The sequence below is a fragment of the Pongo pygmaeus genome, chromosome 5, assembly GCF_028885625.2.
Source record: "Pongo pygmaeus isolate AG05252 chromosome 5, NHGRI_mPonPyg2-v2.0_pri, whole genome shotgun sequence".
NCBI lineage: Eukaryota > Metazoa > Chordata > Mammalia > Primates > Hominidae > Pongo > Pongo pygmaeus.
This window is the reverse complement of record NC_072378.2, coordinates 158,386,554-158,667,388: the sequence shown is the minus strand read 5'-3', so window position 1 is coordinate 158,667,388 and position 280,835 is coordinate 158,386,554. Positions and strand designations below refer to the sequence as shown.

The following is a 280,835-nucleotide window of genomic DNA, read 5'->3' as shown; positions in this document are numbered from 1 at the left end:
CCAGCTAATTTTCGTATTTTTAGTAGACAGGGTTTCACCATGTTGGCCAGGCTGGTCTCAAACACCCGGCCTCAGGTGATCCACCCGCCTTGGCCTCCCAAAATGTTGAGATTACAGGCGTGAGCCACCGTGCCCGGCCTCATTTGTACTCTTATTACCTCATTGAGATAAAAGCAAACAATTTGCCTTGGATGAGAGTGCTTTTTAAACCTATCTCCCCCACTCCCTTGGAAAGGAAGTTTCTGCAACTGGCTGTCAGATTTAGTGAATTCAATATGCCTCCTTACTGGTCAGGAAGGACTAGCCATATTTATTAGAGATTATATTCTTATTCCTGAAAATCATCAGAGAACATTTATGATCTATATTGTATTAATTAGCTTAGAGCAAACCTAGACAGAACTTGAAGAGTGTTTACTTCCGTCTCCTGCTTCTATGCTGTAATGGACTCAAGCTAGCAGTTCAGTTTTTATAAGTTTGCTATAAAATCGTACAGAAAATGAATTCTAGCATCTCTCAAGTCTTGTAGATAAGTAGCATAAAGTTATTATATGTTATGGCAGTATTCCCTGCTAGCAGCATTCAAGTCATAAATTCTTAACCAATGATTACTTTTCTGTTTTTTGAACTTAATTTGATGGTTAAAAAAACGAACTGGTTGGGCGCAGTGGCTCACACCTGTAATCTCAGCACTTTGGGAGGCCTAGGCAGGCGGATCACAAGGTCAGGAGTTTGAGACCAGCCCGGCCAATATGGTGAAACCCCGTCTTTACTAAAAATACAAAAAAATTAGCCAGGCATGGTGGGACATGCCTGTAAGCCCAGCTATTCGGGAGACTGAGGCAGGAGAATTGCTTGAACCCGCGAGGGGGAGGTTGCAGTGAGCAAGATCGCACCACTGCACTCCACCCTGGGCGACAGAGTGAGACTCTGTCTCCAAACAAACAAACAAACAAACAAAAAAACACCAAAACCCAAAACTCAAGAGGAATTGCTAAATAACTAGTAATTGCATTTGATCCAGAACAGAAGGTAGCCAAAGATATTCTAAGGTTCTCTTCATATCTGAAAAGAAATAAACCCAATTTAAAAAAAGACAAAAACATTTAATAGGTATCACATACAACTTCAGTACAAATTTTCACTTCAAAAAATATTACAGGATTTTATTAATCACTAGTCCCCCAGTAATCTTTGCAGCTTTCCTTCCCAATGAAATGACTTCATTATAAAGCAAACGCTTTGATACATTACTTTGTTTATACTTACACACACATCAGGGAGAATTTTATTATGTGCCTTGAACTTCAACAACGTTAAACTGTTACAGGAATTGCTTAAGCTGATGTCCTAATTCAATCATTAACCAAAACATATTTTAAGAGGGCAAGAAGTGTGAGAAGATGGTGATGTAAAAGGGACTAGGCTTGGGGTCAAAGAGACAATGGGGAGTTGTGAAGTGCCTAAACCAGTCTGCGTGAACTGCACCATGTTAGAGAACAGCAGGAACAAATAAGCTACAAGGTCACAATAAGAAGCCCTGGATGGTAGCACCAAAGACGAAACATTTAAAAATCCACAGAATGAAATTCCCAAGATGGCAGCTGCTCATTGTCAAGATTATTTAATCAACTCTGCTGCTGACCTGGGAATCCTACCAACTAGTAAGCATTGATTTTAAAAATAAATAAGGCAATTCCAACTGCCCTTTTTTTTTTTTTAAAAGAGAATTCTGGTATGAGAACCATACCTACTACCAACTCCAAATCCAATCTATGTTGTTCACTAAATTTGACTGCCACGATCAAATAATATTTAACTCTTAAACTCCTTGTAACTTTTTTGTGATTCACCTCCACAAGTCAACACAATTCTGTGTGTTTTTACTTACGGTCAGACTCTGAAGAGCTACTTAGGAGATGAGCACCTATTTTAACAGAAATTTTATTCTCTGTGCTATTTATTTGCTATCTGGAACGAAGAGAAAACCTAAAAATGAGATCTATTTCCAGCACTGCAAGCAACTTTGGAGGAGCTTACTTTTCCCCTGCTTCTTTGACTGGTTGTTACATTTATCTGTTTTCAAATTTACCTCCTTTTTGGTGAGAAAAGAGGTTATAGAGAAAAGAGCATTTGAATGAATTCTTCAATTTCATTTCATTTATGACTCTGCCTGTTAATAGCGATGTGCATCTTGGCAAATCAGCTTCTCCAAGCAACCCATCTTGCTCTCTCCCCCAGACTCTGTTAAGGACCATTCGGTTTATTTCTTGTGTTTGTTATGGAGGTAAACATCATATAAAGCACGTAAATGCCACCAAAGGCATCCTGATCACCTAAACACCGCCTTTTATGACTGGTCAACTATGCATCTTTTCTGTCTAGCTCTGTGGGTCACGGATTCCTTTTTCTTTTATCCTTTTCCAGGTATTAGTTTTCAGATGAAAAGAGATACGTGTTGTAACTTTTGTTTTGATGGCCAGATTTAAGTAATCTGCAATATATCTTGATAGTGACAATGAAAACTAATTATGAAATTCCAGATGTCTAATTGTTAACAAGACAGTGGCATAGCCCAGGCAAGATGATCCTTACTATCCTAGTGGTCAGCGTTTAGGACAGACATCCCCCAGTCATGTAAGGGATGACACTTGATCACTGCTATACGAGCCTCTGTACGAGGCTCCCAGATACAACAGGCGGTGCAATAAGATTTCACTACTGAACTTCTTATTAAATAGCGAAAACATGGTATCTGCTCCAAATGGATTCTAGACCTTGTAACATTACTTTAAAAATGCAAAGCACTATGGTAATGTCTTTTTCAATTATTGAATAGGTGAGAAGTGCTGTTGGAAACGTGGGAAAAATGTATAGGCAAAAAATAAACCTAACAAACCTATAGAGAAGCAAACCCAGAAACACTGGCCTGGTGATTCTTATATGCAGGGATACATAGTACTTTCCATCCCGAAGCTCCAGCCGGACAGATGAGGCTGAAACACTCTCCATATTCTAACAATGAGAATCAATATCATGTGTCAGCACGAGTTTTCACACTGTGTGCTTTTATGTGGTATGCACGGAATATAAGCGGAACAAAGGATCCGTGAGGTTTCATTTAATAAGGACTAGATGGTGGATAAAAATTGGTTTCAGTAGCACACCATGGCTCAGGATTATAGTAATTGATAGGGCATGCAATGTCTAAGACACAACACAGGAGTCTTCAGCTAGTTTAAGCTAAGGTTAAGCTAACGGTATATGCTTTAGAGGCAAAACGGTGTATGCCACTGGCTCCCTTGGGATTCACACATCATCAAGGTTAATGCACATGTACACAGTTAAACACGAAGGCTCACGGGAATGTACAGTCTAGTCATTAGGTTGACCTATTTGGCTGCTTCCAACTTTGATTTTTTGTAACCTTGCTTAAGTGGGCCAGGATAGCTACTAATGGTCACGATGACCTCTTTCTCTAATCCTTACTTTATACATCAACCTTCAGGTGGCTCCCCAAAATGTTATACCGAATCTGTAAAATACAAATAAAACAAAAGACAAATCCCCATCACGTACAACATGAACTGAAAAACCATTTAAAAATTCAATGGGTGAGAACTTCTTGGGCCTCATCGGCTAGATTCCTTTCTTAAAATCCATACACCGAATTGAACAGGAAGGTTCCCATTCCTTGAAGAGGAAACTTCAGATGTACAAGTCTTGAGCCTTGGCTGACTAACCATCTTACTGAATAAAAGACACGATTTTTGTAAACTACACAAGAGTGACAGATGCACAAACGTTTTGGCTAGTGTGCCTTTAAATAGATGTCTCTTCTGGTGGAGCGATGCCTAGAGGGAGGAATGTATGCATTCTATGGGACGGCGGCCTTCAAAGCCGCTCAGTCATGTTTTTGCCAGTGGGTCAAACACCTGCAGTGCTGTCCTCTTGTCTTGGTCACTGATTGTCACCCAGTGACCCAAGGTTTTGTGTTCATGATCTGGTGGCAGCTCCGCCTTGGCAGCTGATGCGCCAGCTGACACTGGGTCTATGGGATCCCTTTTGGGGCTCCTGGTCCCTGAGTCCAAAGGGTCTGAGCTCTTAGAAAGCCAAGCATTATTCAATAGTTTAGGGTGGTGAAGAAGGTTCCAGAAGGGGTCCTGATAATCGCCAAGAAGGGGGGCTGCCTCTGGCTTCATCGCTTTGGTGCCATCGCTGTCGGGGCTTGTAGCAGATGAAGTGCTGAGAAAGACGGTGCCTGCGGCCGGGTGCCCAGAGGGGCTGTCGCTGCTGCTGTAAGTGAGGCCCTGGAGGAGCTGGCTGTTGCTCTGCAGGACCTGCAGGTGCAAGGCTGCGGGGGCTGACTTCTTTCTCCTCGGGGGGACCTTGGGCACAAGAGGCGGCGTCTCCAGAGGTGGTGGCACGGAGGCTGCTGCCCCAGGAGTGGCTTCGTCTGACGCCGGCTTCCTGTGGCTTGGCCTCTCTGCAGCTTTCCCAGGCTGAAATGTTCTTGGTTTGGGAACAGGAGGGGCTCGAGGGGCTGTCGTGAGAGGAGGGGCCTCAACGCTTGTCTCCGGGGGCCCGATTGTAAAATGGACAGTCTGTTGCTCAAACTGTTCTTCTGGTGACAGGGGCTGAGAAAAGGTGGGACAAAGAGTGTAAATAAGAAGGCAATACCTGGGCAGCTGAGGATCAGAGAACAGAGTGGTCAGCAGAGAACAGAGATGAGACCAAGCTGACATTCTAGCAAATTCGAGATTTGAGAATGTGTGGGGTGCCAGAAATGTGACCAGGTAAGAAAAAGAAAAGGCACAGGAGAAACACATTTATCAGGTCACACCAGCAGGTCCAGTGAAAATGAGTGGAAATTTTAAAACCAGGGCCACAGTAAATAATCAGAGACAAACTTTTCTTTGTCCTTTAGGAAATGGGGTGATGCTCTTCCTTTATTGAAAGCAAACCTCTCTGAAAACACTCTTTGAAGTTGCAACCTGGGCTGATTCATGGTCTGTACCATGCTAGGGTGAAGTAACTTGTGTTACAACACTAAGCTAACTGAAGGACTAATGGATATACTTTCTCCTTGAATTTTTTTTTTTTTTTTTTTTTTTTTTTTTTTGAGAAGGAGTCTCGCTCTGTCCCCCAGGCTGGAGTGCAATGGCGCAATCTCAGCTCACTGCAACCTCCGCCTCCCAGGTTCAAGCGATTCTCCTGCCTCAGCCTCCCGAGTAGCTGGGATTACAGGCGCCCGCCACCATGCCTGGCTAATTTTTGTATTTTTTAGTAGAGACGGGGTTTCACCATGTTGGTCAGGCTGGTCTCCAACTCCTGACCTCAGGTGATCCACCCGCCTCGGCCTCCCAAACTGCTGGGATTACAGGCGTGAGCCACTGTGCCCAGCTGCTTGAATCTTTTATACTTAAATATTAGTAAAGAATGGAAACCTTGACACTGCCCTGGTTCTGGTTCAAATCTATCACAAAGAAAACAACTGCACAGGCAAAATGAAGCTTTTGTTCAGAAAAGGTGATCAGCAGACTAGTTAAACATTGGCGTTTCAGTGTTTCTTTGGTTCTTTAGAAAACAAACTAAAAAAAAGAAAGTCTCTTTTCCAACAGCCTTTCACTCTAACTCCTGTGCTGCAGGTTGGGAAAATGAATCTATTTCTGCTCCTGGCTTTTACAAGAAAAGACAAAGCAGGTGGTCCCCGACTTACAATGGTTCCACTGAGGATTTGCCACTTCACCCTAGTGCGCAAGCGCTAATGTTCCGTAGAAAGCATACTTTGAATTTTGAAGTTTGATCTTTTAATTTTATTATTATAAAACAGGCTGTGTTGGATGGGTTGTTTTTTTTGCACAGTTGTAGGCTAATGTCTGTGTTCGGAGCATGTTCAAGGTCAGCGAGCCTGATGTTTGGTAGGTTAGGTGTATGAGATGCAGTTTTGACACGCTATTTTTCAACTTACGATGGGTTTATTGGGACGTAACCCCATTTTAAGTCGAGGAGCATCTGAACAGGGAAAAGGCGGAGGAAAAAGGTCCACTTTGTAAGGAAGCATGGACAAGGGATGGATGGCAATGAGCCAATGTGGGACAGAAGAGCAACCCAGGAAATACAAAGCAAGCGCTGTCCAGAGTGAAGCCGAAGCCCCCCTCACACTCTCTAGGGGGGAAGCAGCATCGTGCTGTGATGACCAGGAAGGGATTACCGAGGGTCCGTTACTAGAACACTGAGATCAAACGGAAGATCCAGATGTGTCTACAGATGCCAGTCTTTGGGCTGCTACTGTCCTTACAAACTCATGTCTTTGAAGCAGTAAGCAAGGCTGAGAAGCTTGAGAGCGAGAGCAAAAAACAATCTGCAAGAAAAGTGGCAAGAAAAGCTGTGGAACCTCTCGTAGACTGAGGCCGCACGAGAGCATGTGAACATGGCGAATCTGGGAATCGGTTACTGTTTTCCTAATGCCTTGAAACCATGTGCACACAACACAGACCACACGCAAATGGGCGGTGCCAGAACACGTGGGGAAAAGCATCCCACTGTGGTTCCCTCTGGGGATTCAAAACACTTAGGAAGCATAATACCTCCAAGCTGTTCTCGTCACACTGACAATCTGCCAGACAGTGGACTCCTCGTTCTTCTCAGCCAGAGCCAAGACACAGTAGGATATGAGGGAGGAAGCAGTTGTCAAATCTTTCCCCAAAGACACACCTGTGTCTGGGACTCATGAACGTGAGGATGTCCATAGGGAACTAGATTTTTATCTGTGAGACGCAAATCTGTTTTTTTTGAGATGGAGTCTCACTCTGTTGCTCAGGCTGGAATGCAGTGGCACGATTTCGGCTCGCTGCAACCTCTGTCTCCTGGGTTCAAGTGATTCTCCTGCCTCAGCCTCCTGAGTAGCTGGGATTACAGGTGTGCGCCACCACACCTGGCTAATTTTTCTTTTTAGTAGAGATGGGGTTTCACACCATGTTGGTCAGGCTGGTCTTGAACTCCTGACCTCGTAATCTGCTCACCTCGGCTTCCCAAAGTGCTGGGATTACAGGCCACAATTTTTATCTATCGAGACATGTGAGCAACTTAGGAGTAAGAGGTTTTATGTTACCAGGCTTTTACCTTTCCTGTCCTTCTCAAGGTTGGCTTCTTGATGGCAGGAACTCTGGGTGGGGGCCGACGGGGCAGAAGCGGGGGCGCCTGTGGGGTCTCTGGTTTGGCTGCCCCCGGTTTGGGCTCTGGTTCAGAGGATGCTTCGAGGTCCCTCGGGGCCATGGCACTTAGGGCTTCTTCGGAGGCGCCTGAAACATAAAACCACATGGCTGAAGTGTAAAGGACAAGGCAATCCACTGCATGATTTCGTCTTCAGACAGTCTACATCCTAAGTGTCATTTACTAATTCAGTGTATTTCAGGAGTAACCAGCTAGGTTCAGCCCCAGCTTTTTTTCTTTTTTCAAGATGGGCTCTCACTCTGTCACCCAGGCTGGAGTGCAGTGGCATGATCACGGCTCACTGCAGTCTCAACCTCCCAGGCTCGAGCAGTTCTCCCATTTCAGCCTCCCGAGTAGCTGGGATTACGGGTGAGCACTGCCACACCCAGCCAATTTTTAAAATTTTTAGTAGAGATGAGGTCTCACTATGTTGCTGGAACTCCTGGGCTCATGCAGTCTTCTTACCTCAGCCTCCCAAGTAGCTGGGACTACCGGTGCAAACCACCATGCCCAGCTAATTTTAAAATTTTTGTAGAGAGAGGGTCTCACTATGTTGCCCAGACTTGTTTCGAATTCCTGGATTCAAGCAGTCCTCCCACCCCAGCCTCTCAAAGTGCTGGGATTATAGGCATGAGCCACCACACCCAGCAGCCCCAGGTTTTCATGCTCACCTTCCTAGCAGGGGTGGTGATCTGGGGTCTGTGGATAGTCTGGATGGGGACCAGTGAGACCCTGAGATCATATGCAAAGTCTCATGTGTACTTACATTTCTCAGGGTAGATGATCCAAACACATCAAAATCTCAATGGGGCCATGACCAAGAAAGTGTTAAGCTGGGACTGTAGGTAGATTTCAAACCTCCACTAACATCTACATCTCTAGAGTTTTTTTTTTTTTTTTTTTTAACAGCTTTATTGTGATATAATTAACATACTGTGAAATTCACCCTTTTTAAGTGTACCATTCATTGGTTCTTAGTATATTCACAAAGTTGTACAACCACCATATGATCTAACTCCAGAACATTTTCATCACACAAAAAAGAAGCCCCACACCCGTCAGCAGCCACTCCCCACCCAGGCCTCCTTCCAGTCCCTGGAAAGCATGAAGAACTTTCCGACCCCATGAATTTGCCTGCTGTGGCCATTTCATGAAAAGGGGATGGTACACTATGTGGCCTTTTCTTTCTTTCTTTCACATAGTATAATCTCTTCAAGGTCCACCCATGGAGTAGTACGTATCAGCACTTCATTCTTTTTTTTTTTTTTGAGACAGAGTCTAGCTCTGTTGCCCAGGCCGGAGTGCTGTGGCGCTATCTCGGCTCCCCAGTTCAAATGATTCTTCTGCCTCAGCCTCCCGAGTAGCTGGGATTAATAGGCACGTGCCACCACACCCGGCTAATTTTTTTGTATTTTTAGTAGAGACGGAGTTTCACCGTGTTAGCCAGGATGGTCTCGATCTCCTAACCTCGTGATCCACCCGCCTCGGCCTCCCAAAGTGCTGGGATTACAGGTGTGAGCCACTGCACCCAGCCCCATTCTTTTTTTTTTTTTTAATGGCTGAACAATATTCCATTGTATGGATGGACCACATTTTGTTTATCCATTTATCAGCTGATGGACACTTGGGTTGTTATATCCATAGTTTTAGTTATTTTTCTTTCTTTTTCTTTTTTTTTGAGACGGAGTCTCGCTCTGTCACCCAGAGTCTCGCTCTGGCGCCATCTCGACTCACTGCAAGCTCCACCTCCCGGGTTCAGCCATTCTCCTGCCTCAGCCTCCCGAGTAGCTGGGACTACAGGCGCCCACCATCACACCTGGCTAATTTTTTGAATTTTTAGTAGAGGCGGGGTTTCACCGTGTTAGCCAGGATGGTCTCGATCTCCTGTCCTCATGATCCACCCGCCTTGGCCTCCCAAAGTGCTGGGATTACAGGCGTGAGCCGCTGCGCCCGGCCTAGTTTTAGTTATTTTTCTAAAATAAAAAAAAAAGAAAGCATTTGTGGCAGTATTATTCTACAACAGTAGTTCTCAACCTTTTAACTCATGCCCTCTTAAATATTATTTGAGAATTCCAAAGAAGTTAAACATGCTGACTAAAAGCAAATTAGGCAATGGTGATTGCGTACACCTTTTCAAAGGGCACACTAGGCCTGGTGCAGTGGCTCACACCTGTAATCCCAGCACTTTGGGAGGCCAAGGTGGGTGAATCACCTGAGGTTGGGAGTTCAAGACCAGCCTAGCCAACATGGTGAAACCATGTTTCTACTGAAAATACAAAAATTAGCTCGGCATGGGGGTGAGCACTTGTAGTCCCAGCTACTCAGGAGGCTGAGGCAGGAGAATTGCTTGAACCTGGGAGGCGGAGGTTGCAGTGACCTGGGATCGAGCCACTGCACTCCAGCTCATGTGACAAAGTGAAACTCAATCTCAAAAAAAAAAAGGGCACACTCTCCTCCTCCAGGAGATTCTGGAACAAAGCCAAGCCCAAAACTAAAAGTGTAAATTACCAGTGATTATGAATGAAGTGGGGGAGAACTCAAGGTGACTAACATGGTTTAAGTAACAGCAACAAAAAAACAGTGTGGTGGGAAAGAGGTCCCTGCCTGACACTAAAAACTTTATTTCCACTTGCCAGTGATTTAAAAGGTAGATTTTGTGCCTGAAATTAGGACAAACACTATAACTGTCTCCGTTTTATAAAGCTGGCAGAATGACTTCATGCCGGCAGCATTCACCTTTTTTAAAAACTCATTTTGGTTTATTTCAGTCTCTCCTTTAGATGCTGCTTAATAGCCCTGGGATGATTTTTATATACACGCTGAATTTTGAAAATACAATTTTAAATGGACAATCAATCTTAGTATAGATTTATATAAAATGTTGCTAAAGGATGCTTTCATTTAATATTGCCTCCAGAAGAATAAAAAGAGTTATTTTCATTTCTAGACCACTTTTAGCGGGGAGATGAAAAGAAAAGGAGAATCGTTTTTTCCCCTGCCCCCAGGAGAGCACCTACCTCCTCTGGCTTCCAGGAGACACCGGATTGCTGCTTCTGCCTCCTGGGCATTGGTGGTTTTGATCTGCTTGACATTATAAGGTTTACTTATTCCAGTCCGAGCCTTGGGCTTGAGAACAGAATGAGGAAGAGCAGAGTATCAGCACAGGCAGGAAGACAGCCTCATGGGGTGCATCTGCTACCTGCGGGTCTGCGCAGGGCTCCACCAGATGATGCTGATCATACAAACTCCAGCCTCCACCACACCCTGCAATACTCTCTTCCCTGGAGCACTCTCTTTCCAAGAGTGCCATACTCCTTAGACCTGATGACCCTGGTCTCCAAAGCCGGGTGGTTACAGATTTTTGTATATGGACAGACCATCTTCTATCTTCATTTCAAAAACCAGGTGAAAGCCAGAAAGCAAAATCAGAGGCCACTCTTTCCATGGTCCCGGTGAGTTGTTAAAATACCTTCTAGATACATATTCCCTTAAAAGTGCTTTTTCTACTTCTTCATCCAGCATGTGGGTTGCCTTTATGACCTATTTTCACTACTGTAAAACACTGGCCTCCAGTCACCCCTCCACCTGCTGGGGCTGCGCAAACACCTGACCATGCCTAGCACCCCAGAGGCATCCCGGTCATAGCAGTTTCCCCCTAGCACCCAGCTTCCCCTCTCTCCCCTCTACTTCCCTGCCTTCACCTGCTCTCTTCCCCAGCAGCTCATGAGACCCTCTGGAACCATGCACCTCCACAATCCTCTATGGCTGTTACTCTTCCTAGTGTGTTCCCCAACTTCATTATTTACGTCTCTTTTTAGCCTCTTCTCTCAACCAACTTGACTCCAGAATGACCATCATTTTCCCAGGATGACGACCTGAATTTCTCCCATTTTCCCTTCTACCAAGCAATACTCTGCCCATACACTAAGGGCAGAGGCAAGAATGGGAAGAGAGAGAAATGGATGAGTCTGGAAACCAGGGATATTTGGGATTTTTCATCAAAAGTGATTTTCTCTAGAACACTCCATACAACCATTTAAAAGCCCTATGGAGAACCTGCAAAGAAGGGTTATGGGGTTTGGAGATGAGATGGTGAGCAGGTAGAGGGTTAAAGACACATAAATCTATATATTCACTGAGAAGAGAGATCCCACACTATCCCGGGGGCAAAACCCTTGGGTCTGAAATGTATGCAGAAGAACTCACAGGTTGCTGAGGTGCTCCTGGTAGAAGTCTTGCCGTCTGCAAAATTGAATACTGCCCATGGGTGCCGGAGGAGATGGATGCATCTGAAGCTGACTTTTTCACCATTAAACCGGCTGTAAAAACCAACGAGGGCAGAGTCTCAATCTCAGTGAAGGCACAACTTCCCAGCCAGCTGCCAGGAGCCCGACTAGACGAGGCGGATGTCCCAGCAGACCACAGACACGGTGAGGTCCGAATACTCACTCGGCACTTAGGGCACCCACAGAGCCAGGCCCTCTTTGACTCTCTATGGAGTTTTTCACTTGATTCTACCAGTGTGTGCCTATTGATGTAGATGATCTGGAGAAGCATTACTAGAATGCAAACTTTAACATCTTGGGGGATTCAGATCTGATATAAAAACCTATTGATTTTGAAATGGTTCCAAACACTATTACTAGGACCAGATTTTTAAAATATTTGTGAGGAAAAAAACATTTCAAGAACCCCAGCCTGGGTAACATGGTGAAACTGTCTCTAAAAAAAAAATAAATAAATGAATAAAAATAGCCAAGCCCGATGGTATGCGCCTATAGTCCTAGCTACCTGGCAGGCTGAGGTAGGAGGATTGCTTGAGCCGGGGAGGTCAAGGCTTCAGTGAGCTGTGAGATTGCGCCACTGCACTCCAGCCCAGGGGACAGAATGAGCCCATCTTAAAAAAAAAAAAAAAAAAAAAATTCCAAATCAGGGGAATAAACTGTTAAAATATACTTGCAGCCATTAACAAATCATGTTTTAGAACATTCAATGACACAGAAAATATAACCCATTAAATAAAAGACAACCGACCAGAGAAAATGGGTATTAATTTTGTTAAAAAAAAAAAAAGAAGTATGTTGCTACAGATACATGTAACTGGAAAAAGAAGTCTTTTTTAACAACTACTACCTGTAGGTCATCGAGTGAATTTTAAAATCTTGTTCTTCTTTGTAGTTATCTCTAAAATTTCCACAATAATACATGACTTATGCATTTTATTTTTAGGTTATTTTTATATCTGGGCTTGTGGCTTGCCATTGGTTACTACCGTAACGTCAGCCACAATGAGCCCAATTCTGAAGTAATGGCTTAGGAAGATCTAAGTGTGATCATCACATTTTTGGGGAGGGAGAAGTAAACAGTGGTGGTAAAATGGAAGCGGATCAAAAGCACATCACAGCTTTGCTTTCAGGTTATCAGGGAGGGCTGGATGGGCAAAGCATTGTTCGAGCAACCAGAAGAAAATGCTCCTAGACCCAGGATAAGGGGGAACTTGTTCTGAGCCCGGGGAACAGGAGGCCTCGGAGCGCAGAGGGGTGACCGGGTCACCTCCAGGCGGGGACCTGGGTTTACCAGATTCCTCATAAGCAGAGGGAGGACTGCGCAGCAGCTGAGGAGAGACTTCTGACTGCGAAGCTCACGTCCCTCCCACGGCTGCGGCCCCCATTCTGCATCCTCTAACGCCGCCGAGGGAGAGCAGCTTGAAGCAATAGCACAGCTCCAGGGTGAACAGCAGCTTTGGAAAGGAGCCGTTTAATTTGCCATGAGAAACACAACCAGCCCTGACGTCAAACATGTCCTGGATTTACAACAAAACGGAGCCCAAGGAGGAGGAAGCCCTGTGGGGACAGGAAGGCCGGGGAGAAGTGGACTCCGAGCCGTGTTTTCAGTAGCAGGGAACGCGCGGTTATTCCCGGCAGGCATCCAGGGAGCTGAAAGCAAGCAGAGTCTTACTTGGAGGGGGGGGTCTCTGCGGGGGGTGAGGTGGCCGAGGCCGGTTGGGGACCGACAGAGACCTGCTCGGAGAACGGTGGCGGAACTCCCCGACGGCTTCCAGCTCCCGCTCGAGCTCCACCAGGTCCGCGTCATCTGGAGGACATGGCGGGGCATGAGTACAATGGTCTGTTCCACACGCGAGCGTGTCAGACACGGATCTGAGCACAGGAGGCCGACTGTGGCAGGGGGACCTGCTGCAGGACAGCTGAAGGCTCTGTCCAGAAACGGGCACCTCTGTCTGCCGGCGAGGGGCGGAAGCGGGGAGGGCACCCAGTGCCTGCTTGGAACATTCAGTGAACCATGGATAATGTGTATTTCTCAGACTTGAGGGACACTGAGCTATTTCAAAGTGTGTTTTCTTGTGCAATAACAAGACTTGCGTAGAGTGGAGGAGACAGTTGCAAACCACAACCCCTGAAGAGTCAACCAACCACAGGAAGATGTTTTCAATTCCTTACTCTAGAACACACCGGCTGAGGAAGCTGAGGGTGTTCTCCTTGCTCTGGCAGCAGAGCAGCCTGGCATGCAGTGGCCAGTGCCTAGGACCAGGCATCCTGCTCACTCATCAAATCCCAAACCCTGTGGGCCCATGGCTGGCCACTCCCAAGGGTCTGCCATCTTGACCTGCCCTGCACGCACCTTCCAAGAGGCTGAGGGGTCTTGAGGAGGCACAGCTCCTGCTTCATTACAGATCAAATCAGCAGCCCTAGGGCTCCCCCAAAGCATGGGCCTCTCCATTTCACTTTGACTCAGACACCCCACGCCTTGTATCCAGCAGCTCCACCCCATGCGTCCTGGAGACTGGAACTGGGGAAAGGCAGGATTTCTCCTACAAATGGGAATGGTTGAACACCCCACAGCATCAAGGGAAGACCCTCTCAATGCCCACCAGGTAGCAGAGCCGCCCACGTGTCCCGTGTTGCTCTATTAGTTTCTTCATGCAAAGGACTATCTGTGCTCACACCTGCACTGGCTCCAGAGGCTGCCTGCATGACGGCCACCCCCGAGAAAAAGGTCCTTCTTATGGGAAGAGCACATCCCTCCAGCCACTTCAACTCCAGGGCAGAAGCCCCTGGCAGGAGCAATGTGCAGAACTACCGCGATGCTCTGGCGAAGGCTGCTGCTTCAGTCTTGGGCAGAAGTCTTGGCTGCGCGTCCAAATCACCTGGAAAGCTTGGTGAAATGCCAGGCTTCCAGGGTCCCACCCCACTCCTACCAAATCCAGATCTCTCTGGTAGGGCTCAAAAATCCATAAGTTTAAAAGCTCCTGATGGTTCGGTATAGGCAAGTTATTGATCAGTGTGGGGACCAGCGTACGGTCAAAAGGGCTGGAGGTCTTTGCACCTCTCCTGGCAAAGTACCCTCCCTGAGAGGTACCTTAATCCACTTTCAGCCCTGTTCTCTGCTCTCAGCCCCAGCTCAATGGGCCCAATGCATGGCTAAGCTCCTGCACCTGCTGGTTAGAGCTGTCCTCCAACTCGGGGCTCAGTGACTGACAGCTAGAGGCATGCCTGGCTATGAATGGAACAGCATCAATGTAGCTGACACTGAAATATGAACTACCCAACCTGCCAGCCATGTAACATCAGTGGGCTTTAAAAGTTACTCAGAACAGTTACTGCCCAGGTGCAGTGGCTCACGCCTGTAATTCCAGTACTTTGGAAGGCCCAGGTAGTAGGGTCACTTGAGCCCAGGAGTGTGAGACCAGCTTGAGCAACACAGTGAGACCCCGTCTCTACAAAAAAATGCAAAACATTATCTGGGCATGGTGGTGCAACCCTGTAGTCCCAGCTACTTGGGAGGCTGAGGTGGGAGGATCGCTTGAGCCTGGGAGGTGGAGGTTGTAGTGAGCTGAGATTGTATCACTGCATTCCAGCCTGGGAGACAGAGTGAGACCCTGTCTCAAAAAAAAAAAAAAAAGTTATATTATTTAATCTAGCGGTGAGTGGTTCAATCAATGTGACCTTTCAGGCCCTCTGAAGTCTAAAATGATACAATGATGTGACCATATAACATGACTGTATAATAATTTGATATTATATGAATGTGACCATACGTCAGCAACTTAGGACATAGATATAGATTATGTCTCTACTGGGATTGAATCAGAAGTTTTTTTGTTGTTGTTGTTTTGAGACAGAGTCTCACTTTGTCACCCAAGCTGGAGTGCAGTGGGGCGATCTCGGCTCATTGCAACCTCTGCCTCCCCAGTTCAAGTGATTCTCCTGCCTCAGCCGCCTGAGTAGCTGGGATTACAGGCATGTGTGCCACCATGCCCTGCTAATTTTTAAAAAATATTTTTAGTAGAGATAGGGTTTCACCATGTTGACCAGGCTGGTCTTGAACTCCTGACCTCAAGCGATCCACCTGTCTTGGCCTCCCAAAGTGCTGGGATTACAGGTGTGAGCCACTGCGCCCGGCCAAATCAGAAGAGTTTTGTTGGGGGCGGGAAATAATCACAAATATAAAACCAGTTCAGAACTGTGGCCATTTGAATATCCAGAGGAAACAAGAATTATATTGAATCTGGTGTGTTATGGGGGTACAAGTTATTGTAAAAAAATAAACTAACTAGAGGAAATCAGGGTGTTGGAGCTGGCTACCTCCACAGGGCTCAGTCCCTATCCCTCGCTTGGCCTGCCTGGTTTAGGTCTCTCCTGGGACCTGCATACTTGATATCACACAGTGCCCAATTGCCAAGAGAAAAAGGAAAGTCTGTCCTGAGCCGACTCTATGGCTGAGGCTCCTGAGACAAGAAGGGTCAGGCTACCTTTGTTCGTTGGATGCTGCTTCTTTTTGGTGAGAGCAGGTGACTTGCTGGGAGGAGCCAGTGCTGTGGGGCCGGGGACATCAGAGAGGTCGTCTCCCCCGAGTTCACTGTCTGAGACCCCAGGCTGACTGAATTCATCCACCAAGTAGTCTTCATCATCTTCAAGAATATCCCCTGGGAGAAGGAAATGAATCACAATTCAGGTGAAAACAATGAAGGGGGAAAGGCTCAGTCTTTCATCAGTGGGACTGGTTCAGCTCCTGTCAGGACACCTGTACCCTGCCCTGCAGCTCAGGGCCCGGGCGCCAGCAGGGACAGTACCCCAGTTCCATTGGTACGCCCACAGCCCTGACATCCTCAAAGCCACTGTTTGTAGCCTAAGTTTAGACGCCTCCTGTCCCAGGTAGCACGGTATGCATCGTCCACACATACCAACATGCTCACCACATGGGACAGACGGCTTGCCCTGCGGGTGTCCTCCGTCACTTCTGCAAGGGAGGCTTTAGAAGGTGTCCTTAAAAGCTCAGGCCTGTTGCTAGAAGAACGGCTTGCCTGTCCCTCCCTGCAGGGTCACTAACCTTCTGACTCATAGTCCAAACTTGTGAAGTCAAAGTTTTCCTCCAGCAAACAGGAGTTGGCAGTGGGAGACACGGGGGCCATGCTGTCTCGTTTCCGAATGATCTCCTCTCGCAAACCTTTCAGCCAGTCCTTCGTCTTCGGTCTAATCTTCACTGCTCTGCCTTTCACCTGGGAGGGCAGAGCGGCCACCCAGGAATAAATAAAAATCATGACCACTCCTGTTGATCACATAATGCTTCTCACCAAAACCCACACACCTGCAATGAGGCCAATCTTCACATTTGGCCATGAAAAACCAAGGGTCCAGACCTCACGCAGGCTCAGCATAGCTCTCATACATCTGGTTGAAAAAAATGTTGAACTGGGCTGGGTGCGGTGGCTCACACCTGTAATCCCAGCACTCTGAGAGGCCGAAGTAGGTAGATCCCTTGAGGTCAGGAGTTCGAGACCAGCCTGGCCAACATAGTGAAACCCTGTCTCTACTAAAAAAAAAACACAAAAATTAGCCGGGGATGGTGATGCGTGCCTGTAGTCCCAGCTACTCGGGAGGCTAAGGCAAGAGAATCACTTGAACCCAGGAGGCGGAGGCTGCGGTGAGCCGAGATTGCACCACTGCACTCTAGCCTGGGTGACAGAGCAAGACTCCATCTCAAAAAAAAGTTGAACTCTCATCTCCAGCTTCCCATTTGGTACAAATTTAAAGCCAAGATACTATAAAAATGGAAACTATCTATGAGCTGCATATTCCAAAATACATACTCTAAAGAGAAAGATTGGAACAGTCTCCCACATGGCAGTGCGAGCATAGACAGATCAAGTAACTCGGCGAGAACTACACTCTAAAATGGCTAAGCTTCTGCAGCTGCTGGTAGAGCTGCCTTCCAACGCGAGACACAGTGACTGACATTCTTCTTCTCCATTCTGTTTGTTTGGTTTTTTGAGACAGGGTCTCGCTCTGTCACCCAGGTTGGAGTGCAGTGGCACGAGCTCGGCTCACTGCAACCTCTGCCTCCCGGGTTCAAGCGATTCTCCTGCCTCAGCCTCCTGAGTAGCTGGGACTAGAGGCATGCGCCACCATGCCTGGCTTTTTTTTTTTTTTTTTGAGACAGAGTCTCACACTGTCGCCTGGGCTGGAGTGCAATGGTGTGATCTCGGCTTACTGCAACCTCCGCCTCCTGGGTTCAAGTGATTCTCCTGCCTCAGCCTCCCGAGTAGCTGGGATTACAGGCACTTGCCACTACGCCCAGCTAATTTTTGTATTTTTAGTAGAGACGGGTTTCACTATGTTGGCCAGGCTGGTCTCGAACTCCTGACCTTGGGTGATCTGCCCACCTTGGCCTCACAAAGTGCTGGGATTACAAGCATAAGCCACTGTGCCCAGCACCTGGCTAATTTTTGTATTTTTACTAGAGACAGGATTTCGCCGTGTTGGCCAGGCTGGTCTTGATCTCCTGACCTTGGGTGATCTACCCACCTCAGCCTCACAAAGTGCTGGGATTACAAGCATAAGCCACTGCGCCCATACTTCCTCCCTATTTTGCAAGTAGCCAGAGCCGGACATGAGACACCTCAGAACCAGAGTGAAGAATCCAAACTCCCTCCCTCATATGGTGTCTATACATAAAGACAGATTGGTGGCCAGGCATGAAAGCTCATGCCTGTAATCTCAACACACTGGGAGGTTGAGGTGGGAGGATGACTGGAGCCCAGGAGGCTGAGGTTACACTGAGCCATGACTGTCCCAGTGCACTCCAGCCAGGGCTGCAGAGTGAGATCCTCTCTCTACAAAATTTTAAAAAATTAGCTGGGTGTGGTGGCACGTGCCTGTGGTCCCAGCTACTTGAGAGGCTGAGATGGGAGGATTGCTTAAGGCTGGCAGCTCAAGGCTGCAGCGGCTGTGATTGCATTACTGTGCTCCAGCCTGAATGACAGAGCAAGACCTTGTCTCAGAAAAAAAAAAAAGGCACAGGTTGGGCACATGTCAGGGCAAGAGGAGGAAGAAGACATACCCATGTAAAAATAGGGATTGATCAGACCCCACTCCACAGTGTGGCCAAGTACAGCGTACCTTCATACCGTCCACATCCAGGACACTGAGAGCCGAGTGACTGTCTGCAAAAGTCACCAGCATCTGCCCTTGGTTGATCCTGGAATAAATGATACTCCAAGTCAATGCCAAGAATGACCTGGCAGCTCTCACGGATCCTCACCGACATCCCCTGGAACCCACATCAGCCAGGGGAGCAGTTACCTGACAAGAACAATTGTCCCATAATTCCCCAAGGTCTGCATGAGCTCAGTACGCAGGTCCTCAGGAAACTCGCTTTTCTCTTCTAAGGTCGGTGACTGAAGGTTTACTACAACAGTGGCATCCAGGGGGCCCTGGAAAGAGGACACTTCCTGGAAAACCCTCTCCCGAGCACCCACATCGACTTCCTGAACTTCCACCTCCACGATCGCCAGCACGGGTCTGCGTCAGACAGGAACAAAAGAGGGATGACGGTTAGCCTGGTACAGATGTCCACACCCCCGGCCTCCAGTCCCCAGTTAGCCTGGGACAGATGTCCACACCCCCGGCCTCCAGTCCCCAGTTAGCCTGGGACAGATGTCCACACCCCTGGCCTCCAGTCCCCAGTTAGCCTGGGACAGATGTCCACACCTCCAGCCTCCAGTCCCCAGCCGCTGTCCCCCAGGGCTCTCTGTAAACAGTCAACACCAACAACCTGCGAATGTGGCCACCAGCAGGTGGATTTGCAGGCTGGCTGCCCTGCCCTGGCGTTTCAGTCTTCATCTTTCCTTAACCTTAGTATCACCTTGGCATTTTTATCTAAAGATGATTTCAGGGGGAAAATAAAGCGTGGCGCCTTAAAGATGTATCCCAGTACTTGGAAAATGACCAGCCATCAGCAAAGATTTTTGACATGGTGATCCTCAGTACCGCCAAGGAGGTGGGGAAGCAGACATCTGCACTCTGCCAGGGGTGCAAGCTTTTCAGAGGGCTACTTGGCACTTTACATAGAGTTCCAAAATTGTTCATTTTTTTTCACCTAGTAATCTCACTTCTCGGACTTCATTCTAAGGAAATGACCAGGGATTCAGACAAAGATTTAATGCATGAGGTTGATCATTTACACCATTGTTAATGGGAGGGGAAAAAAAAAAGGGAAATGCTCGTTTTTTTTTTTTTTTATTTTGAGTCAGAGTCTCCCTCTGTTGTCCAGGCTGGAGTGCAGTGGTGCGATCTCAGCCCACTGCAACCTCCACCTCCCGGGCTCAAGTGATTCTCCTGCCTCAGCCTCTCAAGTAGCTGGGATTACAGGTGCATGCCACCACGCCCAGCTAATTTTTGTATTTTTGGTAGAGATGGGGTTTTGCCGTGTTGGCTAGGCTGGTCTTGAACTCCTGATTTTAGGTGATCCGCCTGCCTCGGCCTCCCAAAGTGCTGGGATAAAGGCGTGAGCCACTGCGCCAGGCCAAAATGCTCTGTTTCTTAATGGGGAAACAGTTATGATACATTCATATAATACCCTATGCAATCATTAGGAATAATGTAAAAATCAATGATGTAAACAGGAAAACAGTCCAGCAGGAAATAATGCAATCCTTATAGTAATTCTGACATAGGGATGGTTATTACTCTATAAATTTTCAGAAAATCCTATATTACGAAAATTACATAGTCTGATTGAAAATAGCTCGACTCTGGCCTGACCCCTGCCACTACTTTTTTTCTTTCATAGCACATGTGTTTGTTTATTGTCTGTTTGTCCTGTCCAGAAAATTCCATGATAACATGGTCTCATGTGTTTTGTTCACTGCTTTTCTCCAGGCCAGGAACAGGGCCTGGCATGTAAGGGCCCTCAAGAAATATTGGTTAAATTAAGGTTTCAAAATACATTGAGCTAGCAAACCTTGATGTCACATATCTGAAGATTCCTCAAGATTCACTTCTAGGTATGTATTTGCAACAACAGGTATCTAAAGAATTTAGAATTATCCAAAGAGTCTGGGCGTGGTGGCTGTAATCCCAGTACTCTGGGAGGCTGAGGTGGGCACATCACTGGAGGCCAGGAGTTGGAGACCAGCCTGGCTAACATGGCAAAACCGTTTCTAATAAAAATACAAAAATCAGCCGGGCATGGTGATGCATGCCTGTAATCCCAGCTACTTGGGAGGCTGAGACATGAAAATCACTTGAACTCTGGGGGCGGAGGTTGCAATGAGCCAAGATTGTGCCACTGCACTCCAGCCTGGAGGACTCTGTCTCAAAAAAAAAAAAAAAAAAGGTTTTTTTGTTTTGGTTGACCAACAGTTCCCACCTTCTTTTTCTTAATTTCTTTCCTTGTAAAAGTTGAAACTGACATGAGAGTTTGGGCAGCAGCCTTGGGAAGATCAAACTCTTCCTTCTTCACACCTTCAAATGCCATCCTCTCCTGTCTTTAAAGACATTCTGCAGGGTGAGTCTTCCTCTGCAGCAATCCCAGGGCACAGGTGCTGGTGCCCACGGTGCTCTCTCTGCTGCCTCCACTCTATCCTCAATGCATGATGCACAGAGCATTTAAAAAGTCCTAGGGCCAGGTGTGGTGGCTCACGCCTGTAATCCCAACGCTTTGAGAGGCCTAGGCGGGTGGATCACCTGAGGTCAGGAGTTCAGGAGCAGCCTGGCCAACATGGTGAAACCCCGTCTCTACTAAAAACACAAAAATTAGCCAGGCATGGTGGTGTGCACCTGTAATCCCAGCTACTTGGGAGGCTGAGGCAGGAGAATTGCTTGAACCTGGGAAGCAGAGGTTGCAGTGAGCTGAGATCACACCACTGTATTCCAGCCTGGGCAGTAGAGCAAGACTCTGTCTCAAAAAAAAAAAAAAAAAAAAAAAAAAAAAAGGTTGTGCACCCCAGATTTAAAAACCCTATGGTGTTTGTAATCATAAAATCCTGGAGAAAATATTCATCAAGAGGTGAATGGGTAAGTTGTAAGTTCCACGGATCTATTTTGTGGGATACTAGACAGCAGTTACAAATGAATGCACCAGATCTATAACATCAACATGACTGTATCTCAAAAATAGTAACAAAAAAGCAAGTTGCACAATGACATCATCTAAGAAAATATAAAAGCCGCAAAATACATAGGTTGCATCTTTGAAATTTTCATCAATGATGTCATTTATGATATGGAGCAATGACAAAATGCTAAGATTAATTAGTTCTTGGTGGTGGGTCCACAGATATTTGGTTCCATCATTCTTTGTTCTTTGGTGTATTGTATGCACACAAAATGCACCCACACGCGCACACACATCCTTATGGGGACAGCATGCATTTCCCTGTGGAGAGGGAGACGCTGCCTTCCCCAGCACAGGAGAAAACGCCATGGAAGTGAGGACCTCACCTGTGATCAGATGCTTGTAGCTCCGCACGACCATAATACTGGAGGGCACCAGGAGACCAGGTGTGTCTGACTTTGGTGTCAACATCTAGATCACTGTCTAGAAGGTTGAGTTCTCCAGCTACTCGCAGGGATTCCATTCGAGAGACCCATATAGAATCGAGTCAATATCCAAGAATGCGATCATGACACTTCCACAATAGAGGTCTGCGCCACAAACCACCCCACGTCCCAGACTCATCCTCCTTACTCCTCGACCTTGAAGCCAGGCTTCGGATGCTTTAGGGCCTTTGGTTAAAAACATTCCTCGCATGTAATTATTCAAAACAGTCATGACCGTGCCTGGAGTCCTCACCAGCATGCCCACTGTAGGCTTGAGACAGTGTTGCTGCCGGGTTTCCAGGACCCAGGAATCCCAGAAGGTTGGCAGCAATTGGTATGGTAAGAGCTACAGGAGCTGAGAACACGTGGACTCATTCTAGGCCCTGCCTCTCACAGCCCTGGGGCCATGCAGGTGTTCACAAACTCATCTAAAGGAAAATTTGTATTTTCTTTTTACAGACGTAATTTCCCAGCTATGCTCTCCCAAAATGTGTAATTAGGTTTTGTTTTGTTTTATGTACCAGTTACAGATATTCTAACTTTAAATAAACTTCACTTCCTAGGTGGGCATCAACAGTTGTTCAAAACATACTTGACAACTAATGATTTTTAAAAACTAACTTATTTTTACTGTGTCTTGCTTGTGTCCAATATGGAATTAGGGCTTTAAGCAGGTAAGAGTGTAGCTGAACAAAATAGGCTAGATAAAGAACACGAGGGGGAGCATGGCGGGCAGGCAGGGAGGCAACCTCATGCTCCCCACTTTCTCCACCCAGAAAAAAGAGGTGGGGGTGTGGGGGGAGCTGTGATGCAGGGGCAGCCAGGAGCAGACCTATTTGCAGGTCACTGTCTCTAGAAAGAGACCAGAAGAGGCCAGGCGCAGTGGCTCATGCCTGTAATCCCAGCACTTTGGGAGGCCGAGGCGGGCAGATCACCTGAGGTTGGGAGTTCGAGACCAGCCTGACCAACATGGAGAAACCCCGTCTCTACTAAAAATATAAAATTAGCTGGGCATGGTGGTACATGCCTGTAATCCCAGCTACTCAGGAGGCTGAGGCAGGAGAATGGCTTGAACCCAGGAAGGTGGAGGTTGTGGTGAGCCAAGATCGCACCACTGCACTCCAGCGTGGGCAACAAGAGTGAAACTCTGTCTCAAAAAAAAAAAAAAAAAAAAAAAAAAAAGCAGAGGACCCCTGAAAGCACAACTTCCAAAGCTTAGGGGTTAAGGTCTGGGATGACTTTTGTGTCATCTGGGGTTATGAAGAAACTGATTTATGTAGCAGCACCTGGGGCTGGGTAAACGTGACTTTGCCTCCGTCATATTTCTTATTCACCCTCTGCCGGCTCTTGAACGGGCACGGCCCCCTCACCTGTTTTATCAAAGGGATGTTTCTTCCTCCACCACAGCACCCTGTCTGTCCAGGCGGGGGTGCGGCATTTGTCGCTTGTATCGTAGGCGGCTGAGCCGACGTCATACTTGTAGGTGGGTCCAAAGTTAATGGCTCCTTCGTGAAAGTCCTTAAAAATCTATTGGGAGAAAAAGAAGTCATCAGGCCACCGTAGTTTTCGATCCTGAATGTTATATACAGAAATGAAAACTGAAAAGGCAAGTCCCTATTCTTAAAAAGTAACAGAAGCTCCATTACATTTGAAAATCTATCTGAAACTGGACATATGTGTGTCTTTTAATTAGCAAAAAAGTGATCCTCAGCTCTTCCCACTGAGGGACACACCACCTTCCTATCTCCCCACCCGCTCCAGTGTCTGATCTATCCACTGTCTGCTTGTTGCCCCCCAGGAGACAGTGCAGGGTCCGAGGCAGGGGTCAGGGGTGCTCATCTTTACACTCCCATGCCTGGTGCCATGTCTGGCCCACAACCCGGAGGCCTTCATCTATGTTTGTTGACTAAATGAGCTAAGCACACAGAAGCACAGAGTGAAAGTCAGCTCTCCTCTCTCTCTCCCTCTCTCTCTCTCTCCCCCCACCTGGGTTTCGCTCTTTTGCTCAGGCTGGAGTACAGTGGTGCAATCACGGCTCCCTACAGCCTCAACCTCTGGGGCTCATGTGATCCTCCTGCCTCAGCCTCCCAAGTAGCTGGGACTACAGGCGCACACCATCATGCCCGGCTAATTTTAGTTTTTGTAGAGACAAGGTCTCCCTATGTTTCCCAGGCTGGTCTCAAACTCCTGGGCTTAGGCAATCCTCCCGCCTCGGCCTCCCAAAGTGCTGGGATTACAGTTGTGAGCCCCCATGCACGTCCTTCTTTTCTTTGTTTAGCTTTGGATTGGCTTTGCTTCCATGGGAAGACCAAGGGACAAACACGCCCTCATTCTCTCGGGCATCACTGAAAGGATGTGAGAATGTTGGTAGTAGGGAGACAGGAAAACCTGCTTTAGGAGGTTGGTATGGTCACTTGTCCATGTGGCAACCCTTTAGCACTCCCCACACTGGAAGGGGCTCAAGTGGGAAGACACAGTAAATCTCGAAGAACGTCCAAATCTTGCTTCAGGAGAGACCTTATCTGCCCTGTCCTCACACTTTTTTTTTTTTTTTTTGAGATGGAGTTTCGCTCGTCACCCAAGCTGGAGTGCAATGGCGCGATCTCGGCTCACTGCAACTTCCACCTCCCAGGTTCAAGCAATTCTCCTGCCTCAGTCTCCTGAGTAGCTGGGATTACAGGCGCCTGCCACCATGCCCAGGTAATTTTTGGATTTTTAGTAGAGATGGGGTTTCACCATGTTGGCCAGGCTGGTCTCGAACTCCTGACCTCAGGTGATCTGCACGCCTCGGCCTCCCAAAGTGTTGGGATTACAGGCATAAGCCACTGCACCTGGCCCTCACACATTTAACCAGCTTCTTTCTCCACAGGTAAATGGAATTTAAATGTACTCCCCTCATCTCAGCTCATCCTGCTAGGAAGCAAACAGGCACTAAAATAACAGTATTAGAAGGAGAAGGTTGGCTGGGCACGGTGGCTCACGCCTGTAATCCCAGCACTTTGGGAGACCGAGGCGCGTGGATCACCTGAGGCCAGGAGTTCGAGACCAGCCTGGCCAACATAGTGAAAACCCGTCTGTACTAAAAATACAAAAATTAGCCAGGTGTGGTGGCGCACACCTGTAATCCCAGCTACTCAGGAGGCTGAGGCACAAGAATCGCTTGAACCTGGGAGGTGGAGGCTGCAGTGAGCCAAGATAGTGCCACTGCACTCCAGCCTGGGTGACTGAACAAGACTCTGCCTCAGGAAAAAAAAAAAAAAAAAGAAGGACAGGAAGTGTGTATGAATAGCCACTCCTGTACTGTAACCTCACAAGCCCACCTGTTTTCTACAATGTCAGAAACAGTGAAATCTGCTCACGGAACTGAATTTGCTGCACCAGCCTCTACATCTCATAGATGTCATTCCATCTTGGAGCAGCTGCTAAAAAATGTTTTTAAAGCACAACTTACTTTTCCACTTGATTTCTGTAGCTGTAGTTGATCAAATTCCAGAAGTTTCTTCCAGTCTTGGCGTTTAACAAAATAGAAGACTTCTTCATAAGTAAGATCAATGCGGTAGTTGAAATCGCCACACCAAAATACATAATCATGAGAAAAAACATTTCTCCCCTAAGTTGAAAAGAAAATCATAATCATTCAGCTCATCTTGCAAGGAAGGTGAGAGAGAGGAGAAAAACAAGCTCACTGGGACAAGCAGGAGTATTTTTCTCAAAATGCTACTTAGAAAAAAGAAAGTTTTCTACTAGAGCATCTTGTTTTTCACTCATCCCATAAAACTATGGAGGAATTTTTTACATGGCTTACTTTTTAATTTTAAATAATAGTGTTTCTGAGTGGTTTGAAGAAAGCTTCTACCCTAAACGGAGGAGAGCAACACAGCCAGCATTTCCTCCACGGATCCCAGTCCTGAAGATCAGATGCACCCTTACTTTGGAGTGTCTACTCCTAGGAAGCAGCACCCAGCATTCAGCGTTAGGAGAATGAGGTTTCAAAAGAGCAGCATAAATGCTCAAGACGTGCACCTTCATGTAACTTTCCGAGCTTTTTCAGGTGACCCTTCTCCATCTCTCTCTCACTCCTCCTTCCCATCCTGCCCAGTCCTAGGAGCCCATGGCCCCAGCTCAGCCCCGGAGAGCTCCTGGGGTCCTTGCCTTCCCTGTCTCTTCCCCAGGAATCACAATGACAGCAGCTGCTGTGGATCAACTGTCCACAAGGGCTGGGCTCTGTTCCAGGTGCAAAAAGCAGATACCACCAGCTCTCTCTTAGATTTAAAAAAGAAAACAAAGTTCAGAAACAAAGGCACTTTCTGAAGGTTACACAGCTAGTGCATGATACAGATGGGATTTCAGCTCCCATCTGCCTAGCTCCAAAATCAGTTTCTCTTCTCCTATAATATGAGGCATTTCCACTCCCCCCATGACAATAATCTGGACAGAAGATTAAACGGGTCCCAACCAAATAGAGTGTCTAGATAACACTGTCAGACAGAACTTTCTGCAGCACCGAAATGTTCTGTGCCGTCTGATGCAGGAGCCACTGGCCACGTGGATACTGATCATTTTCAATGTGGCCAGTGAAAGCAAGGAATTTTAAATGTTATTTAATTTTAATTAATTTGAATTTAAATAGCTACTTATGGCCAGTGACTACGGTATCACACAATACCAGTGTAGAATGTTGGCCAGGCACAGTGGCTCACACCTGTAATCCCAGCACTTTGGGAGGCTGAGGCAGGCGGGTCACTTGATGTCAGGAGTTTGAGACCAGCCTGGCCAACATGGCGAAACCCCATCTCTACTAAAAATACAAAAACTAGTTGGGCCTGGTGGTGCACGCCTGTCATCCCAGTTACTCAGGAGGCTGAGGCAGGAGAATTGCTTGAACCTGGGAGGTGGAGTTTGCAGTGAGCCAAGATCTTGTCACTGCACTCCAGTCTGGGTGACAGAGTGAGACTGTCTCAAAAACAAAAACGAAAAAGAAGTGTAGAATGTTAATAGGTCCCTCGATATTTTTATTGTAGAAAAGAACTACATTATAAATCCTTTAATTACTTATTATGTATCCCAAGTTTACTGTGTCAAAGTAGCACTTTTTTTTTTTAAGATGGAGTCTCGCTCTGTTGCCGAGGCTGGAGTGTAGTGGTGCGAACTCAGCTCACTGCAACCTCTGCCTCCTGGGTTGCAATTCTCCTGTCTCAGCCTCCCGAGTAGCTGGGATTACAGGTGCACGCCACCACGCCTGGCTAATTTCTTTTGTATTTTCAGTAGAGATGGGGTTTCACCACGTTGGCCAGGCTGGTCTCGAACTCCTGACCTCAGGTGATCTGCCCGCCTTGGCCTCCCAAAGTGCTGGGATTACAGGTGTGAGCCACTGTGCCTGGCCCCAAAGTAGCACTTTTTAAGTGATAAGGGTTAGACTTTTTTTTTTTTTTTTTTTTTTGAGACAGAGTCTTGCTCTGTTGCCCAGGCTGGAGTGCAGTGGTGCAATCTCGGCTCACTGCAAGCTCTGCCTCCTGGGTTCACGCCATTCTCCTGCCTCAGCCTCCCGAGTAGCTGGGACTACAGGCGCCCGCCACCACGCCCAGCTAATTTTTTGTATTTTAATTAGAGACAGGGTTTCACCTGTTAGCCAGGATGGTCTCGATCTCCTGACCTCCTGATCCGCCCGCCTCGGCCTCCCAAAGTGCTGGGATTACAGGCGTGAGCCACCGCGCCCGGCCTTTTTTTTTTAAACTGCATTACACACAATTGAAAATTTCCCAACTTGTTTCTTTTTTAGCATAAGAAATAAACAACTCCAACAAGAGTTATGGCACTTCTTAATGAAAACTAAGGAAATTTTGCCTTGAGTGCTCGTGCAGCCCAGTAAAACGGGACATCAGTTTTAAGGATCTGTTCTCACAGGGAAGAGTTCTGTGACCCAACCCGCCACCTCTCAGACAGTGGAAGATTTTGCAGCAAGAACAGCTGAAGTCTATCCTCACTTCGGGGAAGAGGTGGGCTCGTGTGCACCACACGCTGAAGCTGTGCCCGGGTAGCATCTTTGCACAGGAAGGAGAACATTAACATCTAGATTTGAAAAGAAAAGCCTCCAGTTTCAGAACGAAACCCTCCGGACCGCCACAAGAGGGCAGTGTGCGGTTCGCTATTGCAGCTTCGAGGACAGGGAGGATCTGGGCTCCTTGGTCAAGAACTGTGTTCCTGGTCAAAAAGGGTCCATTGGTCAAAAGGGTGTTCTTATCTGAACCACCACACAAAGTACATGTGAAGACTGTGAATCTCAGGAAGGTGGAGTCTTAGGCTGTGTGGATTCAAATGTTCTTCACCACTTGGACAGGACAGACCACGGACATGGTTTTCTTCCCTAAACCATCACTTGAATTAGAAAATCAGAAAATGCACACATACAAATCCAATGGCCATGCAGACACTCAGGAATTGTACAGCAACGGGAAATGCTGCAGAGCTGGCCCCCTCCAGGCACACGGCTAACCCTGCCCCAGGTCAATCATGGAGGGACACAGCCCTCTCCCCCTCCCTCAGCGCTGAGCCCTCCAGGAAGGGGCCCTCCCTGTGGTTGTGTCCCCAATGCCTGGCTCCTATCAACAGTCACGTTTGGGACTGAGCTGAGCAGGGAGGTGCTGGCTGTCCCCACGGCGCCGCTCACCATTGGGAAGCAGAGTTTCTGGGTGATCTCCTTGTAGTCTTCATTCCGCTCCTTCACCTGGGACTGCCCAGCCGTCAGGTGACTACATATGAAGCAGAAGCTGGTGCTGTGGAACTGGAAGCGGATGCCGACGGCGCCCTTGTTCCCCGCCTTGCCCCCCATGCCTGTCTTCACTGTGTCGATGGCCACATCCCTGGAACAGAAGGATACGCGCATGCCGTCGGCTCCTGAAGGAGAAGCACGACCCTGCTTTGACACAGAGAAGGGCCCAGCAGCAGCTCGGGACCTGCTGCGCTAAGCGCTCCAAAATCATCAGCTCAGAGTCTGTCCAATCTCAACACAGTGGCCACTGTGGTCGTCACCGACTCCTGGTCAGGAGGCCACCTCCCTCCTGCTGCCCACCGCTGCCTGGACATCTCCCCCACACCCCAACTGGGAAGTGCTCACTTGAGCACCCCATGAAGCCGAAGACAGGGCAATGCCTGCATCTGCCCAGGTTCTCACTGCCACCAGGAGTGGCACAAACATCACCACCCACCAGCCCACCCCACTCCTGTGCAGCCATCACACCATGCATGGGAGGTGTCATCCGGGCAATCAACACATTTTTAAATTATTATTATTTTGAGACAGAGTCTTGCTCTGTCACCCTGGCTGGAGTGCAGTGGTGTGATCTCGGCTCACTGCAACCGTGGCCTCCCAGGTTCAAGCAATTCTCCCGCCTCAGCCTCCTGAGTAGCTGGGATTACAGGTACCCACCATCACGCCCGGCTAATTTTTGTATTTTTAGTAGAGACAGGGTTTCACCATGTTGGCCAGGCTGGTCTCGAACTCCTGACCTCAAGTGATCTGCCTACCTCGGCCTCCCAAAGTGCTGGGATTACAGGCGTGAGACACCATGCCCAGAAATCAATGCACTTTAAGAGCTAGGAAACTGGCAGCTGTTTATGCTGGGCTGGGTAGGTGGTCTCAAAAGGACTTTTATGCAATGCCAGAGCCTGCTCGCATTAAAATGCCAACTTATAATGCATACAAGTCCATAGAAACATGGGCTGCAAGCACATTTGTTAACATTTCCACAGCCATGCCACAGACTGAGGCCTGCTGGTGCATCTGCTCGCTGGTAGACAAGGTTGTGGAGATGACTGATGGAAGGGGTGCAGGCGGAAGAAGCTCAGGGCTAAAGGCACGTGAAGCTGAGGACACCGAGCCTGGGAAACCTGGCTCTCCTCAGCTCTGAGCCCTTTCTCAAACGCTTTACCTCTCACCCTCACCCTGCCCTTGCCTTTAACCTTTACTAACCTTCACCTGCTAACCTAGGACACTGCCAAGCTGCCAAAATAACACAAGCAGAGGGACAGGGACCTAAACATCTTCTGAAAGTCAGAGAAGAGGATTACAGGCAGCACAGTCTTAGTCTCCAGGTGCTGCAGGGGTGTACCCGTGGTGCTCTTGGCAGGCACAGGCCCTTCCCGGCACCTAGGGGCTCAGTGGGGAGGTCAGTTCAACGCCTGCTGCCAGCTCGCCGAAAGGCTGGTGGAAATTCGAAAGCCATGAGTAGGCTCAGGTGGTAAGATAAGGCCAACCGCAAGCTGGGGAAGAGATGAGTTCCTCCAGCATCCAAACACCCACACCCACAGCCCAAGAGGAATGCAGCCCCTAAGCTCGCCCCCTTTCTGATGCTCACAAAGCATGCACCTTGGAGAAATGACCATGAGGTCACAGTTGTAGAGGCCCACACATTCTACTTAGAATTCTTTTAAAAAGAGACAAAAGAGTTGGCATTTCCCAGTGAGTTACTCAGCTCTTGGTCAGAGGTTTCCTGTCTGTAAGATTCCAACAAGGAACCCTTTTCCTTGCACGGAATTGAGCTTGGGCGATGACAATCATGTAACACTCTTTCTAAGAGTTCAGCTTCCTGAGTTAGACGTTTCCCATGGTGGCTTTTTAATCGCTTGACAATATACTATTCAGCCCAGTTTTTCCTAGGGGGTTTTGCTACATTTATCTAAAATAATGGTAAGTCCCGATTCCTGTTACAGAAGGGGATGGGGGAGGAGGAGGAAGTCAAAGAACAAAACACAAAAGACTAACAACCCCTTGTTCCCCAGATGTGTGTAAACGGAATGTTCTTACCTGATGAACGGGACATGGTATGGACGTACAAAGATATAAAGACAGACGCCCACCAGCTGTGCCGAAGTCAACAGAATGTATCTATGAGAGCGTGAGATGGCTTTCTGAAGCTGTTCACCCCACATCTTCTTGTTGGTAGTACTGGAAGAGAAAAGGAAAGGATGCTGTTTACAGCTGGCTGTAAGTACATCTATCTCCCACCTACCAAATGCTCCAGCCCAAGCCTATTCTGGTTGCAGAACTGATTTCACACTGCCCGCACCCCAATATTAGTGTCATGCTTTCCTTCTTCTAGTGGAGGATCTGGGTGTTTTTGGCTATGTCTCACACATCACAGCAGCCCTTCCTTGACCCCTGAAACCCAACCCAGGACCTTCTCATAGCAGCCCCACAGAGTCAGTCTTATTTATTTGTTCAGAAAGTTCCTTAAAATAAAGTCAGGCCAGTTTAGCAGGGGGTGGGGGGAATGTCCAGTTGACTTCATATCAAATAAAAATCCAGTGGTTTTGATTTTTTCCTTTGCCCTGGCGTGCAGGAGGAAAGTACCTCTTCCCGGCACTCACACTTTCTCACGTCTCCCCAGGAAACATGAGTCAACCACTCTCCCAGTCCCAGCCCTGCCCTTCCCCTGCACCCCAGGTCCACACATGCCAGCTCCCTCTGGCAGCGTAAATTAGCCTCAACAAGTGGCCGAGGCCAGAGCACCACAGAGAAAACACAGCAATCATCAGCCCTTCCTTTTACTTCCTAAGTAGCAGAGAAAGAACAGGGCGGTGCATGTGTGAGCATAGAGAAGGAGCCAGGTGAGAGATCCCCACACAGCCAGGGCTACAGCTTAGCTGGCTCAGAAGCAGGCTGGCTCCCAGAGAGCCTCAGAGGCTCTGCTCCCAGCCAGGCACCTGACTCAGGAAGTCCCTGCCCGGCCCCGCACACCTGGCTCCTTACCTGGCATTGACAATATTCCCTGCGCTCAATTCCACCATCTCTTCAAACCCCACAGCAAATATGTCAGCTGGGCTGCTGTCATCTGGGGAGCAAGGCAAGAGATGACAGAAGTCAGAACCGCCAAGTCCTGCATTACGAGTTCATGGGGCTCCCCAGTCCCCTCTCCCGAGTCATGTTGTCCACTGCCTGAGTCCAGCTCCAGGTGGCCACCATTGCTGCTGGGAACTGCCCCAGTGGAATCTGCTTCAGAAATGCCTGGCTTAAATGTAGCACAGTGAGCCCAGAGGGGCCCTCCGTCCATTCTGTTCCCTTTGCACAGGGGAGGTCAGAGTTTAATATAACCTTGTAGCCATTGACTGAATCTCTCCAGTCACGACCTCTGACACCCAGGCTCCTGAGCCACCAAGCCCAGCCATGGCTCCAGCTGCTGCAGAAAGTGAGAGGCCCACCTCCCCAGGGTCCAGCCAGGAGGATGTGGCCTCTGTCAGCGAGAGGCCAGGCAGGCTGTCCACTTCCTTCTCTGTTGGCCACAATGGGCAACCTGGAACCTCTAGTTTCCCTGACTTAAAGCTTTATTTTTTTTTTAAATAAAACAATCCCCGTCCCTCTGTCTGATCTGCTTGGCAACAGTAACCACAGCACTCCTTTCCTTCTCTGGAACCTGGTGTATCTCTAGTGGGACTGCTGGGGAGCCTGCTAGTGTCTACCCCAAAAAGATCCCCTGCAAAACACCAGCCAGCTTGCTAAAAACATGCCCACTTTCCTGCAGGGAAAAGAAGAGGAGTCACTTCAGTCGGGAGGGGAGGGACGGCTCTTGAGCCATGGCTGTGCTAAGCACTCTCCGCGTTGATGGGCCTGCTCCGGAGGGCATCCTGAATGGCTTCTGGAGGCACCACAAGCAGCAACCCAGGCTACCACCGACAGAGAGCCCCAGTGGCTCTGAATGGTGGACTCTGCCACCTGCCCTCGGAGGCAGAAAGGAGGGCGCAGACGGTGTGTGCACAGGAAGGGATGGGGCTCTGGGCACCACCCAGGCAGCTGTGGGGCACGAATGTACACATGGGCCACTGCCTGTCAGCTAGAACACAGGTCACTTACCAACGGGCAAAAACCTGAACCACTGAACCACAAGTTCCTGAGTCTGAGGAAGCAAAAACAACAACAACAACAACAAAAAAACCCAAGGCCCTGGAGTCAACGCTGACTGGACAAGAATCACTTATTCTTCAGATCCTAAGTTCTGGGGCCATTCAATAGTGTATCTTACAAGATAAAAGGTGAGGTGTCAACATTTGGAATTATTTTATTCCTAAATAGCACATGAATTATTTTGTGACTACTTAAAGCAGATGAATAGAGTTGGTTTGGGGAGAAGCAGGGATGAGCTGTTCTTGGTCAATATCAACACTGAAGGCAGGGCCAGGCGCGGTGGTGCATGCCTGTAATCCCAGCACTTTGGGAGGCTGTGGCAGAGGGATCACCTGAGGTCAGGAGTTCGAGGCTAGCCTGGCCAACATGGCAAAACCCCGTCTCTACTAAAAATACAAAAATTAGCTGGGCATGGTGGCGGGCGCCTGTAATCCCAGCTGCTCAGGAGGCTGAGGCAGGATAATTGCTTGAACCTTGGAGTTGGAGGTTGCAGTGAGCCGAGATTGCGTCACTACACTCTAGCCCAGGTGACAAGAGTGAAACTCATCTCAAAAAAACAAACAACAACAAAACAAAACAAAAAACAAAAACAAAACACTGAAGACAGGCTTGGCTCCCAACCTCACAGTTACATGGCCCTAGAAGCCACACCTTTCGCCTGGTGACAAAAAGATTCTATTGATGAAAGCCTAAGACTTCACCATCACTGTATGCAAAGAGAAAAGAGAGATTCACCATCTGCTAAACTTCTAAACATTTGGGAAAGGAAAAAAGTCAGTTACTTGCAAGGCAGCATTCTTGAGAGTCAGACCACGGTGCTATTTAAACATTGTGAGGAGGGAAAACACCAAAGACGAAATTCCCCAAGACGATGGCCACTAAAGGGTCAAGCGTGACATGTCAGGTTAGGTGCAATTGGATTTTGTCTCCCCTGAAGTCACTGCCCTCACCCTGGGAGTCGGTAGCTCCCGAGAGCTGGGGCGAGTCGAGCAGCCAGTCGGTCAGCTCCGCCGTCCTGAGCAGGTTGCTCCGGAACTGCTTTCCTCCGTTCACGTTCCAGGTCCCCATAGCAATCCGGATCCGCTTGAAATTTGTGAATTCGGACTGACGCTCAGTCATAGCTTTCAGGATCCTGGGAGTCACTGTTAGGAGGCATAAAAAGGCACATTTCTTTGCAGTTCCAAAGCTCAGGCATCCTCCAAAAAGACAGAAGAGGCTGCCTGGCAGAGACAGATGGTTCATGAGCCTCTAGAGATAAACCAGGGTATGCTCCTTAGGAAGACGACAAAAGGCTTAAAACCACGGTCACCATGGTGCTTCCCTTATGGCATTTCTGCAATAAAGGCATGAAAACATAAGACTGGAAACTCACTGTCTATACCCCTGCCCCCAACTGAAGCCAGAAGCCATGGGACATCAGATCATAGGGATCTCAGACACGACGAGGAAAAGCCGTGTCCTCACTGTCCACTCCGTAGAAGAAGAACGCATAGGAATTTAAGCAAGGGCATGCTGTAACTGACCATATTTCATTGTATATGTGCCCATATACACTATAACTTTAAGTGTCTTACCAACCCAGACAGCCACCTTTGCATCCTCTGCCTTCCAGCCTGCATGTCTGATATGTTTTGTTTTGCCCCAGACTTAAGGCTTTAAAAAGTCACTACACAGAACCATCTCCATCCTCTAGATAGCCAAAATATATTCCTATCTTTTAAACTTGTGACATAAACGAAATCTAACTCATGTCTGCCTTGCTATTAAATAAGACTCACTGTACAACATGGAGCTTCATTCACCTTTTACAGAGCTGGCACTGTTTCCAGAGTAGAAACTAAATATCACCGTGCCTATCGGAAGCCAAATAAGAGCTCCCCCAGTGACGGCGAGAGTGGAAAAGGGACATGAACCCATTTTAAGCATAGGCTAGTTCATTTTTCAAAAGCACCTGACATTTCTAAAGTGACACTTGTACATTCTTATAAGGAAAAATGCTGCGTTTCTCCTCCTTTTCCGTGAGACCTAATATGTTTACAGGCTCAGGTAAGAAGATGCCATTAAAATGCTCCCAAAGGAACCTCCTATGTTGATGGAATCACGATGTCTTGCCGCTGAGACCAGAAGGTGCCCTCATCCCCGGGGGGTGACAGCATCCTCCTCCTCTGTTTCTACAGGGTCCTCAGGGGCCAAAACAGAAACTGGAGGCCAACTTCATGGGAAGCTCCCAAAGCCAACATCACCTGCTAACGGCCCAAGAGCCCAGGCAGCTGAGGAAGTTTCTGGAGTGGGTTAGCGTTCAAAGGCACTGATGCGTTTAGGAGAGTGCATGGCCTCTCGCTGAGCCCGCCTGGTGTCTCCCGCTTCTCGGGATGGAAACACAGTCCAAGCCGAGACAGAGGAAGCGCGAGCTCCCAGGCCCAGCTGGAAAGCACAGGCTCCCGGGAGAGGCAGTGACAGCTGCAAGGTGCATGGTCCACCGCTCAGACCCCAGGCACCTCTGCCACCCACTCTCTGGATAGCACAGAGGCGGTGGGAACGTGGGGTCGAGAAGCACCCCGCCTCCCCGCCTCCCCCTGTCCGCGGCGGGCCCTACCCAGGAGCGCCGTGCTGTCCAGCAGCATGCCCCCTTTGTCTGCCACCTCCTCGCCATAGACGTCCCCAACCAGCAGCAGCTTGATGGCCTCCTGCTTCACCCCGTCGAAGAAGTTGGACTGGATGGTTCGAGACATGGACCGGGCTCCATCCTTCAGCTTCCCCACCTGCCGAGAGCCCAGACCGAAGGCCGTGAGGGGGGTCCCTGGGGCCCCCACCCTGCCCCCTCGGCGGGGCCCTACCTTGGCCTTCCCTTCCAGGGCCCTGCTGCCTGTGAACACCTTGCTCAGGCTGTGGCCATTCAGAGACCACATGGCTTTGAAGGACTCCACAAAGCGGTCAACGATGGGTTTTGAACTCAGCCCCAGGGTCTCGAGCTGCAGATGCAGGACCTGGGGAGGAATAAGGGATGGCTGTCACTGGCTTCTCCCACAGAGGCCCTGCAGCCACTGTCCCAGGAGGTTCCTCATTCGGTATCCTGTGGATTACGCTGTGCCCTGGAAGACCCTGTGCCCTCCAGAGGATGAGGAGTTCCTACAGCAGAGAGTGACTTCCCACACCTCACCCCAACTTTATCTATAGGGTCCACCCAAGCCCTCCTCTCACCCCCTGACACCTGACCGCTCCCCCACCCCACCCCGCCCAATGCCAGAGGCTGAAGAGCAAACAGTGGTGGACAGCAGGGGGTGCTGACCCTACCCCTGACCACCCAGCCAGGAGAGGTCAACCAGGCAGCTGGGGCCATGCAGACCCAGGTCTCCCTCCCCGGCTTCAAATCCAGCCTCATCCGGCCAGCCTCACACTGCCTTTGGCCAATGGTGCATCCACGATAATCATTACACACAACTGCTGTTCCCTAGGAGCCTTTGGGCCACCATGTCTGGGATGCATTTCACAAGAGGGTGTGAGAAAGCATGCCTATGACAGAGAAAGCAGCCTCCTGGGGAACCCTTCTCTGGATGTCCCAGTGTTTCCCTGTCCACCTTCCCCATAGTTAGAAAGTTGTCTCGGTGATGCCACCCTCATCTTGCCACTAAAGGTGCTCAGCCCAGCCTGTCCAGCTGAAGTCACAGGACCTGGCACAGATGGCCGAAAAGGCTGTGGCAGGGACACACCTCGAGCGCAATGAAGCTCTGCACAGTGTTGGTTCGGTCCAGGCAGTCGAGACAGTTCATCCGCAAAGTGCCTTTCTGAAAACTTAGGACAAGAAGAAATGTAAATGGTTATATGTTGTGTTCAAAGAAGCAGTGGCCATAGCACAGAGGCCCATGTCTGACTGTCAACTCCCAAGGAAACATGGTTGTTTTTTTTTGAGACAGAGTCTCACTCTGTCACCCAAGCTGGAGTGCAATGGCACGATCTTGGCTCACTGCAACCTCCGTCTCCCGGGTTCAAGCGATTCTCCTGTCTCAGCCTTCCAAGTAGCTGGGACTACAGGTGCGTGCCATCACACCCGGCTAATTTTTGTATTTTTAGTAGAGACGGTGTTCCACCACATTGGCCAGGCTGGTCTCGAACTCCTGACCTCATGATCCGCCCGCCTCAGCCTTCCAAAGTGCTGGGATTACAGGCATGAGGAAACATATTCTAAGAGGGAACCCCTCACCTTCTTACCAATAGCCCCCCAGAAACCCCAGTGTCCATCCCAGTGGATCCCCAGCACTGCTGGAAAGGCAGGCACACCCCAGGACACACACTCAGCAGCCTGCACAGCTGGGTCATTTTAAATTTAGCTGGTCCTTGTTATTTATAGCAGTTATGTTCTATAAAGTTGTAGGAACACTGAATTGGACATGAACACAGAACTATCGCTCCTAGGGGAAATATAGGGTTAGGTTTCTGCAAACCTCTGGTCACGTTTTCATCAACTGATCAATATACAACCTTGTTTTATGTATGTTTCCATATAAAGACACCTTATTGAATATATATATATGCTTAATTAACGCTGAACCATGGCCAACAGCACTGTAGCTCATATAGGGACAAAGCTTATCTTAACGTGCATTTTCTCCATAAGGCACATCACCACCACCTTCTTGTGCTCAGAAGTACTAGACAGCTCTTCAGCACAATGCTTGGGGCCATTCTAAACCATGAGATCCCTGAACAAAGGGGGGCCCCTAACAAAGACCCCACAAATGTGAAAAACATGGTACTAAATCTCAAAAAGGACACTTGTTTACATACAAGGGCTGAAATATGAAGACAGAGTATCACCTTGTTTGATCTCAGCTGGGAGCATGTACATGTGACTCAAATTGTCACTGCTCTGCACACGTCTGTTTTGAGTACTGATTTTGGGGTGACAAATAAGTTTTAAGGAATAGGTAAATAAGCCAATATGGAATCTGCAAATAACGAGGACCCCCTGCACGTGACCTGAGGGAACTGGACTTCGTTTTTCTCCTCTGCTCTGAACAGGGAAGTCCTGGTCTCCTCGAGCAATCTAAGTTTATGCCAGCCATCCCACCGTGACTGTGGCCCTCACTCTCACAGGCCTGCGTCACAGCGTGGAGCTCCATGTTTTAATGCAGTCCCCCTTATTAGTTCATTTCTTTTGCCAGAAAACCATGCCTCAACATCTCCTTGAGAAATTCAAAAGCCTGTCTCCAATCGTGGGAAGGGAGAGGAGAAGCTGGAACCCAAGATTCCTGGCGTCGCCAAGCTTATGACCCAGGAAACCACAAGGGTAACTGAGTGGGGAGGGAAGGAAGCTGCCCCTCATAGGGCGCATGTCCTAGACGGCGTGGCCCCTCTGCCGCCTCACCCAGCAGAAGGCGCGGCGTGCAGCGAGCCTCACCGTGGACTGACGCTTCCCCCCAGCAGAAGACGTGGCACAGCGTGCAGCGAGCCTCACCGTGGACTGACGCGTCCCCCCCAGCAGAAGACGTGGCACAGAGTGCAGCGAGCCTCACCGTGGACTGATGTTCTCCCCCTTTGTGAACACATCGAAGTCTTCCCAGTGCAGCTTTAACTGTGGCCTCAAGAGGGTCTCCAATTTCTCTAGCTTCCCGCCTTTGGCAAACTGATGGAAGTCAAAATTGATCATAGGCGTGTCGCCCGCGTGGCAAGAAGCCCAGAGCAGCTTCTGAAAAGAGGAGGGGAGGGCGGTGAGGGGAGCAGATGGAAGGGAGGACGAGGAGGGCAAGCTCCTTGCATAGCTTGACATGTGCGGCTAACCAAGGTGACTCGCCGCAGGATGTGCTTTAGCTGGAAGCTCACAGTGGACCAGGCAGTTGACCCCGAAAGGGAATCACAGGACAAAGGCCCTGGGGGGACAAAACCCACAAAGAGCATCTTGCCTGCGAAAGGGCAGAAGGTCCCCCTTGGGCAAAAGAAGCCAGAGCAGGTGTGGCTCCCTGGAGAGATCATACTCCTGCAGGGCTCTCCGGAGGTCACAGGTGAGGAAGGACTGCTCTGTTCTTCAGATGGCCCAGGTGCCCCAGGCCCTCGGAGACAGCAGTGCTGCGGCAGGCTGCAGAGCTCATAATCCAGCTCCCCGTTGCCCTGTAACCAGCCGCATCCTGCGGCGCACCAGCCTCTGGTGGCTGTGCTCTGAAGAGACCAAGTCTCCAGCTGAAGTGGCCCAGTTGGGTCCCACATCCTGATGCTACTTCAGGATGGTCAGGGAGCCAGAGTGAAGGTGGGGAGAGATGGGAAGCAGGGCAAGGGACTGCTGATGGCACCAGGATGCCCTTAAGAGCCCTCCCTTCCATATGAGGCTTCTCTGGCCTGGCAGCTCCCTGGCTTTCTCCCCAGAGAGCCCCGTGATGAAGGACAAACTGTCCGCCTACCCAGGCCACCCGGCTTCCAGGCCTCTCACAACCTGCACCCATGCCCTTGCGGCTTCAGGTCAGGCCAGTCCAGCCTCTGCCCAGCCAGAGGTCCTAGTGACTTGGAAGGACTAGAAGGACTTGGGGGTCATCTGATCTGACTCAATGTGACTGCCTGTGATAGGCGTGAGTGTAAATCAATGCAATGCTGCCATCATCAAGCAAGTCTTGCTGTGAGCAAGAAGCTGGAGGAGCCCAACAGTGCCTGGTGGCTCAGTGCCATGCATTCCACAGCCAGTGCTTCATCCAGCAGGACTGATGGCCCCTAGGCCCTGGGCAGGCTGCCAGGCCGCCAACCTTGGTCTGGGCCGAGCTGATGTGGCTGAGGGCCACCCCAGGCAGGGCCATGACCCAGGTCTCCAGCTAGAGTGCCCCTCCCTACCTGGCCAGGAGCCCACCCTTCCCCGCATGAGGTGGCTGCCATCTCCTGCCCTCAGCAGTGCCGGGCACTTCACCCACTGATGGGAGGGGCCACAACTCAAGGCATAGGGGAAAAAGACTTAGGGTTCTTATTATTATTCTTATTTTTTAGCTTTTTTTTTTCCTTCTTCCTTCAAATTAGCAGCCAGCATCACTGCCAAGATGGGTGGGAAGGGAGACACTTCTGGAGCTTGTTGCTAATAGCAACAAACCAAACAGGAAAAGCAGGTCTGGCCAAATAAAACTTGCAACCAGGAAGTGCCTGCTCTGAGCACGAGCATGTGGCGTTTCTAAGCAGAGGGAAAGGCTCAGAGATCGCCCTCACCCCCAGTGAGGCGACTTTGAGCTCTCTCCGTAACGGATATCTTTGAGCTTTAAACAACGAGAGAGTTTTCCTCTATTAGGCAGGGGACATGGAGGCTGGTAAAGGAACCAGGAGCCCCCATGGCTCATTCTGGAACGTCTTGCGCCTGGGGAGCAGGGGGCGGGGGCTGGAGGCCTGGGATCTATGCACAGGGATAGACCCTGCCCAGGATCTCTGTCCAGGATCGCCAGGAAAAGCCCCCAGGGAAGCCTGAAGGAGCCCACAGGAGCCCAGCAGCAGCAGGTCCGGGAGCTGCCATGGGAGCCCGAGGAAGAGGGGGAAATTTGAAGGCCAGCCGGCAAGCAGGGGAAAGCCACCGAAGCTCCTGCTCCTGAGCTCTGAGGCCGGGTGCCCTGTGGGGCTGGGGGAACTCACCCAGGACCAGCCAGGGCAGAAGGGGAGGCCCGCCTGCTCCTGGGCTGGACTGAGAGGGACACCTTGAGAGGTCAGAAGCCCTCGAAGCTCCATGGGGAGGGTAAGGGACACATGGCTGGGGACAGGAGATGCTCTGTTTTGACTTTGAGCAAATTCTCCCAACCATCAGCTCACAGAAATTACACTCACTAGGCCGGGCGTGGTGGCTCACGCCTGTAATCCCAGCACATTGGGAGGCCGAGGCGGGTGGATCAGTTGAGGTCAGGAGTTCTTGACCAGCCTCACCAACATGGCGAAGCCCCGTCTCTACTAAAAATACAAACATGAGCCAGGCATGGTGGTGGGCGCCGGTAATCCCAGCTACTTGGGAGGCTGAGGGAGAAGAATCGCTTGTACCTGGGAGGCAGAGGTTGCAGTGAGCTGAGATTGCACTACTGCACTCCAGCCTGGGCAACAAGAGCCAAACTCTGTCTTAAAAAAAAAAAAAAAAAGAAATTACACTCACTGTATGAGGGCCCGAGTCACCAAGCACTGCCGTGTTCACTGGTCGGAATGCAGGGGAAGCCTCAGGAAACGAAGGAGGGCTGGGCTGTCAGCTTCAGTCCCTGCAGGAGCCACCTCCAGGCTCAAGGCTCCACCATGGCCACCCGCCGCCCAGCCCAGCCGTGGAGAGGGCAGCCTGGCCTTACCTTGAAGGCTCTGTTGAGCACCTCCTCTCCGCCTCTGCTTCCCAGAAGGTTCACGACCACCTGCTGCCCGTACTGCTCCTTCAGAAGCACCATGTGCCTGCAAAGGCAGTGGGGTGGGCGTGATGCTGGGCACAGGCACAGGCGCAGACTCTGCCCTGTTCTGCCCCTCAAGGGAAGACAGGGCAGAAGTAGTCATGCTTTCTTAGTGCCAGAGTCCAGGACCAGCTGTCCCCCATGACCCAAAGCGTGGAAAATGAGCCTGGGTGGAGAGAACCTGTGCCTCCCAGCTGCCATTACTACTAGCTAGCATAGACTTCTACATGAGTTTGGAATCAGACAAAGGATACGCTGCACTTTCTATAAAGCACCTCCCATTAAATCTAGGACCCTAACCTGACCTTTCATCAACAGAATTTTGTGTTTGAGACAGGATCTCAGTCTGTTGTCCAGGCTAGAGTGCAGTGGCACGATCATAGCTCACTGCTGCCTCAAACTCCTGGGCTCAAGCAGTTCTCCCACCTCAGCCTCTCAAGGAGTAGGGACTACAGGTGCATGCCACCACATCTGGTTAATTTTTACTTATTTATTTTTCAGAGAGACAGGGTCTTGCTATGTTGCCCAGGCTGGTCTTGAACTCCTGGCTTCAAGCTATCTTCCCACCTCAGCCTCCCAAAGTGTTGGGATTACAGGCATAAGCCACCGCGCCTGGCCTAGAGTCTTACACATGCAATGTGCACATATGTGAAATGAATCTCTTATTTTGCTTGGTACCCATCCTTCTCAAAACTAGAACAACTGGCAGGAAAGCTCTCAACTCAGCATCCTGTTTTCAATCTAAGTGCTGTATTTCATTATGCTAAACCACAACAAGGAGATACAACAAAACTTGCAGGCTTTGGAAAACACTCCTTATATTGGAAGCTACTTTCTAAATATGTATGTTGAAATATTAGTGAGAGATTCCAATATTTATCCTTGATCACCAGCTTTTTAAAGTAACCTTACATTTCAAATTTAAACATGTTGAAATGTAGTGCCTTAAACAAAACATAGGGAAATGATACAATGCAAAAAGCAGATGTCAAATCATCATTTAATGGTGCAATCTTTATGCCTAAATATAAAAAAACACTGGAAAAAAAAACACATGATGTCAAAAGTGGTAGAATTTTATATGATTTAAGTTCTTTTCTTCTTTAAACATCTTTCTCTTTTCCAAATTTCTGTGATGACACGTTTATGAGCGGAATTTTTTAAAGAGCTAATAATGATCATGAAAAAAATCATTTTTTTTTCTTATGCAATAAGAGAAAACATTCTCTTACTAACTTTAAGGGACAGTAGTAGAAAGAATATGGATTTTGAAGCGGGTAGTTTGAAGTTAGGCTCGCCTGCGGACTCCCTGGCCTAAGTTAAGGGCGAGCACCCTCCGGGGCTCCCATCTCCACGTGCAACTCCAGGCAGCCCTGGGGCGGGCTGTGTGTGGCTCAGCCCTTGTGGGCTTTCTTTTGGGTCGGTCTGCCCAGAGAAGGTGCATCCCAGGCCTGGCTCTGACACGTGCAGGCTCTGCCCCTGGTGAGGGAGCCCACCGTGGCCACACATCCAAGCCACATCCCACAATGTGGCTCATCAGAAACAAGGCCCATTTCTGATCTCTGCCTTTCTCATTCCTGCCCCTTCTTCTCAACTGGTTCCAAAGCCCAGGGCCAGAAGGAAACTGTTATTACTCATTATTACTCACTATTCCTCATCATTACTCTGTGCTGTCCCAACCCCAAACTCCCCTGATCAAATGATTCATCCCCTCTGAGCTGGCTCCTTCATCTATAAAGCAGGGCTACTTCCCCTCCTGCGGAGAATGGCGAGGAGGACTAAGAAGACAAGTGAAAGTGACAAGGACAGTGCTAGGTGTGTGGGAGGTGGTTCCTCTTTCCTTCCCTTTATTGTAAAATGCTCGTTATTGGTGAGCTGAGAGGCCCTGCTGACCCAGGTAAGGGGGCGCTGGCACCCAGGGCGTAAGGGGGCGCTGGCACCAGCAGCAAGGTCGGCGGCGTACAGGCTTCTTCCTTGGTCACCCTGAGCATTGAGGCCTTTTTTTCACTTCCCCTGCCTACGGGTTACTGTCATACGAAGCTTCTTGGAAAACAGGAGTTTTTCAGGACACTGAGGAATCAGATTTCTATTTGGAAGCATCCTTCTCATCTTCAGGGAGGGACCAAGAGTTCGGCACACCCTGATGTGCACAGCAGCCGCCCGCAGAGCGGGGCGGGGAAGGAGAAGGGGTTCACTGTCCTGTGAGGGGAGACTGAGGCACCGCCCCGTGAAAGGTTAGCCCTTCCACTGAGACTCATCACCACACAGAGATGACAAGACCCCGCTCAAGCAGCTGCAGCCAAAGACCTGCTACAAACAGCCCTCCTCAGATATAGAGCACACAGAGCAAAGTGACAAGAGACCGCCTCGGCTAACAGGGGCACCCATGCAGCTCAGGCAAAGGAAAACAAGCATCCTCTGGGGAGAAAAACTATCTGTGTGAAGGTTTTGCAGGGGAAAGAAAGGATTTACTCTCAACCAAATCCATCAGAGAACTGCACGACTCTTGAGAGCACAGTGATGTCCCAGAGAAGAGAACTGGGAAGCACCCAGGACAATGCACATGCCAGTCCAGGGACATCATCGAAGACCTGGGCAGCCTGCTCTCAGGGGGACCCGCACGGTGCCCCACTGAGGCCACTAGGCAGACATGTCACCTTATTTCCAAATGTTATCTCGATTGAGGGGAACATAGTCAGCAATGAACATGAAAGCAGCAGCTCCTGCAAGGGAACGGGAGGGCTCCTGCCTCCAGCCCAGTGTCGTGGGTAAGAAGCATTACAGAGGAGACTTCCTGAATACAGTAGCTGCCTGTAGAAAGACTCACCCTTTCAGCAGCTTGTCCTGTGATTTGCAGAAGAGATCTAAGTGTACCCCTAGATTTAGGAATGCTTTCCAAGGGGCAAGGCAGCTTCTGGGGTGCTTGTGAGAAGAGAGAGGTCTCATTCTCTGTGGTACGTGCATCTCACACACCACGCATTACCAGGATTCTGAAAAATCTGCAGTCTATGCAAACGTGCTTCAACTAGATGTATGTATTTTTTAAGAAAGCTCCTAAACATAGGAGGGTTTTTGAAGCGAACCCAGCATGACCCTTCCCTCTTGTTTTGGGTCAGCTTCGGGTAGAATATTTTTGTTTTTTGTTTGTTTTGTTTTGAGATGGAGTCTCGCTCTGTCACCCAGGCGACCCCCTAAAATCTGAGCCACCGAGCTTAGCCAGGTAGAATTTCATTTTCAGTTTCATGTTCACTATTTCCTAAGACAATTTAGTATAGATGAATGTCAACTGAAAGAACTCCGCATGTAGAATGCTTAGGACATACTAATAACGTTCTGGAAAAGGCAATGGTCTTGTCTACACTTGATTAAATATCTCGTTACAGAAAAAGCCCATTACATGTCATACGCTAATCAGGGGGTCACATCTGGGATCATATGACCAGTGTTATGTTTAACAAGAGTATGAAAGCAAACTTAAAGTCTCAATAAAGCTTCAGGTAGAATGACTCAAACACTTAAAACATTACTTTCGAGAATTTTACTATATTCACTAAGACAATTTTAAAATATTGAGTACTTAGATTAAATAAACAAATCTTTTAAGAAGATATTATTTCAAACACATATTACAGATAGCTCAGCTTTTCTTAAGCAAGCTGCAAAACAGTAAATGTGTTAAGATCCAATTTGTGTATTAAAAAAAAAATATATATATATATTAAAAATGCCAAAATTGTTTTCTAGAGTGACATGTAAAAAACTACTAATAGTAAAATCTCTGAGAGTGGTAACTGGGAGTTAGGGTACTTTTATATTTCACTTTATACTTTTCTATACTTATTTATTCTATATTATTTTAAAACAAAAAACAAACAGCTTCAAATATCCTATAATTTAGATTATCCCTTATTAACCAGGGCATAGAGATGAAGCCTCATTGCAAGAAACTGATAAGATAAAATAATTACAAAGTGCTACCTGAACATTCAATTAATTTCCCTTCAGGAAACCTGAGAACAAGTAAAAATCCCATTTTGTCATCTCCCTTCTTGTATAAAGGACCAAAGGGAAACCAGCTTTAGATTCAGGGTTCAGGGTCCTTCCTTTCCCGTCGCACCCTCTTCCTTGTGTCTGATGGGAGGACGACGTCTAAGGATGACAATGACAGGCTTGGATGGTGTCAGACAATCCCTACCTGTCGAAAGCAGGGGCATTGGCTTCCAGGCCTCTGTGGAGTCTCAGATGATGGGAGCCAACCTAAAGCAAAGAGAAGTAACAATAGTGATTCTTCCTGCTCTGCAAACCAAGGAGGCCGTGGTTTTTCCCATTCTCCTTCTTACTGCCAGCCAGGCTGCATGTGGCACCCACTAGGCCACCTCTGTGGCCTCTTCAGGGCTCAGGAAGGCTGAGCTCTCTGGATTCAGCTAACAGTGCTCCAAACTAAGGTCTAGGTGCCTCGAGTCTGGCTTTGCTGCTGCCCAGTCCTAACTGCAACATGACCGTGTCTGCTGCAATTCTTCCACAGGAAGCAGATCCAGGGTAAGATGATGAGGCAGATGTCAGCTCCTAAGCTCTCTGATAGCACAGAGGTCAGTGAAGCCAACTGTGGAGACAGAACCTGCTTCTCAGCCTCCTTTATGCCTTCAGGGACACCAATTTCCCCCTAAAATCTGAGTCATACTAATGATCAAATTTGCCTTATTATTAATAGAACTATTTATTTAATACTCAACTTAGTTTAAAAAATACATTTAAAATACATATTGTTGCTGGAGACAGCTTAAAGGGGCTTTCACTGGCCAAATCTGGGAAAATTTGAACATCAAACTATATGAGGACAGTAATGGATTTTAACCTGATGAATAAAGTAGAAATTCATGAATCTATACTGATGATAACTAGATGGGTGAATAGATGGATGGATGGATGGATGGATGAATAGCTGGGTGGATGGGTGGGTGGGTGGATGGATGGATGAATGAATAGCTGAGTGGATGGATGGGTGGGTGGATGGATGGATGAATAGCTGAGTGGATGGATGGATGGGTGGGTGGATGAATAGCTGGGTGGGTGGATGGATGAATAGCTGAGTGGATGGATGGATGGATGGATGGACGGACGGATGGATGGATGGGTGGGTGGATGGACGGATGGATGGGTGGGTGGGTGGGTGGGTGGGTGGATGGATGGGTGGGTGGGTGGGTGTGTGGGTGGATGGATGGATGGGTGTGTGGGTGGATGGATGGATGGGTGGGTGGGTGGATGGATGGATGGGTGGGTGGGTGGGTGGATGGATGGATGGGTGGATAGCTGAGTGGATGGATAGATGGGTGGATGGGTAGGTGGGTGGGTGAGTGGATGGATAGATGGATGGATAGATGAATGGGTGAATGAATGGGTGGATGGCTGAATGGATGGATAATGGGTGGATGGATGAATGGGGAGATGGATGGATGGATGGGTGAATAGATGGGTGACTGAATGGATAGATGGATGGGTGAATGGGGATGGGTGGGTGGATGGATGGATGAGTGGATGCATCAGTAGATGGATAGGTGGGTGGATGGATGCACAGGTGAATGTGAGGATGGATGGATGGGTGGGTGAATGGGTAGATGAAAGATGGATGGATAGGTAAGTGGGTGAGTGGGTGGGTGGATGGGTGGGTGCATGGATGGGTGGATGGCTGGGTGGATTGATGGCTGGATCGCTGGATGGCTGGATGGGTGGATGACTGGATGGATGGATGGATGACTGGCTGGATAGAGGGATGGGTGGATGGTGGGTAGACAAGTAGGTAGATAGGTGGATGGGTGGATAGATAGGTGGATGATGAGTGGATAAGTAGATGGATGGGTGGGTGGATGGGTGGATGAATGGATGGGTTAATGGGTGACAGATGGGTGAATCAGTGTGCAGGTGGGTGGGTGTGTAGGTGGGTGAATGGGGAACAAGAGAGGGCTCTATAGTAGAATACCAAGTGATAAATTTGGAGGAAATCATTTAAAAATCATCATTTTACAACTGTCATAGTAAAGAATTGTTCAGCAAAAGTTATCTGTTGATGATAAATCTTAAGGGAAAGTTTAGTAAGAGGCAGGATACCAGCATGGTCTCAAAGTGTCTCCCATAGATTGCTGATTAGTTAAAGGGAAAACATATTAACCGTAAGTGGAGAAACTGAATAGCACCTTGACTGGGTGACCAAAATTAACATCACTAATGAGGGGCAGATGGACACCGTGTGCCTCCAGTTCTGGTACCGTGAGAAGGATACAGCATCATGTAGGTAGCATTCTGGTCAGGGATCCATACACTGAATGTGATTATAATGAAACACTAGGAAACGTAAAGGTAGGGACCCTCAACTTAATGGAAAAGAAGGCTTGCATTCTCCAAAAACATCAATGTTTTGAAAGACGGAAAGCCGAGGAACAGATGCAGATTAAAGACTAGAGACATGACCACAAAATGCAGTATGTGATGCTGGACTCAAGGCGGGAGAAGGTGCTTCAAAGGACATCATTGAGACAAGTGATCAATTTGGAATATTGCCTGCAGATGAGATTGAAGTACTTTGTCAATGTTAAATTTCCCAAATGTGTACCTATACTATGGTGATGTAGGAGAGTATATTTTGCACTTAAGTAAAGAGACACTGACGTGGTTTGGATGTGTGTCCCTTCCAAATCTCACGTTAAAACGTGACCTCCAGTGTTGGAGGTGGGGCCTGGGGGGAGGTGTTTGGATCATATGGGCAGATCCCTCATGAATAGCTTGGTGACAACCCCATGGTAATGAATGAGTTCTTGCTGGTTCACAGGAGAGCTGGTTGTTTAAAGGAACCTGCAACCTCCCTCTCCTTGCTCCCTCCCTCATCATATGACACACTGGCTCCCCTTCCTCTTCCACGATGACTGTAAGCTTCCTGAGGCCCTCCCCAGAAGCAGATGCTGGCACCATGCTTCCTGTATAGCCTGCGGAACCACGAGCCAAATAAACCTCTTTCCTTTATAAATTACCCAGCCTCAGGTACTCCTTTACAGCAAGGCAAATGGACTAACACCGACGTGATATATGCAACCTACTCTCAAACGGTTCAAAAAATAATAACGTGTGTGGCAAAAGGTTAAAATTTAGTGAATCTGGGTGAAGGACATATGGGAATTCCCTCTTGTTCTTAAACTTTTTCTGTAGGTCTGAAATTATTTCAAGAATAAGTTGTTAAAAATGCACTCTTTAGTTTTGCTTCTGTTTGAGTGTTGTAAAAGTAGTGCCATCAGATTTATCTATGTTATGAGATGCAGCTATTATCGTGCTTCATGTATCATTGTATAACTCAACACTACAGGTGATACAACTGCCCCATCTCAGACTCAAGAAAAGCACCCATCTAGAGAACTGGTTTCTCAGCAATAGATTTAGAGATTCCTCGGAGAAGGTTTCCTTTTCTTTTCTTCTTCTTCTCTTTTTTTTTTTTTTTTTTTTTTTTTGAGACAGGGTCTTACTCTGTTGCCCAGGCTGGAATGCAGTGGTGCAATCACGGCTCACTGCAGCCTCAACCTCCCAGGTTCAAATGATCCTCCCACCTCAGCCTCCCAAGTAACTGGGACTACAAGTGCACACCACAACACTTGGCTACTTTTTTTTTTTTTTTTTTTGTAGAGATGGGGTTTCGCCATATTGCCCAGGTTGGTCTTAAACTCCCGGGCTCAAGTGATCCACCCACCTCGGCCTCTCAATGTACTGAGATTACAGGCTTGAGCCATTGTGCCCGGCCAGGTTTTTTTATATAAACAATTCAACAAAGTCCCAAATCCCTTTTGGTCCTAAGACACTTTGGTCACAAGTGAAGTGAGTGCAAAATGAGGCATCTTGGCTGTTGGCTAATGGAGCTCCTAAGAAAGGCTCATCCCAAACCTGTGGGTTTTTTTTTTTTTTTTTTTTTTTGCTGCCTGTGTTGCCTCTGTCCTTTATCCCTATGGCCATCAACACCTGGCTGAGGAAATCTCAGAGAATTTGAAAACTTTCATGGCTGCACTACCGAGAGGCCTGCTCCATCCTGCACCAAGGGAAGTCGGCGATTCGGTGTACCCCTCAGCCATCCTCTGAGAGGTCACCAAGGGCTAAAACCCAAGAGAGGGGCTACCTGCTCTGTGTCGCCTGTCAGTCATCACAAGAAATCTCCCCTGGCTTCAGGGATGAGCGGCAGCTGTTTATAGGATCATTCCCATGGGAGCACAGTAAGAAGAGACTACAAGCTCGGCAGGCCAGGGCTAAGGAGCCTGGCTCTCCGTCGTGACAAGTTCTATTACTGGACATGTCTAACTGTCTCTCCCTGAGTCATAACCCAAAGCCTCTTCTTTTAATTAGGTAAAAACTGTCGCACAGATGACTGGACCTAGCAGGGTCCAATCCCCAGGCTCTATAGCTCCCCTGTCAACATATAAACTGCATTATCAGTCAGTAGTCTGTTCCTCAGTTACTGAGTGCCCTCCGAGTCAACATGCCATTGGGTATCGTGGAAAGGCAGGAAAGGGATGGGAGATGCTGAATCCCCTGCCCTGGGTGATGACACCTAACCAGGACCCCCATGGAAAGACCCAGAAGCACTTCAAAGTTTCTAACAAGTCTGCACAAGTGCAAATTAATTTGACAGAAACTATGCCCTTGAGTCCAGGGAGCAGGCAGCAAAGCAGGGTGAAATGAGGCACCTGCCTTTGATGGGGTCCCCTTAACCACATCAGTGAGGACTCAGGGAATGTGGCAAGCAGATGGCATGCCCTGGAATCAGCTGCCCACAGCAGAAGGCACAGCCTGCACAAAGGCTGCAGCATATCTTTTCTGAGGCCTCAGGCTTGTCTTTCATCCTGGACTTAGACAACCATTCCGTGTGGACAGGGCTGGGCCCAACTGTCACAGGTATGGTCAATATCCCCTGCAGTGGCTAGTCCAATATCACTGCTGACAACAAACCTTTCTACCTCAGAGCACTAAGAAGTCAGGAGCACCACCCCTGGGTGAATGACCAGAGCAGGGAATGGGCAGAAAGGATCTGTAAGTCTAGACCAGTGGTACTCAAAGTGTAGTCGTTGGACCTCCTCTGGGTGCTTGTTAGAAATGCAAAATCCTGGGCCCACTCCAGATCTGCTGAGCCAGACTCTCCAGGGGTGGGACCAGGGATCTGTGTTTTAACAAGCCCTCCAGGAGATTCCTATGCACACATGCTGAAGTTTGAGTGGCTCTGGTTTTGACTTATTTCTGGACTTGTTATGTTCCCTTTCGGCTCAGGTTGCAAATGCCCATGAAGGGGTAGAAGGTACAGCAGAGAAGACAGCTCCAGGGGCCATGTGCACACCTGCAGAGGTGCATCCACACCTGTAGAGCTGCATGCGCAATTGCAGAGCCCTGTCCACACCTGCAGAGCTGTGTCCATACCTGCAGAGCCAGGTGCACACCTGCAGAGCCACGTGCATACTGGCAGAGGCATGTCCCCACCTGCAGAGCTGCATGCATACCTGCAGAGCCGCGTGCACACCTGCAGAGCCATGTCCACACCTGCAGAGCCGTGTTCCCACCTGCAGAGCTGCGTGCATACCAGCAGCGGCATGTCCATACCTGCAGAGCCTCAGGGACACCATGACCAGGCTCAGCTTGCCACAGCTGCTTCCTTGGGCTCAGGGCCTCAGGCTGGGTCCCTCTATCCCTTAAACAAGTTGTATTACTGGACTTGTCTAACTGCTTCTCCCTGAGTCATGACCCTAAGCTGCTTCTTTTAAGCAGGTGGAAAGGCAACACAGTGAGGCCTTGGGCAAAAGTGGAGGGGAGCTTGCTCTTCCTCCATCACCCCATGCATCCCTTTTGTCTGGGTTCCTTGGGCCTCATATCCTTCCTCCCCTCTGTCCTGCTCCAACACTGACCAGCATCCACCTTCTCTGGTGTCACCTAGTCCTGAGGTCACTGAGCTTCAGAAGCCAAAGGCATGAGCTGCAGCTGGGGGCAGGGTCCACCACTGTCACTGCATTTTGTAGCTTCCCTTCTCCTCCACCCCGTGGACGAAGGGCCAGCTACTCTTATCTGGCCCCTAAAGTCATTAGTTCAATCCTATAGACCAGAGACTGAGGTTAGGTACACAGCCATGAGGACAGACAGGGTCTGGAGAACTCCTGGCTGTGGAAGTCACAGCAGAGTCTCGATCAGCACTCAAGAGGCCCAAGGATCGCAGACAGCACCTCCACACCTCTCCCCTGTACCCCACCACTCCTACCAGACTTAAGGCTACCCGAAAATCTCAGCTCAACGGCTTCCCATCTGGTGTCTTTCCCCTCCAAACTAACACTTCCTAGACTTCTGTCTAATTGTGTCTCTACCTCTTGCAGCCCTTTAGCAGTGCCCAGCGTGTGCTGGAGCCAGCTCCTGCAGGCTTGCAAGCCGATGGTGCACCCAGCTGGTCCCAACTCTGAGCTCAGTGATGTGGAGCCGTAGGTTGAAAGTGACCACGATGGGAGAATTTACACCACAGCAATGGACAAATGCTACAAACCAAAGCTCCCTGCACCCAGTCTGACCCCAATAAAACTGGCTTGCCAGCACAGCACCGAGTGGTTCCCATACTTTTCTGCACGCTGGAGTCACCCACGGGTCTTCAAAAAGGACGGCTGCCTGGCTCCCGGCCCCAGATATTGTGACTTAATGTGTATGGTATCAACCTGGGTATCAGGATTATTCAAGCTCCCCAGCACAGTCTTCTGTGCAGCAAGGTTGGGGATTACTGCTTGAGTAGCTGCTGGTATGGGATGCAAACTCCTCAGTGTAGTATCCACAGGCCCTTGACCCAGCCCTGCTCACCTCTCCTATCTGTCCTCCCGTTCCCTTCATGCCCAGGACTTCAAGAAGCTACCCAGTGACACTCCCTGATCACTGTGAACCCAAGGGTTACAACACCTGCACCCATTTTTCCGTCTGCAAGGGCTACCTTCCTTGCCCGAGTGCTTCTTCCTCACCCCTCCCCAGTCTGGACCCTTGGGCAGCCCACCCCACACCCTCAGCCTGGGAGAGCTGCCCCCAGGGCCTCTCCCTTCCTCCAGCACGGCTCTATCCACACAACACTGCCATGTCCTGCCCCCTGCTCCCTGAAGGCAGGGACTGTATCTGATCCCTGGTGCCCCCTACACCTGGCAGATGCTCAGTGAATGTTTGGGATGAATAAATGGCTTCATCTGGGGTTACTGATTTACCATGAGTCTATGAGGGATGAGAGATAAGACTGACCAGGAAGCTGTCTTCGTGTCACTACATCTCACGGTGTCCCTGTCCCCGCGAAGAAGACTGACCAGGAAGCTGTCTTCATGTCACTACATCTCACGGTGTCCCTGTCCCCGTGAAGAAGACTGACCAGGAAGCTGTCTTCATGTCACTACATCTCACGGTGTCCCTGTCCCCGCGAAGAGGACTGACCAGGAAGCTGTCTTCATGTCACTACATCTCACGGTGTCCCTGTCCCCGCGAAGAAGACTGACCAGGAAGCTGTCTTCATGTCACTACATCTCACGGTGTCCCTGTCCCCGTGAAGAAGACTGACCAGGAAGCTGTCTTCATGTCACTACATCTCACGGTGTCCCTGTCCCCGCGAAGAAGACTGACCAGGAAGCTGTCTTCATGTCACTACATCTCACGGTGTCCCTGTCCCCGCGAAGAAGACTGACCAGGAAGCTGTCTTCATGTCACTACATCTCACAGTGTCCCTGTCCCTGCGAAGAAGACTGACCAGGAAGCTGTCTTCATGTCACTACATCTCACAGTGTCCCTGTCCCCGCGAAGACAGGAGGAAACTCTCATTCAGTGCTCAGGACACCAACAGCCACACTTCTCCGGATGCCACTGTTGGTTTTATCTCCTGGGTGTTATCATTTGTTTCTATTAGTATCAATAGCAGCTGTCATTTTGAGTACTTTTTAGGTTCTAGATACTGTGTTAAATTTTTTTTTTTTTTTTTTTTTTTGACAGAGTTGCACTCTGTTGACCAGGCTGGAATGCGGTGGCATGATCTTGGCTCACTGCAAACTCCACCTCCCAGGTTCCAGTGATTCTCCTGCGTCAGCCTCCTGAATAACTGGGATTACAGGAAACTGCCACCACGCCTGGCTAATTTTTGCATTTTTAGTGGGGATGGGATTTCACCATGTTGGCCAGGCTTGTCTTAAACTCCTGACCTCAAGTGATCCGTCCACCTCGGCCTCCCAAATTGCCGGGATACAGGCGTGAGCCCCCACGCCAAGCCAAATTCTTATATTACGCTCTTTAATCCTCTCTAGAACCCTATAAGGTAGATATTGTTAGCCCCATTTTACAGAAAAGTAAACTAAGGCATGGCACGGATAAAAGCCTCTCAAACACACATGGTTACAAAGTGGGGGAGCCAGAGTTTGAATTTGAGCCCAGGTCTGCATAGCTTCAAAGCTCGTGCTCTGAGTCACTGTCATAAACTGGCTGTGACCGTGGTTCTTTCTGCAGTGGCTGCCGGGAAGCTTGGAACAAGCATCAGATTCCTTCCCACGCACACAAGACCCACGGCACGCACCGTGGGCACCAATTTGACTCTTTCCCTTCATCCGGACCTCTTCACTTATTTTTGAAACTGTTATTCTACAAGCCATCTCATGTCCTTTTTCGAAAAAAGAAAGGTACAAACACACAAACATGCCCACCCAGCGCCACGACTCCACGAACTTGGCGAATGATTTCTGGCAGGGAAGAGGCGAAGGCAGGGCAAGAGGGGTCTGCTCTACTCAGCATTCTCCTCCATTTGGTTCAGTTGCAGGAAACTTCAAAAGACAGACTGAACTCACCTTGGCAAGGCACGTGTGTGTACAGGCATATGAGGGGGAGAAAGCTTCTACAATGACCAGGGGAGCAACGTTGTCAACTGCAGACACAGATCATAAATAGATTCTCGAACTAGCTAGACCAGGGAGCAATTCGCTTTAAGGGTAAAATTTCAACGTGGCTATTTATAAATTGCACAACCCATTTACACAGTAAAAATGGAATTTATTAAAGGTATACGGCTGCCAGAAATGGAGTCAGGAAGTACTGAAGGTACCATTCCCGGGAAAACACACACACAAATCTTCATCCATGACCCTCTGCCTACCCAAGCCCCATCCTGCCGGGCTCCTGGGTTTCCAACGGCAGCTGTCAAGAAGGGACAGCACTGCAGCTTAATACGCAAGCTACTCACCCCAAAATCTTTGCACTTTTCATCTAACCTAAGTGAAGAAGGAAGAGAAAAAGTTCAAAGTGGAGAAAAATAACTAGAAGCAGCCTTAGGCTTGATAGTGACAGTTGAAGCCGGTGATGGTAGACCACCACTTCCCGCTGCCCTCCCGGCCCCCTCTGAAGATGACTTCATCTCTCTTTGATGATAAGTGGTGTTTAGAGGCTAAACACAGGTATTAGGCCCAAAGGTTAGCAAATCCTTAATAAGATTAAGGAACACTAAAGCCTTCTGAAGCTTGTTTTGAAGAAACCATGGAGGCTGGGCGTGATGGCTCACGCCTGTAATCCTAGCACTTTGGGAGGCCAAAGCGGGCAGATCACTTGAGGTCAGAAGTTCAAAACCAGCCTGGTCAACGTGATGAAACCCTGTCTGTACTAAAAATACAAAAAAAAAATTAGCCAGTCGTGGTGGTGGGTGCCTGTAACCCCAGCTACTTGTGAGGCTGAGGCAGGAGAATCTCTTGAACCCAGGAAGTGGAGGTTGCAGTGAGCCAAGGTTGTGCCATTGCACTCCAGCCTGGGTGACAGAGCAAGACTTCGTCGCAAAAACAAAACAAAAAGAAGAAGCCATGGAGGCTTTGGTGCAGCACAAGTGTTAAGAATTTAAGAGGGTGAAACAGCTGCCAAAAAGCTGAGACCTCGGGGTCCACTGCTCCTGGCCCCTGACAGACCAAGGCACAGTCATCCCATGGCAGGTCAGGCTACATCTGAGGCAGCACGAAGGTCAAAGTGAGACCAAAACGAAATTCCAGAGGGGAACGACAAAAAGGAGTGTCGTTTTTTAGATGAGGGAGATGAGAACATTGAGAGTCTTAGAAACAGGAGGGAAGGTGGCCAAAGGAGTTGGGAGGCCTTAGAGAAGACAAGAAGAAGAAGAGGGAACCAGAAGACTCCCTCCAAGGGCTGAGGGTGAGTCACACGGAGAAGAATCAGACATACTCCTGCACACCCCAAAACACTCGAGTCAGACAGACGCAGCAGTGCAATACAGGAGGAATTCACCAAGAGTCGGAACCATCCCCAGTTGTGGCCTGGAGGACAGCCCTTTGGAGGTCCTGGAAGAAGGATCCCTGAACTGGCCTGGCCAGGTGCGGTGGCTCACGCCTGTAATCCCAGCACTTTGGGAGGCTGAGGTGGGTGGATCACCTGAGGTCAGGAGTTCGAGACCAGCCTGGCTAACACGGTAAAACTCCATCTCTACTAAAAATACAACAAAATTAGCTGGGTGTGGTAGTGGGCACCTGTAGTCCCAGCTACTCGGGAGGCTGAGGCAGGAGAATGGCTTGAATTCGGGGGGCAGATGTTGCAGTGAGCCAAGATTGCACCACTGCACTCCAGCCTGGGCAACAGAGTGAGACTCTAATCTCAAAAAAAAAAAAAAAAAAAAAAAAAGGAGGACCCCTGAACTGAGAGTCAGAGGGTGGAATGGATGAATTCCAAAGGGTCCTTCCCAAATTCTAAGAATCCATCATGACCATTCCCCTAATTTTTGGATTTCTTACAAACTTTACATGAAACGCAATATGGTCTCCCTGTCTCCTTTTTGTGCCACACTCATTCGATCAATTTTTTCATTCTCCTGAATACAGAGCTCAAGAAGTTTCCAAAGGAAAACTCCATATTTGAAGAAAATCGGGTTTCAAAAACTCTTTTGGAAAGTCTGGAATGGGAAATCTATAAAGACAGTAGATGAACAGTTGAGTTGGCCTGAGGGAGACTTGGAGGGGATGGGAGAGACCACTAACGGGGACAAAGTTTTTTAGCGGTGATCAAAGTGTTCTAAGATTAGATTACAGTGGTGGTTACACAACACCGTAAATGCAGTAAAAGCACCAAGTTGTAGGCTTTAAATGGGTGTGTAAGTTATATTGCAATAAAGCTGTTTTTCCAAAAACCTCCTTTGGGCAGCCCTCCGGAGGAATTTCTGTGTCACAACTGTCCTCAGGAACATTTCTCTGGAGGCCATCAGTTTTCTCGTGCAGTGTGGTGCGCTCTTTCTAGTGGAAAGACTGAATGTTAATCAAGCCTTTTCTCCCTACCAGAGCATGCAGCCTAAATGAGACCTCCATTCATCCATCTCACTGCCCAGGCTGACCCAGTACTTCACCAATGCTGTCACTGCAGCGTGCTGACAGCCATTGGGACAAGTGACTCACCTGCTCCTGGCACAGGGTCAAGTCAAGGACCAGGCTAAGAAGCTGAACCCAAGACTGGGGACCCTGAGTCCAGCATTGTCAAACACCCCCTGGAACCTGGCAGATGGCACTCTGGGCCCCGCTAGCCACTGGCTGGCAACCCAAATGCAGTCACACGAGAGCTGTCGGTAAGAAGAGCCGAGAGGCGACAAAGGCCCTGGCCGAGAGGCTTTCTGAAGGCACCCATGTCCCCTTGGGACAGGGAGGAAGACGGGGGATTAGTGGGGAGGCCCCTCTAGTCCACTCGGCCCATAACCCACCTTGTTAGAGACCCTGGTGAAGGAGGCAGCGTGTCATTCCATTGATGACAAATGTGTTCTTGGAATGTGCCCCCACCCTGTGCTCTTCCCAGGAGAAAGAATGCCAAATCTCTCTGGCACTGACCAGAGCCCTGCTTTGGACGGCAAGGGGTATTTTTAGAAATCACGGGAAAGCTGTGGAAGTCTCACGTGGCCCCACAACAGGCAGCACCGGGTGCCAGACCTACGCAGCCACAGAGCCTTCCTGAAGCCCTCTACGAGAGTCACGGCTCTCAGAAACGTTCTCAGTACACCGAACTCAGGGTCTAACCTCAGGCAGTGCTACCCAAGCTCACTTCGCGGCACCCACTCAGCAGGCACCGCAGCACCGTTCCCGAGTCAGTGGCTTCACACAGCATCCTTGACGACCAGAAACAACAAAGTGGTGTCTGTGTTTTGTACACACACGCACACATGCACACGCACACGCGCGTGCGCACACACACACACACACATACACGTGTGCACACTTTGACAGCTCAGCTCAACACAACAGGGCTGAGGAAAAAGACTGGAAACTATGCCATGAAAGGAATGTGTTAAAAGAAATCTTCTCCAGCTGTTGAAGAGAAGGACAGGGCGGATAACATCACAAGGGGACATTTAAGTTTTTTCGTGACCTACCTGAAGCCCTGGCTGCTCCCAGAACAGTGGAACGGAGCCTCTGATCTGGACAAAAGATGACACTCCATCGTCCATGTAAATCGTCTGCAGCACAACGAAACAGAAAGGGAAAGGTATTCTTCAATGAAACCGAATGTCCTGGGCTGGGTAATGGGATCCGGCCGGCTGTGACCCGACACCGGCAAGAATGAAGGGCGGATGGTGGACTCCGGCGTCCTCTGCTCCCCCATCCGGCGATGCGCCCTGACCTCTGGCCGGGTGCTGGGTGGGCATGCTGGCTGTCGACCAGCCTCTGAGGAGGGGGTCTGTTGGGGGTTGGGGCCTCCCAGGGTCTCCGGCAATTCACACTTCTAGGGCACAACCTTATCACCACCCTGAAAATCCCAGGAACAGCCTTCCGCCACCCCCTGTATGAATAGAAGTCAGTGTGCTCTGGAATGTAACCTTCCTTAGAGCCCTCTATTTTTACCTTGGCAAATAGCTAAGCAGCAGAGAGCTATGAAAAAAGGACTGAATGAAATAAAATGCACCAGTGATAGCCAAAAGACCTCACTGAGTGTGCTAGCCAGTCTTGTACTTGACAATACAAGACTCAACCTGACCTTGTACTTGGTCCTGGCCCTGCCCCACTGTGTTCTTAAACACACCACTCAGTTAACACACACAACACGGTTTCCACAAGCTTCCAGTGTGACAGCACCTGCAGAGAAACAAATGATCCGTACACTTTAAGACATCTATCTCCTCCCCACCCACACGTACAGCTATTTCAGAGTGTGCCTGCAGGCCTCCAATGACGCTGGAGTGCAAGGGAGTTTTAAAAGGACAAGAAGTACGATCCCGAGCGCCAGCAGGGGCAGGCGGCGACACTTATCAGATGCGGGGCCTTTATCTGCGCAACTCTAGCCTGGCCTGGCAGGGTGGCCTGGGCACTGCTGTGATCCTTTCCGTTCCTCACCGGCCTGCTCCCTTACAGGGCAGCTTCCCAGGCAGGCGAGATCACGCTCAGATCACACAGGAATGAGTCATTCTGCAGTGGAGGACCTGAAAATTAGAGCCACTGTTTCCCTGGACCATACGAACTACAGGAGCCTGGTATCTATATTGTCAAACTGGAATTCTATCCTTTAATCTCCAAAGGAAAAAAGCATGTGTTAAGAACATGCTGTCTGTTTCCAGGTATTGAGTGCAAAGCGGTTACACTCCATTCTTCTACTAACAAAACAGAATAAAATAGCAGGTTGCTTGAACGGCTACAGACATAGTTGGCTACCATGAAATTAGGTACACACAATTGACCGGCGTGTGTGCCCTGCATAGGCCCAGGTTCCTGGAAAAGAAACCAATGAGGCCAACATTTGTATATAAAGACAATGTTTAACAATATCCAGGCCGGGCGCGGTGGCTCACGCCTACAGTCCCACCACTTTGGGAGGCCGAGGCGGGAGGCAGGCTTGAGCCCAAAAGTTCGAGACCAGCCTGGGTAATAAAGTGAGACCCCCATCTCTACCAAAACAATTTTTAAAAAGTTAGCCGGGTATGGTGGCATATGCCTGTAGTCCCAGCTACTCGGGAGGCTGAGGCAAGAAGATCACCTGAGCCCAGGAGGACGAGGCTGCAGTGAGCTATGATTGCACCACGACACTCCAGCTGGGGCAACAGAGCGAGATCAAAAAAACACCAAACAACAACAAAAACCAATGCCCACGATCTATTTAGGCTGAGGAACGTCTCCCTTCACTCTGACTGCCATGTGCTAACAACACTGCTTCCAGCATCAGATCAGACTCCTCCCAAGCTGAGACTTGCCCAGAACCAGCTTCTGAAAACACCGAGGGCCGTCAGTGCTCTGTATGCCCCTCCCTGCCCACACTGGAGCAAGAAGAAAGGAGCTCCAAAGTTCTCCACCCCGTCCTCCACAGGGAAGCAGGCGACGTCTGCACCCCGTCCTATCATCAAGACTGTCTTCTTTGTTCCCAAGGTGATGGGTATAACTTGACCGTCAAATGCAAGTGATACGTTTCCATTCTGGGCGAACAACTTTTAACACCAGCGGAAGAAGTGATGTCTCACCTCACAGATGTCATTTTGACAGAGGGCTCTTGGGGTGGGGAGGCAGGACAGAGAGTGGAAGCAGGAGAGAAAGTGGGCTCTGCTATTAGCGCAAGCTGGGTCCCACTGCCACTTTGCAAACCCCCATTTGCCCAGCAGGGTGGCCCTGGGCACATTACTTAGCCAACTTCAGCCTCAGTTTCCCTCTCTCTACATGAAGTTCATGTCACCTTGTGTGCAGAGAAGGGATGAGCTGTGAGGGGTAAATGAGGGGGCATAGTCCCAGCACAGAGTAGCCACTCAAAAAATGAAGCTGTTTTCTCTTCCCCAGAGGCCCTGACGCTATGAGTATGCACAGGGGCACCTGCTGGCGTCGGAGAGAGCTTGGATCCTGGGAAGAAGGAGGGATTCAAGAAGGAACAGACGAGAGGTGGGAGGGAGACCAGGAAGAGCAGTGGGGCCACGGGAGGAAAAGACGGAGGCCTGTGCCAGTGCTGTGATGATGCCAGGCCAGTGCCTAGACCCCAGACTGAGCAGCCAGAGGGTGACCCTGAGTGACACTTCCAGAGCAGTGGGAACAGAAACCTAATGGCCATAAAAAGAGAGGGATGAGGTAGGAAAACTCATAGGGGTGCATATACCTTCTATCTGAAAGGCTTTCTGCTGACCTTCTACTTCCAGATACAGTGTCTGCAAACCGATTATCTCCAAGTCTGCATTCCTGGGAGGACACGCAGTCATCCTAACCTCCCTGAATGAGTCAGTGGCCTTATCCTGAATAGCCAAATATTTATCTTACATCCTTTTTTTTTTTTAATAGACTGAGGGGACTTTTTGGTCTTGTTTTTCTGTGTGGTGAGTCAGCACTGCAGAGCAAGCCCACCAGCTATGACTCAGCAGAGCCAAAAAGACTCAAGGCTTCCTCCCAAGGAGGCTGAGATGCTATCGACACATGCACACAACATCTGTGCGTGCACACACACAACACATGCACAACCCACACACGTGTGTATACAACACATAAATGCACACACTACACACACACACAAAAAACAAACACAAGGCACACGACACCACACACACGTATACACAAATGCACAATGCACATGACACATACACACAACATGTACAACACATAAATGCACATACCACGCACACACTGTACACATATAACCCATGCACACACACACACAGCCTGCCTCGGAGAAAGAAGATTAATTATTCCTCCTAGGAAACATGTTAAACCAAAGCAAAAGCAGAGGGTGCCACAGGGCCCCCCTTTTCTGGCTCCCTGAGAATTAATTCCTAAGAAGCCGATCCGCCTGCCAAGAGTCCCCACCACAAGGAGCCAGTCTGCTCCTGGTCCGGTCCCATCATTTGTTTGCCAGACGATGACCGCACAGCCGCCTGTGCGCACGCTCCACTTCCAAATGGCCAGCAGGCCTGGCTGGTGGATCCTGTTTCCTCTGCAGGGGTCCCAGGCCAGTGTGACCTGCAGGCAGCACCACAAGGGGCTCACCTGCCTCCCCAGCACAGTCCTCCTTCCTACTGGAGGCTCAGCACTAATTTCCTCAAAGTTGCTCCCTACACCCTGGGGCGAGGCCACTGAGATGCAGAGCCTGCCACCTCCTCAGATGTCAGGTGGAGGGGGAGGCCACGCTGTGCTATCAGAATAAGTCTACCCGACTCTGTCTACAGGAGCACGTTAAAGGTCTCCAGAAGCGCCAGACGGTCTGCTCCTGTACCACAAGCAAAGCTTATGGAGGGCTCATGACACTGTCCCAACCCAGGCCCTCAGCTGTGACTTTGCAAACTCAAGGGGGTAGGAAGTGCCAGGCTCCCTTGAGGGACCTCTCCAGAATCCCAGCAGATCACTGGCACCTGAAACAGGTGAATCTCAACAGGGTCCCAGGCAGGTTCCCCTGCAGACCACGCAGCCCGATCCTCATGGGGCTGCTTCCCTGAGCTCAGCAAGGACCCGCAGGCCGAGCCTTGCTCCACTCTCCTGACTCATCCTAGAAGAACCATCCTCAGCAGGTGGCTGCAGAGCCAGAGAGGGCAGCGGGGCTGCCGCTTCGCAGGAGCATACTAACTGTGCATTCCACTTAAAGACGTGTTTTGTGTTTTAAAAATGAACTTAGATCAACCTAAGCATCGGTACTGCTATAAAGTGACATAAACAAAAATATTCAGTGACTCCAGAGACAGAAAGCGAGGGGTTCCCTTGGCATATACAAGTGAGGCAACAGGAGTTTCTTGCTTTTGGGGAACAGTCACTTCCCTGCAGCCATCTCTGCTCCTCCTGCCTCCGTAATGTTTTAGAAAAAGGGCTGTCATACCTGTGTTTTTTGGCTTGGAGGAATGCTGATCCCCCACCAGGCCCGTGCCCTGGTCCCATGTGTACAGGAAGCATGAACCCTCTCTGCTCCTCCAGTTCACCTGTGTTTCTTTCTGCTCCATACCCCTCCTTTCTGGGCTGTGCGCAGCACACGCTTCTCTCTGCCCTGGCTCTGCTGTGCTTCCCCTCGCCCTCCAGGCAGGGGTCACCAGCTGAACACCACCTATCGGAAGTACCACCTGGAAGGGCTGCAGCACCTGCCAGGGCCAGCTTCACCTGCCCCACTCCTGCTGCGCCCCCATCACGCCACCACTGCCCCCCATGCTGACCCGCCCGGGAGCAGAGCCTGGGACCTGGCAGGCTCAGTCACGCTTTGCTGAAGGCCCACGTGGACAGCCCTGGACTCAGCGTTGGGAAGTGACAGCTCCCCTTCCTGGGTAGCCAGGCTGTCCAGGGTCTCCGATGGATGGGCCAGTCCGGGCACCTCCAAGCTCATCAGCACAGCCTGAAACATAGGCACCCAACCAAGAGCTACTGTGGGTGTACGGCCACTTTCCCGGGGCCCCGCTACGCATCTCTTGTTAACGAAGTCACCATGGGTTAAGTTATGCTCTCTAGGTGGGGCGGGGACAACATCTGCAGCTGCTGCATCTGTGGGTGAGCGGCAGGTGGTGGTGCCCAGCTGTCAATCACTGCTGCTCCTGGGAGTAAGGTTGGGTGGGGACTTCATGCAGAGCAGCCCTGTCTAGCCCAGGGCCCAGAGGACGAAAAAGGACAAAACACACACACTAGGAAGCCCACAAAGGCTTATGGGAGCCAAGAAATCCCTCCCCAGCCCTGACAAGGAAGGGAGGTGGAGGCAATGTCAACAGCATCGGGCTGTACCCCAGGAACTGGAAGGGCAGGCTGCTCATATCTCTATGGCCTTGCCAGGCTGCCCGAGGTGGGAGATTCAGGAGATGTGGGGCAAGGTCCCTGCCTCTGAGCTCTAACAAGCAAGCTGGCAACACAGGAGACAAGTGCCAGTCAGCAGGCACGCAACACGAAGTGGCCAGCGCCAAGGCCCAGCCTGGTCTGTGGCAGGGCTTGCTGGTCTGTAAAAGTGAGAAAGCAAAGATTGCAGTGAGAGTTCTCACAGGGCCACAGGTGCTGCCTGTAAAGCAGTCCTCTAACAGGAGCCGGCATCCGCGTCCCAGAGTGAGCTGTGTCCCTTCCAAAAACCATATGGTGAAGTCCCAACTCCCAGTACTTTAGAACTTGTTTGGAAATAGGGTCTTTGCAGAAGTAACGGGTTAAGATGAGGACAACTGGGCCGGGCTCGGTGGCTCACGCCTGTAATCTCAGCACTTTGGGAGGCTGAGGTGGGCAGATCACGAGGTCAGGAAATCGAGACCATCCTGGCTAACACAGTGAAACCCCGTCTCTACTAAAAATACAAAAAATTAGCCAGGCGTGGAGGCGGGCACCTGTAGTCCCAGATACTTGGGAGGCTGAGGCAGGAGAATGGTGTGAACCCGGGAGGCAGAGCTTGCAGTGAGCCAAGATTGTGCCACTGCACTCCAGCCTGGGCGACAGAGCGAGACTCCGTCTCAAAAAAAAAAAAAAAAAAAAAAAAAAAGATGAGGACAACTGGAGTAGGGTGGGGCCCTGATCCAGTATGACTGGAGTCCTGGAGAGACACAGGCAGAGGAGGCCACAAGAAGACGGAGGCAGAGATGGAGAGATGCTTGCCAGGGGCCACCAAGAGCCGGGGCAGTCAGGGGGGCTCAGAAGGGTCTTCCCCGGGGGGACTTCGAAGAAACAGCAGTCCTGCCGACACCTGGATTGCAGACTTCCAGTCTCCAGAACTGGGAGAGAATAAGTGTGTTGTTTTCAGCCACCCAGTTTGGGGTACTTTATTACGGGCAGTCCTAGGAAATGCATGCAGTTTGCTTTCATTTTCTGTGTTAGAATGTCCGGTGTTTTAGGAAGGACAGTGCCACTAAAGGACAGTGGTTCCCAGGGACTTACTCGATGAGATGCAACAGATGAGACCCCAAGTCTTAAAATTCTGATTGAAATCCAAAACCAGTATTTTAAATAAAAGTTCTAAATAAAAGGTAACGAAGTGGGGCAGGGAAGGGACTCTCCCTATGCAGACATCAGCCAGGAAAGAGAAAACCACCTGGCTGGGTCCACAGCTTCTCTCTCTCTCCTCTTTTTAAAATTTTTCAAAATTTAACTTTTATTTTAAGTTCAGGGGTACATGTGCAGGTTTGTTATATAGGTAAATGCATGTCATGTGGGTTTGTTGTACAGGTTATTTTGTCACCCAGGTATTAAGCCTAGTAGCACCCATTAGTTATTTTCCTGATCCTCTCCCTCCTCCTACCCTCCATCCTCACCCTCTGACAGGCCCCAATGTGTGTTGTTCCCCTCTTTGTATCCATGTGTTCTCATCATTTAGCTCCCACTTGTAAGTAAGAACATGCAGTGTTTGGTTTTCTGCTCCTGCCTTAGTCTGCTTAGGGTAACGGCCTCCAGCTGCATCCATGTTGCTGGAAAGGACATGATCTCATTCCTTTTCATGACTGCATAGTATTCCATGCTGTATACAAACCACATTTTCTTTATCCAGTCTACCACTGATGGACATTCAGGTTGATTCCATGTCTTTGCTATTGTGAATAGGTCTCTGAGGAATCACCACATTGTTTTCCACAATGGTGGAACTAATTTACACTCCCACCAACAGTGTATGAGCGTTCCTTTTTCTCTGCAACCTTGCCAGCATCTGTTATTTTTTGACTTTTTAACAATAGCCATTATTGTGTGAGGAGGTATCTAATTTCACACAAGTCAAATAATATTCACGCAAGTCAAATAATAGCCATTTGACTTGTGTGAGGGGGTAGCTCATTGTGGCTTTGATTCTCATTTCTCTAATGATCAGTGATGTTAAGCTTTTTTCCATGATTGCTGGCTGCATGTATGCCTTCTTTTGAAAAGTGTCTGTTTATGTCCTTTGCCCAGTTTTTAATGGTTTTTTTTTCTTGGAAATTTGTTTAAGTTCCTTATAGATGCTGGGTGTTAGACCTTTATCAGATGCATAGTTTGCAAAAATTTTCTCCCATTCTGTAGGTTGTCTGTTCACTCTGTTGATAGTTTCTTCAGCTGTGCAGAAGCTCTTTAGTTTGGTTAGATCCACAATCCTCAAACTAATAAGAGTCATTTATGACAAACCCACAGCCAACATCATACTGAATGGGCAAAAGCTAAAAACCAGCACAGGACAAGGGTGCCCTCTCTCACCACTCCTATTTAACATATTAATAGTATTAGAAGTTTTGACCAGGGCAATCAGGCAAGAGAAAGAAATAAAGGGCATCCCAATAGGAAGAGAGGAATAAAACTATCCCTTTTTGCAGAAAACATGATTCTATATCTAGAAAACACCATAGTCTCAGCCCAAAAGCTCCTTAACCTGATAAACAGCTTCAGCAAAGTCTCAGGATACAAAATCAATACACCAACAACAGTCAAGCAGAGAGCCAAATCAGGAACACAATCCCATTCACAACTGCTGTGAGAAGAATAAAATACCTGACAATACAGTTTATGAGGAGGGTGAAAGATCTCTACAATGAGAATTACAAAACACTGCTCAAAGAAATTGGAGATGACACAAATGGAAGAACATTCCATCCTCATGGATAAGAAGAATCAATATTATTAAAATGGACATAATGCCCAAAGCAATTTATGGATTCAAAGCTATTCCTATTAAACTACCATTGACATTCTTCATAGAACTAGAAAAAACTATTTTAAAATTCATATGGAACCAAAAAAGAGCCCAAATAGCCAAGGCAATCCTAAGCAAAAAGAACAAAGCTGGAGGCATCACACTACCTGACTTCAAACTATACTACAGGGCTATAGTAACCAAAGCAGCATGGCACTGGTACAAAAACAAGATATATAGACCAATGAAACAGAATAGACAACCCAGAAATAAGGCTGTACACCTACAACCATCTGATCTTTGGCCAACCTGACAAAAACAAGCAATGGGAAAAGGATTCCCTATTCAATAAATGGTGCTGGGATAACTGGCTAGCCATATGCAGAAGACTGAAACTGGACCCCTTCCTTATACCATATACAAAAATCAACTCAAGATGGGTTAAAGACTTGAATGTAAAACCCAAAACTATAAAAACCCTGGAAGACAACCTAGGCAATACCATTCTAGACATAGGAACAGTCAAAGACTTCATGACGAAGATGCCAAAAGCAATCCCATTTTTAACCAGATATTTACGTAACAGCCTCGTTGATAGCCACAGTGCAGACATTCTGAGCAGAATTACAGGCAAGTAATTGCAGCTGCTGCCCATCTTAGGGCTCCCTGCTCTGATGTTCCTCTGAGTGGGGACTCCGAGAGGCGCCTCCTCATCTCCGTATCTACCCTCTGAACACTGGAGCAGGCAGAAAGTCCCACACAGTAAAGGCAGGTGCTCAAACCTATGCTGGATTAAAGTGGCCAAAGTCCGCATAAGGCGTTCCTCTCACAGCAGCGGCAGTGAGGAGAGACGCAAAGCCACACCTTCACTCAATAAACACAGGGCACCCAGCTTGCCCTGGCAGGAGTACCATACATGTGCCTTCCGGGGTTTTCCTTTCTTACGGCTTACACCACTGTATTCTACATGGTGGCCTTATCCTACAGATTGCAAGTTAGAGCAAAAATTTAAAAGTTGTAAGACAGCATCTCTGGAAATGAGAACAGAATTTAGAAAAAACTCCAGAAGAAATTAAGCAGATGGCTATATTCTAGCGGAGCGGATGGGAGCGGCTGCTTAACACGCAGATTTCACAACTCTAGGGTGCTAATACTGGCTTCCAGGAGAAGCTTCAGTTGATTTAGAATAAAAAATAATGGTTTCTTCTTTCATCCCCCCATTGTATTGATCTACTTATTTTTGTCTTAAAAGAATTTTCAAACCCTATTGGTTCACCTGTCAGCTGCCCTTGGAGTACTGCCCACCTTTCACGTCCATGGCAAAAATTCCTGATTCCTTTTAGTTAAAAATACCTCGGCTAAGCAGCATTTTCCCTGCATGAGATGCGAATCAGAAAGGATACACCATGCAAACCAGAGGTCACATTTTCATGCGGAGCCCAATTACACGTGCTGTTCTCAACTTATAGGAGCGAGCCTGATCAGAGACCACCGCAACTATGCCAGGGCCTCTTCTGCCCCAAGTGGAAAGCGCGTGTGCAAGAGCTGCAGCCACTCTGAACCATTTGGTGCCACAGATGGGCCTGGGCACTCACCTGCTCTGTCTCCACGAAGTTGGACACATGGCCATCGTCGTTCACACCGCGGGTGTGGAAGCGAGCGCCTGTGCGCTCACAGCTAATGCGAGAGATGAGGCAGGCCTTGGCCTGCTTGTGGGAGGCATACACGGTGCGGATGGTGACCACCCCGCAGATGATCTTCAGCAGCCAGTCACAGCAGCTCACCTGGTGCTGCCTCAAGGGCACGTGCAACAGCTGGTTCCTGCAAAACACAGCCCCACACCAATTCCAGTCACTTGACATCCTCCAGTACATGCTGCCTGGACAGCGAGTGTGGCTGAGGAACTGGGGGGCGCATGGTGCGGCATTTCGGGTCAGCGAATGCATGCTGCTCCCCAGTGGACTCTGCACTTGGGCTGTACAGATCTGGGAAGTTCATGTGCTTCAAAAAGATCCCAAATAGCAGGACCACTGTGTCATGTAGAGGAGGATTGCCAGGGAGTCCTTTCCCAAAGCCACCACCAGGTCGTCACTGCCGCTAGAGAGTGAGCCAGCGTGCTCTTTTCGGGGAATCGCAAAGGGGCCTCTGGTTAGCCCTGTGGGCCCCACAGTTTTCATTGCAGGCCCCATCAGTAAAAAATTAATCATCTTTTATTATTAAATAATCATGATAAATAAGTGATTAAAAATCATATTAAATATGGGAAGTTATTTAAATTATCCACATATACACACACATACACCATGAGATGATTATGACGAGAGCACTACAAAGCATTCCAAAATAAATTTAAAAAAGATCCAAGGAAAATAAAATGTAATGAAAGTTCAAGTATTCCCTCTCCATGCCTAGTGGATTGCTGTAGGCTCTGGAGTCCATGATGATAATGACAGGGTGACAGCCAATATTTATCCTGTGCACTAAGCCCCATTCTAAGTACTTTGGGGTGGATTAACTCATTTCACCCTTGAAGTGACCCTATGTGAAAGGTATCATCAGTGACCCCCTTCTACAGATAAAGCAGCTGAGGCACAGAGAAGTGAAGTGCTTGTCTAAGGCCACAAAGCCAGCCAGTGGTGTCAGGGAGCTTGAAGCCCGTGCTCTTCACCCCGAGCCTTTCTTCATGAGGCCCTACATTTCCATTTGCACTGGCAAACAACCACACAGTTCTCTCATCCCTGAGACTGGCTTGGTCCCCTTGCTTTAGCACCCAGGGGACCTGAGTGGTACCATCCTGAGGGCCCATACTCACTCCCAGGAAGGAGGACCCATCATCAGGAGATGCCCTCTTACAGGGCACTGAGTGAATCTAGATCACAGTGCCCTACTTGTTTAAAAAAGGCAACACAATTCCTGCCCTTGAGCCTTCCTCAAAGACAGCAGCAGCATTTTCTCATTGCTGGAAATCTGTGCTGTGAGCTCTAATGGGTCCCAGGGGGCTTCTCCAAGCTTCCTGCTCTCAGGTCAGCCTCCCCGACTGTGACCAAAGCCACATGCACCCTCACAGGGAGCAGAGCCCGCATGTGACCCTATCTGAGGTCGCACAGCCACAGCGCTTCTCTGCTTGAAAAATGATTATGAAGCATTGCTGTACAAAACCATATGTCCCTCTTCGAAATCACTCTCTTAAATTCAGATGATAAGCCAGCTTCTGAAACACATATATTAAATCTGCATGTGGCATCAAGGCAAAGCCTCCAGAATATTTCAGTCTGAGAGCTACACAGCTATGGTCACTATCACCAGGGCTCAGGAGAAGAAACCTTTTGCCAAGTGGACAACCCTTAAATCAGCCCTGTTTCTAGTGACACTGCCTGGCCCTCTGGCAGGAGGATGACTCATATCCAGGACCCCCAAAGAGTTTCCTCCCAGGACCTGATTGTACTGGGAGGCAATTGTCAGTGTCATCAATTACCAGCCCAGAAAGATGACTTCACCCTGCTGCTCACTCTGCCTTATGTGCCAGCCACGCTCAGCATTGACCCCATTTGACTCCTTTTGTGGGTCTCCAGACCTCAGACGCTGCGCCACAACAGCGGGGGTTTAGGCGATCAAGCCCAGGACCACGCTGCCCGTGGTGACTCAGTTGTGGTCAGTTCTGGAGGCTCCACCCTGAGCCTAAACACCACGCCCTGGCGTGTTACAGCTGAGGAGCCTGGCGACCTCCAGAGTTACTTCCTCCTCTCGCTTCAGAAACGGACACCATGGGGCTCCTCCTTCCCAAGCTCCTCTCAGCCTCCACCTCGTGAATCCCCTTTGCCTCGCTTTGTTAGTACCCCTCACACCTCCAGCCACAGAGCTGGCACAGGGAAGAGAATTTGCAAAGGTGCTGGTGCAATTCAGATACCCCAAGGATCCCCTAGGGGTTCCAAGGACCCTCACTGCCGCTGAAAGCTCTCACCTCTGCTCCCCCGACAGTTCTGGTTTAAAATAGTTTCACGGAGTCCACACAAAGATACCTCATAATACATAGCCCCTGTGTGCCTAAGCTTGGCTGCCTTTAGGGGAACATGTAACAACTCACAGGGCACATGCTGAGCCCTGCACAATGGAACTAGCAATTCACAGAAATGCCATCCCCAGAGGCTGCTACTCAACCTGCGGTCTGCAGACAAGCAGCACTGGCAGCTTATTAGAAATGCAGAATCCTGGGCCCAGCCCAGCCCTGCCATCCCAGAATCTGCATTTTTAACGAGATCAGCAGGAGATTCACGATTTTATTATTTATTTTATTTTATTTTTTTTATTTATTTATTTTGAGATGGAGTCTCACCCTGTAGCCCAGGCTGGAGTGCAATGGCGCGATCTCGGCTCACTGCAATCTCAGCCTCCTGGGTTCAAGAGATTCTCCTGCCTCAGCCTCCCGTGTAGCTGGGATTACAGGTGCGCGCCACCATGCCTGACTAATTTTTTTGTATCTTTAGTAGAGATGGGGTTTCACCATGTTGGCTAGGCTGGTCTTGCTGGTCTTGAACTGCTGACCTCAGGTGATCCACCTGCCTTGGCCTCCCAAAGTGCTGGGAATGCAGGCGTGAGCTACCATGCCCAGCCTTGATTCACGTGCATTTTGAAGTCTGAGCACATTACTGCCCCCAAATATCCACAATACCAGAGAACCAAGAGGATGTGGGGGTGGGAAGCATTGGGATGGACACAGGGATATGGGGAGGGTCCCCTTCTCCCAGCAGAAATCAAGAATTCACTTCTGGGGCATCCAAAGCACCAAGGCCAGATGAAAACCTATGGACACCTCTGGCAAAGGGAGAGAGGCACAAACAGGTCAGAAATAAACCTCAGGAGTGCCGTCTCAGAGCTGGGAAAACTGATATAGCTTCAAAAGGCAGACACTGGATTCTAAAACATTACATTAGATGAGGTTCATTGGAACCACTCCCACGGCAGGACTTTCCTCACTTTTGCTTCTGCCTGGCATCTCTAGGCATCAGTGCGAATCTGATGGAAACAGCATTATGTCCAGAAAGGGCAATAGATAATTTACGTATTTACAGGGTTGTTCACTCTTGTCTCTGTCCTGCTGTAGAGTGAAAAAGCACCAGGAGATCTTAAACATACAGAAATCCAGCCGCCTCTGCCTGGGCTCCGGGACTAGTCTTAGTGCATTGCTACAAGTCCCTTTGGGCAGGGTGACTCAGCTTCCCCATTGATGGGACTGGTTTAGCATTGTGATTACCAGCTTGGGACTTGGAGCCAGAATACCTGGGTTCAAATCCTGGCTCTGCCACTTACTAAGTGTGTGGAGTTTGGCAAAATTCCCTCAACTATTCATGCCTCAGTCTCTCTATCTGTAAAATGGGGTAACAAAGCCTCCGCATAATTATTATAAAGTTTTTTATAATAAGGATGAGTTATTACCAGCAGAGAGATCTTAGCACGGTGACCCGAACACAGTGCTTTATAAACATCAGCGGTAAACAGCTGCACACTGGAGGTAACCACGATTGAGAAGACTGAAAGAGTGAACCCAGGCAGAAGCACTGAGCTCGGCACCTGGGACTGCGGAAGCACTCAGCAGACGTCGGCTCTTTTTTTTTTTACTTATGAAACAGGGTTTCTTTTCTTTCTCTCTTTTTCTTTTTTTTTTTGAGACAGAGTCTTGCTCTGTCGCCCAGGGTGGAGTGTAGTAGCACCATCTTGGCTCACCGCAACCTCTGTTTCCTGGGTTTAAGCGATTCTCCTGCCTCAGCCTCCTGAGTAGCTGGGATTACAGGTACCCGCCAGCACGCCCAGATAATTTTTTTTTTTTTTTTTGTATTTTTAGTAGAGATGGGGTTTCGCCATGTTGGCCAGGCTTGTCTCAAACTCCTCACCTCAAGTGATCCACCTGCCTCAGCCTCCCAAAGTGCTGGGATTACAGGCATGAGCCACCATGCCTGGCCCAGGTTTCTTTTCCAAATCTACACTGAATACATTCCAGGAGCCAGGGGTGGGGGGTGGCGGGGAGTTCAGGGTTAGTTTTCCTCTCATTGTGCTGAGAGCAGGCCTGGGTCCTAACTCTCCAGAGGTGCCCCATAACCCGGGGGTGGTGCAAGTGGAGGTCAAGGCCTCAGGTGCCAACCAGGGCCCACCCTCTGCAGAGGACCCAGGGCCTCACCAGAAGAAGGAGTTCCCCCATTCAGAGCTGTCATCCCCTTGCTTCTGCGTGCGGACAGTCAGGTCAAAGCGAGACCCATCGTTTGGCCATGAGAAATAGAACACCCCCGAGCTGAGGATTTTCTTCAAAGCTATGAGGCGTTCCTCCTCCTTGGTGTCTTCTTGAAGAGGGTAAAAGTCGGTGGCGGTGATTTTGTAGATTTCAGCATCTGGAATTCTGCCCACAGATGTGCAGCCTGTCACCAACACCAGGAAGCTCAGAGACGTGCCACCTGGAAAGGAAATCAGACAGGAGAGCTCAGGGTCGAAGCCGGCCCAGCTGCCTGGAGCTCCAAGGGGACAAACGGAGCCCAGGTTCAACCGCAGCCAGGAAGGCAACGTCTGTGCACCTGCAACTTCCCATGGCATTGCCCAACTCGATGGCTCAAGAACCTGCCCTGTCCCATAAGCCTCAGGCGGGGCTTCTCAAAGTGTGGGACCCTGGCCAGCAAGTCAGCATCCCCTGGGAGCCTGTTAGAAATGCAGATTCCTGCTGCCCAGCTGCCTGAGGCTGGGGGCAAGCTTTGCTTTAACAAGCCCTCCAGTTGATTCTGATGCTCCCAGGAGTCTGAAAATTCTTGGCCCAGAGCCCTTCTGGACCCCCAGGACCTGCCCCCAAAGCCTCTCCAAATCACCTTCCCCAATGCCTCCTCAGCCACTGCCTTGACTCAGGACCCCTGGCCTGGGGTCTGTCTTCCCCCACTCCATCACAGGACTGGCCTTCCCAAAGCCATTGGATCACAGCCGCTCCGCCCTTCCTTCTTGCACAGCTCCCACTCCCTGCAGGACTGTGACAGAAGCTCCCAAATCCCTCCCTGCTGCAGCCCGTCCCTGCCCCACACGTGGGCAGACACCCCGGCCGGCTGCTCTCCTGAGCTGGCTGCCCTCCAGCTGGTCCAATGTGCCATAAGCATGACCTCGCACCCTGGGCTCTTGCCCAAGATGCTCCCCCTGCCTGGGACGTCCCACCACTATCTGCCCAACAAGACCTCCATGACCCCTTCTCCACGCACCTCCCGCCTGTCTCTGCCCTAACAATACTTCGGGCTTCGGGCCCAGCATTCCATCCTCTGGAAGAACACGAGCGTCCCCACACGCTCTGTAGGGACCATACTGCCTCTGCCCTCCCCACTTCACCAGAAGAACTCCTCCTCATCCTTCTGGGCCAACTTGGCAGCAACTCCTCCAGGAAGCCTTCCTTGCTCTCCCAAGACACGGACAGGCACCCCTTGTACATGCCAATAGCATTCCCATCAGCAGTTGTCACACACAGAAAGCTCATGACCTCCTTCCCCACCTGTGCCCCCAGGGGAGGGGCTTCCTTGGGGGCAGGGCCATTTCATCGTCATCTCCCAGCACCACACACCCTCGGTTTGCTGAATGCTTCCTGAATAAATTCCTGCCAAATGCTACCAAGACGACCTCGGAACCTGCAGCCAGGCGAATGAGGCAGCCCTCTCTGGGGCACCACCTCGCCGTCGCTGACGGCTGGTTTCCTGTTCCCTATCCCCCGCTGCTCACAAGGGCACTTCACAACACGCTGCATATCGGGGGTGCCTGGTGGCGCCGTGCCTCACTCTCGGGACGGGGCCCAAGAGATCATCGGGTAGAAAGCGGCCTTTGGGGTCTGGCAGGGCTCTAGTCCCAAGGACACTCTTCTCACCCCGCTGAGTTCTGAAGGATCCGCCCAGCGAGATCTTCTGTGAATGATCAGGGGCTGCTGTCTACAGCCATGGTCTGGAGATGGTTCAGATCTCTCCACACTCCAGGAAGAGACCCCAAAACAACCAATTCCACCACCCTCTCACCCCAATTTCCTCATCACACTTCATAGGGAGAAGAGCGCTGCTTGTGGCAGGGTGGCGTGTGGCTGTCATTAAAGTGCGTTCCTTTAATGAGCGCTCAGGGCTCCCAGAGGCCTGCTGCTATGCCATGGGGTGGGGCTGCCAGCAGGGTGGGGGGACTGATCCCATCACATCTCCCCAGACACATCCTCAGGAAACCACCTCAAAATCACCTAAGAACAAAGGAAGTTATCACACTGGGGACAGGGACAGGGGTCAGAGTTCAGCTTCTCAAGTAGGATAGGTGGGGTTCTGGGCTTGGCAGCCTGTGATCAGGGCCTTGGCCACAGAGCGCTCCCGGCACCCACCTGCCTCTTCCGACACACTCAGCGCAGGGAAAGCACAGTTCAGCAGAAGTGCCCTCGGAGAGGCAAGAGGATGGCCCCTGTGGCTGCAGGAGCTATGGAAAATTCTGCATGACATCACTCCGTGCAAGTCATGAGCTGATTTCTAGCCCCACTTCCTCAACAGCCTACGCGTGGGGGGCCTGAGTGCCTGGCAACAGTCCCAGGTTGCATTTCCTGGGCAGGACCACGGCCTGGGGGAGGCTGGGGAGAGGAGCACTGTAGCAGCCAGGAGAGGCTCTTAACAACAACATTGCCACAGAGCACTGGGACTCCTGGGTCCAGGGAGGAGGGGGTTGGGAGTGGTAGAGGGGAGTGAGGAGAGCCGGTATCTGGTGAGCGCAGTGGAGGCAGGGGAGCTGTACAGGTGCGGACTCCATCCTCCTGCCCACTGCCAGGGGCACCCTTACCAGCCCCATCTCACAGGGAGGGAAACAGAGGCACAGAGAGGTTAAGCAGCCTGCCCAAGGTGACAGAGTGGGGAGCTGGGATCCAAATCCACTTTCTAGCTACCCTGCCTGGGCAAGTTACTCAAGCCAAGTCTGGCCCCAGAGCTGGTGCTCCTAATTATACCTCCTTGCAGATGACATCGCCAGCCTGCTTACCCATGCTGCTGTCTCAGGGCTACCACTGCCATTTCACACACGCATGACTGTCCCCCAGGGAAGCTGAATCACCCGCCCAAGCACACAGCTAGTCTGTGTTGGAGCCAAAACACAAATGTAGGTTTCACTTTAAGCCCATGCTCCGTCTAGCCCCAAAGTCCGGCAGTTTCCAATCAGATTGGTTTGCTGTACCCTTTATGTATGTATGTATGTATGTATGTATGTATGTATGTATTATTTATTTATTTTTTGAAATGGAGTTTTGCTCTTGTTGCCCAAGCTGGAGTGCAATGGTGTGATCTCGGCTCACCGCAACCTCTGCCTCCCAGGTTCTAGTGATTCTCCTGCCTCAGCCTCTGGAGTAGCTGAGATTACAAGCATGCGCCACCACGTCCAGCTAATTTTGTATTTTTAGTAGAGATGGGATTTCTCCATGTAGGTCAGGCTGGTCTCAAACTCCCGACCTCAGGTGATCTACCTGCCTCGGCCTCCCAAAGTGCTGGGATTACGGGCGTGAGCCACCATGCCCAGCTATTTTTTTTTTGAGACGGAGTTTCACGCTTGTTGCCCAGGCTGGAGTGCAGCGGCGCAATCTCAGCTCACTGCTACCTCCGCCTCCTGGGTTCAAGTAATACTCTTGCCTCAGCCTCCCGAGTAGCTGGGATTATACCGGCTAATTTTCTGTATTTTTGGTAGAGATGGGGTTTTACCATGTTGGCTAGGCTGGTCTCGAACTCCTGACCTCAGGCGATTCACCTGCCTCAGCCTCCCAAAGTGCTGGGATTACAGGCGTGAACCACTGCACCTGGCCTGTTGTACCCTTTAAAAGAGTGTGGTCAACCAGTGTACCTGCTATTGACTGAATGTGTGCACCCCCAAGTTAATACGCTGAAGTATGAACACCCAAGGTGATGGTTTGAGGTGGTGGGGGTATTTGAGAGGTGACTGGGTCATGGCAGGAGAGCCCTCATGAATGGGATTTGTGCCCAGAGAGCTCCTGCACCTCTCCCACCACGTCAGATGCAGAGAAAAGGCAGCATCTATGAAGCAAGAAGCAGGTCCTCACAGCCGGCCAATCTGCTGGCTGCTGGTCTCAGACTTCCAGCCTCCAGAACTGCGCGAAATAAATGTCTGTTGCTGATAAGCCACCCTGTCTACTACGGAACTTTGTCACAGCAACACACTGGACTCAGACAGCGTTCCCTGCCCATTTTAAAACTGCCATTGAAGCTTTTCATCGGTAGTTGAAATGGTTGTAAATAATATATTGTGCAGCGTATTCTAAATATTGACATGTAAAACTAAAACTCTGGGAGCCTCCTGTCAGTATCCCATGGAATCTACACAGTAATGTGATACTCATCGCCATCTATTATTTACAGGATTGCAGGAGCACGCTCTTTTTTACTACGTGGAACTTTCACTCATATTTCCAGTCCGCCCTCTTCAGAATTCTATCCTAATGTAGCATATCTGGTGCTTCTATGTCCTGTTCTGATCACCCCATCAGCCCCTGCAGCCATGTGTTCCTCAACTCCAAGTGTTTAAAAAGACAGCCTTCTGGTTTATCATTCCAATGATACCTAACTGGTCAAACAATGTAAACAATACAATGTAAATAAAACACTGCCAAATAATTTTTTTTGGCTGTCCCCTTTAAGAGTGTGGTCAACCAGTGTACCTGCTATTGGCCGAATGTGTGCACCCCCAAATTAATATGCTGAAGTATGAACATCCAAGGTGACGGTTTTAGGAGGTGGGGTCTCTGGGAGGTGACAGTCTTGCTCTGTCGCCCAGGCTAGAGTGCAGTGGCGCAATCTCGGCTCACTGCAACCTCTGCCTCCCGGGTTCAACTTTTGCCTTTCAGGTTCACTGCCTCAGCCTCCTGAGTAGCTGGGATTACAGGCATGAGCCCCCATGCCCAGCTAATTTTTGTATTTTTAGTAGAGATGGGGTTTCACCATGTTGACTGGGCTGGTCTAGAACTCCTGACCTCTAGTGGTCCACACACCTTGGCCTCCGCAAGTGCTGGGATTACAGGCGTGAGCCACCATGCCTGGCCGACAAATAATCATTTGATACAAAAAGTCATAATGTGTTGGAAAGGCATCTCTTAATGAGATGAATAAATATTTATTGAAGGAACGAAAGTAGTTTCTGCACCAATTCTAATTCTAGTTTTCATTTTTGTAGATGCAAACACTAAAAAATCCTGTTCACATTAATAAATAGACGGGAATGGAAAGGGCTTCATTGTAGAAATGTCACTCGATTCTTCAAAGTCCTTCTAAGTTAGCGCTAAGAAATGACAATAATCTGCTGATAAAATGCTTGCTAATGCGTCAGCTGATACCCCAATTAAATTCTCCTTCCATTACAGGGGAAGCAAACAACTGGACATCACCTGACTTGCAAACAGATTGCTACCTAGTCCTGACCTTATTTCAATGCTGTTGACAAGCTTTTGAACTGTCCCTTTGTCTGGAATCCTAGGGGGAGTTACTTCCTGGAGCACGGCACACGGTGAGCTTCCAGAAGAGAGAAGGGCCTGCCCCCTACCCTAACATGGAAGCAGGGCGACCTCAGAGGGGAATAAGAACCCTGTCCTCCATCACAGGTGCTCGATGATAGAAAAAAAGCCAAGGACCTGGACACTTTTCCTTAGAACTGCCCCTGCCTGTGTGTCCCAGACAGTTGGTGGGACGGGTGTAACCACGGAGGCGTCTGTGGAAGAGCCTTACCCAAACCTCAGGACCGCTGTGTGGAGCGCCACCTCTCTGGGAAGGCCCGCCCTGCCTACCTGACCCAGCACTGATGGCTTCCTCCTCCTTCAATCCCAGCCTCACTGTGTCCTGCCCAATCTCATTGACAGCCTGACTCCCCGACTGCGTTCTCTCCCCGACCATGGGTTTTTTGTTTGTTTGCTTTTTTTTTTTTAGAGATGGGGTCTTGCACTGTCACCCAGGCTGGAGTGCAGTGACTTGATCTCAGTACACTGCAACTTCCCCTTTCTGGGTTCCGGCGATCCTCCCACCTCAGCCTCCCAAGTAGCTGGGACTACAGGTGTACACCACTGCTCCTGGCATGGTGCTGCAGATACCACTGCTATGTAGAGACATGGTCTTGCTACATAGAACAGGCTGGTCTTGAACTTCTAGGCTCAAGTGATCCTCCTGCCTTGGCCCCCTAAGGCTAGGATTACAGGTATGAGCCACCATGCCCAGCCTGTACTATGGGTTTTAAGGAAAGTGTCTTGGTTTGAGCCTAGCACCAGGCTGTGGGGGGTCGCTGACTCCCGGGCCACCTGTCAGTGTGGTACAGGCCACTGGTCCCCACCTACCCCTGGTGTGTGAGGCCCCTCCCGATGCTCATCTAGAGCACAGGATTTGCTTTTGTGAGGCAGGATCAATTCTCTGACAGCCAAGAAGCTGACTAGGCTTGCGGGGTTCTTGGCAGTCCTCAGCTGAGGGAGAGACAAGGGCCCTGAAACCATCAAGGATCTCATAGCAAGGGGAAAAACAAAACTCAGAAGACTGGGGCTCCAGGCTCTGCACACCTCCAGTGGCCTGTGTGGCCTCAGGCAAGGCTCTTACCCTTTCTGGGCCTCCCAGGAGGATGCGCTGGTAGTCTCGATGTCCCCTCCAGGTGAAAGGCTTTGGTTCCAGGGCTCTGGCCAAAGCAAAGCCATGCATGGGTCAGAGAGAGCTGCGAGAGTGAGGTCGAGGGAGGCGGGGACCAGTGGCAGGTCCTAGGTCATTCGTTATCAGGCCGGGAAAGCTGGCTGTTGGGGTCATGATACGTGGCTCGCAGACACAAGGCCCCGTTTACCGGGACCACCCCAGGCCTCCCACTAGGCTCTGGGCTGGCACTTCCTTGTGTTGTCTCAGCTCTGAGTTCACCTTCCCAGCCTGGTCTGTGCCAATCCCAGCCCTGGGGTCCCTCCAGCCATCCTATCTGTCCCTCTGCTCACACAGACACCCTCAGACTTAAAGCTCCAAACAAAGGACTTAAGACGTCTAGGCTTTCCCACCTGTGAAGGGGGAAGCTTCAGCCAGATGACCCTTGAGCCTCCCCCGCCACCCACAGGTTCAGAACCCTAAGCGCTGTGTGCCCACGCGGCGTGGTCTCAGGGCCTTCTCCCGCCCACCCTCTGCAGAACATGAGGGAGGCGTAGGCAGAGGCGGCGGCAGCAGTGAGCACCCGCAGTGAGCACCCTTGGTGCGGATCCTTCCTCAGCTCCACGCTGGGAACCTGAAATCAGCCCTGGCCTGTGAATTTACACCTTGGAAACTGGCAAATGCTGCATCATCCCAGAGCTTCCCCCTCAGGGAGCTGGGTGTCAACTATCTTGGCAATATCCCACCACTGGGCACAAGAATTAAATTAATCTAAGACTGACAAAGGCCAGTTTGCTTCAAGACTTGCTAGAGAACACTGCATCCCAAAAGACTAAGGGTTCAAACTCCCCTCCAGAGAATTCTCCTTCTGAAGTGACTGCCCATGAAACCAGCCCTCTGCTAGCCTGTGCAGAGGAGCCACCCACCAGGAGTCCACACCCCGAGGCCACACAGCCTGGCCCTCCAGCTCACACCTCGTCCTCAGCCCTCTGCAGGCCAGGTCCCTCTCACTCAGTACCCTCCTCCCTCCAGCCCTCCCAGGGACAGAGGAGAGACAGCAGAGCTTCTCAGTGGTGGCTGTGTCCCCAGGCCACCCTCTAAGAAACTGCCTGTGGCCAGCCTGCCTGGTGTTGGAGGAGCACTCCACACTCTTCAAGGCTACCATGTGCATGGCCCAAGTGGACCTCCTAAGAACTAGGCAACATAGAGATGAGGCAGTTTTCCCAGGTTTACAGACGGGAAAACAGTCCTAGAGAGATTAAATGCAGTTCAGCTGTGAAGTGGGAACTAGAATCTAGGAGGGCTGTCTGCTAGAGAATTTATAGGGCTGTTGTGTACAGCTTCACAGGTTGTGCACTGCACAACTCCAGGAGACACCATTCATTATAGTCTGGAATAGGAATAGAGTCCCTTGAGGCTATAAAACAGGGAGGCCTTGAGAGCTTGGGTTCAAGAGAATTTAAATTGCTATAATCATTGGGATAAGTTCTTTTTTCTGCTACATTCTCACTTTCTGCGCTTTGTATTGTGTAAACTTCAGGAAGGCTGACTCCCTGGCTAATCACGGGAGCTCCAACCCCTTCCTGCTGGCATTTCAGGAAGGAAGGGGGGACTTTGGGCTTTCCACAAAAACCTTGGAACCTGGAAAAAAGCTTTTATGAATTTTTGTGCATGTTTCTCAATTTCTAATGTAAAAGGCTAATTTAGGTAGATTGAAATTTGTCCCAAACTAAGGGAAAACTTGTCCCAAATTAAGAGCCTGTGGGGAAGCCTCTTTCTTTGTACAGAGATCCTTAGCTAAAAACATTGAAAGGGAGGCCCACTCCTGACTCAGCTGGTTGTCTTCGTGGCAACTGAAAGTTGGAGTCATACAGCTGGGGTCACATACGTGGAGTCACATAGCTGGGCAGTTGGAGTCAGTCAACAGCAGAGTTAGCCACGCAGTTGAAATCAGTCACACAACTGGAGTCACGTAGGTGGAGTCACACAGTTGAAGTCAGTCACACAGGTGGAGTCACACAGAGTCAGTCACACAATTGGAGTCACACAGGTGGAGTCACACAGGTGGAGTCACACAATTGGAGTCACACAGGTGGAGTCACACAGGTGGGGTCACACAGGTGGGGGTCACACAGTTGAGGTGAGTCATACAGATGGAGTCACAGTTGGAGTCACACAGTTAGAGTCACACAGGTGGAGTTAGTCACACGGCTGGAGTCAGTTACACAGTTGTAGTTGGTCACACAACTGGAGTCACACAGGTGGAGTCACACGGTTGTAGCTACACTCCGTGCTGCCCAACATGCTCAACAGCTGAAAACACAAAAGGAAACAGATCACAGTTCTGGGTCAGGGACTTACAGGGGAAAAAGAAAATCAAGTTAAAGTCAAACGCCCCATAAGGTAACCAATGGGGACTGAAAAAACTCGATTTAAAGCCCAGTCCTTCCATCCTTCAGATGCTTAGGGTACTTTCCAGAATGTGTTGAAAACAGACCAAATTATCCTGACATCGCCAAAGTCAAACTCATACACACCACACTCAGAGAAACTCCAACCCACCCCGGAGGGTGACTCTCACAGGTGGGCAGGGGTTGGGGGCACCCAAAGCCTCGGAGCGGGGCTGGTCTCGCATGGCCCACAAGAAGCCTCATTCCCTTCTGTGGGGTGTGGGGTGGCCGGGACTGGCTGAAGGCAGGGAGGAGGCCTCCCCTAGGGCAGCCCTGGGAGGTGGTCTCCTCTCTGTGCACTCCCTGCCCCAGAAGACCCTGCTGACCCCTGCAGATACCCTGGCTCGCTCTAATAAGACATCTTTGGGGCTGCCACCCTTCTTGGTTAGGACCAATTTCCCACAGCTGATCTTAGATGACAGCCCTGGGAAAAACCACTTTTCCCCTGGGATGGGGGAAGGTACTGCACTTCCTGTCCCCCTTGTCAGCCCAGCCACCTGTCCCTTTCAGAAAGGAGAACAGCCTGGTGGTTGAAGGCAGTCCTTGGTGCCGCAAGGCATGAGTTTAAAACCCAGGGCACCACTTGAGAATGGCGTGACCTTGAGCCGGTTACTGTAATTCGTTGAATCCCAGTCCCTGTCGGATGCGAAATGAGTCATTCATGTATGGACCAAAAGCAGCTGCCAACTATAACTGAAGGATGCCAAGACTGTGAGGCATCCTGGGGGCCCAGATGCCACTATGCGGAAAAAAGGGCATCAGCATGGATGGAACGTGGCATCCCTGCCACACCTGCAAGGCAGGGTGACGACAGCACAGGTGGCCACGGGAGCCGCGTTAGCAAGTTCCTAAGTGAGCGCCATGCAGGTGCAGACCACCATCCTCACAGTCATCACTATGGAAGGCAAGGGCCACAGGGGATTTTCTGCAACTTCAGGAAGATCGCCGCAGAGCAGAAAGTCCTGCAGAAAACCCCCAGCAGCCCGCACATTTTCACAGAAAAAGCAAGCGTTTGGAGGCACTTCGAACCTCAGCTAAGCTTCTGACCTAAGGCAAGTTACTTGAAGCTTCTGAGCCTGTTCCCTTTACTGTAAACAGGGACAAAGATGCATTATCACAGTAGCCTATTTTTAGGATTAAATAAGTGAATGTATGTCTAGCTCTTGGCACGAAACAGACATTTCATAAATGCACTTTGTCATGTGGGTACCGTGTATTTTTCCTAAATGCTATTTGGAAATGATCACTGCAATCATCACAGTTCAGGGAAAAACATTCCATGACAGAAAACACCCAGAAAAGGAATGGTCAACGTAACCGTGCTTTTCTGGCAGCTTTAAAAATCCTCAGTCTCTGAAAACAGCTGCTGTGAGCAGGAAGGGAGGTGTGCGCTTGGCTCAGGGAACGCCCGAATTCAGACAACCCATACAGCCATTCCCATCTCAGCCAGGTGGGACCGAAAATCAGGAATGCGACTGGGCTCTTGTCTGGGCCCCAGAAGTCACAGGAGATGTCCACAGCCAGGTCACAGATGGCGAGGGGGCCCTGAGACAGGAGGAAGGAAACGGGTGGTAGAACCGAGGGTCCCAGGACTCCCGAGCTCCAGGAACAGCTGAGGTTGGCTGTGACCACCCACGACAGCTGGCCACCGCCGGCTCACCCTTGAGTCTCTCAGAGTGAGCAGAGATGCCCATGTCTTCCTGGAAGTTCTCTCCCTTCGCAAGTCAGATCACACTGTCCCTTCCACCCCACACTGACTGACAGTCACACGTCGGTGGCTTTTCTCTCCTGCTGACAACTCCCAGCCCACCCCTGTGCCTCCCGGCATCTGCCCTGGTCCCTGTCCTCACCCACCCGCCTTGGCACACCTTCTAGAGTACTACAGACAATGCCCTGGGCAGAAGCCCCAGACCAGACTTTCAAAACACTTAGGCCCTCGCCGGCAAGCAATGAAGACGAGCTTCCCTGGCACAGGGTGGGGGTGCCGGGAGCCCCACCCTGCTCCCCAGCACAGGCAGGTGACAACCAGGCAACACTCACCTTGACCTCCCCACCTGCAGGTTCCTGCAGGAGGAGCAGGTTCCGAGGCATAAAGAAACATCTTAAAAGAGAAGAGAGGTCGGCCAGGCACGGCGGCTCATGGCTGTAATCCCAGCACTTTGGGAGGCTGAGGCAGGTGGACCACCTGAGGTCGGAGTTCCAGACCAGCCTGACCAACATGGAAAAACCCCATCTCTACTAAAAATACAAAAAATTAGTTGGGCGTGGTGGCGCATGCCTGTAGTCTCAGCTATTCAGGAGGCTGAGGCAGGAGAATTGCTTGAACCCAGGAGGCAGAGGTTGTGGTGAGCCAAGATCGCACCATTGCACTCCAGCCTGGGCAACAAGAGCAAAACTCCATCTCGGGGGGGGAAAAAAAAAAAAAAAAAAAGAAGAGAGAGAGAAGAGCGGTCAAACAGAATGACTGCACTGAGGTGAGGCCCCTTCCGACACAGAGGCTCCCTTCCACCGGGGAGCCTGGCGCCTGCTCCTCCAGCGAGCGGCTACTCACCAGATTTCAGCCTGAGCTCCCCCAGGCAGCCGTATGCGTCCGTGAGCTTGCCATACTGTCCTTTAATGACTTCCTTTTCTTCTGGAGCTGGGGGAGAAACACATCACAGAAGGCATCAGCGAGCGTCTCCTGCTCATTCCTGTTCATTCACACCCAGCTTGCCAAGCTGGCTTCCCACCCACTCCAAAAAGAAAACACAAAGACAATAGCTCGGCCCACAAACACCAAGTGTGGAGGTTTTATGATTCGCGAATCACAGAGCTGCAAGGATTCAGACCTTCCCACCAACAGCTTGCTGCCTGGAAGCACTGACAGCTTCCTGGGGGCTGGAGGAGCTGGGGTCCTGGGGTTCTGGTGTCTAGCTGGGGGCAGGCACCTGGGGCCTGGCCCTATTACTCTCCCTCGCTGTCCCTGTCCACGGGTATCATCCACTAGAGGCTACATCCTGGAGATACCTACTCACCCCAAGGCACCTGTGGAGGTGGTAACTTGGGGAGACTGGGCAGAGGTGCCTGAGTACCTCTGAGTGCCCAGGGCCTGGGTCCAACCCATCCCAAGGAAAGCTGCATGCCTTGCCTGCCGGGTCTTTGGCAGTGATTGTCCACGCCCAAGCCAAGGCATGGACTAGTTTTAAAGCAAGACTGACAGAGGGAAGAACCATTAGGCGCAGGGAGCCCTAACCTCGCCAATGATGCCACAGGCCCTTCTGGCCATTACGGGGCAGGCCTTTAGACCCCTTCTCAGAATAATGTTTTAAGTGCACAGAACAAAATACAAACACAGATGAACCTTGAAAACATTACGCTACATGAAAAAAGCCAGTCACAAAAGACCTCAGAAAGATTCCATTTTGGCCGGGCACAGTGGCTCACTTTGTAACCTGTAACTCCAGCACTTTTGGAGGTGAAGGCGGGCGGATCACCTGAGGTCAGAAGTTCGAGACCAGCCTGGGCAACATGGTAAAACCCTGTCTCTACTAAAAATACAAAAATTAGCTGGGCATGGTGGCACACGCCTGTAATTCCAGCTACTTGGGAGGCTGAGGCAGGGGAATGGCTTGAACCCAGGAGGTGGAGGTTGCAGTGAGCCGAGATTACACCACTGCACTCCAGCCTGGGTGACAGAGTGAGACTCTGTCTCAAAAACAAGATTCCATTTCTATGAAATGTCCAGAACAGGCACATTTCTAGAGACAGAAAGTAGATGTTGTGGTTGCCAGGGGCTGAAAGTGGGGAAAGGGGGAATGTGGATAATTGCTAATGAGTACGAGGCCTCTTTTAAGGGGGACAAAAATATTCTAAAATTAGATTATGGTGATGGTGATGGTTGTACAATCCTGAAAATCTATTTTAAAAACATGGAGTTGTATACTTTAATGAGCAAGTTGTATGGTACAGAAATTATACCTCAATAAAGCTGTTATAAAAATCAAGAAAATAAATACGATCACAAATACCAATCTTATTGAAATCTAGTTATCAAAAATTTTTTTAAATGTTATAGTATAGCAATATATGTGCCTTATCAGCATATTAAATCGCAAAATCCAGTGGGGTCTATTAACCACCTTAATTTAAAACTAGTAATGAGAACAAATGCTATTTCAAGATATCTGAAACAACACTAATGTGATGTGGAGACACCTGTAATTGCAATTGGTGACAGGGTCAGAGATACGGCTAACCCACATTGGTGACAGAGTCACAGGCATAGCTAACATACTGGTTTTGTTGCCTGCCTTCCTAATTAGAGGAAATGCTCCATTTCAGGTAGGATTTATAAAAATAAAGATGGACTTTTCTCCCCATCCAAGAAAACCAATCCTCAAATCCTATGCACAGAGCCCCTGAGGAGCTTTGGGCCCCAGAAGAACCCTTGGGCTGGATGGAACCATTTCTACATCATCATGGAGGTAAGAAAAGGGGCAGCTGGTTCCCTCTCTACCTCGTTGTCTTAAGCAGCCGAAAAGGATTCTTAGACTGCCTCGACTCCCACAGTTAAGGAATTTCAACCAGGAACTAAGATCCCAAAGTGAAATGTTAGAAAGGAGAAAATGACAGAAAACATCAGCCCCTCATACCAAGCCCTCAGAGCAGATGGACTGTGAACTGAATTTCATCACTTCCTGCTGTCTCTAAAGATGTTGACTCAGACAGGCAAGTGTAGAAAGCTTGGATGAACATTTGAAGCAGGTGAACCTTGTTTTAGCTGACACACATCCCAACACCCCAACTCAAAAGATCCACCATGCCACATTTTCCAGGACAGACTCGATTTCCTGGTTCCTCTCAACCATTGCCATCCCCCTCAAAGGCACTTGTCCTCATCAGACCACAAGTCCCAACTGGGATTGGAAATACAGTCAGACAGTCCCATCCTCCCCTGTGAAGCTCTTCTCACCCTCAGCCCCCCAGGAGTAGGTGCTGGCAGCCCTACAGCTGCCTTGCTCAGGAACCAGCATGGACTGGCTGCTCCTGCCTCATGCTCCTCTAGCGAGCACAGGAGGACAGAAGGCAGGCACCAGAGCCTCACAACACGACCTGCTACCACCCACCAAACAGATGGCTCTGTCCAGGCTGGTGCTCGGGACATAGCTGGTGCGGCAGAGAGTCGGGACAGACTGTAAGACCAGAGACCTCCCTTCCTCCATTTCTCTAGGCAGGACTGATGGTAAGACGTGATTTAAAGAGCAGGACTGATTACCAGCGTAGCTGGAGAGGCCAGCAACTTGAAAATACACCCAATTCCCATTATTCACAGTAGCTATGTTCCATAGAATTACCAGCAGATACTGAAGAAAGCAGCACTCCTAAAGGAAATGCAGAGTTAGGTTCCTGAAAGCCTCGGGTTGCAACATTTTTGTCAAACAATCAATACTAAACTTGTTTTATGTGTTTTTCTATTTAAAAGACACCTTACTGAATAAACAGATGGCCCTCAACTTACAATGGGGTCAGGTCCTGATAAACCCAAGGTAGGTTGAAAATATCCTAAGTTGACAATGCATTCCATACACCTACCCTACCAAACACCATAGAGGTATGTCTCAGCTTGCCTTCCACCTATCCAGAACACTTACATTAGCCTACAGCTGGGTGAAATCATGAAATACAAAGCCTACTTTCTGATAGAGTGTTGAATATCTTATGAAATGTACAGACTATTGAACAGAAAGTGAAAAACAGAATGGTCCCACGGGTACCTGAAGGATGGTTTCTACTGAATGCATATCACTTTCACACCGTTGTAAAGTTGAAAAATCATACTGGAATGAACGATTGTAAGTCAGGAATCATCTGTACAGTGTTGATTCGTTAACACTGAACCAGTGGCACTAGAACACAAACCTGAATACAATTTATCAAACACACATATTTTCCTCATAAGGCACATCACTGCCTTCTTGCACTTGGAAACACTAGACAGCACTTTCAAACAGTGAAACCACGAAGAAAAAGCACAAAACATGAAAAACATGGCACTAAACAAATCATGAAAACCACACTCGTTTACACCAAGAGGCTGAAACAAGATGGCAGAGCATCCTTTTCAGCTGGGAACAGGCTCATCGGGTAACACGTTTTTGCCACTCTGCTGGTGTCTGTGAGTTCTGATCTTGGGGTGACAAACAAATTTTAGAGAGCAGGTGAATTTAAAAATATGGAATCCACAAATAATGAGGATCCACTGAACATGGTTTAAGGACCTGGCAAAGACCAAGGAGACTTACTAGGAAAAGTCATTCATCAGCCTTAATGTGAATTAATCTGTACAAGAGCTCTTCACCTGGGGTGACAGAGGAAGCCCCTGGCAGCCATTGGAGCTTCAAGGGGTAGCTCCTGGGGGAATCTGTATACAAAATTGTTCTCAAAATTGTATGCAATTTTTTTTTTTGACAGTCTCGCTGTGTTGCCCGGGCTGGAGTACAATGGCGCAATCTCAGCTCACTGTAACCTCCACGTCCTGGGTTCAAGCAATTCTTCCACCTCAGCCACCCAAGCAGCTGGGATTACAGGCGTGCACCACCATACCCAGCTATTTTTTGTAGTTTTGGTAGGGACAGCATTTCGCTATGTTGCCAGGTTGGTCTTGAACTCCTGACCTCAAGTGATCTGTCCACCTTGGCCTTCCAAAGTGCAGAGATTACAGGCATGAGCCACTGTGCCTGGCCAAAATTGTATGCAAATTTTTGATATGTATTTTTATGGGGGCTAAAATCCCATTTTCAAGAGAATCTCAAGAGGTCAGTGCCCCCAAAAAGGTTAAGAACCAGTTTAATGAACGAATATTTTCCCCAATGCTCACTTGAATTTGATTGGGTTTTCTCTGGGGAAGGGAGAGTGCAGAGTAACTTAAAGATAATAAATGAAATCATCAACCTCTGTGAGCAGCAGAAGCCCCTCATCTTGAGGACTAAGCAGACTGCTGGCAGCGGGGTGGAGAGTTACAGAAAATGAAGTGCCTGGGATATTAGGTTCTCAGGACCACTTAGAAAAGTACTGGGAAGCCACTGTCCCACCTTTTCCATCAGCCTGCCTCAAAAGCTCAGAATGGTGGCAGAATAGCATATTAGTCTCCTTTACTACTGCAACAAATGACTACAAACACAGTGGCTTAAGCAGCACAGACTCATGACCTTACAGCTCTGCACTCAAAATTTTGAAATGGGTTTCACTGGGCTGAAAGGAAGGTGTCGGCAGGTCTGCATCTGCTCTGAAGGCTGCAGGAGAGAACCCATTTCCTTGTCTCTTGCAGCTCCCAGAGGCTGCCTGGGTTCCTTGGCTCTCGGCTCCTTCCTTCCTCTTCAAATTCAGCAATCGCGGCAATCGGATCCCTGCTTCCATCCTCACATTTCCTTCCCTCTCCCTGCCCGGCCTCCCTCTTCCAGCTTTTAAGGACCCTGTGAGTGTGATGGATTCATCCAGATCATCCAGGATAATGTCTCCTCTCAAGGTCCTGATCACATCTGCAAAGTCCTCCTACCATGTAAGTGCCACATTCACAGCCTGGGAAGGAGGACATGGGGCCTTCCAGCCCACAGGTCTCCTGCCTCTGCTCACACACTGATGAAGGGTGAGGAGGAGAAGGAAGAGGCATCCTCTTCCCCAGCATCTGCTTGGGTGCAGTGACAAACCCACTGGTGAGGCACTCGGACTCTGTCATGCACCTACAGGACCCTCCTGGGAGGCGGCCTATGAAACCCCAACTTCACAGGCAGAAGCAAAGGCTGTGTGCATTGCCAAATGTCTTCCCCCAGCCTTCAGGTACTGCAGACAGGGCTGGAGAGAGGTAAATCAGCAGTTCTCAGTGCCCCATCTCAGTAGACAAGCTGATAAATGCCACAAAATTATTCTGACACCAAAAATACCTATTTCAACCCTAGCAGCTTTATAAAGCCTTGAAACAGAACCCGTATGCCCTGGTATGATCCAGTTCTGACTTTGTGAACCACGAAACAAGGAGGCCTTTGTGCATTCATTCAACTATGCAAATAAGCCTGACCAAATAAAACAAAATGACAGGAAATTGCTAAACAAAGTGTTGTGGCCAAATCCACACTTGAGGGGTGGGAAGATGACCCTGGGGAAGCTATGCAAACAAAACTGACCCCTTGCCCTGGTGCATTACACATGACAGGCGTGGACTTCACATCCCTGCCACTGGGAAAATTAAGCACAAGTAAGAACACATATTTTAAAAACAAACAAATAAAACCCAACAGGACCACCTTGTCCCATTCCAATACTGTCGATTATTGACTCCTTGAGAAAAACAACTTTACCTCTGACTTATACAATTCAGGAGCTCAAAACAGGCCTTGACCATGGAGGACAGGAACATCACGAGAAGATGTTTCTCCACCATGAACAGACTCACTGTAAACAAACTGGGAGGCCCCAGGCAGCAGAACCTCATTCTCTTCCGGGTCCAGAGGCCAGAGAGCTGAAATCCAGGCATCAGCAGGGCTCCTCTGATACCTGGAGCCAGGGCCCTCCTTACCTGGCCCTGCGTCTTGTGCTTGCTGCTTGTCTTGTCCTTGGCGTTCCTTGGCTTATGACTTCCTCACTCCAGGCCCTTCCTCGGTCGTCACGTGGCAGTTCTCTCCCCATATGTCCCCTCATTGTTATGTGGCCATCCTCTCCCTGCGTGGTATCCCCCAATTGTCACATGGCCATCCTCTGGTGTCCCCCTGCCATTATGTAGCCATTCTCTCCCCATCTGTCCCCCCACCATTATGTGGCCATTCTCTCCCCACATGTCCCCCCATCATCACGTGGCAATCCCTTCCCCACATGTCATTTCGTCCCAAGGCCATCCTCTCCCCACGTGTCCCCTGTCATCACGAGGCCATCCTCTCCCCACATGTCCCCTGTCATCACGAGGCCATCCTCTCTCGGAGTCCCCGTTGTCACGTGGCCATCCTCTCCCAACATGTCCCTCCATTGTCACGTGGTCATCTTCTTAGAACAGCAGTCACACTGGATTAAGGGCCCACCCTACTCCAGTATAACCTCATCTCAACGTGACAACTGCAATGACCCTATCTCCAAATAAGATCCCCTTCTGAGGTCCCGGGGGTTAGACTTCAACATATCCTTTTGGAGGACACAATTCAGCCCAAACACTTGGTCATCTTTTCACTTGGTGGGCCCGTCCTTTTAAAGCCTGACTGCCCCATCGACCGTCTCTCCAGAAAGCTTCCTCTCTTCCTGCAGTGCTTTCACCTCCAAGTCCTCCCCTGACCCTTCTGATGTATCAGGAGCATGTACCCCACCCCAGGAGGCAGGGGCCTGGCAGCCTCACTGCCCATCTCCAGCACTCCCAGAGGCCTGGCTTCCCAGGAGGCTGGTTCCAGAGTCACCCCACACCCTACTTGCCCCCAAACAACTGTATTTTCTCAATTAGGTTTGAAGGAAGAAGAAATCCTTTTTGCTCTCCAAAATGGAGGTGACAACACAGATGTCTACACACACCAGGAAGGTAACAAATGAAGCTGGCCAGGCATGGTGGCTCGCACCTGTAATCCTAGCACTTTGGGAAGCCAGGGCAGGAGGATTGCTTCAGCCCAGGAGTTCAAGACCAGCCTGGGCAACACAGTGAGACTCCATCCCTACAAAAATTCTTTTAAAAAGTAACCAAGCATGGTGGTGGGAACCTGTGGTCCCAGTTACTTGGGAGGCTGACATAGCAGGATTGCTTGAGCCCAGGAGGTCAAGACTGCAGTGAGCTGTGATTGTACCACTTCCCTGTCTCAAAAACAAATAAACAACAACAAAATGAAGCTGCTGGAAGGGCTTTGGGTGAGCAGAGAACACACACCTGCCATTAGTTGGTGGGCAGCTGCTGCAGGTGCCAGTCATGCTCACCAGCCCAGTGCTGCCAGGCTGCAGCATTTCCAGGAGACAGGGCACTCCAGACCTTCCAGTGCTGGCAACCATCCCCATTTATTTTAAGCACTGCGTGGGCTGGAAACACACCTCTGCAGACTGGATTTGGCCTGCCCATTTGCAACTTCCATCCCCCCTTTCTTGATAATCTCAGAAATAGACAGACTCTTCCTGTCTCCCACACTTTTAGTTGCATTTCCTGTAAGTTTTCCTACATGAGAATGTCTTTGCTTCCCCTCTGGCTGGCCACAAATTTCTGGCCTTTTGAGGAAAGCCCTCCCTTCTACCTCCTCAGCCCCCTTCCTCGACTCCTCTTGCCAGATTTTTAGCTGCCAGCTCCGTAGACACATCTTCATGTCTTCTGTGGCTGGCACCCTTCCAGGCACAGAGACACTGCAGTGAACCAAACAGATGGAAACCATCCAGCATTTGGCAGTGGCCAAGAGGAACAGGAGGAATGAATGGATCAGTGATGGCAGCGGGTGCAGACCGAGGTGGGGTGGGAGGCTGGGGTGGGAGCACTGCCGAGGCACAGCCAGGAAGGGGCGGGCACTGCTCAAGCTTCCTGCCAGGGCGGACAGATAAGATCAATAAGTGCAATATAGACAGCGACAGGAGTGGAGCAGAAAAAGAGAGTAGCGAGTAGGGTATGAATAGTGGGGAAGGGGAAGTGACATTTTAGATGATGTCATCTGAGAAGGCCTCATTGCAAGGGTGACATCTGAATGCGGACCTGAAGGAAGCCAGAGAGATAGCCGCATGGAGAGTGGAGGAGCACTGTAGGCCCAGAAGGGCACGTGCAAAGGTCCTGTGGCAGAAGCACTCCTGACCTGTGCAAGCCCCAGCGAGGCAGGCAGTGTGACTGAAGGTTCATGGAGGAAGTGGAGTGGGGAACACACTGCACAGAAGTTTGAGGTCACAAAAAGGTTTTGGGTGTCACTCTGAGTGCCACTGCAGGGGTCTGGGGATCATCCTGGCTGCTCTGTTGAGAACTGACTCTAGAGGAACAAGGAGAGAAGGAAGGAGACCAGTTAGGAGGTGCTAGCGCCACCTGGGAAAGAAAGGACTCTCGCCTGAGCCAGGGCGCAGCAATGGAAGAGCTGAAGAGCAGTCCAATTCGGGAGGGAGGGAGACAGACAGACACACACACACACAGACACACAGACACACCCACCCACACACACACACGTGCTTTTTAGTTGCGGAACTTTCCAAAGAAAAGTAGGGTGACATAATAAACCCTTGTACCTTCATTACCACGTACCCACCAGCTCCACCTTCTCCCAACCCACGCCCAGGCTACTCACTGTCCTACACCTTAGATCAGCTCAACTCAAAATGGGCTCCTCAGACCAGCAGCACCAAGCATTAGAAATACAAGTTACGGGGCCCACCCCAGGCCTTGTGAATCAGAAGCTCTGGGCTCAAGACCTAGAAAGCTGTTTTAATGAGCCCTCCACGGGACTTGAATGCATGCCAAAGCTTGAGAAGCACTGCCCTAGGTTATTTTGAGTAAATTCCAGGCATCATATTATTTCATCTATAAATATTTCAGTAAGACTCTGGAAAAGATAAGAGCTCCTTTAAAAAACACAACCATGGCCAGACGTGGTGGCTCTTGCCTGTAATCCCAGCACTTTGGGAGGCCAGGGGGAATGGATCACCTGAGGTCAGGAGTTCAAGACCAGCCTGGCCAACATGGTGAAACCCCATGTTGCTCTCCACAATGGAGGTGACAAAGCAGATGTCTATACATACCGGGCAGATAACAAATGAAACTTAGCTAGGCATTACATCTCCCGCCCTGTAATCCCAGCACTTTAGGAGGCCAGGGCAGGAGGACTGGTTGAGCCCAGGAGTTCAAGACAAGACTGGGCAACACAGTGAGACTCCATCCCTATAAATTTTTTTTTTAAAATTAGCCAGCCGTGGTGGTGGGAGCCTGTGGTCCCAGCTACTTGGGAGGCTGAGACAGGAGGATTGCTTGAGCCCAAGAGGTCAAGACTACAGTGAGCTGTGATCACACCACTACCCTGTTTTTAGTCTCTACTAAAAATACAAAAATTAGCCAGGTGGGGTGGTGCATGCCTGTAATTCCAGCTACTCAGGAGGCTGAGGCAGGAAAATTGCTTAAACCTGGGAGGCGGAGGTTGCAGGGAGCCAAGATCACGCCACTGCACTCCAGCCTGGGTGACAAGAGCGAAACTCTGTCTAAAAAAAAAAACAAAAACAAAACACAACCGCAATACCATTATCACATCCAAAAAAGTTACCAGCAATTCCTCAACATCATCACATATCTGGGTATATTTTGAAGGTGGAACCATGGACAGATTGGCTATGGGATACGAGAGAAAGACAGGGTTCAAGGATGATGCCACGTTCATTGCCTGAACAATGGAAGGCATGGAGTGGCCCTGGCGTGACAGCAAAGAGTGAGAGGACAGGTCTGGGCAGAGCATCCATCGGCTGGGACCAGACATGCCGTGGCTCTGTTGCAGCCCCGCATGGAGGCTGACGACAGAGCTCTGCAAGTCTGGAGTCCAGCAGAGAAATCTGGTTGGAAAGATCCCCCAGGCGTCCCAGCAGACAGAGTTATTTACAATCATGGGGCTGGGTGTGGTGGCTCCCACCTCTAATCCCAGCACTTTGGGAGGCTGAGATGGGAGGATCACTTGAGCTCAGGAGTTCGAGAACAACCTGGGCAACATAAGGAGACTCCATCTATAAAAATATAATAAAAAATATTAGTCGGGCAAGGTGTGCACACCTGTGGTCTCAGCTTCTTGGGAGGCTGAGGTGAGAGGATCATCTTAACCTGGGAGGTGGAGGCTGCAGTGAGCCATGATTGCACCACTGCAATTCAGCCTGGTTGACAGAGTGAGACACTGTCTCAAAAATAAACAGATCGGTGCCATGGCTCATGCCTGTAATCCCAGCACTTTGTGAGGCTGAGGTGAGTGGATCACCTGAGGTTAGGAGTTCAAGACCAGCCTTGGCCAGCATGGTGAAACCCCACCTCCACTAAAAATACAAAATTTAGCTGGGTGTGGTGGCATGCACCTGTAATCACAGCTACTTGGGAGGCTGAGGCAGGAGAATCACTTGAACCCAGGAGGCGAAGGTTGCAGTGAGCCAAGATTGCACCGCTGCACTCCAGCCAGGGTGACAGAGTGAGACTCCATCTCAAACAACAATAACAAAAATTAGCTGGGAGTGTGGCGTGCACCTGTAATTCCAGCAATAAAATAAAATGAAATAAAATAAATAAAATAAAATAAATCATGAGGTTGGAGGGGATCCCCTAGGGAGTGAGTGGAAGGCACCGACTTCTGGGTGCAGCATGTTTGAAGGTCAGGGTGGACTGAGAAGTGACCAAGAAGATACAAGAAAACCCAGCAGTGCGTGGCATCCTGGTGGCCAGGAGAAGAAAGCGTTTCAAGGAAGCAAGAGCGGTCAGCAGGTCAGAGGCTGCTTCTGCATCTATAATTTGAGGACTGAGAATTGGTCACTTTAGTTAGACGTTGGCAGCTCAGAGAGGAACAGTTTCAGTAAAGACGAGGGGCAAAAACCTGAATGGGGAGGGAGAGAGAAAATGGAGACAGTGGCGACAGATGATTCTCTGAGGAATTTCCTGTGTGTGCATGCATCGTGTGCATGGATCGTGCGTGTGTGCATACGTGTGTGTGCGTGTGTGTGCATGTATGTGTGTGCGTGTGCATATGTGCACGTGTGTGTGTGGAGAGCAGAGAAATGGAGAGGCTGCTGGAGAGGGAAGTGGGTCAAAAGATTTCTCTAGGCCAGGGGCATTTATACCAAGCTTTTGTGCTGGCAGAAATGAGCCAGGAGAGAGGCGAGGACTGATGCAGCCAAGAGAGAGGTCAGGACGGATGTGGCAGGAGCAGGGAGCTCCGAAAGCCATGCCCTGGAGCAGGCCACGGACATCTGCGCACAGGTAGTGCTGGCCTGAAACGCAGACAGTGCACTGCGGGGAGCAGGTGGGAAGGGGGACAGACATGGTGGGTGGGTAGTGGTGGTGCAGGCAGCCAGTGGGAATTCTCTTCCAGTGACTTCAAATTTTGGGGTGGAATGAGAGAGGACGAGGCCGTTAGGTGAGTGAGGATGGGGAGGAGGCACAGCAGAGCTGAGGAAAGGGGAGGGTGGAGTTGCCATCCGGGAGGGTGGGGGAGTGGACAGAGCACAGCAAGTGAAAGGCCCACCTTGGCTCGGGGGTTGTGACCTGATGGTAAGCTCTGCCCGTATGGTAGTGGGGCATCTCCAGAAACTTCTACTGCACAGGGGCTGGTGCAGGCGTGGAGCGCAGGATGTAACCAGGGCTGCGGTTTCACCAGGTGGGGAGGACCCAGCAAGAGAAGGGCGGGTGGGGAGGGTGAGTGCAAGGCAGGGCTGGTCACTGACATGACAAAGAGGGAAGGTGTGAGACAGGCGAGGGGCTATAAGAAGGCCATGGGTTCTAAGGGTCACCATCCCAGTGGGGTCAAAGATCACTGGGGGCCGGGCATGGTGGCTCACGCCTCTAATCCCAGCACTTTGGAAGGCCAAGGAGGGTGGATCATGAGGTCAGGAGATCAAGACCATCCTGGCTAACACGGTGAAACCCCGTCTCTACTAAAAATACAAAAAATTAGCCGGGCGTGGTGGCGGGCGCCTGTAGTCCCAGCTACTAGGGAGGCTGAGGCAGGAGAATGGTGTGAACCTGGGAGGCAGAGCTTGCAGTGAGCCAAGATCGCACCACTGCACTCCAGCCTGGGCGACAGAGCCAGACTGTCTCAAAAAAAAAAAAAGTCACTGGGACTGGGAATTGCAGGATGAGTGACAAGGTAAAAGTGGAAAATGAAGAGTGGGATGTTTGAGACAGATGCTGGAAGGGTCAGGGGCGTGGCGTGGGAGCAAGTAGCTGCAGGGGTGGGGTCACTCACTGGAGGAGAGGGGGCCAAGGTCCTCTGAAGGATCAACGACGTGGCCACTGAAGACACCAAGAACAAGCGCCGGACTCATAGTGAGAAATGACAGCGAGAAAGAGGGAAAACTCACCAAGGAACCAGGCAACTGCCGAAATGAGGGGCAGTGAGGGACTCAGTCTCGTGGTGTTACTGGAAAGAGGTCCCGATCCAGACCCCGAGAGAGTTCTTAGATCTCACGCAAGAGAATTCAGGGCGAGTCCATAAAGTGAAAGCAAGTTTATTAGGAAAGTAAAGGAATAAAAGAATGGCTACTCTATAGGCAGAGCAGCAGCATGAGCTGCTGGTTGACCATTTTTAGGATTATTTCTGGATTATATGCTAAATAAGGGGTGGGTTATTCATTTCTGGGAAAGGGGTAGGCAATTCCCAGGAACTGAGGGTTCTTCCCCTTTTTAGAGGACATAGGGTAACTTCCTGATTTTGCCATGGCTTTTGTAAACTGTCATGGTGCTGGTGCGAGTGTCTCTTAGCATGCTAATACATTCTAATTAGCGTATAATGAGCAGTGAGTATGGCCAGACATCACTTTCATTGCCATCTTGGTTTTGGTGGGTTTTGGCCGGCTTCTTTACCACAACCTGTTTTAGCAGTAAGGCCTTTATGACCTGTATCTTGTGCTGACGTCTTATCTCATCCTGTGGCTAAGAATGCCTAACCTCCTGGGAATGCAGCCCAGCAGGTCTCAGACCCATTTTACCCAGCCCCTATTCAAGATGGAGTCACTCTGGTTCATATGCCTCTGATAATGGTGTGTGGGGTCAAGGGTTAACTGAGCTGGTTCCCTTTCGGCAAGAGAATTTGATCGTGGGTTGACTTTCTAGTCCTGTTTCCCTGGTAACCTGAGAAAGTTGTCTATGCTACTCGAACAACATGGCTTATGATAAAAATAAATAATGATGGGGCTTGTGGAGGCTTAAGGAATAGGCTTATCCTTGGAGGAGGCTGGGCAACTCCCCGTCTCTAGCCCCAGTGGTCCCAGGGTGTGGAAGAGAAACAGCCACTGCTTGAGAGGCTCCCAAGGAAACCGTGGTTTGTCCCACAGCACAGCAAATGTGGCTCGTGGATTCTGGGTCCCAAAACAGAGCTCCGTGGGTCAGACCATCCCGAGGCAGAGGCTGGTCTCAGTGGGAGCAGCCGTGCACGGCTCTGCGTGAGAGCTCTGGTCACCCAGAGCCAGTCCAGCTCAGTAACCAAGCAAACCACATGCTCTTCTTTCTTGAATAATATTTTCCGCAATAACACGCCTTAAGGAAATGCCAACAAAGCCCGGCCCACAGGTCAGGAAAATAAGGAGGTCATTTAACAATGCAGACAGCCCGAGACTGAGGTAACACTTGTGGCCGCATTCTTGGACATGACATGAAACCATCTTCTTGCATTTCAGGGTCTCAAGAGGCCAAAGTCTCCTTCATGTGTTAATTTGGAGCTCAGTTCTGACTGGCTGGTGGCTGCTCCTTCCATAGTGATCAGTTTTGGAGCCGAAGCAGCTCTTCAGAAAGACGATGGTTTTCCCAAGACACAGCAAGGCTGCAGCTGGTTGCTAAGCAAAGGGGGATCAAAATATCTGTCTGAAACAGAAGCTGCGAGCCAAGACAAAGCCAACTAGCAGACACACATCAGCCTGCTAAAGGACTCTCCTATCCTCCCACTGCTGCTCCCTCACCAAAAAGTCCAGGCCACATGAAAGAGCCACCGAGTGAGGGGACACTCAGAACACATCGCCCTCAGCAAATGCACTACCTCCCACCAACGCCATGCCCACATCACAACCCAGCCAGAGAAAATACAAGAAAGTTTGGTTTCCTGCAGCCAGAGCCAGAAACCCATCTGTGGGGAGGGTGGGTCCTCCCCTCCCCTCCCCTCCCCTCCCCTCCCCCAGCACTTTCCGCACCCCTCCCTGCACTGAGCCATGGCCAAAGAGGGAGGCCAGCTCCCCTAACAAGAGGGCTTGAGCACAGGACTGGCCACTGAGCCTTTGTAGTTGAGTTTTTTTCCTTAAAAATAAGAAATCCAGGAAAACAGTTTGCACCTTAAAAAGCCAGGCCCAGTGCCAGACATGCCTCGGGCAGAGCCAGTAACAGGGCCCAGCACAATGGGCAGTTCCTTACACTTCAGGATGAGGCAGAACAGGCAGGGCTGGGCTGTGTTTTCACTGGGCCTGGTAGCCCCTGACCCTCCTACCCAACAGGGAACGAGAAAGAAGCACAAAAACACCCATTTCTCTCCAAGTGTGTGCACCTTCTCTTTTGACAAGAGGGAGGGGTGGAGCAATGTTTCCTAGCCACCAGGGAAGTCCTGGAGTGGGGCTTCCATGCTGCACTGCCTTGTACAATCACCCCTAATTAGGTCCTAACAAATTAGGTCCTGTGGCTGCAGGTTCTGATCCTGGCTACTTTTCCAGTTTCTTCACTCACTTCTTCCTGAACCTGCCAAACCAGTTCCTCGGTTCCTCCCCAGCTCTTCTTCCTCTCTCAGGTGATTCCTCTTGGGAAGGCTCCTCCCACCTAGGGCCGCCTCCCTATTTCCACATGAGCCTGAACACACTCACACATACTCCTCTAGAAGCCATGTGGTACGACCCACGGATGCCTCCTTTTGCTACATGAGATCCAGGAAGGAGCACAGCTTTGGGAACTGAGGGAGCCGGAGCAGGGAAGCCACACACCCTGTCACACTTCAATTTCACCACTCAACAAAGGGTCTAGATGCCCACTGTGTGCCAGGCATGGTTCTACGCTTTGGAGAAAAACAGGCAGTGAGGAAGGAATGTGATGAGAACACAGCGTAAGAAAAGCCAAGTGGAGAAAATGCTGGGGGATGCTGTCGGATGGAAGACTGAGCAGCCAGAAGTTCCTGGAGGCCTTGAGGAAAGGTTTCAGAAGAGTGGGAGGACAGAGCCTGGCTGGAGCCACTTCAAGGGAGACTGGGAAGAGGGAAGGTGTGTAGACAACCTTGTCACATGGGAAAACCAAGAGATGAGGTGGGGGCCAGGGTCAAGAGAGGGTTTCTTAATGTGAGCTATGACAGCCTGGTGGTATAATGGTGCAAATGACAGAGTTAGGAAGGAAAGGGGGAAACTGCAGGATCGAGGTCTTAAAAGATGAGAAGGGTCAGGGTCAGTGGGCGGGGGGAAGAGCCTGGGAGGCTGTCCACTGTACCAGAGCCAGGGAGTAGGTGCGGGGGCTGTTGAAAGTTCTTAGCTACCTTTGGCTGGGCACGGTGGCTCACGCCTGTAATCCCAGCACTTTGGGAGGCTAAGGCAGGTGGATCACGAGGTCAGAAGCTCAAGACCAGCCTGGCCAACATGATGAAAACCCGTCTCTACTAAAAATACAAAAAAATTAGCCAGGCGTGGTGGCGGGCGCCTGTAGTCCCAGCTACTTGGGAGGCTGAGGCAGGAGAATCGCTTGAACCCGGGAGGTGGAGGTTGCAGTGAGCCGAGATCGCGCCACTGCACTCCAGCCTGGGGGACAAGAGCCAGACTCCGTCTCAAAAAAAAAAAAAAAAAAAAAAAAGAAAGTTCTTAGTTACCTTCACTTTCCCAGTGAAATAGGAAGCAAAAGCATCAAGTGTGAGGGGGATGAGATGTCAAAGGCTTGAGGAGATGTGAAATAGTCATCCTGGAGGCCAGATGGCTGGGGAAATGCAGGAAGATTTTTTGATTCCACACAGCCCTGGAAATCCTTTATGAAGTCTCACAGAACAGTCAAGATTGCTGTTTTTCTCCGGCCACATTCAGCAACACAAGTGCATGCAGGGTGCAGAGGAGGGCGGGAGAGGGCTAGAGTCACTAAGAGCTGGGGATACCGTGGACAGGTGTGCAGGAGAGGGAACAGGCAGAGAAGAGGGTGAGTGAGAGGCCAACACAGCAGGCAGGTGAGGCTCCCCGTGACCTCATCCAGACAGGGACAGACGAGGGGTAGAGAGACCCAGTGAGCAGGGAACTCAGCTCCTTAATGAATGGAGACGTGTGGCCAAGGAGGAAGATGGATTCCAGACGGTCCCTCTTAGGGAGAGAAGAGGAGCTGTGGCCCAAAGGAGCACTGCGGGACAGGGACAAGGACAGGGTGCCTACCCTGCCTCCACCACCACTCCCAAGGACAGCAGAGTGGTCTCAAGAGAAGGCCCAGCTTGTAGGGAGGGCGTGCTGTAAGGGAAGCGTTCAAAGAAGAGGTCCACCACGGTGCGGGTAGGTGAGGGGTGGCAGGGGTTGTGTTTATTGAAGACACAGTTCCAGAAGGCTAGGGGATGGGGGAAAGAGTTGATCAACTTACTAAAAGTCAGCTCCTACTCCATATTTCAATCCAGAATCCAGAAAACAGGCCAGAATTCATTTTTCAGGACTCTGTTGTTGTTTGGCGAGAAAATGAGCATGGGTTAGGGACCCACTGGGACCCGTTTGCTCACCTGGGTTAGAGGGGCTACGAGACGGCCTGCTGAGCCCCAGGCTCTCAGGAGCCTCTGAACACCAGGACACATGGTCCAAGAAAGATGAAGGAACAAACAGCCAAATCTAGCTCTGAGTAAACACATTGATTCTGCTTCCTTATTCACAGCCCCACACGTGGCGCATCTCAGGCACATATGGTGACTCTCTGGCCTTCTCCGTACATACCTGCTCTTACATACAGAGGCCCTGTCTATCACCAGGAGAAAACATCATGCTATTTTTTACAAAAGGGCAGAAGAAACCTTCTCAAGTGACGCTAGTTACCGTCATTCCGTGGATTTGGAAACAGCTTCCTCCACTTTACCAATGGCTTTCTGTACCGAGAATTAGCTCCTGCCTCAAAAAAAAAAAAAAAAAAAAAAAGCCTTTTAGCTTGGTGAGAACCTGGCCCCAGAATCTTAATCACGTCATTGCCAGGATTCCCAAACTGCATGCCGAGGTGCACTCCTGGACCATAAGCTGTTGTGCTGTATGCTGTGAACCAAAGGTCAAACGTGTGTGAAAAACACTGGCCTGAGCAGGGCTTGAAATCTGTCATCCACTAACAGGAGCTGCACGGCTCCAAAGAGAACAGGTCTCCCAGTCACCTGCACATGACAGCTTTCTGCTCTAGGGCCCCTCCTTGGGGAAGCCCGCTTCACACAACAAACACTGCCTGCCCGGGATGCCTGCCCTGACTCCTGCCAGGGGGCTTCCTTGCCCTCCCAAACCCCGGCCTTTAGAGGCAGGATGCCCTACCCACCACCTGCCCCAATTTCTGAACACCATGGACCCCTTACTGCCTCTTGCCACTCCGGGTCCTGCACCAGGCTGTTGTCCACCTCTAGCACCTGAGCCCCACCTGGATGTTCCCAGCTCTGAGCTTGGCTCCCTGGGCCTGTGTCTCAAGGTCTCAGCTGGAAGCTACACAGGGGTGCTTCCTAGAGGGCAGGCTCAATCTGGGCTTGTCTGGAAGCCCATAGGGCTGGCTCAGAGCCTGTACAGAGACAACAAAACATCCCATGGGAAAAAGGTCAGCAGGCTAAAGGGAGGGAGACAGGTGCCAGGGCATGGCCGTGAAGCCAGGAGCTGGGGTAACTGAGCAGAGTGCGCTGCCTGCCACCTGGGGCCTGAGCTCCATGCCTGAATCACAGGGGGAGATGGCAGGAGAGTGGGGCTGGAGACGGGGTAAGCAGCCCTCACCCACCCAACAGTGACCATGTGCAAATGGCCGTGCTGGGCAGAGCCGGCCACACTGGCTCCATTGTTTTGGCCATTTGTATTTTTCCTTTGGAGAATTGCTCATTATATCCTTTGCCAATTTCTCTGTTGAACTATTTGTCCTTCTTCTTCATGATCTATAGGAGTTCTTTTATACGCTATGATCATCCATCTTTGGCCTTTTTCTATGTTACAAAAGGCTGCACAAACTTTCCTTTTGGGCTGTTGCTTGTCTTTTCACTACGTTTATGGTGTCTTTTGATATACTGGAGTTTTCCATTTTTATGTAGTCAAATCTATCATTCGGACACAGGGGGAATGGGAGGCAGGGGTCCTGGGATGCAAACGCTCTCTCTCCAGATCTGTGCGCTGGCTATGCGGGTGTGTTCACTGGGTGAAGATGCATGGAGCTCAACGCTTCGAATGTTCATTTTTCTCTATGTATGTTTGGCCATTTTCTTACATCTGTCACGTTTATTTCCTTTATGACTTCTGAGTTTGATGCTTTCCTTAGAACATCTTTCCATACCGTAACACTGTGAAAGCATCTCCTATATTTTCTAATACTTTGAAAGCTGTTTTTTTACACTTAACTCAAATACCTCTGCATTTATTTTAATGTATGATAAAACATAGGACTCTCACTTAGTGTCCATATGGATAGTTTTGGTCACAGGCTTAGCAAATCTTTCTTCCCTTCTGTATGAGAATTTGATGTTTAATTATCTAGCTCTGGTTCCCTGGGAACCCCAATCAAGGTGGAACGTCAACTCTGTTACTAGACAATATTGCTCATGGTAAAAATGATCTTGATTGGCAAATTGCCTCTGGACAGGGAAGACCCATAAGTGAATTATAACCACTCGGTGAAGATGCCAGGCATGGGGCTTCCTTAGGTGTGGTAACTCCTGTAACAGGGAATGTCCCTTGTGTGAACCCAGGGCTCTGTAAGGCTGGTAATTTTATAAGGGATTCTGGCTCCTTGGGGACCCAGGGCTTTCAGCTGGGGGAGGAGCTAGTGACCAGAAGGACACCTGTGTGTGCGGCCACCACAGGCAGACACACGCAGAGAGGAGAATGTCATGTGAAGGCATACAAAAACTGCCAGGAAGACCCCTCACTCCTCTGGAAGCGGAGCAGCAGGCAGCATCCTGCTGGCCAGCCAAGGTTTCCAGCCTATTCCTCTCTGAGCAGACCGGCCAAGAATGCCTGAGTGAATATCCAGCTGAATAGAGCAGGGGCCTCTTAGGCACTGATCAACCACACCAACAGCAGGTGCTGAGTATCCACCCTTACCTTTCTCTGACCGACTGAAGTCATCACCTTTATAAGAAACAAAGAAACACTGCTCACACAAGTCTGTTCTGAGCCTTCCACTCTACTGTGTTGATTTGTGCTGACAGCCTCCACGATGGTTAGGGCTTTATAATATGTTTTGCTACCTGGTGAATCAGTCTGTCTTTGTGGATCTTTTTCAAAATCTTGGCTATTTTTTTTGCCAATCCTTCATCATTCAACAGTGTTTGCTAAGCCTCATTCCCACACGAGGCAGTGTTAAGGTAAGGTACTGAATGAGATACACAATGCCCCTGTATTAGTTGCCTGAGTTGCTGTAACAAAGAACCACAGACCGGGGGGCTTGAAACAACAGCAAATTTATTGTCTTACAGTTCTGGAGGCCAGAAATCCAAGATCAAGGCGTGGATAGGACCATCTTCCCTTGCTTTTCCCAGCTTCGGGTAGCCCAGGCATTCCTTGTCTTGCGGCAGTGTCACTCCCATCTCTGCCTCCATTGTCACATGGCTGTCTTCCCTGTATGCCTTCACATGACATTCTCCTCTCTGCGTGTGTCTGCCTGTGTCCCTTTTCTTCTTATAAGCACACCAGTCACATTGGATTAAAGGCCCACCCTACACCAGTACGGCCCCATCTTAACTTACATCTTCATTGCATCTGCAAAGACCCTATTTCCAAATAAGATTGCAAGGTATCCCGGGTTAGGACAGCAATATATTTTTCTGGGGCACACAATTCAACCCACAATGCATTTTTGCAGTGGACAACAGAAGACACCCACGTAAGCACACACATAAGGTAATTTCAGTGATAAGCGCTAAGAAGAAAGGAAACCAGGCATGGGGCAGAGACAGTTGGTGTGTGGGGGCTGCAGGGTATTCCAGCCACAGCTGGGAGGAGGAGGGGGACGGGGGGAGGGGGCGGGGTAGGTGGGGAGACGGAGGCAGCAGGAGCCAGGTCATCCCTTGGTATATTAGTCTGTTCTCGCACTGCTATAAAGAAATGCCTGAGACTGGGTAGTTTATAAAGAAAAGAGATTTAATTGGCTCATGGATCTGTAGGCTATATGGGAAGCATGGCAGCATCTGCTTCTTGGGAGGCCTCAGGGAGCTTTTACTCATGGCGGAAGGCAAAGTGGGAACAGGCAACTTACATGGCAGGAGCAGGACCAAGAGGGTGGGGTGGGTGCCACTCACTTTTAAACAATCAGATGTTGTGGCAACTCACTGTTGCAACGACAACCCCAAGGGAGATGGTGCTGACCCTTCATGAGAAACCACTCCCATGGCCCAATCACCTGCCACCAGGCCCCATCTCTAGCACTGGGGATCACATTTCAACATGACTTTGGGTGGGGACATAGATCCAAACCATATCACCTGGGGGAGGGAGTGCAGGCAGGTGGGTGGTGGGTGTGAAGATTCTGAGCAGGAACAAGTCAGGCTGCTGAATGCAGTGAGCCCACGAAATGGTGGGAGATGAGGGTGAAGAAAGAGGCAGGGGCAGAGGATCAGGGCTGTGTGAGCCTCAAGCAGGTCACTATGTGGGGAGCAGGGGAAGAGCCAGGAGACTAGTTAAAAGGCTGCCAAGCAGACCAGGAAAGCACATGGGGCAGTGGCTGCACTCTCGACGTAGCAGCGATAACAGGGGACTCGGTGGGATTCACCATCTGTTTTGGGGTGGGATTCACTACTGGCTGGTAGGTTGGATGAGGTTGAGGAAGGAAGGGGCGTCAGAATGACTCACAGGATTTTATTACCAGCAGTTGCCTGGATGGTGCTGCCATTAACCAAAATGGGAGAATGAAGGTAAGAATAAGTTTGGATGTGGGGGGAGTCCAGCAATACTGTAAAATCAGCCTGTTAACATTTTAGACAAGGCTCTTGTTGGAATTTAATTGGATTTACTCATTGATACTTGCACTTCTAGATTAACTGGAGAGGAACTGCCATCTCCATAGTGTTGATGTTCCCATTCCAACAACATAGTGTGCCTTTCCACAGATGCCGGCTTCAGTCAAGTTCTATAGCTTTCTTCTTTAGGCCGTACACACTTTGTTTATTCCCAGAAACTGTGGGGGAGTGGCATCTGCTTTTCCCATTACAGACTCTAGTTGATTAATGATGGCATTACGGGAAGGCTATTGATTTTTATCTGTCGATGTTGAAAAGCGGCCAATTTATAACTCCCTGTCTAGTGAACCACCAAGCAGCTTGTCACCTGGCTCCCGGAGGTGTCAACATTTTCCCACTCTTATTTCACCTACTCCCTGTCCCCGCTGTGTGTGTGTGCATGCACGTGTCCGTCTGTCTGTCTCCTGGCGCACGCCAAACGGATCCCAGACATGAGATCACTTCACTCACAGATGCTCATTTCAGGCACAGATGGGCATTTCCCGCACAGATGCTTCAGGATCTAGCTCTCGGCTTTCCTGAGTGTATGATCCTATCCTCCGCACTCAAAATACCTTAGGAGTGTTCAGGAGAACAGAAGACAGGCACAAGACAGAGAGCTCCCCCAGGAGGGCCCAGGATAGTGGATGTGATGGAACTGGAGTCTCAAGGTGCACCTTTGAAGCTCACACACTTTTTTTTTTTTTTTAACAGGCGCACCCCTCAAGTCTTTGTTCCAGGTGTATTTTCTCTTTTAAGCCAAAATTCTGAGAAGCTCTCAGCAACTTAATTTTCCTGACAGTAAACTGAGCCTAAAACCTAAAAGGAGAAGATGCTGCCCAAGACAGACACACTCAAAGGCCCTAGAAGTCTGGGGCTATTCATATGCAGTCACATTTCATCATATTTTCTCATTGCCTGTATATAGTCTGAACATAACTTGCTTTATGTTTTAAGGGTGAGCTCCAAATACCACTTCTGCAGTTGGCTGAATCACTACCGCTCAGGCTGGGAAAAGGCCTTTGCCAGTTTTAGCAGGATGGGCAGCCTGGGGCCCATACAGCGCCTTCTGCAAATTAGAAGGAAGTGCCCCCACGCCATAGATTCAGACACACAGAGCCGCAGCCTGGAAAGCAAGGTGGTGCAGGGCAATGGAGGGGCGCTCCTGGCCAGGAACCCCCTGGGACTCCCTGCGGTCTTCAGAATTGCTAATATTTTCAACATCGTCATGGAAATCATCTCTCATCTATCTTCCCCTGTCAATAAGAGCCCAAATCTATTGCTTCTGGTTAAAATCAGTGTATACCACCAGACAGAATCCCTCAGGCCTCACTCAAAAATGCCATTTATGTGGTCTGCCTGGAGGGTGTGGCAGATGCCCTTTGAAATGAAAACACAAGCTTCTGTCTGTCCGCTCTGGAGACATGAGATTTCATCATGGAATTCCATTCCTGCAGCTTGCTGCTGGCCCTCCCGTTTCCCACCCAGCTGTGGTTCTGAGCTCGCCACCCGCCACCAGGGGGTCCAGATGAAAAGAGAGGTAGATCCCCCACCCAGAAAGGCCTTGTTACAAGGGCCTGGCTTAGGCCTGGGCAGCTCCAGTCTTAGTTTTCCAAGATTCCTTTCTTTATTCACATCATTTAAATAAAAACAAACAACCTCCATTGTTGGAACAGACTGTGACAGCCAGTGTCACTGTTCTGCCCCGGAGCACGTGGACTGTCACTGCCAATGACAGCCTTCTAATCACTCATCTCTGCCTGGCCAGTTCCACCTGACCTCAGCTTTGCTGAATCAGCAGGAGCTGCAGAGAATGGTCTCCTCCTCTTAAAGAGAATGTTTCCAATAGACAATATTTATCAGTCATTGATAAGATTCATGGTAAAGCGGGGTTCATGCAACATATAAAACAGACAGTTTAAACCGACAGATAAAAAAGACCACACATTGGCCAGGTATGGTGGCTCACGCCTGTAATCCCAGCACTTTGGGAGGCCGAGGCGGGTGGCTCAAGAGGTCAGGAGATGGAGACCATCATGGCTAACATGGTGAAACCCTGTCTCTACTAAAAAATACAAAAAATTAGTTGGGCGTGGTGGTGGGTGCCTGTAGTCCCAGCTACTAGGGAGGCTGAGGCAGGAGAATGGTGTGAACCCGGGAGGCAGAGCTTGCAGTGAACCGAGATAGCTCCACTGCCCTCCAGCCTGGGTGACAGAGCAAGACTCCGTCTCAAACAAACGAACAAACAAAAAAAGACCAAAAAAACCACACATTTCCAGACACACAAACTCCCGCCTCCCTAGCCAAATGACAGTCCAGGTTACTTAAAATAAAAAAAAAAAAGCTATGCAAGAATGAAAGTTATGTTTTTAAGAATGCCATGGCCCTCAGACTATGAAGCTACTACAATAAAACATTGGGAAAGACCTCCAGGACATTGATCTGGGCAAAAATGTATTGAGCAATACCCCACAAGCACAGGCAACCAACGCAAAAATGAACAAGACAGATCATATTAAGTTAAAAAGCTTCTGCACAGCAAAGGAAACAATCAACAAAGTGAAGAGACAGCCCACAGAATGGGAGGAAATATTTGCAAACTACTTATCTGACAAGGGACTAATAACCAGAATATATAAGGAGCTCAAACAATTCTACAGGAAAAAAAATCTAATAATCCGATCCAAAAAATGAGCAAAAGATTTGAATGCACATTTCTCAAAAGAAGAAATACAAATGGTAAACAGGCATATGAAAAGGTGCTCAACATCACTGATCATCAGAAAAAGGCAAATCAAAACTACACTGAGAGACCATCTTACCCCAGTTAGAATGGCTTACATCCAAAAGTCAGGCAATAACAAATGCTGGCCACGATGTGGAGAAAAGGAAACCCTTGTACACAGTTGGTGGGAATGTAAATTAGTACAACCACTATATATGTTATATACTATATATATATGTTATGTAGTATACATATGTTATATATGTTATGTACTATATGCGTACAACCACTATGGAGAACAGTTTGGAGGTTCCTCAAAAAACTAAAAGTAGAGCTATCATATGATCCAGCAATCCCACTGCTGGGTATCTACCCAAAAGAAAGGGAATCAGTATATCAAAGAGATATCTGCACTCCCATGTTAGTTGCAGCACTGTTCACAATAGCCAAGATTTGGAAGCAACTTCAGTGTCCACCAACAGATGAGTGGATAAAGAAAATGTGGTACACATACACAGTGGAGTACTATTTATCCATAAAAAAGAATGAGATCCTGTTATCTGCAACAACATGGATGGAACTGGAGGTCATTATGTTAAGTGTAAAAGCCAGCCAGCCGGGCACAGTTGCTCACACCTGTAATCCCAGCACTTTGGGAGGCCGAGGCAGGTGGATCACCTGAGGTCAGGAGTTCGAGACCAGCCTGGACAACATGGTGAAACTCTGTCTCTACTAAAAATACAAAAGTTAGCTGGGTGTGGTGGTGGGTGCCTGTAATCCCAGCTACTCAGGAGGTTGAACCTAGAAGGCGGAGGTTGCAGTGAGCCGAGATCGCACCACTGCACTACAGTCTGTGTGACAGGGCAAGACTCTGTCTCAAAAAAAGAAAAAAAGAAACAAGCCAGGCACAGAAAGACAAACATTGCATATTCTCACTTATCTGTGGGATCTAAAAATCAAAATTTGAATTCATGGACATAGAGAATAGAAGGATGGTTACTAGAGGCTAGGAAGGGTAGCAGGGGGCTAGGGAGGAGGTGGGGATGGTTAATGAGTAAAAAAAAATAATAAAAGGAATGAATAAGAACTGGTATTTGATAGCACAACATGGTGACTATACAATTTAACTGTACATTTTAAAATAACTAAAAGAGTAAAATTGGTTTGTAACACAAAAGGTAAATGTGTGAGGGGATGGATGCCCCATTTTCCATGATGTGGTTATTACCTATTACATGCCTGTATCAAAATATCTCATGTATCCCATAAATATATATACCTACTACGTACCCACAAAAAAATAAAAATTTTAAAAAGTCATGGCTTTTAACAAGAATCTGCTAAACCAGCCATGGAATCAGCACAGTCCATGATACTTTAATCAATACCTTGGCATTCTCAAAGTAAGCTTCAATTGCTTTTTATAAGTTTTTGCTGGTTGTAGGAAAGGGTAGACTCAAGGAGAGATAATCTCATGTATTTTCATTAATTCATAAGCATCCCATAAAAAATGCAGAGCATCAGATTTCTAGGTTTAGCTGAGACCTCAAAGCCATCTTCGATTTTGCCTTGCCAGATCACATCTCCTAAGATTTGCATTTCTGAGTGGTTTATAACTTTAGGTGTGTGAAGTAGCGATGGTGAGGGTGACATGTTTAGTTTTAAAACTTTTCTTTTAAGACGCATGGAATCTCAGAGTAGGAAAGGCAACTAGGTTGCCATTCATTTGTTTTCAGATTAAGATACTGGGGCCCGGAGGGATTAACTAAACTCCCCCACTGGAAAGAAGAGCCTAAGGAGCCAGGGCTAGGATTCAGGTCTCCTCCCTCCCAAGCTGGTGCGAGATCCTGGTACTCAAAGCTGGTTGTGGACCAGCATCACCTGGGAGCTTGTTAGAACGGCAGGCTCTCAAGGCCCACCCCCGAGCCAACGAGGCAGAACCCGATTTGCCACAAGAATCTCCAGGGGAGGTGAACAAGTAAGGTTTTGGAAGCACTGCTGTCCCGGGCTTGTTGACTTAGGGTGAGGAGGGGAGGTGTTCTCAGCCAATCTCCTTAAGGTTCGTCCCTCACCTGGTCACAACGCACTCACCACTTTCTCCGGCAGATGTGTGTGCCAGGCTCCAGAGGCATTCTCTCTCTCCCCCTCCTTAGAATCATTCAGACTGCGCAGTTAAGCTAGGCAGTCTCCATCTGTGATAGACCCAAAGCCTCTCCTGGCGTGGCACGTGCTCCCTCTCTGAAAGCAAAGGTATTGACTTTGCAGCTGAAAAAGAGACTGGGGCTTGGGATGGGAGAGGCAGGTGCTCAGGGCTGGGGTCTGGCTGTCCCATTGCCCAAGGCTGTCTTGCAAGCCTCAGCTTTACCCACCGTGAGCAGCCACTTAGTTCCCTGTCCTCAGGGCAGAGAGGTGGGAAAGGACACAGGTGAAGAGTTTGCAGGTGGTGTCACTGGAACAGTCTAGGTTCAGAGCTGAGGAAAGGGAAGGAAGTCGTTTGCCTCTTCCGGGTTACTCCCACCAGTCAGTAAGAAGTCAATGCAGGACCACCCCTTGCCTTAGCATTCACAGACAGGCAGCCAGCAGCAGGGGTGAGAAACTGCACGGGAGCCCGTGCTCACCTTAAATTTGGCCATTTTGCTACATCTTGCCAGGAGCCTGGAGCGGCCCGGTCCTCCGCTGGGTCTGAGCAGCAGCCGCCAGCAACCTGCCCCTCCTGCAAACCAAGTCCCACACCAACGCCAGAGCCAGGAGAGCACTTAGAGCCAGAATTCTGTTCAGGGACACCACATCCTACTTCGAAGGACCCTTCATTTCCTAGCAGCTGTGATGAAGGAGCAGGCGTGTGGGGGTGAGGCCCTGTCCTCAGGGGGTGCGTGGGCTCACTAGAAACATACAACTCCATCTGAGATGGAAGGCTGGCTTGGGGCACGCTGGATGCAGGCTCCACCAGCCCCCAGCCTTGGGGAGGAGGTGGCATGAGAGAGTAGGCAGAGATGCAGGAATACAACCAGGTGCCCGAGAGCCCCATGTCCTCAAAAACCTGCCTTAGAATGAAGCTCAGACCTTCGCACTGGAGCCGTGGAACTTGATCCCACCTCCTGCGGCCTGGGCCTGGGGCACAAGCACAAGCTGCCCGTCTGGCTCTGTGGCTGACAGGCTCCCAGTGAATCCGCTGCTCCAAGTCACCTTTTCAACCAGGAGGCTTTACAAGCAGTGGCAGCCCGCCAGCCTCGCGGGCCAAGGGCACAGACGGCGCAGCCCACAGGACCTGGCCAGGGCATCTAGCCTCCTGGCGCAGCACCAGACTCACACTCCCAGGCCGGCTCCTGCCCAGTGCCCCCCAGGGCAAGAAACAGTTCCATCCACCAACTTGGCAGAGCCCCCCACCTCCCCCAGAAAAGTCCACAGGGTCAGGAAGCCACGCTCTGCAGGAGCCCCAGCACCCTCCCGCAGACATTTCTCCAGCTCAAACCCAGGGGCATCTTGGAGCCGACCCAGTCCAACGTTCTGGGTTTGCCAGGCCTCATGTTCCTTGAGAAGCCTGGGGCCTTGTAGCATCCTTTGCACTGGGGGGTGCTTTCCTCAGCACCTTGGGGCCGCATCAGCCTCTGCTCCCAGTGCTGGGGACATCCTCGTGGAGGCTCAGCTCTGCCCCCCAGGAGCGTGGGCTTCAAGCACGTTTCTCCCAGAGATAAAGTTTCACCTTTGTAGTGCCACACCCTCTGCTCAGAAAGGGGCTGGCTGTTTCCCCAAGTGGGAACCTCCTCGATCAAGTGTATGTCAGACGAAAACCAAGATAAGCCAGAGACAACAGTACAAAGGGAGTCTTTTTCCATATATATATATATTTTTTTTTTTTCCTAAGAATGAGATTTTACTGAACATATTGTTCTCTGGAGCCTTCCACTGGAGGTGGAACCTCAGGCAAGTTCTTAAGCCTCTTGTGCCTCAGTTTCCCCAAGCGTAAAATGGAGATTACTAGTACTTGCCTTGACATAAGGATGAAGTAAGTTAATAAATGTAAGCCACTTGGATCAGCACCTGGTAGGTGGTAAACACTCCATAAATGTCAGCTATTATGATCAAGTTCAACCAAAGTTTATTTAACCAGTGAAAACCTCAAAACAGTTTGCAATAAACATCCTTGAAGCAAAATGGGCTAGTGATCTGGAACTATTTCCTGAGATAAACTTCTGCATGTAGAATAGCGGATTAAGCCCTTGCATACTGTTAAAGGTTTTCATTCACGTGTCTAAATTTTCCTCCAGAAAGAAAGAACGACTTACATTTACATGAACAGTGCCTGAAGCCTCCTGCCCGTGAGATCTCGAAAAGAAGCAGTGCCCTGAACTGGGCTGTTTCGTATGGACCTTGAAGGTGGACCCAGCCTGCCCACTGACAGCCTCTCGTCCACAGTGTGTGGTTGATGGCACCGCAGCTCTGGGGGCTTTAAGTGTCATGTGCACCCTCCCAGCCCAATTTGGTTTTCACCTCGAGGAGAGCTAGCCACGACACCAACAAGCCCTGCCCAGAAATGCTAAAGGGACTCCGATCAAATTCCCAAGTCTGAGCCTGAACCAGTTTACTCACGGCTTTAAGGACAATTCAAGTGGAAAGAAAACAGAATATATTCCCCATCCTCAGTGGGAAGGCCAAAGGAGCCCAGCAACAGAAACCGAGCAGCCAAAAAGCACAAAGGGGACCCTGAGCACCCCAGGAATGCTCCAGAAGAGAGACACGGCAGAGAGACACGGGCTGGGACACGTGCCCAGGGCAGGTCTGCCTGAATATCTGCAGGGTCTGGGGCCAGAGTACTCATGAGTGCTGCATCCTGTATGCCCAGCTGTTAAGTTTTAAATCAAGCTAACAAAGTAAAACAGTTAAATAAAATAGGTTCTATCCTCCTACCTCTAAAAGTACGCCGCCATGACTACCCGGAAGGCCAGGTTCATTACGTGGCCATTGGGGAGGGAGGCCCCAGCCTGGCCACCTTCTCTTCCCCCACTTCCCCAAACCTGGGCTTCATGCCCCCCTGCAGAGAGCCTCGTGCATACACACACAGAGTCCCAGCTAGTGTGTGTCCCGTTCTACCTGTAACACGCCCTTGCCACCCCAACGCCCGGGCCTGGGGGGGGACACATGGCTGCACAGTCTGCCTGAGGACCTGGGAGGGGGCTGCGCATGCTGCACTATGTGCTTAGCACACTCCAGGGCCTTGAGCAGCAGGAATGTCATCCAGAAAGGGGAGCGTAAAGGCCACTGGACACGGCCCTCGCCCCTCTCTTGCCCGGGGCTAGAGGCAGTGCCATCAAAGGGCCCAGACCTTGTCCTCCCGAGCTCACCAGCAGAGCGCTCCCTGTTCTTCCAGGCTGTGGTCAACCCTTCCCAAGTGGTCACTTTGCTTTTAAAAATGTGTCTTGGCCAATGTCTCAGAATCAGTTCATGCCACCATTTCTGCTGTTGGCCACACTGAAATCTGCCAAGTAAATTTTGAACTTGCATAGCATGGTAACTACAGTTAATAATAATGTATATTTTGAAACCGTTAGGAGAGTAAATTTCAAATGTTCTCACTACAAAAAATAAGTGGTCAGGTGCAGTGGCTCATGTCTGTAATCCCAGAACTTTGGGAGGCCGAGGTGGGCGGATCACTTGAAGTCGGGAGTTCGAGACCAGCTTGGCCAACACGGCGAAACCCCGTCTCTACTAAAAATACAAAGATCAGCCGGACGTGGTGGCACGCGTCTGTAGTCCCAGCTACCCAGGAGGCTGAGGCAGGAGAATCACTTGAACCTGGGAGGCGGAGGTTACAGTGAGCCGAGATCGGTGCCACTGCACTCCAGCCCGGGTGAGAGAGCAAGACTCCATCTCAAAAAAGATATATAAATAAACAAAGAAGTATTTGAGGTGATGACTACGTTAATTATCTTGATTTAATCAATCCACATTGTACATATATGATCACTTTGTACCCCATAATATATAATAATTCTAATTTGTTGGCCCAGCACAGTGGCTCACGCCTGTAATCCCAGCACTTTGGGAGGCCGAAGTGGGTGGATCACTTGAGGTCAGGAGTTCGATACCAGCCTGGCCAACATGGTGAAACGCCATCTCTACTAAAAATACAAAAATTAGCCGGGCATGGTGGCACACGCCTATAGTCCCAGCTACTCAGGAGGCTAAGGCCAGAGAATCACTTGAACCTGGGAGGAAGAGGTTGCAGTGAGCCAAGATTGTGCCATAGCACTCCCACCTGGGCGACAGAGCAAGACTCCATCTCAAAAAACAATAATAATTTGTCAATTTACAATAAAATAAAAAAATTGAACTTCCATATCTAAATTCAAATAAGGAAAAAAAAGAGTCAACCCAACAAATTAGAATCTTGCCTGGCTTTAAACAAACTAAATTTTAGGAGATTCATGTTTTCATAAAAAATACAGGGACAAGTGAAATAAAAGTGGCAATATATTGATAACTATCAATGCCAAACGACAGGTAGACAGGATTCATTTTTCTCTCTACTTTTGTGTTTGAACATTTTCACAATTAAAGGCTAAAAGCCAAGTTTTTGAGCCACACAGCCAAAACAAGAGCCTGGTAAGATTTGAAATCACGATCTTACAGGTGAGCTACAAAAACCACGGGGAAGGCCGGGCGCAGTGGCTCATGCCTGTAATCCCAGAACTTTGAGAGGCTGAGGTGGGCGGATCATTTGGGGCCAAGAGTTTGAGACCAGCCTGGCCAACATGGTGAAACCCTTTCTCTACTAAAAATACAAATATTAGCCGGACGTGGTGGCGCATGCCTGTAGTCCCAGCTACTCAGGAGGCTGAGGTGGGAGAATCGCTTGAACCTGGGAGGTGGGGGTTGCAGTGAGCTGAGATTGCGCCATTGTACTCCAGCCTGGGCAAAGAGACTCCGTCTCAAACAAACAAACAAACAAACAAAACCCACGGGAGAAGCACACACCATCCCAGTTTGCATTTTGTAAACACTATGCTGAGACAGCCTCCGGCTAAGAGAGGAGGCGAACCAGTCCTGGAGGCAGACAGACCACCGTGGCCCCGGGTCGCTGCTCTAGTTTCCCACGTCAGGGGCCCCGGAACCCTTGCCTGGTCCTACCTGTGGTTTCAACTTTGTCCAGGAGCATTTATAAAATGGTGACTTATTTGATTCTCTGTGGTCCTCTCTAACAGATCAAAATTCCAGTCCGTGACCAAATACATCTGGCCATAAAGCCTGAGAAAGTGATTTAGGCAACAGTTCAGACTGAGTCCTGCTCCGCCCTGGGGCCATCTCACCAATTCAAACAAAGCTAAACTCGAGATGTGGCCTCTGCACAAACAGCAGCTGGGAGAACCTGGGGGCCTGGTGTTTACACAGAACCTTTCCCCCCAGAAGCTCAAAGTAATTTAGGGACACCCATTAATTAACTGAATTAATTCTCTCAAGTCTCCTGCCCCATCCCTCCCTCCCTGCTGCCTGTTCGCAGCAAAGCCAGGCTGGGCAGCAGGAGGCAGGACTTCACTCACACACAGCCCGGACTGTAAACACAGGGACACCCTCAGGCCACCGTTCCTGGGGGCTGTTGGAGAACCTTGAACTTTGGAACACTGTCGCTTACTCTGAAAATAGACAAAATCCACTAACAATAAGCACTTTCCCTAAGTTTACAAGAGACAGACAGGAGTAGGTTTTTGTCCCATGTGCAAATAAGGGAACATCTGTTTGCTAATTGTGGACTGTTGGCCAGGGAAGCTGGTACCGGCTACGGGGCTTCCCACCTGTGCTGAGAAGGCCAACTACCCTCCAGTCAGGTTCCTGAGACTTCATAAAAGCCTTTTAAATCAGTGCCAATACATTTGGCTTTTCTGCCTCTGGAATTTCTGCTCCCACTGATCTACATAAAAGACAGATTCACAACCTAATTCTTTTAGAAGCAGGAATTTGGAATAATTCCTTCAACAATCCTGCTAGCAGGCCAGATGGCCCTAGTGTGAAGAGTTCACTTTAGAACAGGACAGGTGAAGACAGGCTCAGATGAGAGGAGTCCAGCAATCAACCAATCATGGACCATTAGTTTTTCCTAAAAATCACAGCCCAGTTCAAGCCCCTGTCTCCAGGCCTTGCCTGAAAATGACAAGGAACCACCCAGCCCCTTCGGCGAGAGGTACTTTTCCAGTTAGGATCCTTCGGGAATAAAATGTGCTATGAAGGGGCAGTGCCTGTGGTCATCAGGCCCAATCCCCTCATCTCCTCTCACCCCTAGGAAAGCAGCTTGTGCATCCGCAGCGGAGCAGGATGGAAGCTAGAATGACTCAGGGGCTGGGAAAGACCACTACCCACGAAGCAGTTAGCACAACTTCAGTCTCTCAGCCTCTCATTACTAACTGGGAGGGACACATCACAGGAAAATCACAGCCGAAGAGAAAAGGAAGCTAACCCAGACCCGGAACTTCAAGGAAAGAGTGAAAGGTCTAGATTAGACCACCAGCTACGCCAGCTGCCACAAGTGTCCTGTCCCATGCAAAAGTGGAGATTGCAGCCTTCTTGTAAAAATTCACCTTCTCGGGTCAGGCATGGTGGCTCACGCCTGTAATCCTAGCACTTTGGGAGGCCAAAGCAGGTGGATCACCTAAGGTCAGGAGTTAGAAACCAGCCTGGCCAACATGGCAAAACCCCGTCTCTACTAAAAATACAAAAATTAGCCAGGCATGGTGGCGTGTGCCTGTAATCCTAGCTACTGGGGAGGCTGAGGCAGGAGAATCGCTTGAACCCAGGCGGGGGTGGGGGTGTTGCAGTGAGCCGAGATCGCACCACTTCACTCAGCCTGGGCAACAAGAGTGAAGCTCCATCTCAAAAAAAAGAAAAAAAAAATCACTTTCTCCAAGAAAGGAAAGTAAAACAGCTAGCTAGCCCTTTGGAACACAGATGGGAATTTCAAGTTCAGAGCCATTTTATCCAATAGTGATGCATTTAGGATATGTTGAAAGTTTGAAACAACTTTCTAGTAACATAAGGCTCTCTCCTACAAACATTCTCTGGACCAGCAAAGCCACCAAATGCTACAGCTGCTTTTTAAAAATAGTTTCATTTCACTTAAACAAAACAGACTTTAAAAAATTAAGTTTTCAGGCCAGACACAGTAAGTAGTTCATGCCTGTAATCACAACACTTCGGGAGACCAAGGCGGGAAGATCACCTGAATCCAGGAGTTCGAGACCAGCATGGGCAACATAGTAAGACCTCATTTAAAGAAAAGAAAGAAAGAGAGAGAAAAAATTAGCCAGGCATGGTGGCACGTGCCTGTAGTCCCAGCTACTCAGGAGGCTGAGGCAGGAGGATCGCTTGAGCCTGGGAAGTTGAGGCTGCAGTGGGCTGTAACTGTGCCACTGCATGCCAGCCTAGGCAACAGAAGAAGCCTCTGTTTCAAAAAATTTTTTTTAAGTTTTCTATTGAAAAATGAATGCTAGGTTAAATGACAAATGTGGACTGCACATGAGTTGAAGACGAGCCAATTTCTTTCTTACATTCTCTGTTCTAAAATCTGGTATACGGTAATCACCACTGTGATGTAAATCTCAGCCCAAACTTCAGCTCCTAATGGAAAATATGCACTACATTACTGTCATTAATCATTTTTAAATCTTCACTTTAGAAAAAATAAAATCTCTTTTTTCTAAGCTGCTTCAAAGAATTCTTGGATGTGTACGAACTTGGCTTAATGTTGCCGTAATCCAACTGAAGGACATTTTAACCTATTTGATGAAACAGTAGTTTTGTACCATGAAATTACTCTTTTGCTTCCGATAAATGTGGTATGAAGCAGACATCTAAAATGGAATGGAAATTTCTGTGGTTTTCTTTCAAGGCCATACCAAATAACCAAACTTAGACTCTTCAGGACAGCACAAATTGGAATAATCTGAAAATAACTTAATCTACAATTCACTGCCCACTTTTGATGCTGAGACTACTGGAGACTTTGTTTCAGTAATCAAGTGACTGAGAACAAGCTGGATAAATGCATGTTAATGAAATGATTAGGGAATCAGAAATAGTAGAGATAGTCCTTCCAAGACATACATCCGAACGGGAGTTGTTGCATACAAATGTGAAAACAAGGCTAGAGGCATCTACAAAGCAGCCTGCTGCATTTGCCGACCACCTCAAGTACGAGTGACCCCGGGCTGCACCTTGTTTAGCTACGAATACCGGGAAGCTGTTACAGCTGGACGCCTAGTGGTGGGAGCCTACTCTCCGGTGTTAGATTTTTACAAGTCTAACAATCAGACCTGGTTTCACATGCTTTGGTTTTCCTACCCAGGTTTTCCTTATAATGGTTAGCACAAAACAAGGGACCCAGGTTAGCGATACCAGGAAGCCACGCATTGAATGACATTACAGAAACAGCCACATAAAAGTCAGGTGGATGGTGTCACCTTGGCAAGCAACTTAGCCTCTTTAGGCCTCAGTTTGCTCATCTGCAAAATGGGAATAATAATAGCTGTTTAGTAGAATTGTGAGAATTAAGTGAGATAATGTCCTAAAGCCCATAGCACAATGCCAGTTTCAAGGCTTCCGAAGTCCATAGGTGAAATTCGCTGGTTTGGCAGGATCTAAGACAGCATAAAGGTCATAGGATATTTGTTTACAAGTTCTATAAATTGCAGCACCGATGCTTCTCGACCAAGTATTTACGTGGGACAAAGGTGCCATCAGCGGTTTCTCCAGAGCCTATGTTTTGGGGCTTTTGTCCCCATCCCCTCCAGGAGAGGAGCCACCAACACAAACCAAAGGGCAATCACTGGTTTCATCAACAGGTGCAAAAGAAAAGGCGCCAGGCACAGGGTCAGGCCGGCTCCTAAGTCAACACCCCGGGATCCTCATGAATACGCAAAGCGCCCCAGCCGGCTATCCAGCAACCATATCCTCTGGCCGCGCGGGCCGGAGATCCCCGTGGAGGGGCGGCCGGCCTCCGTGCACCACCGGCCCAGCCAGAGTGCTCTCTCGAGTTCCCAGCCCCACTTCATTCAAAAAGCCGCCCCTCTGCGCGCGACCCCACGCCCCGGCAGTCCCAGCGCCGCCCGATCCCCTCGGGAATGGGGGTACCCGTCTTCCCAAGGCTGGGCGAAGGCGGGCGCCCTCTCCTCCGGGCGTCGCTGCCCCCGGCCCGGACTCACCCAGCGTGGCCACCGTGCCGGCCTCGAACAGCAGGCAGTCGCCGCGGCCGCGCGCCTCCAGCAGCACACTACAGTCCCCCTCGGCCCCCAGGCGCCCCAGCAGCCGCAGCCCTTTACTCAGGGCCATGAGGGTCGGGCCCACTGCGGGCGGGGGCCGGGGCCACGTCCCCCCGAGGGCGCGCTGCCAGCGACAGCTCCCCGCGCGCCCGCAACTTCTCAGAGTTTCACTTTGCGCCGCCGCTCCCGCCGCGCCAGGCTCCTCCCCGGCCTCCTCCCCGGCCTCCTCCCCTTCCTCCTCCTCCCCCCCACACGCGCCTCCCCAGCCTGGAGCAGGTGAGGGCGCGCCGCCGCCTCCCGCCCGGCCCCGCGCTCCCCCCAGCGGCCAGGCAGCTGCGCGAGGCCGCGCCCCGGGGCTGAGGCTCCTCGCGGGCGGGCGTGGAGCGGAAGAGCCTCCCAGATGCCACGCATTCCTCGCTGCGGAGGAGGATACCCCGCGCGGGGCGCCCCCGGGAGCCTGGCCGCGATGCCGGCCGCCCGCAGCCTTATATGGGCAGTCCGGCCCGGGAGCCCGCCAGGCTGGACCCGCGGACTGCTCCCGCCGGGGGCGCTGCGCCTCCCTGTGTGGTCGGCTCCTGCGACCCTGGACGAGTCCTTTCGACCCTGCGTGCCTCTGTCTCCCTGCGGGGAAGCGGGGTCATAACTGCGCATACTTCGGCGCGGAGGACTGAGTTAATTCGCGGAGGCGCTTAGCGGGTGCGGAGCGCGTGGAGCGGGCTGGAGAAAGGTTACCTTTCACTAGCGTTCTATCCCGGAGGCTGTTGCGGTCACCGACCCCGCCAGGGAGAGGTGTTGGGGGTCAACGGTGCGTTGTCGCGAAGAGACCTGGAGCCGTGATCCCCAGACCACGACCCCCACTTACCACGTGACCCTGACTTCTCTGCGCGCCACCTTCCTCTCCTGTCAGATGGTGACAGCGCCTCTCCCACCGGCCCTGGACACCGGCACGTGTCCGCGCGTGTACGCTGGAGTGTGTGGCCTGGCAGCCCAGTCACCTGTGGCCCGGCCTTCTGGCGCGGGGTTCTAGCGCCGAGGCTTGGCCTGTCAGAGCTGCAGGGGAGGTGGGGTGGGGATGGGTGTTTAGGGCTGAGTTGGAATCACTCTTTGGGGTGGTTCAGCGGCTTAATTCCCTTCTCTTGTGATGGGTAGGTGGGGATGGCCCGAGAAGCCTCCATCAGCTGTTTCCATCCTGCCTGCAAACAAACTCAGTTCCTCTCTCACCCCATTCTGCTGCACTGGGCCAAGCTGTTTGTCTCTGGGACTTGTCCTAGAAAGGGCAGAGCCCCCAGAGCCAAGCAGAACACTGCCATGCCCCTGCAGACATTCAGTAATGACCAGACAAGCCATCCTCAGGGGACAACCTCTCAGGTGATGATTGGGTAATGAATTTGAACAACCCCAGCAGAGATCATCTTGACCCTCAGCCCCTTTCCTTGCCCACAAACTCTGCCCAGGTCAAGCATGATGTGCTCAATATCCCGGGCATGATGCTCATCAGCTCTCCGAGCAGCTTCTTTCCGTGTAAATGGAAATATTACTACTTCATGAAAACAGTGTGCCCATTCAGTGAGGCAGATCAGCCTTTGGCCCACTTTTTGACCCAAAACTCACTTCTTCCAGGAAGCTTTCCTGGAATGCTGAGGTCTCAGATAATAGTGCTTATATAACACCCAGATTTACAGACTTCAGTTCTCACCTACTCATATGTTGCTTGAGAAGTGTTTTTGTATGTTTTCTCTTAGCCCGGTTTTGCAAATTGAGTGGTAAGGCCCTAGGGAGGGACCCAGTCTTCCATTTATTTCTCTCTCCTCTTTCCTAACTACCATCATATAGTCTGAAGTCCTGCACAGTGGCATGCCATACCTGTTTTAGAAATTTTCCTGCAACAGGACCAGCACTTGGGCTTCACAGCTTATAGAATCCAAGTCACCATCAACTGTATAATGAACCACTATTTTATGTACCACTGAGAAAAAAAAACAACTTCCAATTAAACTAGAACATGCCACTGATAGTCATCTCTGCCCTGATTTAGACAATGTTAAAATGCACGTCTCAGAATCAAGGAACCAGTGGCTGTTCCTCCGTCTCTGAGAAATGGCTGGGTGAGCCAAGAGCCTGCTGGGTTTTGGGGCCTCTGCTGTCTGGTTTAAGGTGGGACAGCCCACCTGGGCGGCAGAGGGAGCAGCTTCCTCACATGCGCACTGGCTTGATAGACCAAGGGTACCCAGGCACAGGCACCTTTCGCAGATGGAGCAACTGACCTTGAGGCCTTCAAGGAAAAGGTCGGCTCAGACACCTAAACCCCCAGCGGAGTTTAGGCAAAGGAGTGGGTCCATCTGCGGCAGGAGAGTTGGGCGCTTCCACTTTCTGAGATGTGGAATGCCTAGAGGGTAGGGAATTGGGAAGGGGAGGAGATGGGGAAGGAAGCAAAAGCCAACTCCACCTGCCCCAGAGTAAGCCACAGCAGGAAATGTAGCGCAGCATGGTGTGGGTGAGGGAGCCAGGGACCCCGACAGGTTATCAGAGGAAACAAAGAGGGGAAAGTAGGGGAGACATGCACTGAACATTTGAGCCACCCTACCCCCACCCCCTGCTGCCCTACCAAATCCATATGTTGAAGCCCTGACCCCCAATGGAATGGTATTTAGAGATGGGACCTTTAGGAGCTCATTAGGGTCAGATGACGTCATGCCAGTGGGGCCCTCACAATAAGAATGATAGGATTAGTGTCCCTAGAAGAAGAGACAAGCCAGGCGCAGTGGCTCATGCCTGTAATCCCAGCACTTTGGGAAGCCAAGGTGGGTGAATCACTTGAGATCAGGAGTTTGAGACCACCCTGGCCAACATGGCAAAACCCCATCTCTACTAAAAATACAAAAAAATTCACTGGATGTGGTGGTGTGTGCCTGTAATCCCAGCTACTCGGGAGACTGAGGCAGGAGAATCACTTGAACCCGGGAGGCAGAGGTTGCAGTGAGCAGAGATGGAGCCGCTGTACTCCAGCCTGGGCGATAGAGCACGACTCTGTCTCAAAGAAAAACAAAAACAAGAGACACAGAGGGAAGGGCCTGAGCATCTGCCGGCCAGGAAGAGGGCCCTCACCAAGAGCCACATCAGCTGGCACCTTGATCTCGGACTTTCTAGCTTCCAGAACTGAGAAATAAATTTCTATTGTTTAAGCCACTGGCCTGTGGTATTTTATTGTGGAAGCCTGTATTATTAGTCTATTTGTGTTACTATAAAGGAATACCCGAGACTGGGTAATTTATAAAGAAAATAGATGTCATTGGCTCACGGTTCCGCAGGCTGTACAGGAAGCACGGTGCTGGCATCTGCTTCTGGGGAGGCCTCAGGAAGCTTACAGTCATGGTGGAAGGCAACCAGGAACCAGCATGTCACGTGGTGAGATTGGCGCAGGAGAGCTGGGGGGAGGTGCCGCACTCTTTCAAACACTCAGATCTCCCGTCAACTAACTGGGCAAGAACTCACTTATCATCAAGAGGACGGTACTAAACCATTCATGAGAGGTCCACCCTCATGATGCAATCCTCCCACCAGGCCCCACCTCCAGCACTGGGGATTACATTTCAACAGGAGATTTGGAGTGGACAGACATCTAACCCCTATCAGAGCCCGAGCCGAGTAAGACAGGTTTAAAAGAAACACAAGTCTGTATTTGGTGCCTGATTGTATAATACGAGCCGCACAAAGGACAGTGGGAAGTCAGACAGGACCCTGGCATTTTGAGAACGGGACAGCAGCGATACCATCCCAGAGCGAGGAGGAGGAGAGTTTAATTGGAGACAGAGACTGGGTGGGCAGGTCGTCCAGTGGGAAATGGCTACAGATGAGGGGCCAGAAATGAGTATGGCAGCGATCAAACGGGAGTGGAGACAGACAGGGGTAGAAGGCAGGGGCAGGAGGAACAGACGATCAAGAAGTACCCCGAGAAAGCAGAGGGGCCAAGGGCATGACCCAGAGAGCTCTGGATCTCACATGAACTGAGTGAAAACTCATCATCTAGAGGATGGCGCTAAACCATTCCTGAGGGCTCCTCCCTCTTAAAAAAGGAGGCATTTTTAACAGACCGGAAGGAGGTAAGAGAAACAGCCATCAGGCTTCTGGGGCTACAGCCTCCTACATGCAAAAGCCCTGAGAGGTGATTGGTTTAAAAACTCAGGAAGGTCTCCAAGAATCAGGAATCAGAAAAGAAACTTGGTTTGGTGAGAAGGTAATGGGGACCTTTGAGGGGGCAGCTTCACTAGAGGGTTGGGCAAAAAAGCCAGCTTGCAAAGAAATAAGAAAGAAATGGCACCGTGAGTGTAGTCCGCTGGCTCTGGAAGCCAGGCTGGGAGAAACACAAGATGAACAGAATGGGGGGCAGACAGGACAGCAGAGACCCTTGAGGACCAGCCAGACCTGCACATGGTGGAAGGCAAACAGCAGAGAGCAGAGCAGGAGAGCTCAGTCCCCAGCACGGAGAGGCGCCTGTCTCTAGAGGGGAGAAAGGAAGGCCCCTGAAAGAGAGGTGGCAGGATCTTCAGAGGGAGGGAGAGGAGGTTGGGAGGACAGGTATGGAGGCAGAAGGGAGCAGGCAGTGGGACAGGGCTGTGGGCAAGCTGGAGGAGGAGGCGCCATCCTCCCGAGAACTGGCCCTTGGTGAGCTCCCCATGAACACACGAGGGTGGGAATGGGAGTTAGCGAAAGTGGGAAAGGCCCAGGACGCTGGCCACGGTGCGTGCAATCTAGAAATCATAGTCAAGATCCTCTGGGCCTAAACCCAGGGTGGACTGAAGAACTGGAGGTAGCCTTGGCTGACCGGCTCTCTGGTTCCTCTGCAAAACGAGGAGAAAGCCTCAAGCCTGCCAGTTCTAACTGAAAATCATATCCAGGCTCTGAGCACGGTTCACTGGCTCACTGTTTCAGGTTTGGTTCCCTGTGGCAGGGACTCCGAGCAGGGGATGTGCCTGCGGGGACTCCGAGCAGGGGATGTGCCTGCGGGGTCTCCGAGCAGGGGATGTGCCTGCGGGGTCTGTGCTGGGGAGAAAGATGGACGGGGAGTGGGAGGATGAGGAGTCGAGATGCCTGAGTGCATCCAGCGGTCCTGGCTTCTGAGGAGGGGTGACCTGGGCAGGGCACCCCAGCCAGGAGCAGCACTCGCAGCACTGGGGGAATAGATGCTGCCTCCAGGACCTACAGTTTGAGGTCGTGGCCGACACCCACTGTCCCCACCTGGTCTGGCATCTTTAGCTTGGATCTAGTCACCCTCCTCTTCCCCGACCTCGCTGGCAGCCAGAGTGGCCCTGCTGACACCGTCAGTCCGCACAGCTCACTCTGTGGAGGCTGAAGTCCAGGCGCTCTGTGGTCTGGCCGGTCTCCCGTCCCATATGTGGCTGCTCTCTGCCTTGTCCAGCCAGGCTTGCCGCGGTCCTCATGCTGGTGCACCAGGTGAGCCCCCACGCAGGGCTTCTGCATGTAGGAGGCAGCTGCCCCAGAGGCCCGACGCTGCTTCTCTTACCTCCTTCACAACCATCAAAAAATAGCTTCTTAGTGAGGCCTTCCTGTGCCTCTCTATCTAAACTTCCTCCCCCCATCCACTCCGTTATGGGATGAATTTTGCCCCCCAAATCCATGTGTTGAACTCCTAACCCCCAGTACCTCAGAATAGGACTGCACTTAGAGGTGGGATCTTTAAATAGATGGTTAAGTCAAAAGGAGGTCTTTGGGACAGGCCCTAATCTATCAGGACTGGAAATTTTGGCAGGTGCGGTGGTTCACGCCTGTAATCCAGCACTTTGAAAGGCCAAGGCAGGAGGATCACTTGAGGCCAGGAGTTTGATACCAGCTTGGACAACATAATGAGGCTCCGTCTCTACAAAAAATTAAAAGAAAAATAGGCAGGCATGGTGGCATGCATCTGCAGCCCCAGCTACTCAGAAGGCTGAGGTAGGAGGATCATGTGAGCACAAGAGTTTGACATTACAGTGAGCTATGGTCACACCACTGGACTCCAGCCTGGGTGACAGAGCGAGACCCTGTCTCTTAAAACAAAAAACAAAGGCCGGGCGCAGTGGTTCACGCCTGTAATCCTAGCACTTTGGGAGGCCGAGGAGGGTGGATCTCTTGAGCCTGGGAGCTCAAGACTAACCTGGGCAACATAGTGAAACCCCATCTCTACACAAAATACAGAAAAAGTAGCTGGGGCAGTGGTGCACACCTGTAGTCCCAGCTACTTGGGAGGCTGAGGTAGGAGGACAACTTGAGCCCAGTAGTATGAGGTTGCTGTGAACTGAGATCATGCCACTGCACTCCGGCCTGGCTGACAGAGCAAGACCCTGTCTCAAAACAAAACAAAACAAACAAGCAGAAAAAACTAAAAATAAAACATAAAAAGAAGATGAAACTTGGACCCAGACATGTGCCCACAGAGGGAAGCCCAAGTGAGGACAGAGGGAGAAGAAAGCCATATTGCACAAGCCAAGGAGACAGGCCTCAGAATAAAGCAACCCTGCCAGCACCTTGATCTTGGACTTCCAGCTTCCAGAACTGAGAAAATAAATGTCTGCTCTTTCAGCCACCCAGTTATTGGTACTTTGTTCTTGCAGCCTGAGCAGACAAATTCACCCCCAACTTTTCATGTCTTTCCCTGTTTGATTTCTCTCCTTAGTGCTTATTAGTCTCTATTATAATAAATATTTGACTGGTTTACCCTGTTGTCATCCGGGTCTCCCACTGTCATGTAAGCTCCTGTGCAGGGTTTCTTCTGTTTTGCTTTGTTTAGTCCTATTTGTTCGTGGTGTATCCCTGGTGCCTAGAACAGTGCCTGGCACCTGCTAGGCAGCCAGGGGTCCTTGTGCAATGAGTAAGTGGATCTCCTTCCTACCATCTGATCTCTGTGGGAGTGAGGATTCACAACCTTCTGGGGCTGTCCATTGCAGAGACTCTTATACTGCTTGCTGGACTGATTGAATAAATATTTACCAGGCACCTACTATATGGCAAGCATTGTTCCAGGTGCTGGGGATACAGCAACAGAGAAAACAGACAAAAATCCCTGCCACGGAGAAGAAATCAAACAAAGTACATCATGTGCTCATGGCAGTAGTGCCATGGAAGACAAATGAGTGGGGAAAAGAGGGTGCAGAACTCTAAATGGGGGACAGCTGAGGCCTTGCAGGGAAGTGGCATTTGAGTGAAAAATGAAACAAGTGAGGGGCGAGCCGCGTGGGCATCTGAGGGCAGGGCATGTCAGGGAAAACTGGGAGGAGGGAGAGGAACCCTCGGGAGCAGGGGGAGGTGGTTGAAGAGGAGGCCAGAGGAGGAAGGGGGCCCGGGCTGTTGGCCACTATAATAACTTGCGCCTTTATACTGAGTGACAGGGCAGAGGAAGAGGCGTGCTCAGGTTTATGTTTTCACCAAGCATTCTAGCTGCTGAGTTGAAACTTGAGCGCAACGGTGGAGGCACGGAGACCAGGTGAGACCCGGAAGGAGGCCGCTGCCATTTCCGGGGGGTGGCAGGACAAGGCTGATGGCGGTGGGGTGGTGAGAAACAGTCGGATTCTGGCTAGGTTTTTGAAGGGTGAGTCAGCAGGAGTTGCTTTTACAGCAGATGCGGGATGTAGGGAAAGACAGGGGTTTGGAAGACGGAGATTTTGGTCACGGCAACTGGAAGGATGGCGTTGCATCAACAGAGAGTTTGCACGGGGAGGAGCAGGTGGCTGGGGGTGGGGCGGGCAATTTGGGGCAGGCTGGTTTTGAGATGCAGATTACACATTCAGTCACAGGTGTTGAGTGGACAGTAGAGTATGCAAGCCTGAGGTCCAATGGCGAGATCTGGACAGAGATGAAAATATGGAGGTCATCAGTGTCAAAAATAAAATCAGATAAAATATTACAATTTTAGAAGTGTATTGTGCATACAAAACAATAATTTGCAAACTGGGTTGCAAATTGTTTGCAAACCAAACATGGTAGGAAGCCCCATTCACAACAGTTCATTGAATCATGCTGACAAGGTTGTAAAGCTTATGTTTTGTGTTTCTATGGTTAGAGTTAGCATTTGGGGAAATCGGGATGACTTCAGTTTTAGTTATACGGTTATGGGTGATTGGCCTTGGGGGTCCATCTGGACCATAGCCCCCATTTCTCTTCAACATCAGCACACAGACAGTATTTAAAGCCTTGAGCCTGAGTGAGTTTACCAAGGGCCAAGTGCTGATCAGAAAGGGAAGAGGCCCGGGCCTGTGCCCTGGCACGCTCTGACAAGTGGGAGAGGAAGAGGAACCGGCACCGGCCACTGAGGAGGAGACCGGTGAAGGAGGACGATGATCAGCAGGATCCCAGTGTCCTGGATCCAATGGCAGGAAGCATTTCAGGGAGCAGCCAGTGGTCAGTGATGGCCAAGGCTGTAAGGGGTCCAGGAGGATGAGGTCTGGGAATTGTACTTGGGATTTGGCAACATGGAGGTCGTTGCTGACCCTACAAGAGCAGTCTCAAAGGAAGGCTGGGGGGCACCAGTGCTTTTTCACCATTTCTTCCTGCTTGACCCTCTGTATATGTGAGGATCTAGTTATCAACTTGAGATCGTGAAAAGTATGCAGCCTGCCTGTGCACAGTGGCTCACACCTGTAATCCCAGCGCTTTGGGAGGCCGAGGCAGGGCAGATCGCCTGAGGGCAGAAGTTCAAGGCCAGCCTGGCCAACATGGTGAAACACCATCTCTACTAAAAATACAAAAATTAGCTGGGCATGGTGGTGGGCGCCTGTAATCCCAGCTACTTGGGAGGCTGAGGCAGGAGAATTGCTTGAACCCAGGAGGCAGAGGTTGTGGTGATCCAAGATTGTGCCACTGCACTCCAGCCTGGGCGACAGAGTGAGACTCTATCTCAAAATAAAAATAAAAAGAAAAAAAAAAAAAAAAGAAAAAAGAAGAAAAGCACGCAGCCAACTTGGAGACAGTGATTCTGACTGGCTCCTCCGTGGCTTCTCCCAGTGACCCCTGTAAAGGCCCGTCAGACTCCTAGCATCCACTGCTCTCATTACACTTGCTCTTCTTGGACTATCCTGAGTTCCCCCACTTCTGAAATGTGAAGTCACCAAACAGTTCCCTGAGGTCTGACTCATGCAGAACATAATGAAGGCGATAATTCATGTGATGTTCTGGGTTGATTTCAATTTTATGTAACTTTGCACTTTCCTTAAAGCAGATTCATTAAATGTACAACTAATTATGATTAAATTTTTATACCTTAATAAGAGTTTTCATCTAAATACATTCATAAACTAGAAAATATCCTTTTGTGAGACCACATGTTCCTTTTGGAGGTTCAGAAAAGTACGATCTCTGGCTGGGAGCGGTGGCTTACGCCTGTAATCCCAGCACTTTGGGATGCCAAGGGGGGTAGATCACCTGAGGTCAGGAGTTCAAGACCAGCCTGGCCAACATGGTGAAACCTCGTTTCTACTAAAAATACAAAAATTAGCCAGGCCTGGTGGCGCACACCTGTAATCCCAGCTACTCAAGACGCTGAGGCATGAGAATCACTGGAACCCAGGAGGCAGAGGTTGCAGTGAGCCGAGATCCTGCCACTGTACTTCAGCTTGGGCAACAGAGTGAAACTCTGTCTCAAAAAAAAAAAAAAAAAAACCCAGAAAAATATGATCTCCATAATTATGCCAGCAAAGTAAATTGACACATCAGCAAATAACATATTGATTCAGTCTCTCTGTCTTTCTGGCACGCCAAGATATTAGCCCTAATTTTTTAATAAAACTTTGCAGTTTTTCAAAGTACTTTTTAATATAAACATTACATTAGATATTAACAACACGTGAATATTTAAGGCAAAACATCCCAATATTCTTAACTTATTAATTCATTTATTCAACCAAACTTCAACCTCCAGTGAATTTCTTTAGTAGCCTCCTTTAACTCTGAATCCTTAAAGTTACTGGAGAAATTGCATAGCTTTGCAGGCTGGTAGTCATTTTTTAAAGCAGTAATTATTTAATATTATCAGTTACAGTTCATGTTTCTAATTGTTTCATAAATGTCATAAATTTATGTGAATCAGAACTGAAATAATGTTTACACAAAATAGCTGATGTGTCCTTTTCAATATATAGGTTCCCCTCTGTTTCTTTTCTTTAATCTCCTTGCAATTTATTTGTTGAAAAAAATGAAGCTGTGTGTCCAGCCATCCTCCCCAGCCTGGATTTTGCTGAGCGTGTCGCTGTGATGTTGTTTAGCAAGTTCCTTTGCCCTGTGTTTCATCTGTAGCTCGGCGGCTGGATCTAGAAGCTTGATTAGATTGTTTCATGGGTGGTGGTGTGTTCCTCCACCAGGAAGCCTGTGTCTGATTTTCTCTTTGTGATATAGCAGCCATTAATCATCAATGCCTTAATCCTTGTGAAATGGTTATGTTCGAATTCTGTCATTCCTTCTTCATTCAGTAGCTAAAATTCTTCTATAAATGGAAAATTCTCTTCTGCTACTAGTTTACCCAATGGTGGCACAAGCAAAAATAAACAAAGCAGGTAGAATTGGACTCTTTTCCTCTGTTTCTTGGTGTTCAGAATAGTGAGTTGTTTTCCTGTCTTTCTGAACTCAGAGTTTAAACATATTTGATGTATTTCAGTCCATCGCCATTACTATTCTGACTGATGCTCAAATGTTCCCTCTTTGGCCAGTGGGAGCCTCTTTGAGGTGGCTCCTGAGTCCTTCTGACATGACCCAATGGCCTTTGATGGTTTCCTTGCCTTCTGGTATAGCAGTATCAACCTCATCTTGTGCATTTTTTTCTCTAGACCTGAAATCAACCATTTTTACAAGAAGCCTTGATTCTTTTTGGTGGAAAAAGGAATTTCAAGACTACAGTTGGTGTTATGACGTCTACTCATTTTACCCCCATGATCTCAAAATGTAACTGCCTTTTAATCTCAGAACAGTTTTACAGTTAAGCTGGTTTCCTCTAGGATGATGATGTGAACCTCTTCCTCTTTCCTCACATTTCCTATTTCCCTCGACCTCCTTCATCTCAGCAATCTGTCTTGCCTCATACTTTCCTGAGAAATAGAGTCAACCGAAAAGAACTGCCTCACGATATTTTCCAGGGTGCCAACATTTTCCCATCATCTTCTTCCAAAGTCCCTGCTTCCTTCACCCCAGCCATTTGCTCTCTCTCCCTCCCTGAGGATTGTGTCCCTTCCTTCATCCCAGTGCCCACAGCACTCATCTCTCCCTCTCTCCTGGGTGGCTTATTCCCAGAAGGGTACAAATGCGCTCTAGTGGCTCCTACCAAAAAAGGAAGCCCTCCCCTCACCCCACAGCCCCCTACACTCTTCCCACTATACCTTTCTCATCGACCATGCAGTGCTTTGGCTGTGTGAAGTGGCTCATGTCTGTAATTTCAGCATTTTGGGAGGCCAAGGCAGGAGGATCACTTGAGGCGAGGAGTTCGAGACCAACCTGGGTAACATGGCAAGACCCCATATCTACAAAAAATTTAAAAATTAGCCAGGTGTGGTGGTGTGTGCCTGTAGTCCTGGCTCCTCAGGAGGCTGAGACAGGAGGGGATTGCTTGAGCCCAGGAGTTTGAGGCTGCAGTGAGCTAAAATCGTGCTATTGCAGTCCAGCTTGGGTGACAGAGTGAAACTCGATCTCTAAAAATAAATAAATAATAATCAAACACAATAATAAAACAAGGATTGTTTTGTCAATTTCAAATGAAGCCAATCTGCAGGACTGTGGAATTTTCTTCCAACACTGTGTAGGGGTGTTGGAATTGTTAAAAAAAATTATGGGAGACATTGTTTTAAACTGAGCTCTGGCACTAGGTCCCAACAAACCAGACAAAACCAAAATGAAGTCACTAATGCTAAATGCCACAAAGTCAAATGAAGCTTTAAGGAGGCAGACAGATCCCAAACCAGACCAGTTTTTCCTGAAAACAGGAGATTCCAGTCTGTCTGAGTCCACCTAACAAGGAGCTGCTCTCTGCTTTAACCCTTACAAAAAAAAGTAACGAAAAAAGTTAACCAGTTTTTTTCCTATTCTGTTTCCTTGTTGCCATTTTATAAAACCCAGTTTTCTGCTATTGCCCAGTGAAAGCTTTTATTTTATTTTATTTTTTGAGACAGAGTTTCACTCTTGTTGCCCAGGCTGGAGTGCAGTGGTGCCATCTCGGCTCACTGCAATCTCCACCTCCTGGGTTCAAGTGATTCTCCTGCCTCAGCCTCCCGAGTAGCTGGGATTACAGGCACCCACCGCCACGTCCAGCTAATTTTTGTATTTTTAGTAAAGACGGGGTTTCACCATGTTGGCCAGGCTGGTCTCACACTCCTGACCTCAGGTGATCTGCCAGCCCCAGCCTCCCAAAATGCTGGCATTACAGGCGTGAGCCACCGCGCCCGGCCTTGTTTTATTTTGTATAAGGGAGGTTTCCCTGATTCACGAATCCTGAATAAGAGCCAGTTAGATCTACATCTAAATTGGTTGTTATTTTGTCTTTTGACAGTTCTGGCGACTGCAAAGGGACCCAAAAGAGACTACTGACAACTCCCAAGATCCCTTAAGAAACACAGAAGAGGCCCTGCTGGCCCTGTTTGAGGTCTCCTGTCCTTATGCAATCCAGAGGGATGTCAGTTCTTCTCAAATTAGACTGCTCTTTTTGCATTGAGGTCCCCAAGCTTTTTGGGTTTTGAATTAAGGATTAGTTTGTGACCTTGGAAAGGATCCCAAGGGTAGTTTGCACTGTGAGAGGGCACTTGTCCTCTGGGTTGCTGTGGCTGATGACTCACTGGCAAGAGCTGCAGTCCTAAAGGCAACTAGTAGTGTTTGCAGTAAGTGGTTATTCCTACAGGGGCCAAGAAGTCTGACTTTCAGAATCTACAGGTATTTGTGTTTCTATCCTCTTCGTTTCTTTTTCTTGCATGCTTAGGTTGGGGGAAATCACTGGCTAAATTGATCAAGGGTATCTCAGAGCCAAAGCCATAATTTGATTGGTGGGCATGGTTCAGGCATTTAACCACTATTGGAGCACTTACCAACAATACTTCTGTCAGGCGCAGTGGCTCATGCCTGTAATCCCAGCACTTTGGGAGGCTGAGGCGGGCGGATCACCTGAGGTCAGGAGTTCGAAATCAGCCCGGCCAACATAGCGAAACCCCATCTCTACTAAACATACAAAAATAAGCTGGTGTGGTGGCACACGTCTGTAATCCCAGCTACTCAGGAGGCTGAGGCAGGAGAATAGCTTGAACCTGGGAGGTGGAGGTTACAGTGAGCTGAGATGGTGCCACTGCACTCCAGCCTGGGAGACACAGCGAGACTCTGTCTCGGAAAAAAAAAAAAAAAGAATAAGACTCCTGTGAAAGGCTAAGCTGGTCATGGAATGGGCTAGTTGATGTTAGGTCACCCACCAGCTGCAAGAAAACGTTCATGCAATGAAGTACACTGTGGAAGGATTGTATGAGCCAGAAATGGGATCCTTAATTTCTGGCCATGCCTGCCTTTCCATGTATAAGAATATGGCCCCAAATACCTAATGTAGATGACAGGTTGATGGGTGCAGGAAACCACCATGGCAGGTGTATACCTATGTAACAAACCCGCACATTCTGCACGTGTACCCCAGAACTTAAAGTATAATAATTGAAAAAAAAAAAGGCTTTAAGAGAGTGCATTCACTCTCTTTTGCCCTTCTGCCATGTCAGGAAGTAGCGTTCCTCGCCCCCACCCACCCCCAAAAAAGAAAAAAAAAAGAACATTGGCCCCAGAAGCTGCAAATATTTACAAAATGGCAAAAGATATTTTAGAGTCACAGTGTAATCACATTTTAGAATTACAGTGTATTTTAGAATTACAGTATAAAAGATCTTACTAAAAATATTTTAGAATTACAGTGGCCAGGGAGGGAAAGCTTCAGCATAAATAGCTAGTGCACGCCGGGCTTAAAACCTAGATGACGGGTTGATAGGTGCAGCAAACCACCATGGCACACATAGACTTATGTAACAAACCTGCACATTCTGCACATGTATCCCGGAACTTGAAGTAAAATAAAATACAATTAAAAAAAAATTGCAGTGGCCATCTGCGGAATGTTCTAGATGAACAAGACCATTTATCTAAGAAGTGCACTTGAAGCCCAAGCCTCCCAAATTATGCAAAGAGAATGGGATTTTTCTTTTAATTGGCATTTAGAAGCCTCAAAGAGACAACAGGACTCGTGAGCTTAGGCAGCCTAAGGCCAGGAAAAACAGGGGCTGCCCATCAGAGCGCGCTGACAGCCAGCAGTCAGGAGGAAAGCAAGTCCATCCCTTTTGAGTTCCCTGGTGTCAGTCATCAGTGAAACAGCTGGGGTGCTTTGCCAACATCACCCCCCCACACTCCCCGCCCCACACACCCCTGGAGGTGTTAGGAAGACCCGTGTGGCACAGGTGAGGACTGAGCTCACTCTGCTCAGCTCCCTGGAAAACCCAGTCTGGGCGCTGCTGCGTGGGACAGGTGCTGGACAGCTGTGAATAGGAAGGGTAGGTTTGGAAGTTCATTATAAGTTATTAGTTTTTGTAATTTAAAAAAAAGGCATATGAGGCACTATCTGTCCATATCTACACACACGCAAGACTTGACTTACAGCCTTACGACTGGATATAGAGACTGATCTCTCAGAGGATTGTACCCGAGTCAGCCCAGGGACAGGGGCTTTCCAGACACAAATTATCTTCTCTGTCCCTGCTCAGGGTGTGCCTGGCAGCCACAGGCTACCATTCATGCAGTGCCACACTCTGCAAACTCTAGGCCCCGGGGTTGGAGAGTGTGGGGCCTCCCTCTGTCCAGGTCCCTGGGTTCCTGCACGTTCCTTCCTCCTGGTCTGTTGCTGAAAGTCAACAAGCCTGTTGATTGGGTTGCCATAGAGACTGCAGGTGCCCGTGGGCTCTGGGGACCAGGGGAGCTTTGTTCACTTCCGTGGCCAAGACCAAGCTCCCCACACAGGTGTGCCAGGCCCCAGGCCCCAACCCAGCATCACAGCTGGAAAAACAACCCGAAGCACACCTGTCCCAGGTATATGGGAAAGAAGGGGGCTTTCATATGCCAAGAACGGCAAGGTCTGCTTGTCCTTAATAGAGACATTGTTCAAATCAATTCCACATCGGAGGGGAACCTACTAGGGACAGGATGAGTTTTCAGGCTGGGGTCTGGCTGTTCCATCGTTGTCAGCTGAGGAAGCTCACCAGGACCTCTGACAATGCAGGTCTGTCCCTGAACCCCCAGGCTTAGCATGGGAGCTGGGCCAACAGACGAGCAGGGAGGAAGGGAGGGCACCGCTGCCGAGCGCCTCCTCCCCAGCGTTCCATCGCAGAAGGAGGAACAGAACTCCCAACGTGCCCTCGCTTCGGGGGCTGGCAGGCCTCTTTCCTGTCTGTCCTTAACCTTCTCCAGAAATACCCCTTTCTGACTGGCCTGCAAGATCCACAAGGGGAGAAAATGCCATGACTATTTTATAAAAAGGCCTGCGCATTGTCACTCCAGAGACCGGAGTAAAAAGTTACAGGGCGGAAAGGTTTCATGGAACATCCAGAAGACCTTTCTGGCAATTCTAGGTGTGCCATTGAGAAAGGGAGTGCCTTGGGTGGGAGCAAGCTCGCCTGCCCTGGAGGGAGGAGACAGGCTGAGCGGTGACTGCGGCTGGAGTGGCTGAGAAAGGAGTCCTTTTACGATGTTTATGTATGTTTAAAAATGTTCAAAATAGAAATTAAAAAAAATTATTCCTACATTTTGCTTCATCATATAGTTTTGAAAAGTAAAGCAAAATTGCAAATTACTATATGGTAATTTCCTTTTAAGAAAAATCAATTTAGTTAAGTCTAAATATATAGCCTATAACATATTATAGTGCTTCATACTATCAGGAACAAACTGTACTTTGGAATTACGTGTACTTTAGAATGCTTTGGCTGGAAGTAACAGAAAACTCAACTATTAAAGTCTTAAATAGGCGGGTGTGGTAGCTCACGCCTGTAATCCCAGCACTTTGGGAGGCCGAGGTGGGCGGATCACCTGATATCAGGAGCTCGAGACCAGCCTGGCCAACACAGTGAAACCCCATCTCTACTAAAAATACAAAAGTTAGCTGGGTGTGGTGGCAGGCACCTGTAATCCCAGCTACTCAGGAGCCTGAGGCAGGAGAATCGCTTGAACCCTGGAAGGCGGAGGTTGCAGTGAGCCAAGATCCCGCCACTGTACTCTAGCCTGGGCAACAGAATGAGACTCTGTCTCAAAAAAAAGAAACAAACAAAAAACAAACAAAAAAAAACCCACCTGCCCCAGCTCACCAAAAAAGTCTTAAATAAACAACAAGTCTCAAGGTAGGCCACCCAGAGCTGGGGTAGCACCTCCTCAATGTCATCAAAGACCCAAGCAAGCTGGTACTTTCTCTTCATGATACCTAGCGTGTTGGCTTGTTGCCTCATGATCACAAAATAGTTGCTCCAGCTCCAGACATTACAGCAATATTCAAGGTAGAAAGAAGAGAGGAATTCACACCAACTGTATCTGTATCAAGTCCACAACAAATTTCTACTTAAGATTCTTCAGCCAGAACGGTGTCATGTGGCCTCCATTAGACACAATGGAAACTTTTACAGCCTTTTCATTTGAGATGGACAAGAGAGAAAGGGGTTAGGAATGAATGAGTTTGGGTCAGGTGACCAACAATGTCCTCCATGTCTAGTGCAGCCAATATCTGATAATCAGTCTTGTTCTTTTAGCATAAGGCTTAGCACTGCCTTAGAAACTTCGTTATAAATTCTTTCTCCAAATTTATGATAATACTATGATTCCTATTAAAATGTATTCCTATGAAAATATACCTCCTATTTTCATTTTTTCCATCTATTTTTCTCTCCAGGGCAATCATGGTGAAGTAAATAGGACAGGAGTTATTTCTGATTTGTGCAGAGTGCTGAAGTCCTGATAGGATTGCTGTGAGGCACTGAGTCTCCAAACTGCTCACCTAGTGGATTGTTGTTGTTGTTTTTTTTCATTTTATTTTATTTATTATTTTTATTTTTTATTTTTTGAGATGGAGTCTTGCTCTGTCACCCAGGCTGGAGTGCAATGGCACAATCTCGGCTCACTGCAACCTCTGCCTTCTGGGTTCAAGCCATTTTCCTGCCTCAGCCTCCCAAGTAGTTGAGACTACAGGTGTGTGCCACCACACCCAGCTAATTTTTGTATTCTTAGTAGAGATGGGATTTCGCCATGTTGGCCAGGCTGGTCTTGAACTTCTGACCTCAAGTGATCCTCCTGCCTTGGCCTCCCAAAGTACTGGGATTACAGGCATGAGCCACTGCGCCCGGCCTCATTTTATTTTTGAGACAGGGTCTCGTTCTGTCACCCAGGCTGGAGCACGGTGGTGTGAACACGGCTCACCACAGCCTCAACCTCCTGTTCTCAAACAATCCTCCCACCTCAGCCTCCCAGGTAGCTGGGACCACAGGTGCCTAACTTTTTATCTTTTGTAGAGATGAGGTCTCACTTTTTTGCCCAGGCTGGTCTCCAACTCCTGGACTCAAGTGATCCTCCTACCTCAGCCTCTGAAAGTGCTGGGATTACAGGTGTGAGCCACCGCACCCAGCCTCACCCATTGTTTTTTCTGTTGGCCACACTGCCTCTCTGGTTTCATATTTTATCTCTTTGAGATAACTTGTTTGTCTACTGCATTGCTGTCTAATTCAGCAGAGTTAAGAGGGTGTCCTCATTTGCTGACTAATGCACAGATCGCTGTTTCTTTCACCATAGCTCTAGAAACAGCAACTTAACCACTGTACCCGTGGATAGATTTCTACAGCAAATGTGGAAAAAAAAGGGAGAGTGAAATAAAAAGCCAATAGCAATGAAAAAATATTACAGCACTTTTGCAGATCAAGCTATGTGACTATTTTAACCACAAAACCGAACACGAATCCTTGTAAGACATAATAAAAATGAGGGCAAAAAAAGGATCTGCCATAGTTTTGTGTGCACGATAAAGAGGAAAATGGAGCTCTGTCTGAGGTCAGCCGCCTCCCTTCCGTCTTTGGAGTCCTCACTTCTGTAGCACCTTAAAAAGGTATTCTGCTCAATCTTCAACCAGAGCATGGCTTTTGTCCTATAAAAGTGCCCCCACGCTGTGTGTTTTTAAGTAAATTGATATATTCGGACTCAGTGGGCCGAGCGCGATGGCTCACGCCTGTAATCTCAGCACTTTGGGAGGCTGAGGTGAGTGGATCATTTGAGGTCAGGAGTTCAAGACCCAGCCTGGCCAGCATGATGAAACCCCACCTCTATTAAAAATACAAAAATTAGCCAGGCGTGGTGGCAGTTGCCTATAGTCCCAGCTACTCGGGAGGCTGAGGCAGGAGAATGGCTTGAGCCTGGGAGGCGGAGGTTGCAGCGAGCCGAGATGGCGCCACTGCACTCCAGCCTGGGCTACAGAGTGAGACTCTGTCTCAAAATAAAATAAAATAAAATAAAATAAAGACTAGGTGGCATGTGAGCAGGAAGACTCCAGGCCTGGCCCCATTTCAGGAGCTGCAGCTGTTTTTAACGCCAACTTGCTTCCTGCCTGAGCGATGCCCAGTGGCCCACTGCTGGCCTGCGCGGATTTATTTAGACAGCAACATTGACCAGACAGCCAGACTTTTCCCACTCTCTTTACTTCCAGAAGGGTTCGCTCATAATTAGTTAAATCGGCTTTCTCTGCCTCTCAGTGCCAAGATGTTTATAGAAATTTCACTACTTCTGCTGTTGGCTATACTTTTCATTCTCTCTGCCACCACAACTTTCCCCATTGTTTCTAAAACCCTTCATCCAAAAACCTAAAGCTCCTCACTGAGCCAAACAGGGCAATTGGCTTTGAAAGGGAACACACCTGTTCAGCACAAAGACTTTCTCTCCTTTCTCCTCGAGGCTCAGCTACTTGCCATCTCTCCCCTTCTTAAGCACCAGAGGGTGAGCAAAGATCTTGGATTGGCTGTCACTTGCCGGAGCTGTTCTGTGCCAGAAAGATCCTCCGGGCGCCCTTCACAGTGGTGGCTTGGGTTCAATACTGTCTTGCTCAGACAGCTGACCTGCTAATCAGCCCGCACCTTTGAGGACTAACGGGAAACTGACCTCCCCTGACCTGTGAAATTATCTATCCCTGCTTCTCCATGACACACTCCTTCAGTGTGTGTGTTGTCAGAAAAAGGAGAGGAGGAGAAGCAGTTCCAAGAAAAATAACAGGATGTGGTTGATGAAATATGAAATGAAAGTCTGGTATGGTATGGAAACTGACTTTGTCTTTTTTTTTTAGACAGAGTCTCACTCTGTCACCCTGGCTGGAGTGCAGTGATGCAATCTCAGCACACTCCAACCTCCGCCTCCCAGGTTCAAGTGATTCTCCTGCCTCAGCCTTCCGTGTAGCTGGGATTACAGGCACACACCACCATGCCCGTTTTTTTTATTTTTATTTTTTTTATTTTTAATAGAGATGGGGTTTCACCATGTTGGCCAGGCTGGTCTCAAACTCCTGGCCTCAAGTGATCCACCCACCTTGGCATCTCAGAGTGCTGGGATTACAGGCATGAGCCACCGCACCGGGCCTGACTTTGTCTTTAAGGCAGTGGCTCCTAACCTTTATTGAATCACCCAGATCTTTAAGAATCTGATGACAGGTACAAATCCTTTCCCCAGAAAAAAATGTAAAATATGCACTTGAACAATTTGCCTAAAGTCTCACATGGTTCATTGGTATCCCTTCCCCCAACCCCCCAGAATTATCTGGATCACAGGTGACAAATTCCTATTTTAAGGCCAGGTGTGATGGATCACACCTGCAATCCCAGCACTTTGGGAGGCTGAGGTGGGTGGATTGCTTAAGCCCAGGAATTCGAGACCCGCCTGGGTAACATGGTGAAACCCTGTCTACAAAAAATACAAACATTAACTGGGCGTGGTGCGGTGCGCCTGTAATCCCAGCTACTCAGGGTCTGAGGTGGGAGGGTCCTTGAGCCTGGGAGGTCAAGGCTTCAATGAGCCAAGATTACATCACTGCACTCCAGACTGGGTGACAAAGTGAGACCCCATCTAAAAAAAAAAAAGAAAAAAGAAAAGAAAGAAAAAAAAGATTCCTATTTTAGAAGCTATTACAAGTACCCCTTAAAGGTGGCTGGAATATAAATCTTAACTACAAAGAAATTCCCAATGACATTAGGAAATGCAGAGTTAACGTCATGCAAAAGAAGAGGACTAGGAGCTAGGAGCGCCTCAAAGAAAAATGTTAATTCACCAGCGGTCAATTCTTCTCCTGTTGCGGCTAGATACCTCCCATTTATGCTGATGAGTTTGCTCCCCTCTGTGTAGATGTGTGGCAAGGGAAGAATAATCTCTTCTCAGTTGCAACCAATTGATCCATCTGGAAGTGATTTAAACATCAACAAAATAATTCAATCTCACAAAAATCATTTGTTTTGTTTGCATTTGCAAATTCATGTTTTGCTTTGCTTCCTCTTCCTCTGCATTTTCGAGTGGATGGATAGTTTTCTATATGGCACATTTTCAAACACTCCTGCTTCATTACACCAATACATTTTTAGACATGTGTTTAGAGGCAGAGTGAGCACACACTCTGGCTCAAAAAAGAAAGAGAGACAAGACCAGTCAGGACAGGCAGGAATAGTTCCTGCTGCAAATCCAAGTCTCAATGGCCCAACATAGTAGGAGTTGATTTCTTGCTTGAGCACATTCTGCTACAGGTCTGAGCGGCAATCCAGGCCGTCTCTCCTCTGTGTGCTGGCTTTGCCTTCTAAGCTGCTGCAACTCTTCAGCCCCTTTATGCCAACGCTTAGTCCCATCATCACCATGGGAAGTGGGAGGACAGCTAGAGGGATGAGCGTCGCAATGACAGGCTTCCACCTGGAACCGTACACATCTCCCCAGCTATGTTTCTTTGGCCAAAGTGAATGACATAGTGACGTCTAGTTTTAGAGACACAGGAAAGCATGAGCCATGGAAGCGGTTCAGAAAAGCTGACAACCAAAGGATAGAAAAGCTGTAAGATCTACTACAGAGACTGCTGACACATGCTTGGGAATTAGAACAAATTTTGAGAAATGTCTGTTAAGATGTTCTCTGTGAATGGGAAAACTACCCTTGCCCTAGATTTTAAAAATAAATCAGGCTGGGCGCTGGCTCACGCCTGTAATCCCAGCACTTTAGGAGGCTGAGGCAGGCAGATCACTGGAGGTCAGGAGTTTGAGACCAGCCTGGCCAACATGGTGAAACCTCGTCTCTACTAAAAATACAAAAATTAGCTGAGCATGGTGATGCACTCTTATAATACCAGCTACTTGGGCGGCTGAGGTAGAAGAATCGTTTAAACTTGGAAGGCGGAGTTTGCAGTGAGCCAAGATCACACCACTGTACTCCAACCCGGGCGACAGAGCAAGACTCTGTCTCAAAAACAAAATAAATAAAATAAAAATAAATCATGAGTTTTCTACTTCCAGCCATGATGGCATAACAGATGGCAGTTTACACCTTCACTCATCCTTAGATAAAGAGAAAGCCAGACCCAATATATAAAAAATATATTCAGACACTAGATGTCAGGCAGTGCAAGACTTTGATCACTGGAGAAAAGAAGCAAACAAGATGAGACCCATGAGGGCTCCGCATTACTGTCTGAGGCTGTTCCTAAGCCCAGGAAAGAGAGGGGAAACCAAAGAGATCTCAGTGGTCTCACTGAATGCAGGAGACTGATCAGAGTTTGGGGAGGCCAAGGTGGCTAAAGTTTGAAGGGCAAAGTGTGGGAGTGAAGGGAGCTACAGAGAGAAAGAGAGAGAGGGAGACAGAGACTGAGACAGTCCATTCAGACTATTATAACAAAAATACCATAAACTATGTAGCTTATAAACAATAAACATTTATTTCTCACAGTTCTAGAGGATGGGAAGTCCAAGATCAAGGTAGCAGCAGATTCAGTGTCTAGGGAGGTTCCATTCCTTATAGATGGCAACTGTGTGCTGCATCCTCACATGGAGGAAGGAGCAGACAAGCTCCCTTGGGCCTCTTTCATAAGGGCACTAATCCCATTCATGACCTAATCACCTCCCAAAGGCCCCACCTCTTAATACTATCACCTTAGGAATTAAGATTTCAACGTATGAATTTGGGTAGGACATGGACATTCAGACCATAGCAGAGGGTGTGTGTGTGTGTGTGTGTGTGTGTGTGTGTTTGTGTATCTGTGTCTGTGTCTGGTGTGTGTGTCTATGTTTCAGAGAGAGAGAGAGAAATTGCTTGTTTTGGAGGTCTGCTGAAGAGTCCCCTAGAGAGACTTTGCTGAACATTGTATGCATTCATGTGAGAAAACTACGTGAGGAAGTGATCATAACCACCAAAACTCCACAGGCAGGCCAAACAATTCCTGGGACCCACGGGGCTGGGGGGGCGGACATAGATCATATAATCACCAGCCAGAGTGTGAAGATATCTTAATACAGGGCATCTGTCAGGATCCACTTGGTAGGAAGACAAAATTAGTTCTACCCAAAGAGACTGCTCTGATCCCACTCTATAAAATTTAAAAGCAAACCTTGAAAGGATCAAATTGATTTCAAATTACTGAACTACATGCCAGAAAAAAAGCTGAACACTATTTAAAAGAATACAACAAAATCCAGCACCCAACAATGTAAAATTCGACAATGTCAACATCTAACCAAAAACTACCAGGCATGCAAAGAAACAGAAAAATATGAACATCACCAAGAGAAATATCAATCAACAGAAAAGATCCAGAAATAAGATACATGATGGTATTAACAGATAAAGACTTTAAAACAACTATTACAAATATATTCCATATATTCATGAAGGTAGGGAAAAATAGAAACATAAATGAGGGGAGAAATTAATAATATAAGAAAGATCCAAATGGAATTTACTAGAGATAAAAATATAATATCTGGAATAAAAAATACATGACATGGGATTAACAGCAGAGAGATGCTGCAGAAGAAAACATCAGTGAGCTTGAAGACATAGCAATAGCAACTGTCCAAAAACGAAGCCCATTGAGAAAACAAATTAACAGAGAATCCAGTGATCTGTGGACAAGATCAAGTGGTTTAACATGTATATCTCTGCAGTTTCAGAAATAAAGGAGGGAGACAGAAAGAATATTTGAAGAAACAGGGCCAACATTTTTTCACATTTAATGAAAACTTTATAGCCATAGATCCAAGAACCTTAACCAAACCAAAGCAGAAGGTGCATGGAGAAAACTATATTAAGGCACATCATAACCAAATTGCCGGAAACTAGTGACAAAGAGAAAATCTTTAAAGCAGGTAAGGGAAGGCTGGGCACAGTGGCTCACACCTGTAATCCCAGCACTTTGGGAGGCCAAAGTGGGCGGATCACGAGGTCTGGAGATTGGGACCATCCTGGCTAACATGGTGAAACCCTGTCTCTACTAAAAATACAAAAAATTAGTTGGGTGTGGTGGCGGGCGCCTGTAATCCCAGCTACTTGGGAGGCTGAAGCAGGAGAATGGCGTGAACCCAGGAGGTGGAGCTTGCAGTGAGTGGAGATCGCACTGCTGCACTCCAGCCTGGGTGACAGAGCAAGACTTTGTCTCAAAAAAAAAAAAGGAGGTCAGGGAAAAAAACCCATTGTGTACAAAAGAGCAAGGTAAGAGTGATGGCAGATTTGTCATCAGAAACTATGCATGCCAGGAGACAATAGAGTGACATCCTTGAAGTACTGAAAGGAGGCCAGGTGTGGAGGCGTATGCCTGTAATCCCAGCAATTTGGGAAGCCGAGGCGGGAGGATCAGGAGTTTGAGACCAGCCTGGGCAACATAGCAAGACCTCTTGTCTGCTAAAAATAATTTAAAAAAAAAATTAGCCAGGTGTGGTGGCATGGGCCTGTGGTCCTAGCTACTTGGGAGGCTGAGGTGAGAGAATTACTTGTGCCCAGGAGCTCGAGGCTGCAGTGAGCCATGATCACACCACTGCACTGCAGCCTGGGTGCCAGAGCCAGACCCTGTCTCAAAAAAAGTACTGAAAAAAAAAAGAAAGCAATCAATCCAGAATTCTATCCCGCATAAAATTTCTTTCAAAATCAGCTTTTCAGACAAACAGAAACTGAGAGAATTAATTAACTAGGGAACCTACATTCCAAGAAATGTCACAGGACACTCCTCAGGTAGAAGGAAAATGGCACTAGAGGGAAATTTGGATGTACACAAGGATTCGAAATGATAAACACATCAGTAAATGTAAAAGACTTTTTTATAATTGAAAATACTCTTTAACAGATAATTAACTGTGGCCAGGTGCAGTGGCTCACACCTGTAATCCCAGCACTTTGGGAGGCCGAGGCGGGCGGATCACAAGGTCAGGAGATTGAGACCATCCTGGCTAACACAGTGAAACCCCGTCTCCACTAAAAAATACAAAAAATTAGCCAGGTGTGGTGGCGGGCACCTGTAGTCCCAGCTACTCAGGAGGCTGAGGCAGGAGAATGGTGTGAACCCGGGAGGCGGAGCTTGCAGTGAGCCAAGATCGTGCCACTGCACTCCAGCCTGGGCAACAAAGCGAGACTCCGTCTCAAAAAAAAAAAAAAAAAAAAGATAATTAACTGTTTAAAGCAAAAATATTAACAGTGTATTTTTGAGTTTACCATATATGTAGAATAAAATATATGACAACAATAAGGTACAAGAGGGGAAAATGGAAGTAACATATTGTAAGGTTCATATGCTGTGTATGAGGTGGGACGATATTATTTAAAAATAGACTATGATAAGTTAAATACATATAGCAAAGAGGGAAAAGGGAGGTCTTATTGGAGGTAAAATAAAATCATAAAAAGTACTCAATTCAAAAGAGGGAAAAAAAGGAATGAAGAACAGATTAAACAAATAGGAGACCAATGGCAAGATAATGGATTTAAACCCAGCCATGTTGATAATCACATTAAATATAAACCGTCTAACAATAATTGGGTGCTTTATGACTCCAGTTCAGGAACAAACAAATATAAATAAATTGTATGTAGGAAGGAAACAGTGAAGACTTTACCCTCTATAATGGAAATGACTATAACAGTGAAATGCTTCCACCCAGAAGCACAAGAGCCCCTCAAAGCTCTAAGCCATGGCTGCTGCTTGGTCTCTTCAGCTCTTTTTTATTAATTTTTTTTTATTTTTTAGAGACAGGGTCTCACTCTGCTACCCAGCCTGGAGTGCAGTGGTGTAATCATAGCTCACTGCAGCCTTGAACCCCTAAGCTTGAGCCATTCCCCCTGACTCAGGTAGCTGGGACTACAGGCGTGCGCCACCATGCCTGGTGAAGTTTTAAATGTTTTTGTAGAGTCAGAATCTTGCTATGTTGCCCAGGCTGGTCTCAAGCTCCTGGCCTCAAGTGATCCTCCTGCTTCAGCTTCCCAAAGCACTGGGATTACAGGCATCAGCCACCTTGCTTGGCCTCTTCAGGCCCCTTGATTCAAGAAAGCAGAAGGCAAGGAGAGGAGTCACCATCCTGTTGGAAAACTGACCAATTGTCAGGAGGCTGTCATTCGTAGGGGCTGCTTTTCCAAGACAGGGGCAGGGAAGAATACGCTTGGCACCAGGTAATCTATGGAGGGTCTCTGGGTGCTCACATACTCCATTTGGATGGCACATAGATAAGTGCACGCATGCTTCAGAAGGGGCACGAGGAGGCACCCATGTCAGGAAGTTCAGTTGAATCACTAAATTAGAGTGGTACAGGCCGGGTGTGGTGGCTCATGCCTGTAGTCTTAGCACTTTGGGAGGCCAAGGCGAGCAGATCACCTGAGGTCAGAAGTTTGAGACCAGCCTGGCCAACATGATGACACCCTGTCTCTACTAAAAACACAAAAATTAGCCAGGCATAGTGGCGGGCCCCTGTAATCTCAGCTGCTTGGGAGGCTGAGGCAGGAGAATTGCTTGAACCCGGGAGGTGGAGGTTGCAGTGAGTCAAGATCACACCATTATGTTCCAGCCTGGATGACTGAGGGAGACTTGGCCTCAGAAAAAAAAAAAAAAAAAAAAAAAAATTAGAGCAGTACAAAGGCACTGTTGTACAACTGCACTACTATCCTCCACATGTATGTGTGGCAGGGCAGGAACTCTGCAATGTAAAAGCACATTTTTTCCCTTTGTAATTCACAAGTATCTGTGGGCTCATACGATGGCACCCTGAAATGATGAACCTTTTGCCTAATTGTTTAAGCATCAATTAATGACTCCTGCAGAAATAATGATTCCACTGGTGGTTGTAAATGGTCTTTTAAAAATTCTTTTTCGTTTTCGAGACAGAGTCTTGCTCTGTTCCCCAGACTGGAGTGCAGTGGCGCAATCTTGGTTCACCTCAACCTCCGCCTCCTGGGTTCAACCAATTCCCCCTGCCTCAGCCTCCCAAGTAGCTGGGATTGCAGGTGCCCGCCACCACATCTGGCTAATTTTTGTATTTTTAGTAGAGATGGGGTTTTGCCATGTTGGCCAGGCTGGTCTTGAACTCCTGATCTCAGGTGATCTGCCCGCTTTGGCCTCCCAGAGTGCTGGGAATACAGGTGTGAGCCACCACGCCTGGTTGTCTTTAAAAAATTCTATCATTTCTATACATCTATGAGCAGAAAATTGGTAGATGAGGAACTTTCCTTCTTTGACCAAGATAAATTGATGGTCCTCCTAAAAAGGGAGAGAAATGCTTAGTTCTTTTCCTTTACTTACTGTATCTAGATATCTACTCTTCTTCAGAGTGCAGGGGCGAGAACAGCTGTGCCAGAAAGCCCCTCCCGGCGGTGGGGCCCTCTCTGCATCACTTAGAGAATGGCAGGAGCTTGGGCCCAGGCAGGGACTCCCAGCTTCTGCTGGGGGCAGCACCTCTCTAGTACAGCCTCCCTGAGACTGCCTCCCACGTGTCCCCCTAGGTGGCTCGGACAGTCACAGTTAAGGGCAGCACAGAGTGTGTCCTCAGACTTCCCGCGTTCATCCCTTTCTCAATCCTGAAGTTTGAAAGTGGGAACCAGGCGTTGCCACCAGGTGTGTTCCCTCGGCTGCTCCAGGAACTTCTTGTCTACCAGGAAAGAAAGGAGGGCTTCCGAGTGGAGGTGGCCCAGGTGAGTTTCTACAGAGCCCTCCTTATCTCAGAGGCAGCAGGAAGTGCTCACTGATGCCCGCAGCAGGTGACAAGCGCGTGAGGGTGCCAGCTCCCCTATCATCATCATTGTCACTGCTTCCACAAACGGGGAGGTTAAAGTCCAGGAGCCGCCGGTCCCCTGCTCCGAGCCTCCCGAGCATCTGATCAATTCCAAGCCTGAGTAAAAAGTTTTGATTCTCTTTGCCTTGACAAACTCTGATCCTTCACACAATGATAAGCCTCTGGATAGTGAGGGAGTTCTGAAAGCTTCCTACTTCCCTCAAGGAGGTATTTGTTAGGCTGCAGAAAAGGAAACTGGTTCTTTCCAGGTTTTTAAAACATTCTTCCCAGTTCTTTGGCATGTGAGCTCCTGTGACCGCCCCAGCTACGTGCTCGGCAGTGCAATCTCAGAGAAGTCCAAACTGCCAGAGACTCTGCGCTTATTGCTTGGACAGTAAAGCCAGTATCATGTGATATACTTTGCCTGGAAAATTACCGTGAGGCACGTGGCAGACCCAAAGAATGAGGACCGCACCTTCTTAGCAATAAAATCAGGTCCTGGCGCTGGAGGCTGAGCCTTCTGAGGGCTTGCAGCTGGGCGCCCGCTCGCTCCACTTCCTTTTCTGGAGGGAGCTGCGTGATCATTGGCTTCTCACGCTCTGTTTGCCTAATTTAGATTATTTTTAAAATTAATTCTGTCCTCTGAGCAGCTACCAGTGTATTTTGGGGGGTCAAAATGAGTAGTGGTTTTCTGTTTTGTTTTTTAGCCATCAGATAGAAATAATGACTGAGCGCAGCGGTAAAGGGAGGGTAGTCGTAGAAGGTAGTGGCAGAATCATATGCAGGAAATGAGCTCTGCTGACGTGATCCCACTCACCAGACCCTTCCTTAGACAGAGAGGGAAGCAACGTCAGGTTAAATTCAACCCACTGCATCTAATAAGGGCTAGTGATGACTGCATTGATTGGTCTGGGCCTCAAGGAGATGCCACGTCTTAGCCTGAGAAGGACCACAGTTAGCTGAATGGACAGAAAGCAGACAGACCACCAGGTGGGACACAGCAGGCTGGGTTCAGAGAACGGAGGGAGCCCAGGGTGTCGGGAGAGATGACACCTGCCGGTGCTCCATGCTAATCCTGGCTTTGGGCTGGGCATGGTGGCTCATACCTGTAATCCTAGCACTTTGGGAGGTTGAGGCAGGAGGACTACTTGAGGCCAGGAGTTCAAGACCAGCCTGGCCAACATGGTGAGACCCCATGTCTACAAAAAAATTGGAAAAATTAGCCAGGCATGGTGGTGGGTGCCTGTAGCCCCACCTACTTGGGGAGGCTGAGGTGGGACAATCAGTTGAGGGAGGTCAGGGCTGCAGTGAGCTGTGACTGCCACTGCACTGCAGCCTGGGTGACAGAGCAAAACCCTTTCTCTAAAAAAACACCAAAACAAACAAACAAATAAAACGCTCCCCATCCCCACCAAAAGAAACCAAACCAGCTTTGCTCCTGAGAGTCACCAGAGTGACACTTGGTTTGCATTGGTTGCAGCTCCTCTGGATGGCTAGAGAGGCAGGAATAGGTTATTTATAGAGGACTAGTTTGGATGCAGAGATAATTAAAGAGGTATCACAATGATTCAGGCCAGAGATGACAGTGGTGTGAACTAGCAAGGAGGGGCAGAGATGGAGCAAAATGGGTGAATTACAGAAATGTTTCCAGGGCAGACCCACTGGCTTGGAGATAGACGGGAAGCAGGGCACGGGAGGATGCCTGGGTTCCTGGCTGCTGACTGGAGGGTGATGCCTCTCCCTGGACTCCAGAACAGGAAGGGAATGACTCGGAGAGTGAGCACACACAGGACAGTTGGTTTCAGGGCGGCCATGGGACCTCCAGGTGGGGACGGTGAGTGGACAAGGACATGCGTGATGTGCAGCTACCAAGAAAGGCTGCTATAGAGACCCACATTTAAGAGTCAAGAAGGCTGGGTGCGGTGGCTCATGCCTGTAATCTCGGCATTTTGGGAGGTCGAAGCGGGCGGATCACCTGAGGTCAGGAGTTCAAAACGAGCCTGACCAACATGGTAGGACCCCGTATCTACTAAAAATACAAAAATTAGCAGGGCATGATGGCGGATGCCTGTAATCCCAGCTACTCGGGAGGCTGAGGCAGGAGACTCCCTTGAACCCGAGAGGCAGAGGTTGCTGTGAGCCGAGATCGCGCCACTGCACTCCAGCTTGGGTGACAGAGCGAGACTCCATCTCAAAAAAAAAAAAAAAAAAAGTCAAGGAAAGGGTGTTCTGAAATCAGGGCTGTCACTGTAATTACCTAAGAGAGAAAGCGAGTACAGAGGAAGGAGAGAATCGAGCCAAGGACAGAAGGAGGTATATAAGCAGATAATGTAATATTTTCAAAGTAGTTTCTTTCCATCTTTTTCTTTACATGCATTGTTTTTACATAGCAGGAACCTTACTGGCTGTACAAAAATACAAACTGGACCTGCAGTTGTGTTTCTGCTCTTGGCATTAGCTTTCCCTTGCTGCTTTAGAACTACTTTTATAAACATAATTTTTAATGAATGCATAATTACACCATTTACTTTTTACATTTAAGAAGCCACATTTGAAGTTAGCTTGATAAAGTCATAAGCAAGCAATGGTGAGAAATGGAATAAGGGCAGGTGTGTGCAAAGGTCAGGGAACATTGTCGGAGCTGCTCAATGCTGTGGGGGTGGGGTCAGGTAAGCTTGATGTCGCAGTTGGTCACAGCTGCTGTAACAAAATACCATTGACTGGATAGCAGCTCACCATGCTACTGCAGTGGAGGCTGGGATGTGCAAAATCAAGGTGCCTGCAGATGCAGCATCTGGCCAGACCTCTCTGCTTCCAAATGGTGCCTTGTTGCCATGTCCTTCACGGCAGAAGGGGTGGAAAGGACTAGGACACTCCCTCCAACCTCCAAAAGGCTCCACTTCTTAATACCATCACATTGGGTATTAGGTCCCAACATGTAAATTTTGTGGGGACACCCACATTCACACCATAACTTGGGAAGGCAAGTGGCATTTGAGCAGGACCCTGGAACACAGGTGGCCTTCTCAGGGTTCAGTCAATGCCCACTGAAACTAGCTCAGTGCTCAGATTCCCCTCCAACCTAGTTGTCTCTATTTTTTCTAACTTTTGTGGGTACATAGTAGGTGTATATATTTGTGGGGTACATGAGATGTTTTGATGCAGGCATGCAATGTGAAATAATCACCTCATGGAGAATGGGGTAGCCATCCCCTCCAGCATTTATCCTATGTGTTACAAACAATCCCGTTACACTTCTACTTGTTTTAAAATGTACAATTATTATTGACGATAGTCACGCTGTTGTGTGATCAAATAGTATGTCTTATTCATTCTATTTTTTTTTGTACCCATTAACCATCCCCACCTCCCCACCTTCAGCACCCCCAACTACCCTTCCCAGACTCTGGTAACTATACTTCAAGTCTCTATGTCCATGAGTTTGTTTTAACTTTTAGTTCCCACAAATGAGTGAGAACATGAGATGTTTGTCTTTCTGTGCCTGACTTATTTCACTTAACATAATAATCTCCAGTTCCATCCATGTTGTTGCAAATGACAGGATCTCATTCTTTTTATGGCTGAATAGTACTCCATTGTGTATATGTACCACATTTTCTTTATCCATTCATCTGTTGATGGACACTTGGGTTGCTTCCAAATCTTGGCTATTGTGAACAGTGCTGCAACTAACATGGGAGTGCAGATATCTCTTTGATATACTGATTTCCTTTCTTTTGGGTAGATACCCAGCAGTGGGATTGCTGGATCATATGGTAGCTTTACTTTTAGTTTTTTGAGGAACCTCCAAACTATTGTCCATAGTGGGTGCACTAATTTACATTCCCATCAACAGTGTATGAGGGTTCCTTTTTCTCAAAATCCTCACCAGCATTTGTTACTGCCTTTTAGATAAAGGCCATTTTAACTGGGGTGAGATGACATCTCATTGTAGTTTTGATTTGGATTTCTCTGATGATCAGTGATGTTGAGCACCTTTTCATATGCCTGTTTGCCATTTGTATGTGTTCTTTTGAGAAATGTCTATTAAAATATTTTGCTCATTTTTTGATCAGATTATAAGATTTTTTCCCATAGAGTTGTTTGAGATCCTTATATATTCTGGTTATCAATCCCTTGTCAGATGGGTAGTTTGCAAATATTTTCTTCCATTCTGTGGGTTGTCTCTTCACTTGGTTGATTGTGAAGCTTTTTAACTTGATTTGATCCCATCTTTCCATGTTTGCTTGGGTTACCTGTGCTTTCGGTGTACTGCTCAAGAAATTTTTGCCCAGACCAATGTCCTGGAGACTTTCCTCAATGTTTTCTTGTAGTAGTTTCATAGTTTGAGGTCTTAGATTTAAGTCTTAAATCCATTTTGAATTTTGTGTATGGCAAGAGACAGGGGTCTAGTTTCATTCTTCTGCATATTGATATCTAGTTTTTCCAGCACCATTTATTAAAGATACTCTCTTCCCCAGCATATGTTCTCAGCACCTTTTTTGAAAATGAATTCGCAAGTGTGTGGATTTATTTCTGGGTTTTCTATTCTGTTCCATTGGTTTATGTATCTGTTTCTATGCCAGTGCCATGCTGTTTTGGTTACTATAGCTTTGTAGTATAATTTGAAGTCAGGTAATGTGATTGCTCCAGTCTTGTTCTTTTTGTTGAGGATAGCTTCAGCTATTCTGGGTCTTTTGTCATTCCATATAAATTTTAGGATTTTTTTTTTTAAAGAATGTTGTTGGAGGCCGGGTGCAGTGGCTCATGCCTGTAATCCCAGCACTTTGGGAGGCCAAGACGGGTGGATCATGAGGTCAGGAGTTCGAGACCAGCCTGGCCAACATAGTGAAACCCTGTCTCTACTAAAAAAAAAAATACAAAAATTAGCCGGGGATGATGATGCGTGCCTGTAGTCCCAGCTACTTGGGAGGCTGAGGCAGGAGAATCACCTGAACCCAGGAGGTGGAGGTTGTGGTGAGCCAAGATCACGCCACTGCACTCCAGACTGGGCAACAGAACAAGAATCCATCTAAAAAAAAAAAAAAATGTTAGTATTTGGATACAGATTGCATTGACTTTGTAGATTGTTTTGGGTAGTATGGACATTTTAACAGTATTTTTTCTTCTAATCCATGAACGTGGAATATTTTTCCATTTTTGGTGTCCTTTTCAATTTCTTTCATCAGTGTTTTACAGTTTTCTTTATAGAGATCTTATACTTCTTTGGTTAATTCCTAGGTATTTAATTTTATGTATGGCTATTGTAAATGAGATCACTTTTTAAGTTTCTTTTTCAGATTGCTCACTGTTGGCATATAGAACGACTACTGATTTTTGTATGTTGATTTTGTATACTGTAACTTTGCTGAATTTATCAGTTCTATAAGTGTTTTTTTTGTGTGTGTGGACTCTTCAGGTTTTTTTCAAGTATAAGATCATATCATCCGCAAACAAGGATAATTTGACTTTTTCCATTCCAATTGGGATGCTTTTTCTTTCTCTCGTCTTATTATTATAGCTAGGACTTCCAGTACTGTGTTAAGTGGTGAAAGTGAGCTTCCTTGTTATGTTCCAGATCTTAGGGGAAAGGCTTTCAAGTTTTTCCCATTTAGTAATGATACTATCTGGGGGTGTGTTGCATATGGCTTTTATTATGCTGAGATATGTTCCTTCTATCCCTTTTTTCAGGGGTTTCATCATGAAGGGATGTTGAATTTTGTCAAATGCCTTTTCAGCATCAATTGAAATGATATGATTTTTATCCTTCATTCTGTTTCTATAATGTATCACATTGATTTATTGTGATACATTACAAATGTTGAACCATCCTTGCACCCCGGAGATAAATCTCATTTGGTCATGATGAATGATCTTTTTAATGTATTGTTGAATTCGGTTTGCTAGTATTTTGTTCAGGATTTTTGCATCAACATTCATCAGAGATATCGGCTTGTGGTTTTCTTTTTTTGATGTGTCTTTGTCTGGTTTTGGTATCAGGGTAATACTGGCCTAGTAGAATGAATTTGGAAGTATTCCCTCCTCTATTTTTTGGAGTAGTTTGAGTAGGTCTCCCTATGTTTTACAACTATACTTTAAAAATACTTTGTCTTTTCAGAATCAAACCTATAAAAATTCTTATGAGAAAACACATGGAGAAATCTTTATGATAGACCTTGTAGACATCATGCTAAGTGAACTAGGTCAGTCATAGAGAATATATATCAACTAATTCCACCTATGAGGTCCCTAGAGGAGTCAGAGTCATAGAGACAGAGAGTAGAAGGGTGGGTGCCAGGGTGGAAGAGAAGTGGGGAATTACTGTTTAACGGGTATAGGGTTTCAATTTGGGAAGATGAAAAAGGTCTGGAGATGGATGATGGTGATGGTTACACAACAATGTAAAAGTACTTAATGCCACATAACCGGGCACTTAAAAGTGGCTAAAATGGTAAATTTCATGCTATATATATTTTACAATAAAATAAAAAAAACTTTGTCTTAATTACCCCATGATGATGGTGCATTAGTGCTCACTGATGTAGTTAGAAATAAAAGCTAAAGAAAAATTTTACATCTGAATGTCCAACTCTTGGAAACTGGTATATAGACTTATGTGTAGGGTCATTATGAAGACTGCCATAGCATGAAAAAACACAAAGAAAGCACAGATAAAGGATACAAAATTACATGAGACCACAATAATCAATCAATTTACATAAGAGAGATTCCCAACGACCAAATTTGGAACAAATGAGGATCTAAAAATTATGTCTGTAAATAATTGTAATACATGGAATAATAGAAATCCATGCCTCCATAAGATACTGAAACAAGGGAAAAAGAGCATCTGCCACCTTTGTAGGTGACTCTTACTGTCAGGGTCACCTAGGGGGACACTTGGGAGGCAGGCCTTGGGAGTCTGTTTCAGAGGTGCTGCCCCTGGCCTGGAACCATGTCCCTGCTCTTCTCTAAGTGATGCAGGGAGGGTCCTGCAGGTGGGAAGTGCTTTTGGGTGCATCTGTTTTCATCCCTGCACTCTGGAGATGAGTAGACAAGAGCTCACTGACTCGTTCAACTGACAGGTATTGGCATCAGAGTTAGGACTCTTGGTTCCTGACAATTCAAATATCTTTACATTACCAAGTGTTTCTTCACTGGAAGGAAAGTCTCCAACCTTCTGACGATTCCCACATCCCATAGTCAGTATAAGCATGAAATGAGATTTGTATGTGGAAAGGCAAATCAGTGCCTGGTTCGTAGCTGGTACTAATGAACGTTTAGTTAACATGTGACTTGGGAAATCAAATCTAACAGCTTAAATATTTTTGGATTATAATACAATCTCATTGTAAAAAAAATTCAGAAAAACATGATTTTCTAATGGAGATCACTCCTAATTACACCCCCAAAGAACAAATGGAGAAGCTGAATCCTTAACAGCCCATGGCCTACCTCCTAGCCCTACTTCTGCATTTTTAGTTTTAGAGATTTTCCCGTCACTCTATTTCTGCACTACCCTGGCCTCTTAGATTTTATTGATAATGGCTTTTTATCCTTATCCACAGGCATTTATTGAGCTCCTTCTGAATGTACCTGAAAATACCTATTGACCACAAGGCAAATAGTAGTTGTCTGCTTTAAAGCAGGGCTTCCCAACCTTGACATTACTGACGTTTTGGGCAGATAGTTCTTTATCACGGAGGCTGTGCTATGCACTGTAGGATCCACTAGATGACAGTAACACCCCTCAGTAACTGTCTCCAGAAACAGCCAAGTGAGTCCTGGAGAGCACAAGTACTTCCGGTGGAGAACTACTGTTTTAAGGACATCTGATGGAGCTACCTGTTCCCTGCAGCCTTGGACATTTAGTGGTGGCAGCCATCTACGCCCATGCTCACCACCACCTCGTACCCAGCGGAGCAGTCCTTTCCAGCTTGCTGGCAAGCTAGCATGTTTTCAGTACAGTCAGTGGCTTCTCTCCAGAATTAATGACTTCCCCTAAGCCCACCTCTTGGCCTCCCTCACCCAGCACTAGGTACCTCCTCCTCTCAGAGTCGAGCCAGGTGGGAAGTTCCCCAACCGTTGAAGAATAGTGCTTCAAAAGAGTGGTTCTTTCAAAGCTCACATGGTTCCTGGAGTCAAGCTCACATGACCTCACTCTCATTCTCTGTCTTCAGAGTTCTACAAATCCTACAGAATGATTCACTGGACTTGGCAATTTTTTCTAAGATATGGATCCCACCCAAAGACCTCTGAGCTTATTGTCAAGTCAGAAACGAAGCCATCCTCTCCCCATGGGGCTTCATGGTCTTCGGACAACCTTGCTTTTTGTCCTTTGAATTGCCAATGGCATTCAAAACATTCTTTCTGCTTTGATGAAATCTCAACCTGTTGGTTCTTTTCTATTGTATGCTGATGGGGTGTGAAAGACCATTCCTCTTGGTGCAAGAAATGCAAAAATCTCAAATTAAAAAAAGCGTTTTTATGAGTTTAAAAAAAAAAAAAAAAGAAAGACCATTCCTCATCTTCCAACAGTCTAGGCTAGTGTATGTCTTTTTGGTGGCCTTATTCATTTATTCTGTCATTTAAAAAATGTTTTCTTACAAAAGTACCTGCTGGGTCAGGCATTTGATGTTGCCCTACTTACAAGCAAATAAGTCTGTTACTGCTCCATGGATACTGGCAGGGGACATGAGACAGTCTCCTGGGTCAGGGGCAAAGGACTTGATGAGCCATGGCACAGCAAGCAACACGAACTCCAGTTCTCCTTGCCCTGCCAGTCCCTTGGTGGAACCTCGAGTGGCCAGAGGGTGCCTGCTCAAACAGTGGGTTGTTAGAGGAGGACCTGGAGCTGGAAAACCCACTATTTTATAGCAAGCAGCAGGCAAGCCCATACTCCTTCCAAGACATGACCTTGTCCCTCAAGTAGCTTGCTACAGATGCAGTGTGGAGGGGCGGCCTGGGTGAAGAGCAGTCAGGGCTCTGTGTGCTTGACACAGCTGGCAAAAAAGCCCGGTGGAGCGCGAGAGACCCACGGAAAATATTCTCCCAAAAGGGGAGCTCATTCTTCCTACTCGCTTGCGGAAAGGGATTTAAAATCGAACAGGTTGGGAAAATTGAGTTACACACAGAGGAAAAACAGGGCCATTCTCACCCATCACTGTTCAGTTCCGCTCAGCCGTCACGCCTTTTTTACTCTGACTACTTTATAGACTGTGAGGTTGGGTGCAGTGGCTCATGCCTGTAATCCCAGCACTTTCGGAAGCTGAGGTGGGCGGATCACCTGAGGTCAGGAGTTCGAGACCACCCTGGCCAACACGGTGAAACCCCGTCTCGACTAAAGATACAAAAAAAATTAGCCACGCATGGTGGTGTGCGCCAAGGGAGGCTGAGGCAGGAGAATCGCTTAAACCAGGAGGCGGAGGTTGCAGTGAGCTGACATCACGACACTGCACTCCAGCCTGGGCCACAGAGTGAGATTGTCTCATAAATAAATCAACAAACAGACTGTGAGATTCTGGATTCCCAGTTGTTAGGCAGGGATCTATAGATTTAGCGAAGATGTAGACCAGTGGTGCCGGGAGAGGCTGCCATGCACAGCCTGTCAACACTGCCCACTGGGGGCGGGGGGGGGGGTGCCCACAGACCATCTCCCTGGGACTGAAGCCCATGACAGAAGTAGGTCATGCTATCTCTTCTCTATGTGAGTAGACCCAGGAGTCTCATGTCCCCTGCCAGTATCCATGGAACAGCAACAGACTAACTTACTTGCTTGTAAGTAGGGCAACTTCAAACCCCAGACCCAGCAGGTACTTTTGTAAGAAAACATTTTTAAAATGACAGAATAAGAAAATGAATAAAGCTACCACAAAAGAAAGAAGAAAGTGAATAAAGTCACCAATAAGAAAACGAATAAAGTTACGTTGTTCCACCCAGTGCCTCTGTGAGTCATCTTTCTTGGTGACCCCAACACCTACAAACCATGCAGTGGGTTGACATCTCGGGACTGCTGCTCCTGGTGGGAGACAACTGATGTCACTTGCTTGACAACGAGACTGACCTTTTCTTCCACCCGCCTTCATCTCTCCTCTCCAAATACTGACTTTTTTTCCACTGTATTTGTAAAAGTTATGTGATTGTATGACTATAGCTCTTCTGTGGTATCTACAGGTTGATACAAATCATTAAAAATCAAAACATCAACGTATCTAAGAACCAAATGGTGCAGGTGACTCCCTGGAAAAGGACATATATGCCACATTGCCACTTGAAGGAGAATCTTCCAGGTATCAAATCCCGTGGATTCTCTTATTTTCTTTCACATTCCCTCTGCTTTTCCTCATAGTCGGCTACCACGCTCTGAGGAGCCCGTGCCATCTCCATTTCCCCCATCCCTTTTTCACTTTCCTGGCCCCTGCCTCACACCAGCCAAATCCAAATATCCGGGAGTCAGACACAGGGCGAGTGTCTGCTTCTTGCAACTCCCAGGTGGTTATGATATGCTTCCCGGACTGCAACACTGACCTACGGAACTGAAATGATGAATTCATGTCAGAAGAAATAGGATTTGGGGAAGAATTCATTGCCTGGACCATTTTTAGCAGCTGGAATAAAAAGTGCTTAACAACAACAACAAAAATCACAAAGGCCAAAAAGTGTTTTGAAAAAGTGCTTTGAGAATTTACTGTACAGTTTTTTTAAACAATTTATTTATATGTTGGCTTCTACATGCTCTTACATTCGTGTAAAACATTTATACATATTCTTTACAATTTGTACATATATTAAATGGCTATAGCATAAACATTGTTCTATGGGATTTTATAGAAGAAAAATCAAGTGGGGAAAATTATTTATGAAACATTAACAAAAACCCGTGATATTGAAGAACAAGATGTTCTCATATTCATTTGATTTCCTCATCTACTTATTTTTGGTGTCATTTTATTGATGCTGGCCCACTTTCCATTTCCCGTAATTATTAGGTCAGAAAAATGAAAGCAGCAGGAGGGAACGCGGTAAGGCACCTGTGGGAGACGGGAGCGCTCCTCCGCAGGGGTGAGACGGTGGCTGCCAGTGTTGAGTTCGAGCTGACGGTGTGCCAAGGTCCTGTTTTGCTTTATGCCGTTAACTGAAGCGCTGGAAGTGCTGGTGCTCAGAAACATCCTGTGTGAAGTTTCGGATGTAGTCAGGAAGGGCACTGGTCTGTTCTTTCTCTCCAACCTCAGAGCCCCAGGGATTCTGTACGCTGTTCAGGCTGCAGCCCTTCTCAGTCCCTACACTCTTCCATCTAATGGGGAGCTAAACTGTGATTTTTCTCTTTGCTGATTACACCAACTGGCCATGAACCCGCCACCCAAGCCAAGCAGTGTGCCATGCCCGCAGCAGCGCTTCTCATCACGGTGGATGAGCAGCCAAAGAACACGAAAGGGCCAGAGGCTCCGGGGTGCAGGGTGCCCTCCTTCCCCCAGGCCCTCCTGAGCACAGGCCTCCGCACAGCCACTCACCCGTCGGACCAAAGCCACAAAATTCTCTAAAAAGTCCCTCAAATTCTTCTAATGTATTCTTTATGGCATAAAACATGCCTTAACCAAGATTAGGAAGGAAGAGTGCAAAGAGAGAAAGCACTGGTCCTCACATAAGAGCAGCACATCAGAAATGACGCTGAGGACACGGGTGGCCAGAGGTATCTGCTCATCTGCCAGGCTGTGGGGTCCCCCTGGAGGGACATGGGATGGCCCACCTGCCACACACCATGATGGCACTAGCAGCCCCAGGGGCCCCCGGCATCCTCCCTCCTGAAGTGTAAGAACTTGAGCTGTAACTGTGGCAGTGAAAGGCGTAACGACTTCCCTCAATGACAGGAGCCCCAGAGGACTGAAAAGAGTTATAAAAATATACAAACATAGATATTTTTTATTCTGGCATAGTTCATATTTTTAAGAAAGTAATTAGTAATTAATTATCTGACACTGGGTAAGAACTGGAAGATTGTGGGAGACTTATAAATTATATAAGACATATAATTTATAAGATATAAATTATGACTCTATGTAAAATATCAGTGGGGAGAAACCCGTCATTTTCCATTGAAAATTCTGGTAACTTTTAAGTACTTTCCAAAAATAGAGAGAATTTCCACTGGTTTAAATAATGGATGCGGAAATGAACAAAAAACCATCCCTAAATAACTGATGCATTTAGGGCGGCTAATAAAATAAATGCAGTTTTTTGCAACTCTGTTTCTTTTTGGTTTTGTTTCCTTTTTTTCTGAATAATAGGGGAAAAAAAAGTTTTGAATTGCATTGCCCCAAGTTAGGAGAAAGCGCGTGGCGTTCTCTGCAAGGCCCGTTCTGTCCTACATCACCGGAAAGCGGCTGAGGGCCTGCCTCAGCTTTTCTGCAATCTGACAAGAAAGCAAAACAAAACAACGTTGAGATATCACTCCCATTACAACCTCACAGTATTCTTTATTCACAACTCCAACAAGTTAAATATGACACAAATTCCAATTCTTTAACTGGTCTTTTTGGCACCAGCCCTGCCCTGCGTTGCTGCTGGAGAGACCTTAACCCCGAATGGCACTGGCAGCGCTGGGGCCCAAGCTGGCCCTGGTGGTCCCTTCCCACCGGGAGGCGTCTACACATGCTCCCCACCTCTGCCCTAGCGGCGCTTCCAGACCACCTGCTTTTCCTCAGATGAGCTGGGGGCTCAGGCCTTCACGCTTGCCTAGAGCCCCCTCTTTCCTGGAGGAGTATGAGCTTCCAGAATCCCCTGAAGGTTGTGTCGCCCTGGCCAGACCCTGCTGTCACTGCTGAGTGTGCAGACAGCACGAGCCTGCCTGTGAAGCTAACGAGGCGCTGCAGTGGTCTCTGCGCCAGGGCCTCCTGCTCCTTGAAGGCACAGCTGTCTTATCCATCCCTGGATGCTAAACATCCAGAGTGAGGGCTTGGTATACAAGAAACACTCAATATATGTCTGCTCCATGAACACATATGCAAATTTTAGTAACTTAAGGGTTACTTTGCCATAAAACTTAGATCTAAAACCTGACAATGTTCTATCAGCTATTTAGGTTTATGCAAAGACAGTGATGAAATACATGGTTTTCTATTCTGAATTACAATGTCACTATACCATACCTGGACTTGAAAATCAATAAATCAACACTATCAAAATTCTGAGAGTTGCCCTTGCATTATTTTCTCACACAGACAAATGTAATCTGTTATATTCTAATATACAATGAAAGGCAAATCCACAATGGCACCAACTGATGGGAAAAGTGTGCATTTAAAGAGCACAGGGCCCATGTCCTGTAAGGGAGGACAGGGCTTAGGTGAGTTCCTCCCATAAGTTAGTCTCCCAAACCAACTGTCCAAGACACAATTCACAAATATGCATTAGGTACATCAAGTACAGTTCTCCTTTAAGAACTGGCTGCCAGAGACAGGCGTTTTCAGCAGTGTCCAGCTCGCAGATGCCACCAGTATGGCTGAGCAGAGGGCTTGCTCACCACTCCTCACGAACATGGCTTAGATCCCATGGCCAGAGGGGAGCTGGGTAGGCAGCAAGGCCGCCAGCGGAGGCTGGATTCTACATTACAGACCTTACCTGCAGGTGCCTGAGATGGACATGCTACTAGATTTTTGTTTTCTATAGACTCTGGTAAACAACAAAATTACTAAGCAGAGGTAAGAAAAATTTAAGTTTTCATTATTTTTTTGTGAATAGAATCATTCCAGGTCTTGCTTTTTTGGTTTTCTCTCTGCGATTTCCATGGCGCACTGTGAAAACCTCATTCACAAAAAGCAAAGGCTGCCTTTGGTTTCCTGTGTGGTGCCAGGCTCCTGTTCCAGCTGCCAACGGAGCCCCAGGGACGGCTGGGTGACCTCATCTCATTCAGCACCGTTCCTGGTGCACAGAGGCACAGAGAGGCTGTGACAGTGGGGAAGGAGCTGCACAATAAGGAACTTCTTGGGGCCTTGCAACTAGCATCCAAGACCCCTGCTTCAGAAGAAAACCTTTTTTTAACCCAGTGTTATCCAAAAAGCAAAGGGCAGATGGAATTAGATTAAAAAAATCCTGTCCAAAATTTAGTTTCCTTTGGTTTATTACTTAGGATTAAAGAATACAAACAGATTAACTTTACATGGTCAAAGTGGTTTACCAGGAACCCTCTCCTCAAGCACATGCAAAAGGCACGTGGACGCCCACTCACCGTTTCGTAAAACTGCACTTGCTGCTCCAGGTACAGGCGGATGACACTGTTGTAATCATAGATCCGGTTACTGTGAAAGTGATTCATCTCAGCTACAACCAAAACCAAAACATCAATCAGTTTTCCAAGTTTTCAAACGACAACACCTGGTTTCTCTGCTCAGTTACAATGAATCATCAACCTGACCTAATCTGGTTGGCTGTTGTTGTCAGTTCTTGGAAAATCACTTTACTAAGAGGTTAGAAAAACAAGTTGAGCTGGGCGCAGTGGCTCACACCTGTAATCCCAGCACTTTGGGAGGTGAGATGGGTGGATCACCTGAGGTCAGGATTTCAAGACCAGCCTGGCCAGCATGGCAAAACCCCATCTCTACTAAGAATACAAAAATTAGCCAGGCATGGCGACAGGTGCCTGTAATCCCAGCTACTCGGGAGGCCAAGGCAGGAGAACTGCTTGAACTCAGGAGATGGAGGTTGCAGTGAGCCGAGACTGCACTACTGTACTCCAGCCTAGGTGACACAGCGAGACTGTCTCAAACAAAACAAAACAAAAAACAAGTTAATGACAAACATTACTTTCCAGTAAATGAATGACTTTCACTGACTTGCATATTCAAAACTATAAAATCCAATACAGATAAATCACCCAAATGTGGACTATTACTCTAACAGAATTGATCGAATAGAAAACACTTGGTCATATTTGCTACAGATGACTGCAGTTCAAAGCCTCCGGTGTGTCTGCATTGGACCTAGCAGGCACCTGGGGTCCCTGCCCCGCTCCCTCCTGCACAGCAATTGTTTCAGCAGGTTTCTGGTGAAAGGCTGGGCAGCGTGTGGGACAGCGGGAGACCCTTCTTCAGTACGGGAAGCTTTTCTGCCCCTGAGCACCAGCAACGCTGTCAGAACTCAACCTCTCACAGGGCAGGAGGACTGGATGCTGAGGGACAACTTTCTTCATCTTTGCTGAATACATGGATTCCTTATTTCTCTGTCCCCCTCTGCCCCTGCCCCCAACTCTAGAGGAGTCTTCGTCATCACAGGGCCTCATTGCCTCCCTCGGATGCCTCCTACGCTGCCTTCTCCCAAACCCTCCAGGCTGAGAAAGCCAGCGGCTGCAGATTTCCATGACATGCAAACTGTTGTACATTTTACATTCAGTTATTTGAAGTTGTACAAAGCTTTGTATTTATCAATTTGGATAACCTCAAACACAAGTTCAAAACCAAATTCCCCATTTCAAACCCTTCAAAACCCAAAACTTCAATCAGGTTTCCTCGTTTTTGCCGTAGTGGCCTTGGCTCTGGACACTCCCTCGTCCTTCTCTTTCTCCATGAAGCCCCAGTCTTGAAAGCTGTTCCTCGGAAAACCCTGCAAATGCGCTTCATTCTCTTCTCCCCAGTGCCACATCTTCCGGCCCTCAAAGCTCAGACTACAACAGTGAGATGGTCTTCTGGCTGGGCTCTTGGACAGTGTCTGCATCTTCCAATCTCCCCTCCATAACTAGCAAATCCTTCTCCCTTGAGGATTGATTTGCTTCCTTTTAATGGCTTCTTAATGCCCGCATCAAGTCTAGAGCTTTCAAGTTCTTTCACAATCAAAATTTATTTCCCAATCACCTCTAAGTATGTTTTGCTCTTTCACACCCATGACACAATCTAGCACAATTTTGTGGCTTTTGTTCCTAACAGAACACGCTCTCCATTCTCTGCCCATGCGAGTGCCATCCACCCATCCGCCAACAGGAAAAATCCACTTGCTGCCCTCATCTGCTCAAGAACGCTCAAACTATACAAATTCATGTCTTTTCTTTTTAGAACACAAAAAAAATGTGCCTAAAATGACACACCCAAACCCCTTCACATTCCATGATCCCAAGGCACACAGGTTACAGACTGCTAAAAGGTGGGCTCTGGCATTTAATAGAGCATTATGATACCACAGATTACAAAGGGAATCTTCAATGTCTCTCAGAAATAATAAAATGTGCAGTTTTAATCAAGCTGTCATCCATAGCCAGATAAGGTGGACAGGTGAAAAATTAAATAAATATTACAGATTTTCATCAGCACCAGGATCCTGCAAACGAGGGGCTTACGAGGTCTCACTTACTTAACTGCTGCTCACATCTGGATTTCTCTCTAGCAAGGGAACTTTGCTGGGGGAAAAAAACCTCCACCAGCACCTCATAAGGACCCTTTCATCTTACCTTGCAACGCGTAAGACATGATGCTGACTCTCTTCACCATGTTCTGTTTGTCTTGTAGGGTGATCTTACTTGTTGCAACTAGTTTGTCACTTTCTTTCACTTTTTCTATTGCTCCCTGTGAAATATAAAATGCAACAGTATGAATAAAGCTGAAATGATTAGTCATTAGTTTAAAATATAACAATGCTAATATATTCTATAACGGATTTGCTACTGAACAGGAAATACCTCCACAAAATAAGAAGAGAGGAAAGCATCTAAATTTAACTTCCTTCAAGTCCCTTGGAAGCAAAAAGGCTGCTATTCTTGACAAATGTCACTAAGCTAAAATGAACAGTTTTATGCTAAAACAAAAGAGAAAAGCAAACAGCATACCATCTCTGTAATATTCAGAAGCCGCTGCCATTTGAGGAGTAGCACATAATGGAAATCAGGCATTAGCAGGTTTTGGAAGTCATGTGGCTAGGTACAGGGCAGCATGTGCACACATGCATTCTCTCTCTCTTTTTTTATACAACAAAATATTTTATAAGCTAGTGCCTAAGTGTGCTGATTGTAAGTCCTGGGCTCTCCTTTGATTTTTTAAGAGGCGCCGAATCCATTTAAAGACTCAGATGGAAGTGGCTGGAAAAGCTGCCAAGCATTTCCCACTCCAGTGTCGTCATGCTGCTCGTTATTTAGGGCTGTCTGGAAGGAACAACTCTATACTCATGCATTAATTAGGCTCCAGGCCTACAACTCTGATGCTGCTGGCATACATTTTGACAACAAGCTAATTGTTCTGAGTTTTATATTAAGTTATCTGAAGTTGTACAAAACTAATTTACCTATGGTACGCCTTCATGATATTTAACTTATAAAGCAGAATGCTAAAATGGCCACATGCCAGGACTGTTAAGATCACAGACCAGCCCTTTGCAGAGATTTTCCTAACAAATCCAAGTACATCACAATATACTATAGACTACTATGGTTGACATAAAATATAAAATACTCACAACTCATGCCTGAGGAGATGTACAGATTTTTAAAAAGGTAGAGAAAACCAGAATTCATATGTGAGGACACCCCAAACCAATTTTAAAATTCAGTTACAAAACCTTTCTAATGGGAATTATAGGTTGTTTCTTTTTTACTAATAAACATATAAAACCAATACTGACTACTGCGCATGTCTGCCTCCTTCACCTGCTGTTGTCTTCTATAAATATCTACGATCAGGTTACCTTGTGAGTGCCAATGATGTCAGGGAAGCAGCCAAGAAAACCTTTATACTCGTGATTACATTCCATCAGGAAATGGAGATCTTTCTTTGGCTATAACAAGATACAAGCTGATTGTTACTGGCAGAGAAATTCAGAAAATCAAGGAAAAGATAACTATTATATCCAAAGACTATAAATCCTGCATGTGCTACACTAAATTATTGAGTGTTAAGCATTCAGATCACTTTTTCTAAAACAAAATAACTCCCAAGACTGCCATCCTTTGAATCATATGTTGTAAAGAAAATGACAAAACACCATGTGATTTTTAAATTGGTTGGTAAAATTAGTTATTTTGACGTGGCCCAAAATAATACCACCACGAAGGAAGAAGGTTCAGCTAATGCTGTATGTTTACAAACGAATGAGTTGCTGTAGTTTAACTTCTAAATATGAGCAGAGAATATAAAAATATTAAAACATCTAATCATTTTAAGTGGTAATTTTAAATTTTTCCATTTGTTCTGAATTATAACTTTAATAGCTATGTTACTAAAATGAATGCTTTTTTAGAAGTATCAGCAAAGTAGCCCATAACCACATTAGTGGGTGTACACATGTGCATCCATAAACATAGTTTTAAGTCATCTGAAAAAAATTTTTTTTAATTAAGGAATTAGAAAATAACTTAAGATTCTTCTTAAGGGAACTTATTATCTGTTATCTAAAAAGCCCCTGAAACTGGGGTACTAAAGACTCCAATAAATGCTATGTAGCTATGACAAAGACGTGCCCTGTCCTGGGGACTGTAGCAGGTGCTTTTTATTTATGAGCTATTAAATCTTAAGAACCATACAGGGTAGGCACTACCACTGCAGATCAACAGATGAGGAAACCACAGCTCAGAGAGGCTAAGCAATTGTCCATACAGATCTGAGCCAGCATTCTTTCCTGTTCTTTAGAATCCCCTGATGGCTAAGAAGAGATCAGAGGCATCAGTACTGGAGTGCATTCATTTAGAGGTCTTTTTTTCTTTTGAGACAGGGTCTTGCTCTGTCACCCAGGCTGGAGTGCAGTGGTACAATCATGGCTCACTGCAGCCTTGACTTCCCGGGCTTAAGCAATCTTCCTACCTCAGCCTCCCGAGTAGCTGGGACTACAGGCGTACACCACTACACCCGGGTAATTTTGGGGGAGTCTCGAACTCCTGGACTCAAGAGATTCACCCGCCTTGGCTTCCCAAAGTGCCAGATTACAGGTGTGAGCCACTGTGCCTGGCCTATTTAGATTTCTTGATGACAAATGTATTCATCCACTTTGTCTTAACCTAAGAAACCATGATTAAATACAATTAACAAAGATACACAGAAACAGAAAAGAAGAGGGTACTTATTTGGGACGTCTGTCTTAAGACAGGTTTTAAATTAAATATGTGGACTAGATAGCAACAAATCTTAATTGGAATTGTGTGATCATGTTAGCACCTGTTCCGCCACGAGACTGGCAATTTCTTCATAAGTCTTTCCTGCTTCTGTTATTGCATCATTGAGATCTGTTTCACCTGAAAATGATCAATTTTATCAGTGGTTATAAGTTATACATATTTTCTTTTCACTTGTTAAAAATTTTATTATTGATTTTATTGGTACATTTTATTATAGAAACTTTCAAACATTTTCAAAACTATTGGGAATAGAATGAATGCCCATCACCCACCGTCTGCCTTCCCTACTGGCAGCTCTCACCAGCCTGTGTTCATCTACACCCCGACCTGCTTTCACTGGACATCAGCATCTCATCCATAAAGCTTGCCTAATAGATGAGGACTCTAAAACATGAGGCAGTACCATTATGACATCTAAGACGAGACTGTCACTCGGCTATAATGAGGCCTCTCAGGGTGAGCTGGCTGCTTGAATCGGGATGTAAAGGTCCACACGGCACAGAACTGATGCGTTTCTTAACTCTGGATTCTTCTCTCTCGGCCCCTTTTCCCCCTGCACGTTTCTTTTCGTGGGGTGTTGAACTCGTCGTGTACCTTGGTGCCTGCATTCTGGATGCTGCTGGCTGTATCTCTGGTGATACTTTACACACTCTGTCTCTGTGTTCTCTTTACACTGGCTATTAGACCTAGAGGCCTGATCAGAGTCACACACCACCAGTTCCAGTTATTTCTACTCTTAGAATGTTAGAAAATGATCGTTATCTAGAATGACCATTGTCTGGATCTTTTATTTTAGTGTGAGTCTGCAAAATGGTGCTATTCTATTTCTACCATTCCTTTATTAGCTGAAATACTTCCATAAGGATCAACTTTCCTTTATCAATATTCCAGTTACCCAGAAGTAGAGTTTGAACAGGAAAAGCAGGTTAAGTGCTTAATTCTTTCTCTTTATAGTTTTCAAAATAACGAGTTAATCCATCACCATTCTCCAAAAGTAACTGAGATTAATTTCTTAAAAAGCATCTTTATAATTCCGGATTTAAAAATATTTGATATGCTTCATTCCACATTAATTATTATTTTCACTAAAGCTCACATTTTCTTTTCTTTGGCCGGTGGCAGGCTCTTCCAATTGGTATCTAAGTCTTTTGATAGGAACCCTGGTTCACTGTGGTGGGATGTGGACCTTACGAGTGGTGCCAGGGAATGCTTCCTGCTACTGGATTGGGTAACTGTTTCTAGGGCTTTAACAGAAAGGCAAACGGTATTTTTTTTTAAGAGGGAAATCACGTAATGAGCTCACATTGATGTTTCCAAAGCAAATTTATGACTTTAGGGGTTTTCTTCATTTATTTTAAAACTTTTTATTTTAAAAATCTTAATTGCTAACAACAGTAACATAATTACATATTTGCTTTATCCTACAATATGTAAATAGTTTGAGAAGTTTTAGAATAACAATACCAACATGATATTAACTACATGTTTAGTGAAAACAACTAACATTCTTATAGTCTTTCTGACCTTGAGGCACCCGCTCCTGGGGGCATATAAAATGCCATTTTAAGGTGCTTTGAAACAATTCCTCTGTGTGCTATGCCTTCATCTTGATGTATCAGGTCATTTGTATTATTTTGCTTTTGATTAGAAATTTTTTTCCATTTTGATTTAAATTTGTTTTCTAATAATTACGTAAAGCATTCACATTATTCCAAAGTCAACTCTACAAAACAAGATATAATCAGAAGTTTACCTTCCATATCTCTCTCCTCCCCTATAATCATTTAAGAATTTTTATTGCTTATATTTCCATATACTTATCCATAAGAATATGCAATGTTCCATGGTTTTGTGCAGGCGCCATGCTAACAGTCTGTATTATTTCAAGTTAGTACATGAACTCGTAAAGGAGCATTGGAAGTTATTTTTCTGCAATAAGAATATTTCTAGGAATCAAACTCATTTACATTATTGCAAGATCGCATAGTATAGCACTGCTCTAAGACGCCAACACATCCGAGCAAGTGGATGTGACGAGACAGTCCTCCACACTGCTGACCTGCACTGTCCTTTGCAATGGGAGCAAAGCCAGTCAACAGGAACTTGAATGCTTCCTTAAAATACTATCTTAAGTAGAATTATATTCAACATAAAACACACATTGAGTATTTTTAATACTTGAAAAAGTGCTATTTGCAATATGAATATTTAATAATGTATTGATAATTACAGTCCAGAAAATGTTAAAGAATCACGAAGCAGCTCCCAGTGGGGAACCCATGGATGAACCTGTGGAGCCGGGCCATCATGATGGCCAAAATTCCAGCATCTCTAGGACAAATCTTCTCACCCTGTTGAGACATCACAGAGTCACCATGCTAAAAGGGCTCCAAGACCTCTGCCTCCTCCCTAAGCAATGGGCGTGGCTCGCTCTCAGCTCTTCCATCACCCACTTGTTACCTGGGCCAAGATGCTTCTCTGTTCTGGCCTTGAGTTCCTAGTCTAGACCTCAAAGCCCGCTTCTGGTCTAAAAGTGTCAACTGTAAGACATGGTAAGGCCAGGGCAATGAGAACTATTGCCGTGTGGGAGCCCTAAATCTTACATTTTGGTGAGAAACTAATTTCTTATTAGTTTTTTATTAAAATATTCAGAAACTGACATCCAAAGCACTGTCTGCCCTGAGTATCAGGATCAACACCTGTACCAATTCTACTGTTCCTGTAAGTGACAGGAGATAACAGATTTAATAGGTGCCACCTAGTTGACAAATGCTTTTTCTTTTTTTTTCTTGAGATGGGGTCTCACTCTGTTGCCCATATTGGAGTGCAGTGGTGTGATCATGGCACACTATAGCCTCGACCTCCTGGGCTCAAGTGATCCTCCTGCTTCAGCCTCCAGAACAGCTGAGACTACAGGTGTGTGACACCATGCCTGGCTAATTTTTATTTTATTATTTTTTTGTAGAGATGGGGTCTCCTTATGCTGCCTGGGTTCCTTTCCCTTTTAATAAAGAAAAAGAGCTAACTTGTTCTCGTAAGTGCTGCCAATGTAAATCATGAAGGGATTCATGGGTAAGATACACATTTATAGGATAAGCTGAAACAGTTATGAGTTAAGGAGAAAACAGGCAACACACACTTGTTACTTGGTCAAACATTTTTCCTTGAAATGGCCTTGATGAAATCTGGCTTTTTTTTTTTTTTTTTTTTGAGACAGGGTCTTGCTCTGTCACCCAGGCTGGAGTGCACTGGTAAGACCATGGCTCAGTGCAACCTCTGCCTCCTGGGCTTCAGTGATCCTCCCACCTCAGCCTCCCAAATAGCTGCGACTACCTGTATGCACCACCACACCCGGCTAATTTTTTATTTTTTGTAGAGATGGAGTTCTCACCATGTTGCCCAGGCTGGTCTCAAACTCCTGGACTCAAGTGATTTGCCCACCTCAGCCTCCCAAAGTGTTGGAATTATAGGTGTGAGCCACTGTGCCCAGCCAAATCTGGCCTCTGTCACAGGAAGACTTGGCAGAGAAATGAAACTGATGGCATTGAAACAAAAGTGCTATACCTGAGAGCAAAAAAAGGCAAACGAGCCAACAAGAAAATACAAATTATAACAACCTTTGGCTTTTCTCAAAAGTCCTAGGATGAGGGTGCAAAAGTCCTTAGTGTGGCAGCCTAGCCAATTTACACACCCACAACCAGGGTGCTTCACTGAGGAGGGAGTTAGCGTCTGCAGGATCCTAGGCAGGTGACAGGTCCAGATAAGGCTCTAAAGGACCACTGGATGAATGAAGAAAGACGCACCTTGATAGCCGCTGGAACTGAACACTGTGGCCAAACTCTGCAAGGCCTTTCCTATCTTCTGATATTCCTTGGGTAATGCTGAAAGACAAAAAGGAATAAATGATTAGTCTTCTGAGCAAACTGAAATGGGACTAAACTATTTCCTAAAAGTGATTATAGTAACGTTTGAAGTGATTCAAAATAGTTTATATATTCCTTCACAAAATACTGTTGCAAAAGTGATTGTTTTTACAATTGATTTCTTTCGATTATTTTTTAATTGACTGTTCAACTAATGGTGGATGCTATTATTATTGACAATCACTCCTACATTCTCATTCACCAAATGAGACGTAAGTGAAATAGAAGCTCCTTTAGATGATTTCTAGCTTACAAAGTACTTCTAGCGACACCGTACTTGATCATCATGATAGCCCCTCTACCAGATGCAGAGACACCATCCTCATGCTGAGGATTAGGAAAATAAGGCTCAGATAACTGACTTGCCCAAGGTCACATGGCTAATAAATGCTGGACATGGACTTGTGATTCCAAATACGTAGGCTTTCCCACTCTGTTATGGGTGCATAAATGACCATTTGCAAACCGTAACTACCAAAGACTGAAAGCAACAAGGTATGGAGAAAAATACAACAGTCAGACTTCGCACGCCCCGGGAAGAGGGGTCTGAGTTTTCTCATCTGTATGAAGAGATGATTTCAATAAATGACCCCTAAGGTTTCTTTTTAAGGTGCTAAGATTCTGGGATCACTTTGGAGAACTTCCCAAGAGTCTCTGCACCTTAAGCTACTTTCTTTGCATCTGTATGGAGTCCCCTTAAATGGAGCATCTGTTTGCCTTTCAAAAGAAACCATTAATTGCATTTAAAGACTCACTGCAGTGTTAAAGGAGAAAAAGAAAACTTTTAACGTTTCTTTAAAAAATATTTAGGCCAGAGACATTTGAGGTAAGGTCTATAAGCTGCAGTTATCAAGAAACATGAATCCAAATTACATGAGCTCAGTTAATTTTAATGAATTGTCCCCCTGGGGTACCTCAGTTTTGCCTCCCTACCTAAAGGCGCCTGGCATGTGGTTCACCATGCAGAGTGTGTGCTAGAGTTTTCATTCTACACATTAGGAATTTTAAAGAACTATTTTGAGAAAAAGGAGGAGATACGCCTGAGTCAATCTCTTTCCCCACCCCACAAAAGAGCGGCCTGAGGCCAGTATTCCCTACTTTCTACATTTAGCCTTGTGGATTACACAGGACATGGAGTTGATCAGACATTAGACATAAGGGATTTAATTTTTAAAAAGACACCATAATCCCAAATTTTTATGATACCCTTAAAAAATGCAATTGTAAAATTTACACTCAAGAAAAATGGCTTTCAAAGAACATACAGATTTAAATGATTTGTTATGATGGTCTTGCAAGAGTTTACAGTCAAAATTAATTCATTGCCTTTAAAACTGAATTCTTTCATTTATACTTTAGAGCAGTGGTCCCCAACCTTTCTGGCACCAGGGACTGGTTTCATGGAAGACAATTTTTCCATGGATAGACAGTGGGTCAGGGGGATGGTTTGGGGATGAAACTGTTCCACCTCAGATCATCAGGCATTAGATTCTCATAAGGGCTCACAAGCTTGTATGTGTGGCTCATAATAGGGTGCGAATTTCTATGAGAATCTAATGCCACTGCTGATCTGACAGGAGGTGGAGCTCAGGCAGTAATGCGAGTGATGGGGAGCGCCTGTAGATAGAGGTGAAGCTTCACTTGCTGTGCGGTAATGGTCCATGGCCTGGGGATTGGGGACCTCTGCTTTAGAGAACAATGTCAACTTTGCTTTTTGTTCATGAGTCATCCTCTATGACCAAAGTCTTGACACAGGTTTTGTTTTCTAGATGCTGCATTTGTATACATTATTTTCTCAGGGCTAATTCTATATATTTAGGATACAGCATCATATTTCTTTGCTATGGGAAAGAAACGACTGTTATTCCTGATGTCTGCCCCTCAAGCACGAACAGCTGGTATGTTACAAGTTGTTTTGTTGGTATAAGATACTATGTGGATGGTAAAGCACCACTGGTACTGGTATTACTGCTAGCAGAGGAAGAGGTAGAGGTAGTATTGGCCAATGGCTGGGGGCCTGGCAAACTTCCTCTGCAAAGTGCCAGATAGTAAATGTTTTAGGCTTTATGGAGCTACAAGTTTCTGTTGAAACTACTCAACTCTACCATTATGACACAAATGTAGCCAAAGACAATACACAAATAAATGGGCATGGGTGTGTTCCAATAAAACTTTATTTACAAAATAAGTGGCAAGCCAAATTTGGTGCTCAGACCATGGTTTACTGACTCCTGATGTAAGGCTTTGGATTTTCAGATCTGGATTGAATAGTAATACTGGTATTGTCTTTGCTGTGCTATCTTATTAATTCATCTACGAGTCACTCAATATTTAGTTTCCTGCTCTTTAAAATTATTATTGGATTTCAAATTCTGATTGTTTTCCTTTTTTAGTGTAAAAATATCACCTTAAAAAAAATCATTACAAGAACAGATCCCTTTCCTATGCTGAGCATCAAAGGCTGATATAAAAGTAGGTATATGTTACTCATAATTCAAAATAGAAAACATTTTTTTTAACTGAATACAACCAATATTCCTGTATGGTGTTATGAGGTGAAGGCCAGGAAATTCTTAGTGATAGATTAGAAGGCCCTTTTCTCTAGAGGTTAAGACACAGCAATAAGGGCAGACCAGATATAAAGGAGAGAAGTCCTAGGACTCTAAGGGAGGTAAAGACATCTGTGCATTGGACAGCAGTGCAATCCCAGCATTTCTGGGCCTGACAAGTCATTCTGCAACCTCTGAGCCTGTGGGTGTAACAGGGCAGCAGCCCGTGGCATTAGCCCCACAGCTGGATACGGGACTGTTTTTCTATCCTGGGCCACATGTGTGGTGACAGAGCTGCACAGTTCTGGGGAATACAGGAAAAACCTTCAGCAGAATGAAAACCTACAAACAAAGGAGGAGGGAGGCAGGAAGTTCTTCGGGACACGGCAGAGTGGTCAGAAAGCCGTGACTGACAGTGACACTCTCCCCTCGGCAGTGCTTCTGCTGTGACATATTTTCTACTACTAACTATATTGGTTTTTCTAAACACTATGGCTGTAGTCAAATATACAACATCTTACCAAATGGATGAAGATTAAAAAATAAAATCATGAGACTAAGAATAACTACAAGCACTCTCAAAACATGCAAAAATGATTAATTTTCCAAAGATTATAAAGCCCAAAATTACTGGAACTAATTAAGTGAACATGGTGCTCCTTGAGATTTCTTAACCTGGCTTTGCTGGTCAATTTTCTGTGGTTTAACTCGGGTGAAGTGAGATTAAGCAGAATCACAGGAGGGACATTACTGCCGTCCACCAAATACACTTCTGTTCGAGGCAGCAGGTTCCCCTCTATGATAAGGGACATAAAACTGAGCCTGCATCACCCCCTACAAGCCCAGTGCGCTGTGAGGAGTGGACTTACGGCCCGTGCAGCGCTTCCAGTGCTCTTGCCCCACCGTCAGCAGCTCCTTCACGCCGTCATCCATGGCCTTGGTGAACTTCCCCACAGCCTCGCACTTCTGCTCTCTGTGGGTGAAGGCGGCCGTCAGTGACATAAGCAGGAGAAACAGCACTGCCGTGGGGATACTCGGGCCAAATATAACCACAGACACTTGTTTTCTTGCATGGTAACAACTCCCCTTTCACTAAGTTAGCCTTAAATACAGGCTTGATGCAGACATTTGAAGAACTACTTAAAAAGCGCTGATTTATATTTTATTTTAACTTTGCTTCCTTTCTGCCTCTACAATTCTTTGTGAATTTTAAAATTATTCTAAAGTAAATAAAATAATAATTTCTTGAATATCTTATTTAGGAAAATTCCAATGACTGGGGGGACCATCAAATCTATAAAAGAATAGCAGGGGTTGCTAATGCTAGCTGACCATTCATTCCAAGTACTCCATGAAACAGAGGCAATAACCTGGATACACAATTACCTAAGTGATCCTAAAGATACCAGCTCTTTCTAAGGATGTCAAAAGTGTATTTACCAACCTGAAAAGATCACAATATACTGTTAGATGAAAAAAGCAGATTATAAAACAAAATGTCTAGTGTGAGGTCATTTTTGTTTAAACAATCTTTCCTATAATTACGTATGTACAGAGGAGGATTTGGGAGACTAAACACTAACATATTAACACTGATTTTCTCTCTGGGTGGTTGAAGGGTTATGTGTACGTGTGTGTGTGTGTTTCTTGTCTATACTTTTGGTAACACATACGCAATAATTTTATGATAACAAAGCTTAAAATTATGTAGTCCCAGCTACTCGGGAGGCTGAGGCAGGAGAATGGCGTGAACCTGGGAGGCGGAGCTTGCAGTGAGCCGAGGTTGTGCCACTGCACTCCAGCCTGGGTGACAGAGCGAGACTCCGTCTCAAAAAAAAAAAAAAAAAAAAAAAGCTTAAAATTAAAAACCACGCAAATTTCTTTTAAGTCCGTAAGAGAAAAGGAACTACTCCAAAGTTTCAACTGACCCTGTATTTAAAAAACTACATGATTAAAATCAACAGATTAAAAAAGCACACAGAAAAAGCAGGTTAGAGACTGCTTCCTCAAGGCAATGTTCAAAGAGATTCGCTGTCTGAATATTGCGTGGGTTTTAGGTGGCTCCGTGCTGCTTGGTTTCATCACTATTGGAAACAGCTACTCAGCACTGTGTCAACTATGAAATCACTGGCTTCAAGGTGAAAGAAAGATTTTAATTTGATGTTGCGGTTAGAAAGACAGTACTTTTATGTACAAATGATGTTTCCCTTGTCATTGGACTACAAATCCCACTCATTTCATAAAAGTCTAGTCTGATTTGAGTTTCGGCTGCGGCTACACTAGCTGAGGCCTGATGGCCAAAGGAGGAGGGTGCGGATTGAGAAGAAAGAAAACCTGGCAGCGTCTCTCACATTTCTACTAAGTCCAAGTCAGGTGCCTCTGGTTCCATGGTGGAAAATATCATGACTCCCGCCAGCTCATCTCTCTCGGCCTTCCTCTTTCCAGTTTTCCACTCCTGTAAATGAGAATGTTGTAAGGTTCAAGTGGAGAGCACAGTCAAACTGGTCTTCAAAATTCCCAAACAGGACAAGCTCATTGATCACCTTTATCTTTCTAATTTTCAGAAAGCAGCTCCCACTCTATCTCCCTCTGCACCATGGACCAAATACCTTTATACTCTGAATGTAATCTCAGGGCATGAACAGTGTCATTCCACAGAATGGTCCTAATGGGACCAAATCTTTTGAGAATGAACCAATTCAGCCATGTTCCCTTTCCAATGGCTACCCATATAAAAACAGCAAACAGAAACACCCCATACATTTTTTTTCTTTTTTTTTTTTTTTTTGAGACAGAGGCTCACTTTGCCTTCTAGGCTGGAGTACAGTGGCGTGATCTCAGTTCACTATATCCTTGAGCTTCCAGGTTCAAGCGATCCTCCCACCTCAGCCCCCAAGTAGCTGGGACTTCAGGCGCATGCCACCATGCCTGGCTAATTTTTGTATTTTTTGCAGAGATGGGGTTTCACTATGTTAGCCAGGCTGGTCTCGAACTCCTGTGCTCAAGCAATCTGCCCACCTCGGACTCCCAAAGTTCTGGGATTCCAGGCATAAGCCACTGTGCTCGGCCCACCCTATGCATTCTGACCTAGTGCCTCAAATGTTTAGGTTATCTGTTTTCTAAAAAGGTAAATGCTTTTCTAAAATATAAGACAGAAACCAGTATTATGAGCTATTTTTTATTTTAAAAACGTATTAAGATATACACACACAGAGTACGCAAATCAAAAATATCCAGTGCAATGCATTGTCACAAAGTGAATACTTGCCTAACGACCAACCAGGCCAGGAAGGGGCAAAGAGCTCCCATTCCAAAAGCCCCCGCATTGTCCTTTCCCCAAGCACTGCTACCTCTTCCCTCCCCCACAAAGGTAACCAGTTATCTCTCTCTTATGGTTTTCATTTCTTTGCTTTTCTGCTATGGTTTGAATGTGTTCCCTCCAAAATTCATGTTTGGAAACTTAATAGCCAATGTGATAATATTAAGAGGTGGGGCCTTTAAGAAGTGATTAGGTCATGAGGGCTTCTCCCTTTGTGAATGAGATTAGCGTCCTGATAAAAGGGCTTGATGGAGGGAGTTTGTCCCTTTTTGCTCTTCCACCTTTCACCATGTGGGGACTCAGCATTTCTCCCCTTTGGAGGATGCAGCTCTCACCAGACACCAAATGCTGGTGCCTTGATCTTTGACTTCCAGCCTCCATAACTGTGAGAAATAAATTTCTGTTGTATGTAAATTATCCAGTCTCAGGTATTTTGTTACAGCAGCACAAATGGACTAAGACTTTGTTTAGAGTTTTACCACCTAAGCATGCATCCTACCCTGTCCTGCTAGTTTCTCAAGCTAGCAAAGAGCCCTATAAATGCGTTCTTTGGTGCCTGGCTTCTTTTGCTCAGTCTTGCTTAGGAACTACAGTCAAAATCTTGTGTAGAACTACAGTTCATTCATTTCACTGCTGTATAATATTCTACTGTATGAGTAATCCCCAATTTATTTATCTATTCTACTACTGGTAGCCACCTTTATCGAGTTATGAATGAAGCTGTTACGTAGATGTCTCCTGGTGTCTGTGTGCCTGCATTTCTATTCAGTACATACCCAGGAGTGGAAATGCCAGGTCATATGAGAGGGTTCAACTTGAGTAAATGCCAAACTTTTCCAAATTGGTCTTACCAATTTTCCCCCAACAGGTTATGAATCCCAGCAGCATCTCACCTCACCAAGATGACACTTGGTATGGTCAGTTTTAGCCATTCTGGCACATGTGTAGTGGTGTCTTGTTGTGGTTTTAATTTGTGTTTATTGATTGCTAATGAGATGAGGTACTTTCCTATACATCTGTTGTTGATTCAGATACCTTATTTTATGAAGTACGTGACCACATCTCCTATTTTTCCACTGGGCTTGTTGATGTTTCCCTATATTCTAAAATCTAGTCCTTCATTGCTTATATATGTTGCAAGTATCTTCTACTCAGTAGCTTGTTTTTCTCTTGTAACGGCTGAAAAAAGTTCTAATGTAGTCTAATTTATCCACATCTTCCTGCATAGTCTTTTTCATGTCATATTTCAGAAATTCTTCCCTGCTCTCTAGGATACGAGGATGTCCCATATTATCTTCTGTAAGCATTACTATGTTGTTTTTCATATTTAAATCTGCGAGCCACATAGAATTCATTTTCAAGAAGACCATATACAATGAAAACTTTCAAACATATACAAAAGAAGGAAAGTATAATAAACCCCCACAGGTTCAGCTTCAATAATTACCAACACTTTGCCAATCTTTTTAAAAATATCATTAGTTCAGTAAAAGAGACACGGAAGTCATTTACATGATGAAGGCTTTCGGAACTGTGGTGGCATGGGCAGCTTCATGTGATGCCATTTCAGTAGGGATTTACTTCGGCTTACACACTTTCCAAGAATGGCACCACCCCTAAATGAGAAATGACCTTTGTCTAGATCTACTTTGCTGCCTCCATATTCTGGGAAAACTTTAACTTTCACTGAGCTAACTGGTTAAATCTTTCCACCCCCACCTTTAAGGTCTGATCCAATAGCTACTACTGTTGCTTGCAATACTTTTGAGATTTTTCTGGAAGTAAATGACTCCTTTGACTATAGTTTTGGGTGCTTTCCTTTCAACCAAAATTCAAAGAGTGAAAGAAACTTTCCAAGTGCCTGTCTGCTGTGACTCCACAGGAGACCCACAGCTCCACCTTCAGCACATGTGGCCAAGGGAAAAGCCGCTCAGGCACCACTGCTCCCCGGGAGGTGCCAATCTTGTTTCATAGGTATTCTCCTCCATTTTACCTCTGGGATTTTTTTTTCTTACTTTAAAGCTAATTTGAAATATAATATACATATATATATTTATATATATTTGAGACAGAGTTTTGCTCTGTTGCCCAGGCTGGAGTGCAGTGGCATGATCTTGGCTCACTGCAACCTTCACCCCCGGGTTCCAACGATTCTCCTGCTCCAGCCTCCCAAGTAGCTGGGATTACAGGTGTGTGCCACCACACCTGGCGAATTTTTGTATTTTTAGTAGAGACAGGGTTTCGCCATATTCGCCAGGCTGGTCTTGAACTCCTGACCTCAAGAGATCCACTACACCCAGCCTGGGACATGTTTTAAAAACATAACAATATCAATAACAACCCTAATAAAATCAATTGCAGATTATAGTGAGGTAGCGAGCACATTTCATTTCCTTGCATTGTGCCATCCAACTGACCCAGCACCAATTACTGAAAAGACTATTCTTTACCTACTATGCTCAGTGCCATCTTTGTCATAGATCAAGTGTCTACTCTATTCTGCTCTACTGGTTGGTTTGTCTAGCCTTATGCCAATGCCATGCTTTTAAACTTTTTTAGCTTCACAATGAGTTCTGATACGCAATAAAGTCCTCCTCATATTTCATTCTTTTCCAAGAGCATCCTGGCTATGCTTGGCATTTTGATTTTCTACATACGACATCTTTATTGTTTCCAGTCCATGAGATGCAGTATTCGAAAATTTATTTAGGTCTTCTATTATTTTTCTCAATAATGTTTCATAGTTTTCTATGTAGATCTTTTGTACATTTTCTTGTATTTATTCCTGGATATTTGATACTTTTGATGTTACTGTAAATGACAGGTTTTTTTTTTTTAGATTTTCAATTTCTGTTTTTGCTGATAAATATGCAATGTCTTGTATCCAGCTACCTTACTAACCACTTATTCCTAATAATGTCTCTGTAGATTCTTTGGGGGTTTCTGTGTCTACCATTTATTTACATGAGCTGCTACTTACCACAGAATCATAGTTTCTATGTAGTTCTACACTGTCATTTAGCAAGTGAGGAAATTCTGGCCCAAAGGGATTAAATACCTTCACTAAGATCACAGAGGCAGCACTAAGACCAGAACTCAAGGGCCCTGACTCCAAGTTCTTTCTTTTTTCTGTGACTCCACTTTTATGACACGTTGATCCCTCTTTGCAGGTGGCATTTAAAAAAACCAACACAACTGATGTCTAGGATTTATTAAGCTCCACCACGCAGAAAACATGACCTTCAGAAATGCTTTCTAAATCAAATCCTTGAAAAATCTATCGAATAAGCTCTTGTTAAAGTCTTGTGGGAACCAGGAAGGCAACAAACTTGGAGGTGGTTCCCGTAGTTTCTATAACTACAAAGTAACCACAATATTTACTGAATTCAAAGAACTTAGTTTCACTACTATATAGCTACATGACACACACACTGTGACTGAGTATCCTGTCTCACCATAAATATATACAAATTCGTAAGACATGGTGAGGAGACCTGTGATACACACAAATTCACAAAGACATGGTGAAGCATCTCCACGTTGTCTAAGTCCCAATCTGGTGACATATAACATATCACATGAGCTGGTCAATTCTAGAAACAGTGAATAACTGAAAATAAAGCCCAAATAGGTATGTTAAGTGTATGCATACACCTATAAACATACACCAATAGAGCCCTAATATTTAAGACTTACTATGTGTTCACTTCAACAAGTGAAAATTACTACAAAGAAGTTTAGCAAGTAAACCTCTTGAAGTTCCAAGAGGGTATATGATATTCTATTATTTCATTAAAGACAAAAATAGCTTCATAATTATTTCCCAGGCTGATAACGTATTTAGCATCTGCTGTGGCTTCTGGGCCAACTCCTGCTTTTATTCTTTAGGGCGCTAAGAGATGCAGTATTTGTTGAGAGAAACTGTGGAGGAAACATCTTTAGAGAATAAAATGATACAATAAGGAGTACAGTAAATGCTTACTGAGAGAGAAAACTATTTCCAAAGCAGACAATTTTGAGATGTCAGGCAGCCAACGTTTCCCTGATTTTAATGAAGAACAGATGACCACTGGCAGACTAACTGGCCACAGGGGCAGGCAGAGAGAGAGGCCAGCATTGACTCTGGACTCACCATTACAGTGATGAAAATGGCCTGGCTCTGAGAAGAGCAGCTCATGTCTGCCTCTCCCTTTCCTGCCATCATGCTATTACATCGTAAGGGCAACGTGATCAGGAAAATCGGTCACTCCACTCCCCTCACTTCATGCTGATAATACCTTCAGAGTTTGGGGCCTATCCTCCTATTTTTAAAAACATCTAGGGAAAAACTGCTGACCCTATTACATCCCTCACCCTGACCCTGCCCATCCTGAGCCAACCCACTCCCAGTGTAGGGGGAAGCCCTTCTGGCAGGCAGCTCTTCACACATCATGACAAATTTCCTATGGTGGGGATTTAGGTTTCTGTCCCCTCACTGTCACTGGAGGAAGTGAGAAATAACTAACCAACATAATTTTAACTCCTTTCGGAAATGTTTGGTGTGAATGAGACTACTCTCAATATTCTCTGATGCCATATTAATACAATGTCCTACCTTCTCATCTCGGAAATTTAGGAACTGCTGGAAAACTTCACTTTCTGAGATTACTGGATGGCGACACATCCTGGTCATCCAGGCCTGAAGTCTCTCCATGCGCATTTTGATAAATTCCTCTTCAAAGCGGCCTGCAAGCAACACACCAAGAATGACATACAACTTTGTCTAAAATGAATGACTGTTACCATACTGTAACTGAAAAATCATTTCTATGGCTACTGGCTACTGGGTAGAAAGCTACTTAGCAAAAGGTAAACCATGGTGATTTTTCACTAATCTAAAAAACAAGCAACACAATGAATGCTCAAAGGCCCACAGGTAAGATGCAACAGACTTCAGTTTTTAAGAATATAATTCCAATTTAACATATTCACATATTGTGACAAGAATAATGACAACCTGAAAGTGCTATTTTCTTCAAGTATCCTTAAAGTACTAAAAAAAAAAAAAAATTAAATCTTATCTCAACATGAAAACCTGTCTCTTTCCTATAAGCTAACAAGCCAGTTTCTGTGTGGCCACATGAAGTCCTACAGGCAAGAAAGGAGTGATAAATGGAATTTAATGTCATTCTTACAAATGACATGACATTTCCATATTATAAAAATGTGTTCAAATGCAATATAAATTACATATACACAAGTTTAAATTTAGCATTATGAAGAGTAACCCAAGGCTATAGCTTTTTTCCTCCATGTATTTTAAATTACTTAAACTGAAATACCAAAGGAATTTTTCCACTAATGCAATAATGGAAGTTGCTATTCTGGAACTTGTGACTATACTATACAGTTTAATGAGTGGTCCTTTCTGTTTTAAAAGTAGAAAGTCAGCTTGACAAGGATAGCATAACAAACATCAAGTGAACACTAAGAATGTTTATAAACCTACAAACAAAAATTACTATTAGTTGAAAGGCTTCTAGTGGTAGAAGTTCCAGCTACGGCCTGGAGAGATCAGCTAACCCTACCCCTCAAAAGCAACTATAAAGCTAGACAACATTAACAAAAACAACCAAATGAGTGCTCTAGAAATCAACAAAAAGCGAATGGCCACCTGAGAAGTGTTTATGCTTGAAGAACTGACTTCAGGTGACAACAGTGGAAATCTGTGGTGTTGGGAGGCTGCTCCTGTCTCCCCTGCACCTGCTGCCTGTGTGCCACTCACTCCACATGTGTTTGACATGGCGGTACCACTAGGGTGGACAGGCTGTGAAGATGGGCAGCTGTAGCTTCTCCATCAGGGTGGGAGGCTCACTTGGAGTGATGGGAGATGCCCATGTTCAATGGTGGTGTCAGTGGCAGTGACAATCTCAGAGACAGATGAACAGGAAGGGACAACAGCCCTGATAGCCAAGGTCGAACCATGCATATTCCAGGCTGAGGCTGTATGCATACACAGTGGAGACCAGAGAGGGTCCAAGCCAGGCACACAATCCTGGTCAACTCTGAGGCTGTACACAGAAGTAAAGGAGACACAAAAGGGTCTGGTAGAAAGTAAAAGCCAGGGCAACTTAAAAATGACCTGAGCTTTGAATGAGTTACATCGAGTTACAGTTACGTCGACAGAAGACAGAAGCCCCAACTTATTGGCCTGAGGTGGTTGGGTACAACCTCTGTCAATCAATCATACGCTTACTACCAATCCACACAGACATAGGAGCAAACTCTAGGAAGGCAAATGTAAAATAAACAAACAAACAAACACAGCAATAACTGAACTTCCAGGGAGACAGACTTCAGAGATTTAATCTTAGGCAAGTTACTTAACAAATAAAAAGCAGAAACAACAACCTTCAGGGAGGTAAACTCAGAATCTAGAGTTGCTAAAATATATTCTCAAAAATGTCCAGTTTTCAACAAAAAATTAAGAGAGATGCAAAGAAATAGCAAGATATGACCCATACTGAGAAAAAAACAAGCAGTCAATAGACACTATCGCTGAGTGTCCTCAGATGTTGAATTTGGCAGAAAAAAACAATGTGGCAGATAAAGCAGATTCTATAAGGATTTTCAAAGAACTAAAGGAAGCCTAAAAAATTAAAGAAAAATATGACAGAGAATCAACACACAGAGTTTCAAAAAGGAGAGAGAAGTTACCAAAAAAGAATCACATGGAAATTCTGGACTTGAAAGTATAGTAATTGAAATTAAAAATTCACTGCAGATGAGGCTCAACAGAAGATTTAAGGTAGCCAAAAGAAAAAAAACACCCAGTGAATCTGAAGATAGATCAACAGAAGTTAACTAACATGAAGAACACAGAGAAAAAAAACGAAACGTAAAATGAACACACCTTAGAATACATCAAGCACACCAAACACTTATAATGAGAATCCCAGAGGAAGAAGAGAGAGCAAGACAAAAAATATTCGAATGACTGATCATGCATAATAGAGTGGGCACGTGAGATAAACAGCATTAACAGCTGACTTGCTGTCTGACACAATGGAGCCAGATCAGTACAACTACCCTCTAAAAATAAAGACATACCCAGATAAATAATGAGATAATTCACTGATAACAGACCTGCATTATAAGAAGTATTAAAGGAAGTCCTTCAGGCTAAAAAGAAATTACTAAAGATGGTGACTTGAATCTGCAGAGAGAAATAAGCAGCACCGAAAATATAAGGATTAATGTAAAAGACTCTATATTTTTTTCTAATTTGTTTCCTTAGTGTCTTTAAAAGACAAAAGACTGTAGAAAGCAGTAATTACCACACTGTATTGTTGGATTCATAACATACAGATGTAATATATATAAAAATAATGGCATCAATGAGGGAAGGGAATAAAGCTATATAGGAGAAAAATTTCCATATTTTACTGGAATTAATATTAATCTAAAGTGCACTGTGATGTTAAAAAAGATGCATATTATATCCCTTAGGGCAACCACTATGAAAATAACTTAAAAAATTTAGTTTAAACAATGAGAGGAATTAAAACAATACACCGTAAAATATTTAACACAAAGAAAAGGCAGTAAAGGAGGAAAAAGAAGCAAACACAGAAAACAACAAAATGGCAAATGTGAATCTAACCATGTCAATAATTATATTCAACACAAATGGCCTAAAAACCCCAATCAAAAGCAGAGATTGTCAGACTTGATAAAAAAGTAAGATCCAATTATCTTGCCTATAAGGGAAACAGCTTGATTTCAAAGGCACACATATACTGAAAGTAAACGGGTGGGAAAAGATATACCATACAAACAGTAACCATAACAGAAATGGAATGTATTAATGGAGAGTATTAATATTAGACAAGTACGCTTTAACACAGGAAATCTTACTAGAGACAATGGAGGACACCTCATGATATAAGAGTCACTACATCAGGAAGATGTTAAAATTACAAACTGTAAGTCAACCTAACAAGAGAGACTCAAAATACACAAAACAAAAAGTGACAGAATTAAAAGGATAGTCCACCAATCATAATGTTAAATGTCAATACCCAATACTCAATAATTGATAGAACTAGAAAGAAAATTGGCAAGGATATAGAAATCTGATAGAAATCTATCAACCCAGCCTAACTGACATGAATGAAATGCTCCACCCAGTTGCTACAGACACATATTCTTTTGAAGCACACATGGAATATTCTCTATGACAGACCATATGCTAGGCCATAAAGTAAGTCTCAATAAATGTAAAAGGACTAAAAATCATGCAAAGTATGTTCTCCGAACATAATAAAACTGGAGGTCAAAATAAAAAAATTCAGGAAATGGCCAAATAGTTGGAAATTAAACATAGAGTTGGTTCTCTGCATCCACGGGCTCTGCATCCATGGATTCAACCAACCTCAGACTGCAAATATTTGAGGGAAAAAAATTTTTTCTGTAATGAATATGTATGGACTTTTTTCCTCGTTATTATTCTCAAAACAATACAGTATAACAATGATTTACATAGTATTTACATTGTATTAGGTATTATAATTAATCTAGAGATGATTTAAAATATACAGGAGAATGTGCATAGGTTATATGCAAATACTATACCATTTTATATCAGGGACTTGAGCATCCATTGATTTTGGTATCTGTGGGAGGTTCTGGAACCAATTCCCATGGATACTGAGATATAGGTATATTTCTAAATAACCCATGGATCAAATAAGAACTTATGAGAAAAATTAGAAAATGTTTTGACCTGAATGAACATGAAAACTCAATAAGGTAGACTTTATAGAATGCAGCAAAAGCAATGCTTAGAGGAAAGTTTTTAGCATTTAATGCCTGTGATAGCAGAAATATCTCAAAACAATAATCTAAGCTTCTATGTTTAAGAAACTAGAAAAAGAATAAATGAAACTCAAACCAAGCAGATGGAGAGAAATGATGAAAGAGCAGAAACAATACAACAGAAAAGAGAAAAATAAAAATCATTAAAACCAAAGAAAAAAAGAGGTGACAATGATCAAAATCAGAAATGAAGGAGTAGACCTAACATCTTTAAAGGTACAAAGAAATACCATGAGCAACTCTAAAACTATACCTAACAACTTATATGAAATAAGTCAATTCCCTTAAAGACCCAAGCTACCAAAGTTCAGCCTGAATAGTCCTATAGCTATGAAGGAATTAAATTCATAGTTAAAGCCTCCCCAACAAAGAACACTCCAGGTCCAGATGATTTCAGTGGCGAGTTCTATCAAACATTTATAGAACAGTATCAATTCTATATAATCTCTTCCAGAATATAAAAAAGGAGGGAATAGTTCCAAACTCATCCTATGAGACTAGCATTGCCCTGATACTAAAACCAAAGAAATTACAAGAAAACTATAGACCGATAACCATCGTGAACCAAATCCTCAACCAGATATTATTAGCAAATTTAATCCAGCAATATATAAGAATAATCTATCACCATCGAGTGAGATTTATTCCAGGCATGTAAGGCTGGTTCAGCAGTGGAAAGCTGATCAATGTGATTTACTGTATTAATAGTAGAAGAAAAGCCATACAATCACTCGATGGGTACACAAAATATATGAGACAAAATTCAGCATCTATTCAGCAACAAAAACTTTCAGCAACCTAGAAATAGAAGAGAAATTCCTTAACTTGATAAAAGCACATCTAACAAAAAACCTACAGCTAACATCATACTTAACAGTGAAAGACTGAATGCTTTGTCCCTAAGATCAGGAATAAGCCAAAGATGATTGCTCTCACTATTTCTACTCAACAGCATATAGAAGTCCTAGCAAGTGCAATAAGGCAGAAACAGAAGTAGAAGGCCCATGAATTGGAAAAGATGAAATAAAACTCTCTATTCCAAGCTGACATGATTGTCTACATTAAAAAAGAAAAGAGGGCTGGGCACAGTGGCTCACGCCTGTAATCCCAACACTTTGGGAGGCCAAGGCGGGTGAATCATGAGGTCAGGAGATCGAGACCATCCTGGCTAACACGGTGAAACCCCGTCTCTCCTAAAAATATAAAAAATTAGCTGGGCATGGTGGCGGGCACCTGTAGTACCAGCTACTCGGGAGGCTGAGGCAGGAGAATGGCGTGAACCCAGGAGGCAGAGCTTGCAGTGAGCCAAGATAGCGCCACTGCACTCCAGCCTGGGCGACAGAGCAAGACTCCGTCTCAAACAAAAAAAAAAAAAAAAAAAGAAAAGAAAAGAGAAAAAACCAAAGAATCCATACCCTCAGAAAAGCTCCTGGAACCACTGAGTGAGTTTAGCAAGGCCATAGATAAAAGGTGGATACACAAAAATCAATCGTATCTCTATATGCAATACATAACTAGAAACCGGAAATTTAAAAAACAAATAGTACCATTTACAATACAACTCTCCAATGAAATTCTTACATATAAATCTTTTTTTTTTTTTTTGGACAGAGTCTAACTCTGTCGCCCAGGCTGGAGTGCAGTGGTGCAATCTTGGCTCACGGCAACCTCTGCCTCCAGGATTCAAGTGACTCTCCTGCCTCAGCCTCCTGAGTAGCTGGGACTACAGGTGTGTGCCACCACGCCTGGCTAATTTTTTTTTTTTTTAAGTAGAGATGGGGTTTTTGCCATGTTGGCCAGGTTGGTTTCAAACTCCTGACCTCAGGTGATCCACCCACCTCGGCCTCCCAAAGTGCTGAGATTACAGGCATGAGCCACCGCGCCTGGCCTGAAATTCTTACATATAAATCGAACAAAATATATGCAGAATCTGTATGTTGAAGACTACAAAACCCTAATGAAAATCGAATATATATTTATATATGGATTAGAAGATGAGATATCAAGATGTGAAAACTGATCTATAGAATCAAAGCGGTTCCAATACAAATTCCAGCATGATTATAAATATCTACAAACTGACATTTAAATTTACAAGGAAAGGCAAAAGAAAAAGAATAGCCAAAACAATCTTGTAAAGGAACCAAGTTGGAGGATTCACGCTACCTGATTTAAAGACTTACCATAAAGCTACACAAGTCAAGACAGTGTAGGACTGGTGAAAAGGATGGACACATAAATCAATGGAACAGAATAGAGTCCAGAAATAAACCAACAAATACAATCAACTGATTTTTTTTCCCTTACAAACATCTTTCTAATAAATGGAAAACAGATCTGTCTTCCAAAAGATGGTGTGAGACCCACTGGATATCCTGATGTGAAAAAAAATGCACTACTTCTACCACACTGCACACCTTATACAAAAATAACCTCAAAATGCATTAAAGACCTTAATGAAAAGCCTAAAACCTTTAGAAGAAAATGTTGTGAATTGCTCTTAGCCATGACACCTCAAGCACAGTCCATGAAAGAAAAAACTGATATAGTGAACTTCATTAAAATTAAAAGCCTCTGTTATGCAAAAGACACTGTTAAGAAAATAACAAGGCTAGTGTGGTAGCTCATCCCTCTAATCCCAACATTTTAGGAGGCCGAAGCAGGCGGACCGCTTGAGCTCAGGACTTCGAGACCAGCCTAGGCAACAGGGTGAAACCCTGTCTCTACCAAAAATACAAAAAATTAACAAGAAGTGTTGATGAGAGCCTGTAGTCCCAGCTACTCAGGAGGCTGAGGCTGGAAGACTGCTCGAGCCCGGGAGGTCACGGTTGTAGTGAGCTGAGATGGTGCCACTGCACTCCAGCCTGGGCGACGACAGTGAGACCCTGTCTCCAAAAAAAAGAAAAAGAAAAAGAAAATGACAAGCCAAGCCACAGCTGCAAGGTTATTTGCAAATCACTTATCTAACAAATAACTTGTTTCTAGAATATATATATATATATATATATATATATATATTTTAAAAATCTCAGGATTCAACAATAAGAAAACGGACCGATGAAAAATGAGCACAAGATCTGAACAGACGCTTCAGCACCGAAGATCTACAGATGGGAAATAAGCACATGAAGAGATGCTCAACCCCACTCACCATCAGGAAATGCAAATCAAAACCATGCTGAGATACCACTGCATACCTATCGGACTGGTTAAAATGAGGAAAAACTGACACTATCAAGTGCAGGTAGGGATATGGAACTACTACTGATACTCTCATATATTGCTGGTAAGGATTCCAAAATGGTATAGCTTCTTTGAAAAACAGTTGGGCAATTTCTTAAACATTAAATATATACTCGCCAAATGACCCAGTCATTTTACTCTTATTTACCCAAGAGGAATGAAAACTTACATTCACACAAAAACCTGTATGCAAATGTTTAAGGCAGCTTTATTCATAACTGCCAAAAGCTGGAAACCCAAATGTCCTTCAATGAGTGAATGGATAAACAAGCTATGGTATATCTAAACACTGGAATACTATTGGCCACGAAAAGAACAAACTACTGACACAACAAAATGAATGAATTGCAAATGTGTTATGCTAAATGAAAGCAGTCAGACTTGAAAGACTATACACTGCATGCTTCCATTTATAATGACATTCTAGAAAACGCAGAATTATGAACACAAAGAACACATCAGCTGTTGCCATGGTTAGGACTAGGGGGATGGGCAGCACAAGGGAACCTGGGGAGGTGATGGAGCTGTTCTGTATCACGAAATGTAGTGGTGGTTGCAAGACTGCAGTGGTAGCTGTCAAAACTCAGAACTGTATACCAAAAAGAGTGAATTTACTGTACCTAAGTTTAAAAATAAAATTTAAAAAATGAAACCTTAACTTTCCTTTAGAAATTATGAGTATAAGCCAGGCAATGGTTGCGTGCACCTATAATCCCAGCTACTTGGGAGGCTGAGGTGGGAGGATCACTTGAGTCCAGGAGGTCAAGGCTGCAGTGAGCTATGATTGTGCCATTGCACTCCAGGCTGGGTGACAGAGCAAGACCATCTCCAAAAATAAATAAATAAATAAATAAATAAATAAAATATAGATAGAATTATGCACCTACATATCAAAAACTTTTATTACCTAAAAAGTGGACTTAACAACGAGTGTAGACACCATCAGTGTAGTAAAGCATTGCAAACTTTGCATTTACTAGCAGTAGATTAAGCAGAAACAAAGCCTTGTGCCTTGGAAAAAAGACAATTCACCTCCTGGCCGGAAAGCCAGTCTGGACCTGGGATACGACGAACTCCCCATTATGGCCAGGTGAGCTGTACCCAGAGTTCATTATCCTATCACTGGTTGAAATTTAGTGATCCTTATTTTATTCAAAAATTATTCTTGTGAAAATTTTTCTGACATAGCTCGTTTATCTCTAAGCTTATGACTTCAGATGTTATTTTATGCTTGGTAGAATTTTCAGACCAAGTTGCAAATAATTAGAAAAAAAGAGGAACTTTTATTTCCCTGTTTTCCATGAACCTTACTAAGGTTTTCACTAAGTATATGAATATATCAGTTTGGTACCAGGAATAAAACTATATTCATTCAATATTATTTCCATAAAAACCAAAAATCTCTAAACAAATAAAGAAATGTTAACTGTACATTTTTTCATGGATTAATTATCTAGTCCACAGGAATGTCATAGCATCACCTACTCAGCATTCCTTTTTCTTTTCTCCCATAGTCAAGTAAGAGGGGAATTCTTATATAATAATGATCTGTGGGCATCCCAGGCAGGAGGCAAACAAGTGAGAGGGGGAAATAGAGCCCTTCTGTGCTGTTCGGCTTCCTTGGCTCATATCCCAGTTAGTGGATCAAAGCTCAACTTTCTTCACACCGAGGGGCTGCTGCTTTCTTGCTTTTCTATGACATTCCTCTCCCTGGCCGCATGCCTGAACTTATTTTTTTTAAACAAATCTTAGTATGGAAGGAGAACCGTGACTCTCTGAAGCTTTAAAAGAGCACTGAATTATCCGATTCAGAATAAACAATGTATTAAAATCTAAAAGATATGAGAATTTCTTACAAGCCTGAAATAGGCCATTAACCCATGTATTTAAACACTGCGGAGCACACACTGTGCTAACCAAGTTGATAAAGGAGAGTACAAAATTCAAGGAAATAGACTACAATTTTAAATGGCAGAACTGAAGTTTTCATGGAAAGAAATCTGTATTTTTAAAGAGAAAACTGTGATTGAAAGCAATAAGGATGACAAAAAGGAGGTACAGGGAGTGTCTGAACTGGGTTAGAAGTAGGGGTTCGGTCAGCGCCTCTGGGCAGAAGGCAACAGCAGCCCACGGCTGTCTGGCTGTCACTCCACCGCCCCAGCACCATGAGGGACCACTCAAGTGTCACCCAGGGGACTGGGAGGATGTGTTTATCTACCCAGTAGTGTAGCCCCATTTTCAATTTTGCTATGACAATTTGAAATTTTTGAAATGTGTTTCAAAAAAATCAAAATCAAAACTTCTTTTAAAACAAGTTTCCATCTCCACAAAACACTTCAGGGAAAAATAAACATAAAACAAAGTAAAATATAAAGTAATGTTTTAAGGAGAATAATTTACTCATTGTATGAATACTAATTCTAGCGAAAGATTAGTCAGTCCACATCTTAACAGAAACAGAGTAAGCTGTGGGATCAGATTCAAATTCCTTTTTCAGCAATAGAGAGGGGAACCTGTTTAATGTCTGTGGATTTCCGTTTCCTCATCTATAAAGTGAAGATGAAAATGACTATCTGTGAGGACAGAAGAGAGGCACTCGGGAAGTGTCCAGGAACACGTGGGACAAACTCCACGGCAGTGCTGACATGTTTCCATCTGGCACTGCCACCTGGCTGTGAAGAGTCGCAGGCCCTCCCTGAACTGTTTATCTCGACTCTTGCGAGTGCAGTGAGAATTCCACCGCCTCTGGTCTTCCCTGACCTTTGGGGAAAGAACCCTTCCTTCAGCCCTCCATGTTTCTTCTCCCTAGGTTCAGGTGAGCATCTCAGTGTCTCTTTCACATCTCTTACAGGCCTCTCTGGCTCTGACCTTTGAAGACCTCCTCTCACAATCCACTCCTATTTTCGCTAGTTCATGTATGTGAACATTTTCTAGCAATATACTAAAACTCTGTCTAACCTTTAAGTCTGTTTCTTCACGACATTTATTTATTTATTTATTTGAGACAAGAGTCTCGCTCTGTTGCCTGGGCTGGAGTGTGGTGGTGCAATCTCGGCTCACTGCAACCTCTGCCTCCCGGGTTCATGCCATTCTCCTGCCTCAGCCTCCCTAGGAGCTGGGACTACAGGTGCACACCACCACGCCCGGCTAATTTTTTAATAGAGACAGGGTTTCACCGTGTTAGCCAGGATGGTCTCGATTTCCTGACCTCGTGATCCGCCTGCCTTGGCCTCCCAAAGCGCTGGGATGCCACCGCACCTGGCACACAACCTTTATTTTAACAAACACAAGCTGAGTCCCTCAGTGCCTACACAGAGTAGCAGAGTCTACCCTAGGCTGGAGATTAAAAACAAACACAATTCCCTGACACAAAAACAAACCCTTTCTACCTGCATACTTACAAGGTGCTCTAGTAACACCATGGGTTACTTACCAAAATATTCTTGAGGGCGGGGGAGGGGAGGAAATGTGGCACTTAAAAAACAAGAGAAGGGAGAGGGTAATAATCAAAATAAATAGAAAATGGCACTTTTAAAAAACAAGAAAAGGGAAAGGGTAATAATCAAAATAAGCAGAAAACCCGGCAGCTTCTTCCTTCATTAACACTTAGCAGTTCTGTGGCTTCTCTGTCCAGTGCTCACTGATCTAATGAAATAATGCAGCTCATCTGCATAACCTGTTTGCATCATGTGGGTCATACGTTTTTATTTCCATTTTAGGCTATTTGAATTATTTCTATTTTTTCAGGTGTCATTTTTCACATATTTTAAATGTACACATTTCTTTCATAGAAAGGGTACAGCAATGAAGACAATGACTGTTGGAATTCAAGACACATACCAAGACCTGTGATTTGCACATTAAACGTTCTTGTTAGATGTTTAGGCAACTTCCAGATAGATGTACAACATGTAATGGTTCTCTCTTCATAGCTGTATTTAATTACTGTTTCCAACTCCTGCACCCTGCTGCTCTACAGGATGGAAAATGCCATCACTGACTTACAGGAGGATCATCTGACTGGAGTCTTTCTATTTGTCATCCTGGGTTTAGCATTACACACACTCACCTGTGACTTGTTTGTCTGGAAGAGAAGGGATTGGAATGGCTGACCCAAACTTAACCAGGAGACGCTCATATAACCAGTCAAAGTGCTTATACCTGTGGTTTACAGATCGATTAGTGTTCTACAAAATAAGGGAAAGAGAAAAGGTTACCAATGCCAACTCTAGAAAATGAAGAAAAAAGCAAGCTGCAATCAGTGATCCAAACATGATTCTGCTTTTGATAACGTGGATACTTACAGTAGGTGTTAGCTGATATTCGATGTAGCTCTTCAGACCATACATTTTGGAGCCTTTCCTGGGATCTGCTACCACACAGTCAAATGTAGAGGTAGGATAAACCCACATTGGGCCATAATCTCCAACCTATGCCAATGTTCCAGAAAGAAGTAATTTTGTTACATGGAAAAATAATAAATACAATTGATGTGAATCAGCAAGTAATTCTTTTCAGAATGAGAAGTCCTTTGGAGGGTCATTCTTGTTCCTCTTTGAAAGGTACATAAATGGTTCAATGGTTTCTGTTCCTGTTAGATATTATGTTTAAAGAACACACCTGTGGGAAACCCTTCTGCTCCCATGTGGGTAGCTCAGCCCATGGAGAGGAGACACCAGCTTCCCTCTCCCAAGGACAGTGCTGGTTACAAGACAATGTTTCATTCTAGTCTAGCTGTCTCAAGCTACACGTGATGAAGGACTAGTTTTTAAAAATTTCGAATCTATCACAGACTAATAGTTTGGTGAAATATAACATTACACATTTTGATTTTTCAACAATACCAAATTGTCCTCAAGTTTTCCAAATATTCTCATGTTCTGTACCTATCTCATGGTGGATCAGGAACAAGCAGTTTTCAGATGGGCAACTGGTATGTGGACCATACTTTGAGTAGCACTGTTCTGGCTCATAGAAGCGATTAATCAGATTGGCCAGAGCCTGATAGCCATTGTTTTACTACTAGTGGCAGGGTAGCGGGAGGGGGAGGTACTACGTCTTAAAAGCAAGAACCAGGCTAGCTGTTTTCTTCCGTGGACTGCTATGTGCCTAAGCACAGTGGGCTGGCTCACTTCCAACCCCCAGGTATCATGTCTACCTGGGCAAGGCTTGCCTGAAGAGGGTAGGCCTCCATTCCTTTCCCACTGGCCTTCTCTTCTATCTGTGACAAGGGCAAAAGTTCACAAATTCAGGCGAGGCTTACACTAGCTCACTGGGGTTTTAGTTGTGGTGGGAGGTGAGGAAGGGAAACCAGCTAAATTCTATGTGGGGGTGTAGAGACCTTGTGTGTAAGTTTTGAGCCTGAGGATCACTTCTGCTAGGCACTGCTAGGTGACAATAGGTCTGCTGTCCCAAACCTGGTTTTTTCATCTTATTTAAAACAGCATCCAAGGCCATGGGGGCAGCTGCAGAGGAACCTGGATGCTGGAGCTCATGTACAGGCTCCTGGAATCACTTCCTGAGTCACCAATAGTCTCAAGTTGGTTCTGCCTCATTCATTTCATAAACTTTGATCATAATGACAGATTCTAGAGATTCAGACTGCAGGACAGTAGCTCTTATCAAAACACATTTCAGAGCAATAGAAGTCCTTATTATACTGAGAATGTTATCTATCTTCTTGGCTTGAAAATGAAAAATAATTGAGTTATAATCCAAGAAGAGAATGAAAAAACAAACACATGGACTGTAAAAGGACCACTGCTCAGGAAGCAGATTCACTCAGAGATTCATTCAGAGATTCAAGGAGAATGAAATAATTTATGGAACAGGTTTTATTCTTGCAGACTTGAAAAAGTACAGTAAGAAAGTAAAAAGAAAATGAGAAAAATCACACAGATTGCGCTGAAGGAAGAGAGATTTGTTAAGGCTGAGACCTCAGAGAGGCAAGGCCAGACAGACATAAAAAAGAAAAAAAGGTATACCCAGTCCTAATTTTTTTTTTTAAGTGGAAGATGGGAAAAACGGATTGGGATATAAAAGTTCAGAGGCTGTTAGGTCAGGAAGGTGACCTACTCCAAGGATAAGAGTAGTTTAAAAAGAGACTAAAATCTCTGAGAACAAATTACTATAACGCCCTCAGAGAGAGCCCAGATCCAAGAAACTAGCTGAAAGCTGCAGAGGAGATGACTTTTGGGAGCTCCCTCAGTGAGTGGGCAGGGAGCGGCAACTGTCCTTGGCTAGGGCCCAATTTCATGGGGCTCTGTTTCATGAGTGGGCCAGGTTACTGCACTTGTAGAGCAAAGAGTTAGTCTCTGCTTTCTCTGGGCCTCCTGAAGACGCGGTGGCTTTCCTCAGCTTCTTCCATGTATAGAGATCCACACAGGCAGACCTGCCTACTGGGTGCATGGGTCCAGTTCTACCGGAGACTTGCCAGGCAATGAAAGGCTGGAACCCTTAGCTCTATACCACCACTGCACGCCTGGGACAAAGTCCCCTTTAAGAATCTGAGGCAGGCTGGGCACGGTGGCTTATACCTGTAATCCCAGCACTTTGGGAGGCCAATGCGGGCGGATCACAAGGTCAGGAGTTCAAGACCAGCCTGGCCAATATGGGGAAACCCCGTCTCTATTAAAAAATATAAAAAAAATTAGCTGGGCATGGTGGTGCATGCCTGTAATCCCAGCTAATAGGGAGGCTAAGGCAGGAGAATTGCTTGAACCGGGAGGCGGAGGTTGCAGTGAGCCAAGATTGCGCCACTGCACTCTAGCCTGGGTGACACAGTGAGACTCTGTCTTAAAAACAAACAAACAAAAAAACAAAACTGAGACAGAGCTGTGCGCTCTTGATTTTGAGGAGTTTTAAATGTCATGAAAAGAATAATGGTACATGTTCACTTTTTTAAGTCCAGAGAAAACAGGAAAAAAAAAATCTTTAATGTAACTACTCGGAAGTTAATTATCCCAAATTTGCTTTGAGGCAAAAAGCATAAAAAGGGCTCTTGGTTACAGCTCTTCAGCCTGGAGGCTTCCAGGATTTGGAGTTTTTCAAACATGCAGGCACAAGTAATTAGAGAATCTAATACTATTCCTGCAATTTTATCAAGTCTCCAAAGATTACAGAATAAGACCAAATGTTTCCTCATCCTTGATTGAGTCCAGGGTATGAGAACACTCAAGGCTTCAGGTTCCCAATCTAATTGTTACAGGGTTAAGTCAATAGGATCAGAAGATAGCTACAGTTCTCTTTTCCAGAATTTCATTGGGGAATCTACAACTAAATATCACCTAGACAGAAAATCTACCACCAATCAAAATGTGGAATGAAACCAAAGGGCTTGTGTCACCTTATGCAATAACCAAGTAATTCTAAGACAGATATTCTCAATGATGTCCTTAACTTCCAGCTTCTATTTGGTAGCTCCTTATCTCGATTTGACAGCTGGTTTACTGGAAAAAACACTATTACCAAAAACACTATTACCCATATATCTGAAAGGACACCTTATTCTGATAACATACATGTACTCTACGAGGGAAGAAACATAAATATTTGAATTGAGTTCATCAGTTAAACATACAGGGCTGGCAGAAAAAGAGTATGTAAAATACACTTCAAGACACTTTAGAAAAAAATGATCAAAATAGTATGAGTGTTTGTTCAATACTAAAAGTCTGAAAGATAAAGAATAAACAATATAATGACCAGCATTAATTTGTGTTAATTATCTTCAGTACTCCCACAACACTAACATACATTATCAGTTATTTGGGGCATTAAATATATTTAAAAATACTTTCCAAAAGATGAATAACTCACTTAGCTTTAAGGTACGGTATTAAGAAAGAGCTTAATCAGAAAGAAAGCAAACAAAAATAAACAAACTTACAATGATGGGAATTTTCTCTTTGGGTTTTGCTAGTTGTTTGGCCAACAAATACTGTTCCGTGCCAGGTTTTGCAAATCCAGGAAATCTAATCATGAATATAAATGTTCGTCAGTTTTAAGTCTTTCCTTGTAAGAATTTTACAACTCTCATCTACATTTACTTAATTTACCAGTTTTAACCTTGTCCTGTCTTTCGGGTGCACTAGAACTAGGAAACTGTGGTAAATGAAACCTAATGTAATCAGATTGTTCAATGGCCAATTAGGCATTTAATCAAGCTTGATCTGGTAAACAGAACAGTTTGACTCCAGAAGGTGTGATGTTTATGGGCACTCTATTTGCTTGGCTGCGTCTGAAACATTCTGTCACCCCAGAGTGAAGGGCAGACCTGAAAAAACGCCCCCCTAGTTCCCTGGGGCAGTGAGTAGTGAGCACGCCAATCTGAGTTGGCCACAGGGGGCAGTAGCCACATGCTGGCATTTCCACACCCAAATTAAAGTTGCCTTTCAACAAGCTCACTCCAGAGGCCACAACTGTCCCAAAGAGGCTGTCTGCTCATCAGCATATGTGCTTGTTTCTTTTGGAATTGCCTTCAGAAGCAGTTCACGACAGCGGAAAACAAGTCTCCTTAGTAGAGACCCAAAGTGTAATCAATAAATTTGGCTATGGGGAGGGGGTGAGGTCACTTAAGACCCAAAAACTTAAATAAACTTAACTACTTCCAGAAATCACATCTATATCCAAAGGACATTTCTGAAACTGGAGGACAGCTAGAACATAGCCATCCAAAGGGCTACTGAAAAAGACAAGATTAATTTGGGTTTTAGAATTTTTCTTTTAGTAAACAGAAGAAAAGGAAGTAAAATATCTACAATGGGAAAAGGAATCTTAGTTCTACGAAGTTCCAGTCGCATTGCTTCTACTTTCATTCATGTGCCAAGCCAAAGGCCAGTGTGATGCTCTCAGGGGCCCGTGTCTTCTTTTCCTGCATTCTCAACTGACTTCCCTTGAGTCTCCTTTCTCTAGACATTTCTTTAAAACACAGCTTATACAAGAGACCAGATGTGTCCTGCAGCTGGATGGCGTGGGGTTTGAATTCTGACTCCAACACTTAGGTAGCCTTAGGGGCTGAAATCTCCTTGTGGAAGAATGAGACCAGAATGACCTACCTTCTAAGGTGATAAGGGAATTAAAGATTTATGTAAAGAGCCTAGTATGTACTCAGTACATTTCAGTCATTGGCGACTAAGTCATCCTCTCTTTGGAAGTACTCCCTGCAGCCTCAGGTAGAGTCTTCCTAGGCATTTTGAGCATATTTTGTGATTCTATTCATTACACCTGACTGCCGCTATCCATTTACCTATTACAGCAGCCAGAGTGACTCAGAGGAAGCATTTGTGTTTTCAGGACCTGGAGGAGTTTTGGGAGTATAATGAATGCTTAATGAATTAGGCTAACCTGCAACATTTTTATTTATTAATTACTTTATTTTATTTCTTTATTTTTTTGAGATAGAGTCTCACTCTGTCGCCAGGCTGGAGTATAGTGGCGTGATCTCGGCTCACTGTAACCTCCACCTCCTGGTTCAAGCGGTTCTCCTGCCTCAGTCTCCCAAGTAGCTGGGATTATAGGCACGCTTCTGTGGGGATTATATATCATGACAACTCCTTGACCAGCTTGTAAGCATTTCACTTTTTGGGCACTGTTATGGACCACAGAAAAATTTGAGGACAGCAATGTATTAATTATTTCAGCATCACCAAGATGTCTTTTTTTTTTTTTTTTTTTTGTTTGAGACAGAGTCTCTCTGTGTCACCTGGGCTGGAGTGCAGTGGTGCCATCTCAGCCCACTGCAACCTCCGCCTCCCGGGTTCAAGCGATTCTCCTGCCTCAGCCTTCCAAGTAGCTAGGATTACAGGCACGCCACCACGCCCAGCTAATTTTTTATATTTTTGGTACAGATTGAGGTTTCACCATGTTGGCCAGGCTGGTCTCGAATTCCTGACCTCGTGATCTGCCTGCCTCGGCCTCCCAAAGTGCTAGGATTACAGACATGAGCCACTGCACCCGGCCCAAGGTGAATTCTTATAGTGCTCAAGTATATTTAATTTCAGATCTCTTTTTCTAGTATAAGATTTATGTTCCATGACTAGAATACAGCTGTCATATAAAATGGATTACTTGCTGAAAAAGTGTTAATACTTAAAAATATTTTTTATAATTGTTTTAAGTTTAAGTGACTCATTTATACAGTTTAGTTAAATACAAATACACAGGGTTTTAAATTGTTCACAGCACTACAGAGAGACAGAGATGCCTCAGAGGCACAGGTTGAAGTTAGGACTGCTTTAATGTGGTTTCAAGCCTGGAATGATATTTTAGAGCAGAAAGAATTCTTAAAGCCAACCTCCTTGCTTTCGAGATGAAGAAACTGAGGTTCCAACAGGTCATGAAACTTGCCTAAGGTTATAAGCAAATCAGAGAGCAAGTGTGGAGCAGAGGAGAGCACCAAAAACCAGAGTCAGAGACCCCCAGGCATGAGCTGGAACCTCACTCATCAGCCATGAAAACGTGGCCACTCATTTTTCTCAGTCTCTGCTTCCTTTGTTTTCAAAATGGGGCTAATTTATATGAATTTTCAATACACCTTATATTCACATTTAAAGAACAGCTGACAATGATGCACATCACTACTGACCATGACTGAAAACTTCAAATTTGACTCTGAAACAAGACACAGTTGACTAACAAGACAGAGAATTATTCATTTTATTATGCATGCAATTGAGCAGGAAAATATATAATGGAAGAAACTGGGTAAAAGGCAGCAAAAGCGTGCAGTCAAAAGAGAACTCATTTAATCGCTGAAGCTATTTAAATATACTTTGGAGAACTTGTAGGCCTTATTAAACTAGATCTAGACCTAGATCTTGATGTCTAAATATATGTCAAATGTTATGTTTTTAATTTTTCCAGACACAGATTAACATTCTTTGATATCTGCTTTGAATCATGGAATTGGAATACTGGGGAAAAGTATTAGTAATTTCAAAAAATAAATTAAACATAACTGCTGGAAGAAGAGTACTTGAAAATTCTGATGGAAGTCATAAATTATTAATATATCTCCTTCAAGCTACACTGGCATAAACTACAGCCTTATTTAGGTCTCTAAAGAATCCTACAGTGCTATGTCCACGGTCACTGGTGCCCACATGCTTTCCTGTTAAGTAGGGTATCTACAACTACTGTTAAAAACTTTTTTTTTGTCTAGGTGTGGTGGCTCAAGCCTGTAATCCCAGCACTTTGGGAGGTAGAGGCGGGCGGATCACTTGAGACCAGGAGCTTGAGACCAGCCTGGACAATGTGGTAAAACCTCATCTCTACTAAAAATACAAAAATTAGTTGGGCGCAGCGGTACACGTTTGTAATCCCAGCTATTCAGGTGGCTGAGGCACGAGAATCGCTTGAACCCGGGAGGTGGGGGTTGCAGTGAGCCAAGATCGCACCACTGCACTTCAGCCTGGGTGACAGAGCGAGACGCCTGTCTCAAAACAAAAAAATAAAACACAACACTTTTTTTTTTGTTTTAAATCTAAGAGAAACCTAAGCTAAAACAAAGCTCTAGACCATGTTTTTAGGCGCAGGAGCTGAAACATGTGCTTTGGCGCCTGAGGGCCTGGCTTCCTGACTGGAACACTCGGATGCGTCTCTCTGGGCAGCAGTTTGCCTGCAGTAAAACAGGGGTTTTATGTACCACAAAGGGATATGAGGGCTACATGCGAATGATACAAACCACTCTGCACAATGCGTGGCACGTGGCAAGTGATTAACAAAGTAGTAAAACATTTAAAACAGAGTTGTTATTATTATTCTTTTTAGCTTTCCTGTGACATTAGCAATGAAACCTTAATATGTCATAAATTGATAAAGGTAGAAGTAATGAAAACAATTTGGGAAATCATTAAATAAAATAAATATTTCACTTATTAACCTTGTAAATCAAAAATCCTTTTTTTAAGTAAGCTTCTCAGTTAAGATCCAAATAAAAATAACTGAATCATATCCAAAACTTAGGAGATCATTGGAAAGGGAAAAGGCCAGCTGCCTCTTGGTAGGGTTTATACTTTGTATTAATGTGTACTTCTACCACGGCCCTGATTCCCCAGCTCCCCTTTAAACTTACTTGTTAAGGGGAATTTTCATGGATGAGGAACTAGCACGACTGTTTCCTCGCTGAGCACCGCCTGCATCAGCTGACTCTGAATCCTTAAAGTAGGAAGAGGATTTGGGCCCATCCCAGTCTTCATCCCAGTCATCATCATCACCAGTTGCTAGAGGTGAAAATGGAAGATCATCAGTTAAAAAAAAAAAAAAGACCAAAATAAAAATGAAATTACTTAATTTTCTGACAGTAACTACCTACTGGGCAAATCAATTTTTTTTTTGATGGAGAAAAGGGTACAGTATAGGAGTATAATATGGATGTTAAGAGTAAAGGCTGTGTAGTCAATTTTAAGGCTTGAATTAGATTCTTTTAGTGTAAAAGACAAATCAGAAGCAACTTAAAGAGGGCTGTCAGATTAATTTTTAATTTTTGACACAGGCACCGAGATGACACAATGGAGAAAGGGCAGTGTCTTTAATAAGTCGTGCTGGGAAAACCAGGTATCTACATGCAAAAGAATAAAACTGGACCTTGTCTTACACCACACACACAAAATCAACTTAAAATAGATTACAGACCTAAATGGAAGACCTGAAAACCACACAACTCCTACAAGGAAACTCCTTGGCGCTGGCCTTGGCAACTGTTTTTTTTGAGTATTACACCAAAAGCACAGGCAACAAAGTCAAAAATAACAGGCGGGACTACATGGAACTAAAAAGCTCCTGAACAGCAAAGGAAACAATCGAAATGAAAAGGTAGCCTATGGGCTGGTGTAGGGAGACCCCCTGAAACTATTGCTACGGAATAAAAGATGAAATACTCCTGATTATTGTAAATACAAAATTGCATGCAGGATTGTGTAAAGACAATGCCAGGTTGCACTGCCAGAATGAGCCAACAGCGCGTGATGTGCTTCCCTCTGCAGAGAGCCTATGAATGGACGTGCAGTCAGAGAGGTTTCCCATCACCAAGATTCCTATCCCAGAAAGGCAGATGTTCATAGCTCTGGGAATGGAAAGTGACCCTTGTGGAGAGCCTATAAACGGACACATGGGGGGGCGCCGTCCATATGGATAAGATCAGGCTATAAACGCCCTCATCTTGCCAGGGCTCTTCTAGGCCTCCTCAGGGTTAAGGCATACTCCCTACTGAGAATTTCTGGTCTAACAGGTTGTCTAGCTTCACGCCCTATTTCTATGGATTGTTTGTAACCAGCTTTTGCTGCAACTGTTACTGCTGATTACTATCTTGCTAATCATAGGTTATGGAAAGACTGTGTTTCTGTTTTAAGGCTCTGTTAGAAATTACTGAGGCACACAGTATATTGTAAATTCTTATCTCTGTTTACTGTACTTCTGCATACAGATGTTATGTTAAAGAATTACGTCATCCCCATGTGACCATCTCACCTCATAATCAAATGACCCTAAATCCCTCACTAACCTACCCCTGCCCTCACTAAACTTAATAATAAATGCTGGTATATCCAGTGCATTGCTGGCACTGTGGGACCAGAAGGCGGTGACCCCCCGGACCCAGCTTTTGCTATCTTGTGTGTGTCTATTATTTCTCAACCTGCCGATCCACCTGGGAACAAAAAGAGAACCCCGTTGCATTGCGGGCTGCTGGCCAGATCCCGCAATAGGCTGGGAGAAAATATTTGCGAGCCATGTATCTGATAACCTGTTAATATTCAAAACATGTAAGGAACCTGCACAATTCAATAGCAAAAAAAAAAAAAAAAAAAGCTCAATTAAAAAATGGACAAAGGACCCAAATTGACATTTTTCCAAAAAAGACCAAAAAATGGCCAAGAGGTATATGAAAACGCACTCAACATCACACACAAAGAAAAATACCACGTGACCTTATTTACATGTGGAACTTTTAACAGGTCTTTAAAAAAATCTAAAAAACTTACAGAAGCAGAGAGTAGAAAGGTGGTTACCAAGGGCAGGGAGAGGGGGAACTAGGGAGACGTAGGTCAAAGGTACAAAGTTGCAGTCATGTAGGATAGGTCTAGAGATCTCATGTACAGCATGAGGACTACAGTTAATGATATTGCATTATATATGGGAAACTTGCTGAGGGAGATTTCAGGTGCTCTTACCACACACACATCCACATGCACGTGCACATACACACACGCACTTAGGTAACCATGTGAGGTGAGGGATATGTTAAGTGCTTGGCTGTAGTAATGATTTCAGTATATACGTGTATATTACAACATCACTCTGTATACCTCAAATATAGATAATTTTTTTTTTTGAGATGGAGTCTCACTTTGTCACCCGGGCTAGAGTGCAGTGGTGCGATCTTGGCTCCCTGCAAGCTCTGCCTCTCGGGTTCATGCCATTCTCCTGCCTCAGCTTCCTGAGTAGCTGGGACTACAGGCGCCCGCCACCACACCCGGCTAATTTTTTTTCTATTTTTAGTAGAGATGGGGTTTCACCATGTTAGCCAGGATGGCCTCGATCTCCTGACCTCGTGATCCGCCTGCCTCAGCCTCCCAAAGTGCTGGGATTACAGGCGTGAAAATATAGATAATTTTTTTAAAGGGCTGTGAGTCCACATCACTTCAGATAAATGCAGACTGTAAGAATGTTAAGTGGTACACAGTAGAAAAGACTTCTAGAGGCCTAGCCACTGATAAATCTAGTCTTATACATTTACAAATAAGCAGAATACCCTTTAATTCTAGAGGCTTGGGGAGGACGAAAGGGATGACAGATCTTTGAAAAGCAGCTGTTTAACACTAACAATAAAGGGGAGAGAAGGGCAATGAAGGGCACATTAAAAAGACCGGGTTGGGGTGTGGGAGAAAAAGGGAAAGAGAAAAAGATGAAAGTGAAGAAGTAATTAAGCAGCATCAGTAGCTACTATTCTGACAATAATCCCCGTGTCAGATAAGGTGCTGTGGGCCCACCTCCTTCTCCTTCCTCCCCCACTCTAATGGCCTGAGTGTCTTTAGTGTCAGGCCCTAAGAGTGCCATTATGGAGAAGCCGAGAGACAAATGCCAAATGGGAGAAGAACAAATTATGAGAAGGATGTGGGCCAAGTGACCAGAGAGCCAGACACCAGGAGTCTCCCAATGCTTCTACCCAGCCCACACCCCTGGTCCTGCTGACAGGCAGCTGCTGTCTACGACTGCCAGCCTTCAGCCAGGACCTGCAACCCTTCTTTGGGCTTACGAGTGAGGTCCTTGCTGTTAAGAACAGACATTCAATTCTTGGCCCAATGTGCTTACAGAGGAGACAGGGTTCAGGGATTGTTAAAAAATAATGGGAGACTATCTTTTTATTTAATTTCAGATCAGACATAAATACCCTTAATTCCCAAATTATTTCCCATTCCATACATTTCTCTTCTGCCTCAGTATTTCTATTCATAGCCTAGTCAAACAGGAAGTTAAAACAGTGAATGCAGAGGTCTTAAACCAGCAGGATGAGCCACATCCCATCCACATACACGTTTATGGCTCAAGATTTTAAAACAAACATGTTAGCTGCTGAGATGTTAAAATGAGAAGGTGACAAATAACCAAGACTTCTCATCTCTCTGAAGATGTGGAGATCAGAACGTGGGCTCAGCTTCCCTGCAGATGCAGTGATCCATGGGCGACAGCAGGGGCCCTCAGCCTTCTGCAGCCTCCACCGCCCATTCTGCTTTTACTTTACCAACCCAGCGTTTGAAACTGTGACTTTACACAGATAAGTAAGACTGAACTAAAGTTAGAGTTAATGACCATCTACATTTGGATCCAGGTTTGCTACTAGTGAATAAGGGCAACTGCGAGCAGTTCTTTTGAATAAAATCTATTTTCAACTCAATGACCCAGAGTGGTACTGTGAGGTAAGAAAGAGCTATCTGGTCTGTGTCCCCAGTTCCCGGCACAGAGCTCCTAAAACTCTTGTAACTTCCTGAATGTTAGGTGTGCAAGGTGCATCTTTTGTTCTGATATTTGGTCTCTGACCCTGGCTCCTGACACAGATCTCCTAACCCTTGGAATTTCCCGGGTGGTAGGAGCATCTTTTGTTCGAATGAGGTGACTCCTGGTGGGATGGGAGCTGGTCAACAGAAGGACCAAGCCAGGATTAGAAGCTTGGAACTTCCAGCTCCACCTCCCATTCTCTGGGAAGAAAAGTGGGGCCAGAGGTGGAGTTAATAATCAATCATGCCGGCCAGGCATGGTGGCTCACGCCTGTAATCCCAGCACTTTGGGAGGCTGAGGCAGGTGGATCACCTGAGGTCAGGAGTTTGAGACCAGCCTGGCCAACATGGTGAAACCTTGCCTCTACTAAAAATACAAAAAATCAGCCGGGTGTGGTGGTGGGCGGTGGGCGCCTGTAATCCCAGCTACTCAGGAGACTGAGGCGAGAGAATCACTTGAACCTGGGAGGCGGAGGCTGCAGTGAGCCGAGATTGCGCCACTGCACTCCAGCCTGGGCAACGAGAGCAAAACTCTGTCTCAAAGAATAATAATAACAATAATCGATCATGCCTATGTGATGAAACCGCCGTAAAAATCCTTGAGCTACAGGAAAAGAGATTCTGGGGTGCTGAACATGTAGGGGCACCTGGGGCAGGGGGGCATGGAAGCTCCGTGTCCCTTCCCCATGCCTTGCCCTTCATCTCTTCATCTCTTCATCTGGCTCTTTATTTGCATCCTGTAAATTGCGCTTTGTAATAAACTGACAGTAGTGAGTAAAGTGTTTCCCTGAGTTCTGTGAGCCGCTCCAGCAGATTAATTGAACCCAAGGTGGGGGTGGTGGGAACCCCCTTGATCTGACTCCAGGTAGACAGTGTCATGACTGTAGGACACTCAGTTGGTGTCTGCTGCACAGCTGCTTGGTGGGTGGGGCAATCCTCCCTTCCCATGCTGTGGTCACAAAACTGTTCTGTGTTGTGCTGAGTGTGGGAACAGCAAAAACAGTTCGGTCTTCCCTGTCTCTCCCACTCAGCCATGGGCGGGCAGGGTGGGACCTCGCACCCCTCTCCTCACCTGGTCCTTGGTAGGCCTGGGGGTGGCCGAAGGCAGTGTCCCAGTTGTTGGGAGTGTTTGTGTTTCTCTGGGCTCCAGCCCCCTCTGGCTGGGCCCCCCAGCCTTCTGAGCTTTCCCAGTTCCCAGATTTGGAGGCACTCCAGGCTGACCAGGGGTCATTGCCACTGCCAACCTATTGAGAGGGGTAAAAAGAAGGAGAATTTTTGTGACTTTTGGAAACCATGACTCAATTCAATAATGAACTGACACAATTGAATACAACAGGAGTGCTAAATAAATTTAATAGAAATGTATTCAAAACAATTTTACATACATAATATTTTAATTTCCAAACACGTAGGAAAGCACAAAAGGTAGCATCAATCTAATTTTACTGACGTGAACACATTTTACCGTATTTGCTTAGGAACTAGGAACTTTGAAAACAGCAAGAAAGAAACTATCAGACGCAGCTACAGCCCTCTCTTTCTTTCTCTCCAGAAGTAATCACTACTTTTCTGAACCTGTATCCATTCCTATGTGTGTTTTCATACTTCAGCTGCACATGTACATTCACAAACTGCTTTATATTTTTAAAACTGACCTAAAGGATGTCATACTGTATGTATCTCTTTGCAAGTTTTCTTTTTCCCACTCAACATTATGTTTTTGAGATTATACATGCTGATAATGAGGACCTATTTCTAACTGCTTTATAGCAATCTGTTGTATTTTTAAGTAGGTTTTTTAATTTGAAAAAGAATACATGTATAATAAAAAAATTCAAACAATAAAAGTATATGCAATTTGAGAAATATGCCTAACATCTTGAGATGCTAGTCATTCTAAGGAACTACTCTACTACTGTCAAAAGACACAAAATTACAACAAATTCAGTTACAGATCGACTTGGCTTTTACTTGAGATTCATGAATCTGGGCAGCCTCCTTCCCACAATCTAGAACGAGCACTCCCACTGGGCATTAACAGAACACTCAGTTTTTAAAGATGGCTTAATAAGGAAAGAGAACAACAGAAAAAAAGTTGATGGTTAACATCAGTTTACTTCAGGTTACTTTTTCGTAAGGGTTAAAGCAGAGGGGACTCCTTATTATGCTAACTCAGGTAGACTGGGATCTCCTGTTCTCGAGAAAAAAATCAGTTTGTTTTGGGACCTATCTGCTTCCTTCAAGTTTCAGTTTGACTATGGAGCATCTAGCACAAGGGACTCCATTCTGGTTTGGCCTGGTCTGCTGGGGCCTAGTGCAGGAACTCTGAAACAACGGCGTACTATAATTTTTGCTTCATGCTACTAACAAATTCCTTGTATATACTTACTCAAACATCCCATGGACAGAGATAGATCCTTTTTGTTTTTAAACACTAAGTTGGCCTAAATTATATTATTTTTGCTCGGTATTTTTTTTTTTTTCTCTTAACAGCATAAAACATTCTGCAAGGTACATCAGCACATATGGACACAATATTCTTTCACATTGTCTCCATAAAATTCCATTGTATATATTTCCTACAACTTGACCAGTATATGCTGATGTTCATTTATCTTGTTTTCAGTCTTTGGGTACTATAAATAATACCGTGTGATCAGACAGACCAAAACAGACACCGCTTTATCAACTAAGATGGATCCTAAGGTTAAGGGAATAGAGCAACTTTCTAAATTACTAGGGCTCTAAACTCACTAAGAACAGGAGCTATCAGACCCCTCCTAACTCTGATTTACAACCCAGACCAAGACAACTCTGACTGGGCAGAGGACTGGCCTTAGAAACATTTTCTTCTGACAAGCAACTGCAGGCCTTAAAGCCAGTTTCAGCAGCTCGCGGAGGCTGTGCACAAACTGTGTCCCACAGTTCACCTTTTCACATAAAGAGCCCAATTCCACCTCATTTTAATGCTAAAATCTCACCTCAAAGTGAACAAGGATGTATGTTACATATGTTTACCCACTGCACATGCTCTTGACTCCTCTCATACATATGTATCGCTTTGCCCCCAAACTCCTAAATATATGTGACTCTAGTGTGATATAGGCTCTGCGAGGCATAAAACCCAATGTGTCCCTTCATCTTCAGCACACACCAGAAAAGGTCTCTTCCCAGTCTGTAAACTGTTACTGCCTATAAACCTCTCCTTTCTATTAATCAGCCATTCTGGTGATCCTTTAGATGAAAACTGCAATCCAAAAGGTCTCTGAAATTTCCAGAAGAAAAAATGCTAGGCTTAAGGAGACTGTGTATTTAGAACCGATGGATTTTGTCAAATTGCTTTTCAAAGAGAATGCAATAACATTCCCACAGTCTGACAACTGTCATGCTGAGGGGTTTTGTCTTACATAGAAAGGGACTTTCATACTTCTTTTTAAAAAGTATTTCTCTCCCATAATTCCTTTGAGTAATTTAATAGTTTAATTATTAATCTTACAAACAAAATTTTGGAATGGGAAATAGATGGCACCCAATCTCAAAAAATATTCCAGTAGAGAGTACACTTAGCACCTCTTAGCCCTGCCCCCACCATCCCACCCTTGAGGCAAATACAGTTTTTTGTTAGCTTGATTTTTTTTTTTTTTTAACATTTAAATCTTGTATCTGTCTGGAACTGAGTTAAGTAAAACAAATAATATAGGGGCCGGGCACAGTGGCTCATGCCTATAATCCTAGCACTTTCGGAGGCCGAGGCGGGAGGATCACCTGAGGTCAGGAGTTTGAGATCAGCCTGGCCAACATGGTGAAACCCCATCTCTAATAAAAATACAAAAATTAGTCAGGTGTAGTGGTGGGCGCCTGTAATCCCAGCTACTTGGGAGGCTGAGGCAGGAGAATCGCTTGAATCCAGGAGGCGGAGATTGCAATGAGCTGAGATCAAGCCACTGCACTCCAGACTGGGCGACAGAGAGAGACTCTGTCTCAAAAAAATAAAGAAATAAAAAAAAAGAAAGAAAATAAAAGAAAAGAAAAGTGAAAAGAAAAGAAAAAGAAATAATACAGGGATCCAGCTGAACATCTTTGTCCTCAGTCGGTCACCCTAATACCACTTCATGAACAATCCATCTTTCCCCCATGATTTGAAATGCCACCTTCATCACATATCAGATTTGGGTCTATAGGTGGACTCTCTTGTTTCTTAGTGATCTATTTGTACTAGTACCACACTTCCATAGAAAAACCATCAATACTTTAGCATAACATCTCTTAGCCGTTTATTTTTATGTATAAACTTTAACATCAGCTTAATATTTAAGCTAAAACAATCTGAACTTTCACATTAGAATGTTGAGTTAAAATACTGATTTTCATTTGAATCAGTTTACTGAATTCATAGAAAATTGATTAAAATTATTCACTTTTACTCCACAATTTCAGTACCGAATCTATTTCATAACATGAAATAGCAAGTCTTCCCCTTTGAGTCTTATACACACACACAAATGGTGCTAGTTAAAAAAAGAAAAAAATATATTTGCAAGAAAATTACCCACCCTGTCTAATATAGCCCCTAATGTTGTAGGACACCCTAGTGGCTCTTCACCAACTGACACATGGAGCAGACAACTGGCTGTCACGTGCCAGGTGCATCAAAAACAGACGACATGCTTTTCATGTGCAAGTATGATGTCATTCTACTGCCCTATATACCTCTAAGGAAAAAACTGAAGTTATTTGTTATTTTGCTCTATGTCAAATACTAACAGGAGAAAGATGTGTCATCCACAAGACTGTGACTTCTCAAACACACAGCTTACAAGGTGACATTCGGCTTCGGGATGGACTCTCAGATGACCCCAGTGGACACTGGAAATGAAGGCGATCATGCTGAGGGCCTGGCAGTCACACTTCAGCTAAGAAAAACCCTTCCTTCTACAGTTTTCTTTAAGGAAATGTAGTTTTATTCTATTTAGCAATACATTCTGTGTCCTCCAAACTCTAAGTTACAAGGTTTTGTTTTTCAAATAAGAAGATGAAAAAGTACCAAAGTTTGGGACACTAGGGACAGACTATCATTGGTACAGCAGCCTCAGCCTGGTTTCCATCAAGGACCAGCTGTGAAATGGAGGGGCTCAGAGGGCCACAGTCAGAAGCCTAGTGAGTTGGAATTCCATTAACAGCTCTACCTCTCTCCCGCTGTGTAACCTCGGGCTAGAGTTCAGAAGTGAGCGGTCTGGATTCAGAAGACTGTCAGAAGCTAAGTGAGGTACACCACAAAGGAACACAGGACTGTGAGCTAGAACAGAAGAGTGAATGTTCGCTGGGGCCTTCCAGAAGACAGTACAGTCTTAGCAAACTGGCCAGGAAGGATTTTCATCAAGATGGAGGAAAAACCTGGAGGTGAACTATTCATAGCAACTGTCCTCAAAAAATTAAAATCCATTTAATTAGGACAGAAACAAATAATTGTTCTTTGAAAATCACTGGGTTAATAATTTACAGGTGTGTAATAACTGTCATACTGGTTGGTTATGTATGTGATCTTAGCTCTCCACCTAGGTTATGAAATCTTTGTGGGTATGTTTGTTTCTATCTCTTTGGTTTTTTTTTTTCCTGTAACATTCTCTTTATCTTGTTTCAACCCAACTCCTGCTGACAACACATTTCTCCAAACCCTACCAACTGGAGATCTTTCCTGCAGCTTCCGTCACGGCCCTCAGACTCAGTTCCTCAGCAGATGGCCTTTTACTGCCCTGGCAGGTCCCTTCCCCTCTTAACTGTAACCAGTCACCGGCTTTCCCTCTGAACCCATCCTTCCGATACGTCGGTCTCAACCCCCAAATCCCCTTGGTAGTTCCCTAACTACAGACACCTCGTCATGGTAAAACCTATTCTGCTCCTGGGCTGAGGCTTCCATCCTGCGGCGCCTCTCTGTCCTTTCCTTCCACCTTTCCCTCCGCTTCTTCTCCACTGAGCAGCATCTTCATCCTCTTTCTCTTCCCACCCCTTATTTTGCGAAGCTCTTCTTGACTTAACTGTCCATCATGGGTAATTAAAATCCCTTCATTAGCACTCAGTGCCCCTGGAGTCAGCTCCAAGCTTCCTGTGGCTCAATCAGGAGTTTCTTCAGCGCAGGTCCCAACTTTGCCTGGTGCTGCATTCCCCATTCTCCCTACCTGCCACTAACCTTCACTCTGAAGCTTCAAACTTCACACATTTCCCCAAACTTTTCTACATCTCTGCTGTTCCTCACACTATACTGTACTCTTATCTGCACACCTCATCTTCCTCAATTTAACAAAGTCCTACCCCATCAAAAGGGCTCTGGCCTTACCACAGCCTGCTGGCTGACATCCAGTCACCTCCTTTCACTTTCTTCATTATTTGCAAATCAGATGGTCAGTCCCACCAGTCAATCAGGGGGACAGCTCTGTCTTACCTGGAGAATGTTTCCCCCAAAAGATTCTCCAAATGCCTTGCATAAAGTGGCAAGGACTCAAATATTTTAAATGTGATGTTCTCAGTCATTTGTATGAAATACATCTTACTCTTTGTCAGACCTCTAGGCTTCATGACATGATCACCAAAAGGAGGGAATCAGATTTGCCTTATATATACTAACTTGAGTCTGTTCGAAAAAATTAACTTGTTGTGGTCGATCACAGAATAAGTGATTTTCAGCATGTGACTACAGAAAAAATGATTTTTGGCTGGGCACGGCGGCTCACATCTGTAATCCCAACATTTTGGGAGGCTGAGGCAGGAGGATCACTTGAGGTCAGGAGTTCGAGACCAGCCTAGCCAACATGGTGAAACCCCATCTCTATTAAAAATACACAAATTAGCCGGGTGTGGTGGCAGGAGCCTATAATCCCAGCTACTTGGGAGGCTGAAGCAGGAGAATGGCTTGAACCTGGAAGGCGGAGGTTGCAGTGAGCCGAGATCATACCACCGTACTCCAGCCTGGGCGACAGAGTGAGACTGTCTCAAAAAAAAAAAAAAAAAAAAAGAGAGAAAGAAAAAAATAATTTTTAGTATGTGACACTATAAGTACTCTTAAAATAACACTGTCTGAGTTCTGAAAGTGGAATCAGCTCACCATAGAAAAGCTGGACGATACAGACAGGCACAGGAGATGGAGGGATGGGCAAATATGAGAGAAAGCAAGAGCAGTAAAATGGGAATGGTAAAATCTAGAAGGTGGGTATATGATTATTCACTATGAAATTCATTTAACTTTTCTATGCTTGAAATTTTAACAAACATTGGAAAATGCAACAAACAAAATCGACATACACAATCACTCTCGTCTGAGCTCCATTAGAAGGACACAGAGAAGGGCTGTGTCCATCAGGGTAACCTGCCATTTCCTGCTGGGGTAAACGCTTTGTAAATTAAGTATCGGTTGAATGAATACACTCCTAAAGCATGTCTGCTTTGGTCTCTGGGACACATTTAAATCTATGTAATCACCACAGGTAGATGACTATGTCCAACTCTCTTCCTAACTCCCACCCCAACTAAATCAAATGCTCCTTTAGGGCCAGGAGCAATATACTAACAAATTCACTGGTTTAACGTTCTAAATTTAAAAGCTATCCTCTCCTCATAATGCAAATAGAGAAATACATTTATGCAGGCTTGACATTGGGAGACTTATTTAAACACATTCACTCAAAGGATTTACAGCACTAGCTAAATTTCTTCAGGAAGTGACCACTGGACCACAGAACAGACTGAGAATGGCCACGAGGGGTGGGGGAGATGGACACACACACCTGTGGTGCTGCTGTGTGGTGAGTGTAGGAAAGCTACACATGATACAAATATATGAGATAAAAATGGGCAAGACGAATCCTGGTACACTAGGTGGAGTTTAACTCCCTTTAGGAAGCTATTGGAATTGACTCAAGTAATCATTATACCACATGGGTATAGTGGTTAAGAACTTAGGCTCAAAGCCTGCTATCTGGGTTTGAATCCCAGCTTTATCACTTACCACTAGCTGTGTGGCCTTGGGCAATTTACTTAGCTCTCTTAGCCCCCACACTTATACAATGGGTATAATATTATCCTCCTGTAAGGATTAAATGACATAATGCATACAAAGCATCTAGCCCACAGTATGCATTCAGTAGAGGTTATCTTAATATGTGAGGGCTCATCTAAAATATAAAGAAAAGAATAAAGACTAGCATTTCTTTGAGTAAATCCCAATCTAAGTAACATACCTATTAGTTTATGCTATGCAGGAAAAGATCAGACAGTTAGATTTACAAATAGCTGCACAGCTGGGTCATATTAAGAGAGACTTTTAATTGAAGAGATAACAGGCTTAAGATATTTTCTACTCTAGCCAATGTTCTGTTCCCTTCAGATACATAAAAGAGGAAGAAGACAGAAATATTTTTACTGTAAAGGTCAACAGCAACTCCTAATTCTTGGGACTTTCGGCACAAATATTTTCTGTTGCTAAATGCTGAGATCTTGACTTTTCAAAACCTAAGTTTTACTGTAACAAACCAGACTACAATGATCTGGCTGAAGGATCCTTTGGTGTCTGACTTTTTTTTTTTTTTGAGACAGGGTCTTGCTCTGTCACCCAGGCTGGAGTGCAGTGGTGCGATCTCGGCTCACTGCCAACCTCTGCCTCCCAGGTTCAAGCAATTCTCCTGCCTCAGCCTCCCAAGTAGCTGGGATTACAGGGGTGCATCACCACACCCAGCTAATTTTTGTATTTTTAGTAGAGATGGGGTTTCACCATGTTGGCCAGGCTGGTCTCGAACTCCTGACCTCAGGTAATCCGCCTGCCTCTGCCTCCCAAAGTGCTGGGATTACAGGTGTGAGCCACTGCGCCTGATGTCTCTGACATTTTTGTTCTCCATCCCCACAACCCCTTTGGTCTCTCAACTGCAGACATTTGGTCATGCAATAATCCCCTCGGCTCCTTCACTCAGGTTTCCAATGCTGAGATGCCTCTTCGTTTCTTTCCTTACACCTTCCCTTCCTCTCGAATTTTTACAGGACAATGTCTTCATTCTCCTCTTCTTTTCCCTCTCTCCGTGGTACCACACTCCTCCTCACAGTCAACCAGAGTTAAAGACCTTTCATTAGATCTCACTGCCCATGGGATAAATTCAGTAATCAAGCCTCCTCTAAGAGGCCTCCACGGTGTAAATCCTCATGATCTTCCCACTTCCTACATATTCCACATCCCACATCACCATGCCCCAAGAAGAGTTCCTGTAAGATACTTTACCTGACATAATCACTTCACCTGGGGAAAAAAGATGACTTTTAGGGTTCATTAAATGTTTATTTCCTCTTGTGTTCAAGTTTGAAATTTACCTTATATATGGAAGAAGGAGAAGGAGAAGGAGAAGAAGGTGGTGACTGGCTGAGACTTTCGACACAACCAATCTGAGCCAAAATATCCACCTTAAAATAAAAAAGGTGCCCAGTGAACAAGAGTGAAAGAACAGGTCAAAGTTTTTAACCAAAACCAGCACATTCATGGCAGGACCAAATTCTCCAGAAAACTCTAGCATGCCACTCACTCACAAACATTACATGCAAAAAGCCCCAACTGTGTAGCAATGGGTTATCTTCAATGCATTATATTTTCTAAAGTCTGTTGTTTGGTATCATGATACAGTATTAATGAAACCCTAAAAATAACTATAAGCAGCACAGAAAGAATGGAACAAGTATCATGCAAGTCATACAGCCAGAGAAACAAAACTCCAGAGGAAAAAACAGAAATAGCCAAGTTTAAAAAAATGTTAATATTCTGAACCTTTTGCTTTCAGAGGCATTAGGCATGTATGTGAGAGAGTCCAGACAAAATAAGCAAAGCCACCTGGTCAACTTGAAGCTAACCACAGAGCCACAGTGAATCCTACCAATCGCAGCTGTGAATGACACAACAGCCCAGCTGGTCTGTGAACACAGGAGCAAAGGCCAATGTCTCCCGGTGTGTGCTCTTAGGGTCTAACTGGCCTACAATACAGCATCTTGTGAGAAGATGTAACTGACTGATGCCCTTCCATGAAGCCAATTGATGGGTAAACTGCAGCAGATGTGTTAAGAGGACCACTCTGGAGCCCAGCTTCCAGGCTTCAAATCCCGGTTCCACAACTGTCCTGTAGGGAAGTCAGTACTACAAACATTTATATAGTGGACGACAGCGTCCTTTTCAGGGGCAACTCTCTTGTGAAATAAGCGGTGGTATTATTCTTACCTAAGAGATGAAAATAAACTTGGAGTTGAAAATCAGTTAATATGCAAAGCAGACAACAAAGATGGAGTAACAGCGACCCAGTTTATGCTCCCATTGAAAACTAAAAACATGATGAAATACAGGAAACCGTGTTCAAATCACTGGACACCAGACAGTGAAGAAGTGATCCTGAGATACGGGAGACAGACAGAGTGAGCCCACAAGTGCCCGTTCACTGCGTGGAGAGACTCTCCAGGCCATGGAGCAGGCATGGAAAACCCACACAAAGCTCGGCGGTCTCTGTGGTGGGAGGAGACAGAGTCTGGGGAAGACAGAGACGCACAGAGAGAGCTCTGGAGACTGCAGAGGACACTGCAGATCTGCACTGATCAGCCCATCACGTGAGGGGTCTACCACGGTCAGGGAAAGACACACACGAAAGAATCAAGAGTGCAACCCCTCACACAGGGCTATTCCCACCAGCCCAGATGGAAAACTTCATGATTCACGGGGCATTGGGTACAATACTACAAAGGATTTGTTTCAGGAAAGGGGCAAAAATATCCCTAAGCTAAATGTTGCTCTGGGCTTAAAAATAAAACCTGAAATAGACTATTTCAAAGTAACTTAGGTGCATCCCAGAACAAGGCTCAAAAATGTTTATGGGAATGCAAAAATATCCAGCATATAGCAAGGTGAAAATCGCAATGTCTGGCATCCAATCATAATTTACCAGGCATGAAAAGCAGCAAGGAAAATGTGACCCATAATGAAGAGAAAAATTAAGCTGATGCAGTACTGACATAGATGAAAGACTTAGCACTATTTAAGAGCAAGAGAGGTTTCAAATATTAATGAGGTAGAAGACTCAGCTTGACTGGGCTTCCAAAAGGTGATAACTTTAAGCGCAAAGAAAAAAAACAACACACATTATTAAATCAATGTAAATCCATGCATTCATGCTACTGTCAGAAAAAAGACAGGAATGCTTTCGTCATTGGTCACTATTTGTAGTAGCTATACAATAACTTCTTACTTTGAAACCTGGCAATTAAGGAGAGGTGGAATTAGCCATCTATCCTGAATTCCAAATTGGAATTCGACATAATTAACCAGCTCCAGCTGATACAGGAAAGTGCTACTTTCTAGATGAAACCAGCTAAGTGTGGAAGGAATAACATTTCTGATTCTGGCAAGGATTACACCAACTGGTGGTAAACCATTACCATTTATATACAATTTATATCTGTATGTTTGTGTGTATACCCATGTTCACACAGAGAAAATAAGACAGATACCTAGAGTAAAGAGTAGTGATTGTGGAAATGGGATACTTTTCTTTTTGCTAGTCTGAATTTTCTACAATGCATATGTACTGCTTCTGTAACAATAAAATAAAAGGTTACTTTACCAATTGTTTTTAAAGACAGTAAGAATGCTAATTAGCAACTGCTAACCACAAAAATGGTAGTTTCTGGTTTTGTTATTTTTTTATGTTGTTGTATTCTGCTCCTCATATGACATCCTTGGGGAACTGGGACCAGTAAGAAACAAACCCCTGCCTCTGACAACAAAAAAATGCAGTAAGCAGGGCAAGCGCTTGTTTGGATGACATGGTTAGACCTGACTCAGTTCACTGGTTTCCTAGTAAGCGGCTAAGACAAGGCCTAAGAAGAAGAGCTCTCACTGCACAGACCATGAGAACAGCAACTGTGGCACGGCAGAGATGGGCAATGGCACCTTGACGTCTGTCTGTCTCCACCGTAACTACATCAGGCCTCGCAGGAGGGCTAGGTTTAAGAATTAATGAAAATGGTAACATATTTAATTAAAGTTGCTTTCTGTTTGGCTTTCTACCAAACGTGTATAAAGGGTATAAGAAAGCTCAAAACATACTGTGAGTGGCCGCAGCTCTTATGGCCCACCTAATTCCTTCCAGCAGACACCAAATGTCCACTACAGGTCAATACAAATCATCCCATCTGGTAAGTCCACCAGTTAAGAGGGGTTCCCAATCACAGGCTAACTATTTTCTATGTTATTATCTTGGGATGGGGCCCTGTAGGCATTCAGGGGTCCGCCTATCGCCACATAAGGAACTCCTCACTGTGCCTGTCACATCCTTCCACACCACCTGTGATGGTGTCACCTGGCCTATCATGCTGCGGCCCATCTTAACGACTATACCACGTGCAACTGTGTTAGGAAGTAGGAACAGAAAGCAAATAATATCTGATTCTTAAACCGGAGAACATCTCAACCAGAATTTCTGACAAAAATTTAACTCTTTTCCTCAAAAGGGACTGAAGAGGTTATAACATTCTCTTATATAAAAAAATCTAACCACTTTAGCTCAAAATACGGAAGAATTTGACAAGCTTCCTGTTTTGTTCTTTATAGATCTTTGGCTCAAAGGACATGATCTAATTCTACAGATGAATCTGTACTGACGTTAGAAAACCTCTGATGGAACATAAAACTTGTACATTCTTTTAAAAATGAAGGTAGATCACAACAGACTCAATCTATTTATAGCCAGTCATATCAATATTACTGATTGGGAATTACCAAAAGAGGTGAAATTATTTAACAGATCCTTTGTTAAGTCACATTCTGAACCTACAGATGTCAATTTCAGGTGTTTATTTTTTAAATAAAGATAATTAAAACAATAAAAGTTTACCTAAAGTAAATGGATAATATTTGTATTAGCTTAGAGAGTCTACTTATTCAGATAGCTCAAAGTCCTAAAATAGGTAGCTTTGAGTACAGAATAGGATGGTGCTACAATTAGCAAATAATTTGCTTCCAGACAGATCTAAGGGAAGTCCATGTGAAATAAGCTTTTACACTGTTCTGATGACAGGATGTATGTATAACAATGCTGGCTGGTCCTTCATCACTGCAGTTTTAAGATTAAAAGAAAAAAAAAAGACTTTGCTTTAATAGCTTTTTCCAGTTAGACAAAACAAAAACCTCCCTACATAATAAACTTCACCAGCATGTATTTTTGAAAGGTTCCTGAGATGAACAAACCTGTTTCATAGATGTCAGGGATCTGTGATAAAGCACACAAGGTTAGTATTGGCAGCCTCATGCAGTTCTGAAGGCAAACGTCCATAAATCCTCTAACACTGGTATACGATCTTCCTTAAAAAGCCCTATCACCAACTAAAAAGAATTCATACAGGGGGTGGGAGTGAGAGTGAAGAGATGGAGAGAAACTTTCAATAAAGTTCTGTGAAGAGAAAGTCTCGATAAGCAATTATGAGATGTCTAAGGCATTATAAGACTTATGTGAGTTAATGAAAGTATAAGCACATCTAATACTGAACCTTTGTGAAGGTTTCTTTTATCAATTTATTTTTAAATGGACTACCAAAAAAGGCCTAAAATGGCCTAAAAATAGACTTTTGAGAACTAAGAAAGCAAAATGTAATTCCAACATAAAATTGCCATTGCCTTCCTCATCCTATAACCAATAAAAATTCCTTTGTAACAAATATAATTACATGGAAAATCTCTGAATAGAAAAATGTTATATCCTTAAATACCACTTAACTTCAAGCATTTGTTTAATATACAAACTGTTTTTAAAAAATAACAATGCCAGAGAATTTTCTATAAGAGAACCTTCCTGTTTTTGATTGGGTAGCCCATCAGATGGAGAATAACAAGCCAGTGATGGACAGCTCCTAGGCCTGTGGTTGGTGTTAAGAACACAAACTTCTCCAAGGCAGGGATTCAGGAAATCTGTAAGTCTCTTAATAGCTTACATTGTAAAGTACCTTTTGATGTATTTATAACTGAAAAAAAATTATTCAAACAAGAACAGAGTATTATGGCACAAAGTCTCTTATAGGTCACTGGGAATAGAAAAAAAGACATATTCTTTGCTTATTAAGCTTAACAATTTACAAATAAGCAACATAGTTTGTATAAGAGTCACAAATTGTGCTAAGGGAATCCAGAGAAGTAAAACAGAAAACAAAAGGTTTTATAGAAGACATGGTATTTGAGCCGAGCCCGAAGAGATGGGCTTCTGAAAGACGGAAGGAGTCACTCTATTATTCTTAGATGAGCAAGCCAAAGGTACAAAGAAAAGGTGAGACAACGTGGGTCATATTTGGAGAATCAGTTTGCCTAGAGACAAATAAATAACTTAAAGATAAGGCGATGATGGGTAGCCACACTGAGGCATCACAGAAATATAACTGAGCTTGGAAAAGTATTTCAACCTCAAATTCAGATGAATTTCTTCTACAATTTCCCTACCATGAACTGTTCAGCGTCTGCTTGCATAACTCTGATACATAAAGACCTTCTCCTGGGATAGCCCTGCTGACATGTAGAAAATGATTATTCCAGAAAGCAACAGAGGAGCCTCTGAAGTTTCTTAAACAAGGAGATGACATAAAAGCATACGTCGGCAATGCTGAGGGTTTGGTTCCAGTCCATCACGTTAAAGTGAGTCATGTGGATTTTTTTGGTTCCCCAGTGTACATAACAGTTATGTTTACATGATACTGTATAAGTGTGCAAAAGCATTATGTGTAAAAAATATACATATCTTAATTAAAAATACTTTATTGCTAAAAATCGCTAACGATCATCTGAGCTTTCCACTAGTCAAGCTGCACCCTTTTTGCTGGGGTTGGGGGGGGGTCTTGTTTTGATGTTCAAGATTGCTGACTGATCAGGGTGGTGGTTGCTGAAGGTTGGGGTGGCTGTGGCAACTGCTTAAAACAAGACAATGAAGTCTGCCACGTCAACTGACTCTTCCTTTCATGAAATATTTCTCTGTAGCACGTGATGCTGTTTGATAGCATTTTGCCCACAGTAGAACTTCTTTCAAAACTGGAATCAATTCTCTCAAATCCTGCTGCTATTTTATCTAAGGTCATGGAATATTCTAAATCATTTGTTGTCATTTCAACAATGTTCATAGCATCCTCATCATGAATAGATTCCATCTCAAGAAACCACTTTATTTGCTCATCCATAAGAAGTAACTCCTCATCTGTTCAAGTTTTATCATGAGGTTGAAGAAATTCAGTCACATCTTCGGGCTCCACTTCTAATTCTAGTTCTCTTACTATTTCTACCACATCTGCAGTTACTTCCTTCATCAACATCTTCTATGAGGGTTGGAATCTACTTCTTCCAAACTCCTGTTAATGTTGACATTTTGACCTTCTTCCATGAATCATGAATGTTCTTCATGGCATCCAGAACGATGAATCCTTTTCAGAAGGTTTTCAATGTACTTTGCCCAGATCCATCAGAGGAATCACTATGGCAGCCATAGCCTTGCAAAATGTATTTCTTATAGGACTTAGAAGTCAAAATTACTCCTCAATCCATGGGCTGTAGAATAAATGCTGTGTTAGCAGGCATGAAAACATCAATCTTCATGTACATCTCCATCAGCATTCTTAGGTGACCAGGGGCATTGTCAATGAGCAGTAATATTTTGAAAGAAATCTTTTTTTCTCAACAGTTTGTCTCAACAGTGGGCTTGAAATATTCAGTAAATCATATTGCAAACAGATGTGCTGTCATCCAGGCTTGGCTATTCAATTTACAGAACACAGGCAGATTTCGCATAATTCTAAGGACGCTTAGGATTTTCAGAATGGTAAATGAGCACCAGTTTCAACATAAAGTTATCAGCCACATTAGCCCCTTATAAGAGAGTCAGTCTGTTCTTTGAAACTTTGAAGCAGGCACTGGCTTCCCCTCTCCAGCTGTGCATGTCCTAGATGGCATCTTCTTCCAATAATAGAAGGCTGTTTCATCTGCTCTGAAAATCTGTTTAGTGCAGCACCATCATCAATAATCTTTGCTAGATCTTCTGGATAATGTATTGCAGCTTCCACAGCAGCACCTGCTGCTTCACTGTGCACTTTTGTATTATGAAGACAGCTTCTTTCCTTAAGCCTCATGAACCAACCTCTGCTAGCTTCAAATTTTTCTTCTGCAGCTTCCTCACCTCTCTCAGCCTTCACAGAATTAAAGATAGTTAAGACCTTGCTCTGCATTAGGCTTTGGCTTAAGGGAATGTTGTGGCTGGTTTGATCTTCTACTCAGACCACTCAAACCTTCTCATCAGCAATAAGCCTATTTCATTTTCTTACCATTCTTCACTGGACTACTACTTTTAATCTCCTTCAAAAACTTTTCCTTTGCATTCACAACTTGGCTAAGTGTTTGGCTCAAGAGGACCTGGCTTTTGGCCTACTTTAGCTTTTGACAAGCATTCCTCACTAAGCTTAATAATTTGTAGCTCTTGATTTAAAGTGAGAGAAATGTGACTCTTCCTTTCACTGAAACACTTAGAGGCCACTGCAGGGTTAATAATTGGTTCACTGAAATACTGTTGTGTCTCAGAGAATAGGGAGGTCCAAGGAGAGGGAGAAAGATGAGGGAATGGCTGGTGGGTGGAACAGTCGGAACACATAAAACATGTCAATTAAGCTCGCCGTTGTGGTGCCTCAAAACAATTACAATAGTAACATCAAAGATCACTCATCATGAATCATCAAAACATAATAATAATGAAAAAGTATGCAATATTGCAAGAATTAACAAAACGTGAAACAGAGACACCAAGTGAGTACATGCTGTTGACAAAATGGCGCCCATAGACTTGCTCAACAGAGGGGGTGCCCAAAACTTTCAATCTGTAAATAACGCATTATCTGTCAAGTGCAATAAAGCAAAGGGCAATAAATGAAGTGTGCCTGTCCTTAATGTCTTGTTTTAGAAGCAGTGGTATATGAGATAACTATAATTAACAATTATTAAACCACTACTAAGTAACATGTATTCTTCTAAATACTTTAGAACTCTTTTTTCATTTACTTTTTCCAACAATCCCATGAGGTTTTACAGATAAGGCACAGAGATGCTAAGCAGCTTACCCTGATTCACACAGGACGTGTGAGATCTGGGATTAAAACCTAGACAGTCTGGCTCCTAAGCTCACTGCCTTGATACCAAGCTAGGTTGCCTCTTAAGGAGGAGAGAAAAGACAGGAAATCTGTTAGAACAATGGATCTCAATCAGTTCCCTCTCTTTCCACATCTCAAGGATGCAGAGCACGCCTCTCAATAACTGTGGCTCACGATGGCACTCGGTTAGGGTTTTAAAGCAGAATAAAAAGAGGGTACAGAAAGAAGTAACATTTCAGAGAAACAGAAACAGGAAAGTCAGGAAGAGAAACTAGTTTTGTGGGGAAATAAGTGATTCAGTTGAAGATGAATTTCAGATACAGAGGAGACATGCTGATAGAACTGTTCAACGAACAGCGAGAAATCGGGCAAATCAAAGAGAAAATTCAAGATTAGAGAGACACTTTAGAAAGAGACAATTCAAGATTAGAGAGACACTTTAGAAAGAGACAATTCAAGATTAGAGAGACACTTTAGAAAGAGACAATTCAAGATTAGAGAGACACTTTAGAAAGAGACAATTCAAGATTAGAGAGACACTTTAGAAAGAGACAATTCAAGATTAGAGAGACACTTTAGAAAGAGACAATTCAAGATTAGAGAGACACTTTAGAAAGAGACAATTCAAGATTAGAGAGACACTTTAGAAAGAGACAATTCAAGATTAGAGAGACACTTTAGAAAGAGACAATTCAAGATTAGAGAGACACTTTAGAAAGAGACAATTCAAGATTAGAGAGACACTTTAGAAGGGAATCTACACCATTAGAGAAGGTAGAATAGTGAGAGAGGCTGGAACACAAAAGGGTAAGTGGATTGAAGACACCCTTTTAAAGGAGGGAAGAAGTGGGAAAAGAAGGAAAATATTTATGAAATGTCTTCCACATGTCCGGCACTACTTTATATTGGTGGCCTAATCCTCCGACAATTCAGGAGGCAGGTCTTATGCCAAAGCCACAATTCTTACACAGTGGAGCCGACTGGCAAGCCTGGATCTAACAGCAAAGCTTACATGCTTCCCACCACACCACTCACCTGGGGACTGGCGGGGTGTGAAACAGAAAAACAGAGAGACGCCAGGGACAGCATATGACAGAGGCCAGAAGGGCTCTCACCAAAAGAAAAGCAGCTTTATTCCAAGTATACACATCTTTCTAGTGTTTGAAGGAAACAGAAAACAAACCTCTCAAGTAGAAAACCTTCAGATAAGACATCTAGGTTTACAGAACTTTTAAGTAACATTTAAACCTCATTGTTCTCATTCTTTAGAAAGGTACAAACAAAAACTTTCTATTAATTTCTCAAAAGTAAGTACTCTAAAGAAGCAGTAATCTGAGAGTTTAAGATCTATACTGAAACCTTTTCAGAATCACAGCAGTGATGTAATCTAAACAACAATAAGTGGATGAAAAACAAGACTAGCACACACAGGAGTAGAGATTTTTAACAACTGACATTCATTCCCATCAGCTGGTCCATTCATTCCAGTGGTTCAGCCACTAACGTGAAATACTCTTGAAACTGTGACATAACCGATAAGTAACTAATAATGAAACTAATATTAACCACTAAAAACTATGCTTTCTTTTCAAAGGTAATAAAATGGTTGTCCTCATCTGGGTAATATAAAATCTGTATTTGAATAAGAAAATGAAGAGAGTTTGATTCAGTTCCTGGGTATCCTTCGATAAATTTTCTACACACTTTGCATCTATGGTGTGTGTGTATGTGTGTGCATTTAAACGCAAGAAAGATAACATTACCCATACTGAGGTGCCTTTTAAAAAAATCATACCTCTATCTGTACATCTAAATCTACCCTCACTCTCCCTAAGGGAAGCTCAGCTTTCCACTGCGTGGCTGCCTATAGTTCATCCAATCAGTCCCCTGCTGACAGACATTTACATTCCGGTTTTCTGCTGTTACAAACAATGCCGTAGGAACCGCTCTTGCCCAGAAACCTGTGTTCTGCGAGCAGATCTGCAGGAGGAACTCAGAACCGCTGGGCCTTAGAGATATGCATTGTAAATACTCATGTACATTACCGAACCAGCCCTGAAAAGCTTCATCACGTTACCTTTTCTCTTGCTTTGTACGACATTGCCTATCTCACCACACCTTTATGACACTAGCTTTTAAACTGTTTTCATTCTCTGCTAGTTTGATAGAAGAATCTCAAAATGAGCATTTTCCCAAGTATATTAACTATTAGTATCTTTTTCCCCCAAAGAACAGCCTGTTTATACACTTTACCTATTTCTTCTGAATTCTTCATCTTTTTCCTACAGGTTAGCAAGAGTGTATGTATATGAATGGAATTAGCCTGTATCCGTCATAGGTCAGTAGTATTTTTCCTAATTTAATATTACTTGTTTACCTAAATGTGTCAATTATCTCCTTAATGGCCAGTAGACTTTGTGCTGTCAGCCTCAGAAAGGGCTTCCATAGGCCGGATGCAATTGGGAGGCTGAAGTGGGCGGATCACAAGGTCAGGAGTTTGAGACCAGCCTGGCCAATATGGTGAAACCCCGTCTCCACCAAAAATACAAAAATTACCTGGGCGTGGTGGCGGGCACCTGTAGTCCCAGTTACTCAGGAGATTGACGCAGGAGAATCATTTGAACCCAGGAGGAGGCAGAGGTTGCAGTGAGCTGAGATCACGCCACTGCACTCCAGCCTGAGTGACTGAGCGAGACTCCGTCTCAAAAAAAAAAGGGGGGGGCCTTCCATATTCCAAGGTCATAAAAAAAAATGCTATTATTTTCTCCAAGTACTTTAATAAACAGCTTTATAATTTTCCAAATCAAACTGTTTCAGTCCATTTAAAGAACAACTCATCATATTCCTTTCACACTGACAATTCTAGTGTAAACTCCAGCCAAGCTCGACTGCGTTTTAGCTGATAAAGCGTTTTCTCACCACCAAAAGAGGAAAGCAATCACAGTGGGCCAGGGTCCTGGATGCAGCAACACTGCCTTGACACCAGCAACTCTGCTTACCTGAGACTACTCAGTAAGAATCTAGAACCAAAGGGTCCCCCCAAGCAACCTGAAATTAGGAGTTTAAAGAAAAACCAAAAGAAAGTGCTATCTTACATAGTAGGTTATACATTTATGAACTAGTTACTCTGAAATGCAGCACAGATTAAGAATACAAAGTCAAGGAAAGAGTAGCAGGCTTGAAGTAAGTTATTCAAAGAGATCTTTAAAAAGATATACTTAAAGAAAAATACGACACTCAGGAAATTGGATAACCAACTGAATATGGGGCTTCAACTTGCTTGTGTGGGAGGAGAGTCAAATTTAAACTTACTGATGCTAAGATGAGTAAAGAGACACTGGCTCAGAAGTTGGCAGAGTATGCCAAGCTGAAGAGATGCATGCCTGAGAGGGGATGTGCCCGTGGGCCTGATGGGCAGGAGAGAAGCCCAGCTTCTCTGAGGTCCCCGCTCTCAAAACAAAACCGACCCTGGGAGAGAGCACGTGCCGGAACAGGCAATCAGAGCCTCCCAAGCAGCTCACCTCAGAGCACGCATCTTCCTACCCGCATTCAGAAAATGAAAGCAATGGGCAAACCTGATAGGAAAATGTTTAAAAAGCTACCAATTAATAATGGTCATCTGGTTTCCTACTCGTGACATCTTTCATGGTATTTACAAAATGTACCCAAATTTTGGCCTACTTAAATTGTTCTCATATCCCAGATAACAGAGGGCAGAGATAGCAGTTAAAATATTTTTACTTGATTTACATTAAATTCAAATGCTCAAATTAATGATGGCTATGCTTTCTGCATTTTTGTTAATTCTAGTTTCAGTTCATTTTCTTTGCTTTCAAAGGATCTGATTAGATTCAATGTTAGACTAGATTCCCTCCCCACCTGCTTTTTTTTTTGGTTTTATTACCTTCTAAATAACCTAGATGAAACAAATTTTAGACTTATACCAGTTTATATTAAACTACAAGTAAATACCAAGGAATATATTTCCTAACAGAACATGACTTAAATCTGAGTTTTAAATTCTTTTCATTAGCTAAACCGCTTCCACCTATCTTGAGATAATAGCTGGTCAGTCCCTAGAATTAAAATAAGATAAATATTTCTATTTTTTGTTTGCCTCACTTATTCTATGATCAGCTCATTACAATTCTTTTATTAAAATCTTGTCCTTTATTAATGCAAACCCATTTCATGGGTGCTTCTGTATAACTCAGTGAATCTCAACCAGCTTGGCTTTGCTCCCTAGGCAACACTTGGCTATATCTGGAGACATTTTTGGTTGTCACAACTGAGGTGGCGTGCATGTGACTGGCACCTGGTAGGTAGAAGCTAGGAAGGCTGCTCAACATCCTGCAGTGCCCAGGATGGGCCCCACTAGGAAAGGGTGCGGGGCCTCAAACGGCAATGAGGCTCAGGTTGAGAACCCCTGGGAAAACTTCCAGTGAGGTATAACTACTATTCATGTTTCACAGTGAGTAACCCTTACCTGGCCAATGTTCTCAAGTAGTATAGAGTAATAAAATATAGAAAAGTGTTCTTCAATTACAGTGATCAATCACCTTGCCTGCAAATTTTAAATATCTGAGTCTAATTTGTAATTCAGAATGTCTACAAAAAGCTGTTTTGAAACGTATAAAACCTGCAGTTAGTATATTGTGATAAACTTAGATAAACTCACTTGGAAGGTCAATTGACAGATATTCTTTTTCTTTTGAGACAGAGTTTCACTTGCCCAGGCTGGAGTACAGTGGCATGATCTCGGCTTACTGCAGTGGCCGCCTCCCGGGTTCAAGTGATTCTCCTGCTTTAGCCCCCCCGAGCAGCTTGGATTACAGGTGCCTGCCACCACGCCTAGCTAATTTTTGTATTTTTAGTAGAGATGGAGTTTCACCATGTTGGCCAGGATGGTCTCAAACTCCTGAACTCAGGTAATCCGCCCGCCTCGGCCTCCCAAAGTGCTGGTGGGATTATAGGTGTGAGCCACTGTGCCTGGCTAATAAACAGATATTCTATAAGCAAATACTTGTAAGTGATATGATTATTAGGCCTGACAGAATTTAAAACCTTTTATGTAGTTAAAAAAATATCAAGAAATAACATCTCCTAAAGCCCATTCATTTCTAAAGATGTAAGCAGTTAACAATATTTTAATTCTTTTTTTTTAACTTTTTTTTTTTAACGTGTGGAGATGGGGTTTCACCGTGTTGCCCAGGCTTGTCTCGAACTCCAGCACTCAAGCAATCCACCTGCCTTGGCCTCCCAAAGTGCTGGGATTACAGGCGTGAGCTACCGTGCCCAGCAGCAACAATATTTTGATATCTATCTTCCTAATTTTCTTCTTGTCACTTACTCTGTGTCATCATTTGGCAATAAACGAACTAGACAAATTCACCTAAACTAGTCAAATTTTAATTAAAATTAATATAAAATTTCCTTGTATTCTTCTCAAGTTATCCCACAATTCTAAGTTTTCTGGAAGCAACACAATAAGAGTACCAAGTGCTGAGTGCCTGGATCTGGTAGACTTTCACAGGCACTGCTTCTACTTGCAGGATGAGGGCCTCTAGCTCTGAGAGTGTAAGCAACATGCCAGGGCCAGGGAATCCATTTCCTGATCCAGGCTGAGGCTCTGACACTGACCTCCTCAACAACAAGAGCCTCCTCTTCTTCCTCCTTTCCATGCCTTTATCTAAGAGGATATTTGCAGTTTCTGGGGTCTGTGTTCATATCATGACAGACTTCTAAAAGCAACCCTCAATTAACACCATGCCTTTTCTCTTATAATAAATTTTGCAAACAGTCATTATCAGGCTTAACAGGTGAGTTCTTTGTTAGTACCCAACAGAAATGCCACAGAACAACCTAAAAGCGACTTTGTTTATGCTTTTGGGGAATGGCAATAGCTATAATGCATCACAAGCTTTCACAAATATGCTCTGTTTTCAGTAAAGCTAGCCACATCCAGAAGAAGAAGAAAGTGAGACGTACCTGGTGATTGTTGCTGGCAGCCGACGAACTGGCCTGAGCTGTGCTGGCTGAGAGAGAATCAAGGAAGGCTTGGTCAGCCACTGAATTTCCACAAGAAAATCGATCTTTTCCATCATTGGGTAAAATCTGAATAGGAGAAAGAGCCACAATTATTTTCATGGATTACGGTCACTTCAGGGAGCCTTTGAGGGCAAACAAGAATTGTCAAAAAGGGTTTATATTCTTCAATGCTACAAATTTCTCTGTAAGCACTGCTTTTGCTGCATACTCTATTTTGATGGGTTGTATTTTCATTTTTATCTAATTCAAACTATTTTTTAATTTCTTGAGATTTCTTCTTTGATCCATGCATTATTTAGAAGTGGGTTGTTCAATCTCTAAGTATTTACAGATTTTCCATCTATCTTTCTGCTTTGATTTCTAGTGTGATTCCATTGTGGTCTCAGGGCAGACATTATATGATTTCTTTCAAACATGTTGAGGTATGTTTTATGGCTCAGAATATGTGGTCTGTCTTGGAGAATGTTCCACGTAAGCTTGAAAAGAATGTGTATGCTGCTGTGGTTTGATGAAGCAGTCTATAGACATCCCTAAGTGGACATCAATTTATCGATGGTGCTGAGTTCAACCACGTCCTTACTGATTTTCTGCCTGCAGGATCTATTTCTAATAGAGGGGGTTTTATATTCTTAAGAGGTAAGCAAACCCAAGAATATCTGTAATCACTATTCCTTTCTATAAGCAGAATCCTAGAAAATCCAATTACTGCCAATATCAACTTAAATTCTCAGATTTTTCTCAATCTTTTCAATTTGTGGGCTGCTGGATGCAAAGTGCATGCAAGTAAAACAAGACTTCAACATAAGACCTACGGAGTGAGGCCAGGGGCCTGTGAATAGGGGGCTGCAGTAATATGGAAAAGGCTGTGGTGTGTGCATGGGCACACGTTTCTGAGGGAAAGCCTAGAGATTGCATCGGATTCTCTGAGGGGTCATGACTCCCCACCCTCACTGTCTATCAACAACAGAAGGACGGCCTGAGACCTCACTCTGCAGACAGGTCCCCGGTAAACATCCTCTAGGGGGAACTCTTTTCTCCTGGAGGCGAACCAAAGGTATCTTTATTCTTGATCTAGCTCCAGTTGTACTCACAGGGCATCAGGAAACCTTCGCTTCTTTCTGTCACCGAACATGAAAGACAAGCTTACCAAGAACCTGCACATGCTCGGTTTGGAGGGACCGAAAGACAACCAGCAGGGGGCGCCAGGCGGTTGGCTCAGCTTGGGGGTGTCCCAGGCAGGGCCAGCCCAGGCTGCTGTGTTGCTCTCCTGGGTATCCATCCTAACAGATCCCCACAGCAGCTCCACCAAGACACCCCTCTGTCTATGGGAATGGGAGAAGGAACTGAGATATGCACTTAAAAAAATCTATTTAAACTGTGAGTCAATTGTACAATAAACAATATTATAGATGGCAGCAATATCAGCAAAGGAAAAATACGTTATATGTATCATATTATAAATATATATCTATATTTATAATTTATATAATTTATATTTTATAAAATTTATATATTTTGCTTATAAAAATATATATTAAATATATATTTAAAATTTATATGTTAACAAATATATTGATATATAATTTCATATCTTATTGAATTTATAATATATATTTATATATTTATAATATAGACAATATTAGCAAAGGAAAAATACTTCAGACTAATTAAAAGTTGCTATCCCTGAAAGAAACTTAACCTAAATATTTGTAGTCATTCTTTGGAGCTTGGGTCTACAGGTAATATTTTTCTTAGTTCTATTTCAATGTACTTTCCATATTTTATATAGTTAACATTTATTATATTTACCATGGAAATTTTATTTTACAAAAAGTTGCTGACTTCCTGTAAGTTGATAATTCATAAACAGATGCCTGACAAAGATGAGCTCTAATGAATGAATGACAGGAAGCTCTTACTTCAACGTAGTCTGTGGGAACCAGCCCTCGTTCTCCTTTGATGTTTCTTCCTTCCAGCCATCCTCCACCTACATCCTAATAAGTCACCAACAAAAAAAAAAAAAAAAAAAAAAAAAGAAAAAGGTTACAGTTGAGATTTCCTGGAGAAATTTTATGTGGAGGAATTGTTATACATAAAAAAAGCAATTAACATTAAGCTTTTTACTCCTAGAGAACACTGTTCAAAATCTTAAATTCTTAAGCCTTCTCTTTACTTCAGAAAATGATAACCTAAAATGTAAAACAATAAAAATCAAACTTCAATAATAAGTGATCAAAGATTGAAAACAGCTGATGATTAGATGACCTTCGTCTTGTCTGTGTACTGGTCTGTGGCAGATGATAAAAGCGGCTCGCAGCTCTGAATGTGAAGCAGTGGGATGCGCATCCCAGGCCTGGAATCTGCCCTCTGCTACCTCGCTGGTCAACAGAATCAGGTGGAAATCCTCCAGGGAATCCAGAACCTTGCCTCAAGGGCTTCTGCACACTTCAGCCAACTCTTCTGGCACCCAAGCTGCTATATGAATGAATGTGGGTTGCTAGATGATGACAGAGACCCAGTCTCCCTGTTGCCCCATCCAAAGCCAGCCAACCCAGAGAATTGGCAGACTCATGAGTGAGGCTAGCTTAGACCAGTCAGTCCCCAGCAGGGTCCAGTGACTGCAGACACACGCAGTGCAGCTCAGGAGAACTATCCAGCTGACTTGTAGATTCCTAAGCAGTGACAAATGGTTACTGGGTTAAACTACTAAATTTTAGGATTGTTATGAAGAAAAAGTGAACTGATCCATGTTTCCTTAGTTCTTCTGGATAAACAATATTAATAAACTAAGTAATAAAGTAGAACTCCATATACCAGGATTGCCATTTCAATCTATGATCAAAGGAAAAATTGCATCTTTTATTCAGAATAAAAGTTGCTATCCTTGGAAGAAACTTTATCTAAATATTAAGCTATTAATGTTAATATTAATATTATTAATTATTAACAATGTTAAGTGGTAAGTCCCACTTTCTCATCTTAACATAGTAAGAGTTTTTACAGTTTTAAAATAATGCCCTAATTAGTTAATAATCTGAATCTGAATAATCACATTCTCTTAAAAAATCACTGTAAGCCACAACTTTGTCACTTTCTGACCATAATAGCAACTTGAGGACAAGTTGCTATTTTACCAAGAAAAATTAAATACTTCAATAAAGAAATTAGATGAGGCTGGGTACAGCGGCTCACACCTGTAATCCCAGCTACTGGGGAGGTTGGGGCATGAGAATTGCTTAAACCCAGAAGGCAGAGGTTACAGTGAGCCAAGATCACACCACCTCACTCCAGCCTGGGTGACAGAGTGAAACCCTGTCTGCAAAGAAGAAAAAAAAAAAAGGTAAGACTGAATAATCTTTAATCTCTGCTATGATTAAAAATGAATCTAACTTATACACATCTAGCATTTTTTTAAATTTTTAAAAATTATTATACTTTAAGTTCTAGGATACATGTACACAACGTGCAGGTGTGTTACATATGTATACATGTGCCATGTTGGTGTGCTGCACCCATTAACTCATCATTTACATTAGGTATTTCTCCTAATGCTATCCCACCCCCCTCCTCCCACCCGACGACAGGCCCTGGTGTGCAATGTTCCCCGCCCTGTGTCCAAGTGTTCTCACTGTTCAATTCCCACCTATGAATGAGAACATGCACACCTAGCATATAATACAAAATTACTACATCATTTTTTTCTACCCAGTGATTTTTTTTTTTTTTTTTTGAGACACTATCTCATTTTGTCTCCCAAGCTGACATGCAGTGGCGCAATCTTGGCTCACTGCAGCCTCGAACTCCTGGGCTCAAGTGACCCTCCCACCTCAGTCTCCCAAGTAGCTGGGATTACAGGCACGCACTGCCACACCCGGCTAAATTTTTCTATTTTTTGTAGAGATGAGGTTTTGCCATGTTACTAAGGCTGGTCTTGAACTGCTGAGCTCAAAGTGACCCACTCCAAAAGTGCTGGGATTACAAGCGTGAGCCACTGCACCTGGCCGATTCTTTTTTTAATCCAAGACATACAAAGTACGTTTTCTAAATATGCTCACTATTCAAAAACTGCTATCACTTCTGCCGTTCCTCATTCTCCCTCCTCGATCTTTGCACTGCCACAGTTCTCACTCTCTCCTTCCACAGGAGCTCTGTGCGCGCATGCGAGTGTGCGTGTGCATGAGAGCAGGTGAGTGTGTCTGAGGGGCGTGTGCATGCTTGCACGGGTGAGTGCTGCATCTGTGTGAGAGCAAGAGAGTGTGGGTATGTGTGAGAGCAGGTGAGAGTGTCTGACGGGTGTGCGTGCTTGCACGGGTGAGTGCATGTATGTGTGAGAGCAGGTGAGAGTGTCTGAGGGGTGTGCGTTGGGTGAGTGCTGCATCTGTGTGAGAGCAGGAGAGTGTAGGTATGTGTGAGAGCAAGTGAGAGTGTCTGAGGGGTGTGTGTGCTTGCACAGGAGAGTGCATGTATGTGTGAGAGCAGGTGAGAGTGAGGGGTGTGTGTGCTTGCACAGGAGAGTGCATGTATGTGTGAGAGCAGGTGAGAGTGAGGGGTGTGTGTGCTTGCACAGGAGAGTGCATGTATGTGTGAGAGCAGGTGAGTGTCTGCGGGGTGTGTGTGCTTGCACAGGAGAGTGCATGTATGTGTGAGAGCAGGTGAGACTATCTGCAGGGTGTATGTGCTTGCATGGGTGAGTGCTGCATCTGTGTGAGAGCAGGTGAGACTACCTGCAGGGTGTATGTGCTTGCATGGGTGAGTGCTGCATCTGTGTGAGAGCAGGTGAGACTATCTGCAGGGTGTATGTGCTTGCACGGGTGAGTGCTGCATCTGTGTGAGAGCAGGAGAGTGTGGGCATGTGTGAGAGCAGGTGAGAGTGTCTGAGGGGTGAGTGCACTCACACAGGTGAGAGAGTAGGTGTGTGTGCGTGCTCACACGTGTGAGTGCATATGTGAGAGCATGAGCATGGGGATGTGAGAGAGCTGGTGAGAGTGTCTGAGGGGGTGTGTGTGCTTACATGTGTGAGTGCATGTATATGTGTGAGAGCATGAGTGTGGGTGTGCATGAGAGCAGGTGAGTGAGAGGGATGCATGTGCTTGCACGTGTGAGTGCATGTATGTGTGAGAGCATGAGTGTGGGTGTGCATGAGAGGTGAGTGAGGGGTGTGTGTGCTCACATGTGTGAGTGCATGTGTATGTGTGACAGCATGAGTGTGGGTGTGTGAGGGCAAGTGAGAGTGAAGAGGGTGTGTGCATGCTCACACGTGTGAGTGCTGCCTATGTGTGTGAGCATGCGAGTGTGGGTGTGCATGAGAGGTGAGAGTAAGAAGGTGTGTGTGTGTAAAAGTGCACATGTGAAAGAGTATGTAAAGTGTATGAGAGCATGAGAGGTGTATGAGGGTGCGAGGGTGTGTGTGCATGTGTGTGTGTGCACGCATAAGAGTGTGTGCAAGTGTGTGTGGGGGTATGCATAATGTGAGAGAGTGCACGTGTGTGTGCCTGTGCATGTGCACAGGGAAAGGCTGGCGAGGTCTGATGGGGCCCATGGTGGGGTATCTCACAGACCTACAGCTGACAGAAAATGCTGCCAGAGAGGAGTGACCTGGCCACACTGGCCGTTTAGACAGACCCTGGGCTTGAGGGAGAGGCCAGTGAGGAAGGTGCACGGTCCAGGCAAGAGGATGAGAGCTTAGCTCAGGGCACTGGCAGGAAGCGCAGGGTGGAGAGAAGAGGCCGGACGGAGTAAAACTTTAGGGAGAGAAACCAATGGCTTTAAGTGACTTAGCCTTGGGGGCCTTGGTTCACTGAATGGAAAGGCGCCGCAACAGAAATACAGAGAAATACAGAGAAGTAGGAGTAGGCTGAGCATCGCATGGGTGATGAGCTGAGTCTGGACGTGGTCAGTGTGAAGTGCGTGTGAAAAAACTAGGTGAAGGTGTCTGGGCGCCTCTGAGGTTGCAGCCACAGGAGGAAGCTGCAGACACAGGTTTAAAGTCATCACCAGAGATGGCAATACAAAAATCTGAGACCACACAGTGTAAGGAAATGGGCTGAAGATGGAATGACGTGGGAACCCCAACACTCGTGAGGCAGAGAGGGGAGGGACACAAGAGGACAGCCAGCGAGGCCGGGGAGAGGCGTGTGGGATCCAACGTGTTCTACAGCACAGACACAACGAGTTCCCTTCTGGAAACATTCAGTAAGAAACACTGGCATGCAGACCTCTCTGGAAAACAAGGAGCACAGGGCAAGGGCCGGGTTTCCTATCTTTGTATCTCCAGGGTACCTCTCCCAAGACTGCACACACATTAAGTATGTGAGTGATAGTCACGAGGAAGAGGACACAGAAGAGACACGTTGCAATGTGGGGCCCAGAGGCGGAGGCGTGGACCAAGGACAGGGATGCACAGGGCAGTGTCACGAAATCAGCCAGGTGAAGAAAGCGGATAACGATGGGTGCAAGTTTTACTCAGTTTACAAAGACAAATTCTCCCTATCTGCTTTTGTTCCTTCTCCATCTATATGAGCCTGCAATGAAATACTATTAATTGATACAATTTTTGTTACATTATTTCAAATGATGTTCATCTCATAATTTTGCTACATATTTTAAGAACAGTTACAATAAAGTTACATGTAAAAAGAACAATTAAATGTAATGAGACAAGTATCACACAGAAATAATGGAAAAAACTGTAACAGAATCTTGGGCAAAGAAGATTGGACACAAATGAATATTATGTTTGCCTCTAAGCTTCCTGACAACACAGACCATAACAGAAATCCAACAGTCTATAAAGATTTGACTTCATGAAACAAAATGTACCCAATTTCCAGGAGAAAGAACCTGAGATAAGAGATCACATAGATGTTTATCTGGGAGGGCATAATAAACCCAGTTATATAAGCAGAGACACACATCTGAAGATGAGTGTATGTATGTGTACATATGTATACATATGAGTGTACCTGAAGATGCATGTGTGTATGTATATGTACACAAGTTCAAACAGGGTTTGGTAAAGATGCAGAAATGCTTTTTATACATAGAGTTGTTTCTTGTTTGAATAAAAGCTGAGGCAATAACTTGTAATTCAGCAAAGAGAACTCCACTGGGAGCTGAGCTAACTCCACTGGAGCTGGTCTAAGTATATTGCTTTCTGGCAACCTAATCTGACTTAGGAAAAGAGCTTAGAAAAATGATGATAGGATCAATCAGTTAAGACATTTAGGAAAATCACCATCATCTTTTACTTATTCTAGAGATACAGTATTATCGTGCTAGGGGTAAACACACTGAACCATGTCCAGGACAACTATGGGGTACCTAAAAGGTTGTAAGTAATTTAAAAAATTGTAAGATAAACATATCGAAGAAGACACAAAATAAGCAGACATAATAAACTCAATTACATACATAGCTGTCTTTAGGGAACTTTTTTCCTGTATTTATATAATAGCTTCTTACTTCACCATCAATATTTCATAAGCAACAGGAAAAAAATCATGTGGGTTTGAATGATTAACTTACAAAAAAAAAAATCTTAAAAATAAGTCCACATGGGACAATCAGATTCGAATGTACAGTTCTCTTACCGGATTTGTGATTGTGATGATTTCTCCTTCATTAACCGTCAGTTCATTATTTCCAGGTTCAGCAGCAAAATCATACATAACCCGAGCCTATCAGGAGTGGAGAGGAAAAGAGGATGTTACAAACATAAACAGAGTAGTAAAAACACAAAAGGTGTACAGTTCACTTTCTAAGCATGCTGGTACAAACATGATAGTGGCTGTGGCTGTTTTGGAAGAAAGGAAGACATTACCAAAATGACTCATCTGCTCTACTCTGAGGAAGAATAACACCAACAGTGATAGCCCTGTTCTGTTCCGGAGGCAGGGAAGGTTTCTGGCAGCTGCCCACATTGCATTTAGAGATCAGCCCTAAAAAAGTTACTCAAAATACACCTATTTTGGTTGAGTGCAGCAGCTCACACCTGCAATCCCAGCTACTTGGGAGACTAAATAGCAGGAGGATTGCTTAAGGCCAGGGGTTCGGGATCAGCCTGGGCAACAAAGCGAGATTCCATCTCTACCAAAAAATTAAAGAAAAATTAGCTGGGCATTGTAGCCAGCACCTGTAGTACCAGCTACTGAAAAGACAGAGGCGGGAGGATTGCAAAGTTACAGTAAGCCAGGATCATGCCACTGCACTCCAGCCTGCGCGAGAGTGAGACCCTGCTGTCTCTAAAAACAAACAAACAAACAAACAAACACCTATTTCATTAACAACAACAACAACAGACTATGTTCTTTCTCTTAGGAGGTAAGAAGTGGAAATACACAAACTGTTCACTCTGGGAACACTGACTCTCAGAAACTGAAGACAGAGACATACACACACGCACACACATCTAAGATTCACAGATCTTTAGAAGAATCCCTTGCTATTAAAATGTTCACTGCTCCTTATCTAATAAGAATGATAATGCAGCATCTTTAGCCACATTAACTCAGAAATTTAAGATTTGGGTACTCTTCCACCATACCAAGACTTACATAGGGCAGTGTGTGCTGGTCGAGTTACCTAAACAGCCATGATTTTAAAACGTTTCCTTAAAATAAAAGCTTTTATTTATTTATTTTTCCAGACAGAGTTTCACTCTGTCACCCAGGCTGGAGTGCAGTGGTGCCATCATGGCTCACTGCAGCCTCGACCTACCAGGCTCAAGCAATCCTCCCACCTCAGCCTCCCCAGTAGCTGGGACTACAGGCACATGCCACCCTGCCCAGCTAACTTTTGTATTTTTTGTACAGATAAGGTTTCACCATGTTGCCTAGGCTGGTCTCGAACTCCTGGGCTCAAGAGATCTTCCTCTCAAAGTATTGGGGTTACAGGCTGAGGCACTATGACCAGCCCTAAACGAAATTTTAATTTCACATAAGGCAGACTAGGACAAAGCTATTCTGGCTGGAGTGAGGAGGGACTGCTCTTGCAGGCTATTCCTCAAGAGGATCCTTGAGACAGGGTCCAGAAACACTGATTCCTTGGAACACTGCTGTGCATGTATCCCAAGAGAGAATCACCGTGGTAAAAACAAAGTATGTGTTTAAAATGTTTTATATATACCTTTATAATATATAATACATATTTTTAAATCCCTTTCAAATTCTAAGTGATTGTCTTTCACAGACTATCTTCCTCAAGTTCATCCTATAAACTGGGGATCACATGTGCCTAGGAAACATACGGTTTAAAAGTAATTGTTTGTCCTAAAAGGCAAATTCAAGTTTAGCGACAGGGCTAGTCTAACAGGGCTAATGCAAGTGCACTAATTTAACAATATTTGCTGAACACCCACCATATGGCAAGAACTTGAAAGGCCCTTTTGTTGGCCATTGCCCTTTCTATGTATTTGCTTAATGATGCCTGAAATTATTTTAATGAGAATAAAGATTCATATTTAGTGATAACAGACTAAGAAAAAAAGCCAAAATGCTATCCTGAAATACATAAAAAATAGTAAGATGGACTGATGGATGAGTATGTGACAAAGCAGATACTGAATCCAGATGGTGGGTCTATGGTGTTCAAGTCCAACCTTTCTCCATGTCTGAAATTTTTCCTAGTAAACTGTTGGGAGGAAACAAACGGTGGGAAAGCCTGTGAGTCAAGACAACCCAGCAGCTCCCCACCTCCATCCCTGGAGGCTGGGACCTGAGTGGAGAGCATGGCAGGGCGCCCAGGCCAGCAGGGCGGCTCCCTCAGGGCGTCATGAAGAACAAAGCAGCCGTGCTGAGGTGTTTTCCTGACACGGCTGCAAAAGTGGACAGAATCCTGCTTGTCATGTTACGTGGTGTTTGTTTTTGTTTTTGTTTTCTGAGACTGGGTTTCGCTCTTGTTGCCCAGGCTGGAGTGCAGTGATGCCATTTGGGCTCACTGCAACCTCCGCCTCCTGGGTTCAAGTGATTCTCCTGCCTCAGCCTCCCAAGTAGCTGGGACTACAGGCGCCACCACCACACTCAGCTAATTTTTGTATTTTAGTAGAGACGGGGTCTCACCATGTTGGTCAGGCTGGTCTCAAACTCCTGACCTCAGGTGATCCACCCGCCTTGGCCTCCCAAAGTGTGGGATTACAGGTGTAAGCCACCATGCCTGGCCAGGGTAGTTTTCGTTTTTGTTTTGTTTGAGCCAGTCTCTCTCTGTCGCCAGGCTAAAGTGCAGTGGCAAGTCTCGGCTCGCTGCGACCTCCGCCTCCTGGATTCAAGCAATTCTCCTGCCTCAGCCTCCCGAGTAGCTGGGATTACAGGCACACACCACCACACCCAGCTAATTTTTGTATTTTTGGTGGAGACGAGGTTTCACCACGTTGGCCAGGATGGTCTCGATCTCTTGACCTCATGATCTAACCGCCTCGGCCTCCCAAAATACTGGGATTACAGGTGTGAGCCACCGTGCCCGGCTGGTGTTTTTAAAAAACACGTTGCACCAACCTGGATCCTTCCTGCCATGAGGACAGACAGGACAGAAATGCAGGCAGGGGACGGGCTGGAAGGAAGCTAGCCCTCAGAGGGAGCCCGGGAGCAACAAAGCCACACTTGCGGGCACGAGGAACCTGCTGTTGTGTTATCAGTCCTCAAGAATCCTGCTGAAATTTTTAAAAATCCAGCTGAATCCAATTAGTTTCTAAATATAGAATACCTAAGCCTCTTGTTTACTAAACTTAAGAATGTAGTGAAGCAGAATGTGAAACAAGTGAGAAAGAAAGAAATGGAAACAGCCTCACACACTTAAACATTACTAAGCACTTACTCACTGCTAAGGTTAGAGGGTTTGGACCCTCCAAAACTCATGTTGAAACTGAACCCCCAAGGCAGTGGTATTGGGAGGTGCGGCAAATGGGGGGTGTTTAGGTCACGGAGGCTTTGTCCTCATGAGAGGATCAATACTGCTACAAAAAGGGCTCGTGGGAGTGGGTTTACTCTCGCCCACCCTTCTGCTGTGTCAGGACACAACACCCTTTCCCCTGGAGGAGGGAGCACTCAAGGCACCATCTTGGAAGCAGCGCCGGGCCCTACCCTGCCAGCACCCAGATCTTGAACTGCCTGCCTCCATAGTTATGAGGAATAAATTCTGTTCTTTATAAGTTACCCAGTCCTAGATCTCCTGTTGTAATAAGCACAAAACAGACAAGGACACTCACAGAAAAATGTTTATAAACCTTGTAAGTTTATCTAAAACACTGAATTAAGACTTAAACAGATGCTTCTTAGAAATCTGAACTGAGAATACTTTTGGAGGACAAAAGGATTTAATAACCATATCTCCAAATGAGTATAACATGTCAATAAAAAAACATATTGACCATTCAGCCTAGAGATGCTAAAGCTTCAATGAAACTGAAAGCCTTTGGGCGTCATCTCCCAGCACCCCCCTTTGCTCTTTCCTATCCTTGCATTTTGCCTCCACCTGTTTTCTCACTTTCCCCTTCTCACCCCTCTTGTCTACCACTAACAGTATCCAAACAGATAGAGGTGCTGGCCTCAACCCCCAACTGCCATCTATTTTCCATGTGGCCTTTGAAAGAAATGGTCCATTTTCCTATATTGCATTTTCCACTGTTAGCTATACTTCAAGAACTCATTCTTCAACTATTTCTAAGAGCTAAATTTCCACCTAGTCCTGGTCAGTGGATAACTCCAAACTATATAGTCAATATATATTGTCGACCACAATTAATCTCTTCCTTTCAAAAAGTATTACAGATGACATGAATGGCTACTAGACATCAATCTCATGTATCTGTTCCATTAACTACTAATCTACTTATCAGCAAAATAAACATTAGTGGATTCAAAGCTCTCCATTCAATGCTCTAGACGCTACAATACCAAGTGTGCAAGCACACATCTGCCCACAATGTGCATAATCCATTCTTAACACAAACTTCCTTTTCTGAGAAAAGAGAGGAGTGTGACAATACGCATTCTATCTGACCTATGTTGTACATATCTGTTATTCTGTCTGCCCCACATCCCTTCCTTTTGGAAACTGGATAGTCAGAATTCTTTCTCACGGCTCTTTGGTATGGGAGTTGGGGACGGTGCTCCTCCTCTCTGGTATTGCTGTCAATGGCTAACTGGCTGAGGTGTGGAGAAAGTCTGTCTGAAAAACGAAGTCAGTGTAGCGCAGAATGACAAAGAGAAACAGTCCTGTTCGAAGGGCAAACTTGACATTCTCCCCACGGAAGACTTCTCTGTTACTGGAGCCAATGTATCTTCTTATGAGCTTATTAAACTAATGTGAGTCCACATCTTGTCACTTGCAACCTAGAGAGTCCAAGTTAATACAAACCAATAACCCCAAACCAAAGAATTTATTAAGGAAACATTCTAATTAAAAAAAAAACTGGCCATAAGAACTAAGAACTACCTGTATTTATTAAGCAAAAATGAAAACAAAAAAACTAGATCCTAAAATGCACAACAATAGAGAATAAAACAGTTCAAAATAGGAAGGGGAAAAAATCCACAAAACCCTGGCAATAAAAAAAGTTCATATGGCAGTTAGAATGCAAAAGCTAAGGCCCCATTCTTAATTATCTACCTCTCTGATTGCATATAAATCACAATTACATCTTAGGGAAAAAAGCAGTAAATCTTCAACAGTGTTGCTCCCCATCTTTAAAACAGAAAAGTACAATTAAAAAATGAAATATGTAAATCTTCAGAAATTCCAGGGAAAGAATGATTTGACACCCCTGAGAAGTGAAGTTTTGCATAGAGTAGGTAATATTTCTATATATAACTAGTTTACCTCTTTAAATGGCAAGCTTGTTTAACTTAAGCACATTCATGACTTATAAAATTGTATAATATTTAATGCCTTCCTCAATCTTATCTTGACTTATTAAGATCATCAGAAGAAACAGAACTTACTTTCACAGACCCTGAGCATTATTATGCTATTAACATATGTTGATGTATTTGTCCTTAATCTAAATGGTGAAGGCATAAATGCTTTTCAATATAAGTAGTCCCTCCTCCTCCACAGTTTTACGTTCCTCGGTTTCAGTGAACTGCTATCAAATGCAGTTGGAAAATATTAAATAGAAAATTCCAGAAATAAACAATTTAACAGTTTTAGAGTCCATGCCATTCTGAGTAGCATGATGCAATCTCACACTATCCTACTCGGGACGTGAATCATCCCTTTGTCCAGCATCTCTACACCATAGACACTGCCCACCTGACAGTCATGTAGCAGCCGTCCCAATTAGCAGACTGACTATCAGGTATGGCAGTGCTCATCTTCAGGTCATCCTTATTTTACTTAATAATGACCCTGATGCACAAGAGTGGTGTTGCTGGCATAGTATAATAACTGTTCTATTTTATTATTAGTTATTCTTGTTCATCTCTTACTGTATCTAATTTATAAATTAACTTTGTCATAGGCATATATAGAAAAAACATAGTACACACATAAGGTTTGGTATTATCCTTGGTTGCAGGCATCCCTGGAGGTCTCGGAACATATCCCCCATCACTAAAGGGGGACTACTGCATATCAGTGATTTCCACAGCTTCTGTTCAACCTTGTGCTTACTCCATTGTTATTTGAACCAAATAAAGAATATTATAGTTATCGCTATGAAATTTCAAGCTATTAGATTCAACCCATTGCTCCAACCTATTAAGAGCTTTCTGAATTCTGAAGCCATCATCCAATTCTTCCTTATCTTTTCCTGCTGGGAGTCATCGGAAAGCCTGATGAGCACGCTTTCTACAGTTTCACCAGTGTCATTATTCAAACTGTTAAACTATGGCAGGGCCAAGTCAGCTGCACCAGATAAGAAGCTCCAAGGGGATGTGGGTCAATTAATTATCATGTTCTCAGAATGTTGCTCTTCAAATTTCCAAAGAAGGAAATGAAGTTTCCTTAAATGTTGAGAAGCAATTTCTTTAATAATCCATTCAAAAGTATAGTCAAGATGATAGAACGTTTTAACAGTTGTTCTAGTAAAAGATCTTTTCCAAACAGAAGAAATTTCTAAAAAGAATTGGTAGCAGCAATTGAGAATGAATAAAAATTTTTAAATATTTTGTATGTAAAATTTTCAAGAATAAACTACTGGTGAATTGATATGTTCTTTAAAAATGCTTTTTCCTAAAATAGGTTTATATCTGTTATTCTGAAATAAATGCACTTAGAGGAATTTTTTAAACTGACGGTCAATTAGACCATTTGGGAAACGGTTTGGGAAAGCAGTTTGGGAAACTTCCAAGTCAAACAGAAATGTAAATAGAAATTCCCTGAGTAGAATTATAAATTCCAAAGAAATACTTAGCGTAAACTCAAATCTGAGTGTAACAAAAGGCAACTGTACAATTCAAGGGGAGCAGAGTTCTGAATACTTAAAATACATAAATCAAATTGTACCATTCTCTTCCAAACTACTCTCCCTCTCTCTAGTTCACTCATGCAGAACAGCTCTGGAAAGTACTTAAGACCACAGGAAATACAAACTGAGGCTACACTGTAACCAAACTTCTAGAGATTGGGATAATTTTAAGAGTCATTCTACCCACACTCACCCAGATCAAAGCTTCTATATGCGGTGTACACAAGAACAATTAGACAAAGATATCTTAACAGTGATTTGATGTGGTGGCATCAACTGGCCATATCACATGTACCATCACCATTACCAAGTAATGTCTCAAAACAGATACTTCTGAAACCCACGTGTGACTGCCTGTTCTGTGCCTTACTTCATAATTAAACACACAAAACTTGAATTTAATTGGATATTTTATTGTATTTGAGAGACCGCATCTCGCTCTGTCACCCAAGCTGGAGGGCAGTGGTGCAATCATGGCTCACTGCAGCCTTGAACTCTGGGCTCAAGCAATCCTCCTGCCTCAGCCTCCTGATAGACAGGACCATAGGCACATGCCACCACTCCTGGCTAATATTTTATTTTTGAATATTTTAAAGAGATGAGAGCTCACTATGTTGCCTAGGCTATTTTTTTCAGGCCATGTCAAAATGGCTACATCACACAAAACACTTTGATTTTATTGCTTTAAATGAGGGGTTACTTTTCCTTTTTCTGTACAGGACCAGAGAGTAAATATTTTAGAGTTTGCAGCCATTCAGTCTGTCTCTGCTGCCGCAGTGCAAAAGCCACCACAGACAATACATAAACAAATGGATACGGCCATGTTCCAGTGGAACTTTATTTACAAACTGCACATGACAAGCTAGATTTTGTTCATGGGCCAAAATTTGCTGACCCCTATAACATGACCCGGAACAAAATTATTATGTAAAAATCACTAGTCTTAACATAAAGCAGAAGTCATAAAGGAAAGAGTATTTTCAATTCATATCACAAAGTGTTAATCTTCTAATACATAAAGAGTTTCTGGAACTCAAGAAAAAGACCAGCAACCTAATAGAAAAATGGGCAGAGGAACAAACAGTTCATTAAAGAATACAATGGCCCTTAAATGCATGACAAAACGCTCAATCTCACACGCTAAGAGAGACAAATTAATCTGGCAGACATTGCCAGATCCCCACGGCCTCAATTTGGGGTTGTACTATTTAAACTTCTACCAGTATTATATACAAAAGTAACATTTTTCTACAACTTCACAAACAGAATACATCACTCCACTTTTGGATTTCTGCAAATCTGATGCTAAGGAATGCTACCCCAATATAGCTTCTACTAACAGGCAACTGATTAAATAAACCAGGCTATGCCGTCAAAATGGAATATTATATAGCAACAAGAGAATGAGAACAATCTATATACTCAGACATGGAATGGATACATGGTCAAAAAAGGTAAATTATGGAACAGGGCATATAGCATGCTACCTTTTTCATGAGCAGAATATTTATATTTGCCAGTATTTCCATAAAGAAACATTAAATAAAACAAGAAATTAATTTTAAATTGGTCACCTAGAAACATGGGAGAAGAAACTTAGTGATAACACAAGTGGAAGTGACATTTCTCATTATATTTCTTTTCATATCATTTAATTTTAACTGTGTGTGTGTATCACCTGTCCAAGAATTCTAAATTAAAATGAGAGGAAAAAGACATCATGTACAGTAATGGTGAAAGATGAAATATTTAGGAATAAACTTAAGAAATGTGTAAAATCTATCTGGAAAAAAACTTTAGAATTTCTTAAATAACACAGAAAATTGGAAAAAATGGAGAGTATGTGATATGGTTTGGCTGTGTCCCCACCCAAATCTCACCCTGAATTGTAATAATCTGCAAGTGTCAAGGGCAGGGCCAGGTGGAGATAACTGAATCATGGGGGTGGTATCCCCCATACTGTTCTCGTGGTAGTGAATAAGTCTCATGAGATCTGATGGTTTTATAAAGGGGAGTTCCCCTGCACAAGCTCTCTTGCCTGCCGCCAGGAAAGACATCCCTTTGCTTCTCCTTTGCCTTCCACCATGATTGTGAGGCCTCCCCAGCCATGTGGAATTGTGAGTCCATTAAATCTCTTTTCTTTATAAATTACCCAGTCTCAGGTATGTCTTTACTAGTAGTGTGAGAACAGACTAATACATCAAGGTAGATTGTAACAATGGCCACAGTAAATCCCCCCCCCCGTATTAATACCAATTTGCAATATGACTTTGTCACTCCTCCCATTAAGACTCTGGACAATGGCCGGGCATGGTGACTCACACCTGTAATCCCAGCACTTCGGGAAGTCGAAACAGGCGGATCACCTGAGTACAGGAGTTTGAGACCAGCCTGACCAACATGGACAGACCCCGTCTCTACTAAACATACATCCCTGTAATCCCAGCTACTCGCGAGGCTGCGGCAGGAGAATCACTTGAACCCGGGAGGTGGAGGTTGCGGTGAGCCGAGATTGCGCCATTGCACTCCAGCCTGGGCAACAAGAGCAAAACTCCGTCTCAAAAAAAAAAAGGAAAAAGAAAAAAGACTCTGGACGAGTTCATGTGCTTACTCTGGCCAACAGAACGATAGCATATGTGATACTAACATAGGCATGAAAAGCACTTATACGTGGGGTGGGGGCTGCCCTCTCTTGCTGCCAGGATCACCTGTGCTACCACTGAACCTGGCTGGGTAAGTAACTCTGCAGATCCAAGACCACATGGAAAGAGGCCCGCATCATCCTAGCTGTGTAAGGCGAGACCCCAACACGAAGGAAAGGCCACCTAAGACTATCCAGCCTCAGATGGGCTCTCCAGACCACAAGAACCACGCGTTGTCAGTCCACAGAACTGTAAGAAATACGAAGTATTTGTTGTTTTATGTCATTAAGTTTTGGAGTAGTTTGTTATACAATAAAAATGGATTCAAAGGGTCTCCCCATATTTTTAGATGAGAAGCCCCAATATCATCAATAGCACCTCTCCCCTCTCCTTCAATAATTCTAATAAAAATACAAATAGGATTTTTTTTTTCTGAAACAGGACAAACTAATCCTAAAATTCATTTGGACATATAAACAAACAAGAATGGCCCCCTATCTTTTTCATGAAAAAAAAAAAAAAGGAAAAACTAGAAAAGTACGAAGTCCACAACAAGTCCCAAAGACATATAGAAACATAGGTAACATGACAAAGACGGCATTTTATTGTTTTAGAACAAATGAGTAACTATCTGAAGGAAAAAAATGAATTCCTACCTCACTTCTCCCAACAAAATAAATCATATGATGGGTCAAAGATTAATTTTTTTAAAAAAAGGTAATCACATATCTAGTGCCCAGATTGGGAATTCCGAGCAGCATTTTTCATTAAAAGGAACCAGATTTACTTAGAGAAATAGTTGACTCCAGGTTTCAGGGGGAAAAAACAAGAACCCCATATAAAACATACAAGATGGGCCTGGAACATCTTTTCCTATCAGATTATCAAAGACACTACTAGCAAAGCCTACTGGTTGTGTCAAAAAGACACAGGCACCAACCTGAAGATGAGCTTGCTGTCCAAATGTGGAAGAATACAAGCATGAATAGGGATGATGACCGCAATGGACTGAAACATTAAATGTGCTTAAACTCATGAGTTCATAATGATAAAACTAATTGGTCATCCTTATAGAATGGTGGGAAATGAATTCATTTTGACAACTGGTAAATAAAGGCAAAAAAATCAACCATTTATCCTTTAAAAACTGTACTATTAAGTAACCAAGTAGTAGATAAAAGTTTCTCTTTATACAAGCATTTCAGCTGATAAAAGAAGGAATAATAGAATGAGATCATTTTTTTCAATCCCCAAAGATTTAATTCATCTAAGCATACTGCATCACAAAGACAACCAGACATTACTTGCCTTCTGATGGAATACAATCCTGCTTATGAAATGTACTTGGAAAAAAAAAAAGAATGTGAATCTTATTCACCCTCTAAATCCTAGTAACAAGAAAAACAAAAGAATATATTAAACTATGTAATGAGGGTAAGGTAAGAAATCAAGGTAATACAGAAATCCATCCCAACAAATACGTCCCAAAGACAAAAACAAGTAGGAGATAGGGGTTGGGGGTGAGGTAAGGGAACCTATAAATGAAGAGAAGATTGATCATGATAGTAATATGTGGACTTTATTAGTATTCTGAGTCCAACTGCAGAAATGATAATGAAATTTGAATTCTTAAAGGACTGTGATATTTAAAAGTATTCATTTTTTAGGGATCAAAGTAGCATTGTGATTATTTTTTAAAAGACTTTCCTCTTTCCTCCCCATCTTTAGAGGTATACACGAAAATACTTATAGATGAAGTGTTAAAATACCTGCCATTTCTTCAAAAATAATGCAGGAGCAAGAGACACTGATGGGGTCTTGATGAAGTAAGAAGGCTATGAGCTGGTTAGTTGCCAAAGGCGGATAATGGTTACAAACAGCTTTATTATACTCTTCTACTTTTGAATGTGTTTAGCATGCTCCACAATAAAATGTCTTTTTAAAAAACCATAAAAAACACCAAAGAAAATCTTCGGAGAATTTCTAAAAATACTCTTGCAGTAGAGGAGACTTTATGAAATAAAATCGACAAGTCTTTTACAGGGAGAATGGGAGAAATGTCTCTTCACCCAAAATAAAACATACCTGCCTGGCAACAGCCAACATAAGCAAGATAAAAATCAAGGACAGGCCGGGCGTGGTGACTCACACCTGTAATCCCAGCAATCTGGGAGGCCGAGGCAGGTGGATCATCTGAGGTCAGGAGTTCAAGAGCAGCCTGGCCAACATGGTGAAACACTGTCTCTACTAAAAATACAAAAAACCAAAAAAATATTAGCTTGGCATGGTGGTGGCTGCCTGTAATCACAGCCACTTGGGAGGCTGAGGCAGGAGAATCACTTGAACCCAGGAGATGGAGGTTGCAGTGAGCCGAGACTGTGCCACTGCACTCCAGCCTGGGCAACAAGAGTGAAACTCCATCTCAAAACAACGACGACAACAAAAATCAATGACAATCTGGGGAAAATGCTGCAATTCATAACACAGACTAAAGATTGCTTCTGCTACTCTATATAAAGAGTACGAATCAGTAAGAAAAAAATGGCTTTTAAAATGTAAAACCGTACTCAGAAAAGAATATAAAATGAAACAGTTTATTTTTCACCTATCAGTCTGGCAAAAAATGAAAGCAAAACTCTGCTAACACCATGCCGGTAAGGGCATAAGGTTTAGGGAAACAGGTAACCTTACATCGCGCTAACAGGAGAGGCAATCTGGTAATGCCTATCAGGATTACAAACACACATGTATCTTAATGAGAAAGTCTAGGAAGTTATCCTCTAGAAATAGACTTTTGCAAACTGACATACATACATGGTTATTCACTGCAATGCCACCCAGAATGGCAAAAGACAAAACACAACCTAAAAGGCGGGACTAGTTCATCAAGTATGGGATCTCTACGAAATGGAGTACTACGCCGCAGCCAAAAGAACAAGATTTGCTTACTTTTCTGGTGTGGAATGATCTCTAATATATATGTATTAAGTGAGAAAACAAAGCAGGCACACCATTTGTGTAAGAAAGAGGGCCCAGCGATGCAGTACATGGATTTGCTGTGTATGCACAGGAAATCTCGGTAACAATGTAAAAGAAATTGGTAACACTGACCCTGCGGAGAGAAGATGGCTAAAGGAGAGGAGAGGTAGGAGAGGAATTTTCAGTGGGTTTTTTTTTTTGCACTTTTTTAGTGTTGTGGGCTTTTGTTTTTGGTTTTTTTTTTTTTTTTTAACATGAACCTATTATCTAGTCAAAAAAATAAAAAATTTAAAGCACTGTCTTGGATTGCCTCTACCTAGGATGCTCAGAGTCATGTTGCAAACATCAAAATTTATGAAAGAATGCTTCCCTGATTATAACAAAGCACAAAATACTCCAAAGTGTAACTAAAAAGCAGATTAGATGGCAAACAGAATCTGCATTAAAGGCCACATAAAAGGGGGTAAACCATATTCCTAGACTTCTCATTCTGAGAACCAATAATTTCAGTGTATATAAATACATACCTACACTTTTATTAATACAACAACAAAAGCAACACAATGAAGTTAAAAAGGAAAAGTTTCTAAAAGTGCCAAAGGGCATTAGTGCTCGTTTTTTAAATATCCCTCAAAATGTTATACATTTGCCATACGTGTTTGCATGTACACAACTAGTCAAAGCACACACATGCACAGAAGCAATTAGAATCACAGTATATGCTTACATACTCTTAACATTTCTTATGTGCTCTTCTACATTTCATTTATTTAGGACTTTTATTTATTCATATTTTCTCTTAGGACTCTTCACATCAGCATAGCTACTTTGTTCTTTATCACAGCTGCAAGGTTACTAACCCACTATTTAACGCCTAGGGCAAGGCACATTAAAACTTACTTTGCTGTGGCTAAGAAAATAACCTCACCACCAGCCCCAAATTAAAATAGCTTTATTGCTTTTCCCAATTGTAAAACTACATGCTCATTGGGGGTGGGGAGACAGGAATACAAATACAGTAAAGTTTAAAATCAAACAGTAGCAAATACCAAACCCCAGAGACAACTGGCAGAAACTTACTTCCAGTTGAGAGTACCTATCTCCCACACCCTCACCAGTGTGTGTATTTACAAGGTCTCACTTCTTCCCCAAAGGGGGAGGAAATGGAATTACTGGCAACACACCAATGATAAGCTGGCTTTGAAGCCAGGCACATAGGTTCAAATCCCCACGCCACTGTTTCACCAGTGTTGAAAACTTGGACCAATTCCTTAAAGTCTCGGTCTCAAACTGCCTGTGCCTCGTGACACAAAGGAGAAATGAAGTAATAAAAATAAAGCCCACAGAATAGGGACCGGCACATAGGGCCCAGTAAATGCAGGCTATCACAACCTTTTTTTTTTTTTTTTTTTAAACATTACATGTACATTTGCATGTACTAAAAATTGTGGCATAACTATTTCCTCTTTCCAGTCCACCAAAGGTTCTGGAACTAGCCTAGAGTTCAAGGGAAAGTAAAGGGCCTGATAACTGATTCCTACAAAGGTGGTTCTGCTACTTCACCAGACAGTAAGGGAACCAGACATTCCCCTACCCACTTAGTCACCTGTGAAACAACAACAGTTACTGTATACATGTAATTCAAATCCCAGAATGATGGAGGGGAAGACAGAAAAAGTGTCTGAAGAAGTAATGTCAAAAATTTCCAATCTGTGAAAACTATAACCCACAGATCCCAGAAGCTGAATAAATTCCACAGAAAAAATACCACAAAGAAAACCACACAAAGACACATCACAGTCAAGTTTCAGAATATCAGCAACAAAGAGAAAAACCTGAAAATCAGAGAAAGGAGAAAAACATATATTATTACATACAGTGGAACAAAGAATAACTGCAGAATTCTCAAGAACAACATGATACAAGCCAAACGCCACCTTAAAAATGCTGAAAAATAACAAAAACTACCAACCTAGAATTCTATACCCAGCAAAAACATCCTTCAAAAATGATGGTGAAATAAAGGCATTTCAGACAAAAGCTGAGGAAGAATGTCTCACCAGCAAAGCAATACTACAGGAAAAGTCAAACATGCTTTTACCAGAATGAAAATGATACTAGATGGAAAACTGAATCCACACAAAAGAAGGAAGAGCACCAGGAATGGTAAATACATGGGCCATGCAAAAAAAATAAAATCTCACCTTTTAATTTTTCTGAAAGAAAACTAAGAAGATAACTGACTTTTAAAACAAGAATAACAACAACATATTCTGGAGTCTATAATACTGGGAAATAAAATGTATGACAAAAATACAAAGGCCAGGCACAGTGGCTCATGCCTGTAACCCCAGCATTTTGGAGGCCAAGGTGGGCAGATCGCACAAACTCAGGAATTCAAGACCAGCCAGGGCACCGTGGAGAGACCCTGTCTCTACAAATACAAAAATTAGCCGGGCATGGTGGTCTGTACCTGTAGTCCTAGCTACTTGGGAGGTAGAGGTGGGAGGATCACTTGAGCAGGAGGTTGAGGCTGCAGTGAGCTGTGATTACGCCACTGCACTCCTGCCTGGGCAACAAAGCAAGACCCTATCTCAAAAAAAACAAACAAAAAAGTAGCACATAGGACAGGAAAGGGAAATAGAAGTCTACTGTTATAGAGTTCTTACGTGTGAGGTGCTGTAGTATTTGAAGTTGAAATGCCCTAAGATACATATGCTTACTGTGAACCTGAGAGCGATGATGGAAGCGAGAGGAGGGAGGGAGGGAGGGAGGAAAAAATGGAAAGAAGGATTGTGAATTCTGAGAACCATGGCCTAATGCAAAGCAGCTTTTGATGTCCAGTAATCAGACATTTCATTATTTCAAATTAATTTCTACTCCAATTAATTCAAATAATTATAGTTTTGGAGTATGTGCAAAATTCAGATATACTTCTTTAAACAACAGAAGTCAAACTAAATCAATAGTTGGTGGGAATATAAAATGGTACAGCCACGGTAGAAAACAGTTTGGCAGTTCCTCCAAAAGTTAAACACGGAATTACCATATGATCCAGCAAATTCCACTCAAAAGAACTGAAAGCAGGGACTCGGATACTTGTACGCCAAAGTTCACAGCAACACCATTCACAATAGCCAAAAGGTGGCAGCAACCCAAATGTCCATCAACAGATGAATAAACAAAATACAAAGGAATATTATTCAGCCATGAAAAGAAATGAAATTCAGATACACGCCACATTACAGACGAACCTTGAAAACATCATGCTAATTGAAATAAGCCAGAAACAAAAGGACAAATAGGCTGGCACGGTGGCTCACGCCTGTAATCCCAGCACTTTGGGAGGCAGAGGCGGGTGAATCATTTGAGGTCAGAAGTTCGAGACCAGCTTGGCCAACATGGTGAAACTCCGTCTCTACTAAAAATAAAAAAATTAGCTTGGCATGGTAGCGAACGCCTGTAATCCCAGCTACCTGGGAGGCTGAGGCAGGAAAATCCCTTGAACCCAGGAGGTGGAGGGTGCAGTGAGCCAAGATGGCACCACTGCACTCCAGCCTGGGTGACAGAGCGAGGCTCTGTCTCAAAAAGAAAAAAACAACAAATATATGATTCCACTATGTGAGATACCTAGAATAGCCAAACGAAGCCAGAAAGTAGAATGGGGGTTACCAGGGGCTACAGGGAGGGGAAAATGGGGAGTTATTGTTTAATGCAATACAGAGTTTCTATTTGGGATGGTGAGAAAGTTCTAGAAATAGCAGCAATGGTTACACATCATTGTGAATGTATCTAATGTCACTGAATCATATACCTAAAATGGTAAATTTTATGTTATGTATTTTTACCATTATTTTTATTCTTTTTAATTAAGATTTTGTATACTTTGTAGAGGTTTATTTATATTTTTTATTTTATGGTTTTTTTTTTTTTTTTTTTTTTTTTGAGACAGTCTTGCTCTGTCACCCAGGCTGGAGTGCAAAGGCGCCATCTCGGCTCACTGTAGCCTCCACCTCTCACGTTCACGCAATTCTCCTGCCTCAGCCTCCTGAGTAGCTGGGATTACAGGCATGTGCCACCATGCCCGGCTAATTTTTTTCGTATTTTTAGTAGAAACAGGGTTTCACCATGTTGGCCAGGTTGCTCTTGAACTCCTGGCCTCAAGTGATCCACTCGCCTCAGCCTCCCGAAGTGCTGGGATTACAGGCATGAGCCACCGTGCCCAGCCTTACCACTATTTTCAAAAGACCAAATAAATAAAAATGTACGATTGTGGAATAAACCAGAATGGTACCCTAACTGCATGCTCCTTCCTTCTATGGAGTTAGCCTTATTCAGCTGACAGCTGGTGCACCCAAGCACAGGCCCAGCCCCTGGCAGCCAGCAGTGCCATGTGCCGAAAAGTCAAAGAAATGAAAATATGCTCTTCAAAGTGACCTGCCAGGAGACTTCAGGAAAAATAAAATACTTTAAATACAGTCACCAAGCATTATCAGATGTACTGAGCTTGACAATGAAAACCCACTATCAAACTTTTGCTTAAGGGAGCTCTTTGGGGTTACATGTAGGCCCATGACCTTTACCCCAACTTCAGAGAGTAGAAAAAAAAGAGACGCCAAGAGAAGAGACTCCCCGAGCAAACTCAAAAGATAACGTGCATGTGAGCCCACCCATTTGCACTGGGACTGTTGGTTACTCCTCCCATCCACGCACTGATTACAACTTCGCCACGCTCTCATTCCCATTCGTGTTTAACCTACCTGTCTGTCACATCCTTAAAAAGGAAAAAGAAACCATCCCTCAACCCCACATAGTCCTTTGACTAATACCTTCTCTTAACATCAAGAAATTCAACTTTCAGAGAAGTTTTCCACATGCCCCGTGTGTACTTCATCTGCTACTCACTCTTCATCCCTGCACTAGTCAAGCCTTGCCCACGCTGACACCACTGAAATGGCTCTGGCCAAGGACCGGCAGCCTTCTTACCGCTAAATCCAATCACCATGCTAGGCCCTCATGCCACCTGACTGCTTGGCTGCATTTGACACTGCTGTCCACTCTTCCTTCTTGAAACACTCTCCTCCCCTCACCCCTCCACACCTGCCCTCCTCTGGTTTTCTTCCTTCCTTTCCACCTTCTCTCCTTGCCCAGGCGTTAGCCAGGCCACACTGTAAATGTCTGTGTTTCCCAGGGTCCTACACTCTTCTTACTCCAGACATTCTCCCTAGGTAACATCCACTCTGACAACGTCACCTGCCATCTTTATACTGATGAATCCCAAGTCCATTTCTTAGATCTTTCCTCCTGAGGTTCAGACTTGAAAATCTGTCACCTATCGGATTCCTGCACACAGTTCCAAGGGTACACACAACACACCAAGCAAGGCCTCATCAGCATTCCAGCACAGAACCTGCCTTCTCTCCAGCATTCCCCAGCCTTCTAGATGGAACCTCTCCTATCCACTCGCCCAAAAAGGAACTGAAAGGTACTCCTGACTCCTCCTCTCATTCCTTTCCACCTCTAAGAAACGCCTGGCAAATCTACTTTCTAAATACTGCTACAATATGCTCACTTCTCTCCATCCCATGTGTGAGTTCCATAGTCCAAGTCATCTTTAATTACTTTCATTCACTTCAAAAGCCTCCTCCAGCCTCCCCACACCTGCTGAGCCTTGCTCCAATTTATCTTCCGCCTGCAGCGGCAAGGATCTTTTGAACATGCACACTAAGCATTGCCGCTCTTGACTCAAACCTTCCAGTGCTTCCCACAGCTCTTACAAGAAAGCCCAAGCAAGATGCCTGGAACACAGTAGGTGCTCAACATCTATCTGTTCACTAAATAAATCCCAATGTTAATAAACATGGCTTATAAAGAGGCTGACCATGTATCCTCATCTATCCAGGCCAGCCCCAGTTTATGCCTGTTATCTCAGTGTAATTAACGGTACCCTCTTTTTTCTTGAAAGCATTCCAGTTTGGACTAAAAAAAAAATTATATGATCACCTGACCCTGAACACCTCTGTGGCCTTATCACTTACAATTCTTACCTTCAATTATAAATTCCAGACTTACTGAACTATTTTCTTTTCTTGAGACAAGGTCTCACTGTCACCCAGGCTGGAGTGCAATGGTGCATCACAGCTTACTGCAGCTTCAAACTTCTGGGCTCAAGTGATCCTACTGCTTCAGTCTCTCAAAGTACTAGGATTACAGGCATGAGCTACCACACCTGGCCTGAACTATTTTCAATTCCATAAACATGTCACAACCTTCCCTCTTTCTTCACCTGACCAAATCCTACTCACCTTTCAGGTCTCAGCTTAGAGGTCACCAGTGGGAAGCATTTTATGACGTGCAAAATCGGTTACGTATCTATCCCTCCTGTGGACGGCCTTATAACACTACCCTTCCCCTATCACTTTACGGCTGCTGTACTATTGTTGCTTGTGGACATGTCTGCATTCTCTAAACTGTAAGCTCCCTGTCAGTCCTGCTCAGCACAGTACCTGACACAGCCATTTACCAGGTAGCACGGCATCTGCCACCTAAGAGGTGCTTACAGAGTTCAAGTTTCACTGCCATTTCCAAATAAATTCAATCTTACTAGTTCAGTTTTCAAAGTACAGAAAGTACAGTTTTTTTAAATAAAAAACTTCACTTCATCTAGGTTTACTGCCCCAGCTAAAAGAACCAAAAGCCAATACTTTAACAGGCAATCATTAAACTTTTAAATTTATAAATTAAACTTTATTTTGCAAAATGCCAACGCTTATCCCCTTCATGTCTTAATTACACTTTTTTCTAAATCTCTACCATGGTTTGGGGGAAGAATTTTCCCCCAGTAGCCTACCCAGTTTTTTCTGCTTAAAGCCATCAGAGCCAATTCTAAAATTCTGCATTTTCTGGGTGGGTAAAGCCAATGACTAGCTACCAGATTGAAGCTAGGTAGCCAGTATGTTTATATTTTATCAACACATATTGAATAGGCAGTTATTACCATGCATGCTGTTCTAGGTGGACATAGTGGTGAAAAGCCAGGAACAAGATGTCCTTCTCTCAGAAGCATTGTTTTAGGAGGAGACACAGCCATCAACACGCAAAGCAATTCCAGGTGGCGGTGAGTGCAATTACAGAAGTTAATCAGGTGATGCGACAAGAGTAAGGGCTTTAAAGCAGGCGGCTGAGGAGGGGTCTTGCCAGTGAGGAACAGGGGCTAGGGAGGATGTGGGGTATGGGGGTGGCAGGAGGCCCAGATAAAGGGCTGTGTAAAGCCAGGTCAAAACAATGCCAGAGGCCAAATAATGCAAAGGTACATTTACCAAGAGAGTTATAAAAATTAATACCTTATTTTCAGCAGGGCTTCCCTGCAGCTGTTTTTGTGCAAATAAATCAGCATTCAGAGATGAAAAGGAATATTTACACAACCTACGAGTAAAATATACTGAAAAATATGTTACAGGATTTTAGCACTACTAAAACCAGAATAGACGACGTGTAACCTGTGATGAAGCTTCCTACCTCCTTCCTGGGCCCACGTGGAAATTATTAATCCATCAGCACAGATATACATAGCCTGGCTCCTTCCCAGCAAGGCCTCCCCACATTCCTGCTTGCCACTTTAGTCCCAAAAACTCAACAATCGAAATGGATGAAATTTAAAAATATATATTTTTCAGAAAGAAAACTCCTATAGAATATATAGCATTTGGGTTATTCAGCTTTTCCAAAGATCTACACCATCAGGAAAACTTTAGCCTAATCATTTTTCTCGGTCTTTTTAAAATAAGTACTACAAGGCTGGGCGCAGTGGCTCACAACTGTGATTCTAGCATTTTGGGAGGTGGAGGTGGGCAGATCGCTCGAGCTCAGGAGTTCAAGACCAGTCTGGGCAACATGGCAAAACCCCATCTCTACCAAAAATACAAAAATCAGCCAAGCGGTGTGGTGCACACCTGTGGTCTCAGCTAACTTGGAGGCTGAGGTAGAAGGATCACCTGAGCCCAAGAGGCGGAAGCTGCAGTGAGCTGATACCATGCTACTGCATTCTCGCTTGGGTGACAGAGCCAGACCCTGTCTCAAAAACAAAAACCTGCAGACTCTCCTGGTTTCATAAAAAGCTTACTCTGAAAGTATAATTAAGAATAATCTTTTTTTTTTTTTTTCTGAGATGGAGCCTTGCTCTGTTGCCCAGGCTGGTGCGTAGTAGCGCTATCTGGGCTCACTTCTCCACTTCCCAGGTTCAAGTGATTCTCATCCCTCAGCCTCCCAAGTAGCTGGGACTGCAAGCACACGCCACCACGCCCAGCAAATTTTTGTATTTTTAGTTGAGATGAGGTTCTACCACGTTGGCTAGGCTGGTCTCAAACTCCTGGCCTCAAGTGATCCGCCTGCCCTGGCCTCCCAAAGCGCTGGGATTACAGGTGTGAGCCACCACACTCCGCCAAGAACCACCTTTTCTTAATGACTCAAGGTCACCATCATAACCATGAATTATTGTGTAAGGTGAAAGACACTGAATACTTATTTCCCAGCTCTCAGCTTTCACACATGAAAAATGACAGGGTCAGCCTAGATGATCTGCAAGTCTCTGGGCCTTTTTAAAGAATTTAAATACTTTATATCAAAGTATGTAAAGAACATTACTAAAGTGAAACATACTGATCTTTAAGCTACTCAAAATGATACTTCTCCTTAAGGTCATTGACATAAATACATATACAACTAGGTTACATGAGGAATATGGGTCTCTGCTTTAAGCCATACTTGGCCTGAGGCCAGTATTCTTAACTATGATTTATTTTTATCAGCAGTTCCTCTTCAGAGCAATTTCTTTTCTAGATTCACAGAGCTAACATAAACCTCACCACAGAACTACAGCTGGCTTTTACTGCAGCACAAATGTAGGCTTAAGGATATGGTAAAATAAGACTGCCAAAGAGAGTTAAGTTGGAAAAATAAAATTTGAAGAGCTAACTTAAAGTTTATTACACAAAAATGGAAGAATGAATCATACTTGGACAAAGGAAGATATTTTGCCTAACAGCAGCTGACAGAGGGGAAAAGGTGACCAAATGAGGAATGCATCAGATGAGAAGGCAGAGAAGCCTAAGACAATCTCGTCAGGGGGGCCGTAAGAGACACCTGCACAGCAGGACAGGCGCCTCTCACCAGAATTTTGCCAGGATCCTTTGTGCCTTCCAGCTGATCCTTCTTGCAAATCAATAACACTGAAAGTGTTACAAAAGCACCTCTGATCATTTTGTAAATTACGATATGGCACTAGGATACTGATTTATTAAGGGAGTCAATCAAGTTACGAGAGTAAAGAACAAAACAGTATCAAATTCAGCATCTACTATCAATTCTTTTCAAAGTCCAATATTGGGTCCACAAGAACCATACTCCAACCTAAGCAACCCCAGGAACCAGCCATAAATCTCAAAACTATGACTAATACGAGAGTATCACACAGCCTGTATGCTACACAATCAATTTACCAGATTCACCAATGCCGTCTATGCTTTGTATAAAATATGTGGCATGTTGAACTCCTGCATTTAGCAGGATACTCTCTAGTACACACGGGAAATTCTGACCCCACCAACTGAATCATACACTTACTACGAACCAGTTGTGATTACAGTAAGTTATTATAGCTATGCAACTGAATTATTACATAGCTAATGAAACATGAGTTCAAAAAAGAGTAATTGTTTCCAAGAAATCTAAGTAGATGGCTAAAAAGTTTACTGTCAAAATACGTGTAATTGAGACAACAGTTAAGACAAATGGGGCCGGGCATGGTGGCTCGCACCTGTAATCCCAGCACTTTGGGAGGCCAAGGCAGGCAGATCACCTGAGGTCAGGAGTTTGAGAACAGCCTGGCCAACATGATGACACCCCATCTCTACTAAAATACAAAAAAAAAATTAGCTGGGCATGGTAGCGGGTGCCTGTAAGCCCAGCTACTCGGAAAGCTGAGGCAGGAGAATTGCTTCTACCCAGGAGGTGCAGGTTGCAGTGAGCGGAGGTCATACCATTGCACTCCAGCCTGGGCGACAAGAGCAGAACTCCATCTTCAATAAAAAAAAAAAAAAGACAAATGGGAAAGGGCCAGGTGTGGTGGCTCAAGCCTGTAATCCTGAAATTGCCTTTGCAAAATTATGACTGAGACAATGAAGATCTAACTTAATTGACTCCATCTTGCTTCTAACTTCCAAGCTGTCCTTGTTCACTCCTGGACGTAGGCTGAACAAACTTTGGGAATTTATAGTTTGAAACAAAGATGTTTAAAACAAGGACTACGGCCGGGCGCAGTGGCTCACGCCTGTAATCCTAGCACTTTGGGAGACCGAGGTCGGCAAATCATTTGAGGTCAGGAGTTCAAGACCAGCCTGACCAACATGGTGAAACGCTGTCTCTACTAAAAATACAAAAAATTAGCCGGGCTTGGTGGCGTGTGCCTATAGTCCCAGCTACTCGGGAGGCTGAGGCAGGAGACTCCCTTGAATCTGGGAGGTGGAGGCTGCAGTGAGCCAAGATTGTACCACTGTACTCCAGCCTGGGCAACAGAGTGAGACTCTGTCTCAAAAAAAAAAAAAAAAAAAAAAAACAAGGACGACAACAGCCCTTTGTAGGGCCTTTGTAGGGCTAACATTAGCCATGAGATTAAAAATTATGATTTAGGAGTCATGTAGCTGGAGGCTACAAGATTCTGATCCTCTCTAAACTGCTCCTAAGATCAGTGCTTGAGATATTTTGCAGACCCTGCACTTGATGGATCAGCTGGCACCACCCCAATCAATAAATTGGCTCATCTGATCTTGTGGCCCCCACCCAGGAACGGACTCAGCGCAAGACAGCTTTGACGCCCCATGATTTCATCCCTGACCAATCAGCACTCCTGGCTCACTGGCTTCCCCCACCCACCAAATTGTCCTTAAAAACTCTATGGGTAGACTGATTTGAGTAATAATAAAACGCCGGTCTCCTGCACTGCATGAATTACTCTTTCTCTACTGCAATTCCCCTTGTCTTGAGAAATCGGCTCTAAGAAATCGACAGGCAAAGTGAACCCATTGGGCGGTTACAATCCCAGCATTCTCGGAGGCTGAGGTGGGCAGACGACTTGGGGCCAGGAGTTCGAGACCAGCCAGGCCAAAGCGGTGAAACCCCGTCTCTACTAAAAATACAAAAATTAGGCAGGTGAGGAGGCATGGGCCTGTAATGCCAGCTATGCAGGAGGCTAAGGCAGGAAAATTGCTTGAACCTGGGTGGCGGAGGTTACAGTGAGCCAAGATCATGCCACTATACTCCAGCCTGGGTGGCAGAGTGAGACTCCATCTCAAAAAAAAAAAAAAAAAAAAAGACAAATGGGAAATAATTTTTTAAAATCTAGAATTCTGTACTCACGATGCTTTGAAATTGTCTTCAAACTATTTAAGCTCTTCTAAAAGAAACAAAAAATGAGAATTGCAATGAATTGAGTATGGATTATGCAAAATGGATTACTTAGCACTGCAATCAGAAGTACACAAAGACCATAGCTGTCTATCAAAGGATTGGTGAGTAAATGCAGATTACACATTTTAAGTTAAAATAAGATAATCAGTACAGTTAACCCTTGAACAACACAGGTCTGGTCCACTTTACACGCACCGTTTTTTCTATTTCTGCCACTCCACCCTCTTTTCCTCCACCTACTCAATGTGAAGACAATGAGGATGAAGGCCTAATGCTCTACTTCCACTTAGTAGTAAATATATTTTCTCTTCCTTATGATTTTCTCAATAACATTTTCTTTAGCTTAATTTACTGTAAGAATACAGTATGCAATATATATAACATACAAAATATGTGTTAACTGTTTACGTTATAAGGCTTCCAGTCAACAGCAGGCTATTAGTAGTTAAGTTTTGGGGGAGTCGAAAGTTATACTTTAATTTTCAATTGGGCAGGCGGTCGGTGCTCCTAACCCCCACGTTGTTCCAGGGTCAGCTATATTTCCTTTTCAATCTTCATTTTCGTCAATTCTTCAACCCTTGTCCTAAGCATCCTCCCATTGCTGGCACCACCTAAGCTGTACAGAAAGGCTTAGAAGGGCTTCATCTCCTTGAAACCACCTTTGCAAAATTATAACTGAGGAAATTATGACAGTGAAAGAAATCAGACCTAACCAACTCTATCTTGCTTGTAACCTTTAAGCTGTCCTTGTTCATTCCTGGGCATAGGCCAGAACTAACTTTGGGAAAGAATTTGATCCATGGTTTGATTCTGAAACAAAATTGGTAACAGCCCTTTCCTGAAAAGACCACCTTCTTGCCTGGGGTCCAGTCTGCCTTTGCAGGACTAACAAAATAACTACAAGAAATTACAATTTCGGGGTCATGTAGCCTCTGGCTCCAAGAGTCTGAACCTCCCCAAATTGCTCCTGGGGATAACATCACTATTGTAAAACCTAAGATCAGTGATTAAGATATTTGCAGACCCTGCACTTGATGGACTCAGACCAGTAACCTGGCCCAACCAGTTCTGCCATCCCACCCAGGAACAGAAGACATTAAGAAAACCTAACTTTAACCCCCTAAGATTCCATCTGCAACCTGACCAATCAGCACTCCCCACTTCCCAAGCCCCTACCCACCAAATTATCTTTAAAAACGCCAAATTATCTTTAAAAACTCCGATCCCCAAATGCTCAGGGAGACTAACAAACTCAGGTCTCCCGCACAGCCAGCTCTGCGTGAACTACTCTTTCTCCGTTGCAATTCCCCTGTCTTGATAAATCGATTCTGTCTAGGCAGCAGTCACGGTGAACCCAGTGGGCAGTTGCATCATGAGGATTGTGATAAGAGCACTGGAGTCAACAAGATAAAAGCAAGACATGCATTTATTTTTTAAGCATTAGATTATGTTACCTATATGGTCACATTACCTGTGGCAAATCTGTTTTACATTAACATGGGCAGACTCATACAAATGTCAACCAGTAAGAGATGGCACTGTTCTCGTCTTAATACTATCAAGCAACTTAATATATACAGCAAACTTAATTTATGAATATGTTTACACTGCCTACCAACAGACTGGATATTTGAAGATATTAAGAATGTATTCTGAATTTTTAAGTATAACAGGAATTACAGTTATTTAAGTCTACAGTTTTGGAGATATATATTAAAATACCATGAAACGATGTCTGGAATTTGCTTCAAAATAATGAGGAAAGGGGAAAATAGGGGAGGGGAGGCTAGAGGAAACAAAACGGGCCAGGATCACTGTGGAGGTGGGTGATGGGTACACAGGGGAGTGTCACTGTGCTGTTCTACGTTTGTCCATGTTTAAAATTTTTATAAATAAAAAGTTAAAATAGAAAATATTGAATCATGCCAAACCATTGAGATGACAGTTTAAAAAGTCACAGTGTAGTAAATTCTTATCATTTTATGTTGCCTCAGCATGCACTTTGAAGGTAAGTGGGACCTTCTCATAGCAGAAGCAGGGCTCTGTCACCCTGGACACAGCACAGGGTGCAGTTCTACACCTCCTCCCAGTTCCTCAACATGACCAATCCAGATACCTGCCTTAGCCAACTTCCTCCTGGCAACCACCTCCCCATGGGAAAGCTACACACAGCCTAGTTCACTGGCCCCAACCCTCATACCCCACATGGGCTGTGCAGTCACAGTGTGATCTCCTGGAACCAATTAAACCTCCCTGGGGGAAACCTGTTTGGACCCCATGAAGGCCCATGCGTCTCTAGGTAGGTCTCAATCTCTCTCTCTCCCTTCACAATTCCTGACCTTCAAGCTCCCTGACTATCCTGTGTGTGACCTCCAGGATTGCTATGTACTCCCAGGGCCTGTAGGTAATAAAATCTGTATTTCTATCTTGTGCCTCTCCTAATCATTGGGGGATGCCCTTCACCTTAAAGACCCTAAATTAAAACACACAGATGTGGAATTTTTTAGCATGACTAATATGAAATTCCAGTGATACACTTCATATTAAAAATAATCACTTAATGGAACCAGGAAAGAATAAAGATTCTAAGCCAAGATGATGCCATTTCTTCTTAGCCCATAACAGCATTCTGCCCCAGTTCTCAGGGTCCCAGCTGCTTTCTTCTACTGCTGCTCTCAAGATGGCTGGGGCTTCAGGAAGTTTACACTAGACACCCTGCAAATAGTGACCCTCATCAGAAGAGAAATGCAGTGAGTCGCTGATCAGAAATGGTTTCATCAGTCAGAAATCCAGCAGTCTGAAAGTACTTTGCTTATGTCTAGGTGGCCACCAGTCGAGTGAACAGCATAACGGTAACAGCCAAATGGTCTGATGAGACGTTTGTATTCACTTTCAGTATATCTAGGAAACATAATCTGAAATTTTCTATCAGACAAAATCTCAAATGCAAAATAATAGAGGTTTTTAAAAATTTCTTTACAAAGTTTTTTCTCCCAGCTGATTTGACTGGGGTATTCCTCATATAGAGAAGGATACTGTGTCAATCCTTCTGAAGCTCTCTTACTGATTGACTTAAATGGAGCACAGGATTTTCCTAGTGTGGCTTTAGTAAGATACAATCAATTAAGTTTTAAGAAGGGATAAAATAAGGCTTAAATCCAGTATCAAAGCAAACTGACTGTTAACTCCTGCGGTTAGCTTTGGCTAATAAAGGCAAGCTCAACTCTTTAAAAAAGAAAGAAGAGAGAAAGAAAGAGAAAGAAAGAAAGAAAGAAGGAAAGAAGGAAGGAAGGAAAGAAAGGGAAGAAAGAAAGAAATCAATTGTAAAAGTCAGTCATTTTGGGTGTGGTGAAAACCTTCCAATGGTTTTATTGCCAAATAAATGTCAAAGCCCCTGTGGTTGCCTGGGCCTCCCTGGCCTGGGGAGCAGCCCCTCTTCCCTGAGCTCCCTCAGCTCCCGCCTCACTGTGCAAGCACCAGCCTGAGGGTCTGCTCTTTCCCGAGATCCAAAGACACCCCCACCTTCCCTCAAATCTCTACCTGAGTGTCACCTTACCAGTGAGGCTTTCTTGTTTTTTTCACCTGCTTTCAGAACCCTAGTGAAACCATGAAACAACCGGAGGGGATAGGAGAATCCAAACAGCTATGTATCACATTAAGACAGAAAGGTCTGAGCTTTGCAGAGATTCGTGCCCCAATACTGCGCAGAATCAGCAAGGTGGTTACCATGTCCTCAAGCAGCACAGCAATGAAGTGGTGGAGAGAGCTACTAAACTGAGGGACAGCAGGAAAGGCCTAGAGAGGAGACCGGAGGGCAAGATGGGGTCACACCTCCAGGGCCATGGCACTAGGTTACCATCCCTTCCCTCAAATTATGCTTCACCCTGGGCAAGAGGCGGTGGCCTGGGAACTAAAATACCATAGGTCTGCTTCCCTAGCAGGATGGGGATGTAATTTGTTGTAAATTATTACAGAAAAGCAAAATTATAATTTTTCCCCCACTTGGACAGTGCAATGGAATTCACGCCTGCATCCATTCAATTATTTGTATTTTACAGATAAGGAAACTGAAGCAGTAAGTAACTTTTCATAGTAATGTATTAATAACTGGACTGGGATTTGAACCCAGGCTCCTAATCTCTATGCTATACCACCACTATTACATGAAAATACATATGCTTCATAATCAGGTAGAACTAATTTTATTCATTCATTGCATCTCTAATAAAAGACACAATTTCTCTTTTATTCTAAATATAAAATTCAAGAGAAACAAAACACTAATAAGGGAAATAGGCTTTTATGTAACAGCTATAATGAATCACAGAGGAATGCCAATGACCTCAACATTAATTCATTACAATATATACATCCCCACACACAAATAACAGTAATTATACACAAGGACAATTCATTGATACCTAACACCAAAAAGGTACTATGAAGTCCAGTGTTTTTAAGTAAACCTGTATTTTATTAACTGAATCTATATACATTTTAAAGAGTTAAAGATCCCCTGACAATTCACCAGCTGGGAATCCCTTCTCTAGAATTAGCTCTGGGTATTGCAAACCAGGTAAACAAAACACATCAAACAACAGCTTACCTGGAAATCAAAAGGAGCAGATCCATTTTAACCATTCCAAGATGCTATGTCCTCGGCCACAAAGGATTTAGAACAAGCCTGGGCACTGAAAGACTACTTGCCTTGAATGTTCACTGGTTCCTAAGAGTGGCTTAGTTTAACTAGTGCCAGATAAAATTTTAGAGTACAACCAGGGAAAGTGGACATTTACACTTCTCTAAAATGTACTTTCTGTCCCTCAAGGTCAGTCACTAAAATAGGAGCTCTTTAAATGAGACCTCAAACTAAACATGCCTTCAAGTATTTAACACCATTCCCTAAACTAGAGAAACGATCCTCTTCTACATCATGAATAACATAATGTCAGAATATTTAACACTTCTACATAAAATTTTCAAACTATGGCTCTTTATTGATATAAATTTATTTTTACTCCTAAGTTTCCAATGGCTAAATGGAGGGAAACAGGTTAGACGGTCTCATTTCTGACTCCAAATACTGAGCTATCTCACTGTACACTATGTATATATACTTTTACCATAGCAACCGTACACCTAATTGAAGATATCTAAGTATCTGTGTTCTCCATTAGACTGTAAATTCTCTGGATAGAAAAATGTACATGCATTTTCACTTACAGTATAAATTCTGGAGAGAAACTGTTGAATGGAAAAAAAAAAAAATCATTGGTCGAGCACAGTGGTTCATGCCTGTAACCCTAGCACTTTAGGAGGCTGAGGTGGGCAGACTGCTTGAGCCAGGAGTTCAAGACCAGCCTGGGCAACATGGCAAAACACCATCTCTATAAAAAATACAAAAATTAGCCAGGCATGGTGATGCATGCCTGTAGTCCTAGCTACTTGGGAGGCTGACGTGGAAGGATTGTTTGAGCCCGGGAAGTTGGGGCTGCAGTGAGCTGCTACTGTACTCCAGCCTGGGCAACAGGGTGAGGTTCTGTCTCAAAAAAACAAACAAAATTTGATTTTTGGTAGCAATGTAGCATACTGAATATTCCTGTCAATATCCCTTGATGTTCATGCATAATAATATTCTAATGTTAACCACAGCCAGCAACAATTACATGTATTCCTTCCATAATTAATGGTACAGCATATACTGTTCACGGATCCCACAAGAAACTGAACAGTGCAGTTCAGTTGCCACCTTGTTCAAATGCCAACAAGGACTTCATGATCTGCTGCCCTTCTCTTATTTAGACACCCGTTACTTCTTACTGACTCTGCAGAGACAGGTCATATGAACACAGACAGCATGCCCATGCCTTCATGCATACAGGTCCTATAATAATACATGGGTCGATGTGATTATTCAGAGGTGGATTTACCTAGTTTGGGGACTACATACATTCTTTTTTCTGGCTTTGACAAACATTTGTTTCTTTACTTCCTTAAAGCTTCTAAGTGGGCAAACAGGAAAAATGAAGCCGCTGAAATTCAAATTCATCAAAATTAGGTATGGGTACTTACGACATAAATAACATTAAAAACTGGATTTACACAAAGGCATGTATTATCTGACTTATAAATAATTTAAAAACAGGATTCTTCTCTCCTAGTGAATTAAAAGTTATTGTCATTATATAATCACGGTAGGAACATATTATACAATGCAAATAAATCTGGACTGATTACTGTTTTAATAACACACAAAACTGTATCGCATGTTTTCTGGCTAACTTAAAAGGCAATAGGAAGAGTAGTAACCAGCCTCCATGGTAATCTGAGATTATAGCGGTGTTGAGACATTTTGCATATAATACCAACGATCAATCAAAAGAACTGAAAAGTTACTGACAACACTACAAGCTGGCGAGAAACTAAATAGCTTCTGAGAATATTTTACCGATCTGTGATTTTCTGCATCATTTGAACCCAGTTAGATAAAATAATCCTTTAAGCAAGACACAAGTGTTCACTGCACACGGCATGCTAGTGCAGCCACCCAATCTACAGCCTCACAGATCTTAGGGACCAACCAAGGACAGAACCCAAGTTCTTTCTTTTATTTTTCCATCCCTCACAATAGTGGTTCTGGAAGTTAGGTCCCTAGACCAGCAGCATCAGCATCACCTGGGAACTGGTAGAAATGTGTGTTCTCGGCCGGGCGTGGTGGCTCACGTCTGTAATCCCAGCACTTTGGGAGGCCGAGGCAGGCAGATCACGAGGTCAGGAGATCGAGACCATCCGGGCTAACATGGTGAAACCCCATCTCTACTAAAAATACAAAAAAATTAGCTGGGCATGGTAGTGGGTGCCTGTAGTCCCAGCTACTTGGGAGGCTGAGGCAGGAGAATGGCATGAACCTGGGAGGCGGAGTTTGCAGTGAGCCGAGATTGCGCCACTGCACTCCAGCCTGGGCGAGAGTGAGACTCTGTATCCAAAAAAAAAAAGAAAAGAAAAGAAATGTGTGTTCTCAGCCCCACCCCAGACCTCCTGAATCAGAAACTCTGTGTGATTTAACAAGCCCCCCGGGTTGGTGACTGTGATGCAGCTAGTTAAGAGTACCACAGCTCTACCATTAATTCCTAACCCTTAGGAAACATCATCACTTTAGCAAGAGTTCAATTTCTCTCTCAGATGGAAGCTTATTACCACTGCCGTATCTTTCTGTATAGCAGAGAGTCCTAATGAATCAAAGAGGGGAGTTTGAAAAAAAAATTTAATACTTATAGCATTTTAGAGAATCACTATCTATCATTTTCATAATGAAAACTCCAGAATGTGCACAAGATGTTTCCACTTATCAAAAAGTGTAATGGCTGTAATCCCAGCACTTTGGGAGGCTGAGGCAGGAGGAATGTTTGAGCCCAGAAGTTCAAGACCAGCCTGGGCACACAGAGAGACCCTGTCTCTACCAAAAAAAAAAAAAATTAAATATTAGCTGGCTCTGGTGGCATGTGCCTGTAGTCCCAGCTACTCGAGAGGTCGAGGCTGCTGCTGTGAGCCCAGATCACGCCACGGCACTCCATCCTAAGCAACAGAGTGAGACCCTTCTCAACAAAAATAAAAAATAAAAAATAAATGGCTAGGCATGGTGGTGTATGCCTGTGGTCCCAAACTGTATTAGTCTGTTTTCACACTGCTATAAAGAACTGCCCAAGACTGGGTAATTTATACAGGAAAGAGGTTTAATTGACTCACAGTTCAGCATGGCTAGGGAGGCCTCATGAACCACGATGGAAAGTGAAGGGGAAGCAAGGCACCTTCTTCACAAGGTGGCAGGAAGGAAAAGTACCGAGTGAAGGTGGAAGAACCCCTTATAAAACCATCAGCTCAGTCAGCATGGGGCAAATCGTCCCCATGATTCAATTACCTCCACCTGGTCCCTCCCTTGACACTTGGAGATTACAGCGATTACAATTCAAGATGAGATTTGGGTGGGGACATGAACCCTAACCATATCACAGATACTCAGGAGGCTGAGGTGGGAGGACTGCTTCAGTGTGGGAGTTCAAGGCTTCAGTGAGCCATGTTTGCACCACTGGACTCCAGCCTGGGCAACAGAGCAAGACTATTAAAACAAAACAACAAAAAAAAAAGGCGGGGAATGGGTTTTTAAAGGCTGAAAACTTTGCTTTTGGTCATTATATAGTAACTGAACTCTAATAGAAGTAAATATTAGAATATTTTAAAAATCTTGGCCGGGCATGGTGACTCATGCCTGTAATCCCAGCACTTTGGGGGGCCGAGGCAGGTGGATCACTTGGTGTCAGGAGTTTGAAACTGGGCTGGCCAATATGGTGAAACCCCGTCTCTACTAAAAATACAGAAATTAGCCGAGCGTGGTGGCACACATCTGTAATCCTAGCTACCTGGGAGGCTGAGGCAGGAGAACTGCTTGAACCCAGGAGGTGGGGGTTGCAGTGAGCTGAGATCATGCCACTGCACTCCAGCCTGGGTGACAAAGTAAGACTCTGTCTCAAAAATAAAATTAAATTTAAAATCTCTATACTTTTTGGTATCATCTTGGCTTTAGATGATTCAGACAGCTCAACCTATTGTAACCACAGATCTCAGTAACCTAACGGGTACTGATTTCCTAGGGTTTTGGAGTTTTTAGGGGTTGCAAGGACATTGAATATGCTTTACATACTGTTGGAATTGCATCAGACTAATCTGGTTCAACTTTTATGTAACAAAGTTATGAGTTGCTTTTCAGTTGGCATGGACCTCCAGGCTGAAGGTCACATCACCAGAGCATGCCCAAAACTAAGTGTGCAGCCATGGATAGAACCCACGTGCTCAGATGGACACGTGGAATGGAATGGGCATGAGGAATGAGCACTGAATTAAGAAGTGGACACCAACAGTTTGGGAGGCTGACGCAGGAGGATCGTTTGAGCCTAGGACTTTGAGACCAACCTGGGGAACATGGCGAGACCTCAATTCTACTAAAGAAAAAAAATTTAAAAAAATTGGCCGGGGGGGTGGCACACAGCTGTAGTCCAAGCTACTTGTGAGGCTGAGGTGGGAGAATCATTTAAGCCCAGGAGTTCAAGGCTGCAGTGAGTTATTATCATGCCACTGCACTCCAGCCTGAGGAACAGACTGAGACTCCGTCTCTACAAAAAAAAAAAAAAAAAATTCTTTTAAATTAGCCAGGTGTGCTGGCATGCACTTTGTGGTGCCAGCTTACTCAGGATGTTGAGGCGAGAGGATCGCTGGAGCCCAGGAGGTTGAGCTGCAGTCAGCAGAGGTTGCACTACTGCACTTCAGCCTGGGCAACAGAAGAGAGACCCTGCCTCAAAAAAAAGAAGAAGGAAAAAAAAAAAAACAGTGGACACCACATGGCAGGATCCAAAATCCGATCAGATGAAGCCCTAGTGTCACCCCATGTCAGGATCCAGTCAGATTATGCCTCCAGCATCACCCCAATGCAAGATCCAATCAGATCACGCCTCATTACCTTCTAAGTACAAAACCTGATGTAGCCCCCAGCATGGAGAGACAGACTTAAGTCCAACTACTGTCTCCTTGCTCAGCTGTCTGGCAATAAGCTTTTCTCGCTACAAAAACCTGGTGCTTCAGTGTTTGGCTTTCCACTACATGGGCAAATGGACCCAGTTCAGTTTGGCAATACTGGTAGACAGTCACAGGACAAAGTAAATCTGACGCATCAACAAAACAACTGTAAAATCATATTATTCAACTCTTGACTCTAAAATCTGAGTCATGGTTTAGGAAGGTGGGAGGAGAAGTGGAGTGCTGGAAACCCTGCCTAACCACAAAGAACTAGCCACCCTGCCTCTTCTAAGCTCCTGAGGGAGAAGGCACATGGTGGCAGGTAAAATTACCAATGTATTTACGAAACAGCAATTTGTAACACCTTCAGATTCAGCGCTAGTTGTTCAGTAAGTTTTCAGTTATTTTTTAAAGTTACTTTTAAAACATACTTTTTTTCTCCCTGGAAGAAGAAAATTTCCTTAAGTACCATACTTAAGAAAATTACAAAATAATATTTGTAATCCTGAATGCATTAGCATTCTTCTATTGAAGTGCCCTTATTATGTGTAAGCATTAAAAATTTTTTCCAACCTAGTACAATTTGAAACAAATTAACAGAAAGTATATAAGTTTGGGAATCTGCTTTAGAGGCCTAAAGACAGTTAAGTTTTTAATTTAAAAAAAAATCTTTTTTTTCCTTGTTACAAAAGCAGCAAATATTCATTACTCAAAATCTTGAGACTATAAAACAAGCTAAAACAAAAAAAAATTCTTATGTGCAGCCACTATGCAATAGGCAACTATTATACATACGTCTACATTTTCAAGCCTTTTTCTGTGAATTTAAATTAGGAAATACATTTAAAGTCACGCATTTTAAATATACCAATTCATTAATATCTGAATGTCAACTGTCCTAGGGAGGATCCAAATCTTTACTCCCAGCATCCAAGTGGCACAAAATAGCTACTGAAATGTCTGCTGAACTGAATATCTGGGATCTGACAAGGCAATGTCTGGACTTGCAGACTGTGGAGCTGTACTATGGAAGTATTTTTAAAGCAACTGAAGTGACAGAGTAAGGGTTAAAACTCACTCAAAGTACTAAGTAACAGACTGATATGGTTTGGCTGTGTCTCCCCAGATCTCATCTTGAATTGTAGTTCCCATAATCCACACATGTTGTGGGAGGCACCTGGTGGGGGTAACTGAATCATGGGGGCAGTTACCCCCATGCTGTTCTCATGAATTCTCACAAGATCTGACGGTTTTATAAGGGAGTTTTCCCCCTTTTGCTTGGCACTTCTTCCTGCTGCCATGTGAAGGACATGTTTGCTTCCCCTTCCACCATGGATTGTAAGCTTCCTGAGGCCTCTCCAGCCCTTTGGAACTGTGAGCCAATTAAATCTCTTTTCTTTATAAACTACCTAGCCTCGGGTATTTCTTCATAGCAGCATGAGAACAGACTAATACACAGACATTTCAAGACTTGGGTCCTTTGAAAGCCTCTGGGCTTGAGGAACTGTGCCAGGAGCCTGCACTGTGCCCCTGCAGACAGCCTGCCCTCCTTCAGGACACTGTGCCCTTTGAGTACAAGGACAGGCCTTTCATACTGACATCCCAGAGGACCGGGCACATCTGAAGTTCAAATGAATGAGCTGTGGATGACAATGGGTAATAGGTAACAGAATGAAGCTGCATTTCCCCCTCTTTAATTTATCCCTAAAGTTAAGTGTCTGACTTAATGAATAATCACAAATCTGTGATTTCTGAGTACTGTCCCTGTGGGTAATAATACCACATGACTCGATTTTCAGATACTAAAAATAACTTAGAAAAACTGAGTCAGACTGAACAGCATCCTTAAACACTGCATTTACAATGCCTAGAAATTAGTAAGGAGTCTATCGCATGCTTTTAATAGTCAAAAGAAAAATGACAAAGAAATATCAATTGGAAAGTTTTGAAATGCCCACAGTTTGACAGCTTGACTGAAGGTTTGGTTTCAAACAAAATGCTTAACAACTTTTTCACCTTTCCCTCTGCAAAGATCAGATTAACACTTTCATTCACATAGTCCACTCCCTTCACTTGACAGTCTGCTATAAAGATGCTCTGACTTGGATTTTGTTCCAGCAACTAGAGCAAGCTAATACCTCAGTCACTGCCAGACTGAAACAACCGAAGTGCTGAATAAAATATTAAAAGCAAAAGATACAAACTAAACACCTTTTGGAACACACTGCTGAGTTAGCACGAAAGGAAAGGCTCTGGAGAGGCCACAAAGGAAGTGAAAGCAGAAACCCTGGGAGAACACATGTGCTGAGGCAGGATTTCCTGCTAGGAGACTCCACAAACCTGGGAGCCTGGCTCTGTGTTCTGGGGACTGTGTGGGGGCAGGGGAGGCAACACACAAAGTGTCCTGTATTAAGCTACAAGCTGGGACTCCAAAAGGACCTCAGCATAAGGGTAGAGAGGAAAACCTGTGTGCAAGGAAATGTCTCATCACTGACACAGAGTAGTGGGAATGAGGAAAATTGCTGCTGAGATGCCAGGTCCGTATTTATTCTACCCAGTATGGCTGAGAAAACATTAAGCCAGGAATTAAAGATACAGTGACCCCAAGGATGTAATGTCCCCAGGAGACTGGTATCAGCACACACAAATCCTCCCTGGAAGGATACAACCTCAATCTAGGTAACAGGATTCCCGCAGAGGAAGTTCCAAGGAAAACAAGAAACTCAAGGAAAAATCAAATCAAATCACAAAACACACAAGAAAACAAAGCACCATGAGTGAAAATGTGCAGAAACAGATGGCTGAATCAGACTTCTGAGATTAGGACAGAAAACTATTAATGTTTTGACATGCTTAAAAGAAGCTTAAAAATATGAGCAAAGAACCAGAAACTATAATGAATGATAAGCAGATTTGAAATAGAACCAAATACAATTTCTAAAAATAGAAGATAACCGAAACTGAAAATTAAATGGATGAATAAAAGAGCAGATTTGGCCTGACTGAGGAAAGAATAGTGAATGGAAGGTAAGAACAAACAAAATCATCCAGAATGCAGCACAAAGAAAACATGACAGGTTGACAGATGGGAAGTTTGATTTCCATCGGTCCTTTTCATGTTACTAGAGTTCCAGAAAGAAAGAATGGAGAAAAGGCAATTTTCATGAATAACCACTGAGAATTTTCTAGAGCTGCACTCACCTATAAAGTAGCCATTAGCCACATGTGGCTACTGAAATTAAAATTTAAACACAGTTCCTCAGTCACACTAACCACATTTCAAGTTCTTGTTAGCCACAAGTGGTAGGCAGTTACCATATGGATGGCACAGATGTAGAACATCATCAGAAAGAGTACACTGAACAGCACTGTTCTAGAACTAACGTAGCACCTGTCCTCAGATCCAAGATACCCAGGAAACCCCAAGCTGTGTAACTAAAATCCACACATGGACACACTACAGTGAAACTGCAAAATACTAAAACTGAGAAAGTCTTAAAAACAGCCAGTGAGGAGTCACACCACCGACAAAGGAACAATAATTAGCTAACTGGCTTCCCAGCAGCAAATGTCAAAGCCAGTAGAAAACAAAGGAAGAATACCTTCATTGTACTGGGAGAAAATGCTGTCAACCTAGAACTCTTTCAAGACCAGGGTAATTTTCATACCTAAGAGACATATAAGAGATTTACCAACAACATACCTTCTCAACGGAAATTCCAATTCATTTTAGATGGAAGGGAAATTATCTCAAGAAAAGACTGAAATGTAAGAAGAAATAGTAAGCAAAGACACAGTACAATATGATTAGATCTAAAACATTTAACTGTATAAAAATAATGTCCAATTTGTGGTGAAAAAGATAACTAAAATACTGGGCAATAATTGATCATATTGGGGGAGATGATTGGAGTTAAATAACCTTATGTCTTTTTGTAATTCAGGAAAAGGCTAATGATATTAAGTAATTTCAGACTTTAATGTTAACATGCTTATGATAACCACTGGAAAAAAGAGACTTATAATACAAACCTTCCACAAAGTTGGGAGTGGGCTCCTACAATCTATAAGATGGTAGACAGAAATCCAAATACATCAGTAAACACAATGCTGTACAGGCAGGCACCAAGATCAGACTGGATAAAAAGGTAAAATTCAGCTATTGGCTTTTATATATCTGGGAAACATTCACCAAAAGCTAGTGAAATCACATTAACATTAGAAATACAGTCTTTAAGAAAAAACGCATTACCAGAGATAAAGAGGTTCACTTCATAATGATAAAAACTTCAATTCACCTAGAAAATAATACTAATTGTAAATGTTGACAAATTTTTAAATTCACCATTTTAACATCTCCATCAAGTAGACAGAGGATCAGTTAGATACAACAGATCAAGTAGAGGAACACAATTAGTAAGGATACAGATATAAACAGCACAGTAAGTCTAATGGACATAGAGCATACAGAATAGACACACACATCAATAATATGTATACTCTTTTTGTGCACAAGTGAAACATAAAAGCTGACTGTATGCTGGGTATAAAGTTAGCCTCAACAAATTTCCAGGTACAGTATTGATTTTAATCAGGCTCCCTGATCACAATGCAGTCAAGTTAGAAATCACCAACAAGAAAGAGAAAAACCCAATATATTTGGAAATTAAACACAATTCTGACAACTCATAGGTTAAAGACAACTCTTTGAAGTCTCAGAAATATGAAGCTTGTTCCAACTGCCTTAAAACATCAGGCAATTTCTCATGTAATCATTAGTAAAATTGATTATGTTTTAAAAAATATAATTGCCAATACCTAAGCTGCAGATGTAAATTTTGTGTTGTACCTGTATACACTTTTAACAAATACACTAAAACACATGATTAAAAGAACAAAAGCTTACAGCTGGGGATTAATATTTTCTACTTCAATAATCGAGTCACTTATCTCACTAGAATATATTTTTGCTCTTTTAAACTCGTCATTGAAGATACAAAAGTGATCGCAAACAGAGTCTCAGCTTCTTGAGGCTGACAGCATTCAAAGGAGACAGCCATCAGTTACAGAAACAAATATAAGATGGCAGTCAGGGTGTGTAATGTGACCCTGAAACAGGGGCGGAGACATCAGGAAAGGCTTTCCCGGGGAAGTGATGCTTAGACACATTAAGACCTAATATGTGGCCGGGCGTAGTGTCTCACACCTGTAATCCCAATACTTTGCGGGGCTGAGGAGGGAGGATCACCTCAGTTCAGGACACATGGTGAAACCCCATCTCCACAAAAAATACAAAAAGTAGCTGGGCATGGTGGCGCACACCTGTAGTCCCAGCTACTTGGGAGACTGAGGTGGAAGGATCACCTGAGCCAGGGAAGTCGAGACTGCTGTGAGCTGTGTTCGTGCCACTGCACTCCAGCCTGGATGACAAAGCGAGACCCTGTCTCCAAAAAAAAATAATCATCATCATCATAAAAACTTAACATCTAAAAACAAAGTACCTAGGGAAGGACAAGGGAGAATAGCATTTCAGAAAAGAAACAGCAGTACTGCAAAGCTACAAAGCTTTAAGTGGACAATTAAAGTAAAACTATAATTTAATTTTCAGATGGTCAATATAAAAACAAGGCACAGTAGAAAACTGCAACATTTTTATGCTTTCTCATCTATTCCTTCTTTAATGAGACTTGTTCATCTTTCTACTGTCACAGAACTTACCTTTGACTGTACAAATACTGCACAAACACTCTACTTAAGACACACGGAAAATACTACTGCTATACAAAGTTAAATGGTTAGCATTTTCCAAACATTTTAAAAGCCATAAAAATCAACTTTAATCCTTAAGACCTGTTAGAAAGATATTTCTATTCTAGTCTTCAAATAAAGAAGTTTCTGCTCTGGAGGGGCTACAAAGTATGCCTTCTGAATTGTTCTCACTAATCTATGCACGGAATAAACAAGTCTTAAGCAATTCATTTATTCCCTACCATTATTTTTAACATTCCATACCCACTTAATTTAACCAGACAAGCTGTGTAACACATGTGTATAACTTTAGGTATTGGAACCGAAGAGTTAAAAAAAAAAAAAAAAAAGCATCAAGAACGCCTAGAATCTTGTTATAGTTAGCCTAAAGGTGACTATGTAAGCACAAAAGGATCCAAATTAGTGACTGAAGGTTAACTTTGACATAGAAATTACAGCTAAATTATACAGATATGGATTAACCTCCACTAACAATTTTCTTCATGTCCCCTTTGACAAACACTGAAAAAAAAATTCTTCATTTCTTTTCCAGGACTTGATCTTTTAAATAAAACAGGATGACTGACAATGTATTATATATTTATATATCATATGTATATATAAATATAAATATAACCTATAATATAAATAGGTTATATTTTGGCTAGGTCGAAATATAACCTTTGGAGGCTTCCAATAAAGGTCAAGACTAAAATGCTCTGCAGTTTTTGTATTAATATTTGTAAAACAAGACTTGATTGCACTGAGTGAGTGCATACACTTAAACTGAATGCAGCATTCTACTGAGTAAGGATTAGAAATAGAAAACAGATAATCCCCTTAAAATGTGCAGTTACTGATTAACTTTCCTTTTTTTTTTTTTTTTTCTTGAGACGGAGTCTCACTCTGTCACCCAGGCTGGAGTGCAATGGCGTGATCTCGGCTCACTGCAAGTTCCGCCTCCCGGGTTCACGCCATTCTCCTGCCTCAGCCTCCCGAGTAGCTGGGACTACAGGCGCCCGCCACCACGCCCAGCTAATTTTTTTTTGTATTTTTAGTATAGAGGGAGTTTCACCGTGTTAGCCAGGATGGTCTCGATCTCCTGACCGCGAGATCCGACCGCCTCGGCCTCCCAAAGTGCTAGGATTACAGGTGTGAGCCACGGCACCCGACCCTGATTAACTTTCTTTAGCAGTGAAGGACTGTCCAACCAAAGTTCTTCTTCTAAAAGATAATTTCCTTTTCTATTGTAAAATATAGTAGTGGAGTTTTTAAAAATCCCAATAGTTCAGTGATACCCACATCCTTAATACGTAAGAACAAACAAGAAAATTGTATCTGAAGATACTATGGCCAAGTCTCTGATAAATTCAAAGGGAAATCGACATCCCTTAAAATATCCAGATACTGAATTTACTTTTCATCAGTTAATACTTACAGCAACAGCCTGAGTGCCACTGGAGCCTACATTTTTATTAAAAGTTAATCATTACTACTAAGCACATTCTCCCCACCCCTTGAAGAAGACAAAGAAAAAAAACACTACTACTCAGGTGTGGGGAAGGGGTGTGTATATGGGGGAAGGGAGGAAAGTACCAACTTGACTCTCTGGGAACAATTAAAAAATGAGACTTTGGTTTGACACAAGAATCACCAGCATGTCAGAAAACTAAGGAAGGGTCTTCTTTTAATAACTGCTTCGTTGCTCTTCTTTTTCTTAAAATGGAAATGGTTTGTCACAATGTAAACATGGAAATGAGCACCATGTGGAACAGTGATTAGGCAGCCGAAAGAAACTAACAGAACTACTGGAATCTGCCTTTGGAGTGGTGTAGATAACGAAGTAGGAAGTCCTTACGCATGCTTTAAGGCTCGTGTTTAAGCAAAGACACATGCAATTCAAGATTAATATACAAGAACCACTTTTCAATTTGTTGTAAAAAAAATTAAGTTCAGGCTTAACTATGACATAAAAATTTCACTTCATATACCTGCACTAGTTGCTAAACTGCATTCCACTTAAAGGACAGTACAGGTAACATGCCTCAGTAGACCGGAGTGTAAAAACACACTGACCACCACTAGACAGATCTCTATGTCATAAACCGTCTTTTCTTTTTTCAAACGGAGTCTCGCTCTGTCACCCAGGCTGGACTGCAGTGGCGCGATCTCGGATCACTGCAACCTCCGCCTCCCGGGTTTAAGCGATTCTCCTGCCTCAGCCTCCAGAGCAGCTGGGGCTACAGGCGCGCGCCACCACGCCTAGCTAATTTCTGTATTTTTAGTAGAGACGGGGTTTCACCATATTGGCCAGGCTTGTCTCGAGCTCCCGACCTCAGGTGAACCACCCACCGCGGCCTCCCAAAGTGCTGGAATTACAGGTGGGAGTGAGCCACCGCGCCCGGCCTATAAACCGCTTTTAAGGTTGCAAGATGAGCATGTACTAGGATGTGTAACTGGTAATTTCTGGAATGTCTGGCAACAAACCTCAAAATCAAATTTCTTTAGAAATCCTTGGCCTAAGTTTTATTTTTAAAAAGGTCAACACAAAATTAATATGCTAAAAAGGTGGCAAATTCTATCGCATTAATAAAACCAAAGCACAGCACAGGCAATAATATATTAACAAGAAGGTAATTATTTCAGTAACAGCAGCAACAGGTTCCCTGGAGGAGAATCCCCATTTCTCTACAAACGCTGCACCTAGATGGATTCAGAGCACTAAATTTACCACAGCACAACATCTAGCAGACCGAAGTCAAGCAGTGCTGATCTTTCAAAGAGATTTCACATTTCTTACCATTTTCTACCTTAACACTTCACAAAAAAAGCAAACACCTATCGAAAAATAAAAAATAACGTTTCTAGCAACCCAAAAGTAGCTCAGAGATCTCAAAAACAAATAGAGAAAGGGGTGCTGATGCTAACAAAGTGACATTACAAAAACTAAGTGCAAAAGTAAACCCACTCCTCACAGCGTATCACAGATCAGTTGATGGCTCAGGTATAGAGCCTCCTCCCCCAGGTCCTCCCTTCCGTGACCGCGACTTCCCCAGTGACTATTCTACATCAAGTAACTACTGAAAACGCCCAAGGAAAAGGAGCGGGGGAGGGTGGCTTTTGAAAATTCAGGTAGCCAAGAGTGACTGCTAATTTCATAAACAATAACGTAAAACAAGCAAACCACCGCTCCTAGCCAATGACCAAGCAGGAGTCAAAGTTCCACCACGTAATTCGGGCCTGGGCCTTTTTTCAGGCAAACACGTAATCGAAAGCACAGTCATTTCCCTCTTGATATTTTATTCATGCCGGCAATGCCATTCACAATGAAAAGGTAGCAAAACAAAAGAAAAAAATAACAGCAGCGAAGGCAAAGGGGCGCGGGGCGTCCCAGCCTCGGTCCCTCCCCGGCCGCGAGCTCCCGCAGGCCGGGACGGGAAGCGCCGCGTCCTCTCCGCCGAGGTCTCGACTCCCACCCGCCCCGCGGGGGCGAGGGTCCCCCAGGCGGCAGCGGGAGGGGACGTGGGGGCGGCGGGGACGCCGGACGCTATACAGCGCCAGTCGCCCCGGGGGCCTCCCCGGGCTGCGGGAAGTTTCCGTCCCGCGGCCCCTCCCGGCGAGCCCGCCGCAGCCCACGCTCAGGTGCAAACTTCCCAAACCTCGCTGCGCCCGGGGTCCTAACCCGCGCCCAGACCCGACGCCCTCCCCCGGCGCGATCCTGGCCGTCTGTCTGCACGGCCTGCCGCACCCATGCCCAGAAGGGACTGGCTGGGCCGCGGACCCGCCCGGGGACTCCACCGAGGACGCCGAGTGGCCCCTCGGCCACCCCCGGCCCCGGCCCCGACCCTCCCCGCGCCGCCGCGGGCCTGAGCGACCGGTCGGGCCTGCGCCGCGCGCCCCTCACCTTGGTGGCCATGGCGGGCGGGTCCCCCGGCCCGGGACGGCCGGCTCGTCTCCCGCGCCGCGGATGGTGATTCTGAGCCGCGCAGGCAAAGGCAAGGGCGAGGGCAGCGGCTCCGGCTGGGCCCCGGCGCGGCGGCCGCTCCTCCGCCTCGGCCCCGAGTCTCGACGCTCAGGCCCAGCCGCTGGGCGCTCGGCTACTCCCGCGCCGCCCGCTCCTGCAGTTCCTGAAAGTCCCCGGCTGCGCGGCCCCCGCCCCTGTCGGCCGAGCCTCCCATTTACCGCGGCGCGCGCGGCGCCCGGCGGAAGCGCGCCCTGGGCCCTCGGCCGCGGCCCGGCCTCCTCGCCTCCTGGCCGCCCCCGCGTCGCGTCGCGCCGCCGCCCCGGGCAGTCGCCGCCGCCGGGCGCCCTTGGTCGAGGCTGGGAGCCGCGTCCCGCGCAGCGGCGGGGTCCGGACGGGCGCCCCAGGCCATGGCCCGCACCCTGCGTGGCCGCCCCACGGGAAGCGATCCGCGGCCCACAGAGCCGCTCGGGGGAGCTGAACCCCGACTCCGGTTCACGCTCGGCCGGCGCCGCGCGCCGTGGCTTGGCGCTTTCCGTGAATGAGGCGGGAGGGGGCGGCAGGAACTCTCGACGCTCCGGGCAGACAGGAGCCCCGCAACCCCGCTGTCTTTGCCCCACGCCGGGGGTGTTGCGGGGTCGCCGTGCCCTTGGCCGAGTACCTTGAGTGCCACATAAACAGCTGGGAAGGAGCGGAGCAATGGCTTCCTGGGCCTCTTCCTCCTGCCCGGAGGCCCCCTCAGGCCGGGGTCCTGACTTGGAGCCCCTGGGACGGGATGGTGGGGGGTTTCGTTCTGTGACGCCCCGTTAACCTCATTCTGGAATCTTGATAAGTTTAAAAATGCCCGAGGGCCCAAGAGGTTTGGGGGACAACAGGCTCTCTGAAGTGGAAACGAGGTCTCTAAAATTTTCCATCTTTCTGTCAGTGTTTCTTTCCAGAGTTGGAGAGATATATATATGGGTGTTATGAATAAACGAATGAGTTGAATTGAGCAGCAAGATTTTTCACTCAAGGACAAAACACGACTGGAAGATGTGTCTTAATTGGCATACTAGTGGAGTGCTTTTTTATTATTATGAGGGATATATTTGTAAGAAGAGACAACTATCAAATGTAAATCTCTGGTGTTTAATGTCAAGTTTGTGTCTTCTTAAATACATTCTATTTGACCTGAGATTTCACTAGTTACATTCAATAATGGGGTTTAAAATAGATACGATATTGCAGAATTTTCTGTGAATTTTTGTGTTTGTTGAGCTCATGGTTAAGCTATAGTCATCATAATATGCATACATAGTTGTCTTTCTCCGTAAAAAAAATGTTGGGAGGCCAACATTCATTGACAGCCTGCTTGCTGTGTACTAGGCTTCTACATCTCCATCTCATTTAATCCTTATAAGAAACATTTGAGAAACTCATTATTGTCCACCGTTTACAAAAAAGAGCGAATCAGGGCTCACTTAAATAACTTGCCCGTTTGGTAATACTTATTCAAATCGAAAATGACCGTAGCCTTGGACCCAGCAGCCCTCCTAGGAATTTATCCTGTCAAACACTTGTACAAGTGATCAAAGATGTTCATCAAAGATTGTTCTGTAATAACTCCAACCAGAAAGCAACCTATGTGTTTGTTAACAGGACTGTTTCAGTAAATAAGATACATCCATTCAAACAAAATACTAGGAAGCCCGTAAGAAAATGATAATATTCTAAGAGGTGTTAAGAAAGATAAAAAGAACATTATGTATGGTACATTTATGTAAAAAAAAAAATGGAAATATGTTACACATTCCTAGAAAATTTCTGAGAAAGATTCGCCAGATCCTGTTGTCAAAGTTTTTGACCATGTGTATGTATGACTTCGTTTAAAAACAGCAGTTATATTTTAATAAACAATGGAAGAAATAACTTGGCTAAGAGCACACACTAGTATGTGGAAAAGCCAGGATTTGAACTCAGGCAATGTCATAAGTAATGAGTTTTCCATATTCTTTTAAATGTGAAGGCTGGGTACAGCTCTCTCTGCAGCCGTTCAACAATGCATCCCTTGATAGGAAGGTGCAAAGTTAGGGGCACACCTGTGAAGACAGGCCTTTCCACATGATCATCTGGCAAATCCTATGCAAATAGTCATCCTGGCACCCAGCACCACGAAAGCAAGAAGACTAGAGACTTCAAGCTTTTCCCACCCAAACAATTTCATAACCCTGGTTTTATTTTTTACAAGTAATGGTGGAGGGCTAAGGTGGAAGGATTGCTTAAGCCCAGGTGTTCAACACCAGCCTGGGCAACATAGTGAGACCTCATTTCTAGAAGTTTTTTGTTGTTGTTGTTGTTTTAAAAAGAGCAAGACTGTCAAAAACAAATGAAAAAGTACATAAAAAGAGATAAACATGGCCAGGCACTGTGGCTCACGCCTGTAATCCCAGCACTTTGGGAGGCTGAGGCGGGCGGGTCACGAGGTCAAGAGATTGAAACCATCCTGGCCAACATGGTGAAACCCCGTCTCTACTAAAAATACAAAAATTAGCTGGGCATGGTGGCGTGCGTCTGTAGTCCCAGCTACTCAGGAGGCTGAGGCAGGAAAATCACTTGAACCCGGGAGGCGGAGGCTGCAGTGAGCCGAGATCGAGCCACTGCACTCCAGCCTGGGCAAGACTCCGTCTCAAAAAAAAAAAAAAAACAGAGATAAACATGTGCACTTTCACAATAAACCACACCGAAGGGATCTTGAACATAAAAAAATCTTTATCACATTTTTAGTAATGAATTGGGTAGTATATCTCCAGTAAATACTGCTAAACTTAGGAGTTTTATCTTTATATACGTCAGTCAAAATCAGCATTACTTCGTGAATGTTATAGAGGAGACTCACTTTCATAGAATATATTTATATATAGAGAGAGAGAGACCGGGTCTTGCTCTGTCACCCAGGCTGGAGTGCAGTGGCCCAATCTCGGCTCACTGCAGCCTCCGCCTCCCAGGTTCAAGTGATTCTCCTGCCTCAGCCTCCCCAGTAGCTGGGATTACGGGCACCTGCCACCATGCCTGGCTAATTTTTTTTATTTTTTATTTTTAGTAGAGACAGGGTTTTGCCATGTTGGCCAGGCTGGTCTCAAACTCCTTATCCTAAGTGATCTCTCTGCCTCAGCCTCCCAAAGTGCTGGGATTACAGTCGTGAGCCACTGCACCCGGCCATGGCGTTTGTCTTCTGCTCCCACTTGATCACCCATGCATATCTCTCTTCTGTCCACCTCCATCCTTTGAGCCAGCTTCCTTAGAGTTGATTCTCTATGCAGGCCTGCCTGCAGAACCCAGAACCCAGAACCCTGGGCCATGCTAAGTTCAGATTTTCTTCTACAGCATGAGCTTCCGTTACTCCCGGCGTGAGAACACAATTAGTTAAGCAATTGGATCTGCATTTGCAGACTGCGTTTGGTTATTACTAGACTGCACTTTCAAAAGAAAAAGACCTGGAGCCAGAGCAACAGAGCCACTCTGTTTAGGCTTTGTACTCTAGCTTCTTTTTTTTTTTTTTGAATCATGCCACAGGAGGTAAAGTGATTAGGATTCACAGGCAGCCTCGTCCAGCCACAGAGCTGGGGGGACAGGAAAATAATGACCACCACCTCTTCCCTGGGTTTGTTCAGTATGGTCAGGTGTTTTTATTCAAAATTAGATTCTCCTTATGTTTTTAAGAGCTCAGAGCCCAACTAAATGCTTGGTCAACTAATGGGAAACTAGTATGGGAAAGTGCAACTATGGGAACTAATGTGGAACGCAGTGAAAATGTGTGATGGTCACCTAATGTAAGGATCGGAGGATGAGAATAATGTGTAATAATACAGAGTCAGCCTGGGTCTGGCACAAGGGGATACCTCCTCCTCTCACTTTAGGGTATGAATTCAATGAGGTTAAAGAAAACCTCGGGGTGACCTTGAAAATAAACAGTGGAAAGGAGTGCAGCTGGTGCCGTTCCAATCCTAATAAACGAGTGACG

General features: G+C 45.5%; 2 protein-coding genes across 12 annotated transcripts; both read right to left on the bottom strand.

Moving 5' to 3' along the window:
• Positions 1–1,085: 1,085 nt before the first annotated feature.
• Positions 1,086–118,839, bottom strand: SYNJ2 (synaptojanin 2). Of its 10 annotated transcripts, none has more exons than XM_054492131.2 (27): positions 118,581–118,839; positions 83,456–83,542; positions 72,007–72,277; positions 67,430–67,655; positions 57,721–57,804; positions 45,520–45,581; positions 41,232–41,328; positions 38,466–38,638; positions 36,663–36,744; positions 35,790–35,939; positions 35,549–35,714; positions 33,903–34,094; positions 31,804–31,885; positions 30,859–30,999; positions 28,723–28,915; positions 25,507–25,665; positions 23,426–23,582; positions 21,957–22,074; positions 18,816–19,034; positions 18,633–18,711; positions 16,564–16,732; positions 15,986–16,159; positions 13,174–13,308; positions 11,422–11,534; positions 10,233–10,341; positions 7,126–7,304; positions 1,086–4,637 (listed from the first exon to the last, which is right to left on the bottom strand). In XM_054492131.2, the coding sequence occupies exons 1-27, from the start codon at positions 118,705–118,707 to the stop codon at positions 3,909–3,911; spliced, it is 4,473 nt and encodes a 1,490-aa protein (XP_054348106.1). In that variant the 5' UTR covers positions 118,708–118,839; the 3' UTR covers positions 1,086–3,908. The 10 variants fall into 10 exon arrangements, with proteins under 10 accessions (XP_054348106.1, XP_063522837.1, XP_063522834.1 ...); XM_063666767.1 differs by lacking the exon at positions 118,581–118,839 and adding an exon at positions 82,223–82,449 and having other exon boundaries at positions 83,456–83,520; XM_063666771.1 differs by lacking the exon at positions 1,086–4,637 and adding an exon at positions 6,101–6,364 and having other exon boundaries at positions 118,581–118,830.
• Positions 118,840–156,553: 37,714 nt separating this feature from the next.
• Positions 156,554–277,119, bottom strand: SNX9 (sorting nexin 9). 2 transcript variants are annotated; one of them, XM_054493277.2, is made up of 18 exons: positions 276,779–277,119; positions 233,667–233,753; positions 227,997–228,071; positions 226,018–226,143; positions 203,930–204,101; positions 198,939–199,086; positions 194,754–194,838; positions 191,170–191,295; positions 190,935–191,052; positions 179,361–179,491; positions 173,799–173,902; positions 172,317–172,420; positions 168,779–168,856; positions 165,016–165,092; positions 163,553–163,642; positions 162,327–162,441; positions 160,119–160,210; positions 156,554–158,303 (listed from the first exon to the last, which is right to left on the bottom strand). In XM_054493277.2, exons 1-18 carry the CDS (start codon positions 276,788–276,790, stop codon positions 158,256–158,258), a joined length of 1,788 nt encoding a protein of 595 aa, XP_054349252.1. In that variant the 5' UTR covers positions 276,791–277,119; the 3' UTR covers positions 156,554–158,255. The 2 variants fall into 2 exon arrangements, with proteins under 2 accessions (XP_054349252.1, XP_063522833.1); XM_063666763.1 differs by lacking the exon at positions 156,554–158,303 and having other exon boundaries at positions 158,332–160,210; positions 276,779–277,091.
• Between the last annotated feature and the right edge of the window lie 3,716 nt (positions 277,120–280,835).

Excerpts from the sequence above, each read along its gene's own strand:
- SYNJ2 (XM_054492131.2), bottom strand. The coding sequence starts at position 118,707 with ATGGCCCTGAGTAAAGGGCTGCGGCTGCTGGGGCGCCTGGGGGCCGAG. Across the intron at positions 16,733-18,632 it reads TGGATGTGGACGGTATGAAG|GTGAAAGGCAGAGCAGTGAA; the intron begins GTACGCTGTACT and ends CTGCCCTCCCAG. Across the intron at positions 10,342-11,421 it reads CAGGAGCACCTCAGCAACCT|CCCAAGGCTCGGACTGGAAT; the intron begins GTGAGTTCTTCT and ends TCTGTTCTCAAG.
- SNX9 (XM_063666763.1), bottom strand. Across the intron at positions 204,102-226,017 it reads CTGCCAGCAACAATCACCAG|GTTGGCAGTGGCAATGACCC; the intron begins GTACGTCTCACT and ends CCCTCTCAATAG. Across the intron at positions 191,296-194,753 it reads AAGAGAAAATTCCCATCATT|GTTGGAGATTATGGCCCAAT; the intron begins GTAAGTTTGTTT and ends ACATTGGCATAG.